The 260,798-nt window shown below is 50.0% G+C and overlaps 3 protein-coding genes across 3 annotated transcripts; all 3 read right to left on the bottom strand.

Moving 5' to 3' along the window:
• Positions 1-17,313: 17,313 nt before the first annotated feature.
• Positions 17,314-45,642, bottom strand: LOC309412976 (alpha-tectorin-like; the record flags this gene model as incomplete). The annotated part of the gene is made up of 23 exons (XM_082010034.1): positions 17,314-17,501; positions 17,942-18,058; positions 18,708-18,795; positions 19,081-19,243; positions 19,774-20,022; positions 20,146-20,309; positions 21,902-22,104; positions 22,435-22,545; positions 22,698-22,978; positions 23,070-23,356; positions 23,556-23,939; positions 25,475-25,674; positions 26,982-27,543; positions 27,865-28,475; positions 29,532-30,105; positions 30,601-31,193; positions 31,730-32,300; positions 32,587-32,999; positions 35,473-35,638; positions 36,212-36,349; positions 40,640-40,927; positions 42,251-42,384; positions 45,579-45,642. The coding sequence occupies 23 exons, from the start codon at positions 45,640-45,642 to the stop codon at positions 17,401-17,403; spliced, it is 6,462 nt and encodes a 2,153-aa protein (XP_081866160.1). The 3' UTR covers positions 17,314-17,400.
• Positions 45,643-54,348: 8,706 nt separating this feature from the next.
• Positions 54,349-70,433, bottom strand: TBCEL (tubulin folding cofactor E like; the record flags this gene model as incomplete). Its single annotated transcript, XM_082010035.1, has 7 exons — positions 70,289-70,433; positions 67,906-68,045; positions 64,598-64,779; positions 63,286-63,542; positions 60,374-60,500; positions 59,808-59,924; positions 54,349-54,667 (listed from the first exon to the last, which is right to left on the bottom strand). The coding sequence occupies exons 1-7, from the start codon at positions 70,419-70,421 to the stop codon at positions 54,349-54,351; spliced, it is 1,275 nt and encodes a 424-aa protein (XP_081866161.1). The 5' UTR covers positions 70,422-70,433.
• A 16,223-nt stretch (positions 70,434-86,656) lies between these two features.
• GRIK4 (glutamate ionotropic receptor kainate type subunit 4) lies at positions 86,657-222,397 on the bottom strand (the record flags this gene model as incomplete). Its single annotated transcript, XM_082009903.1, has 19 exons — positions 222,301-222,397; positions 164,687-164,851; positions 157,398-157,495; positions 153,763-153,928; positions 147,492-147,670; positions 144,172-144,225; positions 131,961-132,122; positions 125,150-125,302; positions 123,944-124,048; positions 115,575-115,682; positions 114,349-114,552; positions 105,190-105,303; positions 97,199-97,308; positions 94,949-95,122; positions 94,635-94,800; positions 92,076-92,301; positions 90,500-90,628; positions 87,563-87,681; positions 86,657-87,022 (listed from the first exon to the last, which is right to left on the bottom strand). The coding sequence occupies exons 1-19, from the start codon at positions 222,380-222,382 to the stop codon at positions 86,657-86,659; spliced, it is 2,880 nt and encodes a 959-aa protein (XP_081866029.1). The 5' UTR covers positions 222,383-222,397.
• Positions 222,398-260,798: the final 38,401 nt, after the last annotated feature.

The raw sequence follows: 260,798 nt of genomic DNA, 5'->3' as shown, positions 1-260,798 counted from the left end.
TGGTGGCAGGGTGACGGCCCGGCAGGGTGACGGCGTGGAAAGCCCTCCGCAGCGACCCCGCGAGAGAGGCACGGGAGGACGCAGGCGGTGTGTTGCGGAGGTTGCGAGCGAGAGGGCCGGTCGTCCCTGCATGGCTGCCCGAGTCCCAGCTCGGGGCGGGGGGCGGCGGCGGCGGGGCGTTCCGCCGGCGGCTGCGTTGGCGTGCCGCTGCGCACGGGAGGCGCGCCCGCGCGGCGCCCGCCGCGCCGGGGTCCCGTGCGGGGAGCGCGGCCCCGCCGGGCGCGCGAGCCGCGGCCGCCCCGCACGCCCCCCCGCGCCCCGTCCCCGCGGCCCGTACCCCCGTACCTGCTTGCGGGTGCCGGCGCGGCGGTGGGCGGGGAGGGGCGGCGCCGCCCGGTAGCGCCACGCGACGTCACCGCCGGAGCGGCTCTCGCCACCGCGGGTGCTGACGTCGGACGGGGGCGTGGCGCGGCGACGGGCCGAAACGGCGGCGCCTCGCGCGTCCGCGGGTCCCTCGGGCGGCGCGCGCGTGTAACACAGCGGAGAGGAAACAGTCGAGGAGGTTCCTGGAGCGCGTGGGGGAGAACTTCCCGACGCGGCTGGTAAGCGAGCCTGCCCGGGGAGGTGCCTCGCTCGAGCCGGTGTTTAGGAACAGAGAAGGACCGGTGGGAGATGCAGCGGTCGGAGGCTGTCTCACACTTAGCGACCACGACACGATAGAATTCTCAAAGTAAGGAGAGGGCTCAGCACAGCCGCTACCGTGGACTTCCGGAAGGCAGATGTCGGCCCGTTTGGGTCACTAGTTGAGAGAGTCCCTCGGGAGATGGTCCTGAAGGGCCAAAGGGTCTAGGCAGGCCAGACGATCCTCAGAAGGGAAATCTTAAAGGCGCGCGAGCAGGTGGTCCCCACGTGCACTAAGATGGGCTGGCGGGGAAGACGATCGGCCCAGCTGAATGGGAAGATTTTGCTGGGACTCCCAGAAAAGAGGAGAGTTTATCATCACCTCTGCAAGAAGGGGAAGGCAACTCAAGAAGAGTACAAGGATCTTGTTAGGTCAAGCAGAGACTGAAGCAGAAAGGCAGAAGTCCAGCTAGAGCTCGATCTGGCCACGGTCGTACAGGATAACAAAAAACGCTTCTACAAATGTATTAACAACAAAAAGAGAGGTGAGGAGAATCTCCATCTCTTACTGGATATGGCAGGGAATGTCGTCACCAAGCACGAGGCCAAGGTACTGAATGCTGCCTTCACCTCCATCTTTAAGAGCCAGACCAGGTATCCGCAGGGTATTCGGCCCCCCGAGCTGGAAGATGGGGACGGAAAGCACGACAAACTCCTCATAATCCAGCAGGAAACAGTGAAGGACCTGCTACGCCACCTGGACACCCACAAGTCTACAGGCCCTGACGGGATCCACGCGAGACTACCGAGGGAGCTGGCAGAGGAGCTCGCCGAGCCACGCTCCGTTGTTTATCGGCAGTCCTGCTTAACAGGGGAGGTCCCAGATGACCGGAGGCTTGCCCGTCTACAAGAAGTGGTGGAAGGAGGATCCCGGGAACTACCAGCCCATCAGCCTGACCTCCGTGCTGGGGAAGATCATGGAGCGGTTCATCTCTACAGCGCTCATGGGTCACATGAAGGACAACTGAGGGATCAGGCCCAGCTGGCACAGGTTCACGAAAGGCAGGTCCCACCCGACTGACCCAATATCCTTCTGTGACCGGGTGCCCCGCCTAGCAGACGAGGGAAAGGCTGCGGATGTTGTCTCCCTGGACTTCAGTCAAGCCTTTGACAGCATCTCCCGCAGCATTCTCATGGAGAAACTGGCAGCTCGCGGCTTACACAGGCGCGCTCTTCGCCAGGTAAAGAACCGGACGGATGGCCGAACCCGGAGAGTCGTGGTGAACAACGTGAAATCCAGCCGGCGGCTGGTCATGAGCGGCGTTCCCCAGGGCTCGGTTCCAGGGCCAGTCTTGTTCGACATCTTCATTGATGGTCTGGATAACGGGATCAAGCGCTTCCTCAGTAAGTTTGCAGACGACAGCAAGTTGGGCGGTAGCATCAACCTATCGGAGAGCAGGATGGCTCCACAGAGGGATCTGGACGGGCCGGATTGACAGGCTGAGGTCAACCGTATGAAGTTTAAGACAGCCGAGCGCCGGGTCCCGCACTTGGGTTGCAGGGACCCCATGCAATGCTCCAGGCTTGGGGAGGAGCGGCTGGAGAGCTGCCCAGCGGAAAAGGACCCGGGGTGCCGGTCAACAACGTGCCCGGGTGGCCAAGGTAGCTGACAGCGTCCCAGCCTGTATCGGTGACAGCGTGACCAGCAGGAGCACGGAAGCTATTGCGCCCCTGTACTCGGCACCGGCGAGGCCGCACCTTGAATGCTGCATTTGGTGTCGGGCCCCTCGCGACAAGAAGGATGTTGAGGTGCCGGAGCGTGTCCGGAGAAGGGTGATGAAGCCAGCGAGGGGTCTGGAGTGCAAGTCTCACAAGGAGCGGCCGAGGGAGCTGGGAGTTTCATTCAGCCTGGAGAAGAGGCAGCTGAAGGGAGACCTTCTCGCTCTCCACAACTACCGGAAAGGAAGGGGGTTGTGGTGAGGCAGGCGTTGGTCTCTTCTCCCGAGTAACCAGCAAAAGGACGAGAGGAGAGGTCCTTGAGTTGTGCCAGGGCAGGTTTAGACTGGATATTAGGAGAAACATCTTGACTGAGAGAGCGGTCAAGCACTGGAGGTGTTCAGAAACATGCGGATGTGGCACTTTGGGGCCGGGTTCAGGGGGCACGGTGATGCCAGGCCAACGGTTGGACTTGATGGTCTCAAAGGTCTTTTCCAACCTTGGTGATGCTGTGTGTGTGGTTCTGTGCGATCGGTTGGGGCCTGAAGCGCGACCTGTAGGTTCCGGGCATGTTGTGCGGGGCACCCAGTGGGGTTCCTTGCAAGTGCCAGTGCTTGTAAGGCGTCAGAGGAGAGGGGATGGGCAAGTAGCTCTATGGCAAAGGTCAGGGGTGCCAGCGACCGGGCGATGAGAAGCGTGTCTGGCCAGTTGAGGGTGGCGATGGTGCCTCCAGGCTCTGGCCAGAGCCTGCCTGGAGCGTCCAGGTCCAGAGCCCTCGGTTTGGGCGAGGCAGGGACCCATCGGAGCGCGTCCAGGGGAGGGTGCCCAAAGCGGCCCAAGGGATGGCAGGCGGCTTTGTGGGAGGCCCTATCACGATGGATTGATAGGTACGAGGGGGCACAGTGCGTGTGGGCAGTAACAGACAGTAGACTAGAGCGAGAGGGACATGTGCGTGGGAGTGGCACCAAAGATGGAAGGGTGGGTGTGTGTCGAGCGCGAGGAGGGTGAAATGGGGCGCCTGGCTCGGTGCTGTGGTCTGGTTTGTGGATGCTGCTGTCCTCGGGCCGTCGGGATATGTGTGTCCCAGAGAAGACAGTGGTTGAAGGCTCGGCCAGGCCATGTGGGCCTGGACTGACTGGGGCTGGTGGGTCGGGCCAAGACGAGCTGGGGGTCTGTGCTGGGGGGCCCTTGTGTGGCGGTGGGTCCTCGGGTGAGGGCGGGCTGTTTCTCCTCGCAGGCTGGGGCCCGGGCCAGTGAGGACAACATCAATGAGGATGATGACGGAGACCATGGAGATGATGACTATGAGGGCACCTCAGTGGTCCGCACTGAGGGGTGCCTGAGTGGTCCGTGGCTGGCCAACGGGGGCCAGTCCCCCCGGGGCCCCTAGCCGGCGGCCGGCGAGCAACTGTAGCAAACGGGGACGGCACTTAGCAGGGCACCGAGCACGGGCAGCGGCACGGCCCGCCACGCTGCCCGCGCCACCCCCGGGAAGGTGCCGGCCCTCCCGGCCGCCCGCAGAGCGCCGCGCTCGGCGGCGAGCCGCCGCCTCCAGCCGCTGGACAGCGCCCCGTCCCTGGGAGCTTTGACCGCGCCCCCTCCACGGCTAGGCCCGCCGCCGCCTAACTGCAGCGGCTGACCGAGGCAGAGCCGGCTGCAGCCGACAAACCCTCGCATCCCTCCCCTGCGCCCTCATTGCGGCCAGCCTCGCTGCCTTTCTTCACTTTCCTGACTTTCTGAAAGAAAGTCAAGAAAGTCAGGAATTAAAGACGCTAAGTTACTTTCCTTACGTTCTTTCCTTTCTTCCTTAATTGTCTTAACCAAAGAAAGTAAAGAAACTCACTTTCTGGCTGTAGTTTCCTTACTTTCCCTTCCTAACTGTCTTTAAAAGAGTTAAGAAAGTTAGGATGGAAGAGTAAAGAAAGCAAGCAAGGACAGTATAGACAGTTAAGGAAGTTAGTTACTACCCTTACTTTCTTCCATTACTTACTTTCTTAACTTTCCTAACAACAGTAAGGAAGTAAGGACAGTACAGAAAGTTACTAACCTTTAACCTTTAACCTTTAACCTTACTTACCTTCCTAACTTTCTTAACCAAAGGAAGAGAACAAGGACAGTATGGAAAGACAGACAGTTACTTTCCTTACTGTCCTTGCTTTCTTACTTTCAGACACTACAGGAAGACAGTAAGGACCGTAAGGAAAGAAAGTTCGATAGTTACTTTCCTTACGGTCCTTACTGTCTTCCTGTAGTGTCTTAACTTTCTTAACTTACTTTCCTTCTTTACTTTCCTTCTTTGTACTTTCTTTCACCCTTGACATAAAGAGGTAAAGACGGTAAAGTCAGCCAGATAGACACACCGACAAAGAGACGCTGCTCATCGTTGTCATCATCGCCCTCACCCCCCACTTACTTACCTCAGCTACGTCACCATCCATAAAGAAAGGAGACCCCCAAGCACTTGTGTCCCCCCACCGCCACCCATTGCCCCCATCCAATGTCAGGGGAGGTTTCGATATGATCCCGAGAGCGAGAATAAGACACAGACAAGGTCAAATGCCATATACCCAAGACAGCTTTTATTATCAAAAGTAAAAGTAAAGACTTAGTCACGATGGGATAGAGTTGTGAGGATAGTCAGTCACCACCATGGATCCACGGCATCCCGGGGTCCGGAGTCGCTCAATGTTTTTGGTGGTAGGTGATCGTGCTCGGAGGCAGCTGGCACCAGGGCTTCTCGTGGCAGTCCTCTTTATACTCATTCAAGGCCTGCAATTTAGCACATCTTCGCATTCCTGCATATGCACATACGCTTCACGGTGGGTGGCTCCAGCACCGCTCCTCGCACGACTCTTGTAGCCGTTATCTTGGCAGGGTGCTTTTCATCAACCGGTGATCGCTGTGGCCGTGTAGCCATCCTTATCAACCACAGGAATTTTCGCTTAGATAGATAAACAATCTTTGAGACAAATGTTTTACAATTCAGACTCTCACACCCCTTACGTGAGACACCTCTTAGCGACTCACTGACTGCTGCTGCTGACCGCCACGCCAACACCAATTCAGCTGCCTCTGGCAACACTGACCACTCTGACACTCCTCTCCAGCCTTTGGCCCCACAGCTCGCTCTCCCACCGCCACCAAGAAGGACAGACAAGCAGACGATGCGCTCCAGGGGGGGCAACACTGAGGCCGGCGCTAACCACGCAGGGAGCAAAGACAGCGGCAGACAGAGACGCTGCAGGCAGAGACCCACCAGGCACCCAGAGCTCACGCGCACACACACTTTGATAGCTAGATAGCCAGAGACTGACAACACCTCAGAGAGCTCCAGGAGTCTGCGGTCACACTGCACAGACAGGCTCTGCGAGCCGGAAGGTGTGGGGAGAGACCGAGAGGGCACACGCGGCACAGGCACCCGAGACCAACGACACTGGCAGGGGCCGAGAGAGCACTCGCACACAGATCAAGAGCAACACGAGTACCGAGACGGGCGCCAGAGAGAGAGGGCTGGCAGAGCTCAGACCCGACGCGCCCGCGGGGATGACTGTGGCACAACCATGCAAACACGGACGCAGAGAGGGAGAACGTGCATGAGGCAGGGCGGCGAGAGCTGAGAGCAAAGACAGGCAGCGCTGATGGGAGGGTGCGCAAAGAGCCACGCCGCACGCAGACGCGTGGCTTCCGCAGCGCGGCCGCAAAGGGGACGTGCTGAGGGAAAACCGACGTCCCCAAATGGCAGAGAGCGGCAAAGGCAAGCAGACGGCTCTCCCAGAGAGACCCAAAGCCAAGCGCCGAGGTGGGGCCCACGCAGAGAGCCCAGAGCAAAGGCTCCCGAGGCAAGGGCTCTGAGACCAAGGTGGGCGGAGCGCAGAGAGGCACGGGGAGCGCACGACCAAGCCTCCGACAGCCAGAGAGCTGCCGGAGGAGGCACCGAGGCACCCAGACAGAGAGCCAGCACCACAGACGGCAGAACCAGAGCACACAAAAGCAGGCTGCTGGCAAGAGGGGACGGGCAGGCGCATGGCAGAGGCGGCGCACAGGCGCGGCCAGACAACCGGCGAGAGCGAAAGAGGCAGAGACACCAAGGCACACAGCAGGGCAAGCACACAAGATAGAGATGCTGTAGAGACAGTAGAGAGAGATGAGGCAGCAGCCAGGCAGCACGCCCACAGAAGGCAGAGAGCCCAGACCAGCAGAGGCAAGAGGGGGGGGCGACAGGCCCTGGTGAAGACAGTGCACCGAGTGGCGACTGGATGAAAAACAAAAATGCCCAGAGAGAGGGCGTGGTGAGCTCACGGAGGCGGAGACGCAGGGCGAGGCACACGCTCACGTGGCACGCGGACGCAGGGAGCACGAGAGCCGAGACTCGGAGAGAGCGCGGACAGGCGAGCCAGAGAAACACGGCCGAACGCCCCAGGGGAGAGTGACGACGACAACACCCGACAAAGACCGAAACCTGACCCCGACAGCGCAGCTAGTCACCCGACACGGGAGGCAAGGCCAGGAGCGAGGGATGAGGCGGAGAGGAGGAAATACCGAGAGCAAAGGCAGGTAGACAGGAGGGGGTCCAGAGGACGACACTACAGGGGAAAAGCCCATCCAGAGAGACAGACAAGAAACCACCCCCAGGAGAGGGCAGAATGTGGACAAAGCAAGGCAGGCCCGACACAGAGAAACGCTGAGACCCGGCCGGAGCGGACGAGGCGGCACTTCTAAAGGCCCCCTCTCCCTTGTCTACGCAAGGGAAAAGCGCTGATGGAGATGCCAGGCGGGGGCACATGCTGTAGCGAGAGAGGGAAACAGAGCAGGACGGAGTTATGTGAGCGGCCGGGGCCTGAGACATGGCCAAAGAGCCATCAGGGCTGTCGAAAGACAGACACCCGCGGGGACGGAGACACGCGGGCAGGGGAACGCTGGCAGAGAGCGAGGCGCAGCGAGACGCAGGCTCCGAAAGCCACAAGGACAGACGGGTGGAGAGAGGGGGCCGGATGGACGTCGAGACAAGGGCTGCAGAAATCTGGGTACCAGAAAGGCGGGGAAAGGGCAAAACACAGGGATGGCGAGCAGCGACGGAGAGAAGATGCGACAGACTGAGAGCGGCACAGAGACCCGGAGGGCACCGCGGCAGACAGACGGTCACCCTGGACGCGCAGAGATCCGCAGACCTACGGGGCCAGAGTCCTATGCATGGGGAGGCGGGCAGTGGCAGAGAAATGGGTGCACGGACTGAGAAAACAGCCATGGGCAGAGATTGATAGGGACTCGCAGGCAGCGGGGTGGGGTGCCGAGAGGCTGTGGGAGGGCCGAGCAGGCAGGAAAAAAAGAGACGGGACTGCAGACAGCACCGCGGGAGAGCCCGGAATGCCAGAGCACGAGTCCGTCGCACAGTCAGCTGAAAGCCTTCAGTAAGTAAGTTAGCGGAACAGATGCTGTAAAGAAAATGGTGTCCTAGAGGAAGAGGCACAGCGGACCCGAGGGCCGGCACTCAGAGGGGCTGACACCAGGGTCGGAAATACCACCATCAGACCGAGAGACTACAGACAGAGCAAAGACAGTAGGAGGCATGAGGAGACAGCAGGGCCGTGGCAGGGAGAGACAGAGCTGATGCCAGGAAGAGGGGACGGCAGACAGGCAAGCGGCGCACGGCAGGCAGAGGAGAGTGACGGCCAAGGGCCGAGAACGCCCTGTAAGAGACCGGAAGGAGACCGCCGCGGGATGGATAGGCCAGCAGAGAGATGGGACCCGCGAGCAAGTGAGAGTGCGTGACGTGGGTGTGGATGCAGGGCGAGCCCCGCACGGACAGAGGAGGATGCAAAGAAATAAAGAAATAAAGAAAGAGCTACGTTAAAACAGATGGCAGTGGAGCTAGGCGCAGACAGACGGGCAGACAGGGGATGAGAAGCAGCAGCTCGCCCCAGAGGGACCGAGCCCTTCACCGCCACCACTACATCCGGCAAACGCACCCAGATGCTCCCCGTTGCCCTCGGCAACAGAGTCCAGTCCGTCTGTGCGGACACAGAAAAAGGGCCTCCTACCAAAAAAAAAAAAAACCCAAACCTCGTCCCTGAAACACCCTCGACACCGAGCAAAGGCTGGGGGCCGGAGGACATGTGCGGGGAAACGCACGGAAAAAACCACAAGAGTACCAGATGGCAGGGAGAGACGGCGAGACGGAGAGGCAGAGACAGCAGAGAGCCTCCGGAGAGCGACAGAACAGGCGGCGTGTCCGTGAAGCGCCGCAAGGTTTAAAGAGACCCCGCACTCCATCCAGACACTGCGAGACAGGCGAGGAGAGGCACAAAGGCAACCGAAGAGATGGCCAGAGACGGAACTAGAGCCTCACATCGAAAAAGGCAGAGGGCAAGGGACGGCACTACGGAGACACACGTGTGTGGAGGCAGCGACGCAAAAAGACTTCACGTGAGCACAGGATCGACAAAGGCAAAAGGTCAGATGCACAGCGACACATAGACGCCCCGAACAAAGTGGGGGCCAGGGGCAGAGAGCACCCTAAAACCAGAGAAGGAGAACAAAAAAAAAGACAGAAAGGCAGACAGAAAGCCAAATGGACAAATGGGGACAGAAAGAGAAACATAGATGCTGCAACAGAGACTGAGACAGCCAGAGCTTACAGGAGACACGCAGGCAGCGACAGACCGAGGGGGAGAGTGACTCGCAGAAAGACAAATTCACCACCGTAACAAAGCGAGAGGAACAGAGCGAGAACAAAGAGCGATACACCCGGGGGGCACGCACATGGCAAGGGAGAAAGGCAGTCGGATGGCGGGGCAGACAGCGACAAAGCCCGCCAGCTGTGACGCGGTCCATCAGCGCTGACCAAGATGGACAGACGCTTCGCGTCACCCATGCCTGTGGAGTCCATTCCTTAGTGTCGCTCTGGAGAGAAATGCCCACGAATACTCAACACTGCCGCCACCGGCAACGGCGTTACCTGCCTCCCAGAGCTGCAGCCTCGCCACAGCCCGACGTAACCCCACCGCCCCCTGCCCCATAGCAACCTCGGTGCTACTAACACTGGATGCCGCTTGCTTACTTGGGCTGATGACACGTAGCACCTCGCAAGACCCCTGCAACCTGCCACGTCTAACTAACGAGTGGGCTTCAACCCTGACCTCGACATCGGTGCCAGCACGGCGCACATTCTCAGGCCTATGCAAACACCCACCGCACGCATGCCTTCATGTGGATGCTTGTGGCGACTGCCGCCACCTTGAACCTCATGGCTGGCTGTGACAGCTGATACGGGTGGCAAAAAGCTCCCTTCCCCCTTCGCCGTTCCTCCGCTCAAAGCTGCCTCCTACTTCAACGGCAACGGTGCCTGGACCACGTACCTTGCTGTCAATGCCCGTGTCAATGATACCGCGCCCACTGACACCAACAAACGCCCCCGCCGCCGTTGCCAGAAACGCCAGCATCTACGCTAGACAAACGCCACCAAGTACAACTCTGCTCATTGATGGCACCATTTGCACACACTGCCTGTTTCAATGCTGCAGACAGAGCCTTTGCGAGGATCCCGACGCTACAACAGCCCCCCGTGGCCTACTGGAAAGAACGTGCCAACAGTACCGGCAACTACCCAGGGCCCTCCGGCCCCCCCCCCCCCCACCCGACTTGAGCCCCACCAACTGCCCCTCTGCCGAGCTGCCTCCGCGCGTCCTTATAAATGTTACCGCCAACTTTGAGGCCGCCGAACTCTCCCCCCGACCCCTGCCCCCCCGATGCCCACAAACAACGCACCCCATCGCCCATGCCCATGCCCATGCCCTCCCTACCAAGCCACTGCTCCCTCTTGTCTACCTGTCCTGCCCGAGCCCTGTCTTGGAGCCGTGTCCGGCCATCGACCACGTTATGGCTAGCCTCAACTTACCCGGCCTCACACCGGACACTTGGCTAGCTGCGCCTGACGTGGCACTGCCACCCGCAGCCTGCCCGGAACCTGCCTGCAAGCTAACAGCCACTACACCGCGCAAATGCTACGGCACATCCTCCCAGACCTGCATGGATGCCGGCCCGGCGCCACCCCCACCCTGTCTGCACTCCATTCCCACCCCCTGCCCCCCACGTACCACCTGCCTGAGCGGCCACAGCCCTCTTGTGGGACACTCGCATCCCGTCGCTCCCACTAGGGCCTCCGTTCATGAAGATCCGCCCCACCTGAGCCCCTGCTCACATCCCGACGTCACCTTCCAAGCCGTCCCCGGCCTGCTGGAGCCCCTACGGCCCGGCAGCCCTCACCGGGAGCCTTCCCCCACCATGAGCTCCCGCACCCTCTCTCAGAAAGGAGATTGCGCAGAAGACACTATTTCAGGCAGAAGGGCCCTGCAACGATTGGCCAGCCCGACCACCAGACCGATTCCCGGCTGCCCGAAAGTTAATGAGGATCATGAGGGGCGCTGTCCGAATGCCTCTTGGATGGCCACGAGCATGGGGCGGTGATCACCTCTCTAGGAAGACCATCCCACAGTTTGACCGCCCTCGCCATCAAGAAGCGCTTGTTTCCAAACATCTGGTCTGACCCTCCCCGGCACAGCTTTGAACAGTTCCTGCCGCCCAGGGAGAACGCCCCGGTGCCTCCCGACCCCTTTCCCCTCTTTGGGAAGCTCAGGAAAGCTGTGAGGCGAGCGCCCTCGGCCGCCTTTTCTCCAGACAACTAGACGAGCCCAAAGTCCTCAGCCACTCCTTGCAGCCCCGCCACCGGCTTTAATGCCTTCCACTGGCCTCGTCCCAGCGCCCTTCACACTCTTCTTAAAGCGCGTGACCCAGAATAATGCACAGTGCTTGAGGCAAAGCTGCGCCAATGCTAAATATGGTGACCCGATTGCCTCTCTCGACTGGCCGATTGCAGTGCACTCGATGCCCTCCCAGCCACGGTTTGCCATGTCGGCCACTGGGGCCCGCCACGGGCTCCCATTGGGCCTTCTGTCGACCGGTGCCCCCGGATCCCTTTCTGTGAGGCCGCTCTCTGGCCGCTCCTTGCCCCGTCGAGACGCGCGTCCAGCGTTACGCTCTCCTGGGGCAGCACCCGGCCTTTCGGCCCGCTGTGTTCCATCCCATTAACGACTGCCTGACGCTCTCATCTGCCATGACCCCCTCGGCAAACCATATCACGCCTCAAGAGAGTCAACGGCCCCTCCCAGTTCAGTAGCGCCGGCGAACTTGCCAACAGCATGTTCTGCTCCTGCCTCCGAATCGTCGCTGAATATGCCAGTGGCCGGTCGCCGGCCGGGTGTAGCCCCGTTCGCTAGGATCCTTTGGTTTCCTCCCTTTGGCTGGTTCTTCGCCAGGCACGCCCTTGACCCGCTCGTCCCACAGTCACGCGACTTGTCCGGAACGATGCCAGGAGGTCCAAGATCAAAAGCTGTACCGAAATCCACAAAAATTATGCGCGTCACCTTCCACTTGTTCCCTAGGCCCTGACCGTAGAAGGCTATCAAGAGCTAAATGGGACGTTGCCTTCGCAAAGCCGCGTTGACCATGCGCGAGGACGGCATCATTCTTTCAATGCCTTTCAGGAGCGCCCGATGTAATCGCCGCCCTCCTTCTTGCAGGCATTGAGCTGAGACCAACAGGCACGCAGTTCCCCGCATCATCCCTTGCACCCCTTTGCTATGGAGCAATAATGATGGCCGGCTTCCTGTTGGCAAGGGCCTCCCCGGACTCCCGAGACCTTCGGCGGACGATTGAGAGGGGTCCTGCTGTAACGCCCACTGGCTCCCTTGGGACTCTGGGATGAATACCATCGGGCCTCATGGAGCGGCGAGCATTCAGCTTGTCCCTTACGATTTTGGCATCCGCAAATGGAAAGCCACTGTTCCTGCGCTCATGGTGCTCCGACTCTCAGTACAGCTAAAGCCTGAGGCAAAAACCCCGTCAAACGCCTCCGCCTTTTCCCCCATCCCTAGCAGAAGACCATCCGCAACAAGTATCGCTCCAACGTTTCCTTTGGACCTCCTCTTCCTGTTAATGTGCTGAACCAACCCGTGGCGGGTTTTGACTCCGACGACCCCTCGCGCCGTCGCACCTTCTCCCTGCGCTTACGAACCACGGCTCTGCGCTCTTCGTGCAAAGCCCAACCTCGTGGCGGACTCGCTCGCTCCCATGCTTCTGTGAGGTGCCTCTTAGCGCCGGTCAGTCTTTGGCAGACTCCCGAGCCCTCCGAAGCTGATTCCCAGGGGATGCCACTAAACGGCTCCCCAAATAGCTGACAGTTTGAGGTCCTGAAGTCCACAGAAGCTGCGCTCCTCTCCTCTTTTCTCGTTGCACCAAACGTTTTCAACTTGACTGCTTCACAATAGCCACGGCCGAGACAGCTGCGTCCCCTCCAAGTGCTCCTCTAGTCACGAAGAGCGAGTCTGGGAGGGCGACTTTCCTAGTCGGCTCAGTGAGTACCCATGACAAAACAGTTCTCTTGTGCGGACTGTGAGAATCGCCGAGACCAACTTGCCACGGCAGTAACAACGTCCCCGGTTGACGTCTGCAAAGTTGACGCCACCCGTAAGGATGAGGGCCGACGATCTGGACGCTTCTCTTCATTGCCTTGCTCCTCGGCGCTATCGTCCCGGGCGGGCATTCGGTAGCAGACGGCTGCCACGACGGTCGCCTTTGTTTCCCATCCCTCTAACACTCACTCGGAGACTCTCGACTGCATCGTCGCTAACCACAAGGGCATCGCAATCAAACCTGTCCCTTGCATATCGTGTGATGCCTGCACCTCGCCCGCCTGACGCTGCAACAAGAAGGTTGCTGCAAACCCACCGGACTCACTCACTCGCCCACCCTCGTACACCAAAGACCTCTGCTCCCTGCACCGACTGCCAGCGACTGCCCCTGCGGTCCTCTCCCCTATGATGGCAATCTCCTCCCACACTCTGCAACAGCCGCCAGCCGGCTGGGTGAGCAGCTGCGGAATGGGCACACAGCCCGTGAGCTGCCAGGTAATGGGTAACTCCCTTGATCGCTGCCTACCTCCGGCCGCCGTACTCCGCGGCTCTCCCCGGCAGAAAACTCGGGTGCCCCCTTCCCTACCACGACAGCTGACATCTACCACCCCTCGCCCCCATGCTGAGGTTGCCTAATGAAGTGCAGGTGCACCTCCTTCCTCCAGCCCCGAGTCTCAGCTCCAGCACGCCTGCCATGCGGCCGCCACCCGGCACACCCAAACCCCCACTCCCCGCCTGCCTCGTCGCGTCCTCGCTGCTGTCGCGCAAGACCACACCACTTACGAAGGATTACAAAGCCTTTTATTCCCACGCGGCCATTTCACAGAGGAGTACAAACACGAGACAAGACACCGATGCAGACAGCTCCCCCCCGGCACCCCAAGGCCGCTCTCATCTCTTCCACCGGGCACCCCAACGCTGCCCCACGCTGCCAGACACCAACCTCGCTCTCGCCCTCAAAAAACTCTGCCGCGGCACACCACACAAACACGAGAGGAAATTCCGTCCCTCATGTCCCTAGCTTTCGTTCCCACCCCCCAGCAAGCAGCTCTTTCCAAACACGGGGAACGGCTTCCCACCACTGCGGCGCGCTAACGGGCTTCTCGGACCCCCGGAGATGAGGTCGGCCTGCGGCTGCATGCCTGCACGACATCTCGGCTCTGGAGAGCCAGCAGACGACGCACTCCCAAGGCGTCGTGACTTCTGACGACGCTCGGCTCCAGCCCGTGACGCTTACCTCTGGCCAAGTCTGCGTGTTCACAAGGTGCCGATGGCAGCTCCCGGGGACCATCCGTGCGAGGGGACGTCACGCGCTCTGGCCCGTCCTGTGCTACCGATGGGGCACGTTACAAGGGAAAGTCTGGGAAAAAGCTGCAAAGAGCCCCACCCCTCCTCCAAGTCCCGTCTCGATGATGGCAAGGCACAAACAAACCCCCAAAATTCCACGTCGATCGTCAATGACAGAAACCTGCAAAAAATGCCTCCCCAGCTGAGTCCCACATTGATGCTGGAAACATGCAAAAAAACAGCCGGACTGGTTCACAGCACTCCGCTCAGAATTTTCTCTTCAGCTGCAGGTCTCTTGCACACAGAACTCGTAGACGTGCTCTAGAAAGGCTTCACAACGTGTATTGCAAATAAAGGACTGCAACTTCTCTGTGTCCTCAGGCCTCTCTGGCTTAGACCCTGTGCTGAGGCTCCCGCCACTCCGCCTCACGCACGGCCCGGGCCCCGCCGGCCGCCACTGCTACTCCCCTGTTCGACCTGCACCCCAGATCTTTTTCTGCTCCTCAGCTCTCCGGCTGCTCTTCCACCAGCCCGGAGCATTGCATGGGGCTGTTGCGACCCGAGTGCAGGGCCTGGCACACAACCTTGTTAAACCTCGTACAACCGACCTCGGTCCGTCGATCCGGCCTGTCCAGATCCCTCTGCAGAGCCATCCTGCCCTCAGGCAGATCGACGCTCCCGCCTGACTCGGTGTCACCCGTGAACTTACCAAGGGAGCACTCAATCCCCTCATCCAGACCATCGATAAAGTTATTAAGTGAGACCAGCCCCGGTACTGAGCCCTGGGGAACGCCGCTCGGGACCGGCCGCCCGCTGGATTTAACTCCGGTTCCCCACAACATTCTGGGCTCGGTCGTCCTGGCGGTTTTTGACCCAGCGAGGAGTACGCCTGTCTGAGCCTCGAGCCGCCAGTGTCTCCCGGAGAATGCCGTAGGAGACACTGTCAAAGGCTTTTCTAAAGTGCAGGGAGACAATGTGCACAGCCTCTCCCTCGTCCACCAGGCGGGGAACCCGGCCATAGAGGGAGATCGGGTCAGTCGAGCAGGACCTGCCTTTTACGAACCCATGCTGCCTCAGGCCTGATCCCTCGGTTGTGCCGCACATGCCCCATGAGTGGCCCGGAGAGCAACTGGTCCATAATCTTCTGTGGTCCTGAGGTCAGGCTGACGGGCCTGTAACTCCCGGGATCCTCCTTCCGGCCCGTCCTGCAGATGGGCGTCATGTTGGCAAGTCTCCGGTCATCTGGGACCTCCCCTGTTAACTGGGGCTTCTGATAAATTAACATTACGTCATGCAGAGACAAAATTAGATAGGCAAAAACCTAGCTAGAACTCAATATGGCCTCGGTCGTAAGGGATAACAAAAAATGTTTGTACACATATATTAACAACAAAAAGAGATATGGGATGCGAGGGGCAACATTGTCACCAAGGCTGAGGAAAAGGCCGCCTTTTAAAGTACTTAATGCCACCTTTGCCTCAGTCTTTAATAGCCAGACCAGGTATCCACGGGGTTTTCGGCCCCCTGAGCTGGAAGATGGGGACAGAGAGCAGGATAAACTCCCCGTAATCCAGCAGGACCCACTACGCCACCTGGACACCCACAAGTCTATGGGGCCTGATGGGATCCACTAGAGAGTACCGAGGGAGCCGGTGGAGGAGCTCGCTGAGCCACTCGCCATCATTTCTCAGCAGTCCCGCTTAACAGACTGCGAAAGATAACGGAGCAGTTCCTCTCCATGCCACTCATGGGGCACGTGCGGCACAAGCCCCAGGCAGCACGGGTTCATAAAAGGCAGGTCCCGCTCGACCGACCCGATCTCCCTCTATGGCCGGGTTCTCCTGGTGGATGAGGGAGAGGCTGTGCACGTTGTCTCCCTGCACTTTAGAAGAGCCTTTGACAGCTCCCACAGCATTCTCCAGGAGACACCGGCAGCTCGGCGCTCGGACAGGCGTACTCTTCACTGGGTCAAAAACCACCAGGACGGCCGAGCCCAGAACGTCGTGGGGAACCGGAGTTAAATCCAGCGGGCGGCCGGTCCCGAGCGGCGTTCCCCAGTGCTCGGTACCGGGGCTGGTCTCACTTAATAACTTTATCGATGGTCTGGATGAGGGGATCAAGCACTCCCTCGGTAAGTTCACGGGCGGCACCAAGTCGGGCGGGAGCACCGATCTGCCTGAGGGCAGGATGGCTCCGCAGAGGGATCTGGACAGGCCAGATCGACAGGCCGAGGTCAGTTGTAGGAGGTTTAACAAGGCTGAGCGCCAGGTCCCGCACTCGGGTCGCAACGACCCCGACGCAACGCTCCGGGCTCGGGGGAGAGCAGCCGGAGAGCTGCCCGGCGGAAAAGGACTCACGGGAGCCGGTCGACAGCTGGCTGAACGTGAGCTGGCAGCATGCCCGGGTGGCCAAGAAGGTCGACAGCATCCTGGCCAGCAATAGCGTGGCCGGCAGGAGTAAGAAAGCGATCGTGCCCCTGTACTCGGCACTGCTGAGGCCGCATCTCGAATACTGCATTGGGTTTCGGGCTCCTCGCTACAAGAAGGATGTTGAGGTGCTGGAGTGTGTCCGGAGAAGGGCGATGGAGCCAGCGAGGGGTCTGGAGAAGGTGTCCGATGAGGAGTGGCTGAGGCAACCGGGGTGGTTGAGTCTGGAGAAGAGGAGGCTGAGGGGAGCCCTCATCGCTCTCCGCAACTACCAGAAAAGGGCTTGTGGCGAGGCGGGTGACGGTCTCTTCTCCCGAGTAACCAGCGATAGGACAAGAGAAAAGGGCCTCGAGTTGCACCTGCACACCAGGTTTAGACTGGATATTAGGAAAAATGTCTTGACCGAGAGAGCAGTCAAGCATCGGCAGGGGCTGCCCAGAGAAGCGGCGGAGTCACTGTCACCGGAGGTGTTCAAAAAACGTGTAGACGTGGCACTTCGAGACGTGGTTTAGCGGGCAGGGCCGTGTTGGCTTGATGGTTGGACTCGACGGTCTCAAAGGTCTTTTCCAACCTTAAGGATTCTAGGATTCTATGGAAAAACCCACCCCAAGTCCCACATCGATGCCAGAAACCTGCAAAAAAAGCCCCGAGTCCCGCATTGACGCCAGCAAACGTCCGGGCACGCCTTGCCTTCGCGGCACCTGCTGCGCAGCACCGTCGCGTCCGGGTCAGCATCTGATCTCTCTCTGAGTCAAGTCCCTCTCTCGCCTCCTCGTGGCGGGACGGGTTGGTGGCAGGCTGGCTGCCGTGGGGCTGCTATCTCCTACACTACAAAGACTCCGGCCAACATGAGAACGGCGCTTGGCTGGGCGGCGGAGGTGCGCCTACGAGGTCGGGTCCCGCGGAGCTGCGCACAGCCACAGCCAGAGCTGGGCCGCCACCAGGAGGGTCACTCGGGCGCGGCGCTCCCCCGAAGAGCTGGAGGCTGCCAACACGACAATGAGACCCTCATGAGCCAGGGCCCCGGCCCGCACAAGACGGGTTCCTCCCTCCCCCCCGACACCCCGGGCACCCTGCCAAGCACGCCGGTCCTGCGCCATCCCGGGTGCCCCTTCTCGTCGCTGGCCTCCCTTCCCGTGAGACCCTTAGGTGGCGTCCAGACTCTACCCGTGGCCTCGCCTCTACTCTACCACAGCCCCACACCACGCTACACGCTGTCGCCACCCTCACAACAGACCACCCGCCACCTCTTCAGTTTGACATCGTCAGACTCGCGGCCCTCAGGTGCCACGACGCATGCCCGGCTCCCCGCCCTGCGCCTCTCTCCTGTCTGGGATGTGCCGCACGTTCTGGCCGCCTTCCTGTACTAGGCGGGCCCCCAGCTGGGCTCGCCCCGACTCCTCTCACACCACTGCTGGTACTTGCCCCTGCAGCTCTTGCCGTCCCCTTGCAGCGTCCCTGTCACGCAGCTGCAGAGGGGCCCGTCCACCTGGCTCGTGCAGATCTGCTCGCAGCCTCCGTTGTCCTCGCACCAGTCTGACCCTGGGCACAAAGAGCAAAGGAGGACACCTGTGCAACGGTCCCAGACCCCAAGCCCCCGGCTCTTGACCGCCTAGCACGCACAATCCCGTGCCCCCTGCTACGACAACAGGGCTCGCGACGGTGCACCGGTCACTTGCCGGGCATGCCCTGACATCGCACATGGCGTGGGGACCACACTAGGACTGGGCCAGGCTCCCGTCACCCCCCGTGACCCCAAAGCAACACCTAGGCCGATGCTCGCCACCCTCCAGGAACCTCATGGGAAGACAAAGAGGAGTGCCCACGGCACGGGACCGCAAATGGAGCGCCCTGCACCGCCCTGGGCTCCCACCACCCGCCCTGCTGTTGCGCCATCTCCCGTGCGACCGACCGCCTGTCCCCGGGAACACACGCACCCGAGCGAGGTGGACCCCGGACGCAGCCTGCACGACTGGCACCCGCACGCCCTCTGCCCTCACCTCCCGATGGTGACGGCCCCGCGAGCGCTCTCCTGCACTCGTCCCAATTCCTGCTCAAAGGAACGCACACGGGCTCCCTCCCTCGACCCGGCATCCCGCCACGCCTGGTTGGAGCCCTGCAGCGCGCTGCCGGTCTCCACCCAGATGACAGTGGGAACCCCACAGCCTTCCCCAGGGTCATGTGCACTTACGCTTCCTCCTAATAGGCCCCACCGAGAGGACCTGCTCCTCGGGCTCCTCGGCGAACGCGCCAGCCATCCTCGTGCGCCGAGGGCAGTTCTACACGGGGATAAACGCCGCCTCCATCATGCTCGGCCCCTGCCCTGAGGGCCCCCTCCATACCCCTCCGGCCCAGCTCCCGAAGGGACCCCGCTACCGGGCTCAGAGACCACAGGTCCCTGGGCGACCTGCCCGTGGCAGAGCTCTCCTCCTGGGGCCTAGAAGGAAGCGTGACGCTGTGGGCCTCGCCCCTGGGGCTACATCTCCGGCCGCTCTCCAACGCCGACTTGGCCGGGCTCTGCTGGAGCCCCCCCAAAGTGAGCGACCCACACTCGCCCCACTTACTATTTTGCAGGAGTACTTCTCCGAATCGCAGAGCGAGACAGCGCAGTGGAGGTGAACTTCGTCATAATCCCCGATGAACTTGAAGACAGTGACGTGGAAGCGACACGTCAGCGACACCCCGTTCTCCTCTATGCCAATGGTGTTGTCCTTCGCGTTTTGGCACCTGCGTGAAGCCACGACGCTCGCTCTGGCCCTCCCGCAACCGGGACCCATCTGCGAAGGCCGCCGCTCGACCCCGTCCCCATCAGGCCCCAGGTCCCGCAGCGTGGCACTTGGATTCAGCCGCGCCTGCCTCCTCTGGACGAGGGCATTGCGCCCCACCCACCGCGGTAGCAGGACCGCTCTCCGGCGCGTCCGTCTTTGTCACACTCCCGCTTGCCGAGACGCCTCCAACATGATCTGCGCCCCGCCCTGGTGTCTGCGGCATTGGTGACACAAGGAAGGCTGCCTCTGTCCATGGCCGGCGCTGCTTTGTGGGTGGGGCCTCCGCGACCTCTGCGCCGAGTAAACAAACTCCTGCGCTAACGACGCGCGCTCCCCTGTTGCCCAACCTCCCCGGATCTCGGTTGACCGTCTTGCCAAGCGAAAGGTCCCCTGCTCTGACCAAAACTGGCGCCCCTTCGCGTGCCCTGCCCAACAGACACAACAAAATACAAAGGGGCATGCCGGGTTGCCTGGCCCGCAGTCCCTCACCCTCCCTCGATGATGAAGTAGCGCAGCTTGTCGTTGCTGTCCCGCGAGGGGGTCGCGTAGCACTTGTTCAGCATCAGGATCAGGTGGTTGGAATCGGCCCCGACGACAAAGACCCCCACATAGAGCACGTCCCGGGTGGTGAGCACCACCTCGCCCTGCCGGTATGGATGCTTGTAGGACGAGTTCTTGTACAGGGCCATCTTGGTCGTGAAGCTTCCTTCCTGCGTCGGCACCGTCAGGTTAATCACGCTGACGATGACAAAAAAAACCACCGGCTCGGACAGAGGAAAGGCTACAGAACCTCTGACTCGCCGCCTCGCCCTTCGCCCCTGCACAGGTGTGTGACAGGACAGTCCCCACCCCAGCTCCTACCTGAGCATCGGCCGCACGACCGAATCCAGGGAGATCTTGATGTCCAGCTCATAGGCGCATGAAAACTCCACATTGATGGTCCGGTCCCGGGTGATGATATTGCCCGTGTTGTTTGCGCTCTCGATCCACACCGTGTTCTTGTACACTATGTGTGTGCTATTTGACTGCAGAAGGAATGTGCGGCGTGGCTCCATACCGGCCGTCTCCTCTGCCCCACTCTTAATGAACGTGTTGGCCCCTAAACGAGCCACACAATGTCGAGGGCCCAGCCCTGCCGCTTTGCCACCTTGGGCCAGAAAAGGTACGGTACAGCAGGCCTAGAAACGGCGGGGCTAGGAGCGGCTGGGCTAGGAGCGGCCGGGCAGCGCCTTACCGTATGAGACCTGCCCCTGTTTTCCCTGCCCCTCCACCCCACAAAAGGGCCTCCCGAGCATTGCTCGTGCTGACACATGCTGTGGGATGCTGGACCTGTAAGTCACCGAGTCAGCAGGGAACGGCGGGCTTTGTCTCAAGCCATGCGCTTAGCCGATCTCACAGAAGCGACCGTGACGGGCCGCGGTCCGACGGTCCATCATTACTGAGCGACGCCCGGGGCGAGGTGAAGGGCTCGCAGCCTGATGCCGTTTCAAAAAAGCCGCAAAGACCCCCGTATGTCGGTACCAAATTCCCCCTCCCCAGACCGACTCATTGGGCCACGCCAACCCTCTGGACCCCTGCCGAGGGCTGACCGGCGCACAACAATCCACTCGCTCCCGCCTCACCCGGAGCGTAAATGTGACCTTTAGAACCCCCCGCTTTGAGGACAAGAACTCCAACCACCAGCCGGGATGATGGCCCTGGACCTCCCTCCTCCCCGAGCAGGGACGCCCCTTGGGCAAGATCCACGCGTCCAATGACGTTGGAGGTTCCCCAGGAAAATAGCGGTAACAAAAAGTGCCAAACTCGGACCGCGAGCTCAGTCGTCGCAGTAAGTGTCTTTATCGACGGCAATCGCGACTTCGGTATATCTTCGCCCTGAGAAACCTCTATCTTTTCACCTTCGCGAAGCCATCTCCATGGAAGTCCTCGAGAGGGCTCTGACAGGCAAACGTCGACTCGGATAAGGGGCTACCTGCATGATCCTTTAGACGTAAATCATTGACCGAGCCTGAGGGACTAAGACTGGACCTAGCCCCACCTAGACTCTTCTCTGAGAGGAGCTTAGAAAGCTGAGGGGTCCTTTCTGAACCTCGCAACTTGATGGGAGGGCTTCCCCAGCCACGCGTCAGGTTCTTACTCCTGATGCGACACGTGTCCCTGCCCCGATGTTGTGCCGGACTGCTGCAGAGGAGGGGCACCCGGCTGGTGCGAAGCCGGCTGCCCTGACACCCCTCCCCATACCGATGAGTTCTTTGCGTACGTAATGCCTCTGGATACGCAGACCGCTCTCCTCAGCCTCCCGCCTACTCCTCTGTCCCCTCCTGCACCCTCTGGACTGGGACGCCAATCAGCGAGACGATGGTGACCCTATGCCGAAAGACGGCACGCCACAAAGCCCGCCCACGACCTCCGCCTGAGTACGAGCCGCCCCAATTGATGGCCAGAGCTACATGCGTGTTCCAGCTGCCTACCGACTGCCAGGTCCCTTTTGCTCCATCGAGCTGCCTCCCCAAATCACGTTGCCCTGCCTCCTCTGCCATCGAGTTCGCACAAATGAGAAGACGCCCGAGATGAACAGCCTGGCTGCTGCTCCCAGCCCCACGGGCCCCGTGCCTACCTGCACCACGTTCCCACAGTTGCCCTTCGTGTTGTTGATCTGGAAGGAGATGAAGTCCTCCCCTTCGATGCCGGGGCAGCGGCGGTCATTGACCCGCACCCCCTCACGCTCAAAGCCCAGCTGGAACAGCTTGCACTTCGAAATTGACACCTCCATTTGGGCAGCTTTGCAGGTCACGTCTGCGTCAATGATGTCACGGGTGGCTAGCGAAGATGATGAGACGGCTTCCTATCACCACAAATGGCCGCCGGCCTGCCAGGCCCTCCTCCCCACCGCCGACAACGGGCATGGACCATCCCTCATGGCACGCCTTGCCCATCTGACGTCCCTGCCACTCAAAGCACTCCCAAGCTGGAGACGCCCTTAACATGTGCTCCAGAAAACCCGCTCACCGCTCCCATCCTGACTACGCATGGTCGCAAAGCCCCATCTCGGCAGAGTTCCCAGCCCTCGGCGCCTCCCTTCCCGAAGCCCCAGCGGGGCGACAGCCTAACGCGCGCCAACGCCGCTCGGCGCCAGCCCAGAGGACTCACTGTTCCCGTAGGGCGGGGGCTCGATGCAGCCGCACAGCTCTCCGCCGTCATCCAGCTCGCAGCTGCGGTTTGGGCAGTCGGCGCCCGCACAAGGGTCTTCCACCGCTCCTGCTAAACGGCGCGAGACAGAGTGCGAGCACCCCCTTTAGCCTCAGCCCGTGGCCTCCAACCGCCACGGGCCACACCCACCCCGCCCGCCCCTCTCTTGCCTGTCCCAGCGGGACGTGGCTCCCCTCAACCCAGACGGCCCCCAGCTCTCTTACAGCAGTTCTCCTTCTCGATCCACTCTGTGCCCAGGATGCCGAAGGTGCGGCAGGCCTCTCCATAAGCGGCCAGCGAGCCACACAGCTGGACCTTCTTGTGGTTGTAGCAGCCATCCAGAAAGCAGGACTCGTAAAAGGGCAGGGGGTCAAGGAGGCCGTAGCAGGGCTGGAAGAAGCCTTTCATGTCCGTCAGCTTCAGGCAGTACCTGTCGCTTTGCAGCTCCCGGATCTGGACGTTGTCGCAGGAGGCGGCGTACTGCGAGTACTGTAGCTCGTTGCAGCTGCGGACACCGAGCATGTCGCGGGAGCTCCCATCTCAGCCGGCCCCACACCTGCTCCTGCCCCACGGGGAAGGGCCGGCCGAGCGCTCACCTCTTCTGCATGCCGTCGGTCTTCCAGCTCTGCGCCAGCACCACGCTGCTGACTGCCGGCTTCCCCCGCAGAGTCGCATAGTCATCCATCCGGTCGCCGTTGAAGTTTCCGCAGAGGCCGCACACCTTGTTCTGCAGCCGCTCCCCAAGGGTGATTTTGATGACATTGAAGCCGTTGTAGCGGATCTGGATGTCCGGGCCGGAGTCGATGACCAGGAAGCCCTCCTGGCTGAAGATCTTCGTGGACAGGCCCGTGACAAAGGGGACACTCACGCGGCTGCCGTTCACCTGGCGCAGGAGAGGACGCAAGGCCGACATCCCTCCCGCCGCCTCCACCTACGGACGCGAGCGCGAGCCCCCCGGCGACCTCTCTGCGGGGCCCTCGCCGAAACGGTCATGTGGCCCCATGTGCCGCCCTCCTCCGCTCGGGAGCCGCCCAGTCCGCAGCCCCGCTCCGGAGGGGACTGACGCCCCTGGAAAGACCTACCTTGACGGTATTCCTGTCGCTGATGAGGATCTGCTCCTCATTGATGTAGAAGTAAACGGGAGAGATGACAGTGAGGTTAGGCGAGGACCACTTGTCAAAGTTGATGATGAGCTGGAAGGAGAAGTCTGGCAGCTTCTGGCAGATGGTGGATAGGACGAAGGCACAGTTGGCGGGGAAGCGGAGGAAGGCTCCATCAAAGGTGCGGAAGACGCCACCACCCGCCGCCAGGCAGAAGGAGCTCCTGGTGCCAAAGCAGCCGCGGATGCCGTTGCGCAGGGCACACTCCTCGTCAGACTTGCAATGTCGTGGGTCGCACTGGATGAGGTTGCGTCGGAAGCAGCGGCACCGGCGGGTGCAGTCCCCGTTCCAGAAGAGCTGCTTGGGCTAAAAGAGGGACCCATCACCGGCCGCAGGGCTGGGGCGCCCTGCCCTACCCTCTGCCAACGTTTGGGCTGAGGTTTACACCCTTCAGCCACAGGGCAAGCGAGAGCTGGAGACGAGGGCACGGAAGAAGGCGTGAGGAACACGCTGCCTACCTCGCAACATCTCTGCTACCTGCAGGCACAAGGAAACCGCCCGTTTCCCTACCGACCTCCCTCGCCTCTCATAAGCGCGCGGAAACCGCGGCGTGCTGAATACCTCCTTGACCCCTTTCTTGTGCCCTGCCAACCGCCAACACGTCTGCTAGGGTCCACGTACAACAGCGCCACGATACCGGCTCGTTACGGGCATGGGGCTCGCCAACAACTCCTCGCACAGAATGCTTTCATTGACACTAAATACAACCCGCTACAATATCAGTGGTGCCACTGGTGCAACGGCCTGCTGAATCAACCCCCTGAGCAACAGCTGACAGCTACAAATAATTAAACTTCCTGTGAAACAGTAAACCCCTGTTACGTTGAAGACCTAGAATGACGCGGTTGTACAGAACACTGGACTTTGGTGCTCAAAGCCAGCCTGCCCGGTCACCACCCTCTTTTTCCCCCATGACACCAGTTCCCCCCTGTCCCTACCCGATGCCCGAGTTGCCCTCACCCGACAGCCATGCGATGGTTTTGCCAGACAGAAAGACTCGCTACATGGCACGCCACAGGAGGATGTCCCTCTCCTCTCTACCGCCGGTACCCCCTAGAGCCGCGAGAGCCCTGCATTGCCGCTGCATCGTCCCTACCCTCACCGACAACTGTGGTTGCCATCACCGGCGTGGGACTGGGCTCTCACACTGGGGAGTCTTACTGACTGCTTTCCCACTCCTCTAGGAGATGTAATTCCCACAGGCCCTCATAGTGAGGCTTCCTCACTCTATGACGGCCTTCCTCGCGCCAGAGCTTCAAAAGAGCAGCCGCGTGAGACTCTCAGGCCGGAAATGAGATCGGCGCGGGACAGGCACCCCTGACATGTATGCCACCCGACCTGAGCGCGTGCCAGATAGTCAGATCAGAGCTGGACCCCGGTCCCGACGTTACACGCGGCTCAGAGACTCGGGAGGCCGCAGGGCAGCCAGGCCCCGGTGAACGCCAGCAAGCATCCCGCCAGCTAGCGCCAGGGCTTCACTACGGAGCCCGCTTCGCCTCTCTCCACCTCCACCCGATGCACAGCATTCCACCACACAGCTCCTCGCTCCCCGCCCACTCTTGCTTGGTGCAAAAACACTGGACTTGACAGCAATCCTCAAACATGGACAGGGACCGGCAGACACATATGATTTTGAGGAAGGAGAGGGCCTGGCCCTCCAGGCGTTGCAAAGCACTTTCTCTGGTTGACGCTCTGACCCTGCTACCGCAGCAAAGGGACCTGGCCTCACAGCCGGTACCAGCCCGGCCTGATCGCCATCTCCACTCGGGGCATGAGATGCTGCGTGGGAACATCAGACAGAGAGTAGGAGAAAGGCCAAGAAGAGAACGTGAGCAGCGTACCTCGTAGTATTTGCCGTCGGAGTAGCAGCCGCAGTCGTGAGGAAGGATGCAGCTCTTGCCGTTGAGGACGTACCCAGGGTCGCACCGGCATCCCTCCACGCAGTAGTGGCTGCAGTCGCTCTTCAGCCGGATGGCGGCGCATCGGGGCTGGCACAGGGACACGCAGCTCTCGTAGTGGCTGTTGGGGGGACAGCTGACGGCTACAATATTACCAGAGTGCAAAACGGATACAGGTTAGCTCCCCGGACAAAACCGACCCAGCAGCCAGCCCCCCATGAGGCTGTAATCCCTGCCGCCAGTGTCGCCGGACAGCTGGCTCCCCTTGCCAAGGCGGTTAACGTGGACCATGTTGCCCAGAGAGGGACCAGGAGCTCCCAGGCATGTGACCTGGCAGGCAAAAGGCAGCCTTCGTCCTTCCGTCCTGCTCCACTCACCAGCTGCCTAGTCCAAGCTGAGCAACGCTTCTCCGTCACTCACCGCTGTCTCCGAGCTTCTGCACGCCAATTTTCCAAGAGCCCGTTGCCCTGTGCTCCCTGCTCTCCCGCAAACAAGTTTACTTGCTGACGCCAGACTAACATCTCCCTCCGGGAGGCATGTCGGAGCCGGCCCCGGGGCCTTTCAGGCAGCGTACGTAGCCTCTGCGCTCTCAGCGGGTGACGCGCTTTAGCTGGGCCATCAGAGCATGAAACCTGTGAGACCTGCTGCCCACCCCTGGGCGGGCCACTTCTCCCCGTGCCCCACAGGGATCGTTTGGGACCTAGTGTGTGGGGTGCCGGTTGGCGGCCTCGCCGCCCCTATCCCCTGAGAGCGGTGACTTCCAAGCCACGAGTTTGCTCGTTGGAAGGAAGAGCAACCAAAAAATTAATTTTCGGCATCTGACTTGCCTGATAGATCAGCTGCCAGAAAGGTTCATGGCCCCCATCCTCGGGAGCCTAACTGAACACTGCATCGTAATCTTATCAACGAGAGCAGGCGGCTTCAACAGGGCAAACACGTACTCCTGGCTTTGAAGCCAACTAATGTGACGCCTGCTTAACAATGGAGGTGTGGCCGATACCTTCTGAACTCAAAGCTTCCTCCTTTCCATCACCGCTCCCGCTATACCACATGCGGTTCGTAACAGCTCTGAGAGAATGTAGCGCCCCAGAACAGATCCCATGCCCACGCCCCACCCAGCAAGCGCGGGAGGGACCCGCCGCCGGACCATCGGCCTCCCCTTCCTCAGTTAGCAGACGGGTCAGTCCGGCGCGCTTGGCAGCGGCTACGTGCGCTCCCACCCCGCCGCTTGAGGGAAGGAGAGGATCCCTGGGGTCACCCCCAGCACCGACTACGAGGAGCCAGGACGAGTTCGGGTTGACGGCCCAGAGATAACGGGCGTCCGCTGGCGTTCCACGTGCCGCTGTGCTACCCCTCTACGGTGTGAGCTCCGGCAAGCACTGCGGCTGCAGCAGACGGCCCCGGGAAGCACCTCTAGGGAAGAAGGGCCTGGAGGCAGGGCAGCACTTACAGCACAAGGTGAAATTCCTCCAGCCAGTAACAGCGATGCCCTGTGTTTGGCACGTGCTGGCGTAATTCTGCAGCCAGCTGCAGGCCGTTTGCATGGCTCCCCCGTCAACACAGGTGTCGAAGAGGCAGTTCTTGTAGAAGAAGCCGGGGCTGATCTTGCTGTGGCATTTGGCGAAGACGCCGCTTTGGCTTGGGATGAGGCTGCAGAGCTGCTGGGGTTTCCAGAAGCCTTCCACCTTCCCGCAGGCGGGGCAGCGGTCGCCACAGCCCACACGGCAGAATGCATCCCGCTTCGCCCAGCTCTGGACAAAGTCAGCGACGCCACCGGCCGGTGCGCCGCCCCTGGCCACAAGATCGTCCTCGGGGTTGCCATTGTAGAGGCCGCAGAGGCCGTAGGTCAGGTTCTGGAAGCTGCGTGGGACAGTGACGGAGAGGAAGGTCTTCCAGTCATACACCACCTTCAGCCCAAAGTCAGTCTCGACCACAATGTGAAAGCCAAAGGCAAAGATGTTCACTTTGCCCTGGCCCAGCTTCAGGGGCAAGTAGAGACGCTCGTCATTGATCTGCAGGGAAGGAAACGAGGCACGCCGTCAGCGGGAATGACAATCAGAGCTGCTGTGACAGGACACGAACGAGGGCAGCTCGGTGCTCCCAGAGCAAGGTCCCCGCTGGCCTCTCCTCTACATAAAAAACAAGGCTTCCAAAATGGAAGCCCTCTCTGAAAGCTGTGCCTGGCGGCACCCTAGGGACGAGCCCGAGCGTACACCCTTCCCTACCCCCGGAAAACCTCACGAGCCATAAGGCTTTGTGCCCAGGGAATGGCTCCGTGGTTTGGGAGCTACGGCGGCAAGAAATAACCCCTGCCCTCGCGGCCCAGCACTCACCAGTACGGTGTACTTGTAGGCACGGTGGATGACAATGTTGTAATTGAAGACCTCCACTTCAACTTGCTTCACCCAGAGGGCCAGAGAGGTGTCCCGATCCTCATTCTTGGCTGTGACTGTGAACGCCGGGAAAGTGTCTGAGCGCTCTGCCCTCGGCCAGGCGATCGTGGTGCACAGGACCAATGCGCAGCTGCTCTGGAAGTCAAAAGAGTAGCCATCAAAAGTCAGGTAGTGTCCATAGCCCGAGACGACGCAGGAGGCGTCGGTGCGGACGTGGCAGTAGTAGAGGCCATTCTCCTCCCGGCAGTACTCGTCGTCCTTGCAGGAGACGTTCTCGCAGTACACGCTGTTGTCAGAGCCGTTGCAGTAGCAGAGGAAGTGGCAGGCAACATCCATCCAAAAGGTCTCGTTGGTGGCCAGCTGGCGCCCCTCAAAATTGCAGCCACACTCGCCACGGGGAACACAGCGGGCGCCGCGGAGGACGAAGCCCTCGTTGCACCGGCAGCCCTCCGCACAGGTGTCTGCACAGACAGGGCCCGTGGCCAGGGTCTCGCAGGTCTCCACACAGCTCACACACTCTTCAAAATGGCTGTTCTCCAGGCAGGCGAGAGCTGCAAGGCCAACAAACGCGGAGCCTGAGTTCTCAGCTCTGGCAGCCCCGGGTCAGCGTGGGGCTGGGGTGCCAGCAACAGGTGGGAATGGGGCGAGCAGGGGCTGATTTCAGGCTGGGAAGCAAGAGGGGAAATGGTCCCAGCACCCTGCCGGCCACTGGCTCTTCCTATTCCCCAGGCAACCCCTTCCCCTCTCGGCCATCGCCCTCCTCACATCGCAGCCCTGTCCTGCCACATATATTTCAGAGGGTATGAGGCCAGGGCTCCTGAACGGATGCCTCCCTCAAATCTCCGCGGCAGAGATGGGAGCCACCTCCCCACCACATATTGCCACACTGGGGAACTTTCACGTTCCTTTCTGAATTAGGAACATTTTCCCATCAACGGCAAATTTGTAGCGACAGCTAATAACAAGCGTTATTCAAATTATCCTCCCGTAGTGGTGTACAGCGCCGCCAGGCACCATCCGCAGCTCTGGAACACTGCTACACCTCACCATCAAACTGCCAACACCTCCCAAAACGCCGCCCTGAAATAGCTTCACTGGCAAATCCATCTCTGCCAGCACAAGCACCGCTTAGAAACTGCTGTCACCACGCGGGAGAGCGCCGCGTACGTGCCAGCACCCCTCATGGCAGAAAGCTCTGCCAGGTGTGGCTCTTTCGATGGCAAAGCCGATCTTCGGTCGACCGGTAGGGAAGAGAAGTAGGAAAATTGCCCTGGGTTGCCAGCGTTTAGGCTCCTCCACCTCTACACCTTCCTATGACTTTGGGTATCTAACGCTGCCATCGGCTCCATCAGGTCATGGCCTCTCTCCCAAAGAGCCCTTCTGCTACAGAATGTCTTCCGGCTCGGCCACAGAGGAACGCCCCGTGGGTAAGTGGTACGCGCCTGAGACGAGACAGGAGGTGGAGGAAAAAGAGCCCATGCTTTTTGGCATGCCATTTCTACCTCCATACGCCCACAAGCTCCCAACAAAAAGACTCTGCCTGAGGTTGGTGGGGTCTACGTCCCCTTCTCCCCACCCCGGGTACTTGAAAGCTTTGGCGGACTCACGGCAAAAACTGCGGCTCCTCCACTGGCCAACCTCCACCTCGGCGTTCTTGCAGGCGCCGGCGTAGCGTGCCACCGAGTCGCACAGCTCCGACAGGTTGCCCCCGCTCTGGCACAGACGGAAGAGGCACGTCCTGTAGTAGGCAGAGACGTTGACCACGCTGTGGCACTCCAGGAAGGAGCTGTTGGTGGGGTCATTGATGATGCCGCAGTTGGAGCGGCTCCTATAGGACTTGAGCAGCTCCGAGTCGTTGTTGCAAGCCTCCAGGAGGTCCCCGCACTCCCCGTTACAGATCTCATCGAATGTGGTCCAGCTCTCCAGGAAGAGCTCCAGGTTGTCCGTACACTTGCCCTTGGGCAGGCAGAACTCATCGCTGGCGTTGCCATTGAAGAAGCCGCACAGGCCCCCGGTGCAGTTGAAGTAGGCGGCGGAGAGGCGGATCTCCAGGAGGCCCGAAACGTAGTAGCCGATAGCCAGGAGCCCCTCCGACTCCATCATGGTGCCGTTGTCACTACGGTAGATTTCCAGGCGGCCGGAAGGGTGGAAATAGGGCAGTTCCACGTCGTAACCGTTCACCTACAAGTAACAAGCGGATTGGGACGCTTCAGGGAGGGCAACGTGACTTTGTGCAGCCTTTCCCGTCCGCGCCACACTGGGCATGCTGAACGCTTCTCAACCCGCACCCTGCCCTCTGAGGCCAGGAGCCTCCTTCGAGGCAGGGGATACGGCTGTTTCTGTGCATTTTGCCCCGTGAACAGAGAATGTTTTTCCAGGGAAAAAAACAAGTTGCAGGAGACAACTGCAATGTCGGGCATGTCTCCAGAACTGACTCCGCAAGCAGATGGGAATAACGGCACTGTGACTACAACCTCACGGGTACCTAACGGGCTTCCACGTGGCAGCAGCCCACGTGGGCTTCCTCCAAGCGCCACCATAGCACTCGAGGCACCGACTCAGCAAAACAGTCCAGACCCGCAGACCCACAAGCCTTTCTCCAAAGGGACACTGGAAGGCGGTGCAAAGCACCATCTCCCACCCCAGGGTGGGCTGCCCCAATGGCAGCACCATTACCTTGATCTCAGACAGGCTGGCACCTCCAATCTTCACCTCTTGGCCAACTGCCTGGATCCGCACGATGCGCGGCCCATCGGGAGCAGATCCTGGCTTCTTTTGACTGATGTCTACCTCAACAAAGTCTGGTCGCTCGGGACAGGTTTTGAGCAGCATGTAGGAATGCTCCAACGGATAGGGGAAGGCGACGCCGTCAAATGTCTGCAGCACCTGGTTCTGCCCCACTAAACACAGGCTATCCTGCTTGGGGTAGCAGCCCCGGTAGCCGTTCTCGATGGCGCAGACCTCTCCTTGGGGGCAGGTGGTGTTAAAGCACCTGGCCTCCCCGCCATCCTCACACTGGCACTCCACTGTGCAGTCTGCTGCCGCCCAGAAAGACTCTCCGATGGCGTAGTACCGGCCATCCACGTCGCAGCCACACTTCTGGATGGGGACACAGCGGTCCGCGCTGAGGACGTGGCCCTCATTGCACTCGCAGCCCTCGGCGCACGGGAAGGCGCAGGCCAGTGGGGCTGTGAGGTCCGAACATGTGGCAGGGCAGCTGCTGGCGCACACCGAGTAGCGGCTGAGCTCTGGGCACCGCACAGCCATTGCTGTGGGTGCGCAGGGGAGACAAACAACACGAGGACCGTATTACAGCACAGTTCGGGGCCGATTACCTCTTTCCCGTTGACGTGCAACACAGAGCGAGCCGGGAGCCCCGCTTGACAGTAGAATCGTCCCCTACGTTTCCCTCCCGTGCCTCCTCAGCCCTTCCGCTTGTGCAAGCGATAGCTTCTCCAAAGCGGCCCCAGAGGGGCCAGGCCACCTGCGGCTACTTAATGCTGCAAGCAGGGAGGGCGTGCTGTCAGCCAGTCCCCTTTCCAGCCCAGCCTTCGCCTCTCATCACGGCAGCTGACTGTCTGCAGAGTGATGCGGAGCTCCCGCCTCATGCCTGACTCATGACACCCTTTTGCTGGCGCGGGAGTCTGACGCCGCGGAGAGGAGGGACCGATCGGCTCTCACCCCGCCCCCTCCCCTGGATTTCTCCCCGCTCCTCTCATGTGCTGCTGGGCATACGGACTGACGCTTGAAATCGCTCCCCTCCTCTAGAGGGGAAAGCTCCCGGCAGGGGCACGCAAAGGCTTACCGCATCCCATCTGGGCACGCCACTCTCCCACCGAGATGCCCAGGGCCTGGCACACTGCGGCGTACGCCTGGATGGCTTGGCACAGGCCGGTGCTGTTATCCCGGGCGCTGCAGAGGTCATAGACGCAGCTGTGGACGAAGGCGGTGGGGTCCACAACAGCGCCGCACTCCCGCAGCGGCCCACTGCTCTTGTTGATGAAGCCGCAGTATTCAGCGGTGAAATACAGAGACTCGGTGGCTGCATCGCAGAAGCTGCAGTTGTCCAAGCAGCCGGGCGAGCATTTCCGCTCGGGGTGTGGCACTCGCCAGCTCTCGCCCAGGTCTGTCACGGACGTGGCCAACCTCCCATCTGAGCGGAGGGTATCGTCCTTGGGGTCTTTATTGTAATTCCCACACAGACCACACGTGGCGTTGATGTACGTGCCCGGAACAGAGACGGAGGCGTAGTGTTGTCCATCGTAGGTCACCAGCAGGCCAAAGTCGGTCTCCAGGGCTGTGGACAAGCCACTTTGGTAGACTTTTATTGCACCCAGTTCCAGAGAGATGGGTAGGGACACCACCGAGTCATCCACCTGCAGGAACAACACCAGGAGACTGACTCGACGCATCAAATAGCTTAGCCCTCCTACCGGGACGCAAACACGAGCCATGCAGCCCCGTGACATGATCTCAGGGTTAGGAACATGTGCAGAAGGACAGCCGTTGGCAAGCTGCAGGCATTTGCTGCCACGCCCGTCACCTGTGCCCATTCCGAGGGATGCATGGGGCCCAGAAGTGCCCACCCACGCTCTCTGGGCCACTGTCACGGTCTTGCCGCTGACTCAGAGGCAAGTTCTCCTGTTTCGGCGGGGCTCTTACCTTCGCTTTCCCAAAGCCGCCCTTTGGGAGGACAATCTTGTGTGAGTAGACCTCCACAAAAATATCCCTCAGCCAGGAGACGGAGGAGCCGCCTCGGTTCTCGTTCTTGGCCTCCACGTTGAAGTAGGGCAGCTGGGAGCCTGGCCAGCACTGCCTGGCGAGGAGGTAGGAGCAGGAACCCTGGAAGTGAAAGAGGAAGCCGTCGAAGGTGTGGTAATGCGGATCTCCGAACACCACGCAGGTGCTGCTCTCCACCGGCACGCACTGGAAGAACTTGGTCTTTGGCTCGCACGCTTCAAAGGGGCCGCAAGCCATCTCCTGGCAGAAGATCTCATTGTTGAAGTCCAGACAGCGGCACTTGGTGGTGCAGTTGGCATTATCCCAGAAGATCTCCCCTTGACGGAGAAACTGTCCTAGAAAGACAAAAAGGGAAAGACCCATGCTACAGCACTTCTGTAAACAGAGGAACACGCTCTAACTGCCCCACGTCAGTCCTGGGAGGGGTCTGCCGGCCCTACGATCGAGAGCACCACCAAGGCATCCCACTGCCGGGCTTCTCAGCTGCTTTTTTCATGCGGGCTTCTCGCAAGAGACGCTCAGCAAAGTGCTGCCATCGCAAGGTTCATTTTTGATGTACGGTGTGTCTCCTTCAAGTCCTACCCACGCTGCAAGTCCGCGGGATGGTGCGAGCGCCGTCACAAATCCAGGGTTGGTGCCACACCACACGAGCTGGCTAACTTGAAGGATATTCCTTCCGGTTCGGACGCCTGCCACCCTCATCCTGCTTTGGTATCGCGGATGCAAGACCCATCAGTGCTGTTTTCTCAACGGGAAAGTCCACCGGTAAACCTCTCATCTTTTGGAGGCCATTTTGAAGCGCTGTCACTGTGCTTGCGCTTCGGCTTTGTTGCCATCTCCATAATTCCTCTGTTCACATAAATTTGACCGTCAGAGAGCGACTCCGCCATCAGCAGCCCAGAAGCGATTCGCTCCTGTTCAGAAAGTGCTCGTAGTAGTTATGAAACATGAGAGCTGCTGATAAGTAACTTCCACACCACACACCAGTGACGATGGGAAACGACACGTGGTTGTGCCGCAATAGACTGAGCGGACTTGTTACACGGTGGTACTATAAAGGGAGGCAGGTTTGTCTGGCGAGAGACGTGAGAGGCAGAGAGAAGACGGGAGAACAAGGGTGGCAAATACTTGTGAGAGTTTTCCTCTCCTCCATATGGCCATCTTTCACACTTCTCAGGCGTGCGCTGCCTGAACTTACCTCTCCTAAACTTTTTATTCCCTTCCCTGCCTCACACTAAAAAAGCTATTTTCTGCTTCCCTGCGACAAACAACATCTCCTCTTAGCGAGGCCCGCTTGCGAGGGCTCCCACACCAACCATCCTGGTGCAGCGGATTTGGGCAAACAAGTGTCATGGGGCACGGTGGGCCCCCTCACCTCCGAAGCCTTGTGCTGCATCTCCTCTCTCGGGGGGTGACTGGCCATCTGCCGTGAAATGCAAATCCAGTGGCGGGATCTACCCACGCTGCCCTCGCCACCTGCAAAGCCAAGACTGGCTTTCGGCCCCTTTGCAAAGTCCAGCCTTTCTTCCTGGGGTTGGCAGCTGGAAGTGGCTGGAGCGGTTGGACCCAAAACCTCCGCTGGGACTGCAAGAGCCTCAGAGTCTCACGGGCTTTCTTCAGTACGGTCCTAAACTGGGACATAAAGCCGCCGCGTGTCTCAGAGTGGTAACATCGCCAGTGTCTGGCGGCAAGTGATGATTCTCTCTTGCCAGAAAGACTCCTGGAGCACAGCGGATGCTCCTGACACTTTTATTTGTTGAATGGTAATGCAATAATGTTTCTGCAACAGAGTCCCTGTGCAGTCACTATGTGCATTTATTAATCCCTTTATAACCCCATGCTGTCAGTGACACGTGCACCGACACTGTAACTGGTGCGGGGGCACGGGATTTGTCCTGTCCGGAGAGCCTGCTACTCCTCCTGCAGAAACAAGGGAAACAGGACCGCACCCTCAGCTTCTCCACTCTGGGGGCAAGAGGAAATTGCCGTCCCCAGGTCTTTCCCGTTGCAGCCATCATGCATCACAGAACAGAATCTAGAAAATGGCTTGGTGGCATTCTATCCCTGGGAAACGCTCGAGCTCCACCCACCCTTGACTTCCAGTTCGGGACAGAGGCTTACAGAAACACCGTGCTACTGAAATCCCAGGAAAGAAAATACCTAGCACCAACGATAGTTTTGTTCCCTGGCAGTTGAAAGCAACACCGAGAGCAGACTCCTGAGCGTTTACAGGCCCCTCTCGGTTTTCTCTGAGCTGCCAAGTCAGGCCTCATCTGCCCTGAGAATTTGCCGCAAATACTCCACACGAGCCAGGTCTGGCCATCCGCGAGAGTGCTGACATCCCCCGGGAGAAGCAACGCCAGCGGGGACAGAGGGCAAACAGCGGCTGACGACGGCTTCTTCGCATACACTGCCTCTCGAGAGGAGGCTCTCCCACCAAATAAGACATGCCTGCACTGACACAAATGACAAACCTCTGTCTGCTCGTCAAGGCGTTAGCCTTTTGCTGTGGGCAGACTGACAATTATCGCTGGAAGTCGGGAGATGACTTTGCACTGCATGCAGAAATTTGAAGACACGCACGAGACCCGAACCCGCTCATGGGTTTCTGTCCCTGCAGCTGCAGCTTGAGGGGATGCCTTGACAACAACGCAAATCATGCAGCAGCCCAGAGCAGTCAGGCCCCTCTCCACCAGCTTCCCAATGGTGTTACCTTGTGCTCCGCTGCACCCCCTCAAAAAAAAAAAACCAAACAAAAAACTAAACCAAACCAAACCAAACAAACCCACAGCACTGTATCCCCCTTACCTCTCAGGCTGCAGCCATTGGCCGGATCTATGTCTCTGCCATCTATTTTGAAAGCCCACCGCCCAGGGACGTTAACGTTGGTCATTTCTTCGATGTTGACTATGTTTGGGGTTCTGGAGCCCGGGATGCTAAAGAAGTTGGTGATATTTCCACCATTGAAGCCAGCCTAAAACAGAGAGAGAACAAATTTCATCACCCATCTTTGCTACGGGAAAGCGACGCTGCATTGCCACACTTCTCTGTCTCCCACAATAACTCCTGAGTGTATCTTATCTTCTTTGGTTTTAAAGTCTCTTTTGAGGGATTTCGGTTTTCAGGTAGTCTGGATGTGAGTGCAAAGCTCAGCAGGTGCTACAAGTGGTATGGAAGTATATTTACACGTTTATGTACATATATACACATATGTATCCATGTACATATATATACATATGTGTATGTACGTACATAGAGATCTACGGGTGTATGCATTAGCGGCCAAGATAAAGCGAGGAAGCGACGGAGGGAGGCTCCCCTCATGCAAGGAACCTCACCCCCGCGGGCAGCTGCACGAACTGCGGCACTGCTGCGGACGCCACATTTTGGAGCGCTCGTCCCACTGTGCCTGGCAGCGGGCTTGCAAGGCCAGTGCCAGGGAAGTTGAGGGACCGAGCGGCATGAGCAAGCACGGATGCATTGGGCAGGTTACAGGCAGCCGTCCCAGGGCTTGACAGAGACAGGGATATGGGAATGAGAGCCTCACCTGGGCCATCACCCCGCCGAGACCAGTGAGGGGGTCCCCTCCGCTGGCTGTCCCCGTGGTCCAGCTGATCTCGTGGTAGTTAAATAGGGCAAAAGACGACACTCCGTCTGTGATCAGGACAGCTTGGAAAGTGTTTACCTGTTGAAAACCATGAGCACATTCACAAGGTGATACTGCTTTTCTCACACTGCTTGCCCGCCCTTCCGCCACGTTCATCTCCAGCCTGGCCGAGACATGGTAGCCTCGCAGCAAAGAGCGGCAGAAGCCAAATTAGACCCGAAATAGGTCCGCGCTCGCTGCCACGACTCCGCCGGTTCCCGTCCGCGCCACCACCTCCAGCTGGGATGACGAGACCATCTTCGATCCAGTTTGACGCCAATAGATGGCAGCATGAGAACAAGCTCGCGGGGAAAAAGCAATCCGCAGGATTCGCGTTGTTATGACCCGTTATCTTTCATTACCCTATCTTAGCTTTATTCCTCGACGCGTTATCTTACCCGGTTCCCCTCCGCATTCCTATCCTACAATACCGTTAAGGGTGGATTACATCCCAGTCAGCCATGTATATTATGCGCTTCACTTGGCTGCCAAATCCCCTTGCTACCTGCTAAATACGCTGCTCGCGTTCTTCCTTTCACTTGAAATGACTCTGCATTTCCAGCCCCCAAAACTCCAGACACATTCAACACAACTGCCAGCCCGGGCCGCAGGCTGGAAGGGCACACTTTGCCAGCCAGCAAGGGCAACATAGCCCCGAGCTCTTCCCTTTTACGGTTGTACAGAAAGACAGAAGTGGCCTCTCCCCTTGAGATATCCCCTCTATCCATGCAGATCCAGCAGCAGAGGTCATCACTGGGAACTAACAGCCAATCACTTCTGTCAGCTTTCTGCATTTGCCTGTCCTTCCCACCCCTGCCCATCCTAGACCGCTCTGCACTGGGACCGTGCCGTGATACACCACCACTTCTGCTGCCTCTGAGCGAGCAGGATTTTAGCGGGGGACGAAGCGTGGGCTGCCACTCTTAATTATTCAAAAGCAATACAAGGAAACCCAGCTACCCGGGCGCTGCAAACTGTAAAGGAAACTACAGACACAGAAACAGTTATCAGGTGATAGGGGATTGAACTGTCTCACGCTAAGGAAGCGTTAGGGCTTACCCTGCCCGCGACACCCGAGCACCGCAAGCAGAGACAGCTGAGCCGCTCTGCGCTAACAACAGGTCACATGTGCCACTGGACGATGAGAAGATGCCAGAACCAAGGGGCTGGGCGTCACTTCAGCTCCACTTTACATCCCTTGCAGTGAACCCCCTAGTTTGATTATTGGTGCCGAGGTGAGCACAAACCCCTGAAGACTGAGGAGGGGACCCCAGGGCTGCACTCACTACCTGCGTGCCACAAGGGATGCCGCTTCCAAGGCACATTAGGCTCCTGCTGTGAGAAATCTTGAAACCAGAGGCGAGGCAGCCTGTACGAGCTGTCAGGGAGAGCGAGAGGTGTGGGCAGAGCTGCCTCACGGCAGCTGCAAATGGCACAGTTCGCACTGGGTCAAGAGGGAGAGAAAGCTGATGGGAAGCCACCCTTTCCGCTCCTGCATGCTTTCCCTGGGATTCTGCCTCCTACGTCCAGTTTCCTCTTCACCGCCTTGGCATACTTGCTCACCTTTGTCAAGTCTCTTCCCACGGCCGTGAAGTAAGAAGGCACTAACAGGTAAAAGCGGTATCGCTTCGATAGTGCAACAACGGCTCTTCGATGGAGCAACAAACCCGGCTCCGGGCAGGGGTGGTGAGAGCTGACCTGGTACCAGGAGGTTTAAGATGGCTGGCACTCCTTGTTAGGGACACTTACATGAATGACAAACATTTCCCCGTTTGGTGCTCGTGGCCAAACACTCATCCAGCACCCTAGCCGTCTAACGAGGCTCTCGGAAACTGAACCCGTTTGCTCGGGTGTCATCGAGAAACAGTAGGGACCACAGCGTCCCCAAGGCCACGTTCACAAAATTGTTTTCTGCAGCTTTTCTGCATTGCAATGAATTTCCTGCTTAAGTCGCATCGTGCTATTCTGCATGCCAACCCGGAGCCCTGGCCGCTATTGAACGGGAAGGCTGCTCTATAGCAAAATAAATTGTATTGTGTTGCAAATGTAATTCTTCAGGCAATACACGAATCTCTATATTGCTTGCTGTCTAAAAATATATATATATATATGTATTTTTTTTTCTGCAAGCGCTGCCAGGACTGGCAAAAAATACACATTAAATCTCAAGCCTCTCTAACAAATGGAAAAGAGCTGTACTGTTTATCAGAGCCAACTCCTCGAGACAGAAGGAGGCAGCTTTTCGCTCTAACAGTACACAGGCTAATCCTAAACAACTCTTTCCCCAAACAATAGCAGGGATCCCTTGCTCGCTACCTGCACCCCAAGCTTCTGCCCGGGCCCCACCAGCGATGTGCCCTGAAAAACATCACGCCACCATCCGCATCCTCCGAGATCCGGCTCACACATTTACGGAAATATAACAGAGCTACCATGGCCCAGTTGATAGCGTGACTCTGCGGTCAGTCCGGATCGGCATCCCTGTGCAGACAGGTCAGTATTCCCTTTGGTTTTCCCCTTCCTATTTCAATGTCTGCACAGGATTTCAGAGCAGCTGTTCAACCCTTTTCTACGAGACACCCTTGCTGCCCTCTTGAATTAGCGCTGCGGAGAAAGCGTTTCAGCCTCCATCGCAGAAAAAGTCATCACGATTTGAAAGGAAAAGGGTTTTTTTGCCAAATAAATACAAATTAAAGCTCCCATATTCTCTTTCCTGTCTCCAACTCCTCAGAGAATGGATTACTTCCAAACTTAATTTACCGCAGATTCCTGAACTAGGACCTTTTCTGCCAGAGCAGCTCTCCCTCCTCACAGAGGCAAGAAGCAAATAAAGACCTGAACTTCGTTTCAAAGTTGCCATGGCCTTGCAAGGCGAGCTTGGGGTGCAAAACTGAGTAGACTCACATTGAATACTGGGTAGAGGTGAACGGTGGGGAGGGAAGGGCGACTTACAAACTCCAGCCTCAAGAGAGTGACCGAGGAGAAGGGAGCACAGAGCAGAAGGTTATGGCCAGCCAGGCAGATGACAAAGGGCTTCCCATCCACCTCCACAGCCCATTCTTTCCGTCCCCCCACTGCCTCGCACGCTCTTTCCCCTGCTTTAGGTGGCCCCGCTGCCTCTCCCAGGGGCTGAGCATGGGACCACTTTGTCCTGGACCTCTGTAGTGGGCAGTCCTGATCCAGCATGGGGGGCTGGCAGAGGGCCGCCCTCCAGTCCCGCTTCGGAACGGGACGCAAGCATGTACATGCTTTGGCATGCCCCTTATTCTTTGCTCCATCCCCGGCCACTGCTCGTCACGTCGCAGTCTCAGGAGGAGCCTGCTCTACGCGCACGCCCTGAGCACCTCGGCTCGCTCGGATGACACACACGTGGCGGGGCTGCTTTCTGCACCGGGCCGGCTGCTACTGGGTGCTTCTGGGTCTCGCCTAGCAGCCCAGCACCATTACTGCCACGATAACACGTCTTCAAACTGAATCACTCCTTATAAACTGACAGCACAGGAGCAGGTGGGAGCCTTGAGTGGTTTACATCATGGCAGAGCTACTGCTCAGTGCCAAAACTTTGGCTCCTTTTTATAAAGGTCTTTCTTCCAAGGTGCCCACAGCCCCCCGCAAAAGTAGCTCTGTTTTATCACTGCAGAAGCACAGGTAAAGTGAAGGTGGCATATCACGGTACAGAGGAAAAATGAAATCTGCATTCATACCTAACAAGAAAGAACCACAGAATCACAGAATCACTAGGTTGGAAAGGACCTTTAAGATCATCAAGTCCAACCATTAATCCAGAACCACCATGTCCCCTAAACCATGTCCTGAAGCACCACATCCACACGTTTTTTGAACACTTCCAGGGATGGCGACTCCACCACCTCCCTGGGCAGCCTGTTCCAATGCCTGACCACCCTCTCAGTGAAGAAATTTTTCCTAATATCCAATCTAAACCTCCCCTGGCGCAACTTGAGGCCATTTCCTCTTGTCCTATCACTAGTTACTTGGGAAAAGACTATGATCAAGCCAAAAACTCCTAACTGGTGCCAGAGCCTTAGGTTTAGACATGCTGCCAACCAACACTGAAGAGGCGATGCTTTCCCTGGAGACCCAAGAGCGGGGAGCAAGGCTTGTACAGGTCCCGCGGGAGAGAACGAAAGGACTGTGGTGCTCCTCTGCCTGAAAAGGAACCGAGGAGCGGGAACGTAAAGCAACTCACTCAGTTTTACGAACAAAGGCTGGGACGCTTTTTTTTTATATATATATATATATACACACACACACACGTGTACTCAAACCATCAAACACCATCCATCAAGAAGCACAGCTGATCGCTCTTACCGGAGTCGTGCTGCTTCCTCCATAGAAAGTGACTTCCTCCCAGGTGACAATGAAGATCCAGATGGCAGAGAAAGAGGACATGTCTTTGAAGTGCTTGCGGATGTCTTTGGAGGCTCTCCTCAGCAGCTCAGGGTCCATGCTCTCCCTGTAGTAGATTTCACCCTGGATACCGTTGTGCACGTCCGCCCAGAAGGGTGCGACAAAGGCCCGTCCGTCTGTCAGGGGGAAGGCTTCTGGCGTGAACTGGCTGACAAGCGTGTTGAAGGAAATCACACCGTTGTTGTTGACCTGCACAGAAAGACCCGCTTTTGTTTGAGCAAGCCTTTTGCTGCAGGTAGCAGAAAGCTGCTGGTTTATCAGAAAACGTGAGGTGAGCAACTTCTGGCAGAAGGCGGCTTATAATAATGACGCTCGGTGAGACAGCCTGACCATCTAGGCAAAGATTCAACTTCATCCTACCAGTGGTGGCCACAGGCTGAGCGCGGGAAGCCCCAAGCAGGACAAAACCCTGAAAAGCCTGCAAAACAGGGCTCCTACGGGCCAACACAGGAGAGGCATCCATCAGAGTGGGACGGCACCTGGCTCGGCTGTGACTCTGCCTTGGGGGCCCAGCTTTACCCAGCCTTTGCGAGTAGTAGCTCAGCAGCACTGAGAGACCTGGTCGTATAACATGGGTGGATGCATGGCACGAGGGCTCCCTGGCCAAAGAGCTAAAGCATCAACTTGCTGCCTTCAGCTTTGTCGTCTGCGTCGGACCCTGGTGCTCCCCAAGAGCAGCGTGACACGTGGTGCCAAGGGCAGCATCCCCAGAGTCTGCTGAAGATGGTCCCCAAAACAACTATTATTTCTGCAAAGCGTGGAGAGCAAGTGGCCCTGCTGTCCCGGATGCTGAAAACATCCACCACACCAGGGTTCGAAACCGCCTCGGGATTACCACTTTCCTAGTATCGCCGCGTACGAATATGAGCTGGTCGGGCAGAGGAACAAACGCCTCTCTTCTGAACCTGTGGGGCTGGCAGGTTTATATCCTGCTTTGGACCGGGCTTACACAGAGGCCCGCTCGCCACAAAACATCGACGCGCTTGGGACCTGGCATAGGGTCACGCTGACTTAGGCCCCTGCCTAAAGGCACTGTTTCGATGCGCTCAGGTAAACCCTCTGTTAGCCCGGCCCAGAGGAGCTGGTGTCCTCTTTGCCAGGCTTTTGCTGCGCTGCCATCCTAGAACAGCGGCAGCCTGTCCTTGTCTCGGACATCTGTATACAGATCCAAACAGCTGCCCTTTCTTTCCCCACTGCAGGTCTCTGCATGTTCTTTTTTCTTGTCATCTAACAGGAATAATGTTCCTTGTGTCAAGGCCTTAGCTTTGCTGTACCATTTAGTCATCTACAAAGAAAATTTATTGCCTTTTATGTTCCTTCCCCATGAACATTAGCCCATTAAATATACCTTTGACTTTCTTAATCATAAAACCTATCAGTTCATGAAATCTAAGAACTTGTCAGGTAGGTGCTAATAAATCTTCCGATACCTGACGACGGGGAGAGTGCATTTAAAATGCAGCCACTAATGGCAAGGAAAAGAATAAAGGGAAGGTCTGCTTCTCCACTTACATAAACGCTTCTGTACGGTGCTCCAAAAAAGATGAATGGGATGGAGATCTTAATTTCAGGAGAGCTTCCATCATCAACTTTGGGTGTTTTCGTGTCGTTCTGCCAGAACGGATACAGACTCGCCGTGGTGTAAGCTGCAAAGAGAGGGAAGAGAGAGTTCTTACAGCAACGTTGGAACTGTCCTGACTTCAGAGAGGCCACGGTAGGGGCTGCGGAGTTGCCCATTACCAAAAGTTGACCTCCCATGAAGAGCAAAATTGCTACCTTGCCTTCACCTCCTTCCCCAGTGCGGACGCACTGGGGATGCGGAAGGTCTGCTGGCCGCCGGCTTGGGCCTAAGCCGTACGAGGCTTCGGGGTCAGGGTGAAACTATGGCGTGCGCTTGAGGCTACAGACTAACGGCGACTAGCTAAACCTGTACTTGGCCACGATGCCATATTCTGCATCGCTGCTGCTGAGGAAAAGAGCACCAAAACCCAGCAGCACCAGCAGCCTAATGTTGGTCCAAGCCAGGGCAGAGGTGCTAGCTCTAGGACAGGGTCATCAGGGAGAACCTCACCCAAAGGCTATTTAGGGCGACAGCAGAGTGACCACGAGATGTGCGTACAGCTCGCAGCTGCACATTTTGCTTTCCGTGTGACTGTGGTCGAGTCATAACGCCTACGTCTCAGTTTCACATCGGGGCAAGGACAACGGGTCCATCTCCCCCTGCTCCAGCACGGGCAGGTGGTGAGGTGTGCAGGTGCCTGGGGACCAAACAGCACCGAGACCGTCCCCCAGGGCTCCTGGCAGTGGCAGAGCCCTCCTGGGTGCCACGGCCAGCCTGCCCCACCAGACCCCAAGTGCTCCTGCCTCCGGGTTACAGCCTGAGGTGTCGCGACTGCTCCAGGGTTTCCTGGCAAAATTAAGTTTCCTGCTAAAAGGCACTGCCGGTGAACATAAAATTGCCTCTCCTAAAAATATTTCAGAAGACATTTTTGACGTGTTTTAACACAGGCCTGCCACTTTCCACCAGGCCAAAATCCATTTTCCTTAGGCTCGAGTCGCAAGCAGGCACTTCTGGCCCTAGGGCACGTGTCCTTTCCCGTTCCAGCCCCTGCCAGATCTCTGCTGGTATCTCATCCCCTGTTCTTTCCAGTTAGCTACTGGAGCGGCTCCTCACCAAGCAATCAGGAATTTTGCTGGGTTTTCCTCCCCCTCCGCCCCTCTTCAATGTAGAAAAGCAGCTCCCTGTCCTCACGACATTCAATCTCGGCCAGCGTGAGCCACCGGGCCCCGAACAATCACGGCTCTTGTTCGCCTGGATTCAGGACATGCTTTTATTTCCTAGGCCCTACCCTGCGCTGTGCAGGGGCCTCCAGCCGAGGACGGCTTGCCCAGCACCCTGCCGTTACGGACGCAGGAGGGGCTCTCGGCGTGCCCGAGCCTGGGGATGCTCTCTCCTAGTCACCCTGAGGATGCTCCCTGCTCAAAACTGCCTGGGAGCAGAGAGAGTTGCCAGCTGACTCTTCTTCACAGGCTCAACTTTCCCCCACTTTCCTCAGGGAGAAAGGAGGCGAGGGGAAGCCTGGCTTAACCTTGCTGGCGTCCTGACTTCCTAAGACACACACGTGTGGCCCAAGTGCCCCACCGGACAAAGGGAGTCGGCGTGTGACAGTGTCCGAGCCAGGAGCCTGGGTTTCCAGACATATCCCGAGGGCCGCAACAAAACTCCTGGCTGCCAGGTAGCAAAACAAGTTGTTTCACAGCTGTTACATACCTGACGAGTTATTACAGCTGAGGCGTAGCTACAAGACATGGATTTCACTTCTTTTTTAAACAGGAAACTCAGCAAAAACTTCTCAATGCCAGCTGCTTTAGCACTACTAGTGTGACACTAAGTGTTCAAAAAACGTGTGGATGTGGCGCTTCAGGACACGGTTTAGGGGACATGGTGGCATTGGATTAATGGTTGGACTTGATGATCTTGAAGGTCCTTTCCAACCCTAGTGATTCTGTGGCACTACCATACCCTTGCACGCATCACGTCACCCAGCCAAGCAGCCCAGCAGGCCCCGCCGATCGTCATTTTTTGACGCGGTGGCATTTCCTACAGGTGAACTGGTGGCCTCGTTTCCCGCATAAGAGAAGAGAGCCACAACTTTTGCCTGAGCTGTCCTCAGCCTGACGACAGCTTGGCAGCTGACCAGGGAAACGGCTTCCAGATTTCCTGACTCCCCAGCTCTAGGCTCCCTTGCTAGCGGTCCTCGAGCCCACCACACATCTAGTACCTGCCACGCGGTGCACATCTGTAACATCACCAAACTACGGACGCTTTTCCTGCCTGTACCAGCTCTGCTGCCCTTCTTTGAATTGAAATATGACAAAGATTAATCACTCCATGAGAATAACAAGCCAGTCCTGTGATTTTCAACATCATAGAAAACCATGGCTTGGAAGGGGTCCCCTGCTGCCGGCTGGTCTCACCTCCTGCCCAAAGCAGGGCTGACCCCATGGTCAGAGCAGGTTGCTCGGGGCCTCGTCCAGCCCAGATGCGAATACCACCTCTTCACAAAACAAAACGCACCACGAGAAATGGGGTGTGAGCGCAGGGAGAGGCTTCCTGCTGTGGGCTGCAGCCCTGAGATCCTGCCAGAGGCACCCCGTCTTCTGTCGGATGTCCTCCGCGAGCAGCCCAGGGGAACCTCACTACCCACAAACCACGATGCTTTGCTATCGCTCACCCAATTTGCCCTTTACTGGATGTAGGTCAGTCAGCCTGCTCCTCAGTCCTAACATCAGAAATTTTTCAAACTCCTATAACATAGCGACTGGCCAGACCATCACAACCTCTGGAAGGCCCCGTGTGCGCACACACGGTCGTGTAAGTGATATACGTGCATGCATGTCAAACATTCACCGAACTGAACAACTTCTGTGGTCTGTAGGTCCCGCCGGCTTTGCCAGCTTCGTATTCAGCGCGGCGTGCCAGCTCCTCGTTTAATGTAAACTATCGTCGCTTCATTGCTCTCAATGAAGCGAGGGCCATTTGCGCAGGCTGCCGATCCATCTCCCGCGACGCAAGCTGTTGCTCACGCAAAATTGGCACCTGTGCTTACACACAAAGGCACACCAATCTCCCCGCTTAACGCTCACCCTTAAAATTAGCAGTCCTTCCCTCCCTCCCTCCTTATGGGAAACACTATGTTGAACCTGCTTCTTGTCCCTGCTTCAGCCAAGGCGCTGGGTGTGTTTTCCGTCTCTGGGCACAGCACTGCTCCGAGGGGACCGCTTTACCAGCACAGTTGACAAGCCCTGGCCTCCCAGCACCTGAGCAGGAGCTACTCACCTCGCTGCCATGCAGTTATCACCAGAATGGTCACCCAGGTTCCGAGAAACGATCGCTTATTCATCCTACAGGAAGGAAAGAAACCTGGACATGCATCACATCGGTAGGAAACCACATCTTGAGCGAGTCTCACCATCGCTTCCTGACAGCACCTGACCACTGCTGACACCTGGACGTTTCAGAGATGGAGGTCCCTCACCCGCCAGGCAGACCTGAAATGCCTACGTCATTAAGCGGTGCAATGAGACTTCCCCAGTGATAACAGCAAATCGCCCTGCAGGTATTGTCAAAATAAGCCCAGAACCACACGGAATAGCTGCTGCTCTCACGCAGCGTTTGGAAGTTGTAAATAGCCCTGGCTCTCCGTGGGCCGTCCGTTCTCCCGATGGTTCAAAAGCAATTCCTCCCCGACCAGCTTAGCGCGAGGATGGACGCTTCTGCCCGACTTAAGGGCAACAGCTTTGCGCTGCTCCAAATGCGAGAGCCGACGCAGAGCTGTGGCGCGCTCTCATAGTTACGGGCTTCAAGAGCTGCTTCCACTAATCCTTTGCGCTGGCTGCCAACACAACGATCGCTTACTGTTTTTTGATGATTGTGGAAGAAGTACAAACATTTACACAGCTGGGCAACTCACACACTCCTACAGGAATCAATGATAGAGAGAGAAGCAGATACAGGGCAGGGAAAATGAAAGTGAAATCCTGTGCCAGCTTTAATTCCTTCCGTGCCTAACGCAATTTGTTACTCATTATTAATCCAATAGAAAATACTGCTAAAACACCTGCTTTGATTTCTTCAGCCGTCGCTTCCATTCATTACAGCAGGCACAGCTCACCTAGAGCTCCCAGGAAGGTATCGTGTGCTCCCAGCGTGCGTGTGCCTGCCAGAAAAGTACGCGACCAGCTTCAGAGACAAACTATATCGATGCGTTATGCATAGCCTTAGCTTCAATACCAGCCTCTCTACCTTCTCAGCTTTATACTTCCCATGCACTTCAATTGCATGGACACACCATCTACAAAATACAGCGTCTCTTTATTATCTTCCCTATAAATCTGTTTCTGTAACGTATCGAGACCAACACATCCAACTCCTCTCTAAGCGTACCCACGTACGCGCATAATGCGTACAGGGCAGGACTACAGCAGGGAACACGCCATCGTCTGTCTCACTTTGCTTCCACTTGACTCCCATTACTGGGAACTCAGAAAGCGTGAAACACGGCAGAAGGAAAGTTCCTTCCTGCTTCACTGCTCCTCAGCTGTGCCACTCGCATCAATGCTGGCCGCAGCCTGCTTCCAGCAACAGCATTCTGCGTTGAGAAAAATTCATTCCATTGTGAAAAAATTCACCACATTCCCTACCCTGAAGGGATGAAAAGAGGACAACAGAACTTCCTATAGATCGTAAATGTGAGTCACTGCAGATTCATTAGCAGAGACCAGGCAGGCAAGGACTAGTGGACAGTCTGGCAGTCCAAGAACAAAAGCGAGACTGGCACCACTTGGGAAACATGACAATAAAGAGTATCTTACTTAACATATCACATTCAAAAACTTTTAGTATGGAAAAAAATTACCAACCTGTTCTGTAGACTAGAGGAGCAATCGGGTCTGAAATTTTTGATCAATCTTGGTAGACCAGGGAGAATCCTATGTCAAAGGAGAACACATGCTGGCCCTCCTTTGCCAATTATTGCTGATGACTGAAACGATGTCTCGGTCCCCTTGCTCTCGCAATTGAAAATTCCGTTTTCTTCAATGCTGTTCCAGGGCCGGAGGAGTGTTCAGTTGCAATCGCAACTGTTGCCGCTATTGATGACCAACAAGCTAATCTGGAGATCAGATTCTGGCCTGAAGAGGGAAAGTAGCCTCTTTCTTCCCCAAAAGCTCACCCCCTTCAGGTGGATTCAGATGGAAATGTCAGCGAGCCAGAGCTGGGCTGACGGCTATGCTGCTCAGCATTGCTTTTTGCTGAAGGAAAAAAAAACCCCAAACCCTCAGAAGAATTGAGTCCCTTCCTCCTTTGTGCAAGTGAAAAAAAACCCCATCTATATAATGTTACAGGATTAGCATTAAACAGTGCTAGGCTTAAAGCACCGTTCAAAGGCAGTGCCCCGAAGTTTCAATGGAGTTACTTTTCCATCCAAGTCTTGCTTTACTTTCTGTAAAGCAACTTCTGCCTCTTTACAGACAGAAGAGGAAAAACTTACCCAGCGCAGCGTGCTCTCTCCAAATCCACCGGAGAGGGTTTCATTGCTGTTTCTGTTTACACCCTCTCTGGAAGGGCTGACTGGTGTTTTTACTCAGGCTGACGGGTAGTTCTACTGGGGGACTGCTGTGAGTGTTACTGCTGTTTTCACTCGTACAACCTGCAATCTCCACGGTGATTTCCCCTATCTCTGGTACCCTGACTGCACGGCAGCCGGGAAAGTTCACTGCTGAAGTCCTCTCTTGGCACTATCCGCCTTCTCTTGCGGGCGCCCACAGCTCAGCCTTTTCTCTAACTCCATCTCCCGTGCCCTCCAACGACAGCGTGTCTCTGCAAGCCCAGGGGCTTTGCTAGGTATGCAACTACCTTGAGGGACAAAACCGTGGGCTGTGGGAGTAGCTGAGGCGAGGACATGTCATCCGCAAGCAATTAGATGCTTGTGGGATGCTGAACGAGGACACCCGGGCCCTCCGTGCCTGTGCCCTGTGGCCACCCGAGCTGAGCAACTACCAAGGATGCTTCTTGTTCCCGGTGCTCAGTGGCAGCTGTCGCTTGGCGAGCGTTTCCACCCACGCCGATCGGCAGGCTCTCACACACCCTCAATGACGGTGCGCGGGACCGCCACTAGCCCCGGAGATCAGTACCTGCCAAAGGTGTGCAGGCTGTAAGCCCCAAACTGCGGTAGAGACACCAAAGCTCTTCATCCAAGCCCGATCTGTAGCCTGGGAGAAGACCTCTGCTTTAGTTTTGTCCACATCAATGCCAGATGAGAAAGAGAGAGGAAAGGCAGAACAGCAGCCAAGGGGTGAAGGAAGCAGCCAGCAGAACCCCGTTAGAGAGCAGACTTTCACAGCCTGCATTAAGGCTCGGTTAAGACAGGCGGTGCTCCAACCCCAGCAGTCCGTCGTGGGAAAACGGCCACATTCTCACAAAACTGCATGGCTCAATCTTGGCAGGAGATTTTCCCTTTTGGGGACTTTTTGGGTGTGGGCCTTTTACTACCTATTTTCCCTGCTAGGAGGTAGGTATCCCTCCTGCGCTCCCCGTGCACCCTCTGCCTGCCCTTCCTCAGGAATGGAGAGGGGGCAGGAATGCCAGCAGCCAAACAAGAAGCCCATAAAAGCCCAGACCTTTTTTTTCAGGACGTAGGGCGCTCCTAGAAGCACATTTAGTAAGTTCACTCCCAAAGTGCCGTATCTCACCTCAGCAGTTCCTTTTAGTACATCAGGGCACCAGGCATTGCCTCCACAGCAAATCCCAGAGTTTGCTTTCTCTATCTTCCAAGCATGGCCTTGTTAGCAGGAAGCTTTCTTCTTTTTTTTTATTTTTGATTTATTTTTTCCCTTTTCTAAACCAAAAACTACATTAGGAAGGCAGGGTGATTATAAAGCACTGCCTGATATTCCAGGAGCAGATGACTTCCAGCCTGCCACTCCACATTCCCTGGCTCTTCCTTTCCCTCCCATACAAATTTTAAACGTTACCAGCCACAGGAAAATCAATTGACTCTTCTCTTTCTGTTTTGTAAGACAGAGAAAACTAGTGAAAATAGGTTTCCCTCTGCTCCTTTCTCAATTTAATATTCTGGTCCTGTTCGTCCTGGGCAAGACTACACTGATGAAGTTTGATTAGGTTTCATCGCCTCTTTGGGGAAGACTTTGTCTTCTAGGCTATTTTCTTTTGGCAGGGGATGCTCCCATCATGCAGGGCTGAGCACATCAGAGCTGAACGACCGACCGCTGTTTCTTTTTCTTCTAGCAGAAAACTTCCTTCTCATGCCCCACCTCAAGAAAACAAAGCATTAAAAGATGAGACAAGGGAATCTCTGGCTGCTTCACCTCGGCAGAGGAACCACAGGCAGTGCCTTGTCGCATTCCCATTTCACGGGACCCAGCCCAGCCCAGGGAAGACATCCTGGCGAGGGGCTTGCCCAGGAGCTGCGTCCCATCTGGAGGGGCACCTCCCTCCCCAGGGTCGTTTGGTGTGGCCCAGCATGGGCTAAGCCCATGACTACTGCTTTAGTGGGCCATACCACCCTTCCTATCAGCAACTACAAGCCTTTCCTCGAGGGCGAAACTCATTTTAACCCTGAGGCTGGTCCCACTGAGGACACGGAGCAGGAATACCGAGCTCGAGCCTTGTTCCTCACCTGGACGTGGAGATGAGTCACCGCCACAGAGGAATACAGTCCAGAAGAGGACTTCTTCTTTCAGCACTGCGACTTCTCCTTCCGACAAGCAGCGTCTCGCACAAACGAGGTGGCTGTGCCCAAGGGACAGCCCCAGCTCACTCGGCAGACAGCCCGCACAAACAGAACAAAAAAGAAATCTCGGCAGCTTTCACTCTCCTGAAGGCCCATATTAAGCATGCGGGTGAGACGGAGGGAAACGTTTTGCTTCAGAGAACACAAAAGCTTAAAACTCAGGACACTTTTCTTGTGTAAAAACTTACATAAGTTTATTGAACTGATCCAAACCAATTACCTATTTGGCCTGAATTCCACCGCTAAGTCTGCGAGCGAACCAAAGGCAAATTGTGGGAGTGGGAAATATACTCCCCATGAGAGAACCAGAAAAAAATGGAGATTGACTTACAGTTCTTCCTTGTTCTTTAAAATTACATATGGATGCATCATTAATAGGGAGCAAGAATAGACCTGCACGTTTAAATTATATTTGAAATTTCCACTCACTGCAGAAAAGCAATCACAGAAGGAAAGGCCCGAGATGGCTAAAGCCCCTCTAACATTGCTCTGGGGAAGGCGTCTCTCTACCGCCTACAAAAGTGCCACATTCAAATGAGGGAGGCACAGCTGCCAGGAATGCATATTGTAGCCTCTGGGCTCCTTTCAGCACCTCGTTTGCATTTTCAAATCCGCACATGAACAGAACCTACAGTATCTCATCTACAAGCAAAAACGGCAACCGATGGAGGCAGAGCCGCCCCGTCGCCTTCTTCAGATTACAGAGCCGAGTAGGCGAGGGCAAACCGAGAGCCTCTCCCCAGAAGCAACGAGCGCCATTAGGTGCGGTTCCTCCGAGCTGCTCCGAGCCACCACGGGCCGCACTATCATCTGCCACCAGGGTGTATGCAGCTCCCAATAAAGGGGGTTACAAACCCCACTGAGGAAGCAGAAGACAGTCGTCACGCCATGCATATTTGTAACATTGATGGTTAAGCGATCCGCCCGAAACATCTGGTCAAAACACAGATATTCAATAGGAATGTATCCAAAAACACAACGGCACAGCATCTAATCTCAATACACAGAGCCGTGCGACACTTTGGTATATAGCTGCCACCCAATTCCTTCCGAACTAGGTGCTTTTCCATAGCCTGCCCGCAGCAGACTTTTCTGCATGAACTAGCACGAACAACAAAACTGTTCTTGACAAAAGTAGCCCTCGGATAGAAGGACATGAAAGCTAGAGAAGCTTGCAAATCTGTTTTCTCAAAGAAGGAACGCAACAGAACCAGGGACCTTTCGCTAAAGCAGGTATATGTCGACAACACTGGGACGCAGCCCCTCATGACACCGCATCGATTAAAATCAAATGGCCCACCCTCTCAGGACCCACCCAAATTCTCAGCACCCACGTCAGCCCAAAACTCCCTCTCTCGCTGAGAGCCTTCCCCTCTCTCCCCAAGACATGGTCCCCTGTTAAGCGGTAACATGGCACACATACAAGACCCTTTCCCAAATGGTATTACAGAAGGAAAGTGAGCCAGCTCGGGGTATTTTACCACATTGGTTGCGCGCCATTTGGCCTTACGTTTCAAAGTCAATCATCTAGATGCATAAACTGTCCCTGGGTTTTGGACATGACTCTTTCTCTTTGGGAAGCCAACCAAGATTTTTGGTTTCCACCCCACAACTGCTCTGCTAGTGGCGCAGGTGAATGGCTTGAGAATGTCGTCCAGAAACAACCTTCCCCTGATGAAGTGGCAAGGCGGCGATATTTGTATGATGACTTTTGCTGACTCGAAGAGACCAAGGGAGCCGGTTTGGGTGTTAGCACCAAATGCCCAGCAACTATGTGGCACTTGTCGACCTCGTATGCCAGTAGGTGTTCTCTTTTTCCATCTTCCAGTTCCCACCAGCTCCGCCATAAATAAAAGCATGATTTACTGACAGTTCTGAGCTGGAGTGGCGGCAGCAACGTTCCCTCTGCGGGCAGGCTAACCTTTTGTGGGCAAACAAACTTAAAAGCACATACTTGGGTCTTCTTTAACATTCCATTCAATTCTTTAATGGTCTTTGTTTATTTTCTTCTCTGAAATCAAGACATTTAATTGTGCTGAGGAAGTTGGTCAATAGTTACAGCATCTCGTTAATACCAATTACAATGCCATAAATATACCCACATAGGCAATTACTGCGCTATAGAATTAGGTCAGAGATACTTTTGCATCCCCGTCAGTCGCTTACCTCTGACACTGCAGCGACTGAGGGATAACCTACTTAAACTGGAGGTCAAGGGGAGAAATAGGCTTCTAATATTAAACAACCGTATCTTCATAAAACTTTGTTTTATAACAAAATATCTTATTAAACACAACTTTTCCTATGCGTACGTATGTATATATCATACAGAAATGTTGGCTTAAGAGTTCTGCTATAAGGCAGCAAATGCCTTTCTCTGCCCAAATGGAAAATACATCTTCAGTAAAGCTTTAGCTTATAAAAGCATCATCTTATGTTACACTGCCGCCATCTCCCCGTTCTTTTGTTTTACGGGTACACACGGCTCCGCAGCTATGTGCTGCGGCCTCTATGCTACCTGTGGCGAGTCTTGCTCCATTCCCTATTGCTCATTTCATTGGGGCCAGGAGATCAACATTTTTGGCAGAGGGGTGAGGCAAAAATTAGTAACTTGTCTTAAATCCTCCCATTTTTAATCATTACTGGATTGCAGAACTACTCCCCTCTGAATGGTCCCCACATCCTGAACCTGAAGACTATGAGATAATACTTCATCCTACCCCACCCCATGATCTAGGTAAAATATGAAGACAAATACACAACTCCAAGAATATAAAGGAGCTCAGCGATGCGCACAAAAGCATCATGAGAAAGAAAGTGCACGTGGGGATAAGGGAGCATTTCAAAATTAAGGTTAGAAGTTCATGTGTAACTAGAGCTGTCGGTGCACAGCTTCAAAAACTCTTACGCAGCTGCTTATAACTAGGCAATCTCAAAAGTCTTCAGAGAGGACAGAGGAACAAGGGAGGACACAGGAAAGCAAAACAAGAGATATAGAGGAAGGAGGGTTTCATCACACGAGAAAGGGAATCTGCTCTGCAGTAGAAAACAGGGGCTAATTTAAGCAGCAGCACGTGATGCCTACGAGGAGTGTGGGAGGGGGGAGCCAATGCAGATAGTGAAAACTCGCTTTACAATAAACGTGAGTCTAGTTGCTTTGTTACTAGTCTTCTAGAAACTGATCCGAGCCAACACATTCTCCTAGTTCGGACCCTAAGCAGGGAGCCCACAGCCAGGGCCCCACTGGGGAAAGTGCTAGGTTTCGTTTCTGGTGCAACAGCAACAAACACAAACTTCAACTTTACTCTTATTCCCTCCCTGGAGAACAATTTTAGCCATTCCACTTTCAGTACAAACTGGTACCAGGTTTAAGTGCATGTTGGAGGATCTCTCCAGCATCGTGGGGATGAATCACGGCCAACAGGGGAATCTGCTCTTCAACCCCTCTTCGACCTGTCAGTCCAGAAGCCCTTCCAACGCAACACCCATCCACCGCCTTCCAAAATTCACTTTGCAATGCACACGACAAGGGTCTCTCTGCCTCCAGACTGCCAGTGCTACAGGTTGCAGACAGTGTGTGAGATGGGTACAAAAATTAAAACTTTTTTTTTCCCCCCCAAAAAAATCACAATAGGACAGCGTGGATATAGAGCGTGCGTTTTGAAAATAAGTTGTTTCTTTCTAATAGGGTCTCTTTCTTTCCCCCATTTTGTGCACTCCTACAAACCAAACCAATGGTGTTAAGTGGATGCACTAAATACCTGAGCTCAGAATCAAGCGCAATACCGTTTTAGATCTTTTCAGTGAACTCGAGCGCAACAAAAGGTTGAGACAGCACCCAGCTGCAAAAAAATACTTCAGCAAGCTCGAGCCGCAGTCGGATAGCTAGGCCAAAGGGCACTCTGGTGGAGCCAAACCCCCAAAAATTTAGAAAAAGAAAAAAAACAGGTCAAATTCTTCTCCCTTATAGGCCCTAGCATTCTTTAGCTTGAACAACTGACCATTCATGCCAAATCACGAGTATACCGGAGCATCGGAAAAAAACGTCAAGATATTGCACACACTGAAACACACGCACTGAAGTCAATTGTCACCTCAAGGTCACCTGCAGTGGATGGCGGGCATGGTTCAGATCAGGGCACTCCCTCCGGGCCAAGAAATTACCTGCTACAGAAACGCAACCAAACCTCGACCAACCTACCGAAATAAAAACCTCGCAAAAACTCCTTAATGCATGTGTGTGGGTGTGTGGGATCAAGTGTGTGCACGTGCGTGCACTCACAAGGTCAAAAGAGGCTATTTCATTCTGGGCTCCACATAAATTTTATCTCCATCCCGAATGCCATAAGAATGCAGTGCTCGCGAGCTGTATTTCATCTCCTCGGGACCAAAGGGAGCTTCCTGGTCCAAGTAGAAGAGCAGCATGTTGCTTGTTGACAACTGCACTACAGTTTTCAATTGCTTCTTCAATTCTGCCACAGTCTGATCGAGACGGATAGACATCTCTTCCACTTTATCCTGGAAGTGAACCTCCACCTTCACGCTGCTCTGTGGCCGAAGATCCACGACTGCCAAGGGCTCCAGCTTCCCGTACTTTGTGACCAGCTCGTGATACCTGAAAAATTAAACAAGACCAGAGTTATGGTACAATTGCTCCTACGGCCAATGCAGGTTTCGCAAGTCAGTTTCTGTTTCACATTATGATACTACCCCGCTTCAGCTGCAATCATCCAGGGACGCTACGAGTCTGCAAAGTATAAACGAACATCTGCAGGGAGAGTACAGTGACCAGATAACAAGAGAGTTAGCACAGATTCCAAGGCGCAATCCATCTAAAGACCAGAACTCCCTGACGAGAGCTAAAACCAGAACCCAGACAGCAATGAGCTGTCCTCATCCTCCATGTCAGTGACTAGGTGGCATATGGCTCTTCCAAAACACCTCTCAGTTTAACCGGCGCTTCACTCAAGGTGGGAAGGACGGATGAGGCTCCCATGAGTAAAGAACATTGCTGTGCTAGCATTCAAACACCTTCAGTATGTGCCTCTCTCCATACAAGTCTCTCACCCAGCAGCGACTAAAGCAAAACCCCAGCCACCTTCTCCATTTGCCACCGATCTCTCACGCTTTGGGGAGCTGAATGTTCCTCATGTGAGGCAACATTTACACTGATTCAAGTCTGATGACCGGAACAGCCACCCGTTAGGAATAAATCCGGATGGTGCGAGTCCCGTTTTCTTCCCTGCCAGCGTGACACTTCACAAAGCACACAGTGTTTCTCAAGCAAGATGCTAAAAAGGAGAAAATAAAACCCAGAAAGCCCATCCGCTTCACTCACCTCATCTCACAGTCCCCAAGTTGCACAGGTGCGCATGCACATTTCGCATGTGGCACCGATGTGAACCTAAGCAAGCGTCTGACTAGGGAGGAGGCATCTAGCAGAGGAAGGTGAAGTTTTCACTAACCTGAGACGTTCCGGGTTGACTGGTCTCAAAACATCTTCCTGAACAAGACTGAGCAGCAAAGCTCTCTACTGCATTCCCACAATTTCAGGAACCCCACATGTGGCTACAGCGGGATTTAGAAGAAAGAGAGGATGCTACACTCGCAAGGCTCTATGCCTCCTGCTCCAGTGAAAACACTTCACTAAAAAGTGCCAGAACCAAGCTAGGGCGCACACAAAGGATACAGCCCTCAGTCTAGATCCCCAGTATCTGTGGCTTCACAGCCTGACCGATTTTCAGATATTTCTGCTGTTTTCCAAGAGGTCAGCTAGGTCCCAAATGTTACACTCCACTGAGCACGGGGTCACCAAGATCACCAAATTAAGGTGAGCTGCCACACAGTTTGGAAGCTGACAATAAACAGGGGACTTCTTGCCAACTGATCCTTCACATCTACTCTAAAACAACATGGGAATTTTACCAGGAGAGCCACGCACTCCACCATCACTTTCTCCATGGAGCCAAGTTCTCTGACTGTCCTTCACAATGGCATCCCCTGCAATGGAAAGCCTGTCTCACCCTCCCGCCGCCTTCAGCCAGTATCACTCTGATCAGGCAAGGCTGCATCTCCCCTGCCTGTCTGGGAAAGAGGCAAAACGGCAACACAGAACACAATGTGATTGAAATGACAAAGACCGAGAGCGGCTGAGGAAAGGTAATGTTTCAGAGGCTCTCCGCTAAGCGCCATACAGAAAGCTCTTTTTGTTCCCGATCCGAGTCTGAGCTGAATGTGATCAGTGCTGTGTCATGGCCCCCGTTGAGAGATGATGGGAGCTGGCAGGCTGAGTGACCCCAGGGAGTCCTGCTGAAGGCAGGAATGTTCCTGGAGAACAGCAAACCCTCTGTCTGCCGGGAAATGAGGTAAGGGCCACAATGCACTAGGATTTCCCCAGTCTCATGGACAAAGCAAGCCTTCACCATGGCAAAGCGTCCAAAAGCAGGCCGGTGCCCTGTTCTCACAGTCACCTGGGTGATAGGATCAGGCCTATTTATTTGGAAAAGCCATTAGTGCTGAGAGGAGACAACACACTCCACATATTTTACCCACCGGGCTACTGTCCACAGTAAGAGCGAGCGCTAGCCAATGCAGCGTTGACAGAGAGGACTTCTTTGCAGCATGGTTTCTGCTGCAGACCAGCAACGATTTCTCATGTGCTGACCAGAAGTACTGCCACGATTCATGCACTAAGGGAAACTGCAGTAAACAAGGGTTGATGGTGGAGGAGTATAAAGAGGGGGACAAATTTCAAGCAAGCTGAGAGAGAGAAGTAAGTACCGTCAGTGGGCTAAAGTTACCCAAATGAGTGCTGTAAATATGTAGAGGGTCAGGCAACATTGTCTTAAATTTTCTCACGTCAAGGAAAGGCAGAACAAGCTTCACAGCCTGCTCCTCATACGCTAGCTGCAGCCTGCAAAGAAAGTTGGGAGTCTGGATGACTGGCTTCCCTCAAATCAATAAGGATGAAGGCATACTGCTCATACAGTTCTTTTGTACCCCGATAATAGGCACCCTGGAGACTTTTCTAATCATCCCTTGCAGCCTGGCAGATGGTGGCTGCCAGAGCAGAGGATGCTGAAGAGCTGAGCCAGGCTAAAAGTGTCTCTGATATTCTGCAGATAAACAGCAGATCAGACAAGCAGAAGACTCATTAAAAACCCACAGATGCAAAGACGTCACTCAAGAAGACAGCCAATATTGGATTGTACACTTGGCGCTCCTTTCTACCCCACGACATCCAGAGAGAGAAATTATTCTTTCCATTTCCCTCCCTTTCCGATCCCTTCGAGATGCAGCCCATGAAGACATGCAATGCAAGCAGGGGGGTTTGCCGTGAGAGAGCATGCCGTTCACTTATCGCACGCTACACCTCAACAGCTTTGAGGGGAGCTGCTTGTGCTCCCAAGTTTTCCGTTCCCAAGTGCATCCTTTTCCTCCGCTTGAGGTGGCACTGCAATGCAGATGCCATACCCCCAGTAACAACATGCGTGTGTCCTGATTAGATTCTAATTACAAACCACCTTCAGAGAGATCACACCAGATTTGGGAGCAAAGAAGAGGAAGCTTTAGCAACAAACACACACAAAATCCCTCTGCAAAGAATGACAGGTTTCCTTCCTACATAGGGCTGCTGCAGACGGGTCCAGGAACTGAAACCTGGCACTAGGGACACTCTAAACCATCTACAGCCTCGTTAGTAAATTGTAGCAGCACACAACTCCTCCAGAACAGAACAACCCTCTTTAGTAGCTGCACAAGTCTCTTGGAAACACTGCACAGATGAAGGGATTCAGACAAAGAGCCCATTGACAACGAGAAGAGCAGTAACAGTGTTTAAAGGTCAAGAAATCAGAGGGGGAGGAAATTCTCCTGTATCTTACCAAAACAGCATAGAGTTAGCATGTTGGTCAAGATCCCAAGGCTCAGCTTTTTTGAATGGGTGGGATATTAGTAATTTCGTACGTAAGCCCCCATCTGAAAACCGACCCCAGTTGTGTGCGGTATTGTGTAAATGTGGGTACACGCAGCCTGTTCCCAAAGTCCACATCCTAACAGGAGCATCATGCGTGTCTCAAGCTATACCCCACTGCATCCTTCTCAGCAATATATGGGTCCTGGACACGATATCCAGAGATGCAAGTCCAGTGGGAAAAGATTCAAAGCTTGCCAGCTATTTATTTATCTTCCCTCTCCTGCACAAACCCTTCCTCCCGAGCTCGGGGCTGCACAGCTGTTCCACGAGGATCAAAGGGCTGCTCGCACCCTAGCTCCCCTCCGAGGCTGCCACCAAATACACCACTTTCAACACGAGGGCCTGCCTTGCCTTCTTCTGGCTGGTTTTGCAGGTCAGCCCAAGCCCTGTTTGCCAAAGGGCAGGACTGCGCTGCAGCTGTTGGGCTCAGCTGCCCTGTTATTATTCTCCCCTTCTAGAGCCATGAACACAGAGACATGAAACACTTTTCTTAGAAATAAAATGTTACGGAAAATAATCCATTCTGGGAGCAGCACCGTGAGCTCGCAGTCCCTGTCTCCCCTTCCCCTTCCTCTCCCCTGCATTCTCTGCCCCTGCTACTATACCTTCCAATATTTCCTTCCATTTTTCTGCTTCAAGGGCTTCTAAAATTACAAGCCAGGACTTGTCCTCGGAAAAAGGCACAAGAGGGGTCACTAGCTGTCTTGTCTCCTGGCCTACATTAGTACCTTTCACCTCTGAATTGACCCCAGTTCGCCTTTAACAAATACTATAATCGCTGGACCTATTAGTATTCATACAAAACGCCATGCCCTCATTCCCCATTCCAGCCTTCCCGTGGCCCTACTGTATTGGCAGGCCGCATACGCAGTGCTTTCCAAAAACAAGACACATTTTACCTATGAGTTAAGCTGGGGGAAAAGCTGACCAGCCAATGTAAACACCAGCCAGATTCCATTCAAATCTTTGTCATCCGTACTGGGCCATACCTTTGACATTCTCTACCTCAGTTTGTGCCTACCTCCGTCTGTCCCCCCAGACACTCACACATGTGCTCTTGTCCTACCCCCTTTCTGAAAAGAAAGGGCTATGAAGCTTTGTTGTCTGAAAAGCACATAGGGGTTCTAGGGCAAAAGGCATGTAAATGCAGTGGGTTGATGCTCCATGATCCTTCCTCAGCCCATTAAGAAGCAGTAAGTAGATGCTGGCACAGAGAAGATACTGACTGAACATCATCTGTCAAAGTTCATTAGTTTACCAAGATTAACGGATCATTGGGCATACTTTTTTGGCAAAGAAAAACTATCAGACTTGCGATTTGCGGGCCTGAAAGTGAGGGGACAGCTTCCCGTTGCCAGTCACATTCCATGCACCAGATGTTCAAGAGAATTAGATGCCCGGCCTGGCACCAGAGAGCACAATCTGTACTGGCTTTTGGGGACTCCCAAACACAGGTGGATTATGAAGCTAGCCACTGAGGAGGCCAGGAAGCAATGAAGATCATGAACTGAACAGTCACATTGTTAACGGCACTTGATGCAGACACTTTAAGACCAAATTTGACACAGAAGTGATTCTTGAAGTCATCAGACAACACTCTAATGTAACAACATTAACTAAAACAGATTGAGGAAGGCAAGACAGGAGGAAGGCGAGGGATGTTTTTTTCATGGAACAGTTAGCCCAGATTTCCCATGTAACATCATCTGTTCAGTCACCTTTCCTTTTGCCTCGCTGTCCTTCTGTCACTGCTCTCCATTCCACGACAAAGAATTCATACCTGAATGGGACTTCCTCCTCCGGGAACTCCATGTAATACCGGATGAAGAATCGCTCCGAGTCCTCTCGCTCCCCATCAGCAACGATGCTTCCGTTGAGCTTGACGATAGATGGCAACCTGCATGCAGACACCAAGAAATACAGTCAGCAAGAAAAGAAACCCAGACAGGGTGACCACCAAGACGGTCACCATCAAAAGCTACGTGCCACAACATTAACACCAGGAGAATCCTGACAGGTAGCTCACGCCTCGGTCCCCTCGAGAGAAAGGGGACGTTCCACGCAGTTTCTCCCAAGAACACTCAGAACTAAGCAGTTTCATTTCACCACATATATGCATCGTGTGCACAGGCATGTATGAGACTCAAAACATTCTCTGAGTAGAGAAGTTAGGCTTAAAATTTCCACTACTCTCACTTTCCCACACACAAAAAAAAAGCTCAAATCTTTCTGAGCAGTGAATTAATACAAAACCCCATCTCCTAACAGCCTCTTCCTCCGATTACCCACTCCCAGCCGTTCATTGCCGTGTAACACTTCTGCTGAGCAGAATAAACAAGAACTGACCTGGCTATTAGCAGCTTCCTGCGTTCCTCGGTGGTGTAGGACTGCAGCAAAGGGATTCCTAGCAATTTCACTTCCTCGAGCTTGGGAAAAGAATTTAACTTGTCTATGTCTTCCCAGCAATGCAGACCTGCTCAGAAGAAAAGACTTGCTTTAAGAAACACAGATAATATATCATGTATCCAAGATAATGGGACACAGCCAAAGAACATACGTGACAGGCAAGCGTCAGCTGCTGTTTCTTTTTGCTTTTGAAGTCAACTTTTTGCTCATGATGGGCTGCAAAAAAACTCTTTCATTTGCTTACACGACAGAGTAGTTTAAATTCTCTCATGCTGTTTTGTAAGTTTAGAAGGATGATCTCCATGGCTGATTAGGGAGCTTAGTTTTTTATGGACCATTCAGTCTTTGGCCTCACTGCCAAGGACTGACTAGCATCAGTTATGATGGCTGCATCTATAAAGGAATGCTGCCTTAAGAAGTATTAAAGTTATCGGGACTTCTGTCATTCTAGGCGTCACTAAATAGCCATCAAACGCCTTTACCTCACACACATGACCACCTTGGGTCCCATTTCTGCTCACAACCCAATGGTAAAACAGCCCCAGAAGCCATCCAGCCATTTAATGAAAAAGGCTTTAACTCATTTCAGCCCCCTCAAGCCTTGACATTGGGGATAACAAGGCAAGCAGAGAGGGTAAAATAAAAAATCTGAGAATTGAGCAATAGTATAGCCCTGATTATGTGGCGAGATCAACACTACTGGTCTTTGCTGCAACTGTGGAAATGTCTACCACGATGCTTTTCCGATGACTGTTCCAGAAGCTTATGCTGGCAACACCGGTTAGAAAACTCGTTTCTTTGAACAACATTCAACAGCTTCACCCACACAGTATAGAAAAATGTGAAAAAACAGAAAAATCATCAGTTCAAACAAAATCAGGGGTCTCATTTCAGCTAAGCCTGTCAGGAAATGCCAAGTTCAAGCCCAAACCATGTATCAGAACCACAACTCAGAAGAAGGGGCTCTTTTCAGAGCAGAAGCAAAACTCCTGTATCACAGCACTGAGTGCAAGGTGGGCAGAGAGAGTTTCCTTTCCCTGTAGCACTTGAAACACCTCTGCCAAGGTCACCTATGCCTAAAGTCATCCTCTGGGTATCAGCATCAGCCACATTTACAGACTGAGTACAAGTTTGTGACAGGAGGAGAACTCTTCCACTTGATCCCTGGGCACAAAGTCACCAAAGAGTGCCCAGTACCTCTCTGGATCCCGCCACTCTTCAGAGTCAGAGGGCAAAAAAGCTCTTGTACCTGGGAGAAAGCTAGTGCAGAGATACAACTGCCACCGAAGGAGAACCTGCTGTCAGCCATGGCATTCTCCTTGGCAGGAAAATCTGTTCATCCCCTCAGGACCCCGTTGTGCTACAACTTCACTAAAAACCATTATCTTTAGCTCATCCCTGATCTCCACTAAGCTAAAAGAGCCTGCAAAAGAGAGACACCAGTTTGGAGTCTTCACGTGATAGAATTTTGGAGTGCAGCAGCTTTCCCTTAAAATAAATAAATAAATAAATCACTGCTGTCCCTTAAAATAAATGACTAAATAAATAAATAAATCAATCACAGCTTTCCCTTTAAATAAATAAATAAAACTTTAACATGCTCTTTGGGATTTCTATCTGATTTTCAGCTCCCAAAACATCAAAATGTAATACAGACTCTGGACTTCTCAAATACCTGGCATCAAAATTGCAAAACTGCTTACCACAGGAGCACTTGCTCCTCAGTGAGACAGGGCTTTCAAATCCAGCTTAACAGGCTTTTCTTCTTCTAGTTAGCTTTAAGCTTTTATTATAGGGATTCCTTGATGTTTACATTGCAGAGCATGTTAATAAAGTACCTTCTACCTTGGCTACCACTTAGCTGTCACTTGCACAGCATATAAAGCTGTAAAGAACAAAAGATGATGATGCATTAAGTACTCCTGCAGAACAACTTCTGGCGCACGTGTCATCTCACAAACACGTCACAGCCCTCACGAGCTGCCCTGCAACTCCCCCTCTCTAAGTGCGGGGTGTCCTTCCCAATATGCCAAATGCTTATTCTCTTTCTGGAGCGTTGGCTGAAAATTCTCTGGGGCTTAAGTGTAAAAGCAGCCAAGCATAACTTGTGGTGAGCTTCCAACAACCGAGCAAAGATGATGGACAGCTTTTGCTGATGAACACTCGGCTCTTACATGCCACATACCTACACATGTGCTCATTTTACCCAAGATAAACCAGGGAATAAAAGGCAAATGGGATTCTTTTATCCCCTCCACTGCCAGACATTTATTTCTCCTTCTCCAGCCAGGAGCACCTGAGGCAGGGACAGGAAACAGAGGGAAAATACTAATGTAAAAAACCTTTGCCAGCTCATTTTGAATAACTGCCAGCCCATGCTACTCTGACTCATCTTTTAGATAACGACTAACTACCAAAAACAGCAGGTAAAGCCCACAGAGACACGCAAGTTGATTTCTTGCCCGTTTTCCTCTCCTAACACTACATTCTTCGGGTCAGTGCACTTCAGTACATCTGCTTGCGTGGCCCTGCATTAGCACCGTTAGGAAACTGGAGTTCAACATGATAGGTCTGTGGGACTACATTTTTCAACAGTTTTTCGCTTCTGCCGAGAAGCTGGGATAAATTAGGAAAAAGGTCACTGGACATTTTCATCTCTGCTACAGCAACAGAACTATCCCAAAGGTTTAGGCTCCTGACTGCTAACACAGGCCTAAGAAGCAGTCACGCCAAGGCCAAAGTTTCAAAGAGCACAAAGCAAGTATGTTTTCCATCTACCCAGGAAGAGAGGCTCTGATCAACCACTATCGCTTATGCTAAGAACAAAAAGCATACTGTTTCCAGGCTCTCACCTGACTTGTGCAAATTGATGGATCGCAGGTTGGGGAACAGCCTTGCTAGGGAATCTTCTGACTCTTCAATGGTTGTGAGGTTGTTGTTAGCCAGAATAAGCGTGTCCAGTGATGGAAACATAATTCCCAATTTTCGAATTTCAGTCCAGTCTTGAAGATTATTGTCAGTTATGTGGAGTAATTTGAGAGACTGACAGCAAACTGGAGAACAAGACACTGTTTCATAGTCGTTAAGGCACAGGAAGAGCTCCTCCAAGCTGCACAGGGGAAGAAAGATCATATCATCATCTCAACATACCTTGAGAAATGGCTACCCTCTTGGGTACAGGGACAGGCATATGTGATTTTAACATGACTTTCTGTAATGGCTCTTACGTGATTTGAGAGAGAAGACCTTTGAGCACTCCAAATGGAGTGTTCCGACTACATCTCTGCTCCCATCTGAAAACTTCCTCCACAGATGAAAAACACCTCTCCATGTTGCCCTAGCCTCCCAGTATTAATTGTGTAACAGATTGCTCGGGGTGGTGTCCCACATTTGTGCCCAACAAGCCACCAACCCAACTCCAGTGGTGATTGGTACCTGCTCTCAATGCTCACTGCTCAATTTAAAAAGGTGTTTTTATACAACAGAGATGACTTTTTTTCCCTGCATCACTGGTTCTGCCAAAGTTTCCCATTAAACAAAGATCAGGTCCCACTAAGTTTTCAGACAACTAAACTAGCTCTCCTAGACCCAGGGAAATGTACACTGGCCACACAGGATATACTTCTGTCATCATCTCCACTTACAAAGCTGTACGAAGAGGAATCTGTTATTGAAATGAAGCCACGGAGGACATTCACAAAAGCAGAATGCCACTGCCGAGGCGGACCGTGGCCAAGCCACAGAAATCAACACCTTTGCACAGAAAAGCACCATGAAATATTACTTGACAAGTGGCCAGACCCTCAGACTTACATACCATCCAAAAGCTATTAGGACAGGTATGCACTGCACCATTCATTCTGCACTGACTCAGAGGAAAGCTCATCACCTCCTACGTTGTTGGGGTGATTATCCACCTCTGGTAATTAGATCTGGATGAGAAGCCTCGGGCTTTGCTGCGCCACACAAGTTCAGCTTTTAAGACAAGGTAAAGCATTCACCTGGCCAGTTTCCCAAGCTCCCAAAGGAAAAAAATCCCTTTTTTCTCTACCGATCATGTTTGCATCCTCACATCCCTCTCAACCCTCACCATGTGATTTGATAAGCCAGCCTTGGCCTGCGTGCAGCGAGCACCCCTTTCTACGCCCAACTCCCCATGCTTACTCCGGTAATTCCTGCAGGATTGTGTGGACTGTTTCCCAGGAAGCTTTGCTGTTGTTGAGCACAAGTTTGCGAACACCAGCGAAAGACCCAGCACACCTTCTCTCTAAAACGGACAAACTGAGAGGGTTGGAACTCAAGTTTAGAAACTCCAAGTGGGGAACGTTGGACACAATTTTACTGACCTAAGTGGGGAGGGAAAAAAAAGAGAAAGAAAGAAATGCATATCAGGCAGTAATCGGACCTCATGCAATAATATCCCATGTCCTAAAAGGGGGCCCTTCGGAATCACCACAAGCCAAAGAAATGATATGGGGGAAAAAAATAAGGCTCCTTGATAACTACCTGTAATTCATACTCCAGCTGTTCACTGATCTAGATTGATCGGTTAATTGCTCATTCACCTCAACAGTTCATTTAATTACACTTTCTGAGCAGCTTGATAAGAGAAAGACAGTCTCTTGGGAGAGGTCATAAAATCCACCTCAACACCAAGCTTAAGCAGCAGCACGTTACAGGAGCCAGCAAGCCATATCCCTCTTTCAGCAGGGGGGCAACAGGCACATCTCTTGAGTTTACGACCGACACTCTGATCACTTGCTCAGCTTTCCACTGCTCCCCACTAGCCACAGACTTTGCCATTTTGCCCAATGTAAAAGACAGATAGAAGCTCACTGTAACATGCAATGAATTTCTTATTTGATTCCATTAGTCTGAAAACAGCAGCTTTCTTACAATCAATCTAAATGTTCGGGTCACTCTGCTTGGGGCTGCTTTCTCTTTTTGTGTGTACAGATGCACACCTGAGGGCAAATTAGCAGAGAGGTAAAGAAGAAAGATCAAGAAAGAGAAAGAAAAGCCAGAGATGACAACTGTACAGCTCTGGAGCATGGGATACATAATGGACTGTGTGATCAGCGTAGGTGCCAATACACAGAAAGATACGGGAACAGATTATTTAGGTGATCAATTTGTAGTCACCTAATAATGATTAAGTGAACAGAGCAGCCAGGCAGCACCAATTCGTAAAGAACACATGACATCAACCTAATTTTCATTTTTGACTGGGTAACTGATTCAGTGGGAAGTAGTATAAGGGAATGACAGCTTGATGCCATCCACACACCAGTGGCATAGGCAAACTGGGATAGCACTGTAAGTTAAAAGTTCAACACAGAGCTAGCAGACACACTGAGGGAATCTTCTAGCAGAATACCATTCATTATGTTTTCAGTGACCAGAATAATTGAATGCCGTGCATTTTCTTAACCTGCAGGTGACACTAAGGTGGGAAAGGCTGCCATCACATTGTGGTACAAGGCTAGATGCCAAAGCAAAGCCATCTGAAACCTGTAAGATGGAAGTTCAGCTCAAGGACAGTCAGAGTCCTAACATTCGGGGAAAAAGACATTCATCCAGAAAATAATTACGAGTCAGAGAACAGCTGGCTAGAGAGCTCCACTCAACAAAGCAATTGGGCTGGGAGGAGATGGGGCAGGCCATGACACACACAGGTCAACAACAGGGCCCAGCTGCTGGCAAAGGGCAACTGTCTCATGTGCAGGTTGAATTCAAATGTTGTGTAAGTGATGCTGGAGGTAATTGGTCTGCCTCACTTCGCATTGATGAAGCCTCATCTTAGGTGATGTCATGTTTTGGGCACTACACCTTAGGAATGAAGTAAACAAACTGGAATGACATCAGAGCAACAAAAGCAACACAGGATCTAGAAAAAAATGGCCTACGATGAACAACTGGAAGAACTGGATTTTTTCAGTATTATATTAAAATAGGAAAAGGAGACACAAAAGCTCTTCTTCATGGACATAAAAGGCTGTCATAGAAGGAACAGCAATGAATGCTCCTCTGTGCCTGCTGAGAGCACAGCAGGGAGCAACTGTCTTAAATTACAGCATGGGAGGCTTAAGTTACATAGTTTAGACTACAAGGTTATTAGCTAAGCATGGGAGCAAGCTACCCGGGGATCTGGAATCCCCACTGCTGGCAATTTTTAAGAGTCAGATATTTATCAGTTGTGGATGGGCTATGAAAACTTAATCCCATCTTGGAGGAAGGGGCCAAAGTACATGGAAAGCCTTTCATTTCCCGCTTTGCTGCAACTCACGCAGAAGCCGGCAAATGGTGCCATCCAGGGTAGCCTGAACAGACTGAACAAATAGCAGGGTGCAAAGCCTAAGTGCCTGCGAGTGACAAGCATATGTGCAGCTCTCCCAGCTGCTTACCAGACATGAGGTCAGCCTCACTGAGAGTAAGAGGCAGCACCTCATTACCGTGGGAAGGGGCCTTTCAGGGTCAGAATAAAACAAGTCAGGAGACACCATCCCAGTTCTTAGCAGATATGCCCTCAGCACAAAACCATCTTCCCTGGCTTTACTCTCAACAGACAAGCCCAAGATCTCTCTCCCGCCCGCTGAGCTAGTAACTTCTAGGCTAACACAGAAATAACAGGAACAGGAAAACCTATCCCACTTCTGACTTTGTAATCCCTGTGCCGGAGCTGGGACATTTCTGCAAACGCTGCGTTCACGACCTCTTTAAAGACACGGGAGTTTGATGACACAGAAACATATGATAATTTTTATGTTGCACACCCTGTTCTTTTCCACATATTTCCAACAATAAACACAACACAAAAGCAGAGCATAAGCCAGTGAGTTATCATTAACAACACTTGAACAGGTTGCAGTTGTTTTACTTGGGTTACATTACATTGCATTTATCTTGCATATTTTGTCCAAGTGCTTCACAAGATTTTACAGTAGCATTTAGCATTAATTAATGAGGCCTCAGAAATATCCTTTGAGGTAAATGTTATTAAACCTGTTTTGCAGACAGGGAAACAAAAGCAGGGAGAGAATAAGTACCTTGCCTAGCATCACAGAATCAGTGGCCAGGCTGGGAATCAACTCCCATTCCTCGGATCTCCTCGGTTCTTACTCTGTTATAACTGCACTGCTCATTAACCTCTTGACGTTAGAAATGCCAGTTCCAGTGCTTTGCACAATTAAAAAAAAAAAATACATATCTATATATATATACATATTTGTCACCTACAGGCCAAGATCATAAGTCATGAGGAAAATGGACTGAAGTGCCTAAATTCACTATGTTTATTGCTCAGTTGTTGTCAAAGTAAATAAGCATTAGCTTCAAAGATGAGAAAGAGGCCACAAAAAATGGAAATTTCTCTCCTTTAAATGAACGAAATACTCTTACAATCTGCAATGCACTTGCAGTCATAGTAATAGCCATCAAAGTTACTCAGAAAGATGCACGTGTAAGCATTTTACCTCATGCCAGTCTTCCAGTTTATTGTCAGAAAGATCTAGCTCAGACACGTGAGCACAGAAGGCAGCGATTTCATTCTCATCCCCTGCACAGGTTATGCCACAGCTGTTCAGTACTAGCACGCTCGGAAGGTTGAGGCGATCTGAAACAGGGGAAAAGAAAAGACACCCTCTGGTCAGCATTGCATTGCTTAGTTACAGAAGGTAACAACAAGCACAAACAAACATGACATTCAGCAAAATACAAGATCTACCAGTAATTCCACAATTTACACCTATTTAAGGATCTTACGACAAGTGACTGACATCAATCAAGAAGTCTTCTTGTGTCTAAACATGAAGTACCACTCAGTATCAGTGCTCTTCAGCATTTCTGTCCACTTTGCAGTGAGGACGGGCCAGTCCTTTGTAGTTTATAGTACGTCTCTCATCAGTTCTTGCCAGAACTGACACTCTTCCCCGGGCATCTGCTACTGCAGATAGGGCACAGGACTAGGTGGACCGTTAGTTGCACCGACTCAGACTGCCATACCCTCCTGTACTTAGCCCGCTTGGGGTTAGTAACAGCAAAGATGTATTTAAACATTTCTTCTCTAAGTTTTCCCTTTTCTACAATGTAGAATGTTTAGCATTCTGACATCCTGGAAAAACTTCAATCTCTACTCTGCCTTTTATGTTCCTGCTTCAGTTTTGCTCTAGTTCCTCCTCAGGCAGGTAAATGTTCTCACAATTATTTCACAAGGACTTGGATCTCAATCACAGCCTGCTTTGCTAAGGCCAACACATGACAAATTTAAAAGTTGTGGATTTGTAACAGGAAACAATTTCAATGCAAGAAATCCACATTTAGCCAAGCCATCAGTCTTAGACTCTTTGACATACAACATGGCTCTCCCACCTCTGCAGAATATCAAAATCCATTAAAATTTAACAAGATTTTTCCTAAAAAGGTGTGCCTTTTTCTCTATCCTTAATACTTGACAGCTACACGACCAGGAAGGGATTCTAGCAGCAGACAATTATCTGGAGCGATCAGAGTTTTCACGTTTCTCGACTCACTAGCGTTCAGCTTCTTTAAAGGGTAGCATTGTACTTTGGGAATAAGTCGTGACGTACCTATAAGTCACGTCTCAGTCACATTTTAAGACTTACAAACATGCCCTCTTTTCAGCATCCAAACAGCTCAGGTAAGCAGGTGCTCACACACAGGAGAGAGGGCATTGACTGAATATTCCATCAGGCCAATTTTCTGCTCATGTTAATTTTGAGCGACACAGTACATTTTATCCTCAACTGAACTTGGTCCCTTTTTTCTCCTCTGTCAAACTCAGTTACTGTAAACTTCACCCGGCTGACCTCCATGGCTATTTTCCCCTTTGGAGATGGTTAGGATACAAATTGACCTGATGGAAATTTAAACTGCTCTCACGGACCAAGATGGGCAAGAGGTTACACAAAGAAGGGGCAGTTCTGCTGGGATAAATGTGCATTTCAGGCTCATTCATACAAACCATGAACCAAACGCTAACATCAGAGCGTGAGGGAGACTAAAGGGTGTCAAATGGATCCAGTTCAAAGAGCAAGAAATAGCAACACAGATTCTGCAGTCTAGGAGGCTCAAGGACATATGTGAGCAGCACAGCGCTTCAGACACACATCTGTCTGAAACTCCCTCATGGCAGCAAGGTCAGAGGCAAAGGAAAGAGGGGATTTTCTCCACTAGGTCGGCATAAGCACTGTCACACAGCATTTGATGCCTTGAGAAGAGAGTCAAAGCAAACCACAAATTTGAGTCACCTGTCACAAAAGCAGCCTAGCTGGAGATTCAACAACTCATTGCTTGGCTTGAAATATGGTCCGTTCCTGTGTATACTGGACTCCTTCTGTACCTGCAGGCATTGATGCAAGTTATGGCACTGTGTGACACCACTAGTATGACGACCAACCTCAAATTTAGATTGAGTGTTGTGTATTTGTTAAGCCACCTCTGTCAAAATACTTGTTGTTGCAGCCACTAATAAAATAGTTAGCATCACGAGTCTGAAGAAGATAAGCTCCAGGGACTGCTGAACCCTAAGAACGCAGCACTGCACACAGGGCCTTATTTCCATCTTTCATTGGCAGGATTCTGATTCCGTTATGTTGGCAATGACAGGGCTAGGGAAACTTGGTTTTTTTACAGCAACCGGTTCAGTCACTAGATCAACTTTCTGTCTTTGTTAGATCCCATTCTCTCAGCTCTTCAGTAAGAAATACATTATAATACATCGTGATGTTTCTTTTTCTGCTCAATTCAGGGCAATTCTTCTTTCAACATAAGCAAGAACAACCAAGAAACTGATCCCACCCAGAACCCCACAGATGCTCAGAAACACCAGAACCCTACCTTTCATAGGTGAACCCTGTGGAGTTGCTGGAACATGCACCCCCATACCAGGTCCACGACGATATGGGAAGTTCTCAGGGCTGTATTTCTCACAAAGAACTTGCATGAAACTCCTTCCGCTGGGCTGGTCCATGCTCCCTTCTTGGACTTCTAGTTAACGCAGAAAAAAAACAGAGCATATAAACAGTCAGCAACTAATAATCACCTCCAGTAGTGGTCCTTGGGAACACAGGATAGAAAGTGACCAGCCAGGTCGTGGGTTGTACTTCTTCTGAACTGCAGATTAGTCTATCAGGTCATATGTCAAATTCAAGATTACAGTAAAACATTACCTGAAAAGAAACCAAAGTCAAACAGAAGGCCCAAGCTACACAAACATGCTTTCAGTCATACAATTACAGCCCAAGTACAAGACCCTCTTGCCCCACATGCTCTTCCAGGACGGTTCCCAATACGCCCCATGCCTGCAAAAGGTCACTTCTGTACCCCACAAGATGACTGTGAGGTATTTGTAGATATTGTCAAACACATTTCCAGGGCAGCAAGGGGGAGAAAGAGCAAAGAGCTGTTTATGAGTAACCAAGTGCTCAAACAGCTTCTTCCATCCTATAACTTCCCTCTTCTGTAACTCAGGACTTTCAGAAAAGATCCACTTTTTGGATGGGGGGAAAAAAAAAAAGGAAAAAGAAAAAGGACAGCTCCCTAACTGTTTATAAAGAAACACTATGCAAAGCGGGTTATGGTTTGCTTTTTTTAAATCAGGCCAATACTGTAAAGAGCCCGGGGCTCAACACGCTCTGCTAGCAAGACTTCCATCATTTGGCCCACAGGGTGTCATGGAAATACTTGACTTTGATAGTAAGCTCACTCAGGATATCTCAGGGCTCTCACCTTCACTGACAGCAGTGGCTCATTCAAAGCAAGCTCTGGCCTCAAAAGGAGCATCATCATTCCTTCTCTGACATTTGCAAAGAGCTACAGTTCTTCCGTCCTGCTTGCAAACCTGGGCTTCCAATTAGTACACAACTGCTGTGTCACAAAACACTCTCAAGTATATATGTGCACAACATTTGGCCAGTCCAAAAAGCAAGTTTTGCCAATTCAATTTTGCAGCTGCGTAATGCATCTGGAAGATAAACATGCCCTTCATATCTACGCATGTCACAGAACGGAACAGCGCAGGAAAAAGGACTCGCTACATCGCGGGCTGCAGACCTGCCTAGAAAGATATCAAGTGTCAGCTGGAAGTATACTTAGCGCAAAGATACCACGATGGTTGGCATTCGGCTGTACTCTAGGTGGAACTAAGCCTATCTGTCCTACTCTCCTGCATGTACTCTGAACTTGGTATTTTTTGGTTTTCTGGATAATAAAGGAGCTGAGCTTGTACATGCACAAAGAAAGGGAACCACATTGTTCCCAGGATTCGCAGAGGTTTTGTATCCCAAAGCGGGGCCTGCTACCTGCCACGGACACAGACGAGAGATCCGCATCTGCCCGTTCTAACAACACAATGCACAAATTTGCAGGAATCAACTGCAGATTTCCTACGGCATACAATTAGTCACAGAGCAGCGTTTTCACTAAGTACCACATATTTACCTTTCTGGTATACTAGCAGAACGCAGCTCACACAGATACATACATCTTGCACATAAACCTGCACCTCCAGGACTCCTGGTGGAAACCTATACTTTTGAGTTCACAGTGGGGCTGCACACATGTTGAAAGCGATGTTGCTAACCAATGCCAAATTAAAGTTTCCGCCTACTGCCATAAACTTTCCTTCAGATTGATTACAGGCAAGGATAGGTATAACATCCTGAACAAAAGTGATTTAACGAAGGTTCAGGTTCCCTTTGCTGAGAATCACCTGTTTAACAAGGTCTGCTTTACTTCTGCATGAATGGACTACCTAAAACACCTCTATCACAAAGGACATTGGTATAAAAAGAAGGAAGTTGACTGAAACCTGCTATAGTTATTATATTATATATAAAGTTTACATGTCACAAATAGGGACTTAAAGAATAGGTCTTACTTTAAAAAAAAAACCACACCTTTTTCAGCCCTCAACAACTTGGTTGATTCATATCTCAAACTTCACTTCATGTCACTAAGTCTCTCTAGAATCGAAAGAGAAATCCTCAAATAGGAGTTTGTGTTAGGAACAAGGCATTTGATTTTATGTTAAAACATTCCACATGCTGCAGGAACAATTTGCATTGACAGCCAAAGCTTTAGGCTGAAAGACCTCATTCCAGAGTGGTTTGGGAGCTCAGTACTGTAGTACAGACAGATATGGCTTTCAAAATGCACATTCCGACCTCCTGGTCTGGAAATTCTGGAACTTCCCCATACATAAAGCTTTCACATTGCTTTTCTATCACCTCCGTTCCTCTTTATTCCACTGAGCAAACATCAGCTGGAAGTTCCACCTCAGAAAGTCACCTTAGTATCACACTAGAGGCAAAAATCTGTGTTTCCAGATACAGTATGAGAGCAATCACAAACTGAGACAAAACCCTAATGACACTCATGTTCATGAACTTTGAATCACAAGCATTTTCTTTCTCAAGCTTTACTTTTGCACACCAATGCCACCACCAGACGACAAAAACGTCAGGGGGTGGACAGTCACCTTTTCCACTTCCCTTCTTGTCAGATTTCATATTCACTATAATCATCTGTCATGCACGTGGCTTCTCTGAATCGCTACAGTTGCTTGAGAGCAAGTATTAACAGAATATGCAAAGAAAGGATGACACATTTCAAGTGAATGCTGTTGGTACAAGGGCAGGACAGGATGATTTGCAAGGCGCGCATTTCTGAGTGTTTTCCTACTGACGGCCCAAGAAACAATTCATACCCTAAAATAACTTTGGGTTTTCTAAATGACAGCATAGATTGCAAAAGATGTGCTCAGTCTTTGAAAGATGACAACGAATAGTCTTTGTTGCCTATATTTAAATGCTCCACTGGAAGGCTGTGGCCCCAGGGACAGACAACATGGCAAGGGTCTGCAAAGAAGAGCATGACCCTGAATTGAGATCCAAGGGAAACCTAGCGGGCTGCTGCAGCTGATGAGTGAAGTGAAAGGAGTACACTAGAAACATGAAAAGTATTTCTATCCTAGTGCTATACAAGGAGAATCCAGAGCCTACAAGGAGAATCAGAGACCCTTGAAGAGAACTACATCATTAATGACATTCTAATGAATTCAGTGCCACTCGAATGCATTCAGAGCAGGTCCTAACCAGTCACACACCTAACACATTTTTACATGTTTGTATACATGCAAAACAAAGTGTAAGGAATGGATGCAACAGAACAAGCATCTGTCTAGTAGAAGTTAGTATGTCCTTCTCCTAAGACATGATTCAGGGAAATTATTTTTGAAGTGGTCTTGAGAGACAGATGAATGATTACTATCAGGGTAGACAGGCTGGCTAGGGCAAGCTGCCTAAGTATGCGAAATGCTGTCAGGAAATTCATTAAAGCAAGCACAACTATTTTGTTCACTCGCCACAGTACCACGCTTCTGGAAGCGACCAACACTAACGGCAGGGACTGTGGCAAGGAGATCGGAAACCGCACGAGAGACACCAGGCATGCCACGTAACATGCTCTGGCCAGGACTCCAACATAATGCTACGGAACCAGCAGTCCCCTCAGGAGCTGCTGGAAAAAACTCCACTGCAGAAATCGGCCAGGAGCCCACCAGTCCGTTCCTGTGTGGGCTGGTGGGCCCCACGGCGGGGTATGACAGGTCGGGTTCCCCGGCCCCGAGCCCCCAGAGGCCTTCCCCCGAACGCAGCAGCCTCCACCGGCCCGGCCGCCTCAAACACAAACGTTAAAAACTCTCCCTGGCTCCCCTACCCTCACACAGCCCGGCCGGGCCAGGCCCCGGGTCGCCCCCAGGTGACAGCGGCCGCCCCCGCTCCGGCACCACGCCGCGACCACCGATCCCGCCGCACAAGTGGCCGGTGACAGCCGCGGCCCCGCCCGCCCCCCGCCGCCCCCGGCCCCGCTCACCCAGGCCCGGCGGCCGCGTCCCGCATTGACCCGGAAGCAACTCCGCGGCAGCCAAACATCACGTGACCGGTCGTGATCACGTGAGGGAGTCGGCCGGCGGAGACACCCCCGGTTGCCATAGAGACGACGACGCACCCGGCGACCCGGTCTTGCTGCGGCTCGGCATGCACTGCGCCACCTCTCCGCGCCGAGCACCGTCCTCTGATGTCACCTGTTCTCATCAGTAGCGTCAGACAGAGAGAGAGATGACGCTAAGCCCCGGGGTCGAGCTCTGGGGCCTCTCATGAGGCAGGGGTCACTCCCAGGCCGGCCCAGCACCCCAGAAACGCGCCCCCCTCCCCGGTACCACCGGAGGGGAAGCCTTGGCTACGCCACAGTACATAAAAATTGCAAATCAGTAAGTGTTACGTGTTCATGACATGTAATGTCAGTGGCACACAGCCTGTGTTGACTTGTCTGGCAGCTGCACCCCTTTGCTGGCAGCACCCAGGCGTTCTTTACCAGTTTGCCCATTTCTCCTGTTCACTCGCTCAGTGGTGGCACCATCTCTTCTGCGGTGGCTGGTCACAATCTCAGAAAGACAATAAATCATGCAGGGAGTAAGGCCGTGACGGACAAATCTGCCTAGCAACGAGTCTGCCTGGTTCCCCCATCTCCCTCTTTGCCAGGATTACATGATAAGAATCAGAAACTGCCTGAAACAAGGCCTCTCGTTCCTGCCGCAGGTAGGGAAGTTTGGAGGAGAGCTGCATTTGTCATGGCCAAACAGCCACAGTGCACCTACATGCTCCCCCCAGATTGTAACATCACCAGGACAACTTTATCCTGTTACTTACACGCCCTGATTTAGGCACACTACGCCGAGGCAGCAGAATACAATGGCAGCATTGTAGGTGCTACCCAGGTGAAGAGCAAGAAAATGAAGAATGTATTCAGCATCAGTCTGAGGGGTGAGAGACTGGTTTAACTCCTGCTCTGCCATGTATTTCCTGCCTAGCTTCAGATTGATGGCATAGGCTTGCATCCACGGGTTTACAGTCAGGAGACTGAAGTGAGAGACAGGGAACTCAATGCTAGGCCAAGGAGACAATTCTTCTAGGACCCTTGGAGCTAAACCAGTTTGCCTAAGGATATCTCAGCAGAAAACACCCATCCCAAGAAGCAAAGCGAGCCTCGGGCAAACCACTGGCAGAGTTAAAGTCATCAGCACATTACCCAAGCCCCAACTGCAAAGTTAAAAGCTGCATTCGGCTTAATCAGAGTTGCCCCAGACTATTACCGCTCCTAAAATTCAGCTACTCCATCTCCTATTCCCCGCTTCTCCTTGATGCTGGGGCTTGGTTCACACACAGCAGCTTTTTAAATAAAGCATTGAATATGTATCTTAAAGACACTAGTGGAGAAAGACTGAGTGACTTCCCAACATTGACTGATGCAGGGTTATGAAAGATTTACAGTACTGCTGTACATCCTGGGACAAATTCTACTCTTGCTGCGATGAGCTCAGGGTTTTCAGATGGCATAGTCCAAGCCACATGCACATCTTCTTGTAATTCTGCTGTGTTTCACCCTATCATCCCCAGACTCCTTACAGTAGAGCACTGGCAGCCCAAGGTGTCACTGTGCTGAAATATATGCATGGCTTTCATGGGCCTGATTTTCCTTTAACAGAGAGAGAAACACTTTGGTGTTCTTTCTTATTACCCCATTGACACGACATTGGTTTCATTTTGTTCCTATGCGGGCCAGCACAGACGAACATTGCCTTGCTAACGCTCTATAAAAAAGACATCTACCCTCATGCTCCGAATGACTTATTTGGTTCTTTCAATACATTCAGGAGAGCGCTTTGTTTCTGGTTTTCCTCCCCCCCTACTTCTCGTATCTGTTTCAGTGAGATAAAGAACCCCACCGCATTCACAGACTACACTCTTTTACTAACAACTCTCATGTTTTTTTGCACAGCTTACCTGTGCTCTTTAGTTGCTAGAAGGCAGACAGAGCATACTTTAGCTGGTAACTGGCACCAGCAGGCTACATTTTCATTTAAAATACATTTCAGTTGCTGCTTTCTACAGTTACAGATCAACTGGATATACCAGATGTCCGTGTTAACCTCCGCTGGGTCAGTGCTACAAGTGTGAGAAAGTGACCGGTGTATCCCCAGCCTAAATTAAAGGCCATTCCAATGGAGGGGGGACGAGTCAGGTAATTGTTAACACAGCATAGTCTTTCACCTCTAGGGGCCACTTTGAATTCAGCCCGAGCTAGCGCTTCTTGAATGTGCATATCATCTGTTGGCTGTCTCATTGTTGAAGTGAAATAAGCTTGATGGGTCTCAATCTACTCCTCCCTGGCAGACAAGCATCCGCTTGCCAAAGCTCTTACACGTCCTTTTTTTGGCCATCCCGGGTGACCCCTCCCGGGCAGGCTCCCCTCTTTCCCACCACCACCACCTTCCCCAGGATTAAACAGGCCATGGGAACTGGAGTCACCTCTCTACTTGCTTCCTCCCTGTCTGAGCGCGCAGGGGATACCGACGGTGGTACTCAGCAATGCTGGAGCTAGTTCACGCACGCAGAACAAGCGCCACTTAAGAGGCACTCACCCCAACGACACGTCCATGTTAGGTGACACAGCAATCCAAATCCAATTTCATTATTTTCATACTTTCAGAGCCAGATGTGATCAACCTCAGCAAGAAAAATATCCTCATTATCTGAAAACATTCCGGTCACAATCCTTCCCTCAGAACTCATGCATCTAATGCATCACAAACAAATGTCACCCACTATCAAGGGGGGCAGTTGCCAGAGTCCGAGCAGGTTCATGTGTTCGTACATACCACAGCCAGAAGGGAACCACTGTTAATATCCAGAATACAAGCTGCACTCCCACCTGGTCTGGAGCTGATCTTTCAGGCAAAAAACCTAAAAAACCATGTACTCTTGCACAATTACCTGAGACAGAGAATCAAACACAGTCTGTGAAAAATCAAACAGTTAATTACTCTCTATGTTGTTGTAAATAGTAATAATAATTATTATTAATAATAATAAATAAAGGGTCCTCATTCTAGCCAGTGAGGCACCTAAACCCAATTAATTCCCACTCCTAATAACTTTCTAACTAATAACCCCCTAAATCCCCACTAATAACTTTCGACAGATTGTGCTGCACCCAGGGAAGCAGCGTCACTGTCTCACACAGGGACACGGTCCCACCGAGATCACAGAATTTCTCTGGGTCATACACAGAGATAATGGCAGCTGTAGAGGAAGCAGCATCTAGTAGACTCTGCTGCTTATCAGAATAATTTTCTCTATATTTAAATCACCAGAGGCTTTAGGGGGAGGGTGGGGAAGAGAATTTGAAACATACGCAATTTTCTACTTCTTTTCTGTAGCTTTTTGATCCTTTTGCTTATGGGTTTGGCAACTGCAACTTTCTTCATCCTTGGAGATTATTCTTCAATTCCTCAAAGAGACTTCAATTTTCTCACAAATCTCTCTTCCTTTCACTTAATTTAAACATTTTTGGCCAATTTCATGATTTAATAATGGCAAATTAAATTGGAGATTTGAGATACTCCCTTACAAAGTGTTGAGAGAAGGCCTTTCATTTCATGTGGAGATTAAGGAGGGAGTTAAAGGTGTGAATCCTGTTAGCCACGCTGGCCTACCCTGAGCTCCAGCATGCTAAAGAGCCCAATCCTGGGAGATACTGAGCGCTCTCTGATGCCATCGAAGCCAGGGAGGTCCTGTGGACTCAGAGCACATTGCAGATTTGGGCCCCTTAGGACACAACGCTAGCATATAAATCCACAGCAGCGCTCCCTCATAGATATTTTGCTAATAACTTTAAAGACTGACTTCATATAGTACTACTGCCAGCTGATCAACTCCAAGCAGCTTCTCACCACACCATTAATTTAAGGTAACAATTCACTAAGATCTTTTGTTCCGTGTAAGCGCTTCCTGAATCACTTCTTTGGTCTCTCTCAATTTTCTGAGACTAATGCACCTTGAAGTTACCTTTTAGAGCAAACATTACTCCCTAGTCATGATTCTAAAATATTACCAGTAGCCAAAAGGTAGGAACAATGCAGCTTTCAACTCCAGAAATTCAGACTGCACATTCAAACGTAGAAATAAAAAAAATCAGTACCGGTGCAGCCTGAAGATGTTTTGGTTTTTCATAATTTGGCAATTGCTAGTCATGTTCACAGGACCAAATGGACCTTGAGACTTTTATTCATTTGATTTAATTTTCTGGATGGCTACTGTTAGATAAAGGGGGCTTCTCAGTACTGCTGCAATGGTACTTGCCATCACATTACATCTGGCAAATCAAACCTCACACACTCAGGACTAGGCTCACTCAGTAGGCTGCTCTCTCACCCTCTCCATCACGATGCAGCTTCTCTCCCAAACCTGGGCACTCGGTGAAGCTGACCAGGCTCACTTTTCTTCAGAATACTGCCACACTCGTGAGACTCCCCTGAACCATGTCTCATCTGCTGTGCCAGCCCCCATCCTCTCCCTGATCCCCCCACATGGCATTCCCCATGTTGGAAAGAGCCATGGCATGGCCAGGTGCTCATTGACCCAGCCTGAGCCGCAAGAAGGGCAAAAGTGGGCAAGGGTTGTGCCCAGTGACCTTCTCCAGTCGACTCCGGATCTGTCGCTGCTGCATAGCACCCATGTACTGCCCCGTTCGGGACACATCTCATTTTGGACCACGATTTCCATTCTGTTCAGTCAGACAAAAGGGGCACCAGCAGACAGAAGTGAGCCCAGACATGAAAAAGGCTAGGTCTTCCTCTGCCAAATGCTCAGGATTCGTAACTAGTTGTTACGATGAGACAGAAACGTGCTGCTGCTGTCTGATTTTGGAATGGGACTGTGCCTGGGAGAACAGGACAAAACAGAGTGAGAAGCTGTCTCTTCCCGTCTTGTGTGTGTAACAACTCCATTACAGGTCTGGATCTCACTCGGAGAACGATGCTGGCTGAGCATGTAGGCTGCCAGCATTCATAATAATTAACCATTAATGTTAGCAAACACTTGGCAAATCTCCACCCTCTTTCATCCAGAGCTCTCAGAGTCCTTTGCAAACATGAACAGATTAAGCCTTGCCAGACCCCCTCCAGTCCTACACGTTAATCCAAAGAATTTCCTCCGCTTCTATTCTCTGACAGGGTTTTAGTAAACATGGTGAGGTTGGGAAGTACTTGGGTCATCCCCATTTTACGATGCAGAGTGGAGGCCCAGGGTGGTAAAGTGACATTCCCAAAGTCCCGGAGAGCGCTGCTGGTGCAGCAATAGTGAGCGGTCGTAGTCTCCGACCCTGCAGTCAGCACCTCGAACCCTGCACCAGCCTTCCTCTGCTTGGCAGGTCTTCATCCCTATCTCCGTGTCAGGAAAGCCCAAGCAGGAAAGGGACGCAGACGCAGCCCAAAGTCCGACGCGGATCAGCAAGCTGGTAGAGCGATAGCTCTGTGGCTGTTCTCGCTGCTGGGACACAACGGCCGCCGCAGACAGGAATAACCGTGAGCAAAGCGTGTGCCAGCCAGAGCATAGAGCATCTCCCATTGTGCCTGCTAGGGCTTGGTGGCATTTTTGCCATCCAGTTTTGCCATCCTTGTTCCTGCTTTCTAACAGCTTCTTATGGATACGATTTTATCCCAAAATACACAAAAAAAAAAGGGGGGGGGGGGGGCTTCATCCCAGAATAACAAAGCTCCCTTGAAATACAGTGTCCACATGGGAGAATTCTAATGGTACAGCTTGGTCAGAGTAACTATTGTTATCTGCTAAACCAGCAGACTTCCACTCACAAAGATACTCCCTTACAAAACTCCATTTTTACATTTAAGATCTAGCTTCAAAATTAAATATCCAGCCATTTGACCCGGTCAGATGGCCAGCAGTGTGCCGGGGCCATTCGAAACGGCCAGCAAACAAGCCTTCCTGGCAGAAGAGAGCAATCTGGCCCACAGGACCTCAGAGTGCAGATACTTGGTAGCCTCCTGCTAACGTCTGGCTCCCTACCATGTTGTGACCTCCATTTCAGCCAGCTGAGGACTAAAGATATTGTAGCTTATCAATGGCTCAGGAATAAAACCAGAGGCTGTGTGTTCACCTCCTTGGCCCAGTTTAGTTCAGCAACCAATAATCAGAGCATCCTCTATAGCTGTGCTCACTAACGCACAAGGATATTTACTGTAGACTCTGGAAGAGCAATCAGTTTTAGGCAGGCAGATCAGACATCTTAGTGTTCACCTGGGAATAAGAGGTCTTTTTTCTTTTCCTCCCCTAGTTCTTTCCCCTCATTTGCATTCACTTTTGGCTTCAAAATAAATTGCTTTAAATCTCAGCTCAGCAAGAGCTAAGCCTGAAAAGCCAGAAGACTACATTCATGAACATTTCCTGGGAGTTCAGGCAAAAGCCAATCTGAGACCTTTTTTCTGAGACTGAGCAACATGAGGAGGAGTATTTGGGGGATGAATAGGAAAGAGGCACTTGGAAAGCAGTGATAGAGGAAAAGAAGGAAGATAAGAGGTTTGAAAAAACATGGGTCTCACCCACAGTGGTCTGAATTGCCTTTTCCTCACCAACGTCAATGAAATTCCCCCTTACCTCAGTTAACATTTTGTCCCAAACAAAGCAGCAAGTCCTCACTGTTCTCCATGCTGCACACCAACTTGGATTTTTAGCAGACACTTTGGACCAGCTCCCCAGCAGCATAGCCCAGCACAGCTGCTAGCTGACTTAGAGGAACTGAGGAGATGACTCCGCAGGAGTCCTGATGGGCTGTGAGAAGAGCCTCTGTCTGCCAGGAACAGCCCTTCTCACTGCCTTTACACTCCAACGACATTTTCTCTCCCTTGCACCCTAAGATCAATATGTGAGAAACCGAAAACACAAGCACCACAATAAAAACAACAGAAAGGATTAGTCTGTACGAATTGATCAAAGCGCAAAAAATACTAGTCCAAAGCAGCCTAAGTCAAGAAACAAGAAATGTTAGGTCTCTCCATTGTAATAGACCCCTATTTATCACACTGGAAAGGGTACTTTTTAAAGGCAAATGGCCAACTAGTCCCTTTGATACATGGAGATGCTTCAAGATAGGTATGATATAGAAAACCTAGGCAGAAGATATGTACCGGCTAATCTGACAGTTATCTCTTTTACAGCCAACCACTGTCATTTTAGTCTTTGAGAGCTGCCAGCTACACTGATAACTGCAGACCTAAAGACATCAGAGGAGAAAGCCTTTGTTAATTAAGCCAGCTTCCTTCATTTTCTTACTGATCTGGCCCCAGCACAGCTTTCAGAGAGCTGCTGTTGTGTGGCCCTTTGTGCTGGTGAAGGACTGCCGCACGCCCCCCCCCGCCTTGAGCTGCATATTGGTGGCCAGGCAGGCAATCCTCATATGCTGGCTGGAATGCTTTCTGGGATGAAATGTTGCAGCCCTGCCACAAATCAGACCATTAACTCAACTGGAGCACAGCAGATTCCCCCTTGGAGGGAAAAAAAACCCCCAAACCCTCCCTGAAGGATGCATAAACCTGCCCATTGTCCGATCCAGCTGATATGGGGCTGATTTTCCCAGTGCAGTATTAAGTTCCAGAGCAGCCTATTTATACTGAATTCATCAGTGCTACTTTGTACCCAGAAGCGTTCAGCTCTGTATTTTCAATCAGTTAGTGGCCATCAAAGTCTAATGGGTTTCTGGAACTATGGGTGCTTTATCCTCTGTTCAGCAGGCGTTTCGGCACACCGAGCCATTGCCCTGCTAGCTCTGTTCAAGTTGCAGCTCCTCATTTCAGGCAGACGTGCTGTCTCCTCACAGTTAGATATTCAGCAAGAAGGGACAAAACTCAGCAGACTTGCAAATGAGTCCACGCTTACTTTTTTACCATTTCTGATGGCAATTTTCAATTCCTTTTGCAGATCACCAGCCTGATTCTGCCTCCACATATGCCTCTAGGTGACTGGGGCTATCTCCCTTGCTTTGGAGCAGCGCCTCACTGGCAGGCTCTCCCCGTGATGGGCAGTGCTTCTTATTCCCCTCTAGGCAAAGCGGTGTAGTCAAAGCCACCATGAGAAATTTCATTACCTTCATTGGAGGCACAAGTGAAGCAGAGCAGAGAAACACGTATCTTGCGGGTAATTAATCTCAAAGCTAAATGAAACAAAAGCCAAGGGAAGGGACTTTGGTCACCCATGCCCACCTTTTCATAGCCAAATCAGGACACCATCAGCACAAACCTAACACCAAAGTGGCCCATCTTTTCTTCTTTGCTCTTTTATAAGCTCCAAACCCAGTCATCAACCAGCCTCTGCCAAGGAGACCTTGCCCACAGGTCCCTTCCTTTTCCCAAGGAATGTCTTTACCATTCAGAGTCATCACCCAAACCCCATCAAAACCAGTTACCCGCATTCCTGTGTCTAGCCCAGCTACCCGGTGCCCACAGCTGCAGTTACCAGTGGTGTAGGTATCACCACCAGCTTACATATGACTGCTGGGACTCATACCCCTTCCAGATCCTTTCTGTAACTCAGGATCTCTGCAAAAAACGCAAAGCAAAACAATAGTTATTCCCTTTGCTTCTTCCTCCACCTTTTGGGTCACTTACCTTGGAGGCACTTAGAGAGAAACAGACGTGGCAGGGCAGAAGCAGGGAAGATTTCTGTAGATCAGAAATGGTTAAAAAGATTCTTGCCTCAGACCACTAAGTTCCAAAGGGTTCAGTCTCTATTTTATAATTCATAGCTCACACACTTTCTTCCTAAAGTCCTGTGGGCTCTCAGTTCACAGAACAACCCTTTTCTGTTTTACTTATGCCACTTAGTTCAGTAAATGCCCCCAGGCTAGTCCAAGCCTCATTAATAGCTTCAGCCATGCAACCTCAGGGGAGAAAACAGCTTTTTATCATTAGGTGAAAATGGAACTTCCTGGACTGACACCACAAACATGGGCAAGGAGAGATCCCAGGCCTTTTAGTTAGGAACCTGCCAGACTGCTGTCGACCCAGCCAGGATTGGAGAATTGGCTGTCACCACAGGGAGAGACGCGAGCCCTCGACCCCGCTGCTGGGCTCCCCAACAGAGGGGGCAGCAGGAGGATCAAACAAACAGTTAGAGGGAATAAAGCGAAGTATTACATGTTAATTGATCTAATCTTTGGCTCCCAGTGGAATTTGCAGAGATCTCTTACTAGAATTACTCAAGTTTTATCAGGAGATGGCAATACTGGGAAAGTGCCTTTTGGACAGCAAACCACTCCAGATCTTGAGCTGCATTTGCATTGTGACCGGCTGAGCAAAAGAGCCTCCACAATAGTTTCAAAGCCGAGAGTGAAAACTGGGGAGAGAGAAAATGTGTGAGATATAAACCCATCTGGGCACACAAACGTATGTGAGCACAAAACCAGGCATACACATAATGCTGTCTGCTGTGGGGTCCCTCCAGTGTAAAACCTGTAGGTATTTACCGGTGAGCAGAAAATACAGGACCTACAGAGGCACTAAAAAAGGCATCCAAATGACAGCAGCTTTTCGCCATCCACTCCTCTTCTGAGGGCCATTTCTGCTCTGAGTGCAAACACTCAGAATGTTAAAAGGAAATAAAATAAAGAGGTAAGAGGGCAAGAGGAACATGAAAAAAGTCTCCTTAAAATACAGACCCAGATATAAAATAACAATATGGGTGGAGCAAGCTAGCTGGAGAGATAAGCAGCAAAGACAGAGGGAAACCAGGTGGTTTCTTAACATTTTTTTCCTGACATCCTCTGTCTGAGCAGATGACTGCAAGATCTTTGAAGAAGCAGAGGAACAACGTCTGGCTCTGTCAAGATCCCTCTTTATTCACTGCAGTGAAGGGGTGAAAAAAACATCAGGTCTGATAAATGATTCATGATGCCTTTTCTTCTGCTAATCTGTAAATAAATTTTAAGCAGCAGCTTCTTTTTGATGAATATATTCTGCTGCTCGTAAAAACATGTTGGCTTTTAAACACAACACAAGCACACTCAGATGTCTCTGGTGTTGCTGTCAGTGCTTCGAAAGCCCAAGCTTGGCTCCTTGCAGGGCGCAGGTATGGAGGCTTTGCTGACTTACCTCAGTTGAGGATCTGCCTCTCTGATCCCACGGCACCGGATTCCTGGGCTCTGGCAAAGCCTTACCTCACCTCATGCCCGCACCTTCACTGCTCTCTTACCCTGTCAGTGAGAGGGTAACGTCCCGCAGATTCACAGATACGAAGGCCAGAAAGTACCTTAATGAACATCTCACGTAACATCCTACAAAACAAGCTCTAAATCCTCTCCTTGTGCACGAGCACTCTCTGAGGGTACACGTTTTACTGTTACTGCGTGGCAGACACTTCTTTTCAAATGCTGCTGGAAAGAACAGAACAACCCTAACGTGCCCCTCCCCATGGCATCGCATCCCATTCCCTGCATGTCCTCCTCAGAAACATTTGCTGGAGACAGGCTCCTGCCTGCAATAACGTGATGGATTTGACCCGCCGTACCTAACCCTCGGCCCTGGGTCAATCGGGCTCCAGTCAGCAGGTCTGGGAAGGCTGTAACTGCCGTGGTCCTCGTTGCATGGAAATGCAGGGCCCCTGGACAGACTGCATTGCTGTTAGTTATGGGTTCTTTGCCCCCTTACCACCACGTATCTTAGGCTTTTTTTTCTTTTTTGCCTTTCCTTTTTTGCTCCCATTTCCATTCAGCACAGATAACGGCACCACCACGGGTGTGGGCACACTCGGGCAGCAGAGACCTGCAACAGCCAAAGCACCTCTTCCCTTTCAGCTGGGGAGTTGCTGGGTTACTCCCCGAGCGGACAGGCCTCGAACTGCCTCGCAACTTTTGTGAGTGTGAACAGGGGAGGAAAGAGAAAAAAAAAGCATGATTATACAAGGACATCTTTTATTTCAGTACATTCAAGACAAAAAGAAAAGAAAACAATTCAAGAACAGGATGTACCTTCGCTCGAGGCTTTATCTCCCCTGCCCCTCTCCATTGTCGTCTCTTTCCTTTTACAATCAGAAATTGCATAGAATTTGTTTTTCAATCAGAAAATTAAACTCGTCAATGTTAAAACCCACGTCTGTAGAAAGCAGAGGGTGAGCTGTGCTGTTGCTAGGGAAGTCAGTGCTTTCTTCACACCAAATCCCAGGCTAAGGGTTTTCCCAAATGCTGCACGGCATCATGACTGCTAGACGTGGGCTGTAAGTCACCCTCGAAGCTGAGGGTGCTCTGTGGGTCATAGACAAGGGGAGCTCACGAGCCTGGGGCAGAGCTCGGAGTCACTTGTTGGGGAGCGTGCAGAGCACGGGCCATGGACACTTTGGGGAGCGACAGTGGGCAGCAAATACCACCTCCCAGCCTTCCCCCGCGCTCCCCGCTCTCACCTGCTCCTACCTCACCTTCCTCAAAAGGCTCCCCCACCAGCACCCCAAAAACAGAAAAGAAGAAAAGCAAAAGATAACCCCAAAACTAAACAGAAGGAACAGAACCCCTGAAATTCCAGGCGTTTCAAGGCCTCTTTGAGTTCACTGTGTTCGTTGGTTGGTTTTTGGCATTGTAATATATATATGTATGTATATATATATACTTTTTAATATATATATATGTCCTTTAACAATTCCTCAAATGGACCTTTCAGCAAATACTGCTTCTCACAGGGACCGTGTCCCATCCCTCCCTCCCTTCGTCCCTCAGTCCACCTGCCACACTCTGAAAAGGAAGGAGAGGTCAGCACCTGGAACCTGGTGCCTTGGAGACTACGTCCTGACATATCCAAAATAAACCAAAACAAAATAATGACTCCTCCCTTCCCATCCCTTATCCACATCAAATAAAAAGACCCTCCCCCCGCCCTTTGAGAACACCCCCCTGTAAGCCTACGTGATGGGGAGATGGCACCAGCGTCCTTTCTTCTAGCCTGGGGTGGAGAAGTTCCAAGAACCACTCTTGCCCCTGGGTGGGCGATATCTGCTCCGCCAGTTACCCACCACGTGCCTCCTTCCCGCCTCAGGGCCGCACGTGGCACGGAGACAACTGCTGGAGACAGGCCAGCCGGAGGAGCTCGATCCTGCTGCGTCAGGCTTCGGCGAGACACGCGTCCTCTCGGACGCTGAAACCAAAGCCGTCCCTCTGGCCAGGCCTGCGCGTCAGCCCCAAGGTCCGCCTTGCTCGGGAGAAGCTGGGTAACTGCTTTTAATTTAAAAACAAGTTGACATTGTACAAGTCCATGTTCTGTAAAATGGAACAGGACCCTCTCGGCCCACCCCAACGCCCCCCGCCCCAGCGTTACTCGGGCTCGCTGCTGTTGGTCGTCTTCTCCCACTCCAAGCTCTCTTCGCTCTGCGCAGGCGAGCCCGCAGACGGCCGCGCCCGGAGGCCCTGAAACCTGCGGCACTCGGGGCACACACGGATGTGCGTGCACCCTCGGGCAACCAGCGCGGCTTCTTGTGCCAGTCTTTGTGCCAGGGGATCTGGCTCGCCCCCGCTGCACAGCTTCCCGTTGCTGAGCGTGGTTGTGCTGCGGGCTCGGCGTTCCTCTGGGATAACGGGGCGAGTCCGTATCATTCCCCCTCGCCTTCGACGAGGGTGGAAACTGTCCTTGCAGAGAATGATGTTGCGCAGCTCTGTCACCATTTCTTGGCACACTGACACCTGTAAGGCAGACCCGAGACATACTGCTCACCTAAGTAAGCTGCAACCCCAGCAGAGCTGCGTCTGCTCTGGATTCTGATGCCAAAGTGTTACAGACTCAGTCTTTAATCTGGGTACTGGATTTTGACACCAATGCTCGGATATTCATGCTTGATTGAGCCCAGCAGATTCCACCTCTTGTCAGAGACCCTCCTGTATTCTGGATCCCCAAATCAACATGAGACCCAAACCTATGGCAGGTAGAAAGCCTCAGATGATCCTGTCTCCAAGGAAAGGCACCCAGACATTGTACACATCCTTGATCCCTTCAAAAGCCCTTGGAGCATCCCTACAGCCTCGATCTTAGTAGGCATGAATGAGAAGCTCATGCATTTTAGACCCTGCCCAATGCACCTAGGCTTCTCGTGCTTTTGAGGTCTCATTACTAGGAACGGTCATCTCAGCTTGGGTGCATTACTTGCTCCAGAGCACTGCACTGCAGAGCACTCCGCAGATAGCAATAAACACACACTACACCCTCAGGACACTTTCAGGTCCTACCTCTGACTGTTCAGAGTGCCGAAGGCTCCACAAGAATTCCAGCATTGCCATAAAAATTGCTACGATTAAGCCACAGATGAGAACCACGAAGATTCCACCAATATTCTCCATTCCCAGGCCTAAAATAAAGCAGAAGAGACAATGCTGTGGAGAGGCAGACACAACATAAATTGCAAGCATCACTGTACAGAAATCCCAATTCTTTGCTGTTTAGTTGGCATTGCATATACCCAGCCAGGGACCAAAACCACACAGCCAGCGCTACCCTATTGATAGCTAACCGCATGACTCAGATGGCAAACTGAATGACTTGCCATAACTGCACGATCGAAAACACGTTCTCAGAAATGATGATTTTGCAGATAAACAACAAGTACATTGGAGGGAAGTACAAAGCAATTTGTGAACAAACTGAAAACAGGGGAAAAAAATGAGAGATCAATCGGGCACATTAATCCCTGCAAATTATTCACCCAGCTCTATTTGCTTTGAACTTCGCAAAGGCAGATGAGCAATGTTGTTAAAGAAGCAGAGATGAAGGCGGCATGAAAGGGCTTTAAAGGAAGCTGGCACCAAGAAAAGCTCCTTTGATTGCATTACAAAGCACTGGTGAAAAATGATTACAGCTGCTTGTATTGCAGTAGCAAGGAAAGGTACCAAACAAGACCAGGACCCAACACTGTCTGACACTATATGGTGACTGAGTGGGGTCCCTACCACCTAGGCGTACCTGGTTACGGGTTGGGTGCTCTCTGCCCAGCACCCTCTGGCTCATGAGCAGAAACCAGCCTGTTCCACGGGACAGCTCATCTCACCTCCCTTGGACATACTGATTACAACGGGATGACTGCCATCCCTGCTAATCGTAGGAGCCATTCAGCCACCCCAGGCCAAATGACACACATGTGAACAGCTTCGCTTTGGGGAGGGACTAAATCCCATGCACAGCAGCTGCCAGCCCTATCCTACACAATTTGCACTCCAGAAAGCTCACCAGTCGGAAGGAAAATCCACCCCTCAAGAACCTGGCCTGAGCTTTCCATGTGCCAAGGCTGTCCCCTCGCTTCCCACTGCAACCCCTGTCCCCAAATCCGCAGCCTTTGCTTCCACCTGGCCCTGCAGAACAGGACCCTGAGAGGAGCCAGGGAGCAGCACCGGCCTCGGCACATGCTGTCCGAAAAATGGCTCTTCTCTCCTGTGCTTGTTGGTTTTGGGTCTCAAGTGGACTGGGACCCTGATTGGATTGATTACTAAAAAGCATGTGGTGCTTTGCACTGAGGTGACTGTATGAGGCCATTACTCAACAAGAACATCTATAAAAATCTTCCTCTCCTCTCTGTAACATTAAATCAAAGTGTATGAACAAATGATTTATTGACTTAATCTCTTTGTGGCTTTTAGACACAAAATCTCACCAAAATCCTTGTAAATCGCTGACCTGTTTTGTTCTAAAAGTTAGGAGGTCACATTTCTCCCTTCTCCTCCATCATTCTTTTGGCATTGCCTCCAGAGCAATCTAGCAACTCTGTAAACCAGCCCTTTGCAGAGAAATGTTTCCACTAAGACAGCAATTGCAGGGCAGAAAACACAGCCCATAATCACCGTTTAAACCTAAGATAAAGGCAATCCTCTCCTCCCAGCAGCTCTCAGATTCGAATTTAGGGCCAGTAACAGTCTCTCTACATCCTTCTGCCATTGGTGGAATGGGTGCCTGAGGTGGCACCCATTGCCAAGCTCACCTGAGAGGTATTTCCTTCCCCCATATACACATACCAGCAGGCTACAGCCTTCCTCATTTCCTAGACTGAGAAAGGGAACCATGACTGAGAGCACGAAAGAGCAGAAAAACTTGTCCAGGATCACAGAGCACGCTGGCTAGTGTCGGAAACAGCCAGGAGCCTGCTTCCCAGCTGCCCCCTTCCCAAGCCATCTCAAAACAACCCACAGACTAGAATCCACTTCAGAGTTGCCTTCTGCACAGTCCATGGAGGAAAAGACTCCCACGTGCCTGCTCACCTTCAGAAGTAACTTCTTTGATAGCTTATCGCCTTGCCCTGAGGCCTGATGTCTTACACTGGGCCAGCATCTTCTGTCTCGAGACTAACAGCCGGGGCTGCCTGCAGTGCAGCACTGCCCGACAGGGAGCACCAGCCCACGGTCCCCACAGAGCCTCATCCAGTCTAGCTCACAAACTGCACGGACGCACACACCTACACCTGCTGCAATGTCAAGAAAACAAAAGAGCTACCATGGACCCAGCACGGCTCAGAAAAGTCAGAAGACTGTCCTTTCAACTGGGGGACCTGCTGGCCTCCCAGAAAACACTTGCTGAGGAAAAGGTGACTGCCAAAACTAAAAAATGCAGCAACTGAGTTAAGCTGGCAACTGCTTTCATGCTGGGACATCAGCCTAATGTGGTAGCTTTTATGGCAATTTGCATAGCATTACATAGAAAAATTTGCTCCTCAGTTTACAGATGTACTAATAAAGTCCTTGTGTCCCTTTCCCCCGGCTGTTTAAAAGGCGCTTTTCACTTGGAGCCATTAACAAGCGGGCCTGTGGTGGAGATCCATCTCCCTTGAAGGAACCCAGGATTTTGGTCTGATCCCTTTAGCCATCCATTTTCCCATGTAATGCTGCAGACATTCATTAGAAGCTAATTTACCCTCCATATGCCTCCGATATTTGTCATTTGGTTGTTCCTGCTATCTTTGCCCCAGGCAAAAACACACAGCATGAGGCACAACAGAGCTGTTTGGCTTTCTCCTTGAATTGTGAAGGAAGGCATCTCAGGTCAGAAGGAGGGGAAAAAGTAATTCTCAGGCAGAAACCCTGGCAGCACTCAGGTGCAGATGGACTTTCATCCTTGTGCTGCTGGCAAGGGTGCTTCTGCTGCCTGGTCCCTTCAGCATGCTACCGGAGAGTGGCGTGGCTTACCTTTGGCTCTGTGGTCCTCCTCTTTGGGGCACTTGCCTCCTTCCCACCACTTCCGCTTCAGGATTTCCAGGCGGTTGTTCTCTTGCAACTGGAGAATGGCCAGGTCAAACTCGTCACGAAACACAGAGCCTGCAACACCAAAAGGTACGTGGTAAGGCACTGCCTCAACCAGCCTTCCTCCCCGCCACGATGCCCTGCCAGTGTGCCCAGCTACAAAAACTCATCTGTGAATGGTTTGGAAGGGACTCCAGTCCATGTAAGCCCTTGAAACATGCAGCCTCCCTGCTGGGACCATCACCTGGTTAATGTAATTTGCAGGCGGTAATTTCGCCTGCCCACCAAGACCCACACAGGGCACTTAAAGAGTCACATTACAAGAGGGAGCTTTGGCTTCTGGGGCAGGGACTGAACAGGCAGTTCAGTATCACACCACTGCTCCTCCAAACCACTGAGATCCCTCTCCTGTCATTCAGCCTCCAACTTCAACCTTGCTCTAACGCTCCTTCCCTCAAACTGGTGTGGCTGTAACAGCAGCAGCAAGTTCAACCTACACACAAGCCCAAATGTTCACGCTAAAGGATGCTCGCTCCTATGCTTGCTCTTGTGCTCAGTACCGAGCTCTACTGCAGTCTTCATGTCGTCTGCAACCAGAGATCCAGAAGACGGGCCGTGGGAAAGACCACAGTTCTCCTGGTAACTCTGCACTATTGTCCCCGCAAGCAGCTTTCTGCTCTTCTTAGAACCTGCTACAGTTTCACTGTTTAACAAGACAATGTCAGAACAAATTTAGTCCTGAAAGTAAGGATTTGTACTCACGATCAGGTTACTGTGACTTTACAAGCTTACGCATGTTAGCTAAACTATAGAGACTGTGTGACAGTTCTTATGTAATTCAGCTGAACTTTGTATTGCTAAGTGCAGTGCTTAAAGGTCAGAAACAAGGCTTCCCAAGTCTGTGAGACTGGCCGAAAGATCAGCCGATTGCTTGGAATAACAACTACTACATCCTTTTTCTGTGCTGCCCTGGGAGATGATGTTCTCTTGTTAGCTCTCGTATTTGAAAGACAAAAACCCTGCATTTGTTAAACCTGATTATTAGCCGAGATAGTCATTGAATAGCCCAGTTCTCTGTCCTGGAGTTTTAAGAGCCACCAGCTGTTAAGAAACTCGTGCTAAAAACTACAAGAGTTGCAACAGCATTACTTTTACAGCACTTCCAAGAGAAAATAAGGATCACAAAACAATTCAAAAACACTGGTTCAAAAGGGAAACAGTCAGCAAAGAGCAGAAAATACGCAGAAAAGAAGCAGCAATTTTGAAACATCTTTTACATTAATTACTTAAAGAGCCGCAGTCGTGTGTCACATGGCTCTGGACCAGAGCAGGGTCTCGTACATCTGGCTCTGAGCGTGCACCTTGGGCAGCTGCAATGCATTTGATTTTCCTCCCGAGATAAAAAACGACCCTGGGCAGAGCTGTGAAACGTGACATTGGCTTTAGAGCCGGTTCAGCCTTTCAAATGCTCCGGTCCTCTGTCGACAGCTGAGAAGGACTAGAATTTTTCTTCACTGCCTACCGACGGGCATGCCAATCCCGTAGCCCTTGGTGTCCAGAAGGCCCCCGACCTGCGTGAGGTTGCAATTGCGCTGACGATAATACTCGTTCATGGTGGATTCCAGCAGGAAGGCGTAATTGGAGTTCAGCACACGTGCAATCCCTTCCTCCGTGCTCTTCACAAAGACGCTTGGCTGCTTGGAGTACATGTAGTTCCACATCCGCTGGTACGTCTGGTAGCGGGAGTTCTGCAGGAGAAAGGAGGCAAGTGCAGCTCGGGTAGGAGCATCTTGCTGTAACATAAACCCCAAATTAGATGCCACTATGAAAAGGCCACAATGGGGAAGGGAGTCAAAGCAGCTTTGGTGACAGATTCAAAAAGGAATTAGATGCCTAACCCTCATTTATTTCAATGAGATTTAGAGGCCCAACTATCTTGGTGGATTTGAGACTTTGTTGGCAAAGCTGGGCATGAAATGCATACCTAATTCCAATAGGTTCCAGCAAAGCTCTTTGCATAAATTCAATTTTAGAAAAATACATAGTTTCTGTAACAGTATATCAAAACCACACACAAAAACCCAGAAGAAATAGCTAGTGTTTGGCTGATCTAAACCACTGAATGCTCCCTGTAGAGCTCACACCCTATCATCTGTCACTGTAACCTCGTGCTTAACAGCCCACCAACATCAGAGCCGAACACCATCACCCTGAGAAGGGCACTGAGGGCAATACCAAAGCTCTTTGGCGTTTGTTGCTTCCTGAATCCAGATTTTGGTTCACTCCCTTGTGAGGCAAATCAAAGTACCTGCTTAAGAGAACTGGAGTCTTTTCACTGACTACAGTAAACTAAAGCTCAGCCAGCCCCAAATCCTGAGACTTTGCTGGTGGTTGAACCCGATGAACCCGGTTGAACCCAAAGCTGACTGTGGTTTATCTATCTTGCCTGTGCTGAGCAAAGAGTGAAACCTCCTCGCGCAAAGACTGAAGATAAACACAGTCTAATCCACATTAGGAGTTTCATGAATTTGCCCTTTTCCCCTCACACTTGCATTTCTGCAGCACACGGAATCCTTTATACCACCTCCCCGCCTGGCCAAGGCAGCAGGTACGTGACGCGCTGCCAGGCACCCCTGCCATCGCACTTCCAAGGGCTCGTTTTCTGTGGCTGGCGAGCCTCAGGGAGTCTGCTGCTGACCTAGTTACTGTCCTCATCTGTCCAGCTCTGTCCTCTGGGTGCAGTCGTTTGGGCAAGGGACAGTTGAATAGGGTGTGTGTTTGTTCCCGATTTGCTGCACTTTTAAACCTTAATCCAGTGTGTTAGTGTCAGGGGAAACGGCTGTCAGGACAGGTTACAAGGCAAGGTGCTTCAGCAGTGGACATCGGTCTCATGCAACCAGGAACTAAGGGGTGGTGAAGACAACCTCAGCCATGCCTGCTTAATCCATCTCTGTATTTGACCCACCATCGTTACACCAGAGGCAAATGGATCCCAACATAGTTTAAAGCGTTGCAAGAACATCTTTTGCTAATTTCTTTTCTGATACCAGCGACTCCAGCACCTGCCGGGCAGCGCAGAGGCACAGCCAGGATTTTAAACTTGCAAGCCTTCCTGAAAAGAATTAAGCAAGTGCCTCATATACAGCCACCTTAGTCACTTGGGCTCTGTTCAGATAATTTTTAGATGTAACATTCCACTTAAAAGTAGCTTTTTACCAAACCCCTGAAGTTGGTAAAAAGTTGGGCTGAAAAGCTCAGGCTCACTCGAGAGATTTCTCAGGCTTCCCAGTGCAGTTCAGTCTCAGAGGGAGGAAAAAGTGAGAAAAGCTTTCTCTCCTTTCGGAATTTCCAGAAGTAATAAATAAATAATCCTCAAGCAGTTCTTTGTGCCTTCAGAGCACTGCAGAAAAGATTCACTTATTTATTTCCCTTCTGAATAGAGCAGGGAAGATAAAAATTAAATTGGGCTAAATGGCACGCATAAGTTTGCATACACTTGACTGACTCGTTTTCAGTGCCACTGACCACATAGAGACTCCAGCACTTTGACATACACTAGCCTACCTGAGGCTTGCAAATGTTTCTTTGCTTACCCAACCTGAGACTCTCGTGTAAAAGCTAAGATCACAGCAAAACCACACAGAGATCCATGGAAATCTGACTGCAAATGCTCATCTGCTGAGACCATATCACATCATCACTGTCACACAGGGATGCATACTACTTTCCCACCCACATGGTGACACTCCAAGTGTTAAGCTGCTTTCTAAGTCCAAAAGGAAAGTCTGCTGCTCCAGGGTCCAGCACAGATGTCCTGACCCATGTCCTCCAGCATGCCAAGAGCATGCCACCCTGCCTTCCCTGTCCTCCACCATGCCTCCCCCACCACTCATCCCATCATCACCCGCTGTGGATCTAGCCCAGTCCTGTGTGTAACCAAGCAGCCATGGCTCTCTCCAAAAGTCCCCTCTGTGCCAGAAACCAGAATGAAACAGGCATGACAGGCTGGGGTGACACCCAAATCTGATTAAAGCGTGCCCTCTGCACCCCCGGCCCCAGTTAGCAAAAGAATGGGGTTTACTTGGAAGAAGGTCATGCTGGAGCCACCGTGAATGGTGCCATACTCGATGGCTGTCTGGTCAGCCAGGTCATCTACAGATTCGATGGGGACGTCCATCCGCTGCACGGTGAGGAAGGCTGCCAGATTGGCCGTGTAGGAGGAGATGATGATCAAGGTGAATGCCCACCTAGGGAAGGGGGCAACGAAGATGGTGACCTGAGATTTCCCCATGGACTGAATCTGATCTCCACCCCCACCCTCTGCCTCTCCGTCAGCTTCTGCCCAGCAAAGACCCACAGAGAAGCCTTCCTTAAGAGAAGGGCTGACCTCCTTACCAGACTCCACTGACACAGCGCGTGGATAATGCTTGGGGGGCAATGGTGGAGCCTTGCTGCATGAATCCCCCGACTGGAAACCACAAGCTGTTGCCGAGAGAGTACTGATTCACGAGAAGATTGCATCTGCCTTGCGAGCAGGGGTGGGGGCTGTACCATTCGTATGGTGTCAATCTAAAACAACAAGAAACAGGTAGCTCGGGTAATTCACTGGGAAATGGGGCACTTCGGAGAAAAAAAGCGGGGGAAAAAAAAAACTGTGAAGCCCTAGCTCTCCTGGAGGCAGATTTTTCAGAGGAGGAAACTCCTTGCTGTCAATTGATGCCCAGGGCTCAGAGCTGTGGGAAATGCTTGCTCTAAGACTCAGAAGCCAGAGGCTTCTTGTAAAGATTTGCAAAAGTTTTGAGAGGCTCTGCTGAAAATCTGGGCGTGGGCTGCGGGGAGGCTGGAGCCCTGTGTGCAAATTCATACCACAGGCAACCACAACAATAATTCCAAATGTGCTCGGACTTGATGTGAATTGAAATCAAACATTTTTGTCTGTGTTCCCTGCTGGAGAATGAGCATCAATGGCAAGTTCAAAAGTGAAGTGTGTGACAGAAAAAATAACTGTATTGGTGCAAATGGTTGCCCCGAGACTGTCCGATTGCCCTGGCAAGGTCTAGGTCCCAGGTCTAGTTTGAAGCTAAGTGGTGGTGTTTCAAAGCATCCAATACTTTCAGTGCTCACAAGGACAGGACAGAGGTGGGAATCTGAAATGACAGCCTGTCACTGAAGCTACTGTAGTCTAGCTCTCTTTTGCTGTTCCCAATCCCAAGTTCCCTGGTTGCTAAGAAAGTCTTTTAATTCCTGTGCTGCAGTTCATTATATTGCTAATGGTTAACAAAGCTGGTACCTGGGAGGGACATTTTGGGCATACTGCCAATACAGCTCCAGGACTCTGCCAGCTTACATAGCATTCCACCACAACGAGGTGTTTATTTTCATTTCTGCATCTCCTACCTCATTGTGATGCCAGGGAGGTGGAACTTATTTCCTGGAGACTTTCTATGGCTGGATCAAGCACTGGCAATAAAAAACACTGCTCTGGGAGAGCCTTCTGCAATTCACAGGGTCAAAAGCTCCTTACTGCTGAGCAAAGCAGAAAGCAGCATCCAAGCCTGCATCTCCAGCAGGAAGCCGCATAAAGGCACTTTTTTGGAGGACCATGTTTAAAACATGGGGAGGGGGGCTAAAGAGGCACCAAATCTCAGTCTGCAGAGAGCGTTGGACTGCATTATTCAATAGTTTCTTCAGAGCTACATTTCTGAAGCTGTAACAGCATTCAAAGAAACCATTAAAGCCCTGTCAGGATGACAACTTTAGCCATGTTAAGGGACCGAGTGACAGCACAGTTCCAATTTTTGTAATGAGAATTGGGTATTAACCGTGTCCCAAAAGAGCCATCAAGCCCTGAGTGCGTCTTTGGTACACATTGCCAGGACACAGTTCAGCTCTGTCTGAAAAGGCCCATCTATGCCACCAACCATAAGAAGTTCGTTAGGAAGTCAGGGAAAGCAGTAATGGAGCACGGACCCTGGGCCTCGATGGGAGGCACGCTGCAGACAAGCACTCAGTGATATATTTTAAGGCCGATTTAAATTAGTCATAGGGAAACGGAACTGAGAGCTATCAAGTGAGGCTCGGCACATCAACCAAGAGGCTGTTGAAAGATATTAATGAACTTTCTTTTTCTGTACATGCTGGGTTTTACAGGGCCAAAGGAACCAAACATCACTCCCGGAATTTGCGATAGTATCTCTGAATGCATCTGCCGGTACCTGCCAGCCTCCACCCTTCCTGTTCAAGTCTGAGGTTTACCTCAAAGTTTACCTGTTGCAGATCACCTACAGGGAGCAGCACCATTTGCACAGCACCAGCCCTACTCCCAAACCTCCTCCCACCCGTCCCACGCATCTCTCGGCACTGGCACCCACTGCCGTGGCCAAGCACGCTCCTGAATCACGGCACATTGCTCTTGCCCACCCCGTCACGGCCATACGCATCGGCGACATGCCTGCGCGGGCACTCAACGGCACAGACCCAGTCCCCGGCTGGCGGAGGGCAGGGGGCTGGCATGCTTCTGCCCCCCTTACTGGGGGGGTCCCGTGTCCCCCTGCCCAGCCCCTCACCACGCATCCCCCCACGGGCCTGGGAACGTGATGCTAGATGGCATCGCGAGGAAGGAAAAGGCACCGTCAGGCACATTACCGGGCGACCAAGAAGAGGACGCAGCTGACAGCCAGGTAGGCGAGCAGCATGAAGAGCCAGACACCAGGGGAAAAGGGATCCAGGAAGGAGAAGTAGCCAGGCTTGCGGCCCTGGAAAGGAAACACAGAGGAGTTTGACCTGCTTGTATTGCTACAGATTAAAGGGTCTCTTCTGAAAACAACAGAAAGAAACACAGCTGCCCTGATGCTGACAACGGATGGGAGCAGCAGAAGGGAAATAAAGTAAGTGGGGATTTGCGGAAACCTTGCAGAGGAAACAGGTGAGACTGAACACAAAAAATGACCAAGTCCTGCAGCATCTCCACACTGGGATTCATCTCCTAAGACTGTTCCTCTCCCCACCTCAACCGCTTTTGTTCCTCCAGGCAAAGAAAGAGGTGAACTGGTAGAAAAATTGGGACAATCGCAGCACTCTGTCCTCCCCATGGCAGGATGGGTTGCACCCCTCGCCTGTGGGGCTGTGACGGGGGTTTCCCCATCTGAAGCCCTCATCCACCCAAGCAGGCTGCACACCGCTCTTGCTGGGCAGGAGGGGGCTTCCCTGGGAGTGCATGCCTGAGCACAGAGGTGGGTGGGATCCTTTGCACAAAGCAGAGTGGGGAGGAAATATTTTTGTGCAGAAAAAAAAAAAAAAGAGACACTTGCAATATTTCTGGTTTTCTTTCTTCAGCCTTGAAATGTTTCATCTCTACAAAACTCAGTAAAATTATTACTTTTATCTCAGGAAACATGATATTTTTATCTCCAGGATGCGTCAGAATTTCCTGTTTTTCCTCAGCAAACCACCTTTCCTTGAAAAGTAAGGCTTCACTGCTCAAAGAAAACAGGTTGATCTTCCCTTAAAGTACCTTTAATTTTCACAAGGACACTGCCACCACTGAAATCTCATCGAACTTAACAAAATTTGTGCAAAGAGTGGATTAATTGCTATGAGAAGTTTCTCAAAAGCTGAACACCTCCCATCTTGGTGAGCATACATCTCCTGCCACCGCCAGCTCTGCGTACGCAGCTCCTCTGCAACACAGCCTTCTCCAGGGTGGAAAGAGCAGCCACCAATTTCCCCCCGAGCAAACTTAACACCACTGAGTGGGGGCATGTGAAAATAGAGTACAAGCCACAGGACTAAATTAGTGCTCTTTTACTCTCTGTGCAATTTTTAGTATCTGTATGGAGCAGAAAACGCTTTGTTTCAGCACTGTGCACCCCTGACACATCTCTGACCGTGAATGCTGCAAACGTTCGGGCAATGCGCATCTACCTCAGGCATCGTCTTTCCTTATCGTATCCTCTGAAAGACTGCCAGCAAAAGCACGAACTCCCAACGCAGAGCTAAAGGGTTGCATTAACCCCGTGGGACTGTGAGCCCTTTGCTCACAGGAGCCTGTGTCTTCTGCCCCAAACCACAAAGTCAGTCCTGGCATCACAAAACCTCGTGCTCTACCGTTTCCTCAAGCACCTGTAACCGCATCAGAACTCCTGCGAAGGCTTTTACTGTAACGTCAGAGTGCAAACAGCCTTTTATCACATCTCGGCCAGGCTGTCAGCCTATTTCTTACTGGCACCTTACTCTGTTGTGTGCTGAGAACATCTATCACTGTTTGCTCAATGCAGTTCACTCCAGCAGCTGTTTCCCAGCACTTGCAGCACAGCAGCTGCTCCGCTGTAGTTTGCTTGCTTTACACAAAAGCTGCTGCCGGGGATCATCTTTGACACACAGAGGCCTCATTTTTCCCTAGTCCACTGCCTTACCCTGCCCATCTGTGACACCACATAAACTAATAATAGCTGGTAATAAATAACACCTAACCTCAATTGCCATAGCAAACCCAGTGCATCAAAGACCAGGGTCCTGATATTTTAGAGCTGTGCTTAATCCAAAGGCAGTGAATAATTTTCTATTTCCACAAAAGTCCCCAGGAAACATAGCTGCTTTTTTTTTTTTCCCCTTCCCCAGACTCAGAGCAGCACTTTAAATTCCATTTCCATTAAAAAAACACTGTTTTACTACTGAAGTATTCATAATCTTATGCAAAACCTGAATTTCACAAGGTCTTGGTAGTTCTTCTGAAGACTGAGTTGTTGCTGGAAAAGGCAAAAAAAATGCACAAAAATCTTCCTGTACTAAAAATATCTAGGTTACTGTGATATTCTCAGCTCCAGTCACCAGCTGGGACCATAACATCTCAGAAACCTTCTACAGCAAACTCTGCCCTGCAAGAAGTAAAAACCACCATACCATAACATCCTATCCCTGTATCCTTAAGGACGAGATAAGCTTGAGATCTACATTAGCATTTTTAGAGAATCTGGCTTATTAAGGCTTTTAACAAATAGATGAATTAAGAATCATATGGTTCAGACCTTCCTGCGACCATTTCAGGTTACTTTAAAATCATTTCCCAAGAAAAAGTTCAGGTTCTCCTGGGTATAATTCCAGAGTCTCTCTTTAAGGCAAGGTCTCCCTTCCATACCGGGATATCTTACTGTGCTTGGTATAGCCAGGTGAAGTACAGAACAGTGAAAGACACTGTGTTCTTCTTTTGTCCTTCAGTGAAAGACACTGCGTTCTTCTTTTGTCCTTTCCCTTTTTTGGTCAATTGCTGCTGTGCTCTGCTTTTCCATATATTCTTCCTAGAAACCCAGAGAAAGAGAAATGACTGCTACAGCCAGCGTCTGGGCACAAACCAAGGGCCTTCAGAGCCAGAGATGCGGCTGGAAACTGCATCCCAGAGGGACTCACGGTTGTAGTAACATCCTTTCCTCACCTTGTTGGAGCTCCTCTCACAAGTTCAGAGAGGTGAGACGATCTCATGAGTCTGCAGGCTCCAAGCTGCACTCCCTCTGCACTTCTCACTGATCCCATCCAGATGACCATGGACTTCTTGATGCCAACAGGAAGCCAAAGGGAAGCAATGTCAAAGCTCTTCTCTTTAGCGACTGCAGGGCTTTCCTGGATGCCCCACAGGCCCCCGGCTCCCTTTTTCCTCTAGAGCTAAACTGGCTCAGCTGCCTTCTTCCACAGGTGTTTACACACTCAAGAACGAAAGCAGGCAATGGGAACCTGCAAGGTGTGAAGGGCACCATCTGCCCTCGGCCAAGCAAACTGAAGATCCTTCTGGGCAGCTTATCCCTCCCCGGCATCCTAGAGCTGGCAGGAAACTCCCAGGCACTGGTGGTGCCTTAGCCGGGGCTCCCTGGTGAGATGCTCCTGTAACAAAGTTCCTCGCTGTAATTAAGGCCTTGATGTCTTCCCTATGTTTCTGGGGCAGTTTGTCAATAAATTACACTCATTAAGGAAATGATGTTGGAAGCTTTAAGTCTCAGGCTTGGCAATGACTCTCTCTTGTGACTTTGTAGTAGTAGTAGTTCTGGTTCCTTTCAGATACAGTCATTTTCAGGCTGCTGCTACATACTCTTTTCATTCACAGTTGTGGATAAGAATAAGGATATTCTGTTCCCACAGAGGGCACAAACTCTCTCTTATCTGTCTGTTTTGAAGATGGGAATGACAATATCTGGAATCTGTCAGATATTTTTAGCTGTTCCCAATACAGCTTTGTTAATTGGAGGAGCTATTTTTCCTGGAATAGAAATGTTCAAAATGCCCAATAATTGATGAAAGCCTCCTGCAAATCCTCAGATGGGAGCAGGAGGGATTTATTTACCCTCTTCAGTCATTCTTGGAAGTTTTAGTTTTCATCCAGAGAGAACCAGTTTCCTGGGCAGGTACCTGTGACTGAAGAGCCTGAATGTGCAGGACATCCAGGAAGAGGAGGAGTGGAGCTATACGGCAAGGTCCTGGCTTCGTCCCTGTTCAGGTGTGTGCCTTACAACTCCACACACACACACACACACACACTGCACACACAGCCTGAAGGGACCCCAGTGCTCGCCTGTTCCCTCTTGCAGAAGCAGACAGCCCTACCTATGCCGTTTCTCATAGGTGCTTGTCCCTATAAAGGCAGGCAAGAGAAAACTCCCTGTCTCTGTAAGTCAGAAGGAAAGCAAGAAAACCCAGCCTGGAAATGCAGAAACATTGATGTGTGCTGGGTATAACCGCAGTGGATTTGGTCCCAACAAAACAGCACGTATATTCTAGGATGATCATGTCTGATCCAGATGCAGATTCCTCTCTCTCCAAGGTCCTTTCTCCAGCATAGATAAGCAAAACCCAAGCACAGGCTGCTGTGAATCCTGAGCTTAATTTGGGGTCACCAGGTGGGCCACAACGACACGCCAATGCATACCACAGTCCTGGGTACGCCTGGGGTCAGCGGTTGCTCCCATCCTTGCTTCAGCGAAGCAGGAGGCTTGCTGGCAGAGCAGCGCGGTTATCAGGAGAGGTGCTCAGTGCCTCTTCCTTGGCTGTTGAGCCTCCCCTGGCTGGGATGAAGAAGCTATTCATTCAGTCCTTCCCATTTCATAAGTCTTCTGCAGCAATCAAGTAGAAACACTTTAAGCCTCTGTTCACCCGGCCTAAACTCAGCTATTCCAGTGTACTCACCAAATCTACATTTTCTCATCTTGAGGTAGAACACAGTAAGGACTTGCAGGGCTGATGAGCCAGAATCATGTGCTAGCTACTCCCTCGTTCCCTGCCATAGAGGCAGGTAAGTGAGCAAAAGCATGCGTATGCTACAAATAAACCTGACTTTCAACATCCCTCTGTGTAGAAATGGCACCGGGCCCCTGATTTCAGCCCCCTGCCAAGCAGAGTGACTGCTCAGGACTCGTCATCTATCTCCTGCCTTCCCCAGGTCCCACCAGATGGTCAGAATGGGAACATAATAAAACAAAAGCAAGCCTTTTCTCCTAGCAGCCTGCAAGTCAGAAAGCCTATTAGAGTCCTCATGTCAGAAATCCATACTTGATTATATCACAACAAGTGAAATTGAGAAAAATGACAGCCCCATTTAAAGCTGCCGTATTTGGTTATGTGTGATAAGAGACACACGTACTGTGGTGGCTGGTTGGCGGGGTGGAGAGGAGAAAGGGAGGAGAAATCATTTGCCACTGGAGTTACATGGAAATCAAAATAAAATGTCATCATGCTGGGAGGAGACCAGGGTGTAGAGGCAACTCATCAGCATGAGATTTATTTGTGCTTATTTATTAAGCTACGTCTGATCTGCGCTGTGATTAACATACATCAGCTGCAATTTTTGACATTGCAGAGATGTTTGCTGGGGCGGGGAAGGGAGGAGAGGGGATACGAGCAGATGGGGCTGTGGGGCTGCCTTCCACTGCTCCGCAAACCACATCCTTAAAGGAAAGCCAGGGCGATTAGCTGTCTTGCCTTTCCTTGTTAAATAAATATTTACCAGCTTAATTAGTTAACCGACACACAGTTCTCAGACACTCTCCTCAAGCTAAGCAGGAAAGGTCTGGACAAAGAGGGGCCAAGTCCTGAGAGGACAGAGGGGGCTCCAAGCTTTCCTGTTGGGGAAACCGCCCTGCTCCTGGGGAGGCCGCGAGCCCAGGCTGCCGCTGCCATCGCCCCCCATGGCCTCCATGCAGCAAAGCAGGGCTCACTGCGGGCTGACCTGACCTGACCTGGGAGATGCCCTGCGTCTGCCTTGCAAGTCTGCCTGGGCCACTGGGCAGCTCCCCTGCTCAAAGTCCTAACTGGGTCCTTTGTCAGGCAGCTGAAGACCGAGTCCTGACTGATGGCAGGGGACCATTTGCCAAACACATTTTAAGACTGTAATTATTAATCCTGTTCAGTTTGGTAAATGCCCGAAGGGCAGGCTGGAACATGGCGGTGTTGCGTTACTCTGGTACCAGCACAAGCAGCAGATGGTCCCTGCCCTGAAGAACTTACACTCTAAGTAGATGTGTCAGACACATTTATATTGAGCTCGCACAGAGGCAGCAGCAAATGCCTTGCACTTATAGAGCAGATCACATGCAAACCCTGCACCAATATTCCTGTGTTTCCTCTGGAGGGAGCGGCAGCAGCCTCACGCTGTTCAGGGAATGATGCCTCGTCAAGGGACTTGCTGAAGGTTATGGTGTAAATCGGAGGCAGAGCACGCGTGGTACTTAATCCCCAAACTTTAAAAAACCATGCAAGAAAGCAAGAAACTCAAGTATAATCCCAGCTGAGTGACACTGGCAGAAACACCTCCCGAATCCATGGGCAGCTGGTGGTGTGAAAAAGTGAGTGTAGCGGGGAAGGGAAAGTTACATACGATTTCTGGGAGCTTGTAGAGCCCGACCCTTTTTGACCAGTTAACTCATTGACCTGCACGTACCAGAGGAAACAGAATTTCAACTAGATTTAAATTACTTGCTTGCTCTTGGCAGGAGCCACTCAGCACAGAGACACGTATGCGCAAGTTTGTTTATGTTCGTACCAAAGGCCGCATCCTTAACAGCCTTGCGAACGGAGGGGGGGGCCGGGAGACGCACCTTCAATTGTTTTATCCTTTTGGCTGCTATTGTTGAGCTGACGGGAAACCAAGACTAATTGACATCACACTCGGCACCATACAGAGCACATTTCCAAAAGACAGATTGGGAATAATACGACATCCTGTTGCGGAGGACCTGCTGCCAGGGCTCACCTCCTGTGACGCCGGGGAGCCGGGGGCTTTGCCTGGCCCACATGGGCGTAGCTGGGGAAAGTCTCTCCTCTCCTGACCTTCGGGAAGAAGCTAGCACCATGGAAAGTGGGAATGAAAGAGGCTCTAGGAGAATTTAAGACAACAAGCAAAGACACGACACAACGCCACGTACGTGCTTGCACACGTGAATCCCCTGGGCAGATCCACAGCTGCTCTGCTCTGAGACACAGGCCCGGTGTTGCTAAACAGCCACCACGTAATGCCTGACCCGCGTTTCGGGTGGCAGCCGCTAACCACGCTGCCGCCGCCGCCCGGGTTGCAAAAGAGCATTGAATGCAGCAGAGCAACAACCAGGGCGAGTTGCTAAACAACAGCGTGCCTGCCTTCCCGCTCCTCCCTGGCCAACGCACAAGCAGGGGGGTCCGAGAGCACCCGTGCAAGGCAGGGAGCACCCTAAGAGTAGGGGAGCCCTCCTTGGGCTGCAGGGCCCACTGACCTCTAGGGTGAACAACTGAGACGAGGCAAATGAGAAGGGCTGAGAGCGGAGAAGCAGAGCCCGTGCAGGGCAAGCAGCTAATCGCCTGGGGCCAAGATCCGCCTGCCGCCCTGCCCGCTCCAGGGCACTGCCCTGGGCCACTCCAGGAGCGCCGTTTTGCCCTTTTCCTGATAGCGATTAAGAAAGCAGAGGAGACTGATCTGCGTGTAGAGCCTTTACAGGAGGTCACAGCAAAGAAAGCTATCCCAGATATCTTCCTGGCCTGATCTTATTCTCCAACGTGAGACATCGGCAAGGCTGCACACCACAGAGGCTGGGAACACGGCTGAGATGAGAGCACTGGGGCCCTGACACCAACCCATAGGTGTCCCAGCTCAGCCTCCCAGGCAGCCTCCCCACTGTAAGTGCAAGTGGATGGTGACTCCAAGCCAGGTTTGCCGCGGCTGTGGAGCCACCCAGCCGCACTGCTGCCTTGCTGCACCCATCCAGCCTCGCCTGCCCTTGGCACACCTCGTCAGAGCGGGCTCGAAGCCACGCTAAAGCCATCCAGTGGCTTTCGCTGGGCCCGAAGCAGAACCAGACAAGCTGACGCCTGCCCACACCTTCCCTGGTAGCACCGATCCGGCAGGGCTCTGCTCACGGTCCCCCACCACGCCGGGAAGTGCTGAGTGCCCAGGGAGGATGGGGAAGGGGAGCCAACAGGGCTGGGGGTTTGAACAGTGGGAATCAAATCCACTAAGCTGACACAAGGCAGAAAGACAATGAAAAGAAGGAAATAAAGGTCAAGCACATTTGCGTTTCAATAAGAAACCAAAATATTTTTATGAGTGAGTCATTCATTTTTCTTCTACAACTCGGCACGTTTGCATGCAAATAATGGAGGGACATAAACGGTTATAAGTCTCTTACCATATGAACTCGGTAGAGAATGCTAATTCCCAAAGTCATGAACGGCTTAGAGAAATCAATCACCTTCTCCCGCTCCGCCGTAATCGTCAGCCCTGCCACGGCCAAATCAGCTTTCTGGAGAGAAAGGAGAGTAGAGAAGATCAGGACCCTGAGCCCAGGAAAGGCACGGGGCTGGGAAAGCAGCAGCGCCATGGCCAGGGCCACACACGACACCCGCTCCTGGAGGATCAATGTCACATCTTTCTTGGACAAGGCATATCTGCTGCAGGGCAAAACCCAGGCTTTTTTCCACCTGTTTCCAGGTGGAAACAGTGTGAGTTTTGCTGGTGATGTCCACTAGCTTGGACTGTGCTCCCCATCCCTCTGCCCGGGTGGGTTTTGCTTAAGCCCTGCTCAAACACCCTCGGAAGTTTAACCCACTTTGTGCTCTGGACCATTCTCCCCGTTTTTCCCTTTCCTCACCTGGGCATTTCTACCTCTGTACTTACAGGTTGGAAGAGCACAAAGCTCCCAGCGGGCAGCCCGCTGTGCTAGGAGCTGTACTAACAGCAAACAAAATGCAGCCCTTGTCCCCAGGTGCTCACAGCCTGATGGCCATCTCCGTTCATTGAATGCTGGCAAAAAAGAGCCATCGAGACAAATACTGCACTAACCTAAAGAAGATACAACCTCCCCCTTCCAAAGCTCCTGTTGAACACAGCTGTCCCCTTCCAGACAAGGCTGTTACTTGCAAGCACCATAGGTAGGAAAGCGTAACAAAGCAGCATCGTTACCCCCATACCCTGAGTCATGAAGTTTAGAAGCCTGCCAACCCCAGACTTCCAAAATCGCAGATCGGTCTCAAAAAACATTCAGAGCACTGGCACAAAAATTTCCAGATTGACTTGCAAAGCAAATGAGATTAAGGGAAAAAAATAAAAAGAATTTCTTCCAATGTTAATACCCTTGTAATATAGATAAGGGATTTGAATTTTAAATATTATTTTTATTACTCTAGCTCTTTTAATGTCTGTAATTGCTTTCTGTAAAAATGAAACCTCCTCCATTCCCTTATACATTTGTTTGCCTGCTTTGCAGGATGACGGTTATGCAAGTGGAAAAAGAGAAGGGAGGGGGCAGGGAAGAAAAGCTATTCGCACTTCTTGTCCCTAAGCTTCACAAGGTCTGTGCAGAAGCCAAGGCACCATCAGGCCTGAAGACCCAGTAGACTATGGAGCTCAATCTCCCTGGATCCACGCGCTAGTTGTAAATGCACCACACAAAGGCAAATTTGTGGGTGCATCCCTCTTACCATGCTCTCTGACCCTGCTGCTCTTGCATTACCTTCCTTGAGAGAAAGAGGACTAATGATCTCCTGGAAGAGCTTTGCCTGGGGGTCTTTTCCTCCCTCCACCCCCAGCAGACTTGCGCACTTACAGCGGGCGGGGAGGAATGCCCAGTGAAAGGCTGCAGCTGCAAGAGGGAAGAGCGGCACTGCTGGAGCCTGCAGGATGAAGGAAAGGGAAAAGAAAGGCAAGGTGATCTGCAAGCCTGCCCAGTAAGGGGCTGGGGGGGTGATGGAGAAGGTGATATTTCACTGTCCATGCAGGACTGCTTTATTGGACAAGCCCAGCACCAGATTTTTGCAATTGTTTCCAAGCAGCTATTACAGATTCCTAAGAGATTCAGGCTGGAATGAATTATGAGCTAGGCAGAAATTCTGCCTACCAGACATATACCCACAGGGTTTTTAAAAGGCACCAGTAATCATGACATGGTGTATGAGCAGTTGAGCCCTATGTAAACACCAGCAGATTACTTAAGATGGTTCATCTGTGGAACATGGCACATGAGGAATTTTATCCACAACAAAAAGCCTAAAGCTTCCTAAACCTCTTTTGTCTATACTTAAAAGGGTTTGCAGGTCCTATTGACCTGGGGAGAACTGTCCCAGCAAGCCCTCCATGAAGACACAGCTTATTATAACAACGGATTTCTTCTCCCAGTTGTCCAAACCAAATACAATCCTACCAGCAAAGTCGTAGACTAAATAGATGATAAATATGCTGCATCAAAGGTGCTTCACGCAAAAGCTCTAAGGACATTTCCATTCCCATCCAGGGGCCAATATAAAGGCGCTGCTGAAAGGAGCGGTGTGGCCCCCAGGTCCCCAGCTAAGCCACCATCCCTCACCTGCCCCCACCTTCTCAGGGGTGGGATGTGGATGCCCTCAGGGAACTTTGTGCACTCCGGTTATTCCCCCAACTATCATCCTTCAGGACCCTTCCAGATCATGTAGGCAGCAACATCTTGAAAGCTGCTCTTCCCTACACAAAATATAATGCAAATTCATCCCCCTTCCTTTGCCTACGGAGCAGAAACTCATCGCAGAAGAGCTGCCTTCCCCATGCACACAGGTTTTGTGCCCAGGTCCCTCCTCTCGTCTCCAGAGGGTCCTGCCATTCCGTTAGAGTTGATTTCCTTCCACTCATTCCCTGCCTAGTCAACTTTTGTTCTTTCAGGACTTTTGCCAGCATCAGAGCTACAGCAGCTCGCAGCCTGCTCTAACCTGCGCACAGGCACGCCTGCCTTCTCCCGTGCCAGAGCTCCCGGCAGCAGAGACCCGGCTCCTCGACGCTTTAGCTGGGGCTGTGCTCTGTCAGAGACTCTCTCTCTCTCTGCAGGCTCAGAAGTCATGCAAGTTAAGAGCTGATTTCTGACAGCAATAAACTTCGATCTGGGAATAGCATGCAACGTATTCTCTGCCTGAATATCATCCATTTTGTGCTTTTGACTGTGCTTCCTGATGTTCACAAAACTTGTGATTCACGGAGGTCAGCGTATCTTAGTTACAGAGGAGCTCTGCAAACCTGAGTGCTCTCCAGCCCTCCCCACCTGAGCACGGGTAGGAGTTGGCATTTTAGAGGCTAAACAATGCACTGAGGGAAGAAATGGATTCTGCTTTGTGCTTCAGCATTCTGTCTGCAACTGCGCCCTGGGGAAAGGGAAAACAGGAAGCAAAGGATGGGGGGAAGAAGGGGCAAACATTGCTTCATTTTCATCCTTCCAGCACAATTGCAGCTATAAATGTCAGCATGAAATAGGCTTAGAAAAAGACCCGGAGCATTTGGGTTAACAAAACACTGCTTAAACAAGGCCAAACTCTTGCTAGGTGAGAGGACGCCCAGGTGGGCTGGTGTCTGAGATAAAAGCACGAGCTGCCATCACCGTACCTGCCATTAACCGTGGGATCTGCTGCATTAGCAGACAGGCTCATGCTGCCACTGGAAAGGATGTTAAACACGGGGGCTGAACTGGGCTCCTGAAGAGGAACAACAATTAAGCAGCCTTAAAGAAGCAAATTGCAGGGACTGCCAGTCCGGAGGAGGCGGCCGCCTCCTCGCTGCGGATGCTGACAAGGCTCATCTCGGCGCTAATGGTGATGAATGGGGCCTGACGTCAGCCCTCAGCCCGGGCAGAGAGGATCCCGCCAAAGCCGCTCGCGGCACTGGGGACCGGCCGGGAGATCGGCCCCGCTCCAGCCTCGCAGCGATTCACAACCTCGTCAAAGTACTGAAACAAAACACAGTGTGGAAATCCAAGTGGTGTAAGGCTTTGGGCTGTCTCTGTGTCACACATAGGGAAAACAAGCCCGAAGGACAGCTCTGGGAGCACAAGGCTGGGATTTCTTCTAGGAGCAAGAACAAGCTGCCTTGAACAGCACCTTCGATGCTGTATCCCCATCAGCGCACCCTTCTTACCAGAGCTGCCCACAGAGCACTGACAGCATGGCCAAGGTCAGGGAAAGCTATTTCTTACACTCCCCCCATGCTTGGAGAGCCTTCTAGAAATGTGAAATCGGTGTTCAACCTTCAGGACCCACCTGACCAGCGGCCATTGTCCCCGTTGCAGGTGGGCCAGCATCAGCACTGCTGCTGCAGATGCTTGCCCCGCTGGAAACCCATCCGGATGTGGTACTGAGCATCCGGCTGGAGGTGACCCTGCTTTGCGCAGGGGGTTGGACTGGATGATTTCCAGAGGTCCCCTCCAGCCTCCGATATTCTATGCAACGCTGTGGAATAAGCAGCAGCCACTGCACGGCAATTTGGCTGCAGCCTGCTCACCTGGGCAGGGGCTCCCGCACCACCGCAGCAGTGACAGAGCCGTCTCTCTGCATCTGCAGATCTGCCCCACGGCACGATGGGTACGGCTCAGCCGCCAGATCAATGTAGTGATTGCTTCTGCTCCAAGCTGCCCATCTGATCTGACAGGAGCTATTTCGGGCTGTGCAGCTCCTCCCGCTGGAGCGAGCGGCAGCCAGGTTGTGCACTTGGATGCAAATTCTTGCATGTAAAAGCAGGGCCAGGTGAGGGTCACTCAACACCGGTGTTAGGGTTTTTTTTAAGAATGTGCGTGAATTATGCCATCTGAAAAGTGACAGCCTGAAAACCCTGGAGACTGCAGCCCTCCATTTAAGCCACACTCAGGGATGGGATGACCAGCAATCAGTGCAGATGTCAGCCTCAAGTCTGCCTTCACCCATCTTTCTTCACATGGACTATCTCTAGGGGTGGGAGGAAAAAACTGTGCCAGGTGGTCAGCATGCCTGTGGCAAAAGCCAGTTAAGGTGAAGCACCAGGAATGGAGACCCTAAGCCCACAGGGAACAGCAGCGAGACCTAACCAGCTCACACCACACCCACCATCTTGTGTCATTTTGGCAAAATCAGCAGTGCGATGCAAACCTCTCTGCCCATACCCTCGCTGTGTTTGCTCAACAACCCACGCCTCCTCGCTTCCCCAACTCCCCCTCGCTCCCCACCCTCTTGAGCCCCTCATGGCACACTTGCCAGCACAATAGCGTGCAAACAGTCTCCCCCTCCCTCCCTTCACCCACGCACAGCTTTTCTCCCTGAACACCAACACCCACTGCTGAGGGGAGAGCAGGACTCTGCCAATTTTGAAACATCTTCTCCCTCCGTTTCCCTTCCTGCCATTCCCCATCTCTGGAGCAGTTGAAAGGAGAGGGCCTCTGACTGTAAAGCATCACCTGGTCACCAGCAAGGAAGCTGGAAAAACCATCACCCCAAAGCTTTAAGGTCCTTCATTCTTGGTGTTACTGCTCCTGAGGCCAGACCTTTCCACAGGATGCACAGCTTCATCTCCCCCACTTTAAAAAGAGCTTTGATCACCACTGATCCCAGCCAGATTCAAACCACTGACACACATACCAAAGATCTAGCATTATTCCACATCTCGCTCCCCAAATGATCCTGCGCAAAAAAGGAGAGCAGGAGCTTGCTGTCCCCAGTCGCCCCCTCCTCATTCCGTGCACCCTAAGGCACCTTCTACAGCAGCACCAGCCTTGCCCAAATACACTTGCCCTGGAAACACTCATGGATCTGCTGTGTTACCATCACCAAACGTGCTATGTTATTTAAACAATGCCGAAGGAAGCCTGGGCAGCTGATATAGGCTGCACAAAACACACAGCCAGTCTGCATGAAGCGTGCTCCCATCAGGACTGCTTTGCCCTTCCAGTCCCCTGCACCCTGCCACAGGTGAGCAGGACGGGTCCTCTGCGGAGGGGACCCTCACATAGTGCTGGTACCCAGCCAGACACGGTACTGATCCTGGCTGCATCAGAGGGAGGTTTCTGGGAGGTCTTTTAGCAAAAATGCAGCATCAGATTCCTGCCAACAAAGCTTCCCGGCAAAACCAAACCACACCATCTCCTGTTAGCTCGGCTCTGTTCTCCAGGGGCATTCCCGAGATGGGCAGATTCAGAAACTGTTGCTGAGGGATCTCTCAGACACATGCCCATCTCCTCAGGGAGGAGCAAGGGAGCCAAGCGCCAGCGGCTTTCTGTGAGCCCATGTACGAGCACTGAGCATAGCCAACACGGCACTACGCTACCAAGACAGCAAATGCAGGTGTGGCAGAACAAGGAGAAGGCTGTCACGTTGCTGGGAAAATATATTTGTTGGCTTTTATCAGACTAACAAATTCATTTCATCTTGAGGATGCACTGGAGAGAGAGAGAAAAGGAAGACCATACAACCATCAGGGACTCTGAGCCAGAGACTGAACTGCAGCGCGAAGGAGCAAGACGTAATTCTTCCAGCCCTATTGTCCCCTAAGGCTCTTGATGCCAAAAAATAGGAGATGGGAAGATTTGCTGTTCCCCTTGTTTGCTTGTTATGGATAGCACACGTGTACGGTGTCAGCTGAACTGCTGGAGACTGCAGTTGTCTCTGCTAGAGCTGGCAAGGCTAACGGGGGAAATCTGCCCCGGCCGGAGAGCGGCTTTATTCCCCTGCTGACTCCAGGAATGAGCAGGGTGTTCAGCCTCCCTGCCTTGCGTGCACAGAGGGACCAATTAGCTCGGTGATTTCCAAGTTTGTGACATCTTTCACTAAAGAATGGGCTCGAGTCCTTCCAAGCGATTTCTCCCAAGCTGAATCTCCATCGGCTGATCACAAAGTGTACAGGTTTCCTGATCTGACGACGAGTCAGACTGCTGACCTAGACACAGTAGCCTCTACAGCTCTTCCACTAATCCCCCAAGCCATCCTGGTCCCCCTCTTCCTTAGCTCTTAATTAGTTTTGTGAGCAGGTCGATAAGGTACGTACTGGTGAATTTGGGTCAACAACAAATTTATGTTTATATAGCATCCTTCTCAATCATATCATAGTGCACAATTAGCTGTAATAGAATTTCAGCACTTAAGAATAAATCAATAGCTGGTTAATTTAGAAGCAATAAAATGAAACACTTTTCCCATATAGCCTATAGTTGCTCTGAGAAGATTCAGTGCCACAGGGGGATTACAGAGTGAAAAAAAAAATACTGGAAAGGTATTTGGTATACATGGAGCTGGATAATTTTCTGACCTTCTGGCCCTGCACACTAAGTGCATGTGAGTCAAACCTTTCTGACAGCTGATCAGGTTCAAGGAGGAATCACTTTCCTACAATAATGCAGCACTGCACAAAGAGGCAGGTGCAGAGCTTTTATTTTGGGTAGGATTTAGGAAGTTTTGACCCCTGTGACAGGTTTGTGTCTCAACTGATGCCCCCTCTGTGCTAAAGTATGGAGAAAAGTGCCCAAGGGATAAACCCACTGAAAGAGGAATGTGTGCCCAAAAAAGGATCTGCTGGCTCTTCTGCTACGAGCGGTCCTGAAGCGGGACAGGGGATGAACGAGGGGCTGGAACCGAGGACAAACTCCCTTGGGGGCTGACTGTCAAGAAAGGAGAGAAACCCCTTGGGCAGCGAAAAGACCTCAGAAAGCAACGTCCCGAAGAGCCCTGAATAAACACAACAGCATGCACATGGCCAGCTTTGCCCTGGCTGACCTGATCCAAAGCGCTAGTCCCTGGGACTGATCAAAAACTCGCTGAAACCATTATAAAGACTCTAAAGGGCCTAGGAAGAACAAAGCAGAGAAAGTTTATTCTCTTCTCCAATTTTTGATTCAGCCTCACATAGGCTTTGCCAGCTCTCCCCTGCTGAAGCAGAAGTAAAAGTCCTCCTAAATAAGGCTCAAGCTGCAGAAAACACAAATGGTTTCTATGGAAAGATGAAATTGAAACACTTACCACTAAAAAAAAAAACCAACAAACAAACCTTCCAGAGCTCCCATTGAATGGAGAGGCACTGCCAGAGTTAGTAGGCCAACAATCTGATGGCTGTTCCCTTCCTTTGTGTGCACAGATCACACGCTGCTCTCTGCGCCTTCCTTCTTGCCTCCCAAAAGAAACCTTGTGGAACTGTAATTGTGTGTGTATACACACACAGAGATATGCATAAAAACTATGCCAATAGCCCACAGCATTTGCAAACAACCATACAGAAGGCTCTTTGGAAGAAGCAAACTGAGGTGGGATCTCAGCTGGCATCGAGAGCTATCGCTCCGCTGGGGAAGGGTGACCCAAGACACAGGGATCTCCAGTCTGTACCATGCCCTGTCCCTGACCCTCAGCAAGTCTTTTAGACCTAGAGTTGTCCCACCTGACTTTAGACACTCAATTGAAGCTCCTTAAGGTAGGACAAATGTCACCCAGGTCCCAGGGAAGAAGCAGACAGATGCCAGTGGGCATCTTCTAGAGGTGTTCGCCCATCTCCCGCAGCTGAGAGGAAAGCTGAAGCGACTGGGGCCCTCCTCCCTCCCCTTTGCAGGAGGACGCACCACTGTTGTGAGGCTAACGATGGGGTGGCTCAAGGGCTCTTCTCACACAGTGGTGTGGATTATCATAAATACACCTCACTGTGGATCTTCCACCAGCTGAGAAACTGTCACTGGATTCTCACAGGTGCTTCGGTAATAACAAGGCAGGGTAGAAATCGGTGAGCAACGAAGTATTGGTTTAAATAACATCAGTCTTAATGTTAGCTTTGGCTAAGCCTATTTTACTAAGGATCTCGGAGCACTTCATGAACTGTATTTAAGCTTCAGGATCCCTGGGGAAGGAATACCTTTAGCTGCGGAGGAAAACAAAGAGCAGGGAGGGGAGTACAGGCTGACTGAGCACACACGTACGCCGAAGTGTTGTCAAACCCAGCAAAAGCATTCAGCTTTCAGTCTAGCTGCTGTGCAGCAACACTGCAAAGCAGAGCCACAAAAAGATCTTGATCCATACACTTCAAGCAAACAAAAAGTGTTCCTCACCAGAAACAATACTCAAAGTCAAGGAGATGAAATGAATCTGCCAAAACTTTTCTGGGTAGAAATGTGATTCTTACTTTCTTCCCTCTCAAACAATGTGGTTTTGTAAGTTTTCTTCAGCTTCTACTGACCCCTGCCAGAGCCTGCATATTTTCCTGTTTTAAATTTTCATTAGTTTTTCCACTGGGGGGAAAAAAAAAAAAGAATCCATTCTGTATCAAGCTTTTACGCAAGGACCCTGGGAGTCCAGGCTTTCCTTCCAAGAAAGCCAGCACCCCTGAGAGCGCCCAGGGGCCCTGACTCCCACTCTGCTTTGCAAGCTGTCACATCAACACAACAAATACATTTGCCATTGGGAGAACACATTAAATGGAGATCCTCTGGTCAAAGTCTCACAAATGGACTAAAAACCACATCCATCCTTATCATCCTGGAGCACTTAATAAAGCATCAGGGCTTTTCATTGCCAAGTCCCACTAGAGCACAGTTAAAAAGAGCAGCTTATTCACTCACCCGAGCAATCAGCTCCCCGACCATCCCTGTCCACGTGCCGTTTGCCTCAGGGACTCCATACACACCATCGCCAACGAGGTGGATCTTATAGTTGAAACGCAGGATCTCTGCCAGCTCCTTCAGCATGTCCACGCAGAAGCCTTCGTAGCGGTCATTGCCTTCCAGCTCCTGATGGTTCCACTTCAGCATTAAGTAAGGGTTTTCCTGCATTGAAACTGGGCAGCTGTCATTCCCATCTTAGCCGAGGCATCCCACCAGCATGGCACCGAGCGTGGGCAGAGAGGGCAGTGAGGTCCCTGGCAGTGGCTCATAAGGGGCATGCAGGCCAACCTCCTGTCCCACCATACCCCTCTTGACCAGTGTATAAGAGATACAGAAAGCTGGATTGATCACTTGGGAATCCAGGTGGTGTAAGGCTAGCAGAGCTCTTTCTACACTGGTATTCACTGGCCCCTGCTGTGTCAGGGATGTGCTGGAGGTGCAGCAGGTTTATCCCAGTTTAGGATATGAAGCAGAGCTGAGGGATCACGCTTTGGGGGCCGTTTCCAACTGGCATATGCCAAAGCAGCCCAGTGACTGCTCCGAGTTACAAGTGGGACACACAGATCCCAGCCTCTCTTGGCACATAGCCACTTCTCCAGTTTGTCCCCCTTTTTAACAAACTTTGCGGGACATGAGGAAATAGTGCCCAGAGTTCTTCAGGATTTTGAGTGTATTTAAGGAAGGAGCAGAAGTACTCGGAAAAAATCATGGGACAGGCAGCACATGGAAGGGGAATTTGTTGAATGAGGACAGTGGTGCCTGTAGATGTGAAGCCTTGGTTCATAAAAGTTGTATCCATCTTGGCCAATTGCAGTAATTTTATGGGTAGAAGGGACAACTGTCCCCTCCAACTTACCAGCTGTATGCAAAACAAGAACATCATTCAGAGATTAATGTAAAATGGCAACTTATCCCCATCCCAGCCCTCTCCCCAGCTGCTTCTGAACTCATCAAATATCATTTCCATATGAAACATCAACTTGAGTTTAATTATACTGTCATGAATTGTCCTCAGTGCTGTAATTAGAGATTTGATCGTCTGTTCTTTATGAAATCAGTGTGCAATGCTGCATGCTTGGGGGCGAAGGGGGTAGGAAGAGGGAATAATATTCTAACCAATTGACACCCCTAAGCGTTGGGCTGGCAAAGAACTAATGGGAACTGTAGGTGACCCCCTCACTTACCAGGATGGTGGTGACGATGAGTGTGGTGTTGAACAGACTGTCTGATATGTTAGAGGAGAAGATCCTGTTGTCCATGCTGAGTCCTTCAGAAACATGCCAGTGGCCAATCTGGAGAGAGAAACGGCACAATAAGGGAATTTACAGGGCGAATTACTGCACACACCCGCCATATGGCTCCAGTGACTGACAACCGTCAAGCTGGCCCTGGAAGAGGTGTTTATGAATGCTCCATTACCTTTACAATGCACCCTCCCAACAGGACTGTAGAGAGATTAAGCCGCTGGTGCACAGCCCCGGCACAACCCCACCTTTTGCTCGATGCCAAAAACCTGTCCCTGCTTGCAGGACACGCTTCCCCCGTGTCCTCCCTGCAGCTGTGGCAAAGCCCCACACCAGGAGAAAGCCGTGGAGTGGGCAGTCCCCTGGGCCTTGTGGTGGCCAAGCAGCCTTCTGCATTGTCCCCAAATGCCACCAACACAGGCCCGTCTTAGCCAGCAGCCCCCACACAGCCAACACGGGCAAGCATGTTCCCCCAGAGCAGTGCAGCTGGGAGCCTCTGCTGTCCCTCACATTAAGGCATGGCAGCAGGACAAAGGCATGGCTGTCGCTCCCAACGTGGTGCTTTCTGGCTGACCGCTTTACCTCCTCAGTTCTCTGGAGGTCAGCTCCTAAACAGAACAGGGCACAGAGGCACTCCACGGGAAGCTGCCAGAAAGGCAACGCTATAGCCAGGGTTTGGCTGGGCTGCACCGTCTTGGCTGCCATGTGGCTTGGCAGTGAGACCCAATCACCAGCACGCACTGCAGGGTCAGCGCGATGCCCAGGATTGACGACACCGAGCTCTCGCACGGGTGCCGTGTGTTACACACACAGCTCAGAAGAACTTCAGGAAGTGCTGAAGTCTCATGATTTCACAGTGGAAGCCCAGAAGTGGGGAGACAGGGTTTCTGCCTCCAACTCCTATCCTGCCTTACGCTGTCTCTGTAACTTTGAGCACGGGTCTTACCTGCCTGAAAGCAAGAAAAACCTCCTGCTGTCCTCCTGTGAGCATCACTGTCATTAGTTAAAGGCTGGCATAGGCCACTCTGAGTTCCTTGGAGGGAAAAGCCACACCACAGGGAGTATCACAGCATCGCAGCCTCCCTTGCAATACCAGAGCAGCAGCACGGACACAGGGCAGACACCTTCCAGCCCTGACCAGCAGCTCCACCTTGGCAGCAGGTGGTGGAATGAAGCCACATTCCCAGCTGTGCTGCACCGTGACTCATCTCCTCTATCTGCTATAATGGATGCCAACTACTATGATTAAGTACCTCCAAACCCTTTGATTCAGGCTCGTCACACCCAGCAGCTCCATGGACAGCCTAAGTCACCCATCCAAGCATCAGTGTCACTGCAGCAAACCTAATTCCCACCACCGGTGGCAAGGACCAGTCCCCCAGCGCTTGGGAGGACATCGTGACTCAGCTGTGATGCAACAGCAACCAGCCGCTGCCTTCAGCCAGGGGGAGGAATATTCAACAAAACCTAATTTTAACTTCAAGAGCCTAATCTCCCTCCCTCAGAGCTCTGGGCAGGGAGATCAGCACCTCCAGCAGCTTGTTCAGAGCATGCAAATTAGGCTCTCACTCTCTTATGCTCCCTAAAAAGAGTCTCTGTTTTTCTCACTGATAGACCGGCAGCTGAGGGAGGCCAGCTCCCTCCGAGACCCCTTCGCTCTCATTTTTCTCCTGCAAAGCTTCTCTGTTCCCATCAGGTCCCAGGCTTCTGCAGGCTGGATTGCTGGCCACAGCCTAAGTCCTCTGACACCACTGAAGCAAGCTGCTGTGACCCTAAGAGGTAGTGGGTGACCCCAACACACTGGGGTGCCCTCATGGCTCCACTGTAGCCATGGTGCCAGAGCAAATCCGTTCCCAGTTCCCTCGCGCTGACACGAGCCGTCTCGGGCACCGTCGGTCTAAGGCAGGTTATCCTTTCGCTGTGCCACAGTTGTCAGGGTGGTAGGAACAAATCGATTTCTCTTCCGTCAAAGACTAATCTTATTATGTTCAGAGGTGGGTGGAAGGCAAGAGAGCTACAGGCCAGGCAGGTGCACTGCCACAGAAATGAACGGGAGGCACGCTGATTTACACCACCCCAGGACTGACTCCATGCACCCAGTCGCTTTTCTTGGCAGTGCTTTGCCTCTGGCATGACTGATGGTTCGAGGACTTCAGAGTCACTTCCCAGCTCATGCATCTGAGCCAAATGCAACCTGAACCTGCAGCCATGCTGCTACGCTGTCAGCGGAATGAATTGCTCTGGATGTTGAGGAAAGGGCTGAGTCCCTTCTTCTCCTGGCTGTCAGTGCAAATCCAGACCAAGCGATTGACAATTCATTACAAAAGTGGCCACCTGCGAGGAGTCCCAAATCCAGCCTCCTCACCGCTAGGCACGAGGAGCGCTGGGAAGTGCAAACGGGACAGCTTACACTTGACGGCTCTGCAAAAGGAAAGCAGGCAGGGAAAGCAAAGGCCAGTCACGTGCACGCCCGCTCTCCTCCCCGGCTGGAGTCGAGGCGCTGGGACGCAGAAGCACGGGCAGAGCCAGCTAAGTGCCCGGGGGGCTTGTTTACTCTGCGGATAACACAACAGAGTTTATTCCTCTGAGCTGTCGGCCCAGCCCCTTCTCTAGCATTGACAACGCTCTGCTAAAAGCACCTGTCATGGCAAGGACCTCTGAATGTGTTGGAAGCATTAACTCTCGGAGGCTCCCCCCCAGCAGGAGAGGCACTGGGGGGTTATTAGCCTCACCTGACAGACGGGGAGAAGGAGGCACAGTGACAGTGTGTCGGAGCAGGCTGGGACCAGATCTTGGGCATCCTGTTCTCTTGACAGCTGCTTGTGGCTTAGCCAACATCAAGCTCGTAGCATCATGGTGACACTGAAGTGCAGGACTCATCTCTGGGAACAACAGTCCCAAATGGGGAGATTTACCATGTACTTCATGGAGAGGGAGTCCTTGAAGCACAGCTTTAACTGGCCTGCGCAGGGTCTGCATCAGTGTGACAGGATGGATTTATCCCGGCTGTATTCCTTAACTCCGCACAAAGGTGCTTGCCTCTTGCTGTGACTGCTAAGCAGACCCTCTGCAGCAATTGCCTCTCTGACTGAGTGATCAGTCATAAACATTGCCTAATTTTTTTCTCCCAGATTTCACAACCAGAGATTAGTGACAGATTAACTTTAATTTTAACAGCGCTCACTGTTCTCAAATTTGTCCCTCCCCTGCTGGCATACTGAAACTAATTGACTGCCTCCTCCTCTGACAGCGCAGTGGGTTTGACCTTGCTTTTAATACAGCACCAGAGCCAAACACTCCCATGTGCCGGGGTACTTCCACTCCATCCTGGCTCGTTCCAGCTCACCACTGTCCCCCTCGCAGTATGATAAAGCCACTAATTGACTCCTCACGCTGTTCACTGTTTCTGAAGTGTAATGTGTCAGAAGATGTCTGGGATCATCATATCTCTCCTTGTCTTGCAAGATGGATGTCAAGGTGATTTTAATCATCTCTATCTATGTATTAAAGAGCCTCTGAAAAACAGAAAACACATTCATCTGCAAAATGTGTTAGAAAACAATCAAATGCTCTACACAGACATGGATAAGATGATCCTGTTGTTAAGGCTCTGGACTATGACTTCGGAGTTTTTAGGACTCGGGATTTTTTAGTAACAGATATGATTGGTCTGTATAAATACACCAGGTGGAGGAGGTCCATCGCAAGGAGGTAGAACAGCTTTTGAAGTGAAAATGATAGCGTTAGCACAAAAATAAATAGATATAAATGATCCAGAAATAAACAGGCTGAAAATTAGAAGAGGGTTTCTAATGATCAGTGGAGCTGGAGTGGTGGCATACCTTTCCCAGAGGAGCAGTAAGGGCAACACAACCACCTGGTTGCAAGTTGGAGCTCCATACCTTTGCAAGAAGAATTATATGACCTGGTGGCAGATAACAGCCTGTGGCCTGGATGGAGAAAGTTCCCTCCATGTCCTCATGCTGTGAGGTCCCACTGCAGCCCCCTGCATCGTCTTCTCTGCACGTCCCAGCACCTCCCTGCGCTCAGCGCTCTGCCTCTGCCTGCCCGTCCCGCCTGCCACGTCTCAGGGCAGGAGGGCTGTCTTGTTACATGTCCTTGGTATAGGCAGGGAGCAAAGGCAGACAAGCCTGGAATAAGCAAGGAAGTGCCATAGCTCATGACACCACTCCGTCCCCACAGGCAGGCAAGGTCCCTCAGATTAGCTGCTCTGCAAAAGGCGTTATTTGGATCGGTGACACTTGAAGATTTCTCATCTCTGTAGAAAATCACCAGAGGCTGACGCGATGCAAGTGGGGCATTCCCGGCTCGCTCCTTCAACCCTTCAGCTCCTCTGTTCAGACGCAGCCACGCTAACGATGCCTGGGCTTTCAAGCTCCTTGTGGCGCGACATGACAAAATACCACTCAAGCTAATGGTTTTAATGAAGTCTTCTGCTCAGTGCCCCGCAGGCCTGGATGGCAGCTCATGGCAGGGAGAGATGACATGGCAAGACCTCTCCTTAAGCTTCAGAGGCACCACAGGTACTTACCACCCCCACTCCCCAGATAAAAATTAAGGTAAAGCCAGCTCTGAATAGGAGTGTCTTAAAACAGGCAGGGGACCACCACTGGTCCCTTCTGGGCTCTAATTAGCAGGCACTGTCCTACAGATTACATTCAACACTTCCCCTTCCTCCAAGTCTCCAGGAAACAAAGGAGTTCAAAATGCTCATCAAGTCTGCATTTGGAAAGCCTTGCCGGCACTAACAAGAAAGAGACTGTGCCAGGAGGAGATACAACTAAGTAGGTACTTGGTGTGTGATACCTTCATTGGCCCAAGGGAAGGGAATTTGGAGGCACCTGGGGAGGGAGGGAAAGGGAATAAAACAAACAAATGAAGGAAATCCATCAGAAGACATCGCACAGGTCTGCCATGTGGTTGGCACTCCTGAAGGACACTACTGCAAGACTGATGTCAGCAAGGCAAGCGGGCAAAAGCTTCCTCCACAGAAATTAGGATGGGACACAGAGAGCACCAAACTACTAAAACCTGAACAACCATGAGACACGCACACAACCCACCTGAGGCCACGCAGCAACCCCTGCAATCCCTCTCCTCCCCAGACGTCCCCTTCAGACAACATGATTGGCACCTGGCATAGCCCAGGCAGGACCCGATGGTGGCACGCACCTAGTTCACCGGGTCCTGGGGGGCAAAAGACATTCGGCTTTTGGCAGGATCTGTCCCTGAACTCTCACTGGGCGTTAACAGCTAGAGAGGAACAAGCCCCGTCGAGACTGATTAGTCGCTTTTAAGTTAAAAAGGTTTGATGTGGTGGGGATTGCAGAGGGTCTCAGAGCTATCGGCTGGTAACTCATCTGTATCTCATCAACATACCAATTAGACACTCTCATCGCTTCCACTGCTCTGTCTCAGGACACCAGCAGAGCCTTTAGCTAAACGGCGACTAATAGGCCGCACCAAGGACGGGGCAAGAGCAGGGGGTCACAGGCAGAGCTGGGGCAACGCGCCTAGGGGCAGGGCTCCGGCCCCGACAGCGGCTTCTCCCCCTTCTCCTCTGCACGTTCGCCTTCCCTGGGGCCATATCAATCACAGCCCCTCTTCATTTCCTTCTCCTGTTAAGCTGCCAAACCTTTGCTCTTGGTTTACTGCAAATCGCTACACTAAAACCAGAGGGGTGTGCTGCAATGTTTTTTAAAGGGGCAAAGAAAGGGAAAAAAATAAAAAGATGACATTTACAAACTCAGTCCTTGTCAGATCTATGGATCGCTAACACATTAATGAGTCTGTGCTTTATCGCACATCCTATGAACAGAGAGCAGCTCTCATATGGCTGGGGAAAAATTTCCACTAGTTAAGCTAAATCAGGAAAAGACACGTTTGGTGTGTTACATAAACGTATTAAAAATTGGATGTCAAAAAGCCCTGTCTCTCCTTGCCCAAAAGCAACGGCAAGTTAGAAAATCTAAGCGTCTCTAGTTTGTTTGCTGGCTGGATCAGCTTCAGAATTTGGTGAATTGTCTATCAAAGGTGATGAGCTGGAAGTCCCAGCGGCTTTGATAGATAGAGGGGGAGAGAGCAGGGAGAAAGAAAGAGAGAGAGGGAAAGAGAGAGAGAAATGGGCAGAGATCATGAGCTTCATTGAAAGTAAGGAGGGAACAGGAGTGTTTTAAACAAGAGCCTGAGAAAATCAGTTAATATAACCCGCAGGAAAAAGATTGTGTCCAGGATGCGCAAGTCTCTTCCTTAACCCATCCCCTCACAGTGGGTTTAATTAAATGATTTCTAATGATTTATTTAGGCATTTTTATTGCAAGAAGCCAGGTCGGCGAGAAGAGAATAACTATCTATGGCACAGCAGAGTAGCCTTTGGCTTCCCTCTGCCGAGAGGGACCGAGAGGGGTGGGCAGGATCAGGCAGGACCCTGGCCAGATTTCACAGCTCTGTCCGGGGCTGCCCTTCCCAGCCGGGCACATCACGTGAAACTCCTGCAGCCCGTGAGAGGCTCTAACGCTCCTCTGGGCATTGCTGTCGGTCAGGCAAGACCCCTGCGAGGAAGCTTGCCTGAGAAGGCGAGAGCAGACGGCGGACAGGCTGCCGCAGGCATACAGAGCGGTTTTAGGAAGACTAAGCCCTCTCTGGAGGGCTTGTGGCCACCACAGGCTCTCAGCAGGCAGCTGCGCACGCCAAGGGACTGACCCGTCCTTCCAGCACCTTACTATCGCAACTGGGAGTGATTTATCACCACTGCTCTCTGATGGGAAATTTGAAAAGCTTAACTCTCAGCGCAGGTTTCCTGGGTACCTCTGAAACACAAAGCTGCTTATTTACCGAGCTGTTGCATGCAACAGGTCAAAACAGGTTTTCCTCCTGTCAGGCTGGGTTTGTGGAGAAGAGCTCTGCGGAGCTCTGGGAGAAGCGCGGCTCCAAAAGGAGCTGTGTGTTTCATGTGAACTCCCTGCCACATTTACACACATCAAAGCCATAGCTGCCGTAGGGAGGTTTACACCGTTTGCTGCTTTTGCTCCAGCTGAATGCATGCTCTTATTAATGCAGATGGGCTTGGATCTGTCACTTTTGCTCACAGTGTGATGGGTTTGGGAAATGATTAAAAGGGCATTGGTGCTATGAGAGATCTTACTGTGGGGGAAATGCCATCCTGATCCCCCGCTCACTCAGCTGAAGGCAGCATCAAAGCTGAGCTGTAACTTGACAGGTAGGAACTGGCAGGCAACATCCTTGCCAAGGCTAAAATTCACTGCTGCCAGACCAGGAGAGATTTCCTAATGACAAAATGCTCTGTTGGTGTGGGGTAAGATACAATAGCTTTTGTTCTCTGCCAGCAGCTCGGAGAAGTGGCAATCTCTGAGAAAAGGGCAGGTGTGGAGCTGTCAGCAGGAAAATAAGAGATGAAAACCCTTTTTCTGGGACTTTCATTTTTTCCCCTGAATGAAGTTTGGATTTACCAGTAAAACCCTAATTCCTTGGTCTTGTGTCACATAATCTCACCAGCTCGATATCTGTGGCCCCACACGGTTATCCTCAACCTTAGCTGAAGCCAGAAAATATCCCTTGGACAGAAGGAGGGGAACAAGCAGAAAAAGGACCGGCGCTGTGAGGAATCTACAAGCACTAAGACAAAAAGCAAATGAGAGCCTGAGCTAAGCAAACCCATTACAGAGGGACACGCACCATAAACCAAGAGGTAAATTATCTTGCACTTCATCCTGCACGTCATGCTGTGAAGAGACGGTGGAGAGCTCCTGACACAGGATTGCCCCCTTCTCTTTCCCTCCCAGAAGCAGTTGTTTGGAATGGTTCATAGAACCTTTTTTGCTCATTTCATGGGAAATTCTTCCGTTTTTCCCCATCCAAATCATTTTGAGTACATGTGCCTCCACAAGCTTAAGAACAAGTACGTCTTGAGTGTGAGCTTGTATCTTGCACACACTTTATGCCCTGAATGATCTCCTGCACAGGAGGGTTACTGTGACAGGACAGATACTGGCTCTAACATCACCACCTCAGGGGCCTTATATATTAAGACAAATCTAAATTATCTTGAGACACGTCCTTGATGAAGTGAAACACGGTGTGTTTGCCAACCCAGGCCGAGCCACTGTGACATCCACGCCATGCTGTCACTTGCTGAACACCTCATCTTGCAAAGAGGGGTGTCCGCAGCCCCCGTCGGCCCCCGCAGCAGCAGCCTGAGCCAAGCCCTTACCAGGCTATGCACAGAGCGTCCCTGGGCGCTGTCCCTGGCGCAGCGCGGCCGCTCTTACCTGCCGGAATCCGCTGCGCGTGTGCTGCAGGATTTTCAGGGCATAGTTGGATCGCTGACCTTTGCTGTTGAATTCGATGTGGCCGGTGAGACCTTCCAATTCTACCTGTCCAAGACAGAATGAGTTACAGCGCCCACCGAGGCGGCTCACCCCACCGCCAGCAGCAGAGCCGGGGCTGGCGGTCACTCACCCTGCACGCCAGCCATCCACCCTCCCAGCAGCAACAGCAATGCAATCCTCATGTCTCAATCCTAAGTGCTTTTGGAGTCTGGCTAGTCTTTGCTGTGTCACACTGAATCACTGGCTGGGGATTCCTCCACAAACCGTTACATGCTCTTTCACTACATCAGGCCTGCATTTAACACAAGAGCGTGTTGCAATGGAGCCAGGATTAATGTCGAGCCTCACCGTGCAGATTAACCACTGCTCACTTGCTGCTGGAGCACCTCTTCAGTACCAAGAGCAAGCTACTGGGCCTCCTCCAGCAGAGCCAAGGGAAGCTGAAGAGTTTTGTTGTCTCTGACTAAGGGTGAGATTTAAAGCAGTGTTCACATGCATCGACCAAAGTGACACAAGGTTCAGGTTCAGTTGAGCCTTCCTTTGGGGGAAAAAAGGTCTCATGAAATTTTCTCATCTCATGACATTTCAGTTGCACCCCAAACAGACTCAGAAAACACGCTCTTTCTGCACGGCCAACCTCAGCTCTGAGGAATTGCATTGACAGCAGCCAACTATTTCACAAGGCTGAAGTTTCAGGGTCCATTCTCATGCCAGAACTAGGCTTGATCAGTTCCAGCAACCACACACTTTTGGGTTCAAAGGAGCCCAAACCCCTTCATAGGGAAGCTGACCTCTTGCCACTGAGCTCTAAGCAATTGTATTGCATGACCTTATATCAACTCAAGTTCACTCGAAACAGAGCTCAAATCACTTAGTAACACTCATACTTTAAAAAAAAAAAAATTCATTGAATTCCAGTTTTTCCACAGCGAAGCCTGAAAAATGGAGAGTTTCATGTCGTTTCAAGGCCAGTGACAAACCAGTCCTCAGATCTCCTCTCTTTTCATTCCCAGTGCTACCTTCAAACAGACCGACACTCTGTGCTTGAAAACTGTGCCAGCACCAGCATGTACATACATGCCTTTTGCCTCCGGCAGGGACGAGCACTAGTGCCTAACACAGCGGCAAACTTCAGTCCCTTCTCACCATTCTCAGGTAGTTCATCAGGCTGGTGCCGTGCTGCCAGATCTGGGCAGACCCACAGGACAGGGGCTTCACACCAATCTCCTGGCTCCGGTTCAGCTCCTGCACGGCAGTCACCACAGCATACACAGCATCGAACAGCAGGGCAGAAGAGAGCTATTGGGAAAAGGAAGAAAAAAATTGAGACAGAAAGACAAAAACTGAGCCTCCCACTGCACCGTCAGGACCTTGCAGCAAGCAGCAGAGTGCTCTGCTCGGCTGGGATCAGAAAGGAGCAAAACCCTTGGCTTCCTCCATGCAGACAGCGTGCGCTGCTTGCCTACCATTCTGCTCCAGCAGCACCCTGCACCCCATCTGCACAGGCAAGGAGAACAACGGCAATCGTATCCCTGAACTGCATCACTGGAGCAAGAAGGAAAGAGGACTGTGTTGCTTCAGCCTTCATTAGGCACCAGAGAGTCCTTCTTCGACCACTGCTATGAAAGGCAGATCCATGAGAAACGAGGTTTTGCCAGATCTACTTCCCAAACTACTGATCTTGGCTTTCAGACCCCACAGAGACCATCTAGTCCCTTGCTACAACCTCAAATATACTGCTGGCTGTTACCTGCTCCATCATGACGTTGCTGAAGCAACGTCCAGAACCACAGAGCTCATCCCTTCTCCTTCTCATCTTTGCTTTGTTTGCCTTTAATCAGATTTCTTTGCCCATCAAGCCTCACAAACTGTGTTCTTCACCCATGCGCAACCATTTTGATGTTTTTGATCTAGTTAATTATCAGCCATTTGCTCTCTCATGTTCACTGTTGTGACTAAGATTTCAGTTTTAATTATTGTCACCTCCTGACTCTGCTGGAATTAAGTCGTTGCAGCTCATTACTACCAAGGCTACATTTTCCCCACGGCTACTTCTGAGAGCATCCTCTTACCATCCCAGCTCCTGGCAACTCAGTCTCTAGCCTCGGGCTCCTTTCCCCCACCTTAGCCTGTTTGTGACTTACAGCACTTCAGTGGTATCCACATCCACTCTTCCTCCCAAAGCCTGATGAGGTTTATTCACCTCTGCCAGTGGCCCTGTGGGGACAGTCTTGCCCAGTTCAATCATCTCAACGAACCTTTGGCTTCAACTGCATTACTAATTGGAAGAGAGTGAGCCAGACTTAACCCTGCTTGATCTTACTCAGATCAGTGGTAAGACCTCATTGACCAGAATGGCCTGGGATTAGGCAGTCAATACACAGCACAGAACCATAAAACATACAAGCCTTAAAAGGCACGGTTCCAGCCTAATGCTAGCAAAACCCCAAACGCCAGCTCTAATGGCACCAGTAACCTCTCACTTTTCCAGCCCTGGTACAGACTTACATTCGCTCTATGATATTCCTCCTGTACATACCAGTTTAATCGGCTTTACACAGATTGCATCCAGGGACTCTCCATTGAGCACTGAGCAACTTGCCTGGCGTCTGTCAGTCCTGCATCTGACCTGTCTCCTATGCAACAGGCAGCACCTTCGGTCATACATGTCAAGAGCTTTCTGCCTATAGTAAGGATTGACGGGCTCCAGAGCTGTGAAGCTTTATTACAGCTATTTTGCAGGAGGTAAACTGTAACAGCAGAGGAGCTGAGTGGCCTGAGGACACACAAGGAGTTGGTGGCAGAGCAGAAATTGGGTATCCTGTCTCCTACTCTGCCTCAGCAATGAGATACCACACTTCCCTTTGTAACGGCAGCGAGCCTCTCTCCTCATCTTCTTCCCTTCTGTGTGGGGGTAAGTTTGCTATGGTTTTTTACCTAGTATTCACATCTGATTATACGTTCCCTTCCTGGGAAGCATTTTCCAGAACTTCTTAAAGGAGCTGATATATCCTTCTCCCTACCTTTCTTTTTTCCCCTTCAGTACAAGTTCCTTTCCTAATAGGACCTCTCCAGCCTGTCCTGTCCTTGGCCCCTGTTCCATGCGCTTTAGCATACACCTAATTTAAACCGTGGACTGAATCCCATTCAGCTTACAGGATGCCATACACAATTAGCAATTGCTTTCCTGAATCAGGAATCATATTAATACCAGTCAGCCAAATGAAAATGTTATGAAAGCAAATGCAACCCCTGTGATCCCAAAGTTCCACCGTCTCCTACCAAATCAGAATATTGTCGTAGCATTTTTAATTGTCTTCTGTTGGATTTTCATTTCCATTTTCCCTGAACAGTTAATGATCTCTTATTAGCTGGTGAGTAAGAGACTTGTAGATGTTAGTGAAGCGTTTGACATTATTGATTGGAATATTTTACTCCTTAGCCTTGAACAATTTGTTAGGATTTCTGGCAGTTCCCTTATGATTTCAAACAATTTCAGGATTGGGGACGGTGCTGTGATAGACAGGATCAAGTCCTCTTGGTAGGCAATGGGAATCCTTCCCATGCCCTCAACACACCTCTTTCCTTTTTAAAAAAAACCACACACATCTTTCTTCAGAAGCACCACATTTCCATTCCTGATGCTGCTTATCATTTATGCCAGCCATGTACCGTCCCACTGGGCTCAAAACTAGGCTCCTGTGCCAGCCTCTGAATTTTGTGGGCCCTGGACTATGGCACCTGGACACATGGGAGCCTGGCAACACAGCCACATGCAAGTGAACAGACCTGTGCCCCTCCTTTTAAACACCTACCTTGAATGTCCTTTCCATACCTCCTGAGCAGCCACCAGGACTCAGACCTGGGGAGGTTCATGGCCTTTCTCTGCTCCTCTGGTATCAAAATCCTCTACAGCACTCCACATCTTCCCATAGTTCCTGGCGTGGGATCGTCCTGCTCCACCGTCACCTGCAACCCTGCCAGCAGCACTGCTGCTCTCCCATTTGTGTCTCGTGTCAGCCCAACGCAGCATTTGTTGTCCTACACCACCTACCCAACACGGTATCCCTCTGCCACTCTTCACTTGGTAACGCTAATAAATTGTATTCAACACAGCAAGGGAATTTGGGATGCAGGCTCTGTGGAGGAAACCATCCACAGTTATATAGCGTTGGAGTGCAGCAGCTCTTCTGGGTTCTTTCATCTCTCTGGCTTTTGTAGGTAGGCAAGTGTCTTCTCGCAAGGTTAACATAAGCCCATTGCTTCCAGCTATCTCCTGTAGCCCAGGAAGCTCAGATGAGGACTGGGTCATTTTAGCAGATCCGCTCCACCTCCCTGCAGGCTCACATAAGTTAGTGGTGCGTTAAGTAAAGCTGCTTGACTTCGCACTGGAACAGATGTGGAGCAGCCACATGGTCTCTCATGCCTTGGGGCCATCATCTTCAGCAGAGTAGTGGAGAACTTGCTGGAGACAGCACCTTTTTAACTTCCTCCAGGCAGATTCTTCAAGAGGGATCTGTCACTGCTCTCATGTACATCGCCCCAACTTTCTTCATGTCGCCTATAAAATCTCTGACTACTTTTATGTTTTCATTTTAAACCACAGCTTTGTCACTCTGTCACAAAAAGCCAATTTGCCTGTTAACAAATTGATTCTCTTCCTTGCGTGCATCTGATTTGTGCAGATCCCTGTTGTTTTTGTACTGTCTCTGCAATGTAAGAGCTCCGTGACAGGCTGCATGTGAAAGACTTGGTAAGCTCAGCGGTGGTCCTCCACTCGCAGGTTCATGGATCTCGGGGGATTTCCCTCTATCCCTAAAGCCTAATTCTTGACAATGAAAGCTGCTGATAAAAATTGCCACTTGACGGATGCCTCATCAGAACAAGGCTCCAGAAAAGGGAGCAGATGGTGGGCTGGGCAGATGCACTTGGAGCTCTGTTCCCCTGGGCACGCTGGCCAGCTGCACGAGGAAAGGCTGTACCCGAGAACTAAGGAGGTGTTGCAGGGTACAGCTGCGACACAAAGCCCTGGGAACAACGCACCAACTACAAAGGGACAAGAAACAGATCCCCAGCCCTTCAGCACATCAGCTGGCAGAACCATTCCCACCAGTGTCTTCAAGATAACACTATCGGATGCCCCGTGCCTCGGGAGCAGGGATAGTGCCTGAGCTCTACCCGGGTACACTACGGCTCCGTGCTGGATGCAACACACCTTCCTCTCAACATCAGGTCTACCCCTCTAGTAATTAACAGGTTAAGCACGGTTAAGTGGAAGATCCCACTTTTTATTTACAGAAATCTCCCGCGTAAAGGCCATGTTTAAAGGTAAGCTGATCTCCAGGGAAACATAAACAGGTTTGGACGGTCTGGGTTTTGCCATGTGTTCTTTTTTTCTTTTCTTCCTAGAACATTAGCATCTGTATCTTTGCCCCCAAACATAACACAGAGAATTAAATCCATTAAAATCCTGTGAAATAGACTTTACAATCTGGATTTTATTCAATGACATAAACACTTAATTACAAACATCTGTTTTAGCCTAAATTCTAATTACCTAATCTAGCCATCTGTAATTTGAATGATTTTCTCTGATTTCCTTTCTTTGCAATGTGATTAATGAGAATGGCATTAGAGGAAGCAGCTCCCTCCGCCTTCCTCAAACACTTTCTCAGCTCTAGCAAGAAAGCCCTGGAATTTTGCAGCTCACAGGAAACCTCCCTCCTGGCACTTCCAGCTGTTGAGCTTCCTTTTCTCTTTTTAGTATGAGCTATCCCACAAGATGTCTGCTTCCCAGGACTAAAAGGGGAAGTTCCTGCACACAGTAATGCTCTCTGGGAGATGAGACCTGCTAGATATCCAACAGCAGAGACAAAGCATGGCAAAATGGCACTGGGTTTCTCTTGCAGACACAGGGAAGGAAACATATGTCCTGCCTGGCAATAGTTCACTTCACCTCTGCCCTGTACCTTCACCACTCAGGGCAAGGCCCTTTTCTTATCACCTGGGACATGGCATATCGGTGATGGGGACCTTGCTACGAACACAGAGCGAACCTTCACATCATCAGCAAGAAATCATCTTTTGGTTAAGACTCTACATGACAGTTGAGGAGAACTGAACCCATTTTCCAATCGTGCTGTAGATTCCCCGACTCTGATATAACGGGCAAAGTCACTTCCCTTCCATGCCTCAATTCCGCTTTTGTACAAGAAGAATAACAGTCCCTCCTGAGCAGCTGACCATCACCTAGGCCAAGGGGATCTACCCAGCACAGCCAAGAGCAGCGCACAGCGGGCACTTGGGAAGCCCTGCAGCCCCTGGGCAGGTCCCCCGGTGACAGCAGGGCTGGAACCGTTTAGGTCAGGGCAACACAGTGTGGCCAAGCTCCCTCCCTCCAGACATGTTCTCCCTGCCCCGGCAGGAAGCCTGCAGTATGGCTGACTCTGCTTTATGAATGAATGAAAGGAGCATCCAGCTGGCTTAATATGACACTGATGGGTGATTTAGGCTCAGGCTCACAAACCAAACAGCTCCATTCAGCTCTGAAATCGTTCACTCTTTAAAAAAAAAAAAGTGCTGCAATGGGGCATACTCTTGCATCCTTCCACCTAGAGATTTTGCTGGTTGTTCAAGACAGCACAGGGTAAGAAGGCGCAATGAGATCAGTTATTTCCCCTCACACCTGCTACACTCCTGTTCCTACTGTCTTCTGCTTGTACCATTAGAAGGAAATTTATTTTTAATGCCTCCAAACAGCGTCTGCAACTGTCATCCAAACAGGAATCCTCCTGGTAGCAAACCTACAGAGATTTAGCAGGGCAGACAGCAAGCTCACTGCAGCCACCCCCGCACAGAAGGGCTGGGAAGGGCGAGAGCAGGATGGTCCCAGGCACGTACTAACCATGGCCTGAGCTCCATGTCAAGCATCAACAGGATGTGGGGACAAAAGGGCAGAAAGCTCTTATTTTGTCTGCTTAAGATCACTTTGTAGCGATAATAAGGAGGTTTTCAGCAGTACACAGCTGCCTCAGCTTGTCAAGGGGACTCTGAGTTCATTAGAAACAATGCAAAGGGTTCCACTGACGGCATTTTCTCTCTCCCGTCCCCCAGCATCAGACACAGCCCCCTGCATCCCCGATTTGGCAAATCAGCTTTGCAAACCTTCCCAGTTATGAAGAGTCCCTAGGGAAGGTTTCAGTCCTGATCTGCACACTCATCAGGGAGATGTTAGAGCACGTGGCTACGTGAGACAGCCCTCTGGCATCTGCCTAAGCCCAGCCCTTTCCATGCTATTTGCATCCAGCCTCCCTCTTCCTCAAGCCATTTTCCTAGAGGTAAATACACAGGGACAAATTTCACAAGGGAGACGCTGAACCAGGGCTGCATCATCCGCTGCACTGACATATAAATATAATTTAAATTAAGGTTAGGCTTGAATTTAAAGCTGTAGAAACATTCAAACACAGACAAGCCCTCTAAAGCTCTACACCCATGTGGTTCCCCAGGGTCCCTTTGGGTGACCACAGGCTTTCAGGATCGCCTTAGTATTCTCCGTATCAGGGTGCCCCCCTGTAAGTCACAGCTTGACACCCCAAGTCCTCCCCTACCTACTTAACTCAATTAAGGTGCACTGCCTGGTTCATTCTTCCCATGCCTGGACCGCCACCTCCCCAAGACCAACAGCCACGAAAGCCAGTCCAAGGTCCAGCAGCACAGCAACAGCAGCCTGCTGCTGTGCCCGAGCTCTTTAGCACAGGTGTTACTTGGATTAAATAATTAGTCAATACCATGTACCCATGCAATTGAGTTTCTACCTCTGCATGGTCTTCACTCCCGCTGCGTTGCCAACGTCTGCTCAGACCAGCCTGCAGCTCTTTTCACAAGGTTTTCCTGAGGGACTCTAACAGCTTCTGACTCTGGGAGGCTGTGGACAATGGCAGTGAATTTCACTTACTGCGGGCCCAGTAAAAGGAGCGTGATCGCAGTTCTCCTGCCAGGACTGGTTGAGGCTCTGGACAAACTCTTGGAAGAAAGCGTGAGACTGGTTGAAAATGGAAAATCCCAGGATGTTGACTCGGTCGTCCAGCAGGCTGTCCAGGCGCTGGAGGGAAAACTCCTAAAATGGCCCAAACCAGAAAACAGGATTAGGGAAGAAAACAGGCACCAAAAGCTTCAAAACTACTCCATACCATTGAAGGGAAGACGAGACCACACAGCTACAAGAACCTGCACGTGGAACCTAGCACCTCCAAGCTGGGGCTGGAATCCACCCGCGGGCTGGTAGAGAACAGCCTGGGTACTAACCGTGACCCAACTTAGCGGGCTGCCTGTCTCAGGCTTTCAATGAACATGTCCGCCAAGACCACTACTTTATTGGCCAAGTTCCACAAAAAGACCAAAACCCCTCCAAAGTGGGTTCTGGGAACTTCTCGCTTCTGAGCCGCAGTCCCTGCCAGCCACGCACCACTGTGGTGTTCTTCTTTGCAAGTTACAAACCGGCCCTTCTGACAGGAGGGTCCCTGTCACACGGAGGTTACAGCGGAGGCAGGGAGGTGGATGGAATTGTTCAGATGAAGCCAGTAACCTGCTCTAACTGGCCAGAGAAGGTCAGCTCTGTTGCGGCAGGTCCAGAGCACAGAGCTCCTTAGCAGATTTATACCTCCCAAGCAATGCTCAATGCACTCCCAGAAAAGCAACCCTGCTGTGTTCCCCACGAAAACACTGCTGTGTCCGAGTATCACCACAGCTGAGAGCCCCAGACAGTGCGAGCACACATGCAATGGTTGTGCGTGCAAACCCGGGGCAGGAGGGCCACCAGACTGTGGAGACCCATGTCTGGAGAGTAACTAACGTCTTCCCTTTACTACTCTTAATTTCATCTGTGAGTGCACTGAACTGGATCCCAGCCTGGGTGACAAACATCATCTGCTGAGCGAAGCTGCTCTACCACCACCATATCCAACTCGGTGACACCAAGTTTAAATTGTTAAATTAAATCCGTTCCTCCCCACAGGGCAGTTGTGCCCTGCTCCTTGGTGCCATCAGGTACCAGGGGGTGATGCCACTCACGGGACATCCTAACACCCTGTGGAGGGTGGGACGGTGCTCTGACTGTGGGCTTTAGTGCGGGGCTCATCCTCTTGCATTTCTGAAGAGCGAAGTGGTAAGATGTATAAAAACAACTGTATAAAAACAAAAAAAAGCAAAAATGGAGAGCTCTATTTTGCTACTCATGTCAATGGAAGCAGTTACACAACTGCAGTTTCCTGGAGAAGGGTCCAGCCCTCCTTGTCCTATTAGCAGGAAATAATGGTGCCTTCCTCACTAATTACTCTTTTGCTAATTGCTAAAATGGAGTGAGAAGGTGGGAGTAATAGTTTCAGAAACTGCTGGATACCCATTCTCTTCCATCACTAATACGAATGTCTTTTGGCTCCGTGGGCTATGAGATTTCAGCAAGTCAAGTCATTTTTTATCTTTCCTGCGTATGCGTGCACGTAGGAACAATGTCTGTAAATCTCTGAAACATGGAGTTACAAGACTATTCCAGCACGGCAAACTCCCACGAGAATGCGATCAGACACAGGATTAAGTGCATTTTGGACCCAACCGCATTAACGTTAGGTAACATGAAATTGCCTGTGAACTATTGATTCATTTGAATGATATTATCCTCCTGCCTTCCTGACAGGTTATCCATTTGCTCACGGCATCCTGTCAACCCGCGCAACGAGGGCAGATGGCTAATGAGGACCTGGGCCCGAGGAGATCCTGGATGCAAGCAGAGCAGCGGGAGATATGTTGAGCCCCTGCAAAATATTACCTCCCCCAGCCAGAGCCGGGAGGCAAGCTGTACGGGGCACAATGCGAGCAGCTGCCCGGCTGCCCTCTTGGCTTCGTTATAGCAGAAGGAAAATGGGATGTTATGTACCAAAACAGCCACAGAGTCCAAGGCTTCAGTCTCAGGCCAGACCGCCCCAATCTCAAGGCAGCTGAAATTAGTGCCTTTATTTATTACGCCTTTTCTCCCCTGAAAACATTTCTAAGGTTTTAAAATTGCTCAGGCCCTGGCAGGGTTGTTACGCTCTACTCCTTAAATCAGCAACTCCTGGGCGAGGGAACGAGCCCCGCTGGTCTCAATTCACATGGGGGAAACCAAGGCAGAGGTGCTACCTGCCCCAGTCACGCAGCAAGTCGCAAGGCTGAACCCACGGGTACAGTCTGCTCGGGCTAGCTGAGTGACGGGGTCAATCCCAGCCCCCGGCTCAGCTCCCCGTGCCGCTTTCAGGAGGGATCCCCACCCGCATCAGCCCAATTTCCCTGGGGAAATTCCCACAGCCCGCCAAGGATGGCGGCGGCTGCCGCGGCTCACCGCCCGAGAAAGCGGTTGCAAGCAGACCTGGGCACGCTGCCCCCAGAGTCAACAATTTGCTCTGGTTGAAATGTTAACAGCAGCTTTTCCCCAGCTCCCATTAGTGGTGGCTGGTCATTGCAAGCTTCGGTCTTTTCCTACAGCCAATGTTCTCCATATCTGTCTTTTTCTAGGCAAGCCTCCAGCTGCAGAAAATCCCATTTCTGTTGCTGTCACACTCGTACGCATCCACCTCTGTAACACATGGGGATTGTGTGGCCTGTACGCGACCCTTTCTCTCCACTGCTCCCTGTCCCTTCCCTCCGCTCCAGCTCCAACCCTCTGCCTTTAAATGTTTTTTCATCAGACGTGCACAAGAGCATTCTTTGGGCCCAGGTCACAAACAAGCAAATGAGCCATGAGCTGCTTATGCAAAGAGATGGAGATAAACCGCCCTTGGGGGACACACTTCATTTGCAAAGGGGTAAGAAAGATTTGGTAAGGTCAGGCTTGCTACAGAGGGCAAAAGGGTGAGAGCATCCGGATACTCCAGTAGCTGCCGGCTCAGCTTCTGTCCCTGTTTGGTTTCTTCCTTTCCTACATGGTCATTCACCACGCTTGACATTTCCAAACCCAAGTTTTGCAAACACAAACTCATTTGCCATTCAAGGCCTGAACCGCTCTGCTGATTCCCAGAGCTTGATGCCCCATCCATCAGCCCTGGTCCTGTCCCCCCGCCCTGCCCTCCCAATGGCAAACGACGGCTGAGCCTCTGACGCTGCCTGGCAAGAGGTGAGCACAGTCAGGAAACGGGGTAGAAAACCCTGCTCCCGGAGATGATCTCAGATGGCCCCTCTCACCATGTGTGCGCATGTGTTAACACATTTCCCTTTTCAAAGACCAGATTGAGGTAGAGAAATACTGTTCGCATTTGAGAAGCGAGACTCAGACACACGAACGGCTCTGTAGCGGGAGCATGGGGATTCCGTGTCAGAGCCAAGGATTTCTCACTGAGACGTACTGAAGCTGACTTTTGCCTAAGCTAGGAAAAATATTAAACAGCCCAAGCACAACTGTGGTGTATACACCTGACCTTGCCTTGACTGCTAGACAAAGCTGGCGGGGCAAGGGCTTACACAGAATAGTTTCACAGCCACCTCTCCTCGCATAGTTACTCTTCCTTATCTGCAGTGCTGGCCGGTGCTTTTGCAGGCTAGGAGATAGCTTTCCAACGCAATAAGAGCAAGGAGCCATTAGGAAAATAACTCATACCTGCCAGCAGATTCTGTTTAACGGGGGACTCCAAGCCCTGGTACGCCTTGTCCTAGCCACCTCCGCCTGCGCGAATACAGCTGTGTAACCACATACTTCCAAGCAAGATCAGGGCACCCGGTGAACACAAGAAGGTGCAAATCAAAGAGACGGGTGTAAACAGCATGTCCCCAATTACTTCCTATTCCACTGCCACTGATTTTTTCCCCTCCTTTTACACTGGAACAATTGCAACAGTTGACCAGCACTTTGCTCTCCACCTCAGTCCAGCTCCTTTATGCCTACCAGTGCAACCTGAGGCACAGAGAGGACCATCAAAATCATGCCAAGGCTGATTTCAGGTACACCAATCCTGGCGGCCTGAATTCCCCCTCCTCTTTTGGTCTGTTTTTTAAAGTACCCACCAAAAGTCAATATCCTGTTTCATGAGATCTCAGAAAAAGTAAGCCCTGAAGGTCTGCAGCCAAAATTAATGAACTTTTACAGAAGAAAAATCCCCAGGCTTTGTTCAAATCGCAGCAAGTCCTGCAGCAGCACCAGGCAATTATGGTGTAGATTTTCTGACTTCTACTACAGGGCTACAACCACTAAATATCTGCTGTTAAATAATAACACTTAGCAATTCTATGGCACTCTATATTTTCAAAGTGCTAGGCACACATTAGCTAATTGAATACAAAGGGGTTCCCTGGGAGACAGCACTGGAGGAGTTATTAGAGGATGAAGTCACTCTTGGGTTTCTGTGCTTCATGCGGCACTCGACATGCATTCTCACTTTACAGTAGCAGACAAAACCTATGGAATGATCCAAACATTTAGATCATTGGGAGAACCTGGCTAATAAAAGCCACACAGCCAAGCTCTGTAATTCATTATTTTCAAGCCATGAGCTTGGGTTTTCTGGCATCGCTAGCTGTGAGCTACAATTGGGAGATTTACGGGCTATAGTCTCCGTTCCATTAGGAACATACACCCATTAGGTGCAGGCATATTACTCAGTGCAAACCTCCCAACTCAGACCTTCGGATCGCTTGCACCCGCAAGCCCTCTCCCACCTCAGCCCGCACCGGCAACAGGGTTCCTGCAACATGCCGGTGGGTTTCTGATGGAACCCCCCCCTGCCCTGCCTGTTTGGCTCTGTAACGCAACGGCCACGACACACTGCTCCTCACACTGTCAGCACAGTGCCGTGGCCATGCACTAAATCACTGCTTGCCTTGCCCTGTGGGGACTCCTGCCAGGAGATTTTTGTGCCCACAACACAGAGGAGGAAGCTAAGGTGCAGAGCAAGAAAAGGCAAGCAATTAAAAACCTGACATGATTCAGCCCAAGAGAGACACGGATTACCAACGTGCCTTACGATGCAAAGCATCAAAGCCAGTGTTCGTATTTAAGCATGTAACTAATGAAGTATCCTCCCAAAACTGCACCCAAGTGATCCAATCCCAGACTAAAGTAGACCTCACAAATGACGTTCAGGTCTTCCCTTGCTACTGGCCCCACTGCCACTGATCTCCCCCTCCTTCCCAAGTCTGGGAAGGGGCTGGAGACTTCTGTGTGGAAAGAGCCAGTCAAGCAGGGGATTATTAGTGTCGTAACAGGCTTCCTGATAAGCAAAATGGTTTTTAAAGCGTGGAGCTGCAAACCCTCAAGACTCCCCTGAACTGCCACGCTGAGGTCTCACTTCAGCGAGCGGCTCCTGGTAATTGCTCACTCCGCAGCAGCGAGATGGCCAGTTTGCTATTCAACGCTCCGCATCAGCTATTGAGCTTCTTCCAGCTTTATCGATTTAGCTGGCGATACTATTCTGCATCCCATTTGTGTGCACAGAACCTCACTCCCTGACTCAATTCTTACCACATTTTTAATAACCTAGATCACCCGGGAAGCAGGGAGACAGTGACCGCTATCTGCACACTGGAGTCAAGTATAAAGATGGGCTCGTTTCATTTTTAGTGACTCCAAGACCTTCCCACACCCTGCTCGACCTCATCCCATCCTAAGACCCTGGAAGGCACAGGATTTGCTCAATTCAACCTATACTGACACTAAGATGTCCCCCTCCCTACCTCCTCTGTCTTGCTCTCACACACACACGTGGTTATCTTCCTCTCTTAATTACTGCAAGGACTTCATTGGATTTTTGGATCTGCTGATTAGCAGCCTCCAAAACACCCTCCGATGCTGTCATTGCCCAGTGCTCCGCAGGAGAAACTCCTGGTGCCATAAGCTCAGCAGGCTGCACTTTCCCTCATTCCTCTCTGTCCCAGCCAAGGATCCGGCCCTCTGGTAGCGGCAAAGGCTCATTTACACCAGGCATAGGCTCGTCGTGGGTCCAGAACACACTGTACTGTTCCTTCTCTATTTTTATGTGGGATGGGAAGCAGAGTAGTGGGCCAAGGCTTCCATTTCTCTATTAAGCCCTCATTCTGGCAAAACTTGCATTTCAAGAAACCTGGTGCTTAGAAAAACTATCACCCTCCGAACACAGATTTTCAATTCCCATATTGAGATTGCCTGGCAGCTTTTATGTAAGAGCCAAACATTCAGCCAGTGCAAAGTCAGCACAGTTCTAGTGACTTCGCTGCTGACACCACTGGATGCCAGTGGGCATCATTATTCACCATTTTAGGGTTAACCAGAGGAGATAAAATATCTCAGCTCTTGCTTCTTTGGGGAAAAAAAAAAAACCTCTCTCCATGGAGTCTCTCCCAGGCCATGTGTGGCAGGACTAGTACGCTTAGTCCAAAGGGGCAGAAGGTGCCATCTCGGTCCTATTTACACTGAACAGATCTGGTGCAACTGCTCTGCAGTCACTCCAGGTTTTCACAGTTCAGGCACAAACAACATGTCGAGTCCAGAGCAAGACTCACTGACAGAGAGGGGAGCAGAAGGACTACTCTTCCTCCAGGGACACCCCAAAAAATGGCTAAAACATGGATTGCTCACAAGAAGCTTGAAAAGGCTTTTGGCTCCTGTGTCACTGAGGTGCCCTACTGTGCCCTTGTACTGATGGAGATCATTAACAGCAGCAAGAGTACAAGAAAGAAGAAAAACGTGCAAATGAACAAAGGACAGAAAACACATTAAAGTGAATGACTCTCCCAGGGGACCGGTGGTACTTCCCATCCTCCTCAGTAACAGAGGCACGCCAGGGACTGCAATCTGAGCATCGGTACCGGCCTTGTGCGTGGCTGCGTGCTCATTACGTGACTGGGACATTTGGCCCTTGCAATGGTCAGCTCCTCACAATCTGGCGCCAGTGTCCAATTTCTCTCCCAAGACTGTTAGACCTTCTCAGTTAGATGTATCAGTGGAGAAAATACCTGCCTTTGCTTCTCTGGATCCTGTTGCCCTCAAGGCTGAGCTGCCGAGTCGGTTAATCATTCCTACGCTCTTCTAGGAACACGTTTGTTTATTTATTTACTCAAGTGGGCAATATTATGTTAAGTGCTTTATGGTTTTCTTCAAAGGCTCAGTTTATTTATAAACTATTGACAGAGTCAATAAGTTTATAATGGGCCACATGTAAAAATCAATTTCTCTGGAAGAAAAAAGTCATCTCAGCAACAAATTGTGGCCTTTTGAGCAGGTAAGTGGATGTGGGAGATCTACCCAAGGCACTATTATTCGGCCATTCATGTAGTTAAAGAGGAACTGTGATCTCAACAAATTCAGGGACAACTTAGGGGAACTGTTCATATATAATCCGGTTGCTCTTACAAAGCTGACACATCACAAAAGCATCAGTGTGCCATATGCTAATAAGCATAGGTCTTTTACCTCCTCATGCAAGGAGAGCTATTAAATTTTGGAGGCTGTTCTTCAAACGAGAGCACTTTAGGAAAATACATTGCCCACATTCTTAGCGAAAGCAATTTACTTCAGCTTCTCTGCAGGGAGCCTGAGGTTTGAAAAGTGACAAATTCTCAAAGAGCAAAGAGGTCAAGTGCTAATGTTGGGACCTGAAAAGCACAGCTCTTGGAAAACAAGGGGTAGAAAGTCTGAAAGACAAACGGGACAAGACAGCAGGAGGGCAGAGGAAAAGAGAGAGGTTGGCTCTCACATCAGAGGGCCTGGGTTGTATCCGAGAGAGTGATTTACTCAACAACTGGGAATCAAGCACAGGACGGACTCTGAATGATGCATAAAGAAGACCCAGACAGGTAAGGTAGCACAGGCAGCAAAACACAGGAAAGTACAGTTATCGCTTCATCTAAATCCTCCTTTTCTCATGCTAACTACAATGAGGAGAAATTGCTTTGGCATCCTTGCAAAAACCTGATTTGTTTGCCCTGCTACCACATGCCACTGAAAATATGAACCATAAATCCAGGGAATGATCAGGGCTCTACAAAAAGGTTTGCATCAGCTACTGGGAATCAGGAAGGCTGGCTGGACTGCAAGGTAGAATTTGTCAAAGCATAAGAAGAGAGTTCGCCTTCTTCACTTGCGCCAGCGAGAGCGAGGGTGCTTGCGGCCAGCAGACCTGGTACAGCGAGGCCAACCACCACGGCTCATGCTGGAGCTCACGCCACAGAACCAGACACAGAAAGAGAAGGTCATTTCACCAAAAGAAGGTAACTTCACAAAGCAGGACTAAAAACCTAAGCTCCACAGCCCTGGTCAAATACGAAGCTGTAGTCCACTCTCCCTCTGCTTTACTTTACATCATTCCCTCCTTCCAAAGGCCGTCACTGCTGAAATGTGTGATGTTGTCTGGGTCATTTGGACACTGATTTCCCCTCCAGTTCCAACAGGGCATCCAGAGCAACAATTCAGCTTTGAAAACCTTATCCTATATGAAGACCAACTTCTTTATAAACCACTAAACAAAGAAGAAAAAACAGGAAACAAAAAAACAAACCAAAACTGATTTATCTCGTCTCTAGAAATTGAATATGGCAGCTGTTTTATCAGCAACAACACCTCCGCGCAATCTTGTCAGGGAACAAAACTGCATCAAGTGAATAGTCCATCTGACTCAAGGCACTAGTAGAACTCCTTTACATCTTCCTTCTTACAGTAATAATTTTAATTGTTTCAGTTATTTCCATCTGACCTCCTTGATAAATGTTTTGAAATTTAAACCCAGCCTGAGGTCCATACGTTATATTTTAAAAAAAAAAAAGAAAGAAAAAGAGAGAGAAAAAAAAAGACAAAACCAACAACAAGATACACAGCATTAACAAGCTAAAAGAATTAATTGTAGCACGGGATTTTGGAGGTATCCGACACCCCTCCTGCTCTGCGCTACTGATTTCAAGGATTTCCAGCACCAGAAGAAATATTTTTTTCAATGCACAACAGCCTGCTTGCAACACTCTACGCACTGGCATTATTATCATTATTATTATTACTATTATTATTATTATGGAGTACACCGTCGCCCTCTTACACGGGTCATAAGCTGTGTGGATACACAGGCACCCTGTGCCCTGCCAGGGAGCGGGGAAGGGACGATGAGCAGCTCGGAGCTCGTCTTGGCACCACACAAACCGAGGTGAGGGAGCAGCTGGTCACTGGGTCAGCGTTTGCCTTTAATCACGGGGAAATTTCAGCCCTCCCAGAAGGGCAAGCCCCAGGGCAAGGGAGCTCATCACTGTGTGGAGATGCCAGGAAGAAACCTGGGGCAGACAGAAGACAGAAGGGTGCTTAGTTGCCATGAGTGCCCCATTCGCAGACGATGGATGCGGGGGAGAAAAATGCATCAGACCTGCGTGAGTTTCATGAGGACTCCTGGAAAATTTGTTGAGCTTCTGTTGCTGACAAAAAGGGTCCCTTGAGCTGGCTGAAGGAGGCTGATAATGAATTGGCATGCAGTAAATTAGCCTGTGGATATTTTTACATCAGGCTGCCGGCCTCGGCTCCGATGGAAATGCACTGGGGGCGCAGGACTTCCTCCTCATTTGCTCCCGCAATCTCCTGCCAAAGGCTGGCATCTGCTTTCACGCGCCGCTCTGCCTCGCCGCTGAATGGTGGGGAGAGCAGCACTGGTGCTATCTGCAGTCGTCAGGCTGGCTACGGAGGAGCCGTCACCCCCAAATCGCTCCCCCCATGGACCAGTGCCAGGGGAGTTGCAGCAGCTTGCCTCCATCTAATGCTCCGCAGAGAGAAGAGCTGCGACACACAACTAGCTGTCGGCTGGGATGTGCTTATTAAATAAAATTAATGCTAGAAGATGGAAACAGAATTCCCCTCTAGTGCCGCAAGGCAGGTGTTTAATTCAGCATTTTATCCCCTTTTCTTTTTTTGCCTGAAATATTTTTCCATCTCCAAGTAGCTTAATGCTACACAGACTGTCTGTTCCCCTTCTGATGGGTTGTCCCTCCATTTAAAGCCACCTTTTTGCTTGCTCCCTTTGACAGTAGTTCACTATGATTTTATCTTTTCTATTAGGCAGTGATTGCAAAATCTCGGAGGGTTCATTAGGAGCTTGATAATCCCTCCAGATTTATTAGTCTAAATTGCTCCCTCCCATCTCTCATCCCCATTTAAATATTACTAATTTCCTTAAACACCTCTTCCATCTGCCCAAGTTTTGCCCGATGTCACCTTTCTTTAACAGCTCCTGCCAAAAATCCAGTTAGTTCTGCTGAGGGCTGGTCTTTTGGACAAAGTGGCAAAATAACCTGGGTAAACAGATTAATATCCTGTGAGAGTGAACGGCAACAAAACTCATTTCTTTCTCACCTGCCTCAGCTGCCATAACTGCATTACACTAGATGAATGGGTTTCAAAGACAAATTTCACCTCTTGACAAGGCAAGCAAATGCTTAATCGCACCCATGCTCAAAACTAGCACGGCGGGGGTGAGGAGCTTAATTTTTATAGTTATTTCTGCCGTCCGAGCACCATCCAAGGAAGACGGACTCCGCTGTGCTGGGGATGTGCAAATAGAAATCCCTTACTACGTGCGTAGTCCCGAGCTGCGCGGCGTGCAGTGACTGCCGGGACTGGGGAGGGCAAGCGGAGGAAGGAACCGTTGTTGGGACCAGAGGGCAACAAGAAAACTACTTGCTGGGACTGGGAAATGACTGGAGTGGTTTAGCGTTGCGAGCAGGATCCGACGGGGACAGCCACCACCCCCTACCAGCTCTACCAGCAGAACACTGGTAGAGTGTAGTGTTCTACACTCTGATCGGGGCTCACCGGGCGTGAGACATCACAAAGCAGCAGCCACCGCCTCAGAACAAGTGACATTCACCTCCCGAGGGCGCAGCTCTTCCCCCAGCAGCCATGGCTGGCTGATCCCCTCCAGGAACCTCCCTTCCTTTTGCTTTCCTGCCCAGTGCCAATCATTTGCATGGGGATAAACGGGAGCAGTGAAGCTCCAGTGTTCTTGCTGGTTAGGACCTATGGATCGAGCGCTAAGCGGGAATCAGAATGACATCAGTTCACATAGGAAGCTTGTGGCTTTTTCTATTGTTTGCACTTGTCTCTTTTCTGACATCTTTCCCCATCCCTTTTCCATTCTCTGTCCCAAGTGCTCTCTTGGCTTTCAACCCCTCCGTTTTCCTCCTTCCCCCTCCTCCTCTCCACTCCAGCTCTCCTGCCTACACGTTTGGCTCCATCCGTTCCCGTCTGTCTCCCACCCAAACAGAAAGCATGATTCAGCTCTCTGCTTTCCTGGCACACGCACACCCTGGCATAAATATTAATAGAAACTAGAGAATATGAGTATCATTTGGGGTTGGAAGGCACCTCCACTTAATCATCCAGCCCATCCTGCTGCACTCAGGTTTCCATCATCCCCACACCAGCCTTCATAGGTAGGTATCTGGTCTCCCCGGTGGTAGTATTGCCCACATGCTACTTGCCAGTCTGTTCAAGAGCCTTGTAGCTGCTGCAGCAAGAGAAGTATCTCTGATGTTTATTTTGGGTTTCCCCCTGCTGCTGCCTAAGCCCATTACTCCTTGTTTAGCACGATACTCGGGGATTTAACCACACGATCCCCACATTAATGTTATTAGTAGCTATAAAGCCAAATCACCAGGGGCCATGCTGAAGATATACCCCGCTCTGCCTCTCAGCAGTTATGGTATCATCCGTCCTTTGTCTCACACAGCCGCTCTCAGAGGCGCAACAGAAGAGCACGGGGCCACGGTGCCCTCCGCACGCCCGCCCCGCCACAGCTCGCCCTCCTCCCGGTGCAGGGAGCGGGCTCGGGGCTGACACCTCCAGCGTAACCCTGGGGAGCCCTTGGCCAGAACCACCCGCCTGCTGGTGCTCCCCAAGGACTCGCACATCGCGTCGCACCACACCGGCTCCGGCCACCGTGTCTACAAATGCTGCCTTAGGCAGCTGCACGGGATCAGTTGGTGCCTCCGGGCAGCCGTCAGCTTTCACCGCCCCAGGCCAGGGCAAGGTTTTCCCTGACTGATGCGGGGGACACCCCTCCTTGCCTCCCTCCCCCGCCACCGTGAATCCCCAGCTCCGCAAGCACGTGGCTCTTCCCAACGCTCCCAGGGGCCGGGGAGATCGGCTCCCATTAACATGGCTCTACACGCACATGGGAGAAAAGCCAAGAAAAACACCTTACCAGATTAGTGAAGATATACGTGTAATAGGCAGACGCCATTCCCAGTTCAGCTGCCTGTGAAGGAAAGGAAAGGAGATTAGACCAGAGCCTGACAATCTTCAATCTCCATTCCAGCAAGGCAGAGACTGGGCCACATTCGCTTTTTCATCCTTATCGCTCCGTGCAAGCGGTGCTGTCTTCCTGCAGGCTGGGAAGGGTGGGACATGGCAAGACAATTTGACCTGTGAAATTAAAGTCTGGGGAACCAATTTTTCATCAGGACAGAGCCTACCTCTGAGGTCTCCTCTCCGCGACAGCGCTGACAAAGTGCCTGCACAGGGGCTGCCTGGCAGAGAGAAACGGCCCAACGCTGCACGATCCGCATCTCCGGACCCCTGTGACCACCCCTGCTCCCTCTGCGGCACAATGCAAGATGTCATTCGGGGATTTCTGCACGTGGCCTCATCCTGCGGGTGCATCCAGCCAAGGACAACCTGGAAGGAAGATGCCCATCGGAAGCAAAAGCTTTTGCACCGTCAGCAGCAATGGCCCGTATAGACCCTGGCAAGGCAAGGTGGGGTCCTGCAGCCCCAGCCCAAGGTCTCCAGAGCCCCTTGGGATGAGGAGTTCCTCGGGTGTACTCTTTGGAGGAAAGCAAGGTTGGCTAAGGTTTGCTGCTTTGTCAATGCTGCTTTTCTCCTGTTCAACTACCAACATCTTTTTGAACATAACGAGGGAAAGGAGCAGTTGAGAGAGTGCTCAGGGCTTGTCTCCTTTCACCACAAACACTGTGATGCAGAGAGCAAGGCAGAAAAAGCTCTTCTGGAGTTACAGAAAAAGGACAGTCATCCCAGTGGTGGTTTTTCCACATGTATCAGTCAGATTTGGGCTCCAGTCCCGCAAATTAATTAGCATGAATGAAACCAAGTAACTCAGCCTGTTCTCCAGAATTGAGACAGGATTGCAATGACCACAGAAATAAACAGAAAAAGAAGGGTAAAAGTGTATGGAGGTGCAGAGAGGATGGCACAGATTTTTCCATGGGATGATCTGTTCTAGATATCACAGAACAGATCATTGAAGTCCCTTTCCAAAATTCTAAATTCTCAATAAACAAGGAGTTGATTGTGGGAACAGATGCTCAGGAAAGTGGAGGATTAATCTGCAGATCCTCCTGAAAGCCTGTGTTCCACTGCCAAGCACAGCTGGTCTCAAATCATGCTTCTGGACCTTGGCAAAGAGGTTTTCCCATCACCCCAGACCACACAGGGGAACTGGAGGCAGGGAGGGAAGGACCAAAGGCAGCGCCTCCTTACTTGGTTTTAGTCCCTTTCTGTCTCCCCCAGAAGCTGGAGGATGGTGACAACAGAAAGCCAGTGAAGGAAAGACCCAGAGAAGCAGCGGCTTAGGTTGCACCTCTCCCTATTCCTGCCTCTTCTCTACCTGTTTCTGCACAAAACCAAGGCTACCACTGTGGCAGCAGGAGCGGACATGGGCAGCGGGGAAAGCTTTGGATACCCACAGAGAACTGGTGGTGGCCTAGGTCTGGCTGTGTCCAGCCCTCTTTGGTTGCACATTGTCACCCTGTCCCTTTGCAGAGGTGGCAAAATCGACACAGCAAAGTCATTTGACTAAAAGAGCACCAGGACTCCAGAGGAGGCTGCCGACCTGCCTTTCAGCCAGCTTTCCAGACAGCTGGCTCACTTTTAAGCCCCTACACAATAAAACCTGGCACCCATTTCCCTCCCTTCTCCCTTCCTGGGGACAGCGATAATGTCAGCTCCCCCTCTGACCCACTTTGAAGTCAGTGCATTTGATTTCAAGGACAGAAAATCAAAGCGAGCAACAAAGCGCTTCCTGCGAGCATCGCTCCCATCCATTTAACGTGCCCGCTGGCAGGTGGGCGGCCGGGACAGGCTGGTAATCGAGGAAGCAACCATGTGTCTCCAGACCATATGTGGAGGGTAAGAGATGAGAAACTGCAATTTCTCTCATTGTCCGAGGCCAGGACTCATCTCCCGAGACAGGTCTGACACAGGGCACTTTCAAACTAATAGGGTATTTTTCTTGCTTTTGGTGACCTGTGGGCAGGGGACAAGGATGTACCTGCTTGCTCATCACAACCTCTCTCCCTACTCTGGTTACACCTCTATAAAGAAAATACTTTCCACCCTCCCAAGGTGCAAGGAGTTGCCAGATCAGAAGCTCGTTATTTATTACCTTGCATTCCTACAATCCTCTAGCTGGGAAGACTACATTAGGTTTTACTGAACTGCTGAAAAATCGCGGCAATCTCTGACATGTTTATCAGTCGTGGCAGAAGGATGCTCAAGCCGGGAAGGGAGACTGCAGGTGCCCGAGGAGCGCGGCTGTGTGCCTGTGGGAAGTCACTATAGCAACAGAGGAGGGGGACAGCCCTCAGCCGCCAGGCAGCACGCAACAGGGACCAGGAGAAAGGGAAAAAAACCAACACCCAAATAAAACCCACACCAAAAAAAGAAAACCCTGCATAGAGACCCCAAAAAACCCCAAACCTGCCTATTTAAAATGCAAAATTGCAAGCAGTGGAAAAAAAATTGTGTATGTGTGTGTGAGGGGAGAATAAAAACAGCTCTAATGGTTTCTGCTGGCTGTTATCAGGGATAAATCTGATACAGCCAAGGCCTTTGAATGACTGACTCCCTGATACCGCAGCCAGGACACAGTGTGTAATGCCTGCACCGACAGCCAAGGAGAGACCCCATTGCTCGGATCCTGCCTCCATTCAGGCAAGTACTTCTTGTTCTTTCCAGGAAGTGGGAAACTCTACACAACTTTAGACTCCATCTGGTGCCACTGCTCAATTTTGAAGTAGACTATCAAAACAAATGCTAAAAACTGCAGCAAGAGACCATTTAAAAATAAACATGATTAAAATAAAATCTCGGTTAATAACACAATAAAAAAGGAAGCAAAAAGTTAGAAATGTACTTAGAGAAAAAAGAAAAAAACTATTGCACTGATTGACTAATTTTAGAGCACTAAGCAGCCCTCCACGGCTGTTTGATGGCAACACGAGCCACAAACATGCATCGCTTCTAGAAAGCAAACACATCAGCTCACAGCAATTAAACCACTGCTTCAACAGATACAGTCCTGGAAAGACAGAGCAAATTATTTTCCCCAGAAACTCCATCAGTGGCAATTCCCCTCTCAGCAGAGATCCCCTCCCGTGATGCTGCAGGAACTTCCACACTCCATTATCATACAACACCTGCACATGAACGCTCACGTACTGCACATAGTACCTCATTCAGTGGAAGCAGCCACATTTACAACTGTGACACTTAACAGACACTCACCTTCTGCAAAATGGTATGAGACATGGAAGCGTTGGCATGTACAATGATGGTAGCCGTTTTGTCATCTCGGATCTCTTTTAGGAGAGGGGTAGGGTCCCGGCTGTCATCTAGCATCCGAACTGAGAGAGTGTCCTTGGAAATGAGGAACTGCCGAAGCAACTTCTCTAGGTTTAAAAGGCCTTCAAATAAAAGGAAGGAAAAAAAATTAAACAAACAGACATCTTTAAATGTTATGCTTGGTTCAAAAAGCTCATAGCCGTCCCCGGTAGGAAGCAGTCCTGCAGTTCTGTGTCTATGCGCTGCAGAGGAAAGGATTTGGGGCTGCAGCACAGGCTTGGGCCAGCAGGAAATGGGAAATGATGGAGCTCGTCTAGAGCTCCATCATTTGTTCTCTAGACAAAAAGTGGCCCCAAAGGCCTCTTGGGAAGAGATAAGATCGCCGATACAAATTTGCTCAGGACCCCAGAGTCCAGACAAGTTCTACATTATCTTCCTGCATGCAGGGTTGTTTGGGTTATTGCTGGTTGCTGGAGGATGATTCCTCCTCCTAAGCCTTTGCATCACTAGTTCCCAAACTAAGTGCCCTGCAAGGCACAACTTGATACACTTTGGAGATCTTGGAGCACTCTGATGGGAAGCCACTCTCTTCCAAGGGCATATGTCCCTGGGGATGGAAATCTCTCCTGAGAGTCAGGCAAAGCGGAGATCATTGCAAAAGTACAACACCAGATCTACATAAAAAAAAAATGAAAAAAATCGGGAGTATGGTCCTAGCATAGTGCTAGAATTACTTGTGGACTGGAGATTCCTAAAGAAACACAGAAGCCAATAATAAAAGTGCCAACAAGCATATTTGACACTTTATGGAGAAATTAGAGAATAAAGTAGGACAATGTTCACAGTCCAGCGGCTCCATCACTGGGCAACGTCTCTGGAGACCCACCTTCCACCTCCACGTCAAAGCCCTCCTCCCTCTTTCTGCCCTGCAATGTGCATTTCTGCCTCCCCCGTGCCCCCACTGAGCCCTCCGAGTGCCCCAGCACAGCACAGCCCTCCTCCTCCTCGGGCAGCGTCGGGACGCGATCAGCCACGGGGAAAAGCCAGGGCTCTGGCTACCCTGGCAGTCCCCACACAGTCTGCAGGACCAGGCTCTCCCTTCAGATGGGAGCTGAAGAAAAGTAGTAATAATTAGCAAGCACCCACACGGACGAGTCTTGACTTCCCTGGACTTGTGCCCTATTGCCTTCGGCACTTCTGACTGAAGTGTCTTCCTGCAGCTAGGTCATTGCAAGGGCTCCTTCCAACACAGCTTCCTTGATGTCTAATAAGACATCAAAGCTCCTGCTGCAGCTTTTCTTAGTCAAGAAAGCATATTTGATAGAGTCTGTCTCTTCTATCCAGCTGCTGAGTTTCACCAGAAAATAACCTCCTGTCAAGTTTGATTGACCAGAGAGACCACCAGATGTAATCATTAGCAAGACACAGACAGCTAGCATGGCCGCACATCTCACCCCTACAGAAAGACAATCCGAAAAGAAGGGGGAAAGCTGAACTGAAGAAACGGAAAAGAACAGAACTATCAGGAGAATCACATCCCAGCTGGCAGAGGGGTAAAACCCATCCTCAAGTCAAAGCCCTACTCTTAACCTAACTGTACTTTTGACTGCATGAAACTACTCATCCACCAGAAGGTCAGGGGCCAGGGAAGCGATACAATGCGATGTGATTAGCGTTAGAGAGCGCTGCTTTCAAGGACTCCCAGCACTTCACAGAGGTAACAAAGCAGTGCATTAAAAGGGATACATCCAAGATGAGGAGCCTCTCATTCACAGTGAGAGTTTTTCAGCAAGCCAAGTTTGCACTCTGCTCTTTACAACGCATTCGCCTCTTACCTTTTTTTTGAGTACAGGTAGGAACTCTGCAAGGGACTACAGAAACAGCCACGGCCAGGACTTCTCTGGATCACACCGGCTTCTTTTTCTTTCTCACTAGCCAGTGAATTCACTCTGTGTACAGGACACATAGACTAAACCTCACCCGAATACTTTTTCTGTGTGCTAGCTCAAGTGAACAGAAAATTTTACTCAAGCGCCCCATTTGATCCTTGCCAAGGTTTATTTTCACTTTATTCTGCACCTTCAAGGGACCAGACAGGTCACTGCAAGTAACAGTCCTGAGAATACCAAGCTTACTGACAGCTCATCTCAGCAAAATCTGCTGCTGAAAACTGAGAAAAATGTTAAGAGCACTTTACTAACTTTATAAAAGTCTTACATTAAAAAGGCATGGGAACTTACCTTTTTTCCCCACAATGATTTGAATTTCATGTCATTTAACTCTGTCCTCTGTAAGAGGTGGATGTTTAGGAGGAGGGGAGGCAGCACTAGAGGCAGCTCTTCAAGCACCCACTGCCAAACCTGCACCCAGTTTAGTGGGTGATGAGGGCTGAGCACACCTGGCCACTGACTCCCAGGACCCACCAGTGCTGGCACTACAGCCCACAGACTGAAGTCCCCAGGCCTTTCACTCAATATAAAATGGTTCTGCCCTTGGAGCGCACTCCCAGGCAACATCTCGGTGAAGCAGGGGCTGGCAGCAGGGAGTGCTTGCGCTGCCGCCGGTATGGGGCACTGCCAGAGACAGCAGCCCCGCGGTGCTCGGCTTTGGACAGACCTGAAGGGAGATGGAGAGCTGTGCTCTTCTGCGTGCCAGCCTGCTGGTGGGAGAAGCCCAGATTTACACCACGACATGGCTGTCAAGTGGACAGAAATTCACAGAAAGGGGTGGGTGTGTGGAGGGCAATTTTCAGCCGTCCGCTTTGGAAATGTACCTTTTCTATTTAATTTCCTGCAGAAATAAAATTAGATCCTGCTCCTTAATGACCAAGGTTGTATAGCTCAGCTGTAAGTTAATCTTGCAAACTGGAGAGCATCCCTCTGCCAGCTGCTAGGAGTTTGTAATTCATAGCAGACCCTCAGCTTCCTCTTCATTTTTCTCTCTGCTGACGATATCTGCAGCTCTGTTGCTGCCTTCTCCTCCAGCCCCCAGCTCACCGGGGCACGAGCCCAGGTAGGAGAGCCACCCTGGCCTCTGCGGTGAGGAGGGCAGAGCCCAGCTGCGAAGTTTCTAAAGCACATCAGGCACAGAGAAGAGAGAGTGGGATCAGGGAAAAAAAGGAAGAGTTTTGATCTCTCCTCTGGTTTGAGGAAATTATAATTTCCAGCATGATAGATCCTACCTGTAGCCCCATCGGGCCTCCTGCTTGCAGCTCTTCTTGCAGTGTGGAGGAAAGTCTTATTATCTGAAGAAATTCCGCTTTGTTTACTGACAAGAGGATGTGAGATGCTGCTGCTGACGGACTGGCACCTCAGAAGGCTGCTCTGCAGGCCAAACACGAGCAAGGGCTTGCAGACCCCTCCTGGCAACTTTGAAGTACTGAAGCGAGGACCGCTGCGCACAGAGAGGCTGCGTCAGGCACGCGCCGTTTGAACAGTCCTATGGGGACCATAGGTACGCAGAGAGGCGCGTCAGTGGTTCGAGACGGCCAGTGGAAAACCCTGACCTTGCTTATTTTATTTTTCCTTTTCTTATGCAAACACCTGGAGCAGACAGGAGCAGCCCACACCCAAGCTCCCCAAGCTCTCCGCGGGTACCCCGTCCCCTCCAGAGCACCTGGCACACCTTACAGCCTGCTGCCAGGGAGCACCCCTGGGACGCAGGAAAGGCGGGACTCAAGGGCTTTCATGGACTCCCACATCCCTGCTTTTTGCTCTTGCCCGTGAGGCTACTGGAGAGAAGGAGATGGGCTTTTGCTGGCCAAGGCCCAGGGGACCAGCAGTTCTGTTTATGGTTGCGCAGGGTTTGTGCTGGTGCAATCCCTGACCTTGACGGCTGGGAAGGAAAACGGTGATTCCCGTGGTCCAGCCTTGCTCTTACACCTAACAGCACCGCTTCAAACATCTCCCTAGGGCCCTAGGGCACACGCAAGCTTTTTGACCTCCGTGCCCTGGTCTCCCTTCCTAAGCACTGAGTGTTATTGCCTCCCTTCTGACAATCAGAGCTTACAGAGTAGCTCCTGTGAAGTCTATCCACCCCAGGACTTGCCTGTGGTTGCCTTTTCAGGTGAAGGTTTCTGTGGAATCACACAAAGTCCTTCCACATTAGGCCTTCAGAGCAATTCACAAACTAGCTAATTATTCCATGCTGGAGAGAAACTGAGTCACCATTGCATTACACTTAGGCTGGCCTAAGTTCATTGATTTTGAGGGTAATTTTCTGGTTCCACCAGAGGAAATTAGTCAGTCCACAGAGGAAGGATGTGACTCCTTACAGTGACAGCATGAGCGTGACGGGATAGGACCCAGGAGTCCCATCACACAGCCTAGTACTTAAACAAAACCAGCTATGACTTTCCCTCTTGGGATCCAAATAATAACATCCCTCAAAACAGCATTTCCTCACTGATGAGCAGACAGCTCATATGCTCCTCTTATTTGCCTCCAGGGAACCTTCCAAAAGCCCAAAGTGCCTCGAGTTAGTTGTTTAAGAACTGTGCTTAGGAGCGGTGCTTGTCTTAAGGGAAAACGAGGGCTTGTGCTCCTATATGAAGCTGGATTATGCCTTTTCTGCACTCTGTTATCATCAGAGCATGTTGTGCTTCAGTCCTAACTCAGGTAAGGTCCTTACTGAGCACAAAGAGCAGGATGCATGAAAGGCACCCGTCGCACTGCTTCCCTGGGTCTGGGAAGGACTCGGGTTGCACAGCACATCCCAAATATTGAGTTATCCAGGAATACCAGAGTAAAATAAACTGGGCTGATTCAATTAAAAGAGCGTTATTTTAATGCAAGCAATTTAGTTCTCGAGGTTTTGATCCAGATGCATGAAGAATCGTATTAATACCAGGCTGCATTCAATGGGAGGCACCTGCATGTTTTGGCACGTAACTGGGAAGCAGGGCAGGGGTGTACGGCGGCACACTGATGTGTTTGTGAGCTCCGTGCCTGGCAGCAGTGCGAGGACAGAGCTGTGAGCAAGCCGCACAGCAGGTGAGAAAACCTAATTATCTTCCCCTGCCTCCCCCTCCTTTTTGCTTAAGGTTAGACAATGAAAAATTCCATCACTAGAAGTAACGTAGGAGACCATTTGGATGATTTTAATTGCATCATTTTGGGTCAGGTCCTCTGCTGGGGTAAATCTGAGCATGCCTACTGAAGGCAATTTACTGACTTACATGATTTGAGGATATGGTCTCCTCAGGGTACATAAAGCAAAAAAAAAAAAGGCAAAGACGCTCTTGTTCCTTCTGTTCCTGTGCAGGAGTCTGCCACAACGCTGTGTTACTTGCACAGCTGGTCGTGCAAAGTTTGCCCAGAGCTAGCTGGAAAGGATGCTGCCTTTGCTTTGTACCTGGCCCCACAGAGACTGCTAAGCTCCTGCCAGCATCTCCCAAGCCATCACTGAACCCAGGTGCCTTTTCAAAGCCCCTCTTCTCAGCTTGTTTGTATGGGAAACTCGAGTACTAACGAATCTGGCTACAGGATAATAAAAGCTGAATAGGTGTGGCTACTACACCCCAGCTACTTACCTACACACTGACCTTAAAAAGCACAGGACACACTTCACTCCCTCTAACCACTACGATACAGAGCCTGCTCCTGCCCCGTTAGAAGAGTTATGCAGAGATGAATATGGTCTTGCTGAGGTGAATGCTCCAGCATCCAGATGCACAATTACCAGCAGATGTATGGCTGCAGAGCCCAAGAGGGTGTGCAGTGTATTGACTATTAATCAAGTCCTGCTTTTAGGCCACAAAACTGCACGTGGGTTTGGGAAAGACATATTTCAAAAAGCTTTACTTGCCTAAAATAATCTCCAGAAACAAGCCTAAGCCTTTTTTTCATTTCAAACACCCATCTGTGCAAGCAAAACACTCTTCAGATTGTCAAACAGAAGGCAGGCAAGTCTCTCCCCATCCCCTTTCCTCCTCTCACAAACACGCAAACACCTCCACCGGGTAACAGGGTGGAAAACCTGCCCTGCAGGTCTCCACTGTTTGGGGCTGCTCTGCCCGAGTGCTCGCCTGCTGCCAACAGAAGAGACCTTGCCACCGCAAACCAAGCGAGACGAACACCCTGGGATGCAATAGTGAGGCAGCTCTCACACGCTGCCTGTGGGACCTTCTCCAACCGGCACCGAACATGCAGCAGGAGATAGAACAGAAGGCACTGGGAGCAGAGGGGCAGCCGAACCCAGCCTGGCAATGACTTACATTCAGCTTTGGCACAGATGAGGCAGGCAGTGGTGCAGTTAAAGAAATTCAGGATTCCTGCCACAGCCACACTGATATCAGTGTTGCTGGGGTGGAGGTTGAGGGTGGTGAACCGCTGGAGCTGCAGCTTTAGGAACTCCTCTGGTGCCACTTTGAAGTGAGGAACCTAAGTGGGGAGGAGGGAAAAGAAAACATGATTAAAGAGGAAAAAGAAATAAAAACAAGTAAATCTACCATAAAGGACCTTTGGTGTGAAACGCACAGCAGGCAGAAAGGGAAATATCCCAATAAAACTGCAGAAGCATCACCAGAGTGATGAGAGGAGGGTGGGATTTGTGCAATAGCAGAGGAAAATAATTATCGCAGCAACAAGAAGCCACGGGAAGGAGTGGATCAGGAAAAGTCTTGCTGAGCCACTCGGAGAAAGGCAACGGGGGCTGTGATTACAGCACAGGAAACCATTCCGGATGAGTTCAACCTAATTAGCTCGGGCACTAATTGTAGCCAGGCCCACACTTCATTTCAGGCTTGCTGCCTGGGTAAATACGGAGGATGCTTTGCAGGCAGGCAGGGAGTTACGCAGCCCGTGCTGGAGACCCCCAGACCTTTGCTGTGTGCTAGATGGATGAAGTGCTGCAAGTTCACCTCTGCCTGCCGTACCGATGTGTCGTCAGGTAATTAGAAGAGATGAAGAGAAGAACAAGATGACCCTGCGCTGGCAAGGCTCGGGAGAGAGAAGAACAGATGCAGCAGCCAGAAGCTTTGGGCTCTTTTGATCAGCGGAGAGGTAACAGGTGGCCATACGGCGGGCAAGCTCCGACGGGACCGTAACCGCGAGTCCCAGTAATGCTGCGCTAGTCGTTAATACAGCGGAGCAGGAGGCGGGAGCGGGACGCCGTTGCCCAGGGAATTGGGGGAAGGGGGAGCAGGGAAGCCGCACGGGGGGACAGCCCGAGGGCTCCCTCCGAGGCAGCTCTGCTGCACACCTGGCAGTTTCGTGAAGAGGGAATGGGTGGGCAGACAGATCAAGCTCAGACACCAGGGGCTCAGTCAAATAAGGAGAGGGAATATTGTTTTCCTTTTGCCGAGTGAATTATTGGGAAGAAATAGAAGACAGAGAAAGGGAAACATCTGCTTCAGCTTCATTAGGGGAGTGTCAAGTCCTCTTTTCTTCCATTATTAGTCCTTCCAAAAGCTATCATCCCATGCCTCTCATCTCTCTCCTCTTGGGAAAGGCTATTAGTAGGTTGTGATGGCTGCTTTATTGACAGCATGAGCTGTTTGGTTAGCAATCGGAAAGTTAAAGAGTAATAAGCTGCTATCTGCCTTGATTTCACTCTGCAGCCCTCGTTGCGAGCTCTGTTAACAGGGAGAGAAGCAAACTGTGAGCAAAAAGCAAATTCCTTTAACCAGAGCAGACAGGGCAGCTCCGGTACAAGCATGCTGATCAGCATCGGGAGCCAGATGGAGTCAGAGACTTGCAGCGGCAACCGCTACCTGAGAAGAGAGAGCTGCAGGCAGAGGTGAAGGCAGCCACCAGCACGGCAGCTCCTGCCAGCTGCCCAGAGCTGATCGCGGCCCTGCTTCAGACCTCGCGTTCAGTCCCGGAGCCCTCCTCTGCTTTCCACACGCTCTGCCCCAGTGCGATACCCTTCCCCAGACAGGGGGGAAGGAAATCTTTGGGCCAAAGGCACTAGAGGGGTAACGCAGGAGACACAGGTTCATCCTCCAGTTTCACCACAGGTGAACATCAGGCCAGTCACTCCACCACCTGGTGCCTTGGTGGTAAAATGAGGACACTCTCCTTTACCTGATGGATGGCTGTAAGTACAACGGCTCTGGCTGGGGTTGCTGTATCACGTTTAACACAGCGGCACCAACTGACGCTACTGTGATATAAATCACAGGGAGTTACTGCAGGTTTACATCACTAGGAGGGCAGCTGAGATCAAGCTTGAGAATCAAATACCTCAGAAATGCACTAGCACTCACCTTTCATTTCTGAAAAAAAATGAAGAGACTTAGATCAGAGACTCAGACTCAATATGAATTTCAGTGGAAAAACACTTGCAATCTGTTACTCCAGAGCTGCCTTTGCCTGGGATGGAGCACATGTCTGGGACATTTAACTGGAGAAAGCACTACAAAATACTCTCGAGAGACCCATCCTGCTGTAGCCCAGAGCACTAGGTCTAAAAGATCTCTTCCATCTCTCCAACACTTCTGATTTTCAGGGAACAAAGAACAGCAGTCATTTGTGAATGCAAGTTATGTACGGTGCTCAATTCCAGGCACTCCCCTCCTTGGAGGCTGAGCTCCAGAGAGACACCACTAAATGACTGAGAGATGCTATCTTACTTTAAAGGGATGAACTATGAGAAGAGAACTCAATTTCTTTTCCCGAGAGCAGAGCCAGATCAGTGTAAGACTGTTCGAGGCTTATAAAATATTAAATCAGGCACATAGCCTGGACACAGATAAAAAGGGTTTGCATTGATGGAACATCAGCAAACAGGAAGGGGTGCAGCTTTCCAAGTACATGCACAATGTAACGTCACACCCAGGAACTTTGGCCGGGATGTGCATCTGCCAGGACAAGCTGAGGTGTTTGCAGCCCTCAGTCAGCAGGGACATGGTTCGCATCGGGGTTGCACATGAAGGAAGCTGAAGTAAAAGGCGATACAGAGGAAAACAAGGACAAGGCAGGCAGAAAAGAGAGAGGAAATGGAAAAGTAAGAAGCTGCAAGAATACGCGCATTAGGAGAATGCAATAAACCAAGCTGTCAACTCTGCTCATTAGAAGCCATGGCAGAGCACGGGAAGGACGATATAGCTTGTAAGATGACTACAGCAAGTCATCTTTGCCAAGGATGCCCTGGACTACCATAAGCAGGTACCTCGCTGCTCCTGTCTCATGGAGGTAACATCCGTGCTCTGCCTTGCAGCTGGGACATGAGGCCAGAATACACTGGGGTTGATGAGGCCCGTGGAAAGGGTCTCCCCACCCTGGAAAGGGTTTGGGGAGCCGGGTGTAAAGGAAAGGTGTGCATACACAGAAATGATGACTCAGAAACGGAGCACCAGACTTGAACAGGGAACCGCGATGGGCAGACCCAGATGAGGGAGAAGGCAGCGTAAGGCAGAACTGGAAGCTGCGCTGAGCTGTGCGGCTGCAGGTGGGACTCGGCATGGGCGCAGCACTCTCAAGGGAAGCCCTTCAAAGCTGCAGAAAGCCCTCCTGCATGGGATCTGCATCAGAGGCACTGCTGATTAAAATTAAAAACCTAATCCATACTTACTAAAGTACCCTCAAACCGCTGTGCTCCCAGGGAGCCTGGGCAGCAGCCAGCGGGAAGCATTGCTGCAACTGGAGCCCACTGAGAGCATCTTCAGTTTCAAGGACAACGTGCAGAAAGCATGGGCTGGGGAACGGTTCAGGGTCTCTGCAGTACCCTTTACCCAAGGTGGGCAGCCCTGCTGTGGCCCCAGGCCTGCCGCAAAACACCAGGAGGAAGGAGCCAGGGCTCCCACATTACCCTCCCAGCCCTGGGCAGCTGCCGGGCACGAGGGCGTTGAGGCCAAGTCAGTCGGCGCAAGGGCACAGACTTACTCCAACATGGGATGTTTCCACTTACCTCTTTCTCCCCACAGATATTGCTGATAATAGAGCTCGAGGCTGGGCTTGAGGAAGGTCCCAGGACGCCTACCACACCTTTCGGGAGAATCTGGCACACTGCGGGCACCAAAGAGAAGAAACATGCATGAGATTTCATCCTCAGGTTCCAGCTGACAGTCATGCTTACAGTACCTGCTGCACCTTACTAAGGACACAGTACTGTCTCCTTCACACAACATACTCCCTGCCATTTATCTCCCCCAAAATCCCTCTATTCCCTTCTGAAGCACTGTCACCCCGCCTGTGACACCCTTCTCTCTGTCTTTCCCCAGTCTTTCTAAATCCCACCTGAAGTCTCCCCAAGCCCCTGGTGGCCTCATCTCTGTCTCAGAACTCGGGTCTCTCTCTTATAACATCCCTTTTTGGTCCCATCTGCTATGCTCCAGATAAAACCAAAGTTTATGGAAGATGCTAAACTCAGAAGTGGCCTAGCTTCAAAGCATCATCTAGCAGCAAACAAACTTGTATTAATTTCTTCCCTCATCCTCTGCAGAGCTCAGTGGTAATAATAAGGATCGTATTACGGTTTTTCATTTGTGTGTTGGGTTTTTTTTCTGGCAGTAGTTAATCTTCTGGCTCCACGCCACCAAGGTTAGCAGAACAATAAAAAGACTCTGACAAAATGAAGAAGTTAAATCTCTTTCCTCAAGCTTCCCGGGTTAAACTGCAACCTTTTGTCCTTTTAATTCACAGCACAAATTCAGCCGAATGGCACTTCAAGGACTATCCCAGTTGGTGTCACCTCCCCGCCACCATCCCAGTCAGACACGTCGCTCAGAAACACTCCTCCAGAGCAGCTTGCGCAGGCAAAGCCGCGCGAACAGAAGGCGAGAGCCCCTCGTGCTGAATCCCCGGACTCTGAAAGGCTCATCTGAACGTGTGCTGGCCACAGCTTATTCTGAAATACCAGACCTGCCTCAGCATTGCTATGCACTCGGCTCCTTTCTCCCCGGACAGACAAAGCCACCTTTGCTCAACTGCTGTCAAGCGACTGCTTTCCGAAGAAAGAGGATACCACAGGGGAGAAAGGAGGCACAGAAACCACTTATCAGTTCTGACAAGAGCAAGCTCACAACATTTTCATATGTAAAAACTAAACCACCATATCACGAAACTGAGATTTTAAAGATAGTGCCTTTTCAGTATCAAATTGCTGGACTGTTCCAGAGCACCATCCTCACTGCAGGTCCCTGGCTTACATGTCAGACAAGCTTTTGTGATGGTTGGTAAAAGTTATCTAGATTCAGCGGCTGGAAAAAGGAGCAAGAAAAATTCAAACCAGAACATATTATTTGTAGTGAGGGAATTAATCATCAAAACTGTTGTACTACAGATCAGAGCAGGTTTTCTATCAACTTCAAGTCTTTAAGTGAAGATGGACATGAAACGAGAGCCTATACTGCACTCAGGGGGTTTTTAGAACAGCAAGCTATGGGGCTGAGTGTAGTGTTCAGCAAGTGAACATCTACAGTTCATTTTCTGCCGAGGATAAGATCAGCTAATCAAGGTGGTCATCTCTGGCCTTAGAGTTCATAACTCTTTATAGACTCATCACTGGAATATGAGGCCAAAAGCTGAGGACTCAGTTTGTCACTTTAGGGAACTGGTTTTAGTTCTCTCCAAGTGCTACTTGAAGGAATAACTCCATATACTACTAGGTCCCTACACATACTGATCGCTCTGACTTCTGACAGAAAGTGCCAATGATATGCAAACATCTTCTCGCGGGTTTTCCTTCCTTCCATGGTCTCTCACCCTCCGCCATCTCAATCTACTACAGAACGAGTGATGGTTTTCGGCGGCATCTTCAAAGGAATCCAGTATTTGCTTTTCCTCTGTGCTTAAAAATTTACAGGCACTTATACTTCTTCAGAAGATCCTTTTAAATAAGAGTATCAGCAATTTGAAAACACCACATGCTATCCAGTGGCACTCATCAGTCCCTCTCAGCTGCATCAGACCCTTCAGGTACTCTGCAATTCAGCATCTAGGAGGAAGGAGCTGATCCAAGTCTTCTTTATCCACAGGTCATTAGGGCAAAAGTCCTGGGGGAATTTTGTTGTGCATGGAAGGGAAAGTTTGGTGAGCACTGTTCTTCGCATCTCTGGTATGGAGTACAAAAAGTGGGTTAAGTAGTCATAGCAACAGAGTTGCAACAACTGTTAGAAGAAAAAAACCTGGCTTATCATTCCAAGGGTGAAACACCCAGTAAAATTAAGGAAAATGAATGGAAACAAAGTGGAGGTGTCCGAGGCAAAGGTTTTGACCACGTTTGGAAAGCTTCTTCTCTTGTAATCCAAAACACATTTCCTATTTCAGAACATTCCCTGAAGCTGTTAGCCTCCACAGGGAGAAAAGGGTCAACCTCACTACCATCATGGGCACTGCAGATTCAGACAAGCACTTGCAGGGATGTAGAACTGTCAGCTCTGTACCAAAAATTCATCCCTGATAGCCGCATGGACTATAACCACAGATCCTGGTGTAGCCCCTGCCGCTCAAGTCTCTTCCTACTTCAACGCATGGGAGCCATGTAAGCTATATACTGCGCAGGACACATTTTTGATTGCTGCAGACCCAAATACCTCTGCCCAAGATCATGTCCAATTTTTATGGTTTTTTAGAATTCAGTACCTCAAGATATACTGGACATAGAAGTGACATTAAAAACTTCTTTACCATGAGATGGGACGTGGATATTACTGATCGTCCTTGACCTGAAAGCCTGAGATGTCCCAAATCTCCTATTCCAGCCACTTTTACAGACTGCCTGCACTCAGCTGTTCTAAACAAACATCCCTGAGGACAGCGAGACAGAAAAACAAGAAACAAGCTTAGCAAAGAAATTTCTTAACAATACCCTTAAAACACAGAAGCCTTTGAAAAGGAAACATCCCAGGGTACACCCTTCTCTGCCGAGACCTGCGCTGGTTTAGGCAGGACAGGATCCCTCCTGCCATCACCTGGGGCAGCTCCTCGGAGGCATGAACTGATGCTTGCTGCCTTTCCACCTCTGTGTGGACTTTTCTGCCTCTGCTCCTTGCGCAGCTCAGATGTCCCGTTACAGTACCTCCGTCTGCCCGATTACAGGCTTTGCTCAGAAGCTGGGAGTGGGGTCAGAGTCTCCCGTGCCCCTGCCAGCACAGGCTGGAGCTAGGAGGTGGCCCACAGACAAGCTCAGGTGTGCGTTTAATGTGCAGCGCAAAACAGTGGCCCTTCTTTCACACCAGCAAGTCTGTCCTGCCACGTAAGCGAGAAAGGGCTGTGTCAGGGCAGGTTCCACGAGTATATCTAGGAATTGAGTACAGGTCTGGACACAGGGAACAGCAAGATACATTTTAAAGGAAGATGGAAATACGTACATATTTTTGAACATGAAAAAGCACAACCAGCAATGAGTAGCTCTCACATTATATATGTATGTACATCCACTTAGTCGTGCTCAGGTAGTGCCTTTCACCTCCTGGGATCTCAGGGCACTCAGCAAGCATTTACATGAACTCTCCCCGTTCAAAGCACGGCTGAAAGCACTCCGGTGAAAGCATCTGCTCGGTGCAGAACACAGCATCTCTTTCACTGCATACAGATACCTGATACAAGGTATGTTCCAAACAGCATGCAAAGGAGATTCCTGCCTCTAATTGAAAATAAATGAGCAGGGAAGGTATGCAATTACCTCAACACTTCCACGATTGCAAAACCTGTCAGAGGATCTTGAATGACAGGGGCTGGTCAGGATGGGATTCTCAGATAGAAAACACCAAGGGCACGGACGGACAGCGTTACAGAGTGCACCCTGCACCACGGCTTCAGGACTGCTCCCTGCAGCATCCCTTACGCTTCTTAACAGGAACCCGCCAGCAGAGCGGGCTTAAATGTGAAATCCAACAGGATCATCGAAATGGTGGGACAGCTAATAGCACATTTGAGCCAATGTCACCAAATGGACGTATCGGGCACTTTGAAGTATCGGTGTGAATAAACAAAAATTGAAAATCCTCCAGTCGCTCGCTCACTCTGACTGCTGACCTGCCCTGATGTTTGGATTAACAACAGAAAGATGCTTAAAAGACTGAGGAGATGATAGGGGACAGGGTGACAAGTAGAAAATCTGTCCTTCCCTGGACATCAAAAGGAATAAGGTATTTTAGATAAAGACATGATTAAACAAGTCATTTTGGATCTTCATAAAAGGAGTTGAAACATCAAACACAAAGAGAGTACAGGCTTCAGTTATAACAGCAAAAATAGCTTTATCCATAACCTTTCACTGCAAAGTCATTTCAAAACACGGGACTTTATAGATGTCGCATACAGGAACAGTCAATGTTTGTCTTCGTTCATATATAAAGCTGAAATGGCAAACCATGCATGAATGTGATTAAGACTGACTCATATTTTACCTGCTATAGCAATTGTGATTTTGTGGCCCCCAACAATAAGATGCCTCAGTCAGTCAGGAAGAAAAAAAGAAAGAAAAATTGCTCAACGCTAAAATAAAAACTAACTCTCAAAAAGTCTTTTTTCTCTTGAAGCACTAATTCTACACGCAGTATCACTGATGGGCTGTAATCACAGCATTCCTAGATCAGTCAGCTAAGCGTGCTAGCTGAGACATTTAAGGGTGATTCAAAGGGCGTGAAATTTGAGAACAGTATTAAACAGATTTATAACAGCTTTGCAGTCATAGGTTAAAACATCTAAACTGCTTTTATTAATATTACGTGTGATAACAAATATCAGTACCGTATTAAAGCTGAGAAGTCAGACATCTGAAAACCATGAAAGCCTTGAAATTTAAGTTAAAGGATCTGATTCTCCTCTGCCACCAGTATAAATCAAGAATAACTTCAGTGACATTAATAGCAGAGCCATGCAGAATCTAGATTTTTCCTTTTGCAAGAAATGCTTCAAGACATTTTTCCTTCTGAAGAAAAGGCAAATAACATACTGCAAAATTACGTGAATACTCACTTCACCAAAATCAAATCCGTTTGCTCCAATTTCTACTTTTCACATTCTCTAAGTCAAAGTAAAGAAAACAAAGAAAATCACCCCGAGGTGAAAATTCAAAATGGAAGATTGCCTCTTCCTCACTTATCCCATTTCCACATTCTCCCCAAACACCACATTTCCCTGAAATCAACAATTTCTTGCATAATACTTCATTCTCAACAAATTAGGATTCTTCTGCTTGAAAAACATTCCAACAGAAAAATTTCTGAGCAGTGTTACAGGGGTGCAAGCGAGAAAGAAATCCCGCTCACGATCTTTACCGCAGCTCTGGGGTCGCTTGGCAATCGAGCCTATTTCCTGAGCAAAGTTAAATAACTTCAACAGAAAAACATTTTAACAGCAGAAACACTGCTACAAGCAGAAGATTTATGAGAAAGGAAAAAGAATTGAACTAAAAATGCTACCGGTTCCTTCAAAGACACAGAAGGCTCAAGCAAGCAAGCAATTTTCTCATTTCTTAGGAGGCTCATTGGGAGATTTGGAGTACTTTCACTGGCAACCTGGGAATGCACTTGGAAACACAGGCAGCCCCCGTCCCTTCTGCATGGCCCAGCCAGCGAGACCGGATCTGCCCTATTGCTGTGCCAGGTGAGGGTGAAGCAGGATGCGCACAACCCTGAAGAGATGGGAAAGACCAAGAAAAAGTTAAAAGAGAGGAGGGATCCAAAAAGGCGGAGGACTGCTGTTTTAAACACTCCCTGTGATGCTGCCTGTGATGATCTCAATCTAGACGGTCTCATGGGTGACAGGCTCTATAAATAGACATCCAGGTACTTGCTGAAACGCACTTTATTAACTGAATGCTTCTATAAATAATGCAAATGCTAATTCAGGAAATGAAGGAGCTATCTGCTGATCCCACAGGCTTCCTGAGCCCGTTCTGCCAGTCACCCAGAGACCTGCTACTGAGCAGCGCCGGGTGCCAGGGCTCCACGGGACCTCCCAGGTACAGGGGCGCGCGGTGCCGCGCAGAACAAAGACCAAAGCTGTGTGAAGAAACAGCCCGCTCTAGACCACAACACACTCCCACACCTTTTTGGGATACCGAAGCCCGTATAACCTGCAGGAACAGAGAACCATAGGGAAAACCAGTCAAAATCCCTATTATTTAAAATTATTTCTCCAGCGTTTTCAAGCCAGCTTGTAACAAAAAATTACAGTCCTCCTCTGAACTTTAAAGGTAGTCTTAAATATTATTCTAAATGGAAGCTACCCTATTCCAAAGGATTTTCCTTCTTACAGGAAGAGGCTGTTCTAGATCTTTTTGGTTTCTTTCACTCAGGCTCCTGAGAGGTCCGTGGCACACGGACCATCAATTTCTTTTTTATTCATCAGCACGGGGTTGACATGTTGGGCATCTAGAGGAACACCTGTAAGTAGAGACCAGTTTGCATGAAGGGATTTTAAAGCAATGTGGAAAGTATACAGCTCTTTCAGAATTAGCTCTTTTTAATCCACATGATTATAAACATCACTTGAAAACTTCACTTTGTGTAAACAAATCCACTGCCAATCCAAAGCACCGAAAGAGCTATCATGTCTGCTGACAAACTGTGTTCCGTGGGGTTTTAAAAATAATTAATTGCACTGAACTTGCCCAGAGTCTCCTATTTGCACACCATTAAGTACTTTACAAAGGACCATCGCCTCCTGCATCATCACCTCTCTTTATTGACACACAGATTAAAGAAAATAATTTGTCCCAAGTCACTGAGCTGAATAGTGGCAAAGCTTATCGGGGACCCAGATCCTCCCAGTGCACACCAGGGCTCACCTCACAACTCCAGGCTGAACCCTCAACTGAAAACCGGTCTCAGCACTCGCGCTCCAAGCCTAACCTCCCCTTACGTGCCGCTGTGCCCCCACGCTGGACGGGGCGGCCCTTGCAAACGTGTGGCTGGGGCTGAACACGCCGTGCGATGCTGCTGAAGGTCCCACACCCCTCCCGAGGGGATGTGCACCCGCATCCAGACCTTACCAGACCCCTGCGCTAAACCCGACTGTGCCCAGGCAGCCAGGGCAGGCCAGGGCTTTGCAGAGACCCGCTTTCATGCTAGCACATCTTGATCTTTCAAGTGCTGATAGAGGAGCCGAGAGGTGCTTTTTACCCCGCGTCCCCTCCTTGGCTATCACACAGTCATCCTCTGCAGCAAGCGCAGCGTGCCAGGCACCTCCTGCGAGCCGGCGGCAAGAAGAGCTGCGGAAGGACCAGCTACGTGGAGGGGTACTTACTGGTTTCCGCTGTCTCATACTCGCTGTCTCGCAGCAGCTCAAAAATGTCCACCTCCACTTTGGCTTTCCCCACCCGCTCAGGTGCGCGGTTGATGCGGTTCTTGGCCAGGGTGATGGAGAGCCTCTCCCCCCTGCTGCACTCCATGGGGTCATCCAGGATGGCGGCTGCGGGAGCAAAGGCATCGGCAGTGGTCAGGCTTGGCAGGGACCCCGCCCGGCTCTGCGCACCCCCCATCCCCAGCACCCCTTCGGGATCGCCGCGGTAGCGCTTCTGCTCCTGCCGCAGCTATTGTTAGCGCATCCTCCCTCCCACGCGCGGCCTTTCCCACCGCTTCGCCCACCTCCCCGGGTCTTGCCAGACGGGCGGGCGGCGAAACCTCTGCAGCAGCGAGTGCGTTACCTGCCGGCGCGCCCCAGCGCGACGCGGCCGCCTACGCTGCCGGGGCCTGGCGGTGCCCTGGCGTCCGCCGCTCCCCCGGGTGCTGCTGGAGAGGGACACCCAGCCGTGCAGCCCCAAGCAGCCCGCGTCTGGCTGCTGCCTCACATGCCGCCAAAGGGAGAACGTCCCCAGATAGCCCCGGCTCGCTCGTTTGAGAAAGCGGTGATACGGTGCTGGTAGCTGGAGTATTTCAGGAAGCACGTGGGCAGCCGTGGGTGGGAAGGGACAAATATTTTTCAAACAGAAAGCGCTTGACTCTTGAACTCGGCTCCTGGGCCTGCCCACTCAAATCTGTGTTAGGCAGAGGGAGATAGTGTGGGGTATTATTTTTATTTTCTTGAGGCAAGGCAAAAAGAAATTGGAGTTGAGCATTAATCACAGCATTTCATTACGAGCTGGCACAACTTCTGCACCCCAGTGGGTTTATCCTGGCTAACAGGAGGTCTCCTCCCAGAATGCAGCTATTCAGTTGTACCTGGGGAAGGAGCAGCGCTGGTTTTTGTTGTGTATATTAGAAAGACACGAACGCTTATCTTCTCTTCCCAAAAATGACTCCAAAGGCAGCAATGCCATTCAGAACCGCTCGGGTGTAGACAGAGTTGCAGCTCAGCGCTGAATTAGGCCCCGCACGCTGTAGGTTAGCAAAGCGGGGATTAGTAGATGAAGAAACTTGTCTCGGGTTCAGGCTCCTTTTACTTTGGCTTTCCTGCCCCTGAGACTTGCTCTGAACCGACCCCAAAACTCAAAGTATAGCCCAATTTCAACAACCCACTTGCATCGCATTTCAGGGCTCTCCTCTCAGCCTTGCTACGCTTGTCCCAGTGGGAGCTATTCTCTCACGACAAAACTGCAGAGCATCTCTGCTTCCCAGTCCTGCCATAACACCAGCTGTGGAAGACAACTAGATACCAAATCCACTGGTAAAGCAAAGGTGGTCCACACTAGCCTGATTTACTTTGTATCCCGATGATATCCACTCAAGAATGCCCTCTCTTCCTACTTTTTCCCAGTTTTATGTGAGCTAAAATGAACTAAATACTGATAAAGACACACACACATCAATACTTCTTGTACAATATGCACAGATGTCTCGGCGAACATTCCTAGTCCTTCAGGCGACACCATCTCCTCTGCTCCACAAGCACCATCATTATCTGCAAAGCTAGGACAGTTAATCTTAATCTCATTATGCAAGAAAAAAGGTTGTACTTTCCTCTAAGGCCAGGAGCATGGATCACAGGTTTTTAAGACATAGGTATGGCTGGTGACTGCTCTTAATTACAGAGAAGCTGGGAGACTAAAGTGCCCCAACAAGCGGCTTGCGCAACTCCCCACTTGCCTAGCAAAGCAGCAGCAGACAGAGAAGGAAACCCTCATACACAAAACTGTCTGATGCATGTAAACTTTTCACTTATGGCCCTGTTTCCAGCAAACGGTAAAGCAATCTACTGAATCTGATGAACATCACAAAATGCCGCTTACGTTCCAGGTGCTGACATAGCAAAATTAAAGATCAGTGGTGGGGAAGTGTATGTCAGCATTCCTAGTCTCGTTGTTTTCTAATTTAAAGCTTCAAAATGACTAAACTGGACAATATTTTCAAGGAAATTCTTCAACTGTCAGTTTTCAAACAAAATTCGCTTCCACTAATATATAGTTAAATACATTTTAAAAATAAAAGGGTCAAACCCAAAGCATTTCAGACAATTTCCTCAGGCCACCTAGGCACAAATGTTTGCACAAAGATTTTTTGTCTCTACTCGGGATGGGATTTTCCATTCTTATTTTTGGAAATCTTGAAAACTTCCCTACAGCTGAGGGAAAACAAACCACCAACCAACAAACCCTCCTCCCTACTCAGGTCTGATTGAATTTGAACTTTGCAGCCCACCTTGGGAGCAAATACATGAGGAAGGGGAAAGTGCTCACAGCAAGTGGCAGGTTTTGGAGAAGAAAGGGACACAGCAGGACAGCCTGAATCCCAGGAGGGAGGTGGCCCTCATAGAGCCCAGCCACTAATCAAACTACTTTACCGCTTCTTATCTCCCTGTAGGGCTTGTGATAGAAAACCAGCAAGATTTGTTCACTTGCATTTTGGGAGACTGGTCAGTTTTACCAAATATTAAACCAGCCCCCAGAACAGATGAGGTAATGAGGCTGAACTGATCTTTATTTATTAAAGCTAGTGGATGAAAAAGGTCATTTAATGTTTAAAAAAAGGTTGGTTTTAAAACTTCATGTCTTGGGACTCGGTGCCAAAGCTCATATAATAGCGGCATCATTAAGTATGAACGAAAATCTTTATAGAAATTCCCTTTCATCTATTCCTGTCTATTAAATATGGGAAGATGCATCAAGTAAATCTTTAATCCTGAAAACTTACAGCAAAGTCTTTGAACTTTGTTGGCCTCAAGAATCACTTCTATCTTCCCCATCATAATAAATGTCTCCATTCCATACTGCCTTCTCTATGAATTATGAGAAAAATATTTCAGAGGGAGTCAGGAGCACCTGGGTCTGTGATGCCTAATTCAGGGCTGCTTAGAATTTCACAGGGTCTGAGAGTCAAACAACTTCAAGCAAAGCCAGCAAGGACTGGCAGAGGCTGAGCTTTCCTCAGGGAGAATTGTCTGGAAACATTTTTTCCCATGGGATGTTCCAATCCTGATAATTATTACTATAAAAAGGATGTTTATCTATTTTTTTTTATCCATTATGGCCAGGTTTTCCTTACACTTAACACAAAACCCACAGAGCCAAGAGGCTACAAACCAGAAGAGTTTATCACTTTCGATATGCACTGAAAATAGCTGTGTTACAGTGGCTTAAGCTTCGAGCAACAAATTATTTCAATTGTAAATTTCCATCAAACACAAATTTCAAATGCAACACTCAAAGTTAATGATTTAACAGCAAGAACTAGAAAAAAGTTATTACTGGTAGCCAAAAAAATGCAAGACGGTGCCCTCAGATTGCAATAACTCTCCTACAGGTCATCCTCACCTCGGTGATTTTAGAGCCCCCAGAGGCAGGCAGACACGCTGGGGGACAGGGAGGCAAGACGCGGTACTCTCCGACGAGATGTGTGTGTGTGTATGCACACACATGTGTACATGTGTGTTACTGCACACCCAGTCTAAGCCCTTCCCCACCGAGATACAGCGCATAGGATATCTGCGAGTGCCTCGTCCAGAGAGGAGCTGGACAAGGAGTTCCCCAGAGAGGTGGCTTCCTTAACCTCCATCAGCCCCAGCCCCACGGCATGTGCACACGCGGGACGAGAGCCCACGAGAGCCAGGGATGGTGGCATCTGGCTGCAGCACTTTCACTCCTCAAGCAGAGCACAGCCACAGCAGTATGAAAGATGCTCAAAATCTTCTGCCTTTTCTCCTCTTACCCCAAAGAAACTTCTCCTGGAGGATGAAGGACATTCATTTCTCACCCCGAACAATTCAGTCCTACTCCCTTTTGCCAAAACAGCGAACGGGGGGGCAGGCAGTGCCGTCAGGCTGTGCGCTTTCAGCGGTGGAGGCGGCTGTCTCCCTGGAGCTGGGCTGAGACACAGCAACTCATCCTACCAAGCGCACCAGCCAGTTCACAGACAGCACTGAAATTTAATCCTTTCCACCCTCAGCTGGGTTTCAACCATTGCTAAAAAAGCAGAAAGCCTCCATTCTCCCATTCCCCCAAGCCACGTGGCTCCCCAGAGTGCTACCCACCACCAGCCAGACTCACAACATATGCACTCTGACAAGCTTAATACGATTGCAAGTTTTACTACATATCACTACTTAATTCATGATCCAACCAAGATCTAATGAAGTAGCATTTTTATAACAATAACAAGGAACAGATGTTACCGGGAAGTTTATACACTGCTACAACAAACAGTGTTCAGCTGACCTTTCCCTGTTAACTTTATTAAGTATTGCCATATTTTCTCAGATGCTTTTCATACCATTGAGATGTAAAGCCATACTCAGAAACACAACTGCCATCTCAAGTCATTTCACTGTTCATAACCTGTCCCTCCAAGTTAAAAAGATATAAAGCCGTCCACAATATTTCTCAGGTGTCTCCTCTGACAGGTTAAGATCACACCTACAACCTCTTCTGGTTTATACTGTAAACACAGTCCTCAAATCCTCTATGTTCCCATTATGAATAGACTCTCCAATTAAGAGCTTTGACCTCAGTTCAACCAGGCTTAGACACCTAGAAGATCCAATACCTACTACTGGAGCTGATCTGTCCTTGGTCTCAAAACCAAGGACCCTTCAGATCAAAAGCATACCAGAAAAACATACCATTCTTCAAACACCAGTGCCCTGCTCGGGAACACCAGCGTCCTGCTCGGGAACACCAGCGTCAGGCGATGCCCAAGGACATCGAGGGAATCATTGCGGACCTGCTCCTGCCCAGCCACCTTCACTGCACTCATCATCAGAGACCCACCTGCAGCTGCCCCTGACTTCATTAACCACAAACTAGCTCCAAAACCATGAGGCAGCAGATTCATTGGAGGGGACAGTTGATTAAAAGTGGTTGCAGGATTGCCTTACTTTGCACGTTTCCCCTCTGCTGAATATGGTATCAACCCTTCAGGCTGTCAATACCAGTGAAGAATAAGAAATCTGCAGACTTCCTCATCACAGGGCTGTCAAGTATAGCTCCAGTGGAGAAACAGGTGGGATTGTGTTTCCATTATAATCTCTGAAGTGCTGCTTAAAAATAAAATAAAAAGTCGTCAGTATGCTATTACTCTGAGAGGAAAGAGGACCTCATCAAGAAAAAAGAAAATTTAAAAACAGAAACTCTCCTTCACAAAGAAACTTGATAATGTTTGTCTGATCAGTGTAGCAGAGGGCTATTTATTGCTCTTGGCCAACATTTGAAATCTGCATTTAAATGGAGCTTCTCTCTCATTTCTGCTATCCAGAGAGAGTGAATTCAGGAGAGAGAGAGAAAGGAGGAGAGACATGATAAAAACAGCTGAGGGCTTGAGTTTCTACTGCTTGAAACACAACATCTCTTTTCTCTTCTTTAATAATTGCTTTGTGTACATAAAATCAGAATAACATTCTCTGAGGCCGGGAGTTTCCAGGAAGATACAGAATGCTATCACAGTTCTCCGCTGTCCTCCCTGAGCCTGCGAAGGTGACAGCCTGTCAATCATGCTGGACCTGTCACAGTGCTGGGATGCAAAGCCTCAGCGGGGGCAGTTCGTCTTTGTGTCCCAGCAAACATTGTCCCTCCGGTCTGGGCAGGTAAAAGCATTGCCAGACTCCTCTTCCCTCCTCTGCACACACCTACGTGAAACCGAGATGCCTGTACCTAAAAAGGGGCAGGCGGGGGGAACACGCTTCAGCTGCCATTCTGGGAGCAGGTCTCATCTTGCCTCTCACTCCTTTGCCTCTCGTGCAGGGAGGAAAACACACTAATGAGACAAGGTCCTGCTCTTCCGATAAAGATCAGCTGCTTTTTCCGAATACAAATCTCCCTATGAGGCAGCCAGCAAACACCCTCAGCACGAAGACAGAAGCAAAAGAGCACAAAGGGCTAAGAAAGGGCTCTGAAATGGAAATGCCCTGTCCAGAGCTGGCTATTGCAATCTGAAGCCATCCTCTTGTACAAGAGCAGGGCAGCAAACCGGGGTCCTTTAAAGCCACAGGGAAACTCCTATGGGTTTCCACAGCCGCGGACTTGAGGCACGCTATGGCTATGGATGAAGTCCTGATCTGTGAACTCAAATAGTGTGTTTGCAACCAGGTAAGTCCTACTTAATCCCCTGAAAAGTGTGTCAAGAGACTTCCGTAAAACAAGGAGAGAAAAGCAGGGAGAAGGAAGAATGACTACTTTAACCTTCCTGAAGTGTAAGGTCAGGGCTGAGGCAGGGAATAAATGATTGTGGCTCTGGAAGAAAGGGACACATGAGGCCGCCAGCAGGACAGGCTGGAAGAATGAACAAGAAAGGGTCTCCATCTCATGTGGACAGGGTTTTCCAGAGAGAAAAGGGACAAAGGTGAAGGTCTAATGCTAAAAATGGAACGACAGGAAGGCTTTCGCTCAAAGCATCTCAAGAGCCACGGACACTGCCCAGGGATGTTGCTACAAAAGGAGCACAGAAGCAAATGGGCACCAGAGGGGAAGAACCTCTCGGGGTGCCAGAAATCTTCCAGCAAGAAAACAGGCAATTCTAAGCCTTCAAGAGCCTGTTTCTGCATGTCTGTACATGGTGTGGTGGGATGCCTTTTTGTTTCCCTGAAACTGTGCTCACAGCAGGAGGTATTCATGAGTACTCCCTAGTGCAGCTTTTCTGCATCTCTGAAAAGCCTGTCTGTCAAACTGGACTGCAGTTTGCCACAAAATTTGAGCTACTAGATGGACACTTACCCACATAAGGTCAGCCGAAGTGTCTAAATCTCATTTTCTTAGGAAACCAGCCTAAAAACACTGACCGAAATTGGGAACATCGTTTTCCTGTATGTCTTTTGTTTCAATAATGTCAAGTTGAGTTTCAAGAGGAAGTTTTTCAGCCTGTTTTCATGGTCTCAGGTGACCAGCAGCAGCTGTGGTTTTCAGGAGAGGAGCACTGGGAAGCCCTGGTGGGGCCAGTAAACCTGGCAAGACCAGGAAACAAGCAAGAACTTAATTAAGTCAGTGGAGAGTATAAATATAAGACAAATAACCATACAAACCCCAAGTGCCACTTCCAGGCAAACAAAAAGAATGACGAAGGAAGAAACAATGTGTAAGATTCTAAGCTTAAAAAAAAAAAATCCAAAAAACAAATGGGAAAAGTCCGCTAGGATTTATAGTTATAATCATAGATTTGAGAGATGGCAATGAACAATGCAGCACTGGGACTTTGCCTTTGAGATCAGGCAGCAGCCACCGGTGTGGGAAAGAGCCTGCCACAGGATGGGGAGGCAGGAGAGGAAACTGCTGCAGAGCCCCAGACGATGCAGGACGCTTTCCTGGTCACACACTCACAGTAAGCATGTTCTGTACCTACAAGACAGATGACCATAAAAGCGCAGAGCTCCATCTCCAGAGGTGGCTGTATTTCAATGGCAGCCAAGGCTATTCCAGCATACACACAACTCTCTAGAATACTTTGGGATTTACTGTTTGACAATGTTGTAAGGAAAGCAACATTTCCAAAACTGACACTTTGCCTCTTGCAGAGGGAGCCATTTCTTGAACCTCGACCATGCTTCAGGATTAAAGAAATTAAAGCCAGTGGATTTCCATTTATGTAAGTGGGGCCTTTTGTGACCATTTTCCTTTTAACCCTTCCTGTGATCTTAGCATTTACAGTGCCTTTACCCTTCTTTCAGCATCTGCCTATTTCAAGGATGTTAGGGCTTTGGCACCACTTGCTCATCCTTCCCAGTGCATTGCAGACGATGCACAGCTTAGACCAGATGATGGAGTACGTAAGTGCCAGGCCCCAGTTTCAGGCTTCTCTCAACCAGCTGATTAATTGAATATGCAGAGATGGCAAATAGCCTTGGACATATCCCCAACGTCAAGGTAAGAAGAAGAAAAAAATTGCAGTAGCAATGGGATCTAGGGTTTTGCTTTCACTAATATGAAGAGCTTAGAGATATTTTGCACCAGTTCTATTCTTGTTGCAAATCATCAGCCATTGCTACCATTACAAACCTCTGAAAGATGGATCCAAGGACAAGGATCTACCATGCTGGATGTAGATAGCAGATATGACAATTCCTTTAAAGATATGAGACAGACAAATGATAGGTGGAATGACTTTCATTCTCTTATGATGGATGAAGAACAGAGGCACAAAGAGATAAAGCGACTCCTCAAGGTTTTGCAAGACCACATGGCAAATAAACAGAGTTAATATTCCAAGAGACTTCAGCAACCCTTGTTCAGCCTTTTTAGTTACTGCTACTGAAACTTAACACCTCTGTTTAGTCCACAGGTGTCCAAGTGCTTCACAAAAATCCAGTGAGCACTATTAACTGAGCTTTTGGGAGATGGGAACCTCCAGAAAGAGCAGCGTATTACAAGAAACATGTGTGAAGATAAATGAAGACCGGGGTCAATGCTACAAGGCCGAGCACAGCGCGGATGGAAGACTCTCCGTGCTCCAACTACGTTCGGAGCCTTCATAGTCAGTGGAGAGGGTCAGGACATACAGAGGGCAATTCAGAGCACCTAAATCGGGTAACAGTTTGTCCCTAACAAGCTGGCCTTTAGAACAGCTGGCCTTTCTATGCACTTGCTCCATAGGAAACCTCACTGCCTACCTCTCACCACCTTCCTATGCCCGCACTGCCCAGATGTTGGTGGTAAGATGTGCAAGGGAAGAGAGTGTGGCCTAAGAGTAGGAGGTGATCACAGTGAAGCTGAATAGAAGGTGAACAAGGGTGGGAAAAGGTGGCATTTGAAACGTCACCCCATCACAGAAGATCCAGGTCTATTAAAGAACATGAAAGAGTTTGAGCCAATTATAAAACAATGACATGCGAGCCCTTCACTGACGTGCCTCAGGATTGTTTTCATCTCTTGGCTTGACTGTTAGAACAAACAACTTTTCCTGCTGAGTCACACGGAAATTAGATGCTAAAGAGCTGCCATACCAGATGTGGAAGCCCTTCAGATCCAATATCCATCAATCTACACAGCCTCTATTTATTTATTTTTTGCCACTCAGCCGTCAGCTATTTAAAAGGTTACTTTAATGTCTTCCTGCCTTTCCTCTTTAGTGTGCTCTGCGCACTGCATTTTTTTCCCCGGTGCCTTCTTCCCCTCGCTTCTGGATAAGAAAACATTTTGAAGAGGTCAAGAAACATGTAGATACTCAGGAAAGTTGAAATGAATTACGATCTGCAGGTAATGTGTACCAGTTATAGTACATTAAACTCTCATGTGGATGCTCTCATTTGGAAAAAAAAAGCAGCCTCACTTTGTTGTTAGATTACTTTTTGAGAGAAGGGATCTACAGAGGCCTAAGTGACTGAAGTGATGCACAGTAACACCCCTACTCGAGGCCATTTGTCATAGCATCTTCTGGAGGCCATCCCTATGGGGGGTGACAAACATTGCCTGAAGAATCCTTGGCATAACAGCAAATAACCACAAAATCCTTAAAAATTACTCAAACTTTTCCCAACGAATCTCTGAGGTTTCTAGTACAATGTTCTTCAATGTAGGTAAAGAACAACTTTTAGGCAAAACAGCTTTTTCTTTCAGCTTGGGAGCTCATTACAGATTCCCCTACATCTGAGCAACGTGGAGAAGTTTTAAACATGCTACAGAGAAACGGGAAAGGGCGAATGAAGAGGAAGAAAAGAAAGCAAAAGGCAAGGATAAAGAAAAAGTTTAACTGCGTACTAAATCAAATCAGACACAAAAATTCTTAGTGAACAAGGTGAAAGAAACCCAAAGGAAAAGCTACTCCAGACTCCCAGACATCAGGTGTGATGGAAGAAGCAGCACGCTAATGCAGGAGTGGCTGGTGGGATCAGAGAAGAATCGGTACCCACGCTGGGTCACAAATGAGACATATCAGAACCAGCCACGCTTGTAAAGCGGAGGATGAGTGGAGTGAATTACATCCCCTGTAGTTTGTTATGATGCTTCTTAGAGAGGCTACTGAATTAGTTACATTAATACAGCAAGGAACTGGATCAGGTTCACAGTGATAAGCTTAATTAAACAACAGAGTTATCCATAGGCTGTGGTTTCTGTCATAAATAAGCAATATTTAAGCTGATTAATTGAAGTCATGGTTCAGATCATTAAATCCTCCTACTTTCAACCACCTTAATGAGGACACCTGCAAGAACTTAATCCAGCCACAGACATTTTGACACTTGCGAGCCTGAGCCCACACTGCAGGGGAGGACAGGAGGACAGGCGATCTTGCCAAGGCACCCTCCCACTGTGAGAAGGCTGGGACCAGCTTGCATTTCAGTGGGTGGTCCAGGCTTCTCCTCTGGGGGTTTGCTCTTGCTGCTGTCACATGAAGAGTTAGGGTTGCTAGCTGCAGGCAGCACCACATTTCCCCTAGTTCTCAAAGTCTGTAAAAGGCATCTTAACACAACACTGAAAACATCTTTGAGACAGCAAGCTGTGTCAGCTGCCCTCATGGACCCAATTCTTTTTCATTATCCCAGCTAGCAGAGCTTGCTTGGAGAAACAGGTCTGCTTTACGATCCTCCCCAGCCCCTTCCCATGTGAGACGATGTCCAGGGCCACCTCCAGGACAGCAAACTGCTATTTGACCATCGAACTCCCAGACCTCCCCTTCCCATCACCCCCTCTTTGCCACTGCTCTTACTTTGTGCATCACAGTCCAAGCCTCCATGCTCAAGCTAATGCCATGCATACAGAATTAAAGGGAAAAAACCTGGCCCTTATGAAAGGCTTCACTCCATGAGACTTGAGGTTTAAAGATAGAATTCCCATTGAAGCACTGCTCTGAACCGGGATGAATTGAGGCTCCTGTCCAACACTTATTAGAATAAGAATATTATGGAAAACGGGACAGACTTTCTCCCCTCTTTTTCAACTTTCTACTCCTTCCTCCCAGAGCCTGACAGGTTTTACACAGCTTAGCTCTTCAGAGAGTGCTCTAGTTGCTCTGAAGTGAAAAGCCAGCTTGGGAGGCTTATGTTTTGCTCAAGCTCATCTATCACATCTGCTCACAAACCCAGTGGTTATAAAAAATTAGAGCTGGTCAAATCATTGTTATATTTTTGACCACATGGAGAATATTATTATCATCCTTCCCTGCCACCCCCAACCCCTCCTCAGGAATCATTCATGAATCTGTCCCGATTCCTGCAAAAAGGCTGAGTTTTGCTTTGTGCAAATCAGATCATCTGCTCGCGGAGCACAGCCACAGCCTGTTCCCCTTAGCTACACCCAAACACAGAAACAGCCTCTTGGCTCGAGCTGACTTGCGAGCACGGTCTGTGGGGCGCATGGCCCATTGCCATCTTGCGTGACCATGCATGGACAGCCACATGGGTGGCCAAAGGCCACTTGCAAATGCTGGGATGGGAACGTACGTGATTTAGTTACATGATGTGCACGCAGCTAACATCAGGTGAGAGACAGTCACTGAGTACAGCCATCATTATCCTCCTGGCTTGCACTATTAATTCACCCTGTACTTGCAGCGACTGCAGTCACCTTCCACCAGTGTGAATTACAGGTGGAGAACAGGAGCAGCTCTCTGAGGCTACAAGATCATGTCATCTGTTTGCTTGCTGCTCTTTATGGGACGTGAATAAATGATGCTGCAATGGGCCATTTGACATCAACTCTGGAGGGAGCCAAGACAAGGCCCTAAGTCACTAATGAGCCCATCAAATAGTCCCAACAAATTCTGCAAAGATGATTATCAGCTCCTTCATCTCTCCCAGTCTTTTCCCTTTTTCTTAACACAATCTTACCAGATTGGGAACTGACTAATAACAATAATAATAAAATAAACCTCATTTATGATCAGTTGCAGGATTGGGGCTATTTCCTCCATCTATTCACCATCACAGAAATTACCTTTTAAATGGGTCACAATGATTGTGAGGGTCCAGTTATTACCTTGAAATCTCACATTTTGATACATCCAATGTTGTTCTCTTATATAAATAACAGTTATTACTGTAAAGTGATTTTCTCCCTTCTGTACTTCCAAAGAGTTCCTGCAGGAGATGGCAAAGAAAATGGGTTCCATTAATACTACACTTAGGCCCCGTTGCTTTCATACTTTAACTCCCATCATTAATCTTCAAATGTGTCTTTAAACAAATGTCATTTATTCCACAACTCTCTGGCAGCTCTTCTTCCCTGTCTTCTCCCATCCCTTTCTCCCCAATACCCTCTCCCATGAAGCAGGAGCTCTTCCTCCCCTGACTCATCAGTGGGTGTTACGCTCCTGCCAGTCAGGGAAAAGCATTTCAGCTCTTGTTCAGGCAGTTTGCTGGTAATTACAAGAAAAATATGAGCGCCCACAATCAGGAAACACACATCAGAAGGAGCTGTGATGGAAGGATTTCTGTTCTCCCTGAAACCTTGCAGTAAGGATCACAGGATGACTTTGCTGAAGAGGTTATTCTAAACTAATCCTAGGGTGACAGTCGCCTCAGCAGAGCTGGGTCCTTTTGCAGGCTCTTAGCACAGGGAAAACGTTGCCTCTGGCACACAGCATCCTCTTTTGAGCACACTACAAAGGCAACTGCCAGATGCCACTTTTATCTGATGTGATGACGATAAACAAGGCTGTTCTTTCATTACACAATCACGGGGCAACTGAGTCTGCAACTATCAACTGTTTGCACAGGACTCTGAAACAGCCTATGCATGGAATGCGGCGCTCCAGGCAAGCCCCCACGACATCCCTCAGCGGTGAGGGGAGACATGCCGTCACCCCAACTTCATGGGGAGCAGAGCCAGAAGCCTAATTCTGCAGTGGCATATAGATGCCAATCCTGCCCCTGAGGGTGTAAAATCGCACCTATTTCAAGCAAGTAGTCTCGCAGGCGTTTTATCAAAATGGGAGTTACGCACTTAAAGTCTCGTGGGTCTAAAGGACCCGCCTATCACCTAGGAGAGAGAATTGAACATGCACCTTCCAAATCCCAGAGCGTACAGCCCTGCAGCAGCCCTACGCTGGCCCCAGGCTGGCAGACATCCCCCAATGCCGTGGCGCACCGGGCTGCACCACGCGGTACACCTTGCACCAGCCAGCATGGCTCTGCCGGCATCGCTGGGCTCCTGCTCACGCTGCCAAGAGCACCAGGCCAGAATGTCCATCCAGCAAGGGGAGGACAAGCTGACCCTTCTAGCAAAGGCAAAAAAATGTTTTCCAGACTAATTAAGCTAATTATGACTAATTACACATTAGCCATGAGGCACACGGGCACGGAACCACAGCTCCAGGAAACAGTGCTGCCTTCTGCTTTCAAGCTCTGTGCTTGAAGTCACAGCACCCATGAAGCCATCCCCCTTTCTCCATCACCATTTGCCAGGAATAACTGGTAACTCAGTCCCTTGCGTGAGCGGTGCCCCTGCAGCACGTGCAGGTACATTAGCGACAACATTCTCAACAGAGGAGGATCCCTCACCTAAAAACTCATTTCTGTAAATGGGTTAACAGCAAGACCAAGCCATGAATGTTAACTGAAGATAAAGAAAACAACCTTTGTAGGCTACCGACCTTAGAGTTACCAATTTTCCCCTGCATCTACTACCTCTGGCACCAGAAATAGTAAAGATTAATGTCTCAAGTTACCTCATGTAACTTCTGGACATCTGGACTTCTCTGTTTTCTCCTCCTCGCCCAAGAGTTATGACATTCTCTCTACCCTTTCTCAGTTACAGTCTCTCCTTCATTATCATCTGTCAAGTCCAATTAACATGTGCACTGACATCAGGGAAGATTATTTCTGAAGTCTCCTGTGAGACCCAGTCAACAGGAGCCTGCACCCTTGAGACGTGCAACTGAACTCCCCAGCAGATTGCCATCGCTCTTCACATGATCCTCCCCAGGGAGCCCCAGAGCACGCAACGCGCATCTTGTGGCATTTGCCTTTGGTGACAATGGGGGATGCTTTGCGTGTTGGAGAATGGCCACCTGTGACTGCTTTTTGATCCTAGAAGCCCAGGATCTCTAAGGCATATTGACTAGACACCTACCAGTTGATCAGCCTTTCAGCGATCTTGAGGGATCTTATTGGATGTGGAAGCAACAAGATGTCCCACAGGACCCAGAATTCTGGATTAAAGCCTATGCGGAGAGGTCAACATGACATCTGTGTGTCACTGTATCTCCTCAAATAGGGCTTAACGGGCTTGTGCAGAGGCCTGATGCAAAGCACTGGGTATGATAACTATTTTCCATTTAAGCAGCCGCCCCAACTCTTGTTCTGATCAGCTGCTGGCTTTTATACCACCGCCTTACCCCCGCAGGCGCCGAGGGCAGCGGGTGCTGGGGAGCCTCCTCGCAGACCCAGAGGCACTACCCTCAGCAGTGTCGGTGAGCCTGGGCTCTGCTCACACCAGATGCCACCAAACCTCACGAGCAAGACGCATCCCACCCTTTGGTTTCCTGAAGCTCCTGCTGTTCCGGCGGGCAAGAGGAGGCCATCAGTTTCCCAGGCGAGAAGAAACTATACCCTCCTACCTTTTGCCAAGTGCCACCCCTGCTTCTGCAGAACCACGAGCGTCCCTTTCCCAATCTGCTGCCTACTGGAATAAAAATATTTCAGGCATATAATTTGGTTGTTTGCAGGTGCCTCCTCTGAGCTGTTTTACTCCCTCTAAATTCAATATGCCTTTCACAAAAAAGGTTTGGCTGTGTTTCCCATGTTCCTGATTAAACAGTTAATGAGGAATCTGGATAGAGCAAAATCAACAGGAAATTAAGGCAACATGAGCCACTGCATCTCTCCTATTTTAAACAAGAGAAAGCACAGGAAACAAATCCAAAACATTTCTCTCAGGAAGAGTGGCAAAAAACTACAGGGGAAGAGGTAAAGTGCTAAGGAGACCGCTTATCCTGGGGAACACATACTATAGATGTTACACTACTACATATCCTTAACACAAGGCAGCACGTTAATGATCAGGAATATTACCCGGTGCTAAGTAATAGGCTGAGGTCATCTGGGAATAGTTTCTAATACAATGGGTTCTGACTATGTCAGTTCTTCAAGAGGTCACTTTTTGCTATTTCTTTAGGTGAATAGCTTTGCCGAAAGGTTGTGGCTTTTTTTTGTTGTTTTTGTTTGTTTACTAGAAAAAGGTCATATAAAATTAAAAAAAAAAAGGAGACAGACTTGGATAATTTTTTGGCATGAGAACCCCTGATAATGTCTTCTAGGCCCAAACTGGTGATTTTCAAACCATGAAAAAAAATAAAATTTCTCGTGAAAACAAGCACAGTAAACAGTTTTTTCGAAGGCACAGAGAAAGTTCTCGGTACATTGGAAGCCTCAAACACATGCTTTCTTTTGTGTTTTGGTATTTGTGCAGGACCTTGTATGTGGCTCGTGGCCAGAGTTGTGAGATGCTACTAAAAGTACAAAATAGAGGATATTACCAAAATCTAATACGTGTGTGTATGTACCCTGAAAGGGGGTTGTGGCAACGAGGGTGTTGGCCTCTTCTCCCAAGTAACTAGTGATAGGATGAGAGGAAATGGCCTCAAGTTGCGCCAGGGGAGGTTTAGATTGGATATTAGAAAAAATTTCTTCACCGAGAGGGTGGTCAGGCATTGGAACAGGCTGCCCAGGGAGGTGGTGGAGTCGCCATCTCTGGAAGTGTTCAAAAAACGTGTGGATGTGGCGCTTCAGGACATGGTTTAGGGAACATGGTGGATTAATGGTTGGGCTTGATGATCTTGAAGGTCCTTTCCAACCTTACTGATTCTGTGATTCTGTGAAATAAACCATGGAAAGACAACTTTTGTTTAAAGTCGACCACCAAGCTAACAAGACTCCAGCCCTCCCAGGAACAGCAGAGTTCCATCCCTTTTCTTACGGGAGCTCAGAAGCAGCAGCCCCGTCTCCCCTCACTCTGGAGCAGGACCTCGCGAGTCCCAGACTCCGGGAGCTCCAACAGACCTTCCTTTGGCAACTCCCTCAAGAGCAGAGCATGCACACTCCCATTTCCTACCCTCAAACAGACATTAAAATCCACCACGTACCTAGACTGAAAAGGTTGGCAATACCCACAGCTCAACATTGAGAGCTTCAATTAAATCAATTAGCATCCCCATACACGGCTAATATTGGAGACATAGGAGAGGTTTTATTATCCAAATAGAAAATCAGTTTGTGTGTCCAGATGGTCACTGGAGGCGCTGTAATTACCACACTATCCCTGCAACTCCGCGTGTTTGGGCCCGTTTCAAAGGCACCAGCCCTGTTTATCTGCTTGGAGGAGAGCCTGTGCCATCTGGGCAAGACGGGGTTCATTGTCTGCCTGGCATCCACGGGATAAACACAGCTCCCCCACTCACTCAACTGCCATTTATTACTATTGACTCCGAAAAGGGATGAGAGTGACATGAACAGACTTCTCACTGAAAAGCCGTTTAAGAAAGCTCTTGGCACAGAAGGATGCCCCAGGGAGGTGCTGGACCGGGCTGCGCGGCACACTGGCGACGGGCTCTGCGCTGCACGGCTGGCTCCCCAGCCCCTGCCCCCTCCGGGCTGCGAGGGGCTGCCCTGGGGCTCCCCAGGTATGGGGGGAACCCTGGCCAAAACCCTAGTCCCAAACCCTCCCGTTTTCTGCTCCTCCTCATAGGCCTGCAAGCACTGATGAGCCAGGAGGGTTTCATCCGCACGCCGCCACCATCTCTGATCTGTTCTCCAGGCAGGTTCACTAGTTTTAAAAAACTAGTGTTTTTTAAAAACTAGTGTTTCTGAAAGGCAGGAGGCAGGAGACAGAGTGCTGAGCTCTCGGCTACCTGTCTGTACCGCTCTTCCCTAGATGACGCAGCCCCTGACAAGGGAACGAGCAAACAGGAGCCCCCGAGGCTTAACCAGCTGTGCCTCCCGTGCGACAGAGACGCTTAAACACGACAGAGGTCCAGCCCCAGCCGCCACGTCAGCAGAACGCACACAGGACAGGCTCAGCCATAACTTCCGAACGCACACCAGCTCCCTGCCTCAGATTATAATGACAGGAAGGGAATGCTCACAGCCTGTTAAGTCTCTAACTACTTTTAAAAACCTCCCATTAGTCTCGTCATGTCATCTTCCTGTCTGAAAAAGCAGGGGGATAATCATTCTGCTCTCACACACTTTATCTAGTCCGACTTGCGAGCAGCAGAGATTCTCCCTCATTATGTACCTATGCATTAAACACACGTGGTTACGCACTGAACCGTTACTGCAACGCAGCTATTAAAACCAAAAGAAGTAACGATACAAAAATGTTTGTCTGTGTATGAATGAAAAATATTATGAAAGGAGCTTATTATCAGAAAGACAATGGGAAAAATCTTGCAAGATGTGAAGCCCAGTGTAGTTCTGCTAAGAGTGAAACTGGTTACAAAAGCGAGCCTGTGAAAACGATGCATCATTCTCTCCTGACATGACATTGCCTCAATTAAGTTTTCTTATTGAGGTAACCCAGAGGCAGCACAGTGAGGTAACAGATGGGAAAGACTGCCTGTGAGGGTAAGTGCAGGGTTTTCCTGTCTGGAGTTACATAAAGCAATTTATTGTTCTTTTTTTCTCTTGCATTCAGTGCTTCTGATGAGGTCAACAGGGAAGGAGCAGAGAAAGCCTGGATTCAGATTCAGATTTCACACATCAGAGGGGAAACAGCCACATTGAAAAAGCTATGGGAGCAGTAACTGAGAAATTATATATGTGCTTTTTCTCACCTCCAGCCCTACTTCTTTATTTTCTTTTAAACTGTCACATTAACGTAGTTTTCAAGAAAAAACTTAAAGCTCTTCATTTCCCAGTGCTGCGCTCTGATGGTCTGCACCAATAAAGCAATCTTCCCAGTCACTGCCAGGGCTTTACTCGCTCCCTGTGCGATCAGGATGTCTGCGGGCACCCAGGGCTCTCCCTTGGGACCAGGGGTTTCTGCAGCACCTCGGGGTCCCGCTGCAGGGCACGGCACCCCTGGGTCCTGCGGTGGGCAGGTACAGCTGCGAGGTGGGGGCACAGCTGGCCCATCAGCCCAGGGATGAGAGTTTTTAGAAGATGAGCAAAGGCAGGGTCTGAAGCATCAACCTGATTGTCCCCCAAAACAGCCTGCAGGTAATTCAGGGTCCTTCCTTTCTCACGTAGCATCAGCTGCCTGAGGTGCTTTTTCAGTAGCTGGCCAGAAAGCTGCCAGTTTTCCACTCATACACAGACCTCACAGAGCTCGCTCATCTCTGTGTCGCCTTCAGGCTATTGCAGTAGGCTTTCTTTAGGGACACTGAAATCACTCCAGAACTTCCCCCCCAATCCCCACTCTTTGTATTTCGCATTAAATTAATCAACAGCAATGGAAACTTGAATCCCTGCCTTTTAAGTTGCTCATTCACTCTTAGGATTTTCCTTTCCAAAAAAGCTTATTTAACCTGATGTTCTTAATTCCTCCTGCCTCGGAAAACAAAGTCAGAGATTTGCACAGCTCTGGCACAGATTTGCCAGGGCCCCAGCACTCTGTCTGCAGGGGAAGCCAGCAAAGCCCACCGCTGTCCCGCAGAGAGGCTGAAGGACTCAGAGCCTGTCCGGGGTTTTACCTCTTTCCTCCGTGCCCTGGCCCTTCTCTGGCAGCTGAAGCACATCAAGCACATCGACGCAGTATCAGGGGGATGGCAGGGATGTCCCTCTGTGAAGAGCCTGTCAGCTTACATGGGACTACAGTAGCATCAGCCTCTGGAAGGCTCTCGAGGAGGTTTACCCCTTGCTGCAGTTAATCCATCAGCCGGGCAGAGCCTTTGGTGGGGTGGTGGGGACTTCCCCGGCAATCTTCCTGGTGATAATTCTACATCCAGGGCTGGGCATGTGTCCAGCTGTTCCAGATGTTAAGAAAACCCCGGGGGATGGCGCACAGTCCAAACACAGCCAATACGTAAGCACCTTCAGATGCTTTCCCTGGCCTTGCTTAGTTATCCTTTCTCCCTGCCTCTTATTTTTGTGGCTGCTGCTAATTCTCTGTCCCCACCTCAGGCCCTGCAGAGCCGAGACCAGGATACCTTCCTCCATTAGCAGGGGCGGAAATAGTTTTCCCACCAAGCAGAAGCAATGCTAGCAATTTCATTTCCTGAGCATCTTTAATTTTAGTCCTGAATATATATTGCTTACTTAAAAGGGGAAAAAAAAAAAAAAAAAAAGAATCACATGCCCTACAAAGTTTCAACTCTCCAGTGGGGACAGGTAAAAGTTGGCGAGAGTCAGACCTATGCTGGTGACAGAAACACAAGAAAGTTCTCATTTTCATTCCCAGGCACAGGGGACACTACAGGGTGAGGATCCCTGATCCCTTCCAGGGTTCATCCTCTGCGTGCCTGCCCTGCGAGCCCGGTGGCTTCAATGGGACGTCCCCGACAGTGTGGCCCAGCACCGCGCCTGAGGAGCGGACAGGGCAAAGACACAGGCAGTTGGTATCAGCCAGGAATGACCCAATTGGGTGTTTTGATCATAAAGAGGCAAAAATCTTCATGATGGCAGCGAACGGGCTTTGCCCCCGCACATGAAAATGCGCCAAGCTGGCTGGTGGCTATAGGTGCAAAAACCCACCGACAGCAGAGGCACGAGCCACAGCAGAGCACTACTAGACACCGCTACGGCTCTGCTCTGCCTGTGAGGCTCGGGCAGCCTCTCAGCCTCCCGCATGACATGGCATCCAGGCGCTAGTCTAGCAATGCTTGCAATACTTGAGTCGATAAGGTTAATTTAAAAATAGGAAAACACATAGACAGGAGAAAAAAACGAGAGAACACTGCATTTCTTGCTCCCCATGTTATCTCACTAAAGAGATACAGATAGCAGAAAACACGACAAGCAGAAATATAGATTTGTTATTACCATTATTTGCTGCAGGGCCATGGGAAGACTTTGTAGAAATGCACCTTCTCTCAAGTACAGCCAAGCAAAGCTCCATTCTTTATTGATTTCTGGAGCAGGACTACAATTGACAAATGTAATTAGCCCAACAATGACGAAAGGAAAATACTTTTCTTTATAGATGCAATTATGGACACCGCTCTATACTTGACCTGGACCAGATTTCCACCTCTGACTCCCAACCAGCCAAGGTACACTGCTGACCCTAAGACTTCACTAGGGAAGCGGTCTCAAGCTTAGGCACACATTAAGACTTACGTAGGACTAACAAGCTAGCTGGAGGTGCTGTCACTAGAGGATTAATGCTGCCCTTATCCTCACATCCACTGTTAACACCACTGAAATCTTCTTCTCACTGGAAAAGCCACCCCAGCTTCCATTAAAAACAACTCTTGAACTCTTGTGACTCAGGAGAGCAAGCAAGCAGTGAATTTAAGCCCATGATTTTTCCAAGGAGCCCAGTCAGCTGAGCCATCTAACACAGGACAAGACGCTGGTAAAAACAGACCCTACAGTGAGCTGAGACTTTCTGTGTACAAGCAGTACCTGGTCCTTGGCTCCATCCTGCTCTGCCTGGAGAAGCCAACACATCAGGTGCACCCCTGAGGCTTAAGCAGGACTTGGGTAATGCCAAGCGTGTGTCTCCTGTGTGGGAACGAACCACCTTTCTGTAAGAGCTCAGGCACTGTCAATTCATGCCTTACCCTCTCTGGTGTCTGAGAGAAGACCTAATGCAGAGAACAGATTCACAAAACTGTGGCTGAAGAAAAGAAAAGTAATATATACAATATGTATCACACCATGCCAGTGAGTAGCAAAAAACTAGCTGAGGCTACCACGTGACTAACATCACCGGAAGCCTTACTACTATTCCTTTTTAAAAGCAATAAATAAATGACATCTCTTTCATCTCTGCTACCAGGTAGTCTGTCTACATAGATGCTTGAAATAAATAAATTTAATTTCATTTGAGGTTTCCCATTACAAAGTACTGCAAAATCTACAGCCTGGTTTCAGCCTGGGATAGTTCCAAAGAGGAGCACACAGTGTTATTAACCATAAATAAATGTGGAGGGGAACAGGGGAGAACTCCTGGTTTTCTCCATGAGATATATTTCATTTTGGGGCTATTCTTTGAGGCATTTCAACCTAGGAAGCTGCATGGCCATTACCTCTTCCCCTCCATTTTGGGGTACAAATATTAGGGACTCGAATGCTACAGACGAGGAGCCCAGATCTTCTGTCTCTGAAGAAGATGATCTTTTTACAAATGCACCCCTTTCGTCCAAAGTCACCTCTTGCATTGAACCTGGACCAGCTGCTTACGCTGCCTCTAGTTTCCACCTGAAGCAGAACAAGATGCACAAACTCGGGTGCAAAGGCTGTCTCTCATTCAACCTCACTCAAATCATGCTTTTGGTGCAGGAACTTTCTGTACGCCACTTTCAAAAAGAACACTCTAAACACGGAAGTTATCTCCCATTTAAGATGATCCCATCACAATGGGCCTACCAGTGGTCTACCCTAAAGCATGGGAGTTCAATGCGCGCCTTAGAGTTGGGTTAATAAAATAAAGTAAAATTTTAAAAAAAGCAGGGCGCTGGGGAAACGCAGTCCCCCGAGGTGCTGCAAGAGCACAGCACTGCTTACCAAACAGCTCAGAGAGACGCGGACGGGGCACCTCATATTTTGGGACGCTCACCAGCAACTAACAAACGAGCAGGAGGCGGCTGGACGCTCAGGTGCCTCGGGGCGCCCGCTCGCCTTACCCTCGGACACGGCGACACCCCAGCACAAACCGGAGCGACCCCCTGCGTCGCAGCCAGCCGAGCGCCAGGGCGGCCCGGGCACCAGCACGGCGGCCCTGCTCTGTCACCTCCCCGCGTCCCGTGTGGAGGCACTGCCAGGGCGGGGCAGGGCGGCAGGGCTGGCACAGCCCCGAAGGCGCCGCTTCGGTGCAGGAGATCAGGCGGCACCGGCACCCCACGCCAGAGCCGTCGCTCCCGGACTGCATGCCACAACTTTAGTTCCTGCGCCTCTGCTGCCGGAGAGCGCGTGAAAGCCCCTCCGTATCCTCTGGGCCCTGGCACGCCGGCAGCCGGGCAGCTTCCGATGGCGCTCGCTGCTCCCCGGCCCGCTGCAAAGCGGAGCGGGGAGGACAGCTGGGGCTTCCAGCTCTCCGACTCGCTGACGCCCTCATTGGAAACCCGCGGCTCCAGCTCGCCCACCGGGCGCGGCACGGTCAGCCCAGCGAGTGTCGGGGCGAGGGAGGCTCGGCGGCTGTGACCCTGCCTCTTGGCATCGCCGACGGAACGAAGCCGCTTTGCAGATGCCAACGCTTAGCCCTGCCTCCCAGTGCCTCCCAGTGCCCTCCTCCTCCACACCTTGCCTGCTGCCTCTCAGTACAGCTCCGCAGGAGCGGCGCTGCCAGGAGCCCCTCCGATCCTGAGGCGAGCAGGGCAAGCAAGGAAGGTTAGCAAGGGGGATGGTGGCAGGGCAGAGGTTCACGGGCTGCTCACAGGAGCCTGTGGAAGACATGGATTAAGCCTGTAAGTGGCACTAAAGACCGGGCACAAGGGCTGCTGGTCCTACGTACGCCTGGCTTCCTCCGCAGCCCAGCTGCACGCCCGCTCTGTGCGCCTCACAGGAACTAGACCGTGGCCCAAGACTCTGGGTGGCAGCAGCTTGATTTGGGCACACATCTGTGGGGCCCAGGATGAGCACGAGGACTTGTCCCGGGTGCTCCAAGGAGAGAGGCGGCACTGCCGTTCCCCGCACGCTCTGCAAGCCAGACCCATTGCGCACGCTGTTTACCAAGGGCTCAACGCATGCAGGGGTGCAGCTCAGCCCGGAGGGGCAGAGGGGACCGTGACCTCCGGGCGGGCACAGGCAGGTTGTTGCAGCTGCCTGGAGAAGGAGCAATGGAAGAAGCAAAAGTGGCAGCATTGCCACAGATCTGACAACCACGGCATCCCTTCCGCATGCCCCCCTTCTCAGCCAGGGCTGATTTAGTTATTCTTTCGTAAAACCCTTTTCTGTTTTGTTTCCAGTTCTTTTCACACAAGCTTTATTACCCCTTCAGCAAAGCTCTGCACCAGGTTATATTTTGCAATAACCAAGACAAATGGTATTTACAATAATTCAGACTCCAGGCATGGCTATCGTTAATGTTCTTGTTTTTACTGCAAGCGTGCAACATTCACACAATGATTTTTAAAAAGCCTGCTCTGTCAGCTGATGGAGTCTTCCTGACTTTGATCCCTGGGAGGGAAAGGGGAGAAGAACAGGGCGTTTTCTAGCTCAGCTTTCTCCTTGTTCCATTGCCTCAATTATACATGGATTGATCACAAAACACCCAGAGAGAGTTTCTGGTCTCTTGGATCTAATTTTCTCATCAATTTCCTCAGCTTACAAATTTTCACTCTGGACTCCTCCTTCTCTGAGTCCTCCAGGCCACAAAAAAAAAACCAAAACAAAACAACCCAACCAAACACAAACAACAAAAAAAATGTGCAATTTGTGTGCTCAAATTTATTGCTCAGTGGCCTTACCATCAGCCTCGCAGGAGGAAGAAGAGGGAGCAGGCTGCCCTGGGCACGGCCAGTGCAGAAGTCAGAGCAGCTGTCCCACCACCTTCCTGAGGCAGACTAGAGCAGACTCCAGCCTCTGGAGTCAGACAAAAAAGATAGGGTAGATTAAGCTCCTAGAAAGGTAAACTAAAGCACAAAATAACTTTAGCCAGCTAACACCAAGCACACAGAAAGGTGACACCAGAGCTCTCAAGGGAGCCTGGAAATGTCAATGACTTCTGCAGCTCCACGGGCAGAGGGCTCCATCCCTGTAACTCTGCTGTAATGGCCGGCGTTGAAACGAACAGCTCAAGCCATGAGCTAGCGTGAATGCTCTACCCATCTGACTTAACTGGGTTGGTTTATTTTGTTGCCTCACCGTCTGACAGCAAGAACTTCTGTTTCCTCCCTGCCTGGTTTTGTACAGCACCTAACAGTAAATGGGGCTATTCACGAGTTACCATAGTGGCTATAAACAGCAGTAATTTACCAACAGATTCAAACAAGGGTGAAATGGATTTATAAAAATCAACTGTTAAACCAGTACAACATCTGTTGCCTATGCAGGATCTTGGCTGAAATACACTTCCAAGAGATTCACAGCCCTCTCCCTCTGACTCCACAGTGCTGAACTCCCATCACGATGTTTACAATAGCTCCATCCATCTCCCAACCATGCCACCAAAAGCCATCCTGGAAGAAATAATGATAGCAAGTCTTGGTGCATTGAAAGCGAGCATTAGCCAAACACTTTACTCCATATTTTTCTACCCCTTTTAAGCTGTCTCATTCAAAAAAGACACTGAGTTTTATACTGTGCAGGAGGAGGTGGTTATGTGTCCCTCTGGGGCAGAGGCAGGTTTTCTGCACAGGTGACTTCCAGATGTTTCTGCCAGCATCACAGGTAGCATGGGAAAAACGAGTCAGATATTTAATTGCAGCCTGCTTGTACCCTTCACTCCCCACCACTCCCCAAAATATCCTTCAGAATTTCTTCAAGAAACTGCTGGAGCAATCTCAATTACCTTTAAAGTGCCGCTGCCATAAATCACGTTAAGACAAACTGCATTCAAGTGTTCTAACCAGAAAATATACAGGGGCCTTGTACCATCGCCAATTATCACAGAAGAGTGAATTAATAAAATAAATATAAGTGACGAGGGCCATTTTCTAAGTATGCCATCCAATTCTGTAAAACACTCATCTCTCTCCATCAGTCACAAAGTGGGGCCCCATAAGCTGCAATAGTGCGCACGGAAATGCGCAGGAAGCTGCCGGGGGCCAAGAACAGCGCAGGCAGGAAGGGTGGTCAGACGTCAGACCACTGGATCTGTTGCCACACGACCAGAGCCAGAGCACTGCGTGAACCAGGAGAGCTCACTGCCTCCCAGCTTTGCGTTACCGCCACCGAATGCAACCTAGCTTTCTCCAGGTGCAAGCAACATGACTAGAACCATCAGCAAATAATAGCAGACCTTTAAACCAAGCACGCAAACAGTGACCATGTCTATCTGATGGGAAAAGAGCTGTTGCTATAGTCTGACCATGTACCGGAGTCCTAAGAGTCACACCTCTTGGGTTTACATAGTATGACAAGATGGCACTACTACACAGTAAGACCAGAAGCAGCAAACTATCACAGATCCCAACATCTTGTCACATTGTACCTGGAGGAAACCTATCATCCCACAGCCCGCTAAGGCAGACCTTCCAGAAAGGAACCAACTCTTGATCTGAGGACACAGAAAGATGGAGACTACACAGGCTTTTTGATAGTTTGTTCCAATGGCCAAAGCTGTTCTCAGCAGCTATTCCATACCAGCTACTACCTCCACCAAACAGAAGATGAATTATTGCTTTACCGAGCTAATTACTGGAGCTTTTATAAAAATGCTAGACACCTAGGGTAAGATTCATCAATATGGATTATCAACCATGTGTAAAAAAGGGCTAGAAAATATCCTTCATATTCTGTGCAAATACCAAGGTCAATAAAAGATAGATACAGGCTTTGAAGACAGATAATCTATTATGGCAGAGTTCCACAGGTTACTTTTAAGCGTGGTTTGATTAGCAATGTGTTTATAGCCACTTACTGTATAGACTAACCAGGTAAGTAACTAGTACCATTAATTTATTCTCCAGGAGGGTGTAAGAAATCTCACCAGGGCTTTAGCACATGGTGACACCCAGCTGAGCGGTATAAGGTCTGTGTCTATAAGGACTAATTAGATCTTGAACCAAAAAACTCAGGATCTTCTCTTCACCATCTGTTAATGCTTGAAAAGGTCTGTACAAATACCACCTTAATATATTGAGTCTGGCCATGCTAAAATCCAATGATTAAATTATGCATTTGTCCCAATGGCATTAAAAACAGAAACTTAATATAATTCTCTTACAAGGGCAGCAAATTTTTAAACAAAGATATATTTGCCTGATTTTTTCCTAATATTAAACCTTTAGATTCCCAGTCTGATTTTCCTTGCCGCTGTATACATTATTAAGAGGGGATTTTAAACCACACTGGTCAGCTTTTGGATGGCAGAGCAGTACTCATTTTATTGCTCTTTTCCCTCCACAGCCACTGGTTGGGTTTTGTTTTCTTTTACACTAATTATTTCTTTTTTTTTGCTCTGCGCGCCAACAGCTGGTCAGCTCCATGGTTCTGCTTCACTGGAGTTTCCCAAGTCACCTAGTGAGTTGATCACGTTATTACCCTGGTGGTTTCGCACAATCAGTGCTTCATCATCTTACTTTGCAGGAGGAGCTGGAACTGTCCCTCCGGCCTCGCATTTTTCAACAAGAAGCAGTTTCTAGACCTGCTTGTTCAAAGAGGCATCTTAAAGACTGGCAGGTTGGCTCAGAGGCTCATGTACCTCTGATCTCCGTATATATTCCAGGTCTCAGTGGTCCTCTCTAAATAATGGGATACAGACAAAACTGCACCCAAAAACATACAAAACACCAAAACGCAGCTGCTTCCAGTGTGATGCATCAGCCAACAAGTCTCCCCTGTTCCCACCCCCTTGGGAAGAAGGATCCATTATAAATTACAGTAGAAATGTCGACATGACATGTTATAAATGATTGCACTTTGAATTCAGTCAATAATACTTTGCATTACTAAAATATGGGTTTACAATCGTTTCTCATCTGAAAGCTGGTTAATGTAAGTAGTAAACACAATGCTTGCCACTGATTCTCAGTTTGCACTGGAAATATTTAGTGGTTTTCCTGTATGCCCAGTTCCTGGAGTTATGTGATGACTGTCCAGCCCACACAGCTGCTAATATCACAAAAGCCTTAGACATTTCCACCATTAAGTTCTAAGTTTTAAACATGTGAAACCCTGTCTGATTCATAAACTACCACAACCATGTGCCAGGAGGATTTTTCAAATAAATAAGGTGGTCTGTGTTGCAAGGGTACTTGGACACAGATACTCCACTGAGAGAACTGAACACCTACAGCTGCAGCAGCACAGTACTTCACAGCACCAGCTGAGACCAGCCCGCGGCAGGCTTCGTCCTACCAAAGCATCCCCGTGTCTCCTACAGCCCCGGGCTGTCCTCCCCATCCCGATGCACTGGGAGGATCCAGCCTGGAGAGTTTATAATGACCTGGAAAGATACAAGGCTAAAGATACCTGTCTGATTTTTGAAGGTAAGTTTTCAGCTGTCTAGGAACTTGCAGAACAAACTCCTGAACGGAACAGATGCACTGAAGTAGAAGAGGAAACACAAAGCACAGATGGCAGCCGGTGGGGAAGCTCAGACCAAGTAAGAGCATCGGAGTCAGGTTAAAGACCTTGTCACTTTGCAGCGGGGGCCTGATCGTGGGTGGGAAGATTTTTTCGGCAGGGCAGGGCTGGGCAAACAGTCAGGAACTCCAGGGACAAGTGGAAATCCAGGGGTTTAAATGCAGTGCCAGCCTTTGGCCCATGTACCTGAGCTGGCTGTAACACAAGTTTGCCAGAGTTAACACCAATGCTTTCAAAATGAACAGTTTATAACTCGCTCTTGTTTATCTGCGCCTCTATTGCCGCTATTAATATTTAACGTCTCTGGAGTAAAGGTTCCTCTCCAGCATAACAAGCCCTGCTGCAGTATTAATCAGAGCGTCGGCAGCCCAGAGCTCAGCGCCACGCTCGCGGGTTCCCATGGCACACTCCCAACCTGTGGGCTGCCAGAGGCAGAGGGGGACAGGCATCCCGCCAGCTCCTCTGCACTGGAAATACTGCCCTTCCCACTGCGGGCAGAAAGGCACAAAGGGTGCTGAGGAGTGTGCCTTGAAGGGAAACCATCATCTGCTTCCCCTCTTGTCGTGCCAGCTTCTGCATACCCAAGGTACCTCCTGAGCTCTTGGTATCAAGCCCCCAACGGCTTTGATCTTTGCATGACTGGGAGGAGACAGCCCCATTCCCAGTCCGGTCCCAGCACAAGCCTGAGGCACAGCTGGGACCTGAACCTGAGGGTCTACATCCAGACCTGTGTCCTCAGCATTAAACTGCCCTTACATCTGGACCAGAGGAGTCTGAAGAGAAATGAGGAGGAAAAGGGTGACCCCTGCCCATCTGGAAGCCACAAGCAGCTCCACCGACCTTTATAAAAGCAGCTTATTAGAACATGGCTTGCCTTTGCTCTGCTCCCGATAATGAACCCCTTTCTCTGCACCCATCCACACACGTAATGGGTAAAACCCTTAAAGAACAAGGGTCAAAAGCTGATATTTGATGGCATCCCATTTGCCCTGGTTTTAAGTATCTTGAGGGTCACTAACTCACTCAGATAACCAGAGCTTTGCACTTTGATTTAACCCAGTGGAAAAGGTACTGCTGAAGAAGAGAGCAGAAAGATCATGAGATGGATAAAGGGACCAAGAAAATGGGATCATTAGTTTACACAAACATGCTCTTCTAGACAGCCTCAAATCCCAGTCACAGACTGCAATAAAGCCAGCCCATCACAAAGGGATTTCTACCTTGTCCTGGCTACCCAAAATCCGTGAAGGAAAGGAACTAATCCCAGCTCGCAGGGAAGCATCCACTGCTCAGAAAAGCTGCTGTTGCTGCCACCACACACACAACGAACTCCAGAAAACCTTGCTTAAGCAGTCTCACACCGGCAGTTACACCCAAGATTGCCCAAGGAGTGAATTAGTTAATGTTTGTAACAGCACAAAAAGGGGGACTGAAATTATAATTATATGGGATTACATCCGCAGGGATGCGGAAGGTCCCCTTTAGCTCTGCAGGGCACAGTTCGATGGCCAGGGCTGGCTGCCATGAGCAGCCTAGGTGAGGTGATACTTGTGTTATTTGTTCTATGGAATAAAGATTTTTGGTTCAGCCCTTCTTGTTGGTATTCAATTAAGTGAAATGCAGTTTGAAAAATTATTTTCTTTCCTTAAAATGCATAAAACAACCCCCCCTTTTTCAATCTCAGCTGCCAAATTTTGGCCCTGAACTTCAGGGCCAATTTCTCCTTTATTTACTGAAAGCTCACTCTAAATCTTTTCATACTAGAAATGCCAGTCCTCCAAACAATTACTCTGGCTGCAACATTAGTCATTTGCTACATTTTCCATCAGCATTACTCATTTGATGGCATATCATCTTTGCTATAATGGGATCTGGGCTGTCTCTTTTCTCTCCTGTCCTCCTTGGTGCTTTTCTATCCATGGCCTCCCAGATTTCATCTCCTGGCCAAGAGGCATCAGGCATTGCATTTCTCTCTTTTTCGGACCACCGGGGGTGGGGGGGGGAGGAGGAAATCAATCTGTGCGTGGTTCCAGCCAGTGGGAGTCTCCTGGAGATACCAGGGGACTGACAGCATAAACACCAATCTACTTTGTTGCTTCTTGCAGAAGACCAAGAGTGCAAAGGAATTTTTAAGGCTGGAAATCTTTTAATTAACATCCCAGGTACAGTGGGAAGTCCCTGTGAATCATTTCATAACCAACAGTGAGATTAGAGCCAGGAGGCAAAGAAACCAGACTGGAGGTGAGTGTCACCTTTGAGCCCTCTCCCTAGAAGAGGCAAGGCAGGTACATGTGGCACCAAAGGGGCAAGTTCTGGATCTTTTCTCAAGTGCCAATGGCAAGAAGACCACCTGCACTAGAGGAAACCATCTTTACATCTCAGACTCCTTGTTCCAGGGTGGTCAAGGACTGGAGTTATGCCTATCTCCCCAAAGCCTGAAACCTCAAAGGTAGGACCATCAGATCTAAGCATGTGGCTTGTCCTGCACATGCTACCAACTCAGGAGCTTCCACCAAAACTAAAACCTACCATTAATAGTATGTGACTTGAGATACCCAGAATGCATGAGCCTGTAGCCAGAAGCCACCATCGCTAGTGGATTCTCCCTCCTCCTTGAGCACCTAAAAGACCAGTACAGCCCTATACAGCTTGTCCTTCTGCAGCTGGAATTTCCAGGCTATACCTGGGGTCGCAGCAGCAACTACATGAGAGACGCCTGCATGTAACTGTGGTCTCTGCTCAAGCCCAGGTTTTGCACCCAAGCCCCATTATAAACAACACGATCAAGTATTTTTATTCTAAGGGATTCTTCCACTCTCATGAAATTCTTTGATAGAAAAACTTAAGACTAAAAATGGATCTTTCCATTTTTTACTGCACCAGAAAAAAAATAAACCAGTGCTCTCTTTCTGCATACATATGTTTGATGTCAAAAAGACAGAGCAGGTCATTCTTAAAAAAGGCACTTCAAATGCCAATACTTGCTGTCATCACAGTTTTCCATCAGAAAATGACAGTCTCCTACTTCAAAACAAGGTCTAATGAAACCACATTTATCCCCATCTCGCTGTAATCACATTAGACAGTTCTACCAATTTGACTTTATTGGTTTCTTAACTGTCTGAAAAACACACATACAGACCAACCCTACATGTTTTACCACACGAAACAGCCACCTGCAGTATCCTTGCGAAAACAACATCCAATGGTCAATAAAGAGCCTCCTGTTTGGCTTTAGGCTTTCTGCTAAGATTTCATTTTCTTTAAGAGATTTGTGCAGCTTTTGAACACATCAGATTTTGTCCAAGTAAAAATTTACAACATGTGCTTGGCCATTAGAGGCACAACCAATAATAATCCTATGCTCATCAGTATATGAACGCTTACCCATAGGAGAGCTTGTGTACGAACATGTATGAGGCTGTCGTCGTAAACTGCTGCCCAGGCACCTAAATGATGTCCCTGCTTACCCCTACAGTGGGTAAGAGGCAGGAATGTGTGCACGTTTAGGGCAGAGGCTATTGCAACACCAGGGATTCAGTTTTGCAGCAATTTTTCATCTCAAAATGCTGGTTGTCAGTAGCGCATCAGCTGGATGCAATTAACCTTTGCAACATCTCACTGCTTACTACAACCACAAGCCAATCTTGCTCCCCAGGTCCCCTCAGACATGTCCCTGAAGAAGCAATGGTGTCTCCCAGAAAAAGAAAGTTGGCCTTATTCCAGGTACCACCAATTTAGAAAAGAGAATAGCAGCAGCAGCCAATTTATTTTCTGCCTAGGTGAAAACCTCAGCCAGATCTTGTTGAATTTCTGTGCCTTTTCCCCACAGCTGATGTTTGTGCTAGAAGGTGTGTGTGCAGACAGAACATACATTGGTGGCATCTGTAAATACACACGAACAATCTGTTGGTGCGGGAGTAAACTTTTTTTGGTGCTCTGAGGTCCCGTCTTATCACTCTAGCATTGAACCACAGAGAACATTTTCCATCCTGGAGGGAAACCAGCAGCTTTGTCATCTCCTAAGAAAAACCAGTCCACCGCTCTCCATAAGTAAGCCCCTAACAACATCTATTTTCAAAAGCAATTCAGTGCTGGTGGAAAGGCACCAAAGTGTCAGCCCCAGGCATGGAAGTGTTACTTAGACACCCAAACCTGCAAGCCGTACCCAGTGCACAGCCAGCTCTCACTCAGCCCACGCTGCATCCAGACGCACAGAAACTGTTCAGTCAATTCCACCTCTGAGCCATACGCAACGCACCCTGACAGCTGTGAACACCAGCGCTGGGCGGGTTAGAGGCAACGGCTGCACGGTTATGGCCACCCTTCCAGAGCAGCCCCCTCAAACGCACAGCCTCATCTCTCCCAGATGGGATGCCATCATCCCCTCTCTCCACTGATTAGAAGTGGCAGTGACCCAGAGCTGCTGCCTGTTTGCTGCCCAGGCATGAGCCCTGGAGTCCTGCCACTCTCACATCCTCACTCTGCCACCGCAAGCTCCTACCACCCACGGTGAGCCCCGCTCCCCTTGGAGAACATTATCCTTCCTCCCCGCAAAACCTCTCCAATGCTGCCTGCAAACACAGGTTACCAAAATAAATAAAACCGCAAGCCAAAAGAAGAGCAGACTGTGGTGTTACCCCGCACACTGATGTTTGTGGGCTGTCAAAGACTGGGGAACCAGCGAGATACATGCTGCCTTTACAGCTGGAGATGGTGCATCCTGTTTTCTGTTGGGTCGACAATTAATATCAACTCCCACCTCCACAAATGTATTAGCCAAAATGCGCACATGTAGACACCTCCTGCTCTGGATAGGATGTTTGAACACATGCGACACTGCACAGCGGGCAAAAGCTAGCAGGGGAAGTGTACCTAATTAGCCAGAACATGGATCGGAAAGCTCCAAGTGGCTGTGTTTTCATACCACCAAATTAGACTCATCAGGTTACCTGCCGTGGGCAGCATGATTTTTTAAGTGTTCCTTTGAGACAGGTAAAAGGTAACTGAAATTATTTCAGCAAAGCACTTCAGGCTATGTGTCTAAAAGAAGCTTTTGTCTCCTTTGTACCCGAGTCAGGATAGAAAGCTGCCTCCAAATCCCCTCTCCCCCTCCCCGAAGCCCAAGGGTCATGGCAGGGGCTCAGCAGACCACCACCCTGTAGGGCTGGTCCCTGTCCACGAGTGGCTGCAGCGGGTCCCAGCACCCAGCACACTGCCTGTCTCTTGTGAACGGGCACTCCAGCCCAGGCCAGTTCACTTCCAAATCAGCAAGCACATAAACTCTTCAAGATCTTCTGCAAGATCATCAATAGGAGTCTCATGATCCAGACAGACTAAAATATGGTTAGACAGGTTTAAAGAAGCTAATCCGGTTTGTCTATTCTGCTGAGGTCAGCACTAGTTCTTCTTTCCATCTGCTTCCTGAACTCAAAAAGAAAGAAATGTCCTTGGGGATCATCAGGAAATGAGGACAGCAACTCTTTCCTTCTGCTCAGGTACACTTTTCATGAAAAACTACAGTGAGAACTGTGCTATTAGCAGTATATCATCCTTATTTCTTCCACTGGAACAGGCCAAACTGTGGGTGTGCTACTGTAGGGCAGACCCTACAGTCATGATCCCCTTCCTCTACTCTGCAAAAAGCCAACTGGAAGACAAACGATATCAACCTTGCTGCTCCTCCAAATCCATGAACTGAGCCCTACTGTCGAACTCGTCTCCGACTTGGACTGAACTCACAACTTCAGAGCAGCAAAAATGTGGAAATACGAAATAATAAAGTCTAATGGGAGGAAGAGGAACAAAAGATAGATCATCATCACAACAGCAACACACAAGCCAGCCTCATGCAATAAAGATTCAGAAAGCAGTAGACTCTGGCGTACGCCACATGGCCCACATTATGCAGACTGCCAGGTCCCAATTCCTAGTCAAATCCACCCAATCCCATTCTTTGTCTGCACGCTCCTAGCAGAAAAATAGACTGAAAATAAGTAGCTTGCTTTGCAACATTAAATATCACAATTTTCCTTTAATAAGGAGGCACTGGCATCAATTAGAGGACAAAGCCATTAGACAGAATTTGTTTATTCAAATTAGCGACAAGTCTGTGTCAAAATACCAGCTCCCCATGGCCCTGATCTCAGAAGATGTTTTGAGGCAGAATGATTGATTGAGCTGCCCTCAGTCCCCTGTTGACTTCAATGGGCTTTGGACTGGGTTGCTCAAGAAACAGTCTTGGCTTTCCAAAGCCTGTCTCCTGTCAGAGCAGACCTGCCTCCCTTCCTGGTCCCCAGCTGCGTGACCATCCTCCGGTTTAACCGAGCGTTAGCCTCAATCACAGCCTGCTACATCCTCCTACTGCCAGCACGCGCCAGTAACGCACGCCAACACACATGAAGAAGGTTTCCCCACGGATCCGTCCCACCTGATACAGCTTTTAGTTCCTCAGGGCTAAGCAGATATTAAAAAAAAAAAAAGGCGCTGCCTGAGATGTTTCATCTCACTAGGGCCCCTTTCATCCCCACCGGGTTTCAGCGAGATCTGCGCTGGGTGTGCCCACACTAGTCAGCCACTAATCCAGTCTCCAGTCCGCTACAAAAGCAAGTGAACGCTTAACTTACTACATGCCTGAAATATCCCAAGCTATTTCAAAAGGATTTTGCTAAGGACCTCCACTGCTCCTTTTCTATATCCATTTATGAAAGGCTCATGCACACATCACTGCACAGCGATACAGTGTCACACTCCTGGCTCCCGGGGTTAATTGGCCCTTAGCATCGCTGGGCCCGCTTCCTCCTTTAATAGCCAATTAGACCTTATTAGCTACGTTGTCATTTACATCCAAGGCTCCCAGCAGCAGTCCAGAAGCTACCAGTTTGCCTCGGTAGCCCTCCTCACAAAGCTGCGTGGCCTTTTACATCGTATGCTGACCCTTCTGTCTAGCTTGTGGTTTCTTTGCTCCAGTACACCTTCTGGCCAGCAGCTCACCAGAGAGCTGATGTGAGGAGTCACCTGCGGGGAGCCCAGATGGAAAACCCAAGGAAGGTCTGACCCATCAGGAAGAGACCAATCTGTTCAGCGTGTCTTCTAATGGGTCTCAGCAAAACGGCACATAGACTTACTAAGCAGACCACTGTCTGCTCATTGCCATCTGCCAGAGTATGTTGACATACCGCAGCATGGATCAACAGAAAGAGAGCTGGATAACGGCGATTGACTTTACACATGTAATGAAGTTGTTCAGTCTCTGATTCAGCCATTAGTAAGCATTTGTTTTATTGACCTGAAGGGCAAGGGGACTGAGGTGTTTTGTTGTTTCCTTTTAAAAAGCAAGTATTATTTGCTAATGAGAGGTGGCCTGGTTCCCTCCTCATTATTTCTCTGCTTTGTCAAGCCACAGCCGAAACCCACAGACACCAGCCACCAGCCTGACCTGTTTCACACTGCCATCACAATGCTGGTTGCACAGACTCTTGGATCCACATGCTTCCCTTGCCACAGAAGGTTTCCTAACCACCCGCAGCAGGTCTCCCTCCCTGGAGCAGATGGACTTGCCTCCTTGCAGAAGCCTGATGCAAAACCTGTCTTTGGAAAGGTGGACCTATTCAAGCATCAGCTCCTTCCCCCTGCCCCCTCTTTTGTTCCTTCAAACACATAGTAGTCACTCAGATCCACCTCATTTCAACGAGGCCAGAGACGGACGCTATCCAGGATTTCTGCAGGAGTGATGAACAGTCTGCTGCATTCCCGCTCAGTTGTCATATTGGAAAGCTAGGAAAGGACTTGTGCCAGCTTCTAGCCTCTTTGTGCTTCAAATACGCACCTCCCTACTACCTACAAACTCCTCCTAGAGTAGGCATCACTGACTGCTCCTCCGTTTAGGGTAACAAGCCCACTGTGGCACTGGAAAGAGTTTTTCAAAGGAGACCATACTGGGTAGGATAGCTCCCTTCTCTGACTTCAGTGACCACACAACATAATGATCAGCTAGTGACTGGTTTGTGAGCAGTGCTGCCAAGATCCACACCGTACAGTGATTAAAAAAATAACCTCCAACCCCTTTGGCCTGAATTTGGTCCACACTTTCTCTGCACAGCAATGAAGGCTCCAGCATTCAAACTGTGCTGCAAAAATGGACCCTTGTCACTACGTTGTGATGAGTTACAGTGGAGCAGTCTTTACCTTATTCGAAGTATCATGGAAGCAAAAGGATTGGTTACGTGCAGCGAGATGAATTTATCTTGAGACAGATCCACATTATCCAGTAGACAGGCGATATGATCCTCCTGAGCTCGTTATGCTGTTGCATAAGCTGGGTACCAGCACGTGGCAGAGCTACATACTTAGGGCAGGAGCTGGTGAAGCCTTTGCAACTGGAAAATTAAACCAAGGCCCTTTTGATGGCAAGCCCAGGGCATCCTGGCTAATATTCCAAGGCCTTGCCATCGATGTTTGGGTTAGTAACTATTACTCAGATCACTCCTTTGGACTACAAGAGACAAGACTTCATACCACCTCCAGCAGCTATCAGGTATCCAACATCTGGGTGGACACAAGTAGTAAGACACCAAAAAACCTCCAAAGAAAAGCACATGCGCCTATCACAACGTCGTTATCTCCTGGGCCTTTGGCATCAGGATGCATGTGAAGCACCCACAAACAGGTAACAGCAGCTCCCCAGTACACCATGCATTGGTTCAAGCAATGTTTTCACAGACCTCGCCGAATGACCTCGTCCCAGTAACTGTAGCTCTGCTACAGGTGGTCTTCCGTCCATGTCCCGCCCCAGCTGACCTCCCCCAGCATGTCAGGTTGGGCAAGATCACAGCCTGAGGCCATGCAGCTTTAGGCAACGCCATCAGAAGACTTTTGGCTTGAAAAACAAGACTGAAGAAAAGATGTATGAGAGACTGAATTAGAAAAGGACTTGCGGTAAGGAAAAATTCAAAGACATATCACGGATAAGATTAGGCCAGGATATAAGTTCTCCTAATGGAGTCTCAATGAGGTTGCGCTCATAGCTCTATGTATATATACAGAGTGATAAAGCAAAGCACCCAAAACTATAAAACCAAAGATGTTTAAATTAGGAGGGATTCAAGGGAGGCTAATAAAATTCTGGAAAGAATTATGTATCAACATCTACCTAGAATTTAAAGGAACATAACATGTTTTTCCTAGAAAAGTGGCAACTAAAGCTGACACATGGAGAGGGTATAGGAGAGACTGGGAGAGCAAGATAACTCCACCATAAAGTGCAAGAGAGAATCACTCAGAGATGAAGCAGATATTTAAGGATGGCATTAAAAAGAAGAAATGAACATGCAGCTACGGAAATGGGAGAAGGGTGTTTTGTTTCATGTAAGAAAAAACAAACTGAGGTTTAAACTAATTCTGCTTCCACAAAACCAGGGAATAGTTTCAGGCAGCAGTTTCCAGTGCTAGGCTTGTGCAAATACCTCCTCCAAAAGGCTTTGCTGATCAGTTTGCAACAGCCCACGTGGCCCCGAGAAGTCACTGTGGCTCTGTGGTGGTGACGGAGGTGGCGTGTGCTAGTTGAGTCTCGGTGGCATACGGCCTCTTCGCTTCATCTCACCCGTTAGATCCCAAGGAGCGCCGGGCCCTGCTTGCACCGAGACATACCCCAGCAGCGCAGTCCCGCGGCAACTCTTGCTACCACTGGAACAAACAGGCGCTTCTGGTTTCGTTGGCACACCCCAGTGTCTGGCTCCTATGAGCAAGCCGCTGCCGCCAGCGCTGCTCCTCCTGCGAGCCGCCTGTGCCTGCCTGCTCCGTTGCAGTGTATTTCACACATGGACACCCAGCGGGCTCGCCACTGCCCCGCGCACGTGGCTGCATATCCCGGTCTTTGTCACGCTGATGCAGCCTCAGGGCATCATTCACATGCGCTCGCCCTCCAGTATCAGCGCCTGGCTTGGAAGGCATTTCATGCTCACATAGTGCTGTTTTCAGTCGCATGCATGCATGCATACTGCAGGCTCCCTTGCAATTACCATCAGATGCTCGAAGTGGCAATGGCCTGGCACACAAATACCATCAACATGATCTGCACACAGCAAACTGCTGCCCCTTCCTCTTACCGCACCCAAACCTACCCCATCCCCTGATACCTGCTGCTTGGCCCTTTGCACCTGCATTCACAGACACAGCTCAGCACCGCCACGAGTTTCCACTGCGCGCTGCTAACAGCCCAGCCAGATTTCAGCACCTTTCAGTCTTGATGGACAGTACGCTAGACTGGGACTTGGGAGATGTAGGTGCTAATTTGAGAGCTTGCTACAGGCAATTCCTTTCATTTTCTCTGTGCCTTTGCTTCATATCTAGATCGTAAGAACAAATGTTACTGTCAAACCAAAAGTCCGTCCAATAATTCCTACTAATAGCATCCCAGCCTTCAGCTACTCTCAGGTTAGGAAACTTCTGAAACTGATGTTGTTTATATGTTTAATAACTCTTAAGTGCTTTTCTCTTCTCTGTGCTTGCCCAGTTTCCCCTTAAATCTACGAAAACTTTCTCTACTCGCATCCTTTGAGCTCAACGTATCAATCACCTACTGCACAAAGCAGACATACCGCTGTTTGTTCTGAACTTGTCTCCCATCGGCCCCACTGAGCGTCCTCCGGTTCTCCCACCAGAAGAGACACAGAGCAGCTGATCCTCACCACCTTTTCCATTCTGCTCATGATTTGCCTTCCTGTAAACTCTCCGGTACAGACATTGTCTCTCGCTATAAATAACACTGTACAGCAAGGGGCACTGAGGGTGCTCCATCTCAGCTGGAAGCCTTGGGCAGCATCACAAGCCAAAGCAGGTTATGGGTATGCACTTGCACAGCTGTCCCATCAGACACACGCTCCCCTGCACACCCAGGGCTTGCAGAGGGCTGCTCCAGGCACAGGCTCCCTTCCACACCACTGCTGAATCCAGCCCCGTCTGAGATCTGCAGGCCCCATTACAAAGTGATGAATTGTTTTCTGCTCTCATGCTTGACTCCACATTGGGTTATCTATGTGGAAACATAATTTGTTTGCTGATATCAAAATGCTGCCACTCACCTGAGGGATTAACACCGTGACAAAATCATTAGAAACTTGATGGAGTACTGGAGGCCTTCTGAGTTCGTGGAAAATTCATTCTTCAGCCTAATGAATGTCTTTTTCCAAACACCTACAACAGCAACAGCCCTGTTTCTCAGTTCCCGCTAGACCCGCCAGAAACGCGCTCACGCTTCAGGGCTGAGCTTACTCTTAGAGCAGCTAAAGTGGCAAACAACGCCTGAGGCTCATGAGAAGCGTAGAGGTCCAGCAGCAATGCTGCAACACAGGGCAGCCCTTCAAACACCGATGCGGCATGGGGAACAAATCCTACCACTGTGTCTTAACCCAACCTATATGGGGAACGAGTCCTACCATTGCATCTCAACTCCGCAGCCACGGGAAGCCCCCGGAAAAGTAGCAGCGGGTGCTGAGCCTTTCCCTGCCGCTCCGCTTCCACATCTTCACCTCGCTCATGCACCCCGTTTCCCCCGGGCACTCTCCACAAGAGACAAAACACCGCTCTTGTAACTCTCCCCACTGCTCCCTGCGAGCTGCTACTCCTGCATGACGTTACGAACGGGCAATGAGTCACTGTCACTCCTGGGGAAGGGGGAGAAAAGCGACCTTCCTTTTGCTGATTCACTGCCAAAACCCCCACGTAATGCAAGCTGTCTGCTCCGTGTTAAAGCCTCCTGCCGCAGCATGCTGGAGAGGATTTTTCTATTGCCCTGCCACCAAGGTGACACGATCAAACATTTTTTCCAAACAGTGCTCTAAGCGACACTGAAATTTGCATTTCAATTTGAATTCATTCTTACGGTTCAAATGAACTTCTGAAATACCTCTTCGCGTGTGGTTAAGAAGCACGCTCTCTCGCTCTACTGATATACACATGTATATATTTTTAGTCTTGATCCCTACATTAGAGAAAAGTCACCCTTTTAAAAGAGCGGTTTATTGCCAAGCGATATTAGCACTATGAAGAAAATCGCTCCTAATTTTTATAAATTATCTCATCATCTGCAACCAATTAGCAGCTGCCGAAAGCTGGGAAATCGCTCTTCACCCTAGAGAGACTAACTCCAAGCTACACAGAACTCAAACATCCCTGATGGTCAAGGATCTCATGAGAAGCCTCCAGCTGGCTCCAGTGCAGGTCCCACTGGCTGTCCCACCAGGTAAGAAGTTGTACAACCCCAGCACCCCCCGCATCTCCGCTGTGAGGAATAGTTGTGATGCAGCTTAGCTGGAAACTTTATTAAAATCCAATCTAATCAAGCTGTTGCGACTCTCCATTCTCCTTACCCTTGCTCCTAGGCGCCTGTGCCTCTGTCTGTGCCGCTGTAAATGTGTCTATAAAAGTAAAATGAGCAAGCAGCCAACGGCTAAATGGCACTTAATCAGAAGAAAATGTATACCCTGGTGGATAGCAAACTGCTATTAAGTTGGGGTGGGGGGAGATAGAAGAAAATAATAAGCTATAAATGGACAACCAAATAAATCTCCTGCTGTACCAAGTGAGAGCACATCTGGTTAGGTGCCACCTCCGATGAGTTGTGAGCAAAATATTTATTTGCCAAGTACGTGGCAGCAGGAGTGGGAAGGGATTACAGCTCGGAGAGCGGCGCCGCTTCCACTGCCTCCCTGCCTGCCCCCGGAGGCAGCAGCACATCAGGTGCCTGCCCTCTTCGGCTGCCGCAAAATCCCATCTGAAAATATCTGACCTGCGAAGCCAGCAAACTGGCGGGCCCCAGGCATCACTGACCAGGCTGTGATAGTGCCCATGACTGGTGGGTCAGATCCAGATCACTCTCTCTGCTGGAAGGACATGGGCTCAAGCTTAAAAAGCCACCTCCTCTCCAATAGTAGAGCTCCTCAGCCGTCACCTCTACCCCAAGCCCTAAGAGGGTCAATAAGGCAACAGATGATACACCACAGACTCCAAAGCTATAATACTGGAGGACTTGCACACCTCTGATCCTTGAGAACGCCTTAATTTAATACAGAGCCCTTCAGCATTAGGAGAAAATGCGATTTGGGACTTGGAAGTCCCTGAGGGAAGAGCTCCTCAGAGAGGGGCACTGTTGCAAAAGGGATTATCACCGTAATCACAAGATTAGGCGAATAATCCCAGCCTAAAAAAAGAGTTTTTGTCATCTGCAAGATGCTCAGAACCCTCCAGCTCTCATGGAAATACAGTGCAAAGCAGGGTCAGATTGACTTTGAGGAATAATGTGGGGAAAGAGGACCCTGATTCAGCAAACACTGTGCTTCACAGTCCCATCCAAATCCGCCAGTGCATCGCTGCTTTGCTCACCGCAGCGGGGGCTGGCCATCTCCCATCTCACTGCGCTGGCGATACAGCACATACGCACTGACTTTTTGTTCCCTGACGACACCTCTCTGCTTCAGACCGAGCGATTTTGCTCTTGATTCCTCCTGTTACAGATTTAATGCGGTGATGGGGTTCAGGCCTCCTACAACTGGCAGAAACAAGAAAGACAATGTGATAGGGAAAACTAAATAAAACAAACCTGCTCTGCTAATCACCTAGCCCGGCTCTTCCAAGGAAGTGCTTGTGCAGTTGTATTGCACAAAGTAAACAAATAATTACGGTCTATTTTCTGCTCTAGGTCAGGAAGCAGATTAGCTAGCTGAGACCGAAATCTAAAGCATGTGTGTGTCATGCCCAGGCTTACAACGAGAAGACAAAAAGCCAGCCGGGAGCAGAACCCTGTACCACCACCGCAGCGATCGGATGCTGCTGCTCTCTGAGAGATGAACTCTTTTGTGCAACAAGAAATCCACTTGGTCTCACCGCTCAGGCATTCATATCCTGCCTAGAAAAATACATAAACCCAATGCTAATATTTTTACATTTACATTACTACCTGGGGAGAGATTTTCTGAGAAGGGAAAGAGAGAGTTTGGTATTTCTCCTGGAAATGGCTGCATCTTACAGACAACCCACGTCTCAAAACCCAGGTATACACTTGGCTGAAACCTGTTGCCAGAATCAGAAGGGAAAGAGAGGAGAGGTGCAAGAAAAAGTAAGGCCTGCATTTAATTTCACTGTGTTTTCCATTTCTGCAACTGAAAGCAAAATCCACCCCCTCAAGCCCACTGCAAAACCGGGAAGGGTGCTCCTGGTGGTTAGAAACCTCTGGTCAGGAAGCTAGTGACACTTTTTCCCACAGCACTGGAGACGCTGCTGAATTCAGCCCTAGTAGAGAGATCTACAGAACCATCAGAGAAGCAATGATATTCCAAGAGTGACCTACCATCAACTATACCACGTTTCACAGCAGAGCCTGCACCCCGGCAGCTCCCCCTAAAGCAGCGGGCTTTAGCCCCGAAAGGTTGCGCCGACGCGTGCAAGCGGAGCAGGGCAGCACGCGCGGCCGTCGCAGGCTGCGCGGCTCGCCCGCACGAGGGCTGCACGCGCGCAAGCAGACAGCAGCCTGTTGCACCGTTCCCTGCAGGTGCTGGCTGTAGCTGGGGCAGCTCAGCACAGGGAGCCAGTTCTGCCTTTTCCAGCGTGAATAATGCTGGATTGTTTCCAGATGTGGGGGTGGAGGAGAGCAAAGAATAGAGCCAGGACGTTTAAAACAAAAGTGTACAGCTATATTCAGCAAATGACTGTGTTTCAGAAGGGCTTCGGGTGTAGTCACACAGATGCTCTTTCTTGCATTTCTTCTGGAGCTTTGCTGTGGTTTATTTTATTTTGCTTTATTTTTGTTCTCCCTTCACCTTTCATTAGGAGGTGCTTCATGCTAGAGGTGGCTTGTTTCAGTAGCAGGAGAGGAAACTCTGAAAGCTGGTGCTCTTCTAAACCAAGCCACCAAATCTTTCCGAGGTTAACTGATCCCCTAAGCATCAGGACACATCTTTCAAAAGTATGCTTAGTGGCACGAACTCCTGCTCAAAGACTCCCTGTGCTGCTAGCCGCTGCCTGAACATGCTTCCCATTTCTTTGCAATAAAATTGACAGTCCCAGGACAACAAACAGCCACCAACCCCTTGCAGTTTACCATCCTAAAGGGCAGGAGCCAGGCAACGAGGAGGAGGAGAAGCGAAGGCAGCAGAAGGATGACCAGCTCAAAGGCATCTCCAGCAATGTGCGGCTGCCCCTAGTGCCCTGGAAAACATCTTCCTGAAAGGTCCTCTTCACGCTGCAGAGCTTGGGGGACTGAAAGCATCAGCCAAGAGACCTCTGTGCGAGGGGCTTACGGAGCCCTCCTTCCTGCGGCACTTTGCAGAGGCACTTACTCTGATGCCAAAAAGCTCCTACGGACCATGAATGCTAGAGCTGGCTGACATGACCAAGAGGCTCTTACTTGATAAACAGTGGCTGCTCCTCCAGAGCAATTACAGGCTATTAAGTAAATGAGACATGTTATGGGGAAAAAAAAAATAATAATGAAGAGCCTGTATTTACACAGGAGCCTGTAATGACTCCATCATTGTGTCAGCTTCACATGCTTGACAAGACAGATGCAGGCAAACTTTTGAGTTTCCTGTCTTCACTTATTTCCTTTTCATAAAGCCAAGTACAGTGGCCACAGATGAATTTTTCTCTCTCCTTTTTTCTTCCTGGACTTACCTTGAGATGCCCTGATATCACTCAAGCAGAGGGTGAGGCTGGGGTTGCCTTCACATCAATCTAGAAATATCCCATACAGCACTGTGCAGCAGCAGAGCCTCAAACAACTATCAGGGTTAGCTACACAGCTGAAGTGTGCAGCACCTTCACGCTCACTCCCCACGTCTTGCTTTATTTTTCTGAGCTCTTTATTCCTTCTCCCTCTAGCTATCCAGCAAAAAGCAAAACATCTGGCAGGACGCTGTTTTAAATTTATTTTGGTTTTCACTGGTCTTTGTGCTTACAGTTTATAGCTCCTTTTCTATCACCTGTTGAGAACTTGCAAAGTCCAGAGATGAAAGACATCCAGCTGTCCAGCTTACTGTAGGTACCAGCATGGAGAGGTAGAGAGGATGACTCCAAGAGGAGGTGCTGCTCTCCCTGTGGCCATTCCCCCCCAAATATTCAGCAATGAAGCATTCAGAGACAGAACTTCCCATAGATGTTCCCCCATCAATCTGTGGGTTCTTGTACACCGTTTCCCATGGAAAAGGCTGTGCCTGTGTCCTGCTCATGATGCAATGCAGGCACCTTGCATCCCCTTCTCCAGGCATAGCTTCATGTTCCTGACCTGTGCTCTTCCATTCATTTTGTTCCCAGTGTCAACAATTTTACCAACAGTATTTGGAGGGCTGTAGGGACAGAAAACACACAGAAATAGAAAACAGTAACCTAGAGACAGGGAAGGGAGGGAGTTCAAAGCACTTTCCTGCTACACACCAACCCAAGCTGCCTGCAAATAAAGCTCTGGAGCTCATCAAGTAACTCTGACCACTGAGGGTGCTTAATAAAGATTACTTTTCTACAGCTCCACTTGCCTGAGGCATCATTTGTTCCTAATGAGATGTTCCGTGGGATTTAAACGCATGAGAGAAGAACAGGCTTTTCAACCACAGCCATTACAATGAAAACAAGCTTTCTGCTCCAAAATGCCAACGCTTAGACCCCTGTCCTACCCTGGTAATGCTCCTCAGCCATGCCAAGCTGGACAACCACAGTGCTTCCCTTCTGCCAGACCCAGCAGGCAGCTATCCCACAGCATTACCTCTCAAAGACTGGTCACGGTGGGGACTTCGAGGCAAGCTCTGCTGAGAGCTGCAGTGCTCGGCGCACTGTTTGCTGCCTGGGCAAAGACACTGCACCCTCATCTGTCCCCAAAAGCCCAACACCAGCTTCTGCAGTGCAGCACCACAACTGGGGCTGGCAAGCCATCTGGGGTGGCTATTGCATGGGATACCCAAGTCTTTGCACAAGTATATTTGCAAGATATTTCATTGACAACTCAACCATTCTTTTGCTTTGTCTTGTGTGATCGCTAAGATCGGGGTATTTCCGAGCATGCCCAGAATAATAAAGTATAATAAATTACTTCTTCCCACTGTACCAGGGCCCCAATGAAACGAGCACACCAAAAAATTCCACATGCCACTGAAACAGATAGAAACACAACAGATAACAAATGCTAGAGGTCTGCAACTGCCAAGCTATCTTCTGTGCAAGGGATGTGGAACAAAATGTTCTGAAGTGCCAAACCAAACAACAAAACAGACTGTTGCTGTTGGTCAAATGGGAAGATTTATGAACATGACCGAAAAACCACTCTGCAAGGTGAATGAAGATTAGGGGCATCCCGCCATGGTCAAATTAGATGCCTGTGAATCAGATCTGGTACAAGGTGGAGGCTATTAAACGGGCTGTTGAATACCATGGCGTGCACACACGTGCATCCGTAAGCACACATACTGTGAGATGCTGGTGACTACAAAACCCTCGAGCAGTTTGATGAGGTAGCTGATCCCATGGGATACAAGTTAGTGGATTCTTCTCGCCAAACAGAAGAACCACAAATCATGGTTGGGAAGGTGGTGGAATCTGTAATGAATGTGGAGATCCTCAGAAAAACCCAAGCTGACACCACATTATGACTTTTCAGACTTCATTATCCCTCGGGCTTGGCAAGAAGATCACAGAAGTCTTAAGCTCATGTGGGATGAGCCTCAAGCTAGACCTCAGGCATTCATCCTGGCCTGCACCCCTATGATATGAAACCAGGAATAAGTCCAGAGGACACAGCACATATAGACTGGCTCCAGTGAGTCTGCTCTGTGCTACGTCACAGGGTACAGCAATCCGCCCAGCAAAACATACAGGCAAATAGAGCCCCTTCCTTGCTGCCTTTCTTCTATCCCAGCTCTAACTTCTTCCCTGAGTACAATTTTAGCAGCATGAGATGCAAGAACTTCCAGCATTTATAGAGACCAGGTTGTCAGGACAGGCCCAGGAAAAGAGGCAAAAATACAGGATGGGAAGGCTCTGGCAGGCAATGGCTCAGCTCTGCCTGCTAGCCGGTTTTATTAGCTCTCCTGACAACAACAACAGCAAGGGCTACCAAAGATGTAATATTCGTAGAAGACAGTCTCCTTTGAACAGATAGCAGCATAACCCAGACAGGTTACCCACGGACTCCTACAGGGGCTGGAGTTTGATCCTGGATCTCCTGCATCCCCTCTGAGACTCCTAACCCACTAGTGACTTTGGAGTCGATTTCTCTCTCAAAACTGTCTGAAAACAGCTTGAAAATTCTTGAATCTTCCAAGAACAGAACATACAATATTCTGGAACCTCGGAGTTACACAACTAAGAGGAAAATCAAGCCTCATCCCTCCTTGTGCATTAACCTTTTGTAGCTCACATTCAGCAGACCCTTCCCTCTAAGCCATGTGCCCCTCCTGCACGCCATAGGCTCCCAGGCTCAGGTACTGGCTCCAGCAGCGAAGAGCAGTCCTACAGTGCTGGAAGATGACTGCTAAACACTAAGATCAGGTTCTTCCCTCCACGGACAATTTTAGAAGCATCTGGAGCAGTTATGCTTTCATGACTATCATGAAAGAGAGATGAGGCAGAAACACATGCGAGATGACAGGTGACATCTGCATTAAGTCAGGTAGACAGCTAAAGTTAGCTAAGAGTACCCAGTTGCTCTTCTGCAACAGATCTGCTCTTGCAGAAACAGATAATCAGGGCTGTTAATAATTACTAGACTCTCTCTCTGCAACGAAATTGCGGACATCAAGACGTCCAGCACTCTCTCTTCCCCTCCTAAATACAGCAAGAGTTTGCTCCCTTGCAGCACTCCTTCCCAGTGCTCAAGGAGAGGTCTGATGACATTTACCCCAGGAAACATGAAGCGCTGTATGGCTCTGCACTAGAAATGCTCCCCAGGGACATGTGCTATCCAGAACAGGTATCACCTAACCAGAAGGAGTGGCCTCCTATTCTGTCAGCAAAAGAGAAGAACTACCGAAGAAGCTTGAACAAAGATCTAACCACTTACTGAGCAGCAAACAACACTCATGGGCAAACTATTACCTCCCCTTCACTCTTGTGGCTCCATTCCGGAGGATGATGGTACAGTCAGTCCTTCCCCTTCATCACATCCATGTACCCCAGTAGGCTAAGCTTTTCCTTCAGGAATCCCTGCAGCAGATTAAAACTCAGTTTATTAAATAAGGCAGTACTCTAACAAGGGTAATCCACAGATAATTTCACTCATTTAAACCCTATTTCATCTCAACCAAGTAGACTTATTTCCATTTAACAATCTTAATTCTTTTAGCACTTTCCAGCTCCCAAATTGGCTTCGACAGCAGAATTGACATTCAGCCATCATTTTCACATAAAGTTCCATTTAGTCTCTCCAAACCCCTACAGCGTCTGGAGGTGCAAGAGGAATTCATTAGCGGTGTCTTTGGGAAAATGAGCCATCCCTCCCTGCAGCCTTCTTATGTTCACAGTCCTCATTTGTCAGGGGTCAAGTCAGAGCTGGCAACCGCCGGGCTAAGCTGCTCCTCCACTTCAGATCCCCCCTGTTGCTCTCCTCTAACACCATGCTCAAGTCCACCTCTGTGCTGACACATGAGCATCTGCTTTCTTTGCTTCTCTGCCCATTGAGCTTAGCATTCATTTCTATTTCTGGGCATCAGAGCTCCTTCATTCCCCCCAGCCCTACGAGCACAAGGTCTGCACATCCCTCCCTGCAGGGAGGTCTCTGCCAGCCCCCAGAGCCCTGTGGTCCATGCCCTGCCACTGCTCCAGGTTATTGCTTCTCAGGCATAACTGGCCATGGTTATGAGCACCCATCTCCATTCATCACCCAGGCCTTCCTCATTTCAGGACCTCTCCTCCAGCTGGGATCTTTACCTTCTGCTTCTCAGGCCTCCCGCACTCATCTCCTTCCAGAGATAACACCCCAAAGAAGGGCCCTGGGGAACGATGCTACCCGAACGAGACATCATCCTCTTGGATGGCTTTCCCAGCAACAAAATGCAGGCTGAGGGCACCCATTTGTCCTGCCTGCTCACAGCTATTTTAGGTATGGATAGTGCCCTGGGTGTTGCCCCCTTCTCTCCCACATGCACACTGCTTCTTCTGCCCATCAGCACAGCCTACCGCTCTGTGCTTTTCACAGCAGATATCCTACAGAAAAGCAAAACTCATTCTTTCAAGTTCTTCCATCCTTCCCTTTTTCCTCAGCATTTTTTCAGCAATCTCATCACCATGAGGTCTTCAAAAAGGAGAAGAGGAGCAAGAGGAGCACAAAGCCAGGAGCAAGGCTTTGCAAGGAAGGCCAGGACCTACCCTTCACAGAGGCCGGCGCCCTCCTCTGTAGGGACCAGCAGCAGCAGCACACAGGGAGCCAGGATCCGTCTCACCCGCTTTGTCAGCAGGTCGCTCTCTACTTCTGGGACTTTTTCAAATGCTGTAGGTTCAAAATACCTGTATATCAAGAGCTAGAGCTTCTGAATCCAAGCCAGGACAATTTGGGCTATTAGCTTTACAGAGGTGTGTTTATCTTAAACTGAGCCACAAGTAATTAGCTGCAAGGGGCACTTGAGATAAGTGCCCTTTCAGGTCAAAAGCACCTTTTCTGGGAAGGTTGCCCAACAGCCCTGCAGTGCCTAATGCTAGCAAGAAGGCTTTAACACCTCCCTGAGCAGAGTGCTGCACACGTTGCATCCAGGAGAGCTGGCCCCTGAGCTTGCAGTCCACCCATCTACAGAGCAAAGACAAGTGAACTTGCCAAGACTTATACAGCAGGAGAATGAGGAATAAACCTCTGAGCAGAAGGCATATTGCTTCAAACAGAAAGAAACCCCACCTTACACTCACAGTGTCAAGATCGCAGCTCTGCTCCAACAGACTGTTACAAGCTGGAGTTGACTTGCTGTCTTCCTCCTCCCATCTGCCATCCTCCAGCTTACTGTCTCAGCAAGGTTATAATAGCTCACAGGTTAATGACTCTGGCTTTATCTCAACTCACCTTTAGAAACTTGGGCCACTGCCTTAATCTTCAAGGCTATCCTCCACCTCACTTCCTGAAAATGACCTTCAAATCGCTAGTTACAGTCACTACAGATATGCATCTCCCTAAAAGCAAGCAACCATGTCCTTCAGCCGTGTATCCAGAGGTGCCCCATCCTCAACAGCCAGCCTTATAACTGCTCCCTGCCCTCCCACAGCAGCAGTTGCTGCCTGAGCAGAGGGCTTGCTTCCCCTGCACGCTTATTCAAATTTTGTAACTCAACCCAGCTCCTGTCCACATCCAAAAAATCTCCTGTTCAATTCAGGCGGTTCTTAAAATGCCAGTTAATTGGTCCATGGGGAGGAACAAATATGAAGCTCTAAGTATTGCTGACACCGGCACTAAGTTTTCAGGTGCTCTGAGCTGCCAAGACAGCTGCTCTATATCAAGTGAGCACTGCTTTACAGTGTGATGGCACTCACTCCAGCAAGGGTCTGCTAAGGATATTTAATTCAGGCTTATTTTGCAGTGAAGTCAAGCTCACTACAGAGTGTGTGAAATCCATCCTTCCTCAACTGCCTACATGGATAGCCAAGGGCGAGGGGCTGGGCAGCAGCAATCTGTAACGCAGACTAATGCACAAGCCTATCTCACGCCGCACTGGAGCTTTCTGCAGAAATTCCAGCTTTGCTGAGTTTGGCTCAGAGTTGGAATCAATTCTGGCAGCTGTTTAGGCAGGGAACCAAGCATCTTTCATTCATGTAATTGACTTTCTTATTCATATATATATATGAAAAAATAATGAAAGAAATGACAGAGTAGCTCTTGCTATGACTAGCTTTCTCTCTATGAAACAAAAAGATCTGTATTAAAAATGGCTCGGTGGCTAAACACACAAAGCGCTGCCCAGGGGCGGTAACGGTATTTAGATATAAAGCAGGTTATATGGCTCTCAGATGCTGATCCCTGGCTCAGGGAGAATCTTCAACGTTCGGGAACAAAAGTCAAAAATCAATCCTCTGCAGCAAACCCCTGTACATGCGCCTGTCCGTCTCTGCCCTCTGTCGCTCCCCCGCGACTGCACGGGACTGTGCGTGTAAGAGATACGGATACATGTATGACCTTTCCAGTGACAGTCCCTCTCTCCCTGGCTCCTCTCCTTAAAGCAGATTTTCCTCTTCCTGCTGAATTAGCACCGACGCTGAACCCGATCCCCTTCCAGATCTATAAAGCAGCACAGCACAGGGCAGCAGCTGGCTGCTGTGCCCGGGCGCACCGGAGCTTTACCTGTGCTGGATAGCAAATAACTTTCATTAAACAAGCAAATGCAAAAATAGAGCTCTATGCTGATTTGGTGCTGGAGCAGCACGGCTCTTTGCCGTAACTACCAGCTGACTTTCCCATCCAGATACTCTGCACACAGACATCTACACCTTTATAATATGTATGTGGATATATAATGAATCAAAACAAAGCTTAAGGCCTCTTGGGATGTACAATGTAGCCTGCCTGTCAGACATTAATGAACAGGAACAGATCAGTAAAAATAACTCTGCCACAGAGGTGCACAACACGTAAAGAGATCGTCTGTCTCACAGAATCCACACCTCTCCTCGCTCCATGCCCTGTAGCATTGATCTAAGCTATAAATCTGCTTATTATTTATTATTCATGTTATTACAGTGCTGGATTCCTTAGCTGTAGACCAGGAGCTCATTACGTTTTATGTGGCAAAACCCCAGCCTGGAGAGACGCACAGCCCTCCCGCACCGTCTCCCAGGCAAGGCAAGGGGCACTGCCTGCCCCGGGGCGCAGGCGAGCGGGGCAGCCCCACGGGCAGCCTCGCGGGCACTGGGCTGCCCGGCACGTGCCACGGATGCCTTTCTCCTGCAGAGCCACCAATGGCAGGGCAGGTCACCCCTCTTTGCATCAAGTCCCTCTTTCTTCCACGAAGGCTCACTGGAGCACGCAGCTTAGTCCTCCTCTACGCTGGAGGAAACCAGCGGTCCCTCCCTCTTCGGCGTCCAGTCTTCAGTCGGTTTGCCAGATAGGCTCCTCGCTGTTTAACATGAAAAATGAAGCAGGGATACAGGACTTTTACGTCTCCCAGCCACCACTCAAGTACTTGCTTGCAGCTCAACCCCATTCCCACTCGCTTTCCCCCAGGGCTCCTTGCTCAGAAGCTCTCGCCTTCCTCCCGCAGTGTTTGGTCGCACTTCGATGGTGCTAATGAGCCTCCTGCCTCCGCAGGCAGAGAAGCCGCTCAGCACATCCCCAGGAAAACTCGTGTTGGCAGAGCCAGCGGGAACGGCGTGCAAACCCCTGCCAGCACACGGTGACCACCCAACCGCCACACGTGCGGGGAGCCTGAGCGCCCTGCCGGAGCGGCCAGCCTCAAAAGCATTCAAGAAAACCACTTTTCACCTGATCATTTCAGAGAAACAGGGTTAGGTAAGAGACTGCAGCAAGTCACCAGCAGCGTGCAGCCTCTCCTTGAACAGCTTCAGTTGCCTTTTTCTGGAAAAACAAAGGCTCCTTTTATCCTGGAAGTAGCCTTCATGGGTGAGTTGCCTTTACAAGACCCCTCAGGGCAGGAAAGGTATGGCTAGGAGACGGGGCACTGTTAGCTACTCTTCCTGGCACTGTAGCACAGCAGTACCTGGGGAGAACTGCAAAGAATCAAAGGGCAAGTCTAGACAAGGCATTGCTGAAAGGGCCTGGCATCTATACAGGCAACTTTTTTTAAAAATAAAGATTTATGCATGTAACTCGGAAACATAAATAAAATATCATCTCACAGAAGAATCATGAAAACAAAATTAAAAGGGCAAATAGTTAACAACGAATATTGTATTTTTCTCTGCCTCTCACCACTCTTCAGCAGCAAATGACAAATAACTATGAATCTACTTCACCTTAATGAACTTCACTGGGCCTTTTTAATATTGTGGGAAGTATTAATATTTTATTTCAGCAAGGCAAATTTACTAAGTCATGCATCAACAAAGGTGTGGATACCTCTCCTTCTCCTCCTGCACAGTTCTCTATTTCTTTAGACTCTCGAAGTCTAGGAAAATCCTGAATGAAATGTGAAAGCCTTTTAAAAATAAAAAAATAAAATCAATATAGGCCAAACCCCACATACAAGTACTGAAATGAGCCCAGTGAGGCATGAATCGAGTCGGGGACAGAACTGAAACTCAGGCACCCAGTAGCACTTCCCAGCTCTGAGGGATGGGTATGCTGGTGGGCCACATCCCAGGACAGGTCTCCAGGAGATGGGAAACTACAGTGTGGGCTTGACGGGAGCCACGGGACACTCCTGGGCAAGGAACCCCCAAGTTCCTAGGGAGCAGGACCTCAAGATACGCATAGAAAGCATCTACACACATTTAATGTCAACCTAGCTGCAGCCCACACCTGCTCCTGTCACCGCAGCATGGGGACAGCCCTCTGCCCATGCCTTATTTCTCCAGATACAACTTGGCAAACATTTTGCAAACAGTTAACTCCTCCACTGTCCCTTGTGCCCAGAAGGTACCGCTCGACCCGACCCCCAGAGCAGCTACCTCTTCCTCGCGCCCCACTCCTCAAGCCGGGCTTGAGGATGTCCTATCACAGTGTTATCAGTGTTGGACGGTATTATCACAGTCCAAACACGACGGGACTTGAAAGCGTACATCCAACAAGCGCTGCTGCCCGCCAGGCGCGCGGGCACGGCCTTGGGCACAGGGGCCCCGCAGCTCGCAACGGTGACCAGCGCACAGGGATTACTTTTAACCCTTTAGAAACAGCCGGGTCCATGCGCAGAGCAGCCAGCTAATCACGCGCGCCGGGGGGACCCGCTTTGCTCCCAGGCCAGTTCTCCCTCTCCGGCCCGCCGCCTCCCGGCGAGGAGTCATCAGCCGTGCCCCCGCCCGCGCAGGCAGTGCCCGACGCCTCTGCTCTGGCCGCCGGTGGGACAGCTGGCCAGACAGAGACCCCCAGCCCCTACCCGAAGCTTTTTTCTCTTAACCACTAATGGTAATTACAAGCGGAAAGGCTTTCCGGCAACAGCACCACCATGTGAGGCTTAGAGATTGTTTCTCTGCCTTAAGCTGATGGCGAGCAGCCTTGCTGGGTTCAAAGCCAGGGTAAGGCCACTTCTCTGCCGAGGAACAGCAAATTGGTGGTCAGCGGTTTATTGTGGTTGCATTGGTATCATCCGCAAGGGCCTTGGATATGCCCGAAAGCAGCACAGCTTTGTCCGGGTTAAACGCGCTCCTCTGCCTCCACAAGGAGGGAGAAGGGGAGTTTCAAGCTGTGTCAGCAAACTGCCATCGGGACATGGGGGTACCGGGCTGGCACAAGCCAACGCGCCACAAAGCCGCGGCTCTTCCCTGTACAGAGCACAGTTGTGTTTCTCCCCATCTCGGGCCGCACGCCTGGGAGGAAGCATTTGTACCTGCCCACGGGGGCTGACATGACTGCTTTACTATGGCATCCACGCGCCTTCCTCATCAGTGGCACCATCACCCTCTAAAACGGTAACGTTAAACAACAAACGTGCTGCCTTGTGGGATCTTCCCTGCAGTGCCTTTAGGAGAGTTATCCTCTGGGAGCTGGCGAAGCTGAACTAGATGGTCCACAGTTTGGTTCATTGCCATTATCGTTCATTTCTGCCTTATGCATTTTTAATACGCTCAGTGCTTCTTGCTTGCTTCGTCCCTCCAGCTCGGACACACCAGTGCACAAACTGCCTTGGACAGGGCAGAGGCACACCGTGCAGCTACGGGGCCTTCAGCTCACTGAACAAGCGGCTTGGTCTCATAAGCACCTCAGGAGGGTAATTATCAGGGATGCAAGGCCACAGAAACGATGCTCTGCTGTACAGGTCTGCGACAGGCAGGAAACAGAGGGGCACTATACGATCACAGTGATGCAGAAAAACCTGGATGCATGTCTCCAGTCTGCCTCTTCCCACCCACTTCAGCATGCCCAGCTAAATGCAAGCACTTTCCCGTGACTCCACATGCTCTGGGGGATCCCAAGAACATTTTCTTGACATTATAGTTCCACGATCAGAGCAGATGTAGGAGATTCACAGCCCTTTAAGTATTCCAGATTTTTTGAAACATGCCTAGAAGCAAGGACAAATGTCCCAGGCTGGCACTTCTAGTGACACCTCACCATCAGTTTGGATTCGTGGAGACTTGGGCCACACATTGCTCCTCTGGTGGATGAAACCCTACCACAAGCACTGGGACAGCAGTGCAGATTGCTCCAATTATCAGCTGAGCAAGCGGTGGACACATTTTCACTGGGTATGGGGTAAAAGAACACTAGGTTTCACCAAAAAAAATACCCTAAATGCTAGAGCTGCATCTTGCCTTTTGTACAAAGGTTGCAACGTTGGGAGGTAGAGGGAGAGAGGGGATTTGGATAGAGGCAATTACAGAAAAGAGCACTTCAAAAGAGCTGCAGGGCTGAAGGAGGCCTTGCAAGGAGTTTGTCAGTAGATCGTATGTCAGTGCTACTGAGCCTACTGCTAGTTAGGGCAATGCCATGTATAAACTACAACTTTGGCTTGTATATGAATTTTAAATGAGCTGTTAGTACACCCAATGAATCTAGCAAGAGAATACCAATTTAGGGCTCTGACGGTCTGCTCTGTAAGACCAAGTAAATAACTCAGTAAATAACTCAAGTAAATTCCCTGACACTTTATTGAGCATGAGTGAACAAACAAAACACAAAACCAGAATTACTTCTACAGCCAGTATATGCCACAGGAAACCAGAGCTGTGGGAGATGCTGGCCCACAGCGCACTGCACCAGCCATCCTCCTTGCCTGCCACTGGGGCGGGCAGGAAAGCGCTGATGTCTTCATGCTTTTGGTGTGGTTGGATGCAAGACAGCATGTGCAAGGGCACACGTTGGGCAAGAACCAACTATTGCGTTTTGCTCCCAGGACATTTTGGTAGGACGTACCTTGGCTCTTTCAAGGGCTACAGGATGTCTCAAGGCCATTCCTTACATACCTCCTGGAGCTCGTGAAAACTTCTGAGAAAATGCCCATTCCTGCCTGCTTTTTCATACTCTGATCACAATCAACTTTTGAGCATCTAGGGAGATAATACCTCACCAAGACAGACCAGGTGAGCTGACTGATAAACGAAAGACACTCTTAGAAAAAAGATGCTATTTGGATAAAGCATGTGGGTTGCTGTTTTTCCCCACGAAGGTCTCCAGAACAATGTGAACTAGGAGACTTTCTTGAGGATGGGATCAGAAGGGAACACAGAGAGTTTTAGGGTGAAGAAAAAGGCTGAAAAAAAAAAAATGTTTGCACCAATGTTTTTTCCCTGTGTATCAAGGAGAGAAATAAAACATGCAATAGTCTACAGATTTCCTATGCATGTCAAAGGCACAGAGAAGGTCACCCTGTAGCCTATATTCTGCTCACTGTTTTGCAGAGATGATGCTTCTAAAGCTCACTGCAATGCAACACTCATTGCTGGGCCCGTCCAGGCTCGCAAACCTTCCTGTCCCTGTGTGCCCAAAGATTAAGCAATCTGCTGCCTAGAAACTCCACTGAGAAATACCAGGGCCAAGATCCACCTGAAACCCCAAGAAAGCAGCAGCAAGGAAGCTCGGTGCTCTGTTTAAAAGCCAAGCCAAGTGCCCCTGACTCAGCACCACCGTGCCTCCTTCTACCCTGGAAGCCACACGCAGCAGGCAACAATCTCTGCCAGCAACTTGGTGAAGAACCCAGACGTGACACTGCCTGTGTTCACCTCACATTACTAATCATATAACTGTGCATTTGAGCGGTCCATTACCAGATGGCTTTCAGAATTATTTTAAATGTTAGCTTGCATTTTCTTTGAATATTTAAATGCTCACGCTGGTCTGTTTTCCTTTTCTATGCAGGGCATTGATTTATGTTGCTAGAAACCGTATCTCCCTGCCTTGCCAAAAGCATGCACTTGGGAATGATTTCAGGGCTGCTAGCAATATTTTTTTCTCTCCTTTTATTTTGTACTTTATTTTTATTAACTTTTTTTGCCGGATATATTGTTAAAATAAAACCGTGTCTTGAAGAAACAAAACCAAAATCCCAAACCCCTCCTCAGCTCTTTGCACACCTGCTTCAGACACCATTTTCAGAGAAGTTAGGACTGAGGCCATCAGCAAAAGCAGTAGATATGTACTAACATACCTACCTGAGCTTCCCCTCCCTCAGTAAATTCTTGCTTTAGACTCATGTGTGGGAATCGGCCAGGTCCAAGGTCAGGACCATTGGAGTCCCACTTGCAGAAGGCAGGAGGTGACTGGAGACACCCGTGACACAACTGCAGAGTCTCTGGCCACTCTTACATTTAACGCTATCTGGCACAGAAGCCACGACCTCCGGTGCCTTTTAGAAGGATCAGCAAAGTTCCTTCCCAGTCCCTCAACAACATTTGAAATCTCCTTTGAAATCTTGACTTCTACAGTGCCTTTGCATCATCCCAATAAAAGTTCTTCAGTCCTAGGAGCATTCAACAGATAGATCTGCACTGCCTTGTCCTGTGCAGGCTAAGGACATCCAGCATTTCCACCCTGGACTAGGCAGCGGTGGTGAACCATGCCTGTGCTCAAGTGCGTGAGGAATTTCTACGCCTTCAGGCACCAGCAGCGTGTCAAGATCTCCTTCGCCCAGCAGCAGATACCAGGTACAGAAGACAAAATCAGTATTTGGACAGATGGAGGGAGATAGATTTTCTGCCACCACTACAGTTGCTCGCATGTCCCCTGAGCACACAGACACCCCAGCTTCTTCTTGCCTGCCCTCAGGGGTCAGCACTGACACGGCCTCACAGCAGCCACCATCACCTCCATTCAGGGAGCCCTGAGCATGCACCAAGCTGAGACCCGGCAGGCGGCAGCTAATCCCGCCTGGTAGTTGCCCCCCAGCACGGTGCAGCACAGATTTTCATTTCCAGTCCTCAGCCAGGAACACAAAAGCACAGTCCCACCTCTCTCAAACACCTCCCCATTTTACTCTGGGTTGCGCTGTGGAGGTGGACAACCATGACAGTTCCCAGCCTGGTTTGCAACCCGGTGCTGCTACATGCGCTGCCGGGGGAGCTCCACTTCACCTCACGCTCACCTGCAGCACCTTCCCCGCAGAAGGAGATAGATGGGGCACAAGGTGTAATGAAGGATCTTTCACCTTCAGCATCCTGATAATATACCATCTATCCCCATCCCCATCTGCTGGCTCAAGTGGAGGATCTGCTGATCAACATGAAATGCTGTCTGTGGAGCTGAGATATGCAGCATGAGAGCTCCACGTGAATCACAGATGCTGGGGAAACAAAACACCCAGCCACCCTTCCCAGACTCTTGCCAGCACAGACCTTTCCTTGCTACATTTCTGAGCTACTCCATGCTCCACTAGTAGAGGGGAGAAGAAATTTTACTTCAAGTGTCACCTGTGGAAGTTGCAAACAGGGACGGGAATAGATTAGCTTTTTATCTGCAACAAATAGTTAATAAAACCAGCTAGTAGCTCCAAAGAGAACAGTCAGGAAAAGCAGTTTCCTTTCTAAACAACAGAGCAAAGTGTCAATACTATGAAACAAGTTTCATTACAAGGTTTCTGGATGCATTTCTTTTCCCTAACCCACACAGACAGCAAGCGAAGATGACGGTGCCTCTTCCTGAGTGCTTTTTAGTAAAGCCCAAAGGAGATCGAATGCATAGGAGGACTCTCTTACAAATGGAGAATTCTGGAGTTATTGATGCTCTTGTGGCACCACTTAACTAGGTTCACTTTGGGCTCAAACATTCCTTGCTCATCAAAGTGGGGACAAATAAATTTGTGACAAGAATCTATTTCCTTTCATGTGGAGTTTAGGAGAGCACCAGTGGGGTAAGGTGTAGCGGGGGAGGCAAGTGTCATTCCTCAGTGCCTCTTCAAGGAGCGGCTTTCACTTCAAATTCATACAGAAAGAGATCCCCATCAGGTAACATTACCAGCATAAAAATCAACGCAAATATGTACGCTCAGCAGAAACTGCATTTAATTTACAAGATAAAGGAGAGAACACTTCCAAAGTGCAGGTGGGACACCATGCCTCAGCAAGGACCTCAGCCCCACCTGAAGAGGGAGCACACCACCAAGGCAGGGAGCCCAGCCACCGGAGGCAAGGCTTGGCTTCCCTCATCCGAGCATTTCTACATAGAGCGGCCCAGACAATGAGTGGAAGGATAGTTAAATGCAGGTCAGAGCAAGCTTTGTACTCACCGATCCTCAGGGAGTGGGGGCTGGCAGCGATCTTCATCAGCCACAGCAGAAGGAGCACCAGAGGCGCCAAGACACGGGGCATCTTCTATAAATCCTCATGGAGCCCTTTGGTGGTCTGGGCATGACATAACTCTGCAGAGAGAGCACACGGCACCGTGAGCACCTCGGCTCTCGAGCCAGCGACTCAGCAGGATGACACTGCTTCGAGCTTGCCAAGCGCTTGGGACAAAGAGTCTATTTACCAAAGGAGGAGGAGGAGGAAGCTATTTACAGACTATGAATTATTCAGGAATTGGAGTCAAACTGGGCAAAGAGCTTCTAACAAAAAATGGAAAAGAAACACAAGGAAAAGTCCAAATATTTCATCTTGTCATTTTTAGCATTTCCACAAAAACAAGTGGAAATCAATATTGAGTCACATCTCTAATTTCTTTTCCTCCTCTCCCCTCCCTTTTTTTTTACTCAAAGCAGCCTGGCCTGCAACTTAAAATATAATACTGACTTCTGGTTTCGGGATAGGGCAAAACATTTGCATAACAAAACATAGTTTGAGGGATTGGGAGTTGGAGACAGGGAGTCAGACTGGCCACCAAACTAGAAACCAATTCTTTATACTGCTCCTGCCTCAATGAGAGTCACCAACTCCCTCCCTCCCTTTCAGGCGCAAGAGGATTCAGGATGAGACCAAGAGCAGGACCTTTTTTTTTTCTTCTTCTTACACGATAACACCACCCCAGCACACAGAGGTCTAACTTTCAAAGTCGAAACACTGTCAAAATGAAGAGCAGTAGGTAGAGAATCCACCAAACACCTATCATTAGGACAGGTATTGGCACTGGTTGTCCCACAGCAGACTCCCACAGCACAGTTAAACAAATTTTTAACAAATGCCATTTTGAACAGCTATGTAGAGGGTAGAATTTACTTTATAGGAGAAATGGTTGTCCCTCAAATTGATGAAATTATCTCCACAGGCAGCAATGTCCTTAAATGCTGACTTTGAGTATTTCATCTGTTACCTTATCTCTCCCTTCTCCAATCTTCTGGCAAACATTCTCACACTATTCCATTTGTCTAATTCTTGGGCCAAATATTGAAGTCCTGACACAAGCAAAGTCTTTAAGCTGCCTTTGATGTTACCAGGAGTTTTGTTCAAGGAAGACGTGGCTTTTTACTTGCAATTTTTCAATTCATCTATTTTTAGATTACATTTAGACTTCCTCCATCTCATCTCAGCACTCCCCAGAGGGGCTACCCTCTTTTTCACAGACAGGGAAGGGAGGCAAAAGAAAAACTGAGACGTGGCCATAGAAATAAAAGTAACGCTGGGGCTGAGCAGGGAGCACCTGCACATGTCCACTCCCTGGGGCTTGATCTCTTTCTGGATCACATCTCCCTTGAGAAGCTCCCACCAGCAGCCCTGCCTTCCGAGTCCCAATTCTCTCAGTTTGAGAAAATTGAGGGACCCCATGCTCAAATGTCCGTTGGACGTTTGAAGAGCACCCTGATTTCAGAAGTTGTGTGCTCAACACATTTGTAAAAAGCAGAAGCTGCCAAAAACCACCTGGAAATCATTAGCCACCTCTGAGAAGGGCAATGGCAATTTTCTCTTACTTTAGTGGGAGTTACAGAGTAATGCCTAAGGAGGAAAAGCCCCAAAAAGTTACGTGCATGGTAAATTGGTTACTTAGAAGTGTTGGCAGCAGCAGAGACAGATTGTGGAAGCAACATATCATTTCAGCACTCTGAAGCAGTTATTTCAAAACTTTCCAAGTTATTGACAAAACAGCAAGATCACATCAAGTTTACGCACGCCAATATTACAGCCCAGGCTGTGGAACCGGCGCTTGCAGCACAGAAGTTGCACACAGGCACACGCACGTCCCCTCTCAACCCTTCCCGGCAGAGCCAGGGAAGGAGCCGGGGGACCCCCGGACCCTGCGGAGCCCCGAGGTGCTGACCGCACTCGGGATCGGCTCCAAAGCCGCTCCCCGAGACTCGCAGCCCTGGTTTGCTCCTTCGGGTCCCACTTCTTGCGCCGCTACCCAAGGCGTGCTGTCAGCGCGACAAGTGTCCCGAGCAGCCCTTGCCAGCCGGCGGCAATTAACAACTACACCTCGACTAGCAAAGCATCTGAAGCATCCTCACCCACGCACACCAAAGCGCAGGTGTGTTTTGCCTTCATTCTCCTCCTCTGACCTCTCCCGCCTGGCCCAGCAGTCTAGAAGAGACTGCTGGAGACACCGGAGGGAGAGAGGCAGAGAAAGGCTCCAAATGGCTCTTGAGACACGACTGAGAAAACAAGCAATTGCTGGTCCCCGCTGCTTCCCCACCGCGGCCCCGCTGCCGTCTGCCAGCCGCCGACACGTTGCCTCTTTGCTCAAAAGAGCAACTCATCAAAAGGTGTTTGTACCAGAAACTAGCAGAAGCCTTGGGCGCTTCGTCCCGCACCGCCGTCTTGAGCGGGGTGCCCGCATCCCCCAGCCTGCTCCCCCTCCTCGCCCTGCCCTCGCGCAGGCCCTTCCCTCCGCAGCGCAGCTGCCCGCGGCGCTCGCCGAAGAGGTCATAGGGATCGGCAGCACATCGGGCATGGCTTGGTCCCAGGGAAAGGTGGGATTTGTCAGTGTTTCTCACACAACATGAGGAGGAGCAAGAGAAGCAACCGCACACGGAGGTCAGAGACGCAAGAGGAGCCAGCCTGAGCAAATGTCAGTGCTAAAGCAGGTTTCCCCGCCACAGTGCTGAGCTCGCTGCTCTGGCAGGGACAGTGAGAGGCGACGGCCTTTGGCTGCCTTCCCCACTAGCCTCCTCCTCCCCCGGTGTGCCCTTCTCGTCCACGGTGTTGGCCGCATCCAGCGGATATCATCTGGCAAGGAGTTTTAAGACCATGTCTTCGTGCAGATACATTCAACGATCCCACCTGCAGCAAACACGTTGTATCTGCATCTAAAAGGCAGCCGCTGCCAGGGAGAGCAGGGCAGCCGCCTAACTGCGCCTCTGGAGTAGGGCAAGGAGAGGCAGACTGAGAAAAAACCCCAGTTCCCAGCTAAAGCGGTGGAGGGAAATGCCTGCCTGCTGTTTGAGGAGTCAACACCCCTGCCGCTCTCCGCCAAAGCACTATGGGATCACGTGCTAAAATGGGTGGTTCTCATCTTATTTTAGACTCTGCAAAGACAAACTGCACGCGAGTAACCACTCCAGGCAAACGACAAACAGCCAAGGTCTGGGAAAGGGTCCCGTGACTTTCAGCTCTGAGGGACAGACCTCAAGGCCATCTCCTTTTTGCAGCCTGGTTTGGCGAAGAGGTGAAGTACAAGATTCCCAGAGAAACAGCTGCCTTTGCATCACCAGCTTAAGAGTTAATAGCGAAGCTAAATAATAAATACAGGGCGCCCGCTGTGCTCTGCTACGTGAGCGGCAGGGTTGTAATTACCTAGAACATGGAGCACAGAGGGATGCTGCCTTCACCTAACGCATTACCCACTGCTAAGAACGGCTTCCCAGTACTTTGATTTTTGAACACGAACCCAAGGAACAGCTGTCAGCAATAGAAATACACCTTGGGGTTTGCCAAAGAGCAGAACTACCCAGGGTCCTATGACCCATCCGTAGACCATCTGTTTGATGGGGATGCTTGCAAAATACCCAGGGAGTGCAACACAAGGACACTTCCCCACTGTCACACGCGTGCCACCGAGCAGGGGGAACAGACATTGGAATTCAAGATGTAGGATGAGAAGGAGAAGAGAAAGAGGATTTTTATTCCTAGCCTAACACCACCAGTGTTTCTACCCTCAAAGGAACAAAGGCGTATTTCAGTCCCCACGGCTCTCCAACTCCCCAGTCCCCAAGTTCCTCCTGCCTCCTACTCTCTAAATTCAGGCATGAAAGGATAGTAAACACAGTTCGAACCCCTTCATTGAAAAATAATGTTTGCCTTGCTGAGCTAGCCATTCTTCCAACAGCATTTTCTTTCTTACAGCTGCAAGGTGCATCTGTCTCTCATCTCCCCGTGAGAAGCCATAAAACATGCTTTCTGCTCAGGTCCAGTAATGAATCACAGGTATGACTGGGGTATTGACTCCAGTGCAGCCAGAAATTCCACACAGAGAGGGAAGGAAGATGACATTCTTCTTTCATGCAACACAAAGCAGAAAGCTTAGAAGCCAAGAAAACACTTATGAGAACAAGGATATTTAGCAACTTGCTGCACTAATTCTTGTGCATGTGAAGAAGACTTATCGCAACTCACCCTCACCACAGCTTGCTGGAAATAAATCAAAGCAACTTCCTTTAGTAAAGTTTCCACCAAGGAACATGTCAGCCTGTACATTTATAGCTCTTGCATTAATGGTTCCTCTTTCTTGCACGGGTGGCATATTACGATAGCAAGCGAGCCTGGTTGACGGACAGCTGTTTATAAAGCTGTCTCAATCTGCTACCCCCAAAAGGAGTGGGCTGGCTAGAAAACAGTTTCATAGGTCCCACAGGGTGGTATGTGAATTCCTGAATAGCTGGTGGATCATGGGCTGGCCCCTGGCTTCTCTCTGCACAGCACAAGTATGTAATTCTTTTTCTTTTAAGCTCTTTTTCATCTTTAGCTCTGAAAATTCAAGAGAATAAAATAAATCAAGACTATACTGAATAGTTTTGAGTTCTCTCTGGAGATAAAAGTCTCTAAATACCAAGCAGAATTATGGACGATTTGCTTCTCAGAGGAAGCAACTTGCTTCTGAAACTACTTATACATTTTTAATGACTGTGTGAGATGGTACTCTTACTTCGTTGCTATTGCCACGTCTCCCTGATATTTTGAGATTTTTGCAGAAAAATTCTTAGACAATACAGCAAAAGCCAAAATGCAGAATAAATTGTTAAACCACAAACTAGAACTCTCCTGAAGCTGCCACACCAATAGTGAAGATATCCTGAACACCAGCCACCTCTCTTCTCTCCTTCTTGTTCCCTCTGCCCAATCTGCCACGGCCACTCAAGAAACCCAGGTGCATTGCTACGTCTGTTCACACTTCCAAAGACACTGCCACCCTGCAAAATCTTTTTGCCACCTGCCCTGCCACATCTGGCCCCGGCAAGCTGGGGGGCCCTGGAGGGATGGGCTGCATCCCAGCGAGATGGGGCACAGCATCTCCAGCTGCACTGGCGCTTCGCTCCACGGTCCAGGCAGGCAGTGCCAGGACCAGGCTTTCAAAAACCCCGATGTGTGCTTTATCCTGATGCAACCTCCCTTTACTTGTACTGCAAAACCCCTACGCCATCGCCTGCAAGCTCACCGAGAAACCACAAACACCTTTAAAAAACTGGCAGCAACTTCAATCTTATCCAGGCAATCGGAGGCAGACTTTTACCCAAACGCTAGTTTGGAGGTGGCTTTGGTGTTGATGGATCTTTCTGTGCATCACCAGAAGCTTGATGAATGGTGAGAAAATGCAGCTCAAGCAAAGCTAGAGTAATCCTCACAGCTGAGACAACAAATTTAACAGCTGCAGAGCAGCTAGGAATTCTGAAAAACTGTCAGGAAATATCAACAAACAACTTAACAGAGCCTTTTTCATTCTTTCGACAAGCGGAGAGCTATTTCCTTTTGCAAAGCTTCATCTGCAGAGAGGCTCAAATTTAAATGGACTGACAAGAGGGAAAGAACCGGAAAAACATTTCAACAGGTGACTGTTGCTGGGCTTGAGAAAGTGCCTGTGTGTCTCAGGGGGAGCGGAGGAACTAAACTGCAAGCTTGCCCCGGGGATACAGAGACGTAAGTTCAATTAAACTGAAAAATCACTCCATTTAAAGCTACGAACAATATGTTTTCCTCTGCAAAATGCATAATTAGCATGAGTAAATCATTACCACTAGGTATTGTTGCAATCAAAACCTCAGTAAGATTGAGAGAAGGATCAGACATTTATAAAGAGAATGAATAGCTGGAACTACAATAGTAAAGTTTAAAAAAAAAAAAAAGATTTTGGATGGCATGTAAACCCTTCATGCTGCAAGGCGCTGGCGAACTCCCTATGTTTGAGGGTTAGAAGAATCACGCCTTGGGGCAAGCCTCCTTACATTGCTTCTGGAAGCAGCTAGTACTAAAAAAGGATGCCTAACAATGTGAAGCGCAGTTCTGTTCCAGTCTAGCAATTTCTATGCTCCTATAAAAACTATGTCTCCTTTTAGATTTCATCAGCATTAAAGAGCCTGCTTTACTTTCAGCCACCATGCCTTTCCTCTTCTCGCACTGTTGTGACAATATTCGCACTCTGGCTTGCAGGGATGAACTAACTCATCTGAGGTGAGAGACAGACCAGTGGTATCTCTCTTTCCCAGCTATCGGGGGGATAAAAGGACCTCCGACTCTCCATCACACCACAGTGATGGCACAGCTCCGTGAGGGTCATTCAGTTAGCACTGGAGTAGGTGATATTCAGGGGAAGGTGATATTAGTGATAAATACCTTCTCAGCTGATACATAAAATGGATTTTTTTTAATTCTCCTAGCTGTGTTCTTTTATCTCTCTCTTTTTCTTTTTTTCCTCCCCCCCTTCGTGACTTCCAGAAAAAGAAGCAAGAAACTTCAAGGAGAAAAGAATTCTGGAGGCAGTGGAGCAGAAGGACAAATGTATTCCTGACATTTCTCATTCCTGTGGATTATTTTCTTTAACTTTCTCTCTCCACAATCCTGCATTCTCTCTTGTCTCACCCTTCTCAATCCTCCCCAGCATCAGCAAAGCCTGATCAAATTTTCCGATCATTGCTTAGCGATAAAAGCAGTATGTACCCATCCTAATTCCTCATACAAGCTGCATATAGACTCGGCTATCTCAAAGTTAGATTTTCCCCAGCATTATCAGCCACAGACCTGTGAACAGAGACTCCAGCAGCTACAGTTCCAGTCTGAGTCACAGGACGTCTCCGGTCCGTTATCCGCTCCTCGCAGGCTCCTCACACGACCTGTCAGGCCCCCCAGGGCCGGTCAATACGTGAAAGCTTTATTGGCGCAGGGAAGTGAATTACAAGCGTGAAAGCCCACCTGCCCCCTCAGAGTCACGCTACACAAGTCCCATTGCAGACATCGACTCGAGAGCATTAAAACTCGTTTGTTGGGGCAGCTTATTTTATTCCAGGAACGGGTTTAGGCTGATTCTCTACTAGGAAATTTTGCCAGTACGACCCCACTGGCGAACCCCTTCGGGCTCACAAAAGGACCCAGTCTGCATGCTGCTGTCCCCTCTCTCTCTGCCCTGCCTCACAGGGCACTGCGAGGCAGAGCAAAGCCTCCAAGCACCACAGCAGCGAAGAAAGCCCCATGGCTGGTGGGAGACCAGGCACCAAGGTGCGTAACGTGATGGACGCACACAGCACGACGAGCAAAACGCCCGGATATACGAAAGCGCGAGGACCGTTTGACGTGGTGGTTCGGCACAACCCTGCCTCACCCCCGCCGCAGAGCCACCCGAGCCACGCTTCTGCAGCGGGGAGCTGCGATGGGCGAGCTCTGCGGAGCTGCGATGGGCGAGCTCTGGCCAGCTTCACCGTACGACAAAGAGGACGTTGGCTTCGGCTGCCCCGTCCCTCTGCCAGAAGTTGCTGCTCCCGTCAGCAGAGGCAGCAAAACGTCAGCTTTGCCTGCTGCCGGGTTCACGGCGCAGCATCAAAGCTTATAAGCGATGATTTACACCACGCACGGAGCGGCTGAGCCAAGGAGTTGGGGGCACACAGGCCAGGGGATCACAGGACCGGTACCTTCCAGACCACCCCAGCACGACCCTCCTGAGATCACCTGCCAAAAGCCTCCCCGGCTGTGACAATTCACTTCTCGCTGGGAAAAAACAACGAAAAGAGAAAACTAAGATCATGTGGGATTTTCTCCGTCCCTGATGCCCACGATTTATTTTTATTAACAAACAATAACAGTTAAAAGCACTGTGGTCTCACACAGCGTCGTCTGCTCTACCCACTTCAGACAGTCTTAATTGGCTTGAAGCTGTTATCTTAAAGGAAAAATCACGACAAGCCTGGGGGAAGGGAAGTGTCCGTAGGTGGAAGAAGAAAGGCAGATTTTCTTCCAGCTGAGAAGGACAGCAAGCTGCCATTAAGCAGGGGACAGAGGTGTCCTCACTAGCACCGCTCTTCTGATCTAAGAGCTGGATGTCGTGACACCACCTCAATCTTTTAACCATTTTAAGCACGCTGCTAATGATAATTACAAGGCTGAGCGCTAATTACCTTGGATAAAGTTTCTGGACAGGTTTGACTCCAAATCATCTAAAATGAAGCAAGAAAAGCTTTGTTTCCCTCCCCACACCTGGCACTTTGTGTACACACAGTACAGCCTTGCACCAGCCATTTCTCCCATATAACGAGGCCAGGGCTCTCGTATCAAACATTATGCCACATTTATTCAGCAGAAGACTCCTACCCACTCTGCAGGTCATCACTTCCATTAAACCACCTCTGGTGCGGGAGAGAGCGGCTCGTTTGCCCTGCGTGCAGTATGCAGCCAAGTGCAAGAGAGTATTTTCGGAAGGGGAAATACAAACTGATCTCTCCAGCTGAGGTGGCACGGGGAAACTTCTAGGTGAGCAGAATCTCAATTGCTCAACAGCTCTCTTCCTGCAAAGAAGCCTGTTGGACCCTGAATAAATAAAAACATTTTTAGCTCAGCTTCATAAAAAGCTTAACCAAGAAAAAGGAAAAGCCTTTAAACCAACAATTGTTTTACATTAAGAAATAGACAAAAATGGAGTTTTGAAATTTCAGTTTTGTTCCAATAGAGAACAAACCCAACACAAACATGTGAACCAGGGACAAGCACCTGTACGAAACTGGGGAAATTAGCTCTTCTGCAGAAAATATCCCTCGGCAACACTCCTGTCCTACAGCAAATGTGGAATTGCAAAGCAAAGAAGTTCCTTTCACTGGAGGGTACACACAGCCCCAAGTCAAAGCACTCCTCAAAAGCAGATGGCGGGACACAAGCTCAGTCCAAATACTGCTTTCTCTTGGGCCATGTGTATGGGGGTGAGAAAAGCCAAGAGTAAAATAAGACTGAAGAGTCAGAGCAAGTGCAAAAGCACCCCTGGTGCCATTTCCTCCCGTGCAACTGGCTCTCTTCCTGGTTTGCGGCAAGTCAGCCTCTGTCCGAGCTCTACCAAGGTCAAATATTCACCTTACAAGGACAGGCCAGAGACTTCATCTAGCAAATGGCTGGAGATCACTAGGCAGCCAGGCAGGAGAAGGAGCAAGCCAGGCATCTCCATTTTCCCAGTGCTATGTCGGGAAAGGACACATACCACCGCAGAATTTTGGCAATACTGTATCTTTCCCTGGGCAGCGCGAGACACAAGTACCCCGGTGGCATTAAACCTTCAGTTCTTCAAACCTGCTTGACCATTTTTCACTAAGCTGTGATGCGAGTGCACGTGCTGGAAGAAAAAAAACAACCACCAGGACCCCGGCTTTACCATGGGCTGAGGACTGTGTTCCGAATGAGCTGCTTTGAGAAACCCTTTCCATGAGACCTCCTTACACTCAGTGTATATCCTTTCACAGCAGAAAAGAGAGTTGCTCAGAAAACCATTTTCCCCTCCTCAAAACCGATGATTTTTCCAGTTCTGTTTTGAAAAGTGTACACACTTTTGTAAATCTGCTTTCAGCCTTTTGGCTCGCAGCAATTGAACCTCCTTGAAGACACATGGTCTTGCAAAATACCAACTTGTGCTTTTGAAAGAGATCTTCAGGTTTTGGGTGGTGTATGTGTGTGTCCCCCGACCGATATTTTTCCACAAAATTTCCTTTTATCAAAAAGGCTTTGATGGCAAATTTTCAGCTCGCTCAGAAGAAAAGAAATCCAACAAGCACTAACCTCTATTTGCTGTTAGTGAAGAATTACTGCTACCACTGAGTCTCTTTACACATGAAGGAAGTTCTAAAATATGAATCGGATCTGTGAACATATCAGAAGTCTAGAGGGAGGAAAAGCTCTTGAATGCATCAACCTGATCTCTGGGCTACAGAAAGAAGATTAATCTATTTATTTCACTTAAAGTCTCTGGCAGATTCAAGAGGGAAAAGAATGGAAAACAAAGAAGCCTCTACCAAATCAACCTGCAAGAAGTGCTTTATGGCCAAAAAAAGCTAGTTTTGCTTCTTTTTATAGCTGCCAAAACTGTAAGTGAAATAAATGGATTAATCTCCCATCTATCACCCAAAGAACATTTTGATACATACGAGCTCAAAAAGTCTGGACTTTGAGACTAGGAGGAGGTAATTTGTGAATGGCTGAGGATGATGTTTGTAAGACTTGGTTTGTGTATTTTAATGGAGCAAGAATTTTTGGGTGTGCATTTGGAAGACAGTAAGCATATGCATTTAAAAGGAGGTGGGAAAGAGGACAGATGCCAAGCTAAGAATATGCACAAGAAAGCATGGGGTGACAGGCTGGAAAGCAGACAGAGGAGAGGCAGAGGAGAAAAGTCTGCACAAGAGAGCAAGGAAACCTGCAAAACTAAAGGTATGAAAGGAAAACACAGGAGTTCGGAGATGCACATACATGCAACAGTAGAGCTGCAGACAACAACCAGATGCAAAAGAGAACTGGTGGGGTAATGGAGTGACTTGTAGCAGTAAATAGTCTTGCACAGGAAAGCAGAACCAAAGTCCAAACTGGTAAGTGATGTTGCATTTAAAAGGCATTAATTTGCATGAGAGAAGCTTTTAATCCCGCTTGTAGCATAAGTGACACAAAAACATTTTCAAACCAGAAACCTGTGTGTTTGATTAGCAGTTTAACACCAAAGAGCATCCAATTCGAGGTGCAGTGCTACCGTGCTACCAAGAGGAAACATCCAAGTCCCAGAGGGGCAGAGGAGAATGGGCAGCTCTGGCATTTTTCCCCTGCTTGTTGCACGGCATGCCAAATCTCACACCAAGCAGCAGCACAGAAGTGAGGGGGGGTCCTGCCCACATGAGAAAGACCACCCAGACAAGCACAAGCATACAATGCAGGGAGCGGGGGAAGCAGAATTTGCTAACCTCCCTCACTGGGTCACTGCAGAGGATGTGAGCCTGAGGGAACAGGCTTTTTATTTAATCCAATAGAGATTTTTTAAGAAGAGCTCAGTAGGAAATGAGCCCTCACCATTCTGGCTCAGCAGGAGCAGCACCCTTGTAGTGGTGATGGTGAAAGGACAAAAGAGAGGCAATGTTTGCCGACAAAAGGAAATTTCTTATTAGGCCTGTCGATACTGAACATGAGCCGGCAGTGTGCCCAGGTGGCCAAGAAGGCCGACAGCGTCCTGGCCTGTATCAGCAATAGTGTGGCCAGCAGGAGCAGGGCAGGGATCGTGCCCCTGTACTGGGCACCGGTGAGGCCGCACCTTGAATCCTGTGTTCAGTGTTGGGCCCCTCACTACAAGAAGGATGTTGAGGTGCTGGAGCGTGTCCAGAGAAGGGCAACGGAGCTGGGGAGGGGTCTGGAGCACAAGTCTGATGGGGAGCGGCTGAGGGAACTGGGGGTGTTCAGTCTGTAGAAGAGGAGGCTGAGGGGAGCTCTCATCGCTCTCTACAACTACCTGAAAGGGGATTGTGGTGACGAGGGTGTTGGTCTCCCAAGTAACTAGTGATAGGACGAGAGGAAATGGCCTCAAGTTGCGCCAGGGGAGATTCAGATTGGATATTAGGAAAAATTTCTTCATCTAGAGGATGGTCAAGCATTGGAACAGGCTGCCCAGAGAGGTGGTGGAGTTGCCATCTCTGGAAGTGTTAAAAAAACGTGTGGATGTGGCGCTTCAGGACATTGCTTAGGGGGCATGGGGGTGTTGGGTTGACGGTTGGACTTGATGATCTTGAAGGTCCTTTCCAACCTTAGTGATTCTGTGATACATTGCTGGGTGAAAGACCAGAGAAATCTTCACACACACATCCTTGGCAAAAAGCTACTCAGCTTTTCCCTCATGACAGCACAGAAAATTCAGTAAGAGGTATGACTGCTCCACAGTCTTGGCTCTGGCATCTCTCAATTTCTCACCATCCTCTTCTCTCTGTCTCATGGCCTTTAATGTATTTATTCTAAGGCTTGGAAAGTCTTTTGCATAATGGGGAATATGGGCACAGAGCAGCTTGCCTGATGATACAAGAAGCACCATTCAAGTTTCATAAGCCTCAGGATAACTGCTCTATGTCTGGTTCATCCTTTGTTTCGCAAATACCTGGCCACTTTGCTGTAGATGGCCACAACATACACAATTCCTGGACAGCTCCAGACTTCACATACAGTTTTGCCTAAATTATTTACCATTTTTCCTGTTCTCCCTTTACAAAATGCCATCAGCCCTCTCACTTGCAGAGACCTTGACCAGACACAATCACTCCTGCAAGAGATTTAAGCTCTTCTACCCTAAAGGCCAGCAGAGATCTCTAAAAGTGCTGATGGGACTTGCACTCCTGAATTGCCATGAAAACTAGCCTTAGGAAAGCCCTGAGTAAAACCCCACACCCAGCAAAGAATTTCACCATTGATTCAAATGGAGCCTGTGTTTAGCCACCACTGTGAAGCATTAAGCATGGGACAGATCTCACAGACACTTAATGGGCCTTTACTCCATTCTTACCTAAACGCAAGAATTCCCTTCCTATCTGCAGCGTGATATACGCGGAAGAACGACACCACAGATGTGGCCTTCATCCAGGGGTTCAACATGCAGCAAGCAAAGATCACTTGGCTTCACTAACAAAGCCTAACACACAGGCCTACAAAGGCACGGGACATTGCCTCAGTGTGAAAAACAAATTTGTTCACAGTACAAATTCATTCTGACCACCTTGCCTTTCTGTTGCTCCAAGTTAGCTACAACCAGGCTGTCTGTGCTCCTGACTTAGCAGCATTCTCAAAACTGCTCCCAGAGCACTCATCCTCATCAGCGATATCCAATTTCCAAACTGGGCAAGGAACAACCCTTTCCAGAGTTGGCTTTTCAGTTGTTCTCATCACTGGCTTAACATCAATTCCAGTTAAATGAGGGAAGTACAAAGGGACTAAGTTGTGCCCACACTGAGCACTCTAAAAACCTTGATCACATCTTTCTCCTCCAGCTATAAGCATAAGTTGTCCTCATTAACCAGCCTTAGCCCAACTTTAATGTTTGCATCTTGACCTATAATCCATCCAAAATTCAGCACCATATTCTAATGCAGTTGTTATCCTTAAGCCTGAATTCACAGCCTGGCTGGCCAGATGAGCCAACAGGACTCAAGACATCTAATATCCTGAATTTGCTCCTTCTGATCCAGACACCTCTGGTTCGGTCTCAACACCAGAGAAAGTGAGGCTTACACGGTTGTGCTTTCAATAGCCATTGATGTGCCCATCCCTAATCAACCTGGAATACGATGGCCAGTTTCCAGCCAAATTTCATGGGGATGCAGGTTCATAAAACTATCAGTTTCTCTGAGTTTTATGAAATAATAGTCTAGTAAAGGAGAGAAAGGTTTCTCCACAGAGGGAAGGCCTGCAAGTTTAGCTCAACTCCCATTAGGCACCAAGGAATCCATATGGGAAAGATGTTATGCATGCCCCAAATATCGGGAAAATCATCAGTTAGAGCTTACGGAACTCATCCTCGAGGCATAAACTATAGGCCAGGCTGACCTTAACTCCCCAGCTCACAGGAACCACTTGGGTTTTCTCCCCCCACCCTGTGGGATTCACTTCAGATAGATACACTCCAAGCAGGGGAAGTTTTGAGCAGTTGTGATTCAGCGCAACTCATTTTGAACCAGTTTGAGCCCAGCAGGCTCACAGCTGTTCCAGCTGCCCAGGAGCCATCAACCCAGCTGATTGTTGCTAACTGCTGTCAAATGGCAGCCTGGCAGCCTCTGCATCTTCTCCTGTCCCCAAAAGAAAAGCTATCAATGCTAAACCCCATAGTACTGCTTTCCAAAAGTAGCTTAGATACTGCTGGTGGGAGAGGGACGAACACCCAGAGGAACAGAGAACACTGAGCATTTTGAAGGTGAACGAAGGTGATCACTCATCAGACCTCCAGCCTGAGCTCTTCCCTCAGCCCCACGTGGAGCAGCTCTTCCTCCCCTCCATCTCTCAGCCTGCTTTGCCAGAAGTTAAATCACTAACATTAGGGGGCCATTTTCTCTCTACCATCCCCAACAAATGCTGTTGCTTGAACAACAAATCCTCAAAGAGTGCAGTGAGATGGTGACCCCAGTGTGCAGATGCTGTTATTAACAGAACAAGGACAGCCTGGTGTGTGCAAACAGACCCTTAAATTAAAAACAAAACCAACTGCCATCACCTCAGCTGCTTCCTGTTATACGAATAGTCCCTGCCCTGAAGACATGTCACTTAGGAAGCTGGCTGCATCCACCACTCCGCTGTCTACGCTCAAACAGCTATTCTACCAAAGCAGCTCTTCTGCCGAGATGACACGCAAACCAGGAAGGTTATTTCACACCTGGATTTCAGCCACTGATCTGAACGTCGTCTGCGGGGGCCCACAGCGCTCGTGAGGGACTCTAATTTCACCCAGTGACGCAAGCCTGTGTCGGCGCAAGCAGGAGCGCAGGAGATGCGGTGTGGGAGGAGGGTGGTTAGATACTGACACAACAAGACAGAAACGGTTAACTGCACAGCCCAAACTTCTGCAGTAACACCACGCAGGAGTCCGGCCAAGTGCACAGCCCAAACTCCTTTTCCTTCAAGAGCAGCTTTAGGGAGGAAATGCAGCAAAGAACGATTGGTGCAGAAAGCCTCTGACACACCAAGGAAAGAAAAAAAACCCACAAAACATTCTCAGCAATAAACAGTGCATAATTTCCTATTACTGAAGTGCTGGATTAACTCTGGCCCCTGAACAGCCTCAGCTGTGCCGCCCTACCTCGCCTGACGGCACTTGCAGGGAGCTGCTCATTAAGGGCTGAACAAACGCAACGTCCCTTCAGATCAAGCTTCTCTCTGAAGTTGCAGAGCCTTCTCCCTCTCTCCTCGCAAGCAGGCTGTATGACTCTGCAGTTACTCGAGCCTCCTAAAAACAGAGTTCATTTCTCTAGACAGTTGGTGTGGACATTTATCCCAACGGCTCCCTCTGAGACGGTTCCACCCATGAGCCATGCAAGCTCAATGGCTCCCCAAGCCCAGCAGCCACCACTCAGGACAACAGGCTGCTGAAAACGGAGGCAGCTAATTTGCCTGTTCTGCCTGGTGCAGCCAGTTAGTTGTGTGCCTGTCCTTTTTGCCCTGGCTCCTACCTGAAACTGAGCATCCCACTTCTCCCATCCCCATGGCTACCGACGCTGCCTTTTTGCCAGTTACCTGCCTAACACCCATCCTCAGGATGGCAGGAGAAATGAGCAGCTGCCCTCTGCTGCTCTGTAATGCAGTCCTTGGGAACGGATCCCACTGTTCGCTCGATCTTACCCATGTAAATTAGTTACATCTTTCCCACTCCTTTGCTAAGAACTTCCTTGGCTGTGTTTATCCTCAGAGCATCCCTGCAGAGGACAGCAGTGCCGTCATCTGACATACAGATTGGCACGCCAGAGAGAACACCGCGAGTCTCTGGTAGGGCGCACGCAGGCCCCCCCGAAGCCCCACGCAGTCAAATCAACATCAGGACCACTTGCATCACCGGAAGGGATGGTGAGAACAGACATAGCAAGGAAATACTTCCTGAAGTTTAATGGGAAATGCCTGGTGCTACACAACCCTTGGGCTATAGCAAATCAGGCAAGACGCCCAGTTTCACTGAAACACTGCCATTTCTGACTGCCATCCCCCGCCTACAGGCTGGGAGCACAGTACATATCTGCAGGAGTGAGAGGAGCTCTGGGCAGCAACCTGAAATCTCTGCCCTTCAGGGCCACTCTATTCAGCCAAAACCATTCCTTGATCTCAACTTTGTCAGCCTTGACCACCCTCCTCCAGTCTCAGACCAGCAGAAGCTCAGTGAGGAGCAGTAATGCAGACAGGCAGGGCCCGATGGCTCAGTGGCAAGGCTCATGAGTGGGTGCATGGTCCTGCCCTCATGCTGCCTGCAGCTTCCTGCAACACCATTGGGCCACCCTCCTGGAGAGGTGTGTATGGAGGTAGAGAGGGGTATCTCAAGATGTCATGTCTGGGGAAGAGAGGGAGTTTAAAATACTGAGCATTCAGAGCTTAGAGAGGCCACATTTCTGCCTAAAAGTGAGCAGGCTCGAGATGGGAGGAGAGCATCCAAGTCCCGGGGAAAGAATGGCCGGTCTCCAGATACTTGAATTTATGTCAACCTGGACACTAGACAAAGACCCATTAATTCCTGGGCTGTCCAAGCAAGAACTGGATGAGTGACAACCTTAGCATTATGATTTCAATGAACCATCTCCCCGGCGTGCCAGGGAGAAGATGTTCTTTCTGGCTCTACTGTCCAAAACGCCAAGAGAGATCCAAATCAACCACAGCCTGCCATCCTCACGTTAACGGCCAGGAGCCCTCTTCATCCTACGTGCCTTGTGAAGGCTGATAAAGAGAGCTGCTTGGCAGCACTGAAGTCTTTGCTCTTCTTGCACCCGCCTCCTCATGGCTCCCTGGCCTTCTCTTATGAGACTGACTGCTACTCATGCAAGAATTGGTCTCTGAGGAGGATGGGGGGCACAGGATTTTCAAATCCCTCTTTTTGAGCTGACAGCAGCCTTTCAGCCCAACAACAGCTCAAAGCGCTTGTGAAGAGAGATATTTTTATGAGAGCTCACCCCCTCCAAATCTTTCCAAGCTCCTTTTCTTAGGCACTTTGAAATAATTAAAGTCTTCCATCAAATTATACTGAAGATCTCTATGAAAAGCCTTTAATTTCCATTCGCTTAATGTAACTCCATCCACCAGATGAACTCTGTGGGGGGTTTTTTTGTTTTGGGTTTTTCTTTTTCCATCTCTTTTTAATTTTTTTTCTCCCCTCCTAAAATATCATGCTGGGAAACTTTAATTTGATTTTAGCCTGACTAGAATTTTGGGCTGTGCCACATCTTGTCAGCCGATCACAGCTGCAGTGGTAATCTCAAGCTCTCTTTAACTTCAATGCGTCGCATTTAATCAGCTCACGGTCGGCAGCAGCAATCTTGGCGTGTATGGTAGGCGTGTGAGTAAAGCCTCCAACTTAGCAAGAAACCTAAAGAGCACCAGAGTCACCCCGACCCATTGCTCCCTCCCACAAGCAGGACGAAATCCCGAAAAGTGGTCCAACAAGCATAGGCTTACAGCAGAGAAGTGAAGGTTTCATATTTTATCTAAATAGGGGAGATTGCCAAGTTGACCTTTAGCTCACAAAATAAATGGCAGGGATTTTCCGCAGGGCAGAAATAGCTCGTTCCATCCCAGTGACTTTTTCAACTGATAAACTCCTTAATGAACAAGAAGGTTCCCAATAGAGAGCCCCTTCCAAGTGACTAGCAGCAGACGTTGGACAAACCGTGACACAACGCCACAGTTCAGAGCAAAACCACAGGAGCCGCTGCAGTCAGAGGCGGCTCAGGATGCCACCAGCAAAGTGCAAACGTGCAGAGGATCTCTCACGTTGCCAAAGCCTCTAACTGCAACTGAAAGAGCCAAGCCTAAGAACAAACCCTCAAAAAAATCTAAATTCCCGTGTCACTATTGCCATAGCAGTTTAGTCACTTCAAAACCTATTTGCCTTTACACAAATGAAGAGAGTCTGCTCCCCAAACTGTTCAGGCCATCTGTGTGCTGCACATTAACATCTCAGGAGAGTGAGTTCACCGGCGCCAAACCCAGGGAGTCACGGGGTACAAAGGAGGGGTGCAGAGCCCTCTCTCCCCCACACGCCTCCGGCTCTGCACTCCAGCAGAGGCGAGAGGCAACCACCTACACAGTCCGGGCTCTCTGCAGCGGTGGCAGACTGCCTGCGCAGCCGAGAGACGCAACTCTTCCCTGGAGCGAGGAAGAAACTGAGGGAGCAGAGCCAACACCTTTGAATTGCACCAGGCAATCGAGGAGAAGCCAAGGAAAAGAGCGGATCAGGAAGGGGCTGCTCCTGGAGAGGACTCTGGTAGGAGCGTAGCATGAGCTCCTGTCCAATGCAGGAGGAGTTTCCCAACTTTTTTTTTTTACTTTCGGCAGGGTCCTGCTCCCACTGGTGCCTATCCACCCCTCCTTGTTGGGTGCCCGGCTGCCTCATGGCCCAACACGTTCACCCTGGCACTAGAGCAGAAGCAGCAGAATTATATGAAGGAGAGAAACTGAAGCTCAAATCAAACCAACCGAGATGCCCACAGCCAGCCTGCACAGCGTACGGCAGAGGAGAGGGCCGAGAGCCTGGGGGATGAGAAAAATGCCCATGGTTAACACACGTGCTTGAGTGAGAATGGCAGTGGCACAGCGTTAGCTGCAGCCAGAGAGGAGGGAGAGAGCCAGGTACACACTTGGCAGATATCTGTGTTTGTGCAAAATGGCTTATCAGGATCCATGCAGAGGGAAATAAAATAAAAAAAAAAAAAAAAAAGAAAAAGAAAAAACCCACAAGCTGCAAGAAACAGGCTTCAACTCTTCATAGTTGAGAGCCACAGGGCAGGGAACAGAGAAAAGGCAGAGGGTCACAAAGCTGCTCTGCACCCTAGGACAGCAACCAGAGAGAGAGAAAGGAATACAGAGGCGTTTCAGGAGCAGCCAATGTGTTGGACTCTCCCACTGATATAATTCAACCCTTAAACTTGGCTCGACCATACTAATCTGGGGATTATAACCCAGATTACCCCAGAGCCAGAAATAAGAAAAGGGATGCCTGTGTGCCTGCAGCCTAGCAAAGAACGGGACAAGACAGCACTGCACGCAGAGATGCGACCCTGTGGAGAGCCCAGGGCCATGCCCCAAAACATCCACAGGGCCCCACTCTTTTCCAGGGCTTTTTAGAGTGCTGCAGAAGCTCTCACATCCCCCAAAAAAGCTCTAGAAAAATTTGCAACACCTCTGCCCGGGCTTTGTAAACAATTTATGTGAGTTAAAGCACTGGCATGTGGTATTCACAGCAGCTGCTCAGCAGAAGGAAGATGATGATGATAAACTTGTGTTTGTTTTTGTCATTGTAAGGACACAGCAGATGCTGGGAGACAGGGTTAAGAGTGCTTTACAGGGTCTCACTGAAGCTAACAGACAAGCAAGCAAGTATGCATGAACAACAGTTACAAGCTTGCTGACCTTCCAAAACAGCAGGGCTTGACTTAGTAATCAAAGCACCAGCAAAGTCCAAGAGCTGGAAAAGGCAATGGCTCCTAGTAGGCAAAGCATGGCACTGTTTCAGGACACCCAGATTTCATCCCCGGTTCTACTGTTTGGCTAACCTATTTTCTCTCTTAATGCATTAATTTTACCACCTGTACCTAGTGAGAATAATGTTGCAGACCTCTTCAGTGAAGGTCTCAGGATGACGAGTGTTCTGTAAGACTCGTATATCATCATTAGCTCTGACCAGGAATAACTCAGAGGCTGGAAACCCGGAGTAGCATTTTTCCAGCTGCATTTGGAATGTGTTCCCCTCTCTCTAACCTCAGCAAACCCACACCCTGATCCTCTGCCTAGCTGGACTTGGTCATTTATTTGAACTACAGCAGCATTCCAAATTAAATCCTTGAGGCTCCAGATAAAATCCTTGTCCTCAAATACTATGCTCCTGTCATCCAAACCAAGACAAGCCCTGCTCTGCACAGCAAATGAAAGTCAGGAGGGGAACCCAAAATAGAGCCCAGCCCCCACAATGCAGTGCTGTGCTCACTAGAAGTTGCTGCCATCAAGACTTCACAGCTTAAGGTTTTAGCCAGTGCTCACAGAAAAGACTAATATTTAGTAAAATGAGAAGATAACAACTTTTACCAACAGCCTCATCTCCATCAAATTTCATAGGGCTTTTTGTCCTGTGGTGCAGTCAGCTCAGCCATTCCTATTCCCCTCCACAGTAGGACAGGACATATGAAAGTCACTCCAAAACCAACAATGCCAACAGTTCACTGTAAACGCAAACTAACTGGGTTATGCGAGCCAACTTTCTTCTAGAGAGACGACCTCTCTCACACTAAACAAAAGCAGTCACCAGTGATCTACCAGTTCAAGCGATTCTGATCATTCTCCCGCTGACAGCACAGGACAGGCAACACAGCATTGATGTCGTCGGGTCACTGTTCTGCCTCAGAGCATCATCCAGAACAGTGCTGGGATGAAGGTAATTAACGACGTGGTAACTAATCTGTTTAGTCATCCGCTGTGTCTACAATTCATTTCTGTCATGTGTAAATAGAGTATCAAAGCTTGGTGGTAATGGCTGTCAAGTAGTGTGCTATGCCACAGCAGATTTGCTGGGGTTTAGAGAGCAGTCTAAGTAGCCCTCTCTAAACAGCCATGTCCAAACAGACCCTACACTTGTCACCAGCAGGAGTCAGAAGGCAACAGATGCAGGGACCCCTTCTCAGCCCAGCTTCACATAATGGTGCTCCTCACAAGCCCTCAGTATGATTATCCATCCTTACTTTGCAGATGGGAAAACTGAGACTCAGAGACAAAAAAAATTTGTCCAGATTCACAAAAGGAGCCCATGGTTTACAGGACATTGAACTGAAATCACTGGATAACACTGCAAGCCCTGAAACATCCCATCCTCCCACTAAAACAAACAAACAAAAAACCATTACAGACAAGATTTCATGAAATGTAGCTACCAAACTTCTTTCTTTGCACTTTTCAGTATCTGGACTCTGTAGGAGTCCAGGAGGTCCAAGGAAAAAAAAAAAAAATCAAAGTAATGTCACTGCACTCAGACATGATTTGGGTTTGGTGGCACCTGATCCATCTGCCAACAAGGCAGGTTTGGGCAAGTACGAAGAAGATCTAGTCTCACCTGCGTGCTCTAGATGCCCCATCAAAATGGGACTCAGATTTTTGCATGCTCACAAGGAAGAGGCACGAGTTTCATGGTTTTATTCCCATTTTCGGCTGTGTATGGGACCGGAAGGGACAAAATCACAGCTCAACAGTCTGCGGGGGAATCCACTTCCCAGGAAATCAGCTGCTAGAAATAACAGATGCTTCTCCAAGGGTTCCCAGCTCAGTTTGGTAGACCCAAGGGGCGGACGTACTTAGACTAACAGCCAGGGAAATTTTGGCAATGCCTCTAAAATTGCCTCATGGAGTTTTCAGGGTTCACCCATCAGCAATGTCTGACACAGCAACTGAGATTAAAACTGTGTGGGTGGGTACATGTTTGTGCCTGCTAGTGAGCCTGTAAAAGATAACACACACAGCGTTTGGTCTATTGAATTGGGACTCCAGAAATCCATTTTTAGCTCTGCAACTGCCCTGTTCCCTATCCTTAAATAACTCACTATCTCTTCTTCCCACAATTTCCCGCTCTATAAAATGGGAAGTATTCCCTACTAGATCTTCTTGCCTTGGTACTGCATGGATCTATCCAAATGAGCTTCAAAAACACCTTTTCAGTTATGCTTTATACTTGCCTGGAAGTCCCAGCATGGATTCAAATGTTGCTTGTAAAGACTCCTTACCAGCTACATGAAGAGAAGATGCCTTCAACTCTTTCTCAGGGTGCACAGCAACATATCCATATGCTGACAAGGTCGTAACTCCCTTTGTAAGGGGACTTGGGAGCTAGAGCCAAGAAGTACCACAGAAAAAAGAAATACCACTATTTAAAAAAAATTAAGTTTCTCATAGACGCACACACACAGAGCTCAGCTTCAAGGTGGAAAACCTATTTGTTTGCAGAACATAAGCTTGTAGAAGCTTGACTTGACAAGATGCAAGGCACACTGGCCCTGCTCCAGCAAAACATTTAGGCATGTGCTCGCCATCAGAGAGCTCACTTCTGTGCCTGGCTTTTGGGCTTTGACAACTCTTATTTTGAAAGGTGGGGGCACCCAAGCATTTGCCTGAGTGGGAATCACAGGGCTTGACACCAAAATATGCCAAAACCCCAATGCTGGATTGAGCTCAGCCTGCACAGGCCTTTGCAGCACACAGGCACAAGACTTGAGAACAGCCAAAAATGCCCTGGGAAGTTACTGGTCTCCTGAGACTAAATTCAGATGCTCTCTTCTTCCCCGTCTATATCCATTTCTATCACTGTTTTATTGTGAACATTTGTGGTTTCATTTTTGCCTCCCCCCCACCTTCTTTTCTTTTCCAACCCCACTAAAACCTGGCAGGTTTTAAAATCCCTGCATATGTTGAAGAGTAGGGCTGGAACGACTCCTTTGGGGACAATGGATTAGATTCTCCTGCAGTGTGCCTACAAAGTCAAAACCAAATTCTTCCTTTTTATAGGAATTCATTCAAAGCCTATGGATCTGAGCCTTCATCCTGGTCTTAACAGTCTCTGAGTCTGAATTCTTTTGATCAAGGTTTCTAAAATGACATTCAAGTCTGTGTCCTTACCTGCTCAGACAGCCAGCCCAGTCCCCTTTGCCTCCTCCATGCCCCAGTGCTGTTTCCCACACACTGTGCCCAACTCCGTGACAAAAACCACACACTGCTCCATCTCCCAGAACATCCCCCCGCCCCCGACTTGTACCTTTGCTCCCCACCATTGCATTCAGCTTTTCAACAAGGAACAAGGTTGCTCATGATGCAGGTATGGTTCCTCACAGACACTACTGTAGAAGGTGGGTATGGCTAGGAGGATTATGGAGGCTGAAATCACTCCCTGGGAGTCATTACAAGCTATTACTAAGCTGAACCTAGAGACTCCTTATTACCTGAGTTATTGTTCCGGAAGCAGCTCTTGGAGTCTGCTAAAGAGGTTGTACATGAGGTCTCACACTTATGGATTATGACAGTTTGGAGTGACTCTGCGCTAATGCATCAAGGAGTAAAACAGAAACTTCTGTACGTGAATAGTTGTAAGAGCAATCATTTATGGCTCCTGCCTGACCGTTCCAGCACACCTGAACTGCTGATGCAGTCATTAGATCATCCCATCTGATCTTCTCAAGATCATTGAGCAATGCCATCAGCAATCCTGACGGGCTTTTGAGAGCTGGAATCCAGGCCAACATAACACAGACACTTCCAGAGCAGAGAAGGATGGCCACCGACTGTGCCAGAGAAAGAGCATTGGGAAATCTCTGACCATGAGCAGCTGAGCAATTCAGGACCTTATATTCCCTCCTTTAAAATGGTTTCCCTTATAGGAAATAATCATTAACTTCAAGGATATAGATCATACCCAAGCCTTGGCAGCTCCTGCACCATCTCCTTTTTCCAGCCCACTGTAACCCAGCCTCAGCCAGTTACCCCTCATCCATGTTCCCACATCCAGCAAGATTTGCTCAGGCCACACCAGGTTACACACCAGATATGCTGCCCCAACTGTGAAAGTATAACCCTCCTCCTCACGGGTCTCTCCAGTGCTCTGCAAGCCACAGATAAGCAAGGACACCACTCCATGACCCCCAAAAAATTGGGATCTGAGCACAAAAGGAGAGGCAGGCAGACAGACAGATATGCAACAGTGAGCACAAGGCAGCAGTGAGATCACCCAGATGACTGGGAGAAGCAATAGCCCCAGATTTATGTCCAGGTTCGAATGTCTGCTAGAGCAGAAGGTCAGCGGAACAACCCTGCGTGCCAGAGAAGAGGAGCAGTAAATCCTGCCTCCTACCACAGCTGGCCTGGAAATTACAAAAGAAGGATAAAATTGTCCTATTACACAATCCTGAAAGATGACATGTTTTTTCTTGGTACCATCACTCTAAATTTCAGACCTTTCCATATAGGATTACTGAAATCTGTAGCTGTATCTTTTGGACCGCGTTACTAATGGCAGATTAATTAGACCCAAACAAGGAAGCCGTTTAAGATACAGCCAAGCCACAGTAGGGTAAGATCATATACACAGCCACAGGATACTGCTTCTAAGGCAGGGAGACGGAGCCAAGCAAATCAGGTAGAACGTGCCATCAAGAAGCTTGAGGGCCTTAATTTGAGCCTACTATCATTTCAGACAAAACAGAGAGACAGAGCTGGTTTCATGCAAGCACATGCTTAAAGGCAGCTAAAAAGGGTTGGAGGGTAGCAAGAACAGGAAAAATGTATCAAGTTCTGGAACAAAAAAAAAAATTTTTGTGTTTTAATAAATAAAGCACATTTCCATTCATCACCATTCAGAAAGTCGATAAATACTGAACTTGCAAAGTCGTAATTACTGTGGGTTGATCCCCCCCTTTGAAAAACACATCAGAATTGGGGTTCTTTATCACCCAACCAGTGGGACTAGCAGTGCCAGGTGCTATTAATAAAGGGCTGCCTACAGCCTGGAGGAACTCAGCTGTTCTCACCGAGACTTTCTACCCATTCTCAGACTTTAATTTTCATTCATCAAAAAATAATAAAAAAAGGTTTCAAACGCACACAGAATGGATTGATACATACACGTTGCCCCCCTCCCCCGCCTTCCCCTTTAATGACTTTGCCAAAGGAGAAAAATAATTCAGTTGTGGCCAAGAACGGCATTTAAAAGCGTTTGTTGTTTTATAGCCATTCATTGTACTTAATTATAGACGTGTTACAGCTCGCGTGATCTCCTTCCCTTCCTGGAGTGACTTACATAATCAGCCACCACCACATGCTTCCACCTACGACAACAATATTACAGCAAAAGGCATGGATCTTGCTAAATAGTCATTTTGCAGAGCTTATGACTGTGAGAGGTCCCAAATACGCAGATGCTCATCACCTTTTGTGGTCCTCAGGGAGTCCATGCGACCAGGGGAGCGGTGAACACAGCGCCTACTCACAGACAGTGGCTGGAGTGATCCGCATGAGTTGTGAGGCTCTGCTCTCTGGACTAGCCAGAAGGGCTAAGAGATTCCAGACACAGCTTCAGCCACCAACTGGTGCTGAGGTTTTGATCCGTCAGGTGGCTGTGGACTCGCTGACTTCTCTTGCATTGTCTGATTCTCAAGCCATGCAACACCAATGTCCTGCCTCCCCATCTGAAGGGCTTAAGAGGCTCTCTCAAGTTACAATTTCACTGACCTTGAAGATTTATGAGAAGTTTCAACAGATGCCAGACTTCCATGTGAGCCCATCTAGGCATTGAACTGGACACATACTTTATTACCAAAAAATTGCATGCCTTTCCATCAAAAATGACCCTGACCAAAACCACAAGCAAAGTAAACAACTCCAGTGTCGCTACACAAAACCACACTAAAAGTAACAGTCCCCCAAACGCATATTATCAAATGAAGTCACATATGAATACCAATATATCTGGCATTCTTAACTTCTCTCTGGTTTCTGACCAGGCTTGCTGTTGGTGAAACAAACCTTAGGGCACAAGAGGCTTATTCTGGTTTGGAAAGGGAAAGCAGATGTAGCATGAAAGACGCAGGACTCCAGGAACTGCAACTTTCTGTTAAAATTGCGAGCCCATTCAAGCATCTGCAATAAAACCCACAAAGTTGGCAACTTTTGAACTCTCTTAGAATGCAAAGCTGCAGAGTGAGCAAGATACCGCCACTCATCCATGGCTCAGCTGAAACTTCCCCCAAAGGCTGTATTAACGGTTGTAAGTCAGGTGCTCGGTGCCAGCTACACTGACGCTGGACATTACTGTGCCAAAGACAGGTTACCTGGCCCGTGATCACTGCCGCAGAGAAAGCCCTGCGCTGTTCAAAGACCTCCTGGAAGCAAAGAGGTTTTGAAATGTGGCATAGGCAAGAAGCCGGGACAGTCAGCAAGGCTGGGGCCAAATTCCCTTAGCCACAACAGTGCCCAAGTCCCAGCTTCACTCTGGAAGGAGACGTGCCTTTGAAGGTAGGTAGGCATGCCCAAGGAGGGGTGTGCACAGGCGCTCCAGAAGTCACGGCTCACAGCAGCCCGGTCAAGACAGCGGTTGTTGTGCCAGTACCAACCGAGGACAGAGGAGACTGATCTTGGCTTGTCGCATGCATGCGCTCAGTGCATCCAACTGTCTTGCAGATTAATCAAAAGCTTCAGCCTCCAGCCATGCCAGTGACTTCACAAGAGCAATCTATCACAATAATTAAAAAAAGTATTATAAGGATTCTGGAGACAGCGATCAGTCACAGAGCAGGGGAGTGGAGAAAAGCTTTCCCTGGACTCTAGCAGGTTACTTTTTGTTATCCTTCTCTCCAATAACAGATCATTTTCACCAACCTCAAGGGGAAACAGCTTCAGAAACCTGTCACACCACTGGCCTTTCACATCCTCCTCTTTGCTTTTCTTTCCTCTGCCTGCCTTCTTCGCATCTCCGTTCACTTTGGGCATTTTGTTTCAGCTATCCAATCAAAAGGGGAAGGAAAAAAAGGATTAAGACATAAAAGTTTATTGATTGGTTTAAAATTATGCTTTGAAACAAAACCCTCTGGATTGGAAAGCTTGTATTTCAACGTGAAAAGGGATGGTGGAACACAGGAAACACACCGCGAAATAAACAACCTCATCTCAGAGCATATATTTTGTCTTCATTATGCCCCTGAGAAGGTGTTAATATACAACATACAATGTATTAATCACCCCTCTAACTTCCAAATGTGAAATGCATCATTAACATTCATGTTGTTTTCAATTAGTTTGCTGTATGGGAAGGAGGGGAACAAAGACAGGTTCCCTCACTAAATTTTGTTTCATTTGCAAAGCATGGGGATCATAAAAAGCAGCCTGGGTGAAACTCCTGCACTCCCTACCGTACACAAGGGCCTGCCGACAGAAAGATGCAGAAAGGCTTTTAATTGACGTGGCTATTAGAAAAAAACAATGCTACGTATATTGTTTTCAGGCAACCAGGTAATTTAGAAGCGCCAGTTCCATTTTCAGGAGTCATTCAGGCCCTTTGGGAGAAATTTTCAAAGGATATCAGCCACCAAAAGAGGCACATAAGTGCCGAGTGGGATTTTTTAAGAGCCCCTAAACTAATAAGGCCCCTGACTCCTATTGATACTTTCATTTAAAAAGAAGGGCTTTGAAGCTTTCTTGATCCAAATTCTTAGAAGTTCTCCGGTGAGACACAAGCTCTCCTATGGAGAAAATCTGTGTGTTTATCATTTGTGAAACCCTCATCTTTCACAGACTCTTTTGCCAATGGACCCAGGGTTCAAAGTCACTCATTTAGGGCACCATGCCTTGGTGACTACCTGTCCCTAAAGGCAGCTAAGTGCCTGCCCATTAGGAGATGTTATCACTTAAACTTGAAAGGATTTGTTTCTGGGTGCTGACCACTTGTGAAAGATGTGCACTCTTGAGAACTGGAAGGGCAACACCACCAACAGGTTAGCTGCAAAATCTTCCATCCAGCCTAACTCTCATGGCCATTCTTTCAGGAACTTGGCTTCAGTGGCAAAGCTGGAACAGTTCAGAGGAGCTTGTTGAAAAAAAAAAAAAAAAAGCTGTGAACACTGGATTCTTTTTCTAAACCAGCTCCCACTTACAGATCAGCAAGGACCCCTGTGGTTGTCCAGGCCCCCTTCCAAAACAACCAGCCATGGGCCTTCTTGAGCTCATTCCAATTTCAACTAAAGCACATCTTTCAGGAAAAGCATCCAATCACAATGTAAAGTTGCCATTCATGGACAATTGACCGCAAGCCTTAGGGGAGATATTACAGTTTCTAATTACTCTCACTGTTCAAGAACGTCTGTCTTATTTCTAGGCAGAGTTTCTTGAGCTCCAGTTACTTGCAAATGTCTCTTCCTGTACTTTCTTAGGCAAAAAAATGGAGTCACCTTGCCAGTAGGAAGAAAAAAAGTAGGATTTTGTAAAGAGAAAGTCAGACACCCTGAGCCCAGGAGGATGACTCACGTCTGAGATCTCACCCCCAGAGGGAACACAGTCCAATTCCTCGACGTTGACTTAAGAAGGAGATGAGACACCTCAGCGAAGGTAAGTGGGATGGATCAAGGGCGAGGTATGTGTACGAGAGTTGAGCTCTCCCCAAAGAAATCTAACCCCTCGCTAACACAGACACACCACCACCCAGCCTCCACAGAGCCCAGCTGTTGAAGTAGTCCTGTAGAAACTCCTTGGCTTAACATGGGTATTTAAAAGTCCAACAACTGAAATAGTACCGGGTCCGTGTTTTGATTACAGAGATGCAGCACTGGCTATGCCACATCCCAAGCTGCCATCCCTACCTGCAGAAGCAGAGTCACTGTGTACTAGTGACTTGATACAGAAGGCAACAGGATTCAGCTGTTGTTGCTCAATGTGAGAAGCAATAATCAAAAAACTCCCACACAAATCAAGGCAAAGACAAATACCAAACCCTTCCTAATTAACAGGAGTTACGTGCATCTTCCTTTAACTGTGGCAGCAAATTTCGCTTAATCCCCCTCATTATATCATGTGAGCTATTAAACAAAATAGCCTTTTGTTTAAAAGTGACACTGCCGGTGACAGACAGAGCTGCCTGCCTCAGTCTAGCATTCAGCACAAAACCATCTCTCATCCATTCCTTACTAACCATGATCCTCTGTAGATGGTTACTGCACAGCAGCCCATGGGGGATAAGCCAAGCCAAAAAGTTCCCACGTTCTGGAGACCTGAAACCACCCAGTGGAATAGGTTGCTATGGTTGCCAAGATTTAATCCAAATTGATACAGGTAAAAAAAGAAAAATGTAGTGATTAAAAATAAATAAATAGACAAATCTGGGCCTTCTGCCATGAAAAATGTGAAGTTGTCCTTGACTCCAGTAGCAAATGAGGCATGAAATGTATCAAAATGTGATATTGAATATAAGGATGTATTTAATATTTTACAACACTGGAAATCTTGTTACAAAAGAGTTAGATAATAAATCAAGCTGAGAGGGGCCAGTTCTTCCCATCTCTCCCCTCTCTTTACCTCTAATCATTCTTAGGAAAGTTTGAGCAGCTGAATCATTTACCGGAGAAAAGAAAGCTGAACATCACTCACAAGAAAACTGGAGGTGCTTCATTTGTCCATCAAGAGCAATAAATTCTCATTAATCGTCTATTCTGCTTGAAAGTCACCGTTAATTTCTGAAGATGTCTATCCTCCACAGCTGTTTCCTGCAAGCCTTCAGAAAGGGCATAAAGACTCGAGGCAATCCTCTACATAAAGGAGATCTCTGCCATCAGTTAATTTAACCAATTGTGTTAATTGCATACCTAGGCTACCAGTCATCAACTTATCACTTGTTATTTGTACAGAAAGACTTGTCACTCTGCTCTCCCATACTGATTCCCCCCCCCCCATTTTTACTTCTTCATTGGTTGCTAAACATCAAAGCTAGAAAACGCCAGCACCATCCCATCAGCTTCAGAGCCGGGGGAATTCATCTGGCAAACCACAGGTTTCGCAGACGGGAACTCATCTGTATGGCTCCTAGGCGAGAGATGAAATACGTATTTCACTCTTCTTCCTTCTTATTGCCCAGACATACATACACTTTTCATTACTGCTTTTGTTTAAGCACACTCCTGAAAATGACTAACACTGAAAAGGTAAAGTGATTTTAGGAAGATTGCGTCTACAGTGAAGAAATGGATCATTTTTTAATATACTGCATGCCATTTAACTAACCCTCTGGTAACCGCGGATATGGTACTCGCCAAACACAAGAACAGATGCATTTAAATCCCATCCACTGCTCATGGTTAACTAGCAGTTTTAATTTAAGTACCACGTTCACCCACCCTGCACGCCAAGTCTTGTTTGTCACCGTGTTAATGGACATGTTTATTCACACACTCCCAGAAGAAACCAGCTCCCCAGGGGAAAAAAATGCTCCTTCCTCTTCTCAGAGTCCAGAAATGGTGTCACTGACTCTGCGGGGGTCACATCAAAAGTAACTCTTCCAAACTGTTCTTTAACCATCTAGATTTCTAACCTGCTTTCCCATGGAAACAAGCTCCCCTGAGCAGCTGTCTGTCAGCGTCCAACAACCGTAAATGAACCCACTAGCCACCTGCAGCCACATACGACAGAGCCAGCTCCCTCAAATACTTAGTTTCACAAAAATAGCTGACAGACAATAGCCAGTCTCTCAGCATCCTCACGGACAGGCAGGATGCAATGCAAGCTCATGTCTTATTAGAGAATTTACACACAATACAGCTTTTCTGAAGCTTTTCCCATGGCCAGGGCATTCAGTCAGAGCTCACACTTATTTAGTTATCAAAGAATCCAACCATGAGAAAGGAATCCATAGGAAACCAGGCTTCATTACTTCCACTGCTGACGATACTACCTCGAAGACCAGGAGAAAAAAAGAAAAACATTGGTACTTCAAGCAATGGAGATTCCAACACTTACATTGAAATTTATTGCCCAGAGTAATTGAATTGCTGGATTGCAAACTGACATCTGCTCAAGGCTTTAAAAAGTTCAGCAGAGACAGAGAGGCTTTGCTCGAACCACCACCATTGCACACCGACGGACCCCCGCGTGCCTCTTCCACCGGAGAGCGGCACAAGCAGGCTCTCCCGGCGAGCCCCTGCAGCCCGCGGGAGATGCCCTACGCCTCACAGACTGCTCATCAGCTATCGAGGAAAAGACAGAATTGTTTGTTTCAGGTTGAATAAAATGCTTTGTTCCAACGTCAATATTTATAACCTTAATAAAAAGATGAAGAACATTTCGAAACAAAATTTCTTCTTAATGGAAAACAATCAAAGCATGCTTTTTTACAAGATGCCAAACTGGCATATTTACTGTCTTCTAGAATTTTAGCTTTAACGTTTCACTTTTCTAAGCATTTGTTTTGTGATGAATTTACTAAAAACTTCTGACAAACAGTTGCTCTATTCACCAGATATCAAACAGCACCTGTGGAGCCCCCCTGTATTGTAATCACTAAGCCAGAGCCCCGAAGCGGTTTACATAGTTAATTCCCCCTGTAAGCGGTGACAGTTGCGTATGGAGGTATCTGGGCTTATTTCCATTTGGTTCCTTCTTCGGAAACAAGCCTCGAGCCGCAGGGGAGGAGGCTGAGCCCCAAGGCGAAGCGGCGAGCCCCTCGCACGCACGCACGCCGCCGCCGCGCCGGTTCTGCTGCCTTCACCGTGACTCACCTTCCTCCCTCCCACAGCGGCTGTTTTGCAGAACTGCTGCACCTTCACTTCACTGCCACCCACCACAGCCTGCAACAGGCTCCTTTCAGCGACTGTTTTAAACCTCCTTGCAGCTTCCCCGATTTCAGTAACACCTCTGTAAACCTAAACCCAACTTCACGCATAGGTAGGTTCGACATTTGCTTGCTCCGCCTTAAACCTCTCTCCCGCAGCCCGTTGGGGAGCAACAGGCTCCTCTGCCCAGCATCACGCATTCCCGCCGGCTGGGCACCGCTACCACAACAACCACCGCTCTGTTTTACTAAATTTACGCAGAGAAGCCCCTGTGCAGGAAAGCCATAAGGGAACTGTTTGCTCTCTGGCGTCGCAGCTGACCCATCCGGCCGGCCACGATCTCGCAATGCGATCTGCCACAAGTACCCGTTCGTCACAGATTCGTCCTCTCTAAGGAAGAGCATCTTCTCCCCAGAGGCCCAGGAGATCCCACATACCAGCTCTACCACCGCTTCCAGCCCCGTGCTCATGCAGCTCTTGCTGAAATAAACACAACCCCCCTTTCCTCAAAGTGCCACCTGACATCTTTATTTCATTCTTTCTTCCTTCCCATCTCCAGAAGACACTACCACCCAACATTCTCTGCCTCAGTAACTCTAAGTAAAACATATGAAACAGTGTCTTTATTCATTTCTCCAAGAAGTAATTAGAAGTAAGAACAGGAGTCAAGAATGTAGACATTATCCTTCCTAAAGGAAACCAGATTTCTAATTAGTGAAGGAAGCAGCTTCTGTGGGATTCTTTCTCCAAACAGCTGTTGCTGAGGGATCATCTGTCTTTCTTCTTTTCCCCTTTTGCAGTAAAAAGTTCATTTATTTTAACATAGATAACTGCTGCAGTACCCAATTAAGGCAGACATCGCAAGACTCGAATCAAGGGACACCGCAGCGGCGTGAAGACGACTCGATAAACCCCAGACCACTGCAGGAAGGCGGCGGCCGGTGCCCTAACCTCCGCCAGCAGCCACAGAAAGCCAAACGGCAGCTTCCGCCTCTCCCCTCTCACAGGGTGGCTGCTGGCACCCCCGCTCAGCCCCCCACCAGCCGATTTCTAGAGCTGGCCCTCGATCTCACACACACATACGTCACTTAAACCATCCTTGTTCTTCTGTGCCCCACTAAATGAATACCAGCGGTGGGAAAACAGTGCAAGGAAGGACTGGCTCAACCCAGACGAAACTGAGGGACAGAAGTACTCACAATTTTGTTGTGGCAAGGGACTTTTTTCACCCATTACTGAGCAAATGCCTATACCGGCATTAATCATACACAGTTAAAATAACTACATAAAAATCCTCATACGACCACGAGATTTAAGAAACAAAAACAACCAACCAACCAGCAAAACCAACCCAGAGTCATGCTCTCTCCACGCTGAATGTAGCACAGCCGGGACAGGTGGCCACTCCGGCCACCCTTTGCCATGCCCTAAGGGCCTGACCACACCGTTGCTTGCTGAAGATGTTTTATGAAAACATTCAAATGAAAAAGATTCTCAAAGGTCAGAGATAGGAAGATGACATTTTCCCAGCCATCTTTTTTTAGGCCTCAAAAGCCACAGCCAGGTGCATGAAGTGCATGACTGACTGTCCCTCAGGCCCTCTGACGGAAGTCAACCGGCTTCCACCCAACGCAGCAAACATGCTTCTTTCTTTCTACTGATCCCATTTCCCTTCCTCACTTCTAGGACATGACAAAGTTGATTGTTTTTAAACCATGCAAAAAATCAAAGCTGTGATACTACTTCACACACACTCACACAAGCTTGTCACATCAAAAAAGACATTTTCCATTCAAGAGCTTTTTTCAGAAGATACCTCTTTCTTATATATTGTATTTGTTTTTCTTCATTATCATTTTAACCTGGGAAAGTTTGACAAGTTCTTTTGAATAAGGACTCTGTGGAAATGTAAATCATGCCCTGCAAAGCAGAAGTGGCAAGGGCACCTTTTTTACTTCATGCTGACAGGGACCCTCAAGCAAAACCCAACACAAGTAAACTTGCACACACATGCTACTGTGATGCACACATTACTGCACAATTACAGATCAAGATTAGTTCGGTGGACGACTTCTCTGTATGACTATTTATCTCCAAGGATAATAATGACACAAAAACTAATGGGGCTAAGCAAGTTTTGAATTAATTTAGGCTGCCATTCTGAAGGCGTTGCCATCCATTAGAGCAGCAAGGATCTAGAATAGCCTTCCCAAACACTAACACGGGGTAAAAAAACAATAGCAGCTTTGAGGTGGTGCTTGCTAAGTTTTACCAAGGCAGGTACCTGTGGTTACAGGGACTGCGTGTCTCGTAAGGTCCCCATCTGGGCTTACATCCAATATTCCTTCAACACATCACACAGAGAGAACAGAGCAACGCATACATATGTGCCACACACACAGTGTTTTCAGCCAAGGCCTCCACTTCTTCAAGATGAAGGTGGCTGTGGCATACACAGACATATTGTGCACCTAAGATACCATATAAACAAACACACCTACAAAGGCATTTCATGCTGAACTGGTTCCTCTCCAATCTGTATGCCACAGCTTCCTAAAGAAGCCCTAAAGAACCGTAACAACCAACCCAGTATCAAGTGTTGAAATTTAAATGATCGCTTAATAATTCAGTCAAATTCAAGATGCTTCACTACTATCTGGACAAACCAGTCACTCCCTCACTCTTGGTACGGCTCGGGTCCCTTCCTGGACTGCATTCCCTTTCCTGGGAAGGCAGGTCCAGGAGCTTGTAAGCATGAAACAAAAGGAGAAACGCAGCCCGTGAAAGACACTTGCTATTGGCAACATAATGCAGGCCTGCCAAAATAAGCCCCTTTTGCCAGCCCAAAGCTAGAGATCGAGTCAGACACACAGCTGAGAGAGCTCTCATATTTGACTGCTGGAAAAGGTTACACAAACCGTATTCAGTGGCTGACCTCAGAAAGTCCATATATGCCTAAAGGCATCCAAGCCCCATCACACACACGTTCCTGTTTGCAGAGAAATGCTCATGTGCCCACTTGGAGAAAGGGAGAAAAGAAAGAAAAGAAAAGAAAAAAGAAATCCATAAGAGTAAAAGCAGTCAGAGATAATTCACAAGAATTTAGTTACATATAAGCTAGTACAAACACACAAAATTACGAGATCTATATCAACACTCTGGGACTGGCACATCGCGGGTACCACCTAGAAACTGATAAAGCCAAGCAAGGGGGAGGGCGGAGAAAGCCACAAAACAAGAGGACTTACGTGCCAAAGGCAGAGCAGCCTAAGCTGTGTGCATCAGAGATGCTCCTCCTCTGCACAGATATACACACAGATGTCACCTGGCTTAGCCTCAGAGAAATACTGACACTCTGCAATCATGCAGTACCATTGACAGAAAGGGTCAAGAGACAGATGCAGCTACAAATTTTCCAATAGCTGAAATGGTGTTTGATCAAGGGAATGTCCTAGAAATCACTGGTGCATTGCTGGGAGAGAGCATAGGAGCAGACGTTTCAAAAGTAATTCTTCACTCGCATCACACATCTCCTGCAAGAAGCCAGCACCTGGCCTTCTTCCCTCCCTCTTCTTCACGGGCTGCCTCGATTCCAGTCCTTGTTATTCGGCATATTTATATCAGGTTTCCTTTGCACCTCAGTTCACATTATACCATCTCAATTCAGTGTTATAAGCCAGTCCATCATAAACATAAGCTTGATTACAGAGACGGCTGCATATAATAAATGTGTATAATGTATACGTAGGAAGCAAAAGACACCTCTATATTTATTGATAAATAGCCTCAATTGTTTAATCAATAAATATGCCTCTCCAACTCCTACTGTTATTACAAAGCAATTTCAGACAGAGTGAAAAAGAACCATTGCATCTATATTCCTGTCAAGGGAGACAGTGGCTGGTCGGCCAGCGAATGAACTACCTGGAGACATCCTCTGTGCTGCTCTCAAACTCCCGAATTCCCGCACTAAGCAAGCTGAATCTCCACGGCATCCCAGTCTCTCCCCAGTACCGTTAAAGCATCCCATTAACCCAAACGGGGATACTTCCAGGAAAGGACACCGCCTCTAAGCCAAAAATACAGAATCTGTAAATTATTCAGCAAATAGCCGTTACAGCGAAGGAGGACATGCTGGCTTCGAGGGGTCGTACGTCGACATCAAGAGAAGAGCAGCTGGCGGTCCCGGAGAGCTGGGAGGCAGGGAGCTCGGGCAGCAGGCAGCGTTTGGCGCGGGAGAGCTCCGCAGCAGGGCCTGGGGAGGGGGGGCTGGACCGGGTGCCGCCCCAGCAGGGAGCTCTGGTCCTGCAGCACCGGCCGCAGAGCCGGCTGCCGGGAAGCCTTCCGAGAGGCAGGCAGCGCCGGAGCAGTTGTCCATACTTGGCAGCAATGCTTCCCTGGTAGGAACAGCAGGGACCAGCATGATGTGAGGTGTATCACCATATGCCTCACAACTTGCTCACTCCAACAACACCAGCTTAGAGCTGTAGGGAACTCTAACTCAAAGGACAAAGCATTTCTTTATAGCTTGCTCTCCTCTTCCCCTTCGGCACATCTTGTCTTTAGGTTTCTTGCTTCTGGGGACACAAGCCACCTTCAGGAAGAATGCAAGGTTTTCCATCACGGGATACACAAGATCCATTTTATCCCTCAAAACCTGAACTCAATGCACAGGTTAAAAGTCAACCTTAGCTCTGAAGTAAGCAAGCACAACTCCCAGTGGTTCCTTGAGGAACAGACCCTGGAGTATATTTGGGCAGAGGTTCAGCAAATCCAGAAACTCTATTGTACAGGAAGGCAGCAGGAGTAAATGGCAGCAGGCAAAGCTTGAAGCCAGACCAGAGGGCAAAGCGCTGTCCCTCTCGGGAGCCGAAGCAGACACAGAACCAAGAAACCACACTTCCCTACACGTATCCATGCACATGCTTTCAACTCAGTGCTGGACAAGGGAAATGGGCAGGTGCCTACTGCAGGGGGTGACCTCCTTCAAATCCAATCTGTAGTCAAAACAGATACCCCAAGTTCCATCTTTGCACTGTAACTGCAAACAGCCTCCTGTTCAGGGTCTAGCTTCAGCTCTTGTATTTCTTCCATCAGCTTTGTCAAACCTAGAACCTCGCCGTGGTGGCAGGGGCGAGCTCCTGCACAAGGGTTCCCCTCAGATCGTCAGGGGGATGCAATTTGCATTGACTAGGAGACCTCGGACCACTGCAGTAGAAAGAGGAGAAAACCCAGGAGTCAGGAAGATGCCACGTATTTCCACACCACCATTGATTCTCTTCTATGTTGCTTGCTTCTTTGCAACAAAGACTTTTTTTTCCCCTTTTCTTTTCCCTTTCCTCTCCTGGATACTGTAAATTAACTGTCAGTTCCCTCGTATTTTGTACACTGCTCTTTCTGGCTCTTTTCCAGATCTCCAGGGTGCCATTCTTTTTTTCTCCTCCTTGCTGCTCTCTTTTCTTCACCTCTCCAGTTCACCCCACTCTCCCCTGAGGTTTCTTTATCTCCACAGCTCCTGGCTGATGGACTCATGACCACCAACATCCAGGAAGGCTGATCTCACCCACACCCCTGTCAGGTCGGTGCCTCCTTCCCCTTGCTCTTTGCACTCTGGGAATGGAGCTTGGCTGCCCTTTCTTCTGCAGGTGGCAAACTCCCAGAGGAAGGGAGGGGGAAAGAGGAAAATATATCAACACAGCCCACGGTATCCCAAAGATGCCCTGTCAATCACAGCCTGAGCAAAACTGCCCTTCAGCCCTGTCCAAGTTGAGCTGTTTCTGGCTGGGGAAAAGAAGAACTCATTTTACTTATCAGTGTGGGAAGAGAGATTAGAGATGTTCTGGAGTCTGAAGAGAAAAATCAGTGAATGGAGAGAGAAAAGGTACTTGCAGAGAGGGAGAGGAGACATTGGTTGTCAGGTACAAGTAGAAGCTAAAGGGAGAAAATGGGTTGAGAAGTGAAGAAGGGACAGGAGAAGGGGGAAACCAGACTGCAGAGAAGATACTGCAAACTATTCTGCCCTGTACTTCCAACCAATTTTGAGTAAGAGAAGAAACCGATGCCGCAAGCTTCTTCCTTCTGATGTGAGCAAACAGAGCTTGAAGCACTCTAACATCAAAAACAGAGGCGGGGGGGGAAATTGCATTCTGTCTATGATTTGTGCTCCCCATTGCCATGCCCTCACACCAACCACCCACCGCAGCCCACCTCCCTCCCCCCATGTACACACACGCGGGCGCACACTTTCTCCCTGGCTCCTGGACCGCAATTTAAGTTCAGGAGATTTTGCAGCTGTGGTGGTTTAGCCTGCTATTGCTCAGCCCTTCCCTCTCCCCTCCCAAGAAACCTGCAGGGACACACACAGATTTCTACCCCATTCCTGCCCCCAATATTATCGCCTCCTCCTCAGCCCACAGACTCACCTCCTCCCAGCTCCCACCCCCCAAAAGCAGCCAGCCTCCTCCCCTGTCAGGGGGGATGCTCACTGCCGCGGGTCAAGGGTACCGGCAGGGCGTCCCGCCTGCGGCTGCAGCCTCCGGGGCCGGAGCTGCACACGCTGCCCCGTTTCCCAGCGGCTCAGGCCCTGCTCTGGCACAGCTCTCCTTCATTAAGCTGCTGGCTATGCTGAGGTACCGGCAGTACTCATGCCTGGCTAAAAGCTCAGCTGAAGCACAGCCAGAGTGAAGAGGTCTTGCTGGCAGGTGAAATACAGCCCCTGGGATGAGCTGGGAGCAGGAGAGCTAAACCATGCCAAAGAGAGGGGTGGGGGATGCGGGAGCTGGAGAGAGGAGGGGAAGAAGGGCAGGTGGTTGTGAGAGCAAGGGATGCATTTTTGCCCAGTGTTAAGTACATTAAGACAAAAGCCCACGAAGGAGAACCCTGGTAAATATCCGAATATTTACCATACTGTTCATTCATATCATTTTCCATCTCGCTGTTCAGCATCTCCGATCTGAGCACCTACAGACCGGGCAGAGGCGTTCCCAGCCCCGCGCACTGCCGGCTCGGGCGGCCCTGAGGGAGCAGAGAGGGACACAGAAGCCCTGACGCTGCCGCTATGGCTGGGCAGGCAGCCCCAGGACCACTGCAGCCGTACCAGCTGCTTTACTCTGAGCACACCAGCCTTTCATGAGCTCCGGTCCGTCTAAGATGGCCCCACAAAGGAGCAGCGAGGGAGGAAAGGAGCCCACCTCAAAGGATTTCCAATCAACACAGAAAACTCACACAAAAGGAGAGAGGAAAACAGAGAGGTTGGTAGCAAGCCATGGAAAGGAAGAAAGTGAGCAATGTAGCAGATTCAAGCCACAGTTTCTGCTGGGGGGGGGGGGTATATGTAGAATCTAACCTCATGCCTGTAAAAAGGAAGGAGTGGA

The sequence above is a fragment of the Phaethon aethereus genome, assembly GCF_964289735.1.
Source record: "Phaethon aethereus genome assembly, chromosome: 23".
In the NCBI taxonomy this organism is placed as follows: domain Eukaryota; kingdom Metazoa; phylum Chordata; class Aves; order Phaethontiformes; family Phaethontidae; genus Phaethon; species Phaethon aethereus.
The sequence above is the reverse complement of the archived record's forward strand: the minus strand, read 5'-3'. Positions and strand labels throughout refer to the sequence as shown.